The following is a 217536-nucleotide window of genomic DNA, read 5'->3' on the forward strand; positions in this document are numbered from 1 at the left end:
TATATGTACATACTCGCGCACACACACACATACACACATACACACTAACACTCACACAAAATCAGCTGCTTTCCAGTCTGTCTGAAAACATTGCACCAAAAAAAAAAAAAAAAAAAAGGACGGAGAGAAGGAGAACAAAAATAACTCTCTTCTCTCTGTACAGTAGTTCAGTCAGTGAGGCAAAGTGATGACTCAGGACTATCTGCTGCGTAAACAGCTCGCTTCCAAAGTTCACATTTGGGCTCCATTTCCTCATACAGACACCCATACGAGAGGGGCCGATAGCGAAACAGAGGCTTCCCTGTGAGGAGTCTGAAAAAAAAAAACAGGCCAGAGTTCAGGCAGTGAGTGAGCTCCTACAGGTCTCTCTCACACACAGTGGATCTGCAGGTAGGTTAGGATCCTCCAACCAGCAAGAGGCACTATCCTTTAGGAGTTTTCCTGTTTTGGGCATTCCACATTCCCCGTTTGGAGTGGTAGTAGTGAAAGAAGTTTCTCAAGCGTAGTCTCTCTACTTCCAAACCATTCTGCAGCACCCTACAGTCAGAGGGAGAAAGAAACACCAGTTTGAAGTTAAATTGCTTATGGTGCTATTTTCACAATGCTAGGCTACAATGGAAGCTTTCATCATACATGAGTATATAATGAGTTAACAACTGTAGCATCTGTTTTCAAGATAACTTTAACCAGGGGCTACCATCACTTATTTTTCCTCTTTTATTAAAGGGCAGCGAGTATGCCCATATTGCACCCAAGAGATTCTCATCTAAGATTTCTGCCTCTGCTGTTATCAAAGGAAACTACATTAAAAGTCAATGCTGTAAGTACTAAAAAAAAGTACAAAAAAAAGAAATTTCATCCATCTGCATTATTTTAGGGGTAGAGACAGAAATGTGGGAGGTGGATATCTTCAAATCTGGACAGATTAAATCAAAACTCGATGGTGGTAAAAGAGCATAGCTGAAAAGGATGGGAAGTCCACATACTGAATATTCATCTTAGACCATGCTGGTCAAAATATTGTCTCAGTAATCATTTGGGAGCTTGCACTGCCCCTGTTTTCCTTCCATTGCTGCTTTAGTCCTGAATGTGCACACTATCTCCCCCTCTTTGCTTTACATATGATATTGTCCATGTACAGTTGAGGAGTTGAGGTTACAAAAAAAATGTATTTACAAAAAAAATAATAATACAAAAGTATTGTGTCATTAATGTGATAAACTGCAATGAACAGGAAGGGGAAAAATATTAGGAACTTTTGGAAAACATAATGCAACTTGGTACAAACTAACACACCTTTATAAAGCTTATACTATTAACCTACAACTTTAAAGGGTACCGTAGAGTTTAATCAACATCTCTCTAACACTGTCTGTTTGTATGCTCTTAGTGGTATTAATTGCATGGTTACCTGTCCAGCAGCTCCCAGTCCTCTCCACCCCAGCGGTCTTTGAATTCCTCTGTGTTCATCCCTCCAATCTTATCAAAATCGGACTTATAGATTCCAAACAGACCGAAGCCATTTACCTCCCAGTAACCTGAAGAGAGAACAAAAAGAATGTTAAAAAGAGCCATCGGTCCCATTGCATGCTGTTGCATCAATAGTGATTAAAAACAAAGTCTGATGCATCTGATCCAAGTGTATTTATTATGTGTGCAAATCCATTATCAAGAATTCAATGTAGCTGCCCATATCTGGTGCAACATTCATTGGAGAAATGAGTTTGAGTGATGACTCAAATGATGTTAATCTGTGAATGTCACTGCGTGAGTACAGGCGTGTACCTGCATGTGTTTACTGCGTGTGTTTATTTGTGCCTTACCGTCAGGCTCCTGTGGTGAACTGCCGCAGCTGAGTCTCATGACAATAGGTGCAAAAGCAAGACGTCCCTCCACACAGTGCTTCCTGATGCTCTCCAAGATGTTGAGAGGGAAGTGGATATGCAGATCACACAGGAACACAATGCTGTGGCTATCCTGCAGGAGCAAACGCAAACAATAACTTGCACTGTCACTGCGTCTCAATCTGTTCGCTGAAGTAATTTCTTTTAATTCTACAAAATAAATTAGACATGCAAAAATTGCAACATTTAAAAATCTTAAAAAAAGTCAAGTCAAATTTGTTATTGTTGAAGAATTTCTGAAAAACCTATACGATCACAAAGTTAATTTAATGTTAATTTCTCATATCTCATATTTTACATGAAACGAATAATGTATCCTCTTATCTTTATGCATTTCAAACTAAACATGGTGAAGCAGCTTTTAGCTGTTATGCTGCACACAACTGGAACAAACTACCAGCAGAACTGAAATCAGCCCCAACTGTGAACATTTTAAATCCAGGTTAAAAACATTTCTCTTCTCCTGTGCTTATGATTGAGCTCTTTTAAAGCACTTTACATTTTAATCTTTCATTTGCACTCTATGTCCTTTTAATGATTTTAAAGCTAATTTATTATTTTATGCTGCAATCATTTTATTTATGTCTTGCTATTTTTCTGTACTTTGTTTTTATTATGGGGGGGGTGGGGGTGGGGGTTAATTGTATGTTTTAAGTTTCTCAAATTACATGTTTTTCTGTTTTATGTAAAGCACATTGAGTTGCCATTGTGTATGAAATGCGCTATACAAATAAAACTGCCTTGCCTTGCCTGCCTTCCTTCGTTATAGTACATAGTAGTGTGCTTGCTACTGGAAGTGCATTTCTGAATGCAGAAATAAAATCACTCTGTGATTTCAAGAAATTGTCTCTTATTTAAAGATTTTTTTGCTCGTCTTTAATCTTGCATCAAGGCATCAATTATCGCAGCTAGCTAAATATAAAAGGATAAAAATGTTGTTTTAGGGTGTGCAGGTAGTTGAGTGGTTAGAGCGTATGCCACATAAGCAGGGGACCTGGGTTCAAGTCCTGGCTGGCATGGTCTATTCTAAGATTTTATTTGCTAGTTATTATCTTATTTTTAATATATAAATTCTTATAATCTGCTCAACCAGGGACTACAATACTCATTTCAAGGAATTCTGTCTTAAATAAGTGTGATATCATTGCTTGAAGATTGCTTCAATTTTAGTCTACTTTTAAGGCACATTTTGGGTATTCAGTGTCTAGACTTTTTTTGCTAGTTTTAAGAATTCTAACCAAGTACATTTTTCTTACCCCATTGGCAGATTTTTTTGCCCAATACAAGACAATTTGGCTGGATTCAGGATTATTTGGCTTATTTTGAGAGGGGTCGTTTTTGAAGTGTATGCGAGTGCATGTTCACGAAAACCTAATATGGGATTTCAGGATTAAAGAAAGCAGAAGTCTGCTCTGCATCAAGGGCTTGTCTTCACTTTCAGAGCTCCCGGGTCATTCAGACATGAGTGACATGCCTGTCATGCCACTGTGACAGCACTGACACTCAACTGACGCATCAACGTCTGTCCAGATCTCCAGCCGCTCCACGCCCTGTGGGTGGGAGTGCATGTGTGTGTGATAGAGAGACAGCCAGTGAGAGAGTCGTAAGGGTACATGCACACAAATAACCTGTGAAAGGGAGAGGATGTGACAGCTATGGCGTACACATGACAGAGAAAATGCAGCTAACTGTCTAAGCGATTCCCTGTCATCCACAGCTGGGCTCTGTGGGAGATGGCGAAGGGAAGCAGGGGGGAGGCTCCGAGATAAGGGTGAGATCCACAGCCCACTGACAGACCTGCCTAGCAATGATGCATTCATTATGCATGACTGTGCTCTTTCTGTCTGTCCATCAGCCAGTAAAGGTCATATGGTCAGTGTGAGTGTCTGACCTTCAGTGAGTGTTTTTTTTTCTGCCAGCTCACATATTGCTGTCTTCCCTCTATGTGTTTGTTTCTCTAACCTCAATGGTGTCCACTCCGATCTGCAGTCCTGCTGAGCGCTCAAAGTTCCCTTCTCTCCTAAGATATTCATATCTGTCAAAATATATAAATATATACACAAAGTCAATTGTAAGTCATTAAACTGTTTTAAATGTATGTTAAGTAAGATTACATGGCTGATGGTGTTGCACACAGACCTAGGTACACTGCTCTCTCTAAGTGCCTGCTCCACATCCATGTCTTCGCTCTCAAAGTCAACGATGATGATGCTGAAATTGTCGTCCTTGGTCTGACGATGAAGATTCTCCATGTCGGAGATAAACTGCTGCACCCAGCGAGCCTGGTTTTTCACTGAAGGACAGAAGGAACAAAGAGAAATGTAAGCAGCAAGTTAGGTAAACAAAAAGAAATTATCCTTCTGAACTATAATTACTTTCATGAAGTCTATTCATTGTATGACTGTGCTGAATTTTCTGTGGATGATTAAAAAATAAATCATGAATAACATGAATAATTTAGTTAAAGAATTGGTTGTATACAGTTTATTATTTTATTCCCAGACCTGGTACCACAAAGTGCACCATGATATCTTTCCTCCACTGCAGCATGACCGGCTGGCAGAGCAGAGGTTTGGCGTAAACGGTGCTCAAGGGTGTTGCTCCAGGCTGGGCAGAGGACCTGGTGGAGGGAGGGGGTAGTGGGGTGGTGAGGCTAGACGTTGCAGCGGAGGTGGCTGAAGCCGGAGCCGAGGCCGGAGCAGAGTCAGTGTTCTCCAGGCTTTCGTCTCCTTGCCTGCCGCGGTGGAGCAGCAGGTAAATGTATTCAGAAAGACGCACCACGCTGCGGCCTCTCTCCATTAGCTCCAGCTCCACCAAGTAACGGTTCCCCCTCGCCGAGTCACGCCGCTTCTCAACATTGATGATTCGCAGCAAGGTGTAGATCCTGGGGGATGGACAGAGAGGCTGAGACTTAAGCAAAGGCACACAGGTTTTACATACTTGTTTTTTCTACATATTATAAAACAAAAAGAGCCCACGAATACAAAACAGTATTTCTTATATCATTTTCATAATTAATTATTGCTTGACTGTAGGCAGACCACTTCAAAACACTGCTATTCATTATCTGTGACACCGTGAAGTCAGCGTGGTGTGTTGTGGGAGAAAAATGAGAACAGAGAAAAGTTAATGGCCAGGCTATTGTACACAAATAACATCAAGGTTTGTGAGCACTGCTGCAGAAAATGGTAATCAGCACCTAGAGAACTGCTAGCATGAACTCAAAGCACCAGGGCATGACCAATATGTTCTCTGAGAAATTACTTCTCGCTTTGCATAACAGCAAAACTAACCAAATTTGAATTTACGACGTTGCAGGGCAACATGAGCACCTATTTTAGACTCTCTCTCTCTCTCTCTCCCTCTCTCTCTCTCTGTCATCTTTCTCTTACCCTCCGTTGCGTTCGTTGAGTTTCTCCATGTACTGCGCCAACACGTCCACCACCTCACTCTCTGCCAGCTGCAGGTTGCCAGACACATTGCAGCGCAGGTCATTCCAGTCAGAGCGCAGCAGTTCAAAGTCCATTGGATTGACCGAGAAGGTCCTCTGCCAGTTGATGCTCTCTTCCGCCCAGCCTGGTCGGGCCTCGACCTCCTCGTAGCTGTAGTCTGACAGCTCTCCCTCCTCTGGTTCTGGCTCAGGGTCAGGGTCGGGGTCAGGATTAGAGTGATTTGTATCCTGGTCCAGTTCTGCTGGGTTGGGGTCTGGATCTGGCTGCTGCTGGGACTCTGTAATCTCTGATGTCCTGAGGTAAGAGGTGACCCGTGACTGACCTTGTAGCGTATTTTCTGTGGAGTTCAGACGTGGAAGGGTAGGGGGAGGGGGATCTTTGTGATGGGACAGAGATGTTTGAGGATCTCCTTTGCTTGGCAGATCAGCAGTGACAGTAGTCTTTAAAGTCTGGTGCTGCCCTCTCATCTTGCTTTTGTCTGGTAGTTTTGCTACTGCTGCCCTGTTTGCAGACTTCTGCACACTTTCCTTGTGCATGTTGATGCTTCCGTTGTGAGAAAGTGTCTTTTCCTCCTTTGTAGGAGGATTTGGCCAGAGGTGAGGGGCACTAACTAGGCTCCTACCTCCTGTTATGCCTGCAGCATGTCCCTTGGCACCCAGGTTGACCAGCCTGGTGGTCTTCCCAGTTTGGTAGAGAAATACACCCGGGAACACCTCTCTTGGGTGGCGAGATGCCCTCTCCTCCCTCCTCTCTCGACGCTGCTCCCTCTCCCTCTCCCTCTCCCTGGCAGGCCGGGGCCTAGTGATATAGATCTTGTTCTCCTCCCTCTTCTCCTTCTTGTTTCCAGTGAGCTTGTTGTTGTTTTCGTGGAAGTTGTTGCTGTGGGCAGAGTTGCTGAGGATCTGTTTGGCACGGCTGGCAAGGGCAGAGAGGGAGGACTTTTGGGGGAAAAGAAGTGAAGACTTGCTCAGTTTAGGTGGAGTCTCAGCTCCCTTCTCTCCTCCTCCTCCTCTTCCTGTTCCTCCCCCTTTCCTGCCAGGGCCAAGCTCTGCAGAAGCTGTGCGGATCCAGGACAGGGAGCGAGCACGGACCACACTGTGTGTAGACTGTGGCTCTGGAGGCCTCTCTCTGGTGTCATATCTCATGTTCCCCCGTGTATGATCTTTTTCCCAGTCTCTATCCACATCCCTACCCATCTGCACGTCTCTGCGAGGAAAGTGTCTCCTTTCTCTGCGGTGTATAATATTGTTGATTGCTCCCTCGTCTTCTTCATCAGGGTCCTCCACTTCTTCCTCCCCTTCTCTGCCAGCTGGTGTAGTTCCAGGTCTTGAGTGCTGATGGGAGGGGTTGGAGGTGTGGCTGGTCTGGCTGGGATGAGAAGGCTTTTTGGGCGCCTGCGTGCCAACAATCTCTGCCTCGTCCTCAGCATCTACAACCTCCTCTTCCTCTAAAAAATCTGGACATACAGGAGGTACACAGTTGAAAGAGTGTGTTCACATGTGTTTGTTTATATATATAAATATATGTGTGTGTCACTGGATTTATGTAAATATGTGTTTGTTCATTATTAGTTACCATCTGGGTTGGGGAAGAAAAATGGTCTGTCATCTTCCTCCTCATCCATCTTCATATATTTGTAGAAACCAAACCTGGCAGACACAACAAAAGGTAACACATATAACACATATGCATTACTAGAAGGTTGAAGTTTCAATGTGCCTTACGGCATATCAAACTTAATCTCATGGTGAGAGGTCACATGAATCACTGCCATCAAATTCACAGACCCATGAACAGGTATTCTGTATAATCGGTGTACCACCTCATGAATACAAGACGGAGACAAATGTTCCCCTTAAACATAAGGTAAGACAAGATGAAAGCAACTTACTTCTCTAAGTAGATAGGTGACTCTCTGTAGAAGCACTTGTTCTCTCGCTCCATGTGGGTGAGTCGTGTGAAGTCGTTGGGGTAGACAAAAGATAGATACACCTGGAGAAAAATACAACGTCAACCTCCCACATATTTCTTCAAACAAACAAAAAAATGCATTGACCTTCTGAAGACTCATGAAGGTCACATCAGCATTTATTCTTTTTTTAAATGTTTTTATTTTTTATTCTGATGGGGTTTGAGTAACACCAGCCATTCTTTCAAATCAGCCACTGACATTATGCTGCATTTTTTTTCATTTTTGCAGGGCTCACATTTCAAGAACATCACTTGTATCAGCTGCTGCTATTGCTGCAGTAGCTTGTATTGTCCTACAGGGGGAAGCAGCGCTCAACACTACCTGCCACCTGCTTCCTTTGTGTTTTCACACAATGGGAAAGATACAGTTAATACAGGTAATGTCGAATCAACATGGACTTAGTTCTGCTTTTTTTTCTTCATCCAAGTGATCTGAATATTACACAGACTCTTTAGGGGCCTACTTTTTTTCAGCAGGTTAAAATACCATTGCTATAATTGGATGCACTTCTGATGACCCCACAGGGCTAATTTTAGCAATAACTACCAATTAAATCACACACTCTCTTACACAGTCTAACACACACAAAGACACTATCACACAAATTCAGTGGCAGGTGTTCTGTGACCCAGAGGGATGGTGATAGAGAGGTCGCTTACAAACTGCAGGCCCTGGTATCTGGCGATGGGAAAATCTTTGACTACGTAGGTTGGAGAGTAGAGGCAGGCCGGCAGAACATTTTCCAGGCGGGAGGGGTCAATCATTGGAGCTTGAGAAAGACAGAGTAAGAGAGAGTGAGAGAGGGTAGGCAAATATTTGAGATCTCGGACAAACATGTTGTATGGAGTACTGCCTTAATCAAAGCTACAGAATTGCAGGAAACTCAGAGATAATAAGAGAAATAGCAGCCAGTAACAGCAGGAAAACACACAAAAAAATGGAACATAGCCAGCCAGACGAAATGACATTCTGAATACAGCAAAACTGACAGCCAAAGAGGCTGTGAGCCAGACAGCCAGCCAGACAGTCAATCAGTCAGTTAGAGGAAATGACAGGCCAGAAAAGCAGGATGGGGACAGAAAAAGGGGACAGCCTAAAATGATTAGTGGCAGATTTACTGCTGTAGAAGGTGTCCCTGGGGTCTGGCTTCAGCATATCCGCTCCATGCCGCATGATGCTGCCTCCATTCAGGCCCTGGGGCTGAGACTCCTCTGGGAGACGGATGTGACTGGCCAAGGTCTGGGGGATGTGGTCCACACTGTTCATCTTGAGATTGGACTCGTCTGAAAAGCACAGATTGTGAGTGAGAGAGAGAGAGAGAGAGACAGAGAGACGCAGAGAGAGAGGGAGAGAGAGAGAGAGAGATGGTGTAGAGGACAGAGAGAGACAGACTCATTATTGCTTAATGATGGACAAATTTGTTGTAAGCTGTTGGAAGGAAAATATTGTACACATTATTTGTGCTGCAATCATCATAGATCTTCACTAACCATGAAAAGGTGAAGGATTAGGAGGAAAGAGAGACAGAGAACAAAGAAAGAAATGAAGAAAAGGAAGAGGAGGAAAGCACGATCAAAAGCCCAAGTGGGAGGATCAGAAAAAAGTTGGAAGAAAACAAAAACAGAGCAGGGCAGAGTCATAATTATACCAATCGATACAAGAGAAGGGGGAGAGAGCATGTGTGATTAATAGCATGTCAGGAGCAAGGCCTGATGGGAGAAATGCTTTATAATTAACAGGGTGGTCAGCATCATTTTTATCCTCTAGAGGGGTTGAAGAGCGCATAGGGAGTGTGTGTGTACACATGCTACACAAAGAAAGGCTTTTTTTAGACTTATTTCTCTAACAATACGACATCTGTTGATCACATATCTGGTTTTCCACTACATACAGGTCTTGCCAAGACCATTTAATTATCTGTCGTTTGAAACCCTCAAAACAGGAAGACAAACAAACAGAACAACTGAATTCTACTTCTGGTTCTTTTGATTAGTTTGTATTATGTTGCACATATCTGGGTTACAATAAAAAAATTCAGGATTATGTCAGTATGAAAGATATATTCGGTTGTTCCCCATCTACAGATATGGCTACCTTTTATTGTTTTGTGCTCATTTGAATTTCCTGGTTTTGTCTGTAGTAAAACTCATAAAAAAGTGTAGGTATGTGTGTGGTTCATTAAATTCATTATCAGCTACTATCTAGGGGGTTGCAATTTCATGTTTTTTTTCTCCACTAATGCAGGATTATCTAATAAAAAAGTAGAATTGCACACACAATAAAGAGATGTATTTGGCTTCAAACCAGATGAAATTATTTTGGTGCTGTAGTGAACTGCCCTGCACATTGAAACGTTATGTAACCCTCTAAAAAAATGATTCAACTTTAACGGCAACAAATGTTTTTCTCTGTCAAACAGAAACATACATCAAACACTTTCCAGAGTGAGAACATGGAGAAATCCAGTGAGACGGACAGATGATGGAGAGGGAGGAGTTAGGATGCATGGGTGGATGGAGGGAGGGACGGATACAAAGGAAGAGATGAGTCCAGCAGGTGACCTCATACTGTATCATGTAAGAGGCCTTCTTCCTCCCTGTCATTGCTAGTCATAAACAAGAAGGCAGAATTTGGCGTACATTCCTAGCAACTTGCAGCTTTGCCCAAAATGACAACTCGACACATCATTTTCCGTGCAGCTGGCATTTTCCCTTATTATGTTACCCTGTGACACACCGCTATTCTTAGAGTTATAGAGGTTAGATTCGGTAGCTCTCATCTCTGCTATGAATGACACGTATAGAGGAAAATATAGCATCTCTCAGATTTTGTATCTTCTCTTTTTCTTCTCAAAGTGACATGGAAACAAATGAAACAATGAAAATAAAATTAAGCTATCATCAAGACTGAGACAATATATGTGAATTTGGGTGAGGGACAAAAGAGAATCACATCTTGGTTCTTTGACATTCAACTACTGATAGATACCAGACTAGACTAATGAAGCAGTTTTTGTTGTAGTACCATTTTCTTTTCTTTCCGGTGAGCCTGAGCTAAACAGAAAGGCAATATTACATTCAAGAGTCCCACATATCTCTTGACCACAAAAATCAACGAGCTTTAAAGCCTGTTTAAAAATGAATAGTGAAATAATTTTTTATTTCTAGGACAAGTTGACAGAAAAGCTTTCCATGCAACAGAGTAGCTCTTACCTGTGTATAGTGAGATGTAGGCTGAGTCTATCACTTCATATTTCAGTCCGGGGAGGAATGGACGCCACTGTGTTTAAAAGCAGAGAGTGAAAAAAAAAAGGGCGATTGAGTGAAAGGAGTAAATGTCAACATGTAGACAGTATAAGAAGAGCAGAAATCCTCCATCATGGTTTACAGGCTAAACTGTGTTATTGATCTGAGCAACATCCCAGGATCAATCTGATGCTGGGCTTATGTATAAACACACTTAACCAGAAAAGAGAAGAGGAAACAAAGAGAAGCGTGAACATGAGTAGAGAACAAGGACTGTGATGCCATGAGGGGCGAGGAAATGGAGAAATGAGCAACAACAGCAAGAATCCAGAGAAAATAGACCGTGAACAGAGCAAGAGCAGAGCCACAGGAGCAAGACAGAAAGAAGCAGGTGTAAAAAAAGAGCATCTAGTAATGACCTGAAAAAGTGAGGCCTAGTGAGAGAAACTAAGGGAGGGAGAGAGTCAGAAACAGAGAGAGAGAGAGAGAGAGAGAGAGAGAGAGAGAGAGAGAGAGAGAGAGAGAGAGAGAGAGAGAGAGAGAGAGAGAGAGAGAGAGAGAGAGCGAGAGAGAGAGAGAGAGACATGCTAAAATTCTTTTAAATAGATTTCACAATTACCACGTCACTTCTGGTTACCAAAGATATAATCACAGGAGACAGGTCATTTTCTAACCCTCCGGTTGAGAATACAAATATAAACACCCTCCTCAGGCTCATGCAAATGCCCTCACATGTGTATGCGCAACACACACACATACACACACAAACACATTAACACATCTGCTGCTTTAGGCACACATTGTGTCATGAATGTAACACTTATAAACACAACAACTACTAACATTTAAAGTCCAAAATCCAGCATCTTTTCTATGCTACTCTTTGACACACATGCAGACACATTTGCGTAAAAGCACACGTATCCAAGTACTCATATACAAGAGACAAACAAGGACACAGTGCGACATCATGCTGAGCAGCAGCAGGGAGCGGCTCAGCAGGCCATCCAAGGCTTCACCATTGTGTCATTATTTCATCCTGACTGTCCTCAAGGTCAAGTGAGAAGGCTGTCACATCCTGACTCAAGGAAGGACAAAAAAAAAAAAAAAAAAAGACCACAAGTGAGATGTTACTTTATTTTTTATTACCCATTACAGAAGTGTTTAAACAAATGTAATGATGTCTTTCCACAAAATGAGTGGAAGAAACCAAATGTAACCAGACAAAATCCACAAGATAATGGACATTTAAAGACCTTTGATTCTACCCTCTAGACCTCCACAGGGCAACATAGTTAAGGAGGGAAGATGGTTTCTGCAATCTGCAGTCATATCGAATGTCATTTGGATTTCAAAATCAAACACACTGATGACTGGTTAGCTGCATTGCTAATGTCTGAGCTGCATTTAGCGACACAAAATCATTTCCTCATCATCAATCATTTCACTCATTTCAACATGTTCCCAAATCAAGACAAAAGCTGGACTTGCAACCCATCCATGACCATGTGAGAGCCTTGTAGGACTCACAAATGTATCTGCAATTTGGGAACAACCATCATTTTTGAAACCTGACATAGGCCAAATCACAAATTTGCTTCATAAGGCTTTACAGTCTGTGCAGCAGAAGACAACCTCTATCCTGAGTCAGGATAAGGAAAACCTACAGAAGTGGAGACTGACAGAGATGTGGTAAATTTATGCACAGAGTAGACAGAAATAACATTAGTAAAGTTACACAATGGAGAAACATGAGACTGATAATATTAAGTGAACAGATTGCAAAAATATAAGGAGTTGAACTTTCTTTGGAGGTTTTTTTTTTTTTTGCTTAGTCTCTAATTAGTTAATGAGAGTTGACACTTTGACATGGTGACTAGTGGTTTCTGCTGCATTTGTGTGTGTGTGTGTGTGTGTGTGTGTGTGTGTAGGGAGCAGGTCAAGGTTCTTCCTTTTCAAGGATCAATGGAGCATAATACTGCTGCTGTCACATCTGCCTTAAGAGACAAACACATAAGTAGTTGAGACACTGCATGTTAAATACATAGGTGCACCCATGTATTTTACAGCTTTGTGTGAATTTCTCCTGTTCATTGACTGGCCTCATAGATTCCCTGATTAATTCTACCAAGGGAGGTACTGACCTTGTGTGTATGTAGATGTGTGTTTGTGTGTGTACTTTATAGGTGCACGTACACACAGTATTTGTCACCGGTGTGTTTGTTTGTGTGAATGTGGGTGTGTACTTTCTGTGTGTGTTCGGGTGCATCTTGTGTGAAATAGTGTTGACAGGGAGCAGTGGGAGGATGCAGAGTCCCGCTTGCTGGCCCAACAAGTTCAACAGAGAGGAGAGAAAATCAATATCCAAGGGGAAATAACAAAAAGTACCAATCGCAGCACAAAATAGCAACGGGCAAGCAGCAGCGTGGTTTCATCATGTCTGGACCACCCAGTGACAAAAGAGGGTTTGATATTGTTTTCATTCAGATGGCCAAAAGTGGGTGTTGTTCCAACTCATACTGTGTAGTCTGATGCCAGTTGGAGTGACACACAGACAGTACTTTCATTCCCGCTCACATACACGTAATTTGCCTCTGGTTCCATGGGGCGCAGGTTATTTTCCACCCCCACCCCCCCCCCATAGCAAGCTGGCTGCAGGCTGCTGCTGTTGTATTTGTTTGTTTTGGGCAGCTTTTGGAGCACTACAGATACTGGACGGAGTTGTTTTGTTAGCGTGACAGGAAATGAAATTTCCCAGTTTACGTAAAAATCTATTTAGATTTAAGCTAAAATACTTTAAAAGAAAGTAAAGGCTTCCATTTCGGCCCTCAGAATCCTGTTCTGGATTTTCTGAGGGATAAATAAATCCTTTCATTTTTTTCTTTGAGGTTTTCTGATTCATTCCAAGTTGCTTTCACCAAACTTTCTTTACAGCAATTGCTTGTTTCAACTTCACAAAAGCCACCTGTTCATGCGTAGGTGCACATTTATTTTATCATTAGCGTTACCAACGCCCCCAAATTGCTACAGTATATAAAGGCCACCTGTTTTGTTTTATTTGTTTGAATTATTCATACAAAATTGCCAATGAGTAAAAAACAAACAATTTCACACTGCTGAGATTCAGGTCTTGCTGTCAGAAAACAGCAGAGGAACAGATAACTAGTTTACCAGTGTTTAGCAGGGACCAAAAACAATTAGAAATATTAAGGAGCTATAATCAATGTGTTGTCAAGGCAGCAATACTGTAAACCATGACAGAAAAAGAAGGAATAGGTGGAAATGTCTTTAAAAAGCAAAGCAGTCCATAGACGGTCAATAGGATGTGACAAATAGACAAAGAGAATATAAGCCCAAGTAAGTAACATTATTTATATAGCACCTTTCAAGAGCAGATATGTATAAAGTGTAAACATAAACACAGTAAGTCAGAATATATAGAAAAATATACAGTTACATGTAATGTAATCTGACAAATAAATGAAAATAGAATGAAGGTGAACACAGCAAGAATAAAGGTTTTCCTTCTTCACTTGAGCACATCAGTGGTTCACTGTACACTATCTATATGCTTTCTCTCACTTTCTTGATCTTACTTTCACAAAGCTGCAGGGCTTTAGGCCCAAACTGGTAGAGTGGTGAACAAGGAAAAGTCAGTGGTAGAGCAGACAGCAGGACAAAACAGATGTTAATAAGCCTAACAACACCTGCCTGAGGGAACAAGGCCAGAGGAGACTGATGCTACACTGCTGTTATTATGTATTTACTTTACCTTTACTCATAATAGGCAGGTTGGATAGGCATGCATGTTTGTTAAAATGACTAAATGTCAGAACAACCTGGACACAGAATGATGATGCATTTGCAAGGTTTAATGGAAAGACAGCTGGTGATATTTACTGTTTTTCTTATTGTCAACAAATCCAATTTGAGGACCAAAACTAATAATAAATAGATCCAATCCAGTACTGTATTGTCCTTGACCTGCACTGTTGTCCAAAAGATTCAAAATCTTCATTAATCCACGGCTGAAAATAGTCCTAAAAAACAAACCTCTTCTTACGCCCATTTGCTGAAACCTTAGGTGCCCATCTGTTTAATAAAATTCCTTTGCTCTTTGTTATGAATAAAACGATGTAATTACCTGCAAAATGTACGTTCAGTTTGAATTAATGAGCTTGGGCTAAGTGCTATAGATAGGTCAGGAAAGTTGTAAAATATTAGTACATGGCTGACCATAAGAAAAATGCAATCATCATGCAATCATGCAAACCTTATCATTTACATGTATATACATACATACATACATACATACATACATATGTATATATATATATATGTGTATGACATATGCTCTATAATGATTGGTACAGATTAGAAAACAGTGATTTAAATTGAGTTGTGAGACAAAGGACCTAGAACAGGGCTAGACCAGTGTCAATTATTACGTGTTAGGGTTAGACTGTTGCAAGTGAACTCCACTGTGTCCAGGAAATAAAAATGTCCCAATCTTTAAAAGTATTTAAAAACTATAGTTGGGAGCCTTGCAGAGTTTGACACATATGGCTCATTTGTGACAATATGTGTCATTGTAATCCTTCTTCAGAACACATTGTCACTAATCTGTGCATGTATCATCTAGAGCGTTCACATAAGAGCAACGAAGTACTGAGACATCTGATAGTCAAAGTATGAAATAATCATAGGACACAGATAAAGTGGAAGTTCTTAATGAGGTGATGGAAATGGGCACCGTCTTCATTTTTGCCAAGACTGTTAATAAGCTTTCTAAACTTTCCTTCAACATTTGCTCATTTTTTGATGTGATGAGAGATAAAACAGCAGCATAAGCACTCTCATTGACCTGTCTTTATGTGTCCATTGCCAGACAACTAATTGACCACAGAAACAGTGACAGTGAGAATTATGTTCTGGTGTCACAAAAAGGCAAAGTGACAGTTAACAAGCTCATGAAAGCACATATTAATAAGTACCGTGTCCTTTTATATTTTGGTTAGGGTTAGGGAAAGTAGCCCTTTTTTATTTTAATGTCATCTAAAAACTACTGTAAGTCTTCATACATAGCAAAATGCCAAGTGTTATCTGATGTTTACAGATGTGTTAAATATGTCATGTGTAATCTGATTTAGAGTTCTTATATCTGTTGGTTTTGTGACAAACCTTAAAATTGAATAACTGATCACATGGCAGTACATTTTGATTGGCATTGAAAATATCAGTTTTGATGAAAGCAAAAGTGCAAATTGCAATGCAAATTTCCCCATTGTGGGAATAATAAAGGTAGGGCTGGGCGATATATCGAGTATACTCGATGTATCGCGGCTTGTTCTCTGTGGGATGTAGAAAATGACTATATCGTGAATATTCGAGTATACATTCAATTTACACGCAGTTTGTTTTTAGTCGCGGCCCGTTGAACTACAGGTTTTTCTCACTCTCTCATCTCTCCGCACAGAGAGATAAAACAAGCGCACCTAGGTACGTAAAACACGTTCTGTTGTGCGTGCAACGTCATATGCCCGGCAGCATGTAGCAGCAGTAGCAGCGATCTCAGGTCGCGGGAGCAGCAGGTGATATTGACAAGTGGAGGAGGGAGATTTAATAAAACAATTCAGGATCCATCATCTGGCGGTGGTTTGGGTACAAGAGGGAGGACGTTGAACAACAAACCGTAATATGTAAAGTATGTCATAAAAGCGTCACCACAAAAGCTGGTAGTACAACAAAGTTATATCACCATGTGTGCTTGAAACTCTGCAAGAGCACATCTCCGGCCAGTGACATATTGAAGAAAGTGCCGAAGCAACCAGCACTGACGCAACTGAGTCTAGCGTCTTCTTTTTCCAGAACAGCAATACGATTAAATTATTCAAACAGCAGGAGATAACGTCCGCAGTAACCCACCACACAGAGAAAGACATGGCCCCAGTGAGTGTGGTTAAAAGCCCGGATTCAGAAAGATCATCGACACACTTGATATAATCTACGTAGCAGAGTCAGCTCTACCTTTATATCCTAGTGGCATTATGCACAAAATGTGCACTTTAATTTAGTGTTGTTTTGATGTGTCATATTAGTTACATCATGCATAAAAGACACTTTATTTGTTTTGAAATGACATGTTTGTGCCACTGCTTAATAACTCTTTAATAAATACAGTTTTGATGAATTTGTTTAGTTGTGATTTACGCTTTTGGCATGAATGTTTAAAATCGGCATATATTAATGCAGTATGAACAATGTTTTAACGTAGAAACGTAGAATCATCATACTGGCATGATTGTATGCATCAAAGTGTTAATTCAAGGCTAAGGCAAAATATCGAGATATATATCGTGTATCGTGAAACGGCTTAAAAATATCGGGATATTAATAAAAGGCCATATCGCCCAGCCCTAAATAAAGGAATATTTTATCTCTTAAATACAGCAGTCCTTGATGAACTTACCGGGTGATTCTGAACTGTATCTATATATTGACTGAATGTAGTCACCTTTAGCTGATTAAATCCCTTCAAACTACTGAGAGCAGCAGGACAGATTTACAATATGTTTTATGTACAGTATATTGTGTTATTGGATATACTGTAGGTGTTTCTTAAGGTAGTATTATAAATCTGATATCTGAAATACTGCTTAATCTGTGGCTTTTACTCCACAGAGACAGTTTCTCAGCTTCAACTCAGAGCTTTGTGAAAAATGTAAAAATGTGAAAATCTGGCAAAGACTGAGCTCACTGTACAAACTGACCTACTGGCACTCTGACACTTAGTTGCAATATGTTTGCCAAAGCTCTTCAAAACAATGTGGGAGGACATGAAAATGTTGTGGAGATGCTTCTGTTGGTTAACGTTAGCGTTTCAATGCTGTATTTAATATCTGCATTTAAATAAGATTAGGAATAACACACATGAAATGACGAGAAAAAGGTACTGATGGGATGCAAGAATTGTTATGACAGTTTTGATAGCGAGAGAAACAAAGTGTGAATTGGAACAATGGCAGTAATGGGAAGTCTGTAGTGTGGTGCTATGGTGCTGCCCACTGACAGGCGCCTAGCAGCAGAGCATCAAGGAGAGACTCCTGACAGACTCTCAACAGATACATCCTCAACAGAGCACTGAAGACACAGGTCCGCTGGTGTTTTGATGCTTTGCTGATACCATTGTCGAATCCTAAACTTCACACAATGAAAGTTGACAGCAATGAAGCAGAGAAGAGGCAAAAAAGCACCTAATCAAAAGATGTAACCGCAAACTACAGCAATGGAAACAAGGACGTAAAGCTCCTGACTGATTATGCTCTTATTTCAATTGACAACTAAATAGAACTAAACACTTGTGTGCTAGAGGATAAATGCCACTCTGCATTCCCTGTCACACTGACATGAAAACAGTGGCTTGTTTTTCATGTCATATCATGTCTTGCCTGGGGACCAAGGAACAATATTCAAAGAGATATGACGAGGTGGATACGGAGACGGGGTGTTTGATTTTCTGTGTTGAATTATACATTAAACAAATTCTCTCAGACCAGACATTTCAGAAAGACAAATGAGCTCAATATCCAGAGCAATTACTGACATGCTGCAGTCAGTGTGTTTACAACGATGCCCTGTGTGCTCAGACGGGAAACTAGTTAGTCACGCTAACATTCTCACCAGATACAAATCAAGTAACATTTACATGACCCAATGTCATAGCACACACCATAAACCTATGACAAGGACATGCAGATCAACCTGATGCATACTGGAAAAGAGATAACACAGGAATAACTAGCCTGATCTGAATACAAATAGAGAGAAAATAGATATAAATGGAATGTTTTTGGACTAAGTGAGCATGACAGCACAGACCTGACTGAACATGTAAAAATTGCTTTAATATGCTAGTACTGACACAGCCAATGGTAGATTATGAAACATCCAATGATAAAACACATTAGCAGAATGTAATCTGTCAAATTCATCCATGACCTGAATGTTAATGCAATGGTGCCTGCAACCTTCAAACAAGTAAAACTGAAGTTGCATGAAAACTTTTTTAATGCCAGTATGAATGAAATATGTATCTAAAAATGCAGTGAACATGAAACTGTACTCTGAAGCTACCAGATAGGGAACACATTTGGCTGATCTTAGGGTCATTTCTAACCAGAAATATGACGTACTGAGAAAGCATTACATGCTCAAGGCCATTAAAATTTAATTAACTACTTAAAGGACCAGCATGTAGGATTTATTGACATCTAGTGGTGACGTTATAGATTGCAACCAACTGAATACTTCTCCCTCACACACCCCTTTCCAAGCATATAGGAGAACCTACAGTGGCTGCAAAATACCCTCTTTTAGAGCCAGTGTTTGGTTTGTCCATTCTGAGCTACTGTAGAAACATGGCAGGTGCTCCCTATGTACTGTAGATATAAAGAGCTCACTGTAAGAAAATGAAAAGACAAGAATTCTTATTTTTAGGTGATTATACACTGATGAAAACATACTTATGAATATTGTATTACATTTCTGTACAATAGACCCCTCTAAATCTTACACACTGCTCCTCTAGGTCACCATTTTTCAAATAACATACTTCAGTGGTACAGAGAGACACATGGTGAGTCAGGATCCAGATAATGTAAGAATATGAATGGTGGCATAACAAGCATACAAAGAACGTGGGTGTTCAGGACACTAGCTTCCCTTTTAGTGTTAAATGGTATGTCACATGTGGGATGGTGGTCTTTGGGATGTTTTTGATCAAATCTGCATATGACAAGAGGAGGCATCAGCATGAAAGAGACAGAGAGGGATATGAACGGCCTAACGAATGACAATAACATGAATGAGAATAATAATTAGCTATATGATGAGATAATATGGGAATCACTGCCATTGACAAGTTATGTACATGTCTTGCTCTTGCAGTCATCACCCTCATAAAGATGGAGGGCATGGGTGATCACTGTAATCATTATAGTCATATTAATTGGCATTGATATTGCTCTCTCGAGGATTAAATGACAAAAAGCATTGGCATTAAAAGCATCTCATACAATTAAAGACCTATTGTGACAGAGGCAAAGGTCTACGCTGCTGTTTTTCCATACATTCATATAAATGAACTGTTGGAGGTGCCAAAAGACAAGTTGAAATCTCATCTCACAAACTATTACTGAATTGGTCGTGGTGATGTGGCAGACAATGCTGACAATGGAATAAAAAGTTTAAAAAGTAATTCAAACTGAAAATGAAAGTAATTTATAGGCAGGGAAAAGCAAATGTATGTGTGGTAATGATAAAGAGTGTAATTAAATAAAACAAAGAGGACAAAAAGATAAAGTTAAAAGTGGGGAAAAGGCATTTGAAGGAGAACGCAGCAAAAACCAAAAAGTGAACTGAGGCAAAGAATACGACTCCTTATGTTTTAGAAAGCTGATGAACTAAAGTTAACCCTAAAGGGCGTTGAAGTGGCAAAGAAACCAAGAGAAAGTTAATTTACTTCCAAAAGTAAAAAGACACACACAATATAGTTTAACAGCAGGCTCCAGGTCGCACCGACCACTGCTGATTTATACTGAGGAGGGAATATACGTGAGACAGATGTTGAGAGGCCTGTGTGTACGCTTGTGAGTCTGCGGGGGAGGGGAAGATGAGTGTGTGTGTATACATGGGTTTGTGTATTAATTGGTGGACAGTTTGAGAATTGGCCTGGCAGGAGTGATAAAAAAGGGCCATTAAAATCTCGCATTTAAATCCCAGACCCCTGCCTCTCCATAAACTTGCCATTACTAATTAAGGCGTGACTTTCTTCTCCTCTTTCCCTCACTCCTTCCTCCCCGTTCACACCGTTTAATGGCCAACACTTTCCTTCATTCTGTCACATGGTTAGCGAGAGACATTTTCCATTAGGCCAGTGGAAAGGTCCTGTGTTTCCCTGACAAAGATCCAGATGGCAATTAAGAGACTTAATGAAACTGCTGTTCACTAAATCTTCTGTCATCTTGTATATTCCATTCAAAAACAGTCATCACTCTAAAAGAGATTTTATTTGAAGTTAATTGAAGGGAAACACTTTGGTTGGACTGCAATGGAAAGGTTCAGTCAGAATGCAGGTTTGGTAACTACTCATCCTTGCAGCTCAACAATCTCCTCATTCATTGGCCTGCTGCTTATACATACAAACACTATTGTTTCCATCCCCTTGGGGAGGAAACAGTGTAATCCTAACCTGTCTCTTCCTGCCTCTAATGCTGCTTATGTTCCACCTTTCTGCAGCCACTCTCCCTAATTCTTTCACACGATGGAAAAGAAAGGGGAGAACAAGGTTTCTTATTTTCTTCCAAAAGGTAAGGCTGTGCCTGTGTACTATCTGATATTTACTCCTTCTCATTTCTTTATAACAAGTGCTGCTAAACAAATACATTCCCAGAGGAACAGCCCACCTTTGACCATGCAATCACAGCTTGGCAAAGAACACAAAAGAAAGAGCTGTGAATCCACGCTATCTGCTCTTTAACAAATGAGTGCCTGGGTTTCTGCGGATTTATGTGAGCCCTGGGCTTATGCTGTTGTGGGCCGGTCACGGTAAATCTGCTATTTTTGTCAAGGTGTGAAATGTATTCCGCTGTTAGATCACACACAGGGGCCGCACTAAGACAGCGTGCCGCACACACATACAATGCACGCATTCCCACACACAATCTTGATTTGCTGCTTGACTTTTATACGCTTCATTAAACTGTTTCTACTAGTACAAACCCACTTTGATGCCCTCATTGGTAGTTGACTAAGGGGGGTGGGGGGGGTGGGAGATGGATTTCAACTTGACCTTGACTATCTTGTAGAAATAATCACATGAGCAGTTTGCAAAGTCTGTAGGAAGTTGAAGATTTGAGGTAGAGAGAACGGGAATATTTCATGTGTATGCTCTAATAAATACTTCTATATTAACAACAACATATGTAATGTGAAAGGAGTTCTTTGTAATGACAAATTATAACCAGATCTTGTAGTTTCTCTCAGCTTTATGTAGGTTTTAGTGTTTTTCAGCTAATTGTTTTGGTACAGTAACTGTTCTCACCAGAGTTGTTTCTGGTCACAGCAAGCAGCTGGAAAGAGCCCATTATAGGCCAATATATGCTACCTGCCCAGCACCCAACATCAGACAGACAACGTTAGCGTGTGAATATAAAGCAGAGCATCTAGACTAAAACAGAGCAGTAAGGAGAGTGAACACAACTCAAAATGTCGCTCCATGTCTGCTGGTTGTGTAAACAGACTAAATTCGCCACATCAACTGTATAAGTATTACTGTATAAGGTGATATGTCAATGTTGTGTTTATCTATAAGGAATGTGTACTTGCACTTATTTGATTAGTCAACACTGCTCAATGACGTTACATTGCATGGAGCCAGCTTCAGCTTTCTTGCCAGACAACCCTGCAATTTCTGCCAAACTCAACATCGCTATAGTCCCATTGAAAGGGCATTTTTTGACGCAGTGCTGCTGTGGGTTTGAACTCTGCTGAACACCCTCTACACAGGAAACCATCACTAGGGGTAAGTATTCCAACAGCAAGGAGCATCCCTCACTGACACTTAGTGCATCCTCCTGGCTTTTATTCCATAATTCATCACCAACTTATTTTGTTTGTCCTATCCAGAGGCTCTCCCAATAAAAATGGGGAGGTATTTGTTTACCACTGGGATATGATTGTCACGGGCCATCATTTATTATTCACACTTGTACATCATCAGCAGAATATTCATAACACGCCCACACCAACGACCCACAACATCCCTCAGCAACAGCACAGTACTTGGGAGACAGGCCAACAGGACATTTCAATACTGCTTGTTTTGAAACTCAGGGAGAACACTGCCATGGGTAGTTACTATCAGATTGTGCCAATTTACCAATCTCAAACTAAGTATCAGTGAGGCATGGTACACACACAGTCCTCTGCCTACATCTCATCTCTCTCTGCATTCATGTGTGACCCTCTTGGCACCGCAGAGCTATCAGCGAGGTGCTCCTCACATCACCCTATCAACTCGTCTCTAAAAACCATCTCTGAGCTGAACAACACTGTACAGAATAAAGATTGGAGAGACTAGTGGAGAGAAACGAAAAAATGTATCCAGGGTGAAGGAGTGGTAAAGTGATGAATGGCTTGTGGATACTTGGTGAAAAAATAGAACAAAAATATGACAGGACATTAACATGTATAAAAACCCAGGAAGAAACTAAAGAGAAGTAAGACAGAAATAAAGGTAGAGGGAAGTAGCTCGAGGCGGTCAGACAGAGAAGGGAGTTTGCAGGAGGATAAAGACAGAATGAGAAACAAGTAAAAAATCATTAACCTTGAGGGTGTAAAAATGACACTCAAGTTCTGTGAGAGAAGGAAGCAACTGCAGCAATATCACTGCTGCTCTGCTGATGATGATGGTCACCATGATGATGATAACCTAGGGCTTGTAAAGAGTTCCATTCCATACACACACCAGTGATCTCTTTTTATCATCTGCCCTCCTACTCAAAGCACAGAGCTCAGAAGAGGCATGTGGGATCTCGTTTGAAACTTCATCTTGAAATTAAGCCCCACTCATCTCTGAGCCTTGCCTGAGGTGCAGAACACCACTGCTGAGAGAGAAATGGTGCAGAGGAGAGTTGAAGAGAACAGGAGAGAAAAACGAAAGTTAGAGAAGGAGGAGATGGAGTACAGAACAAAGATACAGAGAGAGGAAAACTCAAACAGGAGTGGCAGAAGAAAATGGAGGAGGGAGACGTGACACGCGAGATGACACGAAAGTAATGGAAAGAGGATAGGAAAACAATGTGCGAGAGACTTTCAAAGGAGTTGATGCCCTACACCCATGGAGCGTAGCACAAAGTCAGAGTGACAACAAGAAGGGCATTTATTGCATATGAGCCCATGGAAAAAGTAGGAAAATGCAAGTATTGTACAGTCGAGCGGGGATGAAGGAGGAAGCTTTCCACTTCAAATGCTTCTTTTCTTTTCTCACCTGTTCAGCCACCACTCTGACAATGTTTAGCAACAAGTGAACACTAATTGCAAATTTTCCAAATAAAGATAAATTTACATGAATGGAAGGGAAAAGAGATGTAGACAGAGAAGCAAGTGGGAGTGTCCTTGTTTAGACGGATCCACTCACCCCAACTTCCACGTGATCTGAGCCCTTATCGTCTTGCTTGTGGAGGATCTCGAAGTAGTATCGTCTGGATGAGATCAGGCTGAGGGGAGATGAGCAGAGAGATAGGTCTTATTAGACATTCAATGCTAATGAAAAAACCTTATGAAAGCATACTGTGGCTTTCATTGCCTGGAGACCTGGCAGCAGCATGTATGTGAGCAATGCTGGGTTACTAAAAAGTAAAGGTATAATTTTATGATGCAGCTGTGGAGTAAGGTAAACAGTTTGACTTTAAATGCAGAGAAGTCATAAAAAACTGATGTCAATTGGACCTGACCATTAACAGATTAATCAGCCTAGAATCTAACTATGTGCTACAGGCAAGATGGCAAAAGAGATAGCAGTGAGCTGGGATATTACCAGCCTCGGGCCCTGAATAAAACACTCCATCTGAGACTGTGAAGGAGAAAAATCAATGTGCCACATAAATCAACATTTTACACTTCTACAAGCTCCAGTATTTCTGCTGGAACTCCTGGTTAGACAGAGTAAAGGTCTGATTTAAACTTCTTTACTGTCCCTGCACTGATGAAACACAGACACACACACACACACACACACACACACACACACACACACACACACACACACACACACACACACACACACACACACACACACACACACACACACACACACACACAGCAACAATGCTTTATTCTAATCAAAAAAACATCTCGGTTAATAGGCCAGCATCTGCTGCTTGATAAGAGGCACCACAGCACTGCACCACACATCATTAGCTCTCAAAACACTCATGCAGTCACAGTTAAACACACTTATGTATGGGAAATGAATGAAAAGATGACTTTGTATGTAAACTATATATCTACAGTGTAGTGAAAGCATGTGTGCTTCATTTATAGAGCAGCTCTGCTTATAAAGGTAAAACGGCACTGTAACTGAGAAAAACGAATTCCTATAAAGAGGATCATGTTAATTCATGTTCGCTGCAGCCTGGCAATTTGTGAAACACTAGCTGCTCTGAACTTCGGAGTCGTTTGGCTCTTCCATATTCATGTGCTCCGATTCACTAAGATATGTGATGGATCGCTTTTATTTCCGCTCATTTTCTTTCTTTGTTTCGGTTTTCTTTGATGTTCCCCTTTCTCTCTCCTGTCTCTCCTCCCGAAACAAACACAAGCTCATCGTCTTTGATGAACTGTGTTATGATTTGAAAGCAGTCCCACAAAAAATGGGAGAATATATGAAAAAAAGACAAGTGCAAGTAAACAAAAAAAAGTTTATTGCATCATGTTGCATGTTATCCTTGTTCTAGAAAGTACTGTGCCTTCATGTTGTTCAGCTATGTGTATGTTGGTTTTAAATTTGGCATTTTGTAATTACAAATGTCCATCACACAGAGTGACATCTGCAAAATCTAAAACGAATCAATTTACAAGATCCAAAATCAAGAAAAGGGTTAGGGCAATCTCAAATCTCATGAAATTTTAGCTTTTTGTACAGAAGCGTAATGCATGCACTTGTTCTGTCGTTCTGAATTAACGAGATCATTATCTCAGAATTTTTTCCATTTTTAATGGAAAAAATAATCCAGCTCCATTTTTCTGAATTAACAAAACACCTCAAAATCCAGACTGCAGTACCACCGCCATCTGAATTTTGTTGTGCTCAAAGTAGTATAATTATGGTATGGATGGCCTCTGAGCGAGGTGAAGTTCCTGAAAGAAAAATACACATGTTCTATTTGGGTTCTTTTATGAACATAATGCACTGTACTATTTTTTACTCATGATTTCATCTGAATCCTAAAGATTTCTGTTCCCAATCAATGTCCTCGCTAACATAATAATGTATTAAAATTGGGTCACCCCAGTGTACCTCTCTGTGGAACCTCTCAGCTCTGTGGACAGTTTGATGTTTGTTTCATGCATATTTACACTTTGTGACATTTTTTTGCCTGTCCTGAGGTTCTTTTGCAAAGTCGACAAACTAATAACAATACCATCTATATTACTTACATGAGTATGTAATGTTTCAAACCAAAAACAAGATAAAGATGTATGAAACTAAATAGATGGGACATGTTTGCTTCCATGAAATCGAGCAAGTGGAAATGAGAGCTTCTCTTGGGATTTTGAGGTATCTCATTAATTCATTTTTTTTTCTATGAAAACTTTTTTTCCAGAATTGTGAGACAATTATCAAGTTAATTTAGAAATCAGGGCACTTTTTTCTCAAGTGAATGTATAACCCTTCCGTACTTTTGCTTGAAACCATTATTAAATTATTAAAATGAGTAAGTGAGTGTGTGTGTGTGTGTGTGTGTGTTTGTTCCTGATGTGGAAAGGATGGATGTTGAAAGGGAAGGACAAAGGCTGAGGGGGGCGGTCACGTGTTGCCCCATGCACAAACGCCGCCACATCATCTGGTTGCCCAGCGTTCTGTATCCAATAAATCATTGCAGGTGCAGGAGAGCAGTGACAGTGTGCTAAGGTCACTCTCTCATGAATAGGGAACATCCCTCAGTGCAGCTGCTGAAACGGCACTCAGCAAACTTAAGTGCCACTTTCAGCTCCTGGCACCCTGCTTGCTCTTTGCCAAATGATTCAAACATAACACCATCATCTCCGCTCCCAGACTATAATCAGGGGGATGGTTTTTTTTTTAAAACCAAAGGCCGAAAAAATGATTTTACAAAACATGCAGTCAAAAGACTACATTACATTAGATAAAATTAGATTAGGTTAGATTAAATGAAATATTAATCAATATAATGTAGGGAGTAATCAGAATCATCTCAACCAGAGGGCAAATGTTTGTCTATAGCAAAAGATACATTGCATGAAAATATTATGAAATGGAAACACACAAAAAGTTATCTTTTACTGAATTGAATCTCACTGACCCAATTCTACCAAATTCAATTTTAGGTTTACATGTTACATCTTTCATTTGACATCCTGAGCTGAAGCTGATATCTTTTTGGCGGACTTCGTTTATTGACTTCCTGTCCCTGAGCAGACGACTGTAGATGGTTTTAGGAAATATTAGAACATTTCCTGACCCCTCATTAGATTGTCTAATTCACCCCATAATCTGACTCCATCTGGGGGATAATCTAATGTCAGAGCTGAGCGGATGCAGTCTGCCGCCACAAAGTTTCTGTGTCAGTCTGATATGCCACCATAGGCCTGTAATTAATAACAACCCTACAGATCTACACACAAAACTCTCAAAGTGTATTATATTGTATATATATTGTCTTTCTGCCCCTTCTCACTCTCAGAAACGCAAGAACTCATGTAACACATAGTGAGCTTGAATTTAAGGAGTGACAGAGTGGCATCTCCGCCAATATAAACCTGTTTACCTTGATAAGATGGCAGATAAGGAAATGTACCCAAGTCGACAGACACAAAATCACACACACATATATATACACACACTGCAGATAGCAGGCGTATCAACAGCAGCAGAGAGAGATTGGAACAAACAAATGGATCATATCACACTGAGAAACAAAGATGGATAACAAGTCATATTCACATACTTTTCTATCTATCTGTCTTTTGTTTTGCTATTTCCTTTTTATTTTCTATCTGAAACAAAGTAATTCTGTGTGCCAATTCAACAGCAATTTCATTTTTGGTTCATTTCATTTCATTCTACTGCGGAGGTGAGAAATCTTTTAGGTCCTGTGGCATTCATTGTCTGCAGTCTGTAGATAGTTATTTCCCTTTTTAAACTCTGCATGGTTTCTTTGTGTGTTTATCCATTATTTTTTTGAGTTTAGTGTGAATAAGATGGATATTCTTTGTCAAAATAGATGACGGAACATAATGTAGATGGGGACAAATATGATACGGTCAGAGACAAGGAAGAGATACGTAAAGAAATGGAGCTGAGAGGGAAATTAAAATACTTTTTTGGGATCTGTACTCTAAAAAGTCTTATATTAAACTTAAAATCCAAAAAGATGGAATAATGAAAACAAAGAAAGAGCACAGAGTAGGAGAGGCAGAGGTGTTTTGCACTCGCATGAGTCTGTGTTTGTGTGTGTGTGCACGCCCACACACTGGTCACACCAGTCTTCCCGTGATGGATGATGAGGCCTGCTTTGGTTGAAAGAGATGAAGAGACAGAGAGACAGGCGGAAAGAAAGATGAAGGAGGAGCGATAAATAACAAATGCACAGCAGAAACAGAGAGGGAATTATAAATGCTTTCTGTGTCTTGAAATACATTACAGTGAATATCACTGAGACGTAATTTCATACAGAACGCCACGCCAGATGAGAAAAAAAACATAAAAAGAGCAAGTGAAGGGCAAATGAGAGATGGGAGAGGAAAGAATAGCTATTAGCGTGTGACTCAGAGGATGAGTAGAGGACACAAAACAAGAGTCTAATTGCCTGACTAATTGGAGTCTTTGTTTCCAGTTTTCCTTCATTGGGCTTAACGGATAGAGACAGACAAAGAGGCTTGACTGGGCTGGATAACACAAGATGGGACTGTGGGAGCTAAACAGTATTCAGAGAGTATCATCGCTGCCCAAGTTTTGCTGGATTTGTATGAAATATTTATTTGGCCTGAACATATAGAGAAGTGTTTTATTCCTGCTGAGAGACAAAGTCCTTTCAAAAGCATCTAAAAGAAATCTGTTGGAATACAGGTTTGTATAAAGAAATATACAAACGCTTGGGTGCATAACACCCTGAAAACAGTGTGATGCAAATTCACATACACACACCCTCAGTGTTACTAACCAAGTTTGAAGTGAGCAGATCTGAGTGTTGAGTGAAATGGAGACAATATATTTTCTGCCCTTGGTAAACACTGGCCCTCTTTCTCTCCCGTCATCATACTGGCTCCTATCTGCCTGGCGGCTACAGCAATATCCTGATTCTACTTTTTCAGTATCTCTTCTCTTTTTCCAACTTAATTTCTCATATCACCCCCGTCCCCGTCTCTCTCTCTCTCTCTCTCTTTGCTTGATTTCTCACTCTCTTAATACCCACAGGTGGCCTTTAAATAAAAGAGTATGCTCGGCGAGCGCTCTCCTCTCAACTACATTAATGATACCAGTGTTTAGAGCTGCCCCAAGGAGACGCACAAACTTCACTTTTTTCCCCTCCGCTCTCTCCCCTCTTCACTCCATTTCTCATGCATTCCTCTAATCCATCAGAGAGCTATCATGCTGCTCTTCCCTGCAGCCTCAATAAATCCCCTTTCTTCCATCCCCTCCCTTCATTCTGTCCTCCCCCCTCCGCTGCCCGCTTTCTGCCTCTTCTCCGGTATCTTGTCCAACGCTTCTCGCACATCTCTTCTCCCTGTATCTGCCGCGTCCAATTCCCCCACATATAATTATCTAATACAGCGTTATAGTATTACTATCTCCAATGCTTTTTCTTCTGCACGCCTCCACTTCACCCTTTTCTCACTTTGATTTTGTATTAACACTCCATCTCCTCTCTCTCTGGCCTGAATGTGTAGACGTGGAAAAAAGAAAAGAAAAAAAGTGTACCAGTTTCTCACAATGCCTTTCCCTCCAGGGGTTTTGTGTATGTGTGCTACACAGACCCAGAGGCATTTGCTCTTTTCATCACAGCAAACTACAATTATTGCATCATGTCAAGGTCGAATTATACAGCATGTACTAATGTGCAGAGGTGAGGGGGTGACAGAATGATAACTCTGGTGATAGTTCAGATTTCTCATTTTCATCAAATCCCATGAATAAAAATAGAAATTATATTAGACCATTATTTAAGAAATGTATTAATGAGCTACACAGAGTGACATATCCCTTTATTTCAATGAACCCACTGACTATCAATTTCAGTGAAAACCACATGCAAACACTTGCTACCATACATATTTAGATGTGTACCACAGACGTCGTAGCATTGGTAATGACCTTTATTGTAGGTATAAAAGGATAGCAGGAAGGAATGCAGCAAAGTACAGTTCGTCAGGCAGAAGATCAGGAACCAAGCGCACCCAGGATAACAGAGGCGATGACACAGCAGTCCTACAGTCTTTGATGTAGAGTAACCCTCAGGAGTAATGGCAGGGAAATTACATAATCGATGGGGGAGAATACAAAGTGCAAGTGTAGAGGCTGAACTCGTAACCGGGGTAAAGAAGCTGAGGCATTCCCAGGGCAGAGATGAGGCAAGGTGATCAGAGTTAAGCAGAGTCGTAACCGGGAAGTCAAACCGACGGTGAGTGCTGGAGAGTCTTGCATCAAGAGCAAAGAACAAATCTATCAACAAGTGAGCAGGCAGGAGAAGCATATATGCTGGCTTGATTGCAGATGAGTTGCAGCTGAGAATCCAGGTGAGAATGATGAGCTGATGAGGTGGGAGTGGCTGACTGGCAGAGTGGAACAGTGTTGGGATGAGTAGAGAAATACCAGAGCAGAAGATAAAAAGAAGAAAGCTGACTGTGACCAAAGTGTTACGAGATGCACTAAAATTAAGTGGTGCGTGCAACATCATCGGACTGATAAATTAATAAGATAATAGTGCACACGAGCTTTAAAGAAAAGATACACAGGGATACACAATTCTGAGTTGGGAAAGGAGTAGCCACTTATCCAGCATCTGGCAAGTACTTAAGTTAAAGCATATTGAACCCTTAGACACATTGTTGGTTTGGGTCTTTTCATAAGATTTGGTGAAAATGAGAAAAATGTAAAAAAAGCACTAGTGTTATAGGCTAAGTGTGTGAGTCAGAAATGTGTGCATGAAGTGTATGCGTGTGCGCCTGTTGACCTCTTCTCATGACGTAGCGATACATCTTGGACATTCACCAAATTACTTTCCAGACGGCAGACATATCTGTTCCCTCAGCTGCAGACCGGAGTTTCTCCCTTCCACTGAACTTACCCTCCGTCATCATTACTGTGTCTAATCAAGGAGCGGTGTTAGGGTTTGGGTGTACTCATGCATTACTGCCAATCAGATGTCTGATATCACAGTTTTTCTCAGCTCAAGCCATATGCATCCACACCCCCAAAGACATTCTGATTACACATAAGCCACTACACAAAGATGAATGCACAGACATACACACACTCTAACATAGATTTGTGTCGCAGCAGGCTCCCATCACTCATAGAAACAGATGGCAGAGTGAAGGCCTGAGGGAAGTAAGCGGGACAGAAAAGTCATTGCAGCACGCTGGGAAACGGCTTCATTCTAATTCAACTGCTACAGTGTATCAACCACATGTGCATACACTCACATACAATTGTATGCACACACATTATGAGACAGTGCAGGTGCGTGTCCTAAAGCAGGTGCTGTGTTTAGTCTGTCTCCACGCTCAATCAGTATTCCTATGATGTCATGAGCACAAGTACTATACTTTCCCCTCTCTAAATGCTTGAGTCTCCTCACCAGCTAATAGCTAGCAGTGCTTAAGTGATTCAATTATAGATACTGAGAGATCCCATAGTGAAATAACTGGTCATTCTCCACTAGGTTTCTCTCATCGTTACCGGGAAAGGCACGGTTAATTCTCTCCATCCAACTATTATCAGCCTTTGGAGGTTTTTCTGTGAAGTCATATGTGTAGAAAACAAATGAGAGCATTTGTAGTATGTATAAAGCACAAAAACATAAAAGTAAGAGAAAGATAAGAAGAAAGAGGGAAAAAAAAGTTGGCAAGAAGGAAAGACAGAGAGGGTTTTTAAAAATAAGACATCACAAACTGCCAAATGTGTGTGTGTGCATGTACACACAAAGAGAAAGAAGACAAGTCAACGCCCACGTGTCTGTGGAGGATTGGGCGTAAATGTCATTTCCCGCAGTTTGTGAACTGAAAGCTGCTCCTTCAAAATGCCAGCTGCGGCATTACAGATAACCTTGGAATCCTCTTCTGCCTTTCCTCCCCTCCATGCTACTGTCAAAGGTCAGCAGCAGCCATTTTAAATTTTGATCCTTACACCTGAAGGTGAAAATTCTGACACAGCAAACCCTAATGTTTGGAAAATCAGAAGCACGTGCACACAAGGGTTGAGAAATAGAGATATCGTTTTCTTTTTGCCTGATGGCACTATTTTCAACTCCGACCTCATCTCGCCACGCTGACAAGATTCAGCCAGTGCTCATTAGCTTCCAATATTTTCCAATATTCCCTCTAATCTTCAGCTTACTGTCAATCACGTCTCAGTCTGAGCTGCTCAAAAGGTTCTAAAACACTTCACGTCAGTCAAGCTCAGTATGCAACTGCAGCACGGCTCAGTTTATAGAATTTTAGCAAATGTCAATCACCCCGGTGTTGTCTATACGGCCCGAGGCACCAGTAGCTGTGTCAGAGAGCAGAGATTGTGTTGACAGGGTTATCTGGGTTCCTCATCTGACTACTTCACTGTCACGCATCAAACTGTTGTGACAGCACTGAGCAGGCACTGCCAAACTATCGCTTCACAGGTATAAGCAGAGGTGGAGACAAACAGTTGAACAGACAAAAAGGGAAACTTTGAAAGTGACATGGGTATTAATATAACAGATGCTCCCACCATGAAAAAAAAGGAGTTTTATGATAATTCTTATTTTGATACAGTCTAGTTTTGTTACTTTTAGGGCTTTATCTCTTCCAATCTGTGGTTGACTGTTATGCCAGCGAGGCTATAATAATGGGCAAAATAAAAGCAAGTCAATGGTGTTTTAAAATGTGTATTGATGGCTGCTATAACATTTATAGAAATCCTCACGCAGATCAGTTTTAATGAGATGAAGCTCCATAGGAAAGCATAAAAAATAAAAAAAGGGAGACAATAAGAACACAATTGAGATATAGCACGAATAACAAACACTCTCCATCTTCAAGTTTTATATGCCAAACTTTCCATTTATGCAAACAAAAGCAAAACTATTTCTCCCCAGAAGAGTGTGAGTCATTACCTCCAGGTGGTCACAGCCAGGTGGTGTGCATGACTACCAGATCTCCCTAACAGGTGTACTGATCCAGCTTCCCTGTCCATCCCATCTATTTAAATTGCCACCTAGGACAGACTATCACACACTGAGACAACAGGAAGGCCACGCCCCGCTGGTGGAGACGAAGGGGCATTTGGAGATGGGAATCATTTCTGTCAGTGTTAGAACAGCATGCGTCTTTGCCTGGCTGTCACTGCTGCGTGATGTTTGCACTGCAGCGTATGCATGCAAACCCCCATCCTATCCCAGCTGTTTATCTACAGTATTAAAGCTTTACATTCACTACCCAAAATGTAATTACCATGATGACTCTACACTGGGCATGGCAGGGAAAGAAGAAAAAGAGAGAGAGAGAGACAGACAGAGAGAATGAGAATGAAAATGTGGCATTGTTTTGATGAGGGTATGGCACCTGAAAGCCTAAGATGCAGCCATCCAAGGCACAGAGTAACCACAAAGGGACTGCCAAAGGGACTCTGTGTGTATGTGTATGTGTATGTGTGTATGGTTGTGTGGTTGTGTGTGCATGTGGGAGTGTGCGTGTATGTTTGTGGGTTTCAGTACCTTTTTGATTTTGCAATTTGTGGAGACCTCCAACAGGCGAGTGATGTGTTTCCAGTGAACCCCCTCAACAACAATATGTTTCATTCCCTGACAATATGATTCAGCCCTGCAGCAGCCATTAGTCACTGTTCACTCAGCTCTACTACAGCACGCCGTACAGCTCTGATGAACCCAGACGTATAAATAACTGCAGTTCAAAGCGTGAAAAACAAAAACAAAAACAAAAAAAAAACAACAACGCTGCTAAAGTGGGAGTGTCTGTTGTGTGGTTTCATTCTGCTCTCTGTTTAATTACATTTTTTGAAGGCTGCTCTCCTTTTGGTTTTGTTTTCTGTTCAGCTCCGTTCTTTTATGCTCCATTTTTACTTAGTTCTGTCCCACTTCATCCTGTTCTTAGGCCCAATATGATAATAACTAGGAACAATAGCACATTAAGTGTCAGAGCTTTTTTAAAGTGCAGAACTTAACTGTGGTGGAGTAGAGAGTATAAATAGGCTCAAATGATCCTGAACATATTCTCCAATAACAAATTGCATGTGGGGATCATGCCGCTAAAGGCTAGCTGCAGCGTCCTGTGTACTGACTTTTCATTTTCACAGTGGCTTCCCATCCACACAATTGACTGCAATATTCTAGAAATGCCTAATTCATTTCATTTTGTTAAATTATTTCTCTATTTTATCAGGTTTACAAATGTCTCATATTACCTGGTGATGAAATATGTCTAATAATGGATTATTATTGCTGTACACACACACACACGCACTCATGCTATTCTTCCCATTTTTTAGGAAAATGATATCTTGTTCTGTTCTGCACTGCTAATTTGCTCATTTCAGTTCTATCCCACCTAATTTGAAGAATAGCTTTTTATGAATTGGCGATTAATCCTGCCGCACACACAATTAGTCATGCTCAGGAGCACATCAGCTTTTGCCACAAACAGGTCAAGTGTAATGGTGTGTGAGGGGTGGGTGTCGTATAGTGCCGCATAGGGTATGCGGGATATTATGAATAAACTGCCTTTACTGTAGGATGTTTCAATGAAGTCATCAGAGGCAGAGAGGAATTTCAAATGCCACGGTATTTAACAAACACATGCACATTAACGCACAGACGCGTGGATTTCCTTGCGTGCAAAAACATGAATATGTTCACTTACGCACGCCCACACGCAGGAACATCAAACACGATTTTGTCTAATTATCTTAAGCTAGACTTTCACGCCGTATTTGACACACTTCCCCTAAAGCATGTGATGTGTGGAGCTATAGCATAAAAACAGATATGACTTATTGTCAGTAGCCCTTTCCACCCATGAAACCCCACAACATTTTCATCTCAGACAATTTGGTGAGATGACAGTGGAATCATAAATCACTTCAAAAGATCTGAGAGAAGGTCCTGAATGGTAGTATATAGAGCACAAAGCTAATGCATCTGCAACAGCTTCTCAAGTGGGGTCAATTATATTACTGACAGTATGTTACGCAAATTCTATACATGTTCTATACACAATTATATACACAACCATGTACATAAACACACACCAAAAGATACACAGTAACAGATCATACAACATGCAATCTCACACCCAAATGTCCCTACTCCAGCATCATTCTGCCTCCACGCTTGGTTACTCTGTGGTTGTTATTGTTGTTATTGTCGAAGAACACAAGACGCTTATCAGACAGCAAGAGAAAATAGAAAAACTTTCAACCCCGTCCTTACTTCCTGCTCTCTCATCTTCTTCTTCATCTTTTGTCGTCTGTCTGTACTCCCTCGTCGTCTGGTGTGCCTGCTGCGTTAACCAGGCCCAGTTAATCCTACGCAGTAGTATACACACACACACTTGCCAACAGGTCCTGGCCTGCATTCAGCACCTCATGGGATTAATAAATCTTCATTCATTAAATAATTGTGTGTGTGTGTAGTGTTCTATGCATTTTAGTAATCCTCAAAGGATGATGAGGTGATGTCATACCATGTCTGTACTTACTTCCCCTGCTCTGCATTAAGCTTTAATAATTTTATTGAAGCTACTGTATCTGGCAAACAATTTGTATCAACAGCAATGAATATCCATTACTTTTTTTTTGTAGTTTGTACTTTGATTCGCGTAACTGTCTTGCACGTCACATGACTGTACAACAGCAGTAGGAAAGATTTTGATATGGTAGGAGATACTTTACACAGATGCAGTTGATTTTATTTTTCATGCTGTAGAATTGTAGGCATTAATACAGGAGTATCCAGCTTTAGCATTAAGCTTAAAACTGAACAAAAGGGTTATGCCAAATGACGTCTGATCTGACTACTAGAATTAATATCAATGAAGGTGTCAACTAAAATACTCCATTATTTCACAAATTGAGCTCAAATCATAAGCTCAATCAGGTTCATTAAGTCTTAAGTGCCACTCAAGTCATCTGATCATCAGCTGATGTCATTGAGCTTCAACTGCACACCTACACATGCTGTCACCAAAAACAACAAACAGAGAAGTCAGTTTGGAAACATATCTATGTATGTAGTATGTCATCATAAGTGCACAGACAACACAAATACAGCAGTGCCCTGACTTTGTTCACTCTAGTCTCTCTCTTTTCCTTTGGCCTGGCTGGGAAGTATTTCATTAGTATTGATAATTGATGTGCAGCAGAATCATATACTGTATGATCACATTTCAACAAAATCCGTTATTGAGGTCTTAGTTTTACACACATGAGCAGTATGGTTTTATAAAATGCTTAACAGCGTAACACTGCATTGCATTTGTATGTCATATTTGATATATATATCTATTTTAGATAATAATCATTACTGACATCAAGATTTTGATTTAAACAACATTGGCTAACACCAGAAAGCTGCTTTAAGTAGTCATATTTGCCATTTTAGCAAACTGTGATGGGAGTGTTTCAGGCTAATGTTACTGAAACACAGTGTGACTTGTTTTTCTTTATCTTTATTCTGTGTGTTCCTCATCCAACTTGTACCATTTAGGAGCTCTACAATATTCTGAACATTCACTACAAACACCATCGGCGGTGCGTGTGTGTGAATAATTTACAGCACTCTACTCTGTATCATCCGATCGGGCAAATGCGGGATACCAAAGGAATAGGAGTACTGTTCTTAGGATCTCCTCTCTTGCTGCATAACTGCATCAACATAACAATGATTTTAGACGCAAAGTGGGTGCAGATGAGCCCTCATATTAAAGGCCGCTTTTACGCGAGCAGCTCTCAGCAATTAGGGAGAGAGACGTGAGAAGCGGATAGGTTAATACATTCTCATCTTACATTTAGAGAAAGAGGCTTTTCAACTGCTATGATCCTACACACTCTTAACACCTGATGAGAACACTCTATATATGTTAATTCATATATGAACACATACACACACAGATATACACAGTGAACAGTTGAGCCATCAATTTCCTCTTGTGTGTGTGTGGTGAAAGCCTTTTGAAGCAATTATGTTACAAACTAGGCTGGAAACAGACATGAATGGAGCATCACTGGTGCAAACTGCTGCTCGACAGCTAAAGAGACACTTCACCAGCAACATAGCAGTCCTAAGAGATGCAACAGCAGAGGTGTAAATTTGTCAAGCTTACTGCTAGATGTTAACAGGAACTTTCTTTCGGTGTCTGTACTGGCTTGAGAGTAAAATAACTGTGCTGTTAAGAAATGTGGGTGGTTGTCACAGGTACTTACTGCACAGACTTGGAGGACTGGGACCTGAACTTGCTGAACTCGCCTGGAGCTGTCCACTCTGTACCCAGCTGCAACACACGAGACAGAAGACACACATCAGAGAGAGTGTGACAGAAAGAGAGAAGGGTAGAGAGAGAGGGTGCACACAAGTGATAGCAGAGGATATACTGTAACAGCAGAAGACATTTTCAAGAAGTTTGCTAGTGAAGGGTATTCATCAGAAAAAATTCCCAAAGCCAAGGACACCGATTACATGATTCTTTGGCATTGGCTATACATTTTCTTAAAGGGTTGTGTCTAAGGAGGAACAACAGTTGGACCTCCTTTTTAAAGTTCTTTTTCAAAGCAGAAAATGTATGGTCGATTGAAAAGGACACCGCACAATCCTGATTGCTACCCTGGTCATGATAAAACAGTGAATGAATTGGGAAAACAAGATGAAATGCCCTGAAGCAACAAGGAAAGTCAGTCAGAAGGCGAGTTCTGACAAAATCAGCAAACAGACGAGAGCTAATGGCTATAAACAGACAGAAAATGAGAAAGAACAATTCCCTGCCAATACTGACTCTAAGAAGCCGGCTCATCGGGAACCCTGGGGCTCCTGCTTCAGCCCTGCGGTCGAATCAGTGCCCATTCATTTCCTCAGCAAGCCAACGCGACTAATTAGGGCCCCTGCTGCTGCTGATCCACAATAAAAGAATAAGGCTAAGATCACAGTGGGAATGCCTTTAAATGTCTGTGTTGGCCACACGTCTGGGTTTGAAACCAAAAACATTGTCTCACATGGTGGTGACAGATCACAAGAGCCTTTCAGCTTGTAAATAGCTGCTGATCCTCACTCTGGGTACTACCATGTTTTCATGGGGAGCAGCATGCACGTACAGTATACCTACAGGAAAATCACACACACACACACACACACACACACACACACACACGAATGAAATTATACAATTGCGCCCTCTGAATCGGTTTGCTGGCATGGGAAGAGAGCCACTACGGGAGGAAAACTTCTAAAACAGGCAGTAATGTCTGTCCAAAACCAACGAAGCCTCTGGCAGTACTAAAGCCTCAGAGAGTCTCTGTGAAGCAGTTGGCTGGAGAGCAGGAGGACACAATGTGTGCTACTGTGCCTTCACTCTGAGGCCTACTGCATGCTGGTGTTGTAGTACATTTCCACACCAACAGTCAGAGAATGAAGGATGAAGGGAGGGAGAATATTTGTACAAATACTTAAATGAAAAACTGACTCAGGACGAATGTTTCCATAATTCCATGATTTCAATTACTAAATTCACGAAGAAGATGCAAAGTTTTGTCTTAAACCAAAATGTTTAAAACTGGGGTGCAAGACTTTTGTCTCCCCCTTCTGGCAGTGAGAGTAATTACAAAAACACTGTTGACGCTTGCTTACGTCATTGACTCCAGCATCATTTGGAAAGTCTAGAAGAGTCACACAATTAAATCAGTCAAGTTAGCAGAGGGCTAACTGGAAGTTAGCTGCCGCTCTGGCAGCAGAAGTCTCGGGTGGATGAATGCATGGTGCGCAGCATGCATTCATCAAGTCAGCATGGGAATGTTGCCACTGACACCAGATTTAAATACTCCATATAATGTGAAATACAAAGACATTTACCTGGCAGTGACAGGCTTAATCAGCATTGTATGAACTCATTTGGCAAGGGCTTGAATGTAATGGACATTCATTTATATTTAAAAGTTCTGCACTGCAGGTTTAAATGTGTTGACATTCAAACAATGACAGCAAATTGCTTTATGGTGACAAATGTTGAGCGGAGAGAATATTCAATAATAAATCATGTGACAAGGCTTATATGCTCCTTGGGTAGGTGTCCAAAACTAAATATACGAGTCTTAATTTAGCGCTGATGGCAATTGAATTTTAATGATCCTTTGACAACAGTATGCATCAGATAGTTTATGGACTGTCTGACATCAAAAAATGTATCTCTTGTTCCCAAAGGCTTGCCAATCCACCTCCAGACACTATGAGTGATGCGGCAAAAGAATAATGCAGCTCAGATTTGATGCTGAAGTCTGGTTGATGAACATTCACATTCATAGTATCAGATGCCTATTCACTGAAAAATGTGGCTTTAGAAGAACAGCTCAGTAAAACAATTATATCTGCTTATTAATACTCCAACACTGTAACCTGTTAATGCTTCCGTTACTATCTGCATCAGTCACGATACTTCTACTGTTTTTCTTTTGTATTGTCTCCACTTCTCTCTTGTTATGCTTGTTTGCAAGATGGTGTTTTATTGTGCGTGTGGAAGCTGACAGTTTGTTTTCTAAATAAATAAATGAAACTGTAATGCACTCAACTCTACTCTAAGACGACTTTAACTTTTCATTATGTTTTGTTGAACCCATCCTTACTAGTGGCGGTGATGACTGCAGAACGTAGTGCAGTAGAATCTTTTCTAAGCTTGCCTTACTCAAAAGAATCATTAAAATCAAATCTGTGTCACTGCAATGTGCAGTTGGGTTTCTTAAGAGAAGCAACCAACCCTCAGTGAAAGTTGAAGAACTTTGACATATCACAACTGAATGAAGAAGGCACCTCAGCAGAACTTTAAAATCTTTCAAAGCAGAGAAAAAGAAATGTTGTGACTTAAAACTTTTAACTGAATACAAATGGGAAACGTGTTTATACTCTGAGTATTGTTCTCTCCTGAAAGAAATGCTGTTCACCGGATGAAAAAGAAAGCAAGAGACAGCACTGCAATTCATGTAGTGCTGACTCTAAATACTTTTAATCTTTTTATTTTAACATTTATATTTAAAAACAAATTAAAAGTTAGCAGTACCTAAGGGTATGGACAATAAGGCCGAGAAATACATTTTAAATATATTGCTCCCAAAAGCATTAAAATGTATAACCATTAGATGGCTGAAACCAGATCCCCCCACATATAATATATGGATCCAAAAAGTATGGGACCTTTATCAGATGGAGCAAATGATATACTCATCAGAGCGGACTCTTAAGCCTTTTGGTTTGCTTTGTTTTTTTTAAATATTTATTTTTATCTTCTTTGTGTTGCTGTCTGGCTTAAAACTTGAATATAATATGTATAAAGACTATGTACAGGAAAAAGAATGTAATCATATAAAAATGGTACCATTATTGATACAACTAAATGATAAAACTTTGGGTACAGGCAGAGAACATAACCATTTCATCTGTTTCCACAGCAAATAAAAATTCATAATGGCAGTGTAGAGTAATACTAATACATTTAACTTAACATGTACCTAAACCGACATTATATTCATTCAGTTCTGACCTCTAAATTCAGACTTCCTTATGTTGGACAATACGAGTGCACAGCTTTTTCCATGAAAATGTACTGCAGTTTTGAATTCATAGTTCATGAGGATTTGTTGTATGTCTATCCATTTCCTTCACTTGAAAGTGTGGGCTTTCAACATTTGTAAGAAAAAATTTAATTGGGGGTTTAAAATATGTAGTTTCACACAAAAGAGGAAAACATTAGTGTCAAAGGAGGAAATCTCTTTCTAAAATTAAGTTTTTTCCCCCTTTTCTTCCTTGTCAGATGGTTAATCATCAGCATATTAACAAAGGCTGTGAACAAAGACATAGTTACAAAGACAAGACACATGCAGTATTTTAGCTCTCCTGTGAAAGTGGCAGATGTTTTCCAAGGTACAAATGCACCTGTGTTTATGACATTAAACACACACACACACACACACACACACACACACACACACACACACACACACACACACAAAGGCATACACACATGCACGTACATAGGCATGATATCCCACTGAAGGATGAGTCATTGCTTACTGAGAGCAGCATCTCCTCACCAGAGTAGGCAGGAGGTAAATCAGAAGGCAAGCAGCCAGGGAGTCATAAGGGGCAACATACTCATGCACACACACATATCACATACATCACACATCATATCTTTAAAAACACCCTCTGTCTGACATATTGTCATATTTTGCTTCTACTTTAGACATCCTCTCAGATAAATAAGGCAGGGAACTTGGGGACCCAATTTATTTGACTTAAAGCAGATAAACAAGCCAGACATACACCAACCTTGCACTAATATAACCTCTCTCTCTTTTTCACTTTCTTGCATAGCAACAAATACGCACACTGTCTCTGTGTGAACTTTACCCATTTACGTGGGCACCTCGAGAAAACTAATTTCAGATGGCCACTGGCCCTGAAACACTGAAAAGTGAAACACAAAACAGGGTTGAGAAATATAACTGTGTAATGGAGCTATGGAGACATTCCTCCTCTCTCTACCAACACCTTCTATACACTCTTATTTCTCTCCATATGAAAAGAGAGAAGTAATAGAAAAACAGCTGACCTGTGATATAACTTCAGAGTGCAGTTTTGGTTCTTTTATTCTCTCTTGCCTTCAAGTGCCTTTTTTTCTCCAACTGAACTTGAAGCAAAGTTTTAAACAATAGGTGGCTGTGGCTCAGGAGGTAGAGCGGGTCATCCACTAATCAAAGGGTCGCTAATTCAATCCCTGGCTCCTCTAGTCCACATGTCCAAGTGTCATTGAGCAAGATTCTGAATGCCGAATTGCTGGGTTGAGCACTTTGGCACCCTGCATGGAAGCCTCATCCATCAGTGCATCGGGTGTGATGTGAGTGTGAATGTGTGAATAATGGCATGTATTGGAAAGCTCTTTAAGTGGTCAATAAGATGAAAAAAGGTGCTATATAAATGCTGTCCATTTACCATTTAGAATATACTGAGCACACTTGGTTCAACTATAAGAGAGTTAATAATACTATTCAGATGATTTATGGGAGTTTGCATGAGAACACACAGACATGTCAATCATTACTGTTAGTAGTTATATCTGTGCTTTTCCTTTTTCATGAAAGATATTTTGACTCATCAAAAATGTATTAATGCTGGCTCAATGTCACACTGTCATGGCTTAATGGGACAACTAAATAGAACTGAATCATTATTATTATTGTTAGTTACACCTCTGCTTTTCCTACTATGACATAAAAAAGTGACACTGCCTATTCATTTACCTGGAATGATGGAAAATTAGTGGGTCACTGCACTGAAATCTGGACGCAAATACTGCAGCCTTATTATCTTTCCAATCATCTTTGAAAGTTATAACTTTCAAACGTGGTCAACATGGTTTAAGAACATAGTGGACTTCCATCAAAGTCAAATTATGAATGTAAACACAAGTAGTATACATACAAAAAAATGACAAAGCACAACTTTGAAACTATACTGAAAACAATATTTACAGACTGAGAGCCAGACAAGCCGACACAACACGAAATACAAATGATATGCAAGATTTGGGTACGGTAAAAATATTACATATTAATGAGTTTTTCATCCCTTTTGACATGTTGTATTCAAGACCTGTAAATGCAAAGTATATCTGCTCAGCACTCCACCTCGCTCAGCCACAACATTAGCCTGCTTTATTTATGACCTACATGTATGCGCAATGGCAACCCAGGCACAAATTTCAAGCACTGAAGTCTTTCATGATTTTAGTGACTATATAATTAAAGATGAAAATGTATGCATGACTAATAGGCCATAACAGCAAAATACAGATGGCTGTTTTTATTTGTTTGAAAAGGCAAACTATTTTTTAGGCCAGATGCTGACAGCAAAATATTCATCAGAAGGAGCTCTGGAAAAATAGACAGACTGTAACACTTTGACCTCAGCATAGACAACAGAATGATGTCATCGGTCTAATTACAATCAACTTGATGTGAAGCAGATGTACTCAGATTCATAGTCCGCAACAGTGTTTGATTTGATTATGAACTCTGGGTGCACTTGTCTCAGTAAGAGGGAATATTCGATGCCTTCAAATGTAATTGTGTTTAACATATTCATAAGAGGAGTCAGTTTGAATGAAGTGTGGGTAGTGTTTTTTTTTTTTTTTTAAATGGTGCTCACTGGTAGTCACGCATTCCCAGTCATTTCAGGTCTGGTCTGAAATCAACCTTCAGGCATTTTAAACTGGCTTAAATAAGGTAATCCATCACAATTACACCCATGACTGCTTTTATTGTTGTCATAGTTACAGTGTCCCCTAGGGGTTATACAGGGGTCTATTCTATAAAATAGGTTTAACAAACTCTTAGCCTAACCTTAGCCTGGATTCCTAGTTGATGAACCACAGTAACTGACCCAGAGTTTGAATTAGCTCTTTTTCTGGAGCTGGAGAGACAGAGGTAAACAAACTCACTAAACATTCTGCACACAGTAATGTAAGCTGAATACAAGCAGCATGTATTCAATATCTCAAGCAGGTTTAAAACATGTTATCTTGGGGAAGCCATTTTCTTCTGTTTGTTTATTCTAATGTCTTTCCAAAATGGATTACTGGATGCATGGAGGCTGGAAATTCAAGAATTAAAATAATTATATTACATCATTCTCTGTCATGTGTTTCCCAAATGCTGTATATTGAATTTGGACAGATGTGGCTACCAAAAAATCATCTCAAAATACAGTATTTGAAAAACACAGATGCACTTCTTTTCAGAATAGGAACATTTTTGGCTTATCATAGAAATAAAAGCAAAAGTGTTACCATAACAATTAATGATGACACTTGATCCATTCAAGTGTCCCAATAGGCCATGGTAGTGTGACAATGAGACAATTCCATGAATCTGTAACCAAAGCAGCTAAATGGAATTCAGCCATCATTTGTTTTATTTTTATATATTTTACATTTTTCTGCTGATATATTTCATAATGTCTTAAATGAAAAAAGAAAACAAAAAACCATCTGTCCACTATGATAATGTGATGTATGATGATTCCTGTAATCAACTTGGGGAAATGAGGAATTTGTTTTCAGATAGTGTACAATTTTGGGGAGGGAAAAAAAAACCCTCTCCTCCTTATCAACTGCTGTACACAGTAAAGTGCCTTAATGTTCAGTGTGCTTAGGCTAAGCTGAGATAGTGCCTGTTCCTTGAGGAAAGAGTCTTGTCCTTCTGAGAATGAGCAGCTATCGTTGCTGTTGAGTCTCATATTGATTACACCTCCCTGACCCAGTTTCCTGTGTGTCTGTATGCATGTTTGTTATTCTGTGGCTGCTTGTGAACCAGATAAAATAAGTATCACTGTGCATATGACATGCCTATATGTGTCTGCACTTACACACAGACCTTTGCACTATGCTGATGAATTATCACACACACACACACACACACACACACACACACACACACACCCACGCTACACATAAGGCTCTCTCGCTGTCAGAAAAAGCCTGATCTGGTACTGTGGGAAGCTCTGCGGGAGTTGTCTGGACATTCTGTTTGAACGAAAAATCTCATTACAGATTAGCTGTGGGTAAAAAATATGATTAATACCAAGGCGGGACAATAGATGATCCTCACTCACATTAAGTACATTCGTATGCGCACACACAATGTCTCAGCAGGACCAAAGAGAGAGTTCTTATTAAACCCCCCTCTCCCCTCACTACGCTGACCAGAGTAAGATGGTAGGTATAAGAGACAGTGGAATCATCCATGACTCAAGGTTAATGTCTGTGCACAAGCAGTGTGTGTGTGTGTGTGAGTGGGGAAGGAGACACAGAGAGAGAGTCTGTAGATGACGTCATTATTTTGTTGAGGTATATTGTGGAGAAGCAGTAATCTAATAGCAGCACATTCTGTATATAGCAAATTCACAGAAGATAGCATCATTGTGACCACTGACGTACTGTACAGCAGCAGCACTATAAAATACTACGAGTATTTTTAGAGTGGTGACTCGGGTCATGAATGGAGCAGGAATTATAACCAGGTGCTTGTAGGAACAAAGCTAAGAAAACTTAGGCATGTGATTTAAGATTTTCATTTCACATTTTCTCTGTAATAACTTGCTGCTGGCGAGGTCTCTACACAAACATTATTCTAGTACCCAAATTTGACTGATTATGCTATTTAGATACCCTCTGCGTTACTTCATGGGATAACTACAGCATCTACCAGAGCACAAAACACCTCATGAAAATGTAAGGATATATGACTAGAGTTCAGAACCTCTTGCTGTAAAAAAACAAACACCACAAACACAAACACCCATTTCACTCAGGACATTGTTTTAAATCTTCTGAGGTTTAGGCTATACTTTATCCAATTAGATTTGAAGACAAAATTAACCCTTCCTTGCAGTAAGACAAATCATTTCCTTGGTAGACTTCTGTCTTTTTCCTCTAGTCTCATACAGACAGATGGGTCACATAATGAAGGACGGAGTGGAGGGTTACAATTTTTATCTGTGAAACACAATGTGTCTCTGAAGACAGGGGAGGCAGCGAGGCCTGTCTGTCAGCCAGTGGCAGAATGAATGATCCCTGGCCATGGCACAGCTCCCCTGCCATTACCTAGATGATATTTCTCCACTGCTAAATGTCACATCAATATTCACTGCCAGCTAATTAATCTCAGCTCCCATGGAACCTGGTGACATCTCACATCCTGTTGGAATACAGATGGCTCCATAGCTGGACCTTTGCTCTTAACACATATTTGCCCAGAGTGCTCATATGGTGCAGTTCAAACACTGTGCAACCTCAAGCATCCTTTCGTTCTTACATTACTCATAAGGTTTCAGGAGGAAAACTTTATTAGTGAAGGCAGCGGTGGCACAGTTTTTCTAAAAAAGGCCACCCGATGAGAAGGTGGGACTGTTTTATATTCTATACTTCTGATTGGTTCGTGTACAACTAAGGTGACGCTAGATAGCACAGATCTAATTTTGTGTTAATTAAGAGATTATGAGCAAACAGTAGGCACACCTTGTACAGGCAGAAGAAACTAACATTAGCTCTGTTTTGGGACTTATGTTGCCTCATTTTGTTGACGTGCTGTCCATAGTGTGTGTACAACAATGTAAGTGATGAAGGGGTTTCTGTTCTTCCCGTTTATATAGTGGAGTTGTTAAATGCCAATTTAGATAGAAAAGATACTGTAAGCTTTTAACTGCTTTGAATCATAGCACTTTGGTTAGTTACAGATTCAAAGGCATTTTGCGATTCAATGCTATGTAGAAGTGGACTATGTTTTAATTGAATTTTTGATTGCACTCAACTACCATGACATAAGGCTAATTGTCATCACTTTGACTGGTAAGTTAATTTTATGATAATAGTTTCCTCAATAACACACAGGCATACTTAGGCATATCATTACATCACTGTTGCTTCATAATCTGTAATATTCCATTTATATTTGTTTCAGGAGTACACATATCCACCTATCCTTATATAACTTCAAATGTAGCAACAAAAAAGGAGCAGTTCAACTGGAAATGAGCCTATGTGTGGTTTAACCCTTGAACTAAGAAACAGTGACTATGCCACTTGTGATCAGACTCCCTATAGCGATTCAACCCCCTGCATCAGCATAGGTAGTATTTTTAATCTTTTTTACAGTTTGATTTTTGTTCGATTGCAGGCAGAGGGTACTTCAAGGAAAGATGGAAAAGGTAACAATTTTTCACCGGATGTTATACAGGAGGATTTAAGTCTGCTGAATTGTGAGCTGTGTGTTGGAGGTGAATGATAGCCTGAGTGTTAGGATGGTGATGTGAGGTGAGTAGCAACTAAAGACAAACAAGCAGGTCAAATCACTTGGTATCCCTCCTGTTTATGTAAGGTGAAGCCCTGGCCCATAAAAAGATTATGTTGTTACGACCTGATCTTCCAGCTAACAGCAACTGCCTCAGAATGGATGTCAGATCACAACAACGTTAGTCTAATAGCTAAATAGCTTTTAGTTCCATAAATAACTAACTTCTATACAAATACTTTACCACATCTGATCTGTCATTATGTGCACTGATTGAGGATGGGAATCCATTAGAAGAACATTTACAACTAAGAGTCATCCACTGCCTGAATATCATATCAGATATCACTCCCTATATAGTCAAACGATGAGGGTTTGGCTTCCCTGCACATATTATACTGTGTATAAGTGCAGTCCCAGATGTATACATTATACAAAGTGTTTTTGCAGTTTAAGTCACGACATTCAGAAGTTTCAAAGTGTTAGGGTCCCAGGGGATTCAGTTTCCTTTCTGCAGTAGAACCTTGTTGCTAAGCAATATTAGTTAAAACCAGAGATTGTATTCAGAAACATGTACATTATGAATTTGCTGAACATCAGAAACCCAAATAAATACTGATTTTTAGTGATTGCTGCTGCCCACCCCCTCCAACTCCCCTTTCTGGAATGCAGCACAGCTCATTGCTTACCTGTCCTACATAGACCAGCAGCCTGGCGTTTAGAGGGCTCTCATCAGGACTCAGCCAGAACTCTGAGTTATCATCAGACGATACTGAGAACTGGAAATCTCCTGGGGGTGAAAAAACACGATCAAAGTGTGTTAGTGGAAGTATAGTCAGATGAGGCATGACCTCATAAAATAAATTCTTAGGTGTGAATGCATCTAGAATTTAATGGCCAGTATGCCTCTAGCAGTGGTCAGAGATGACACATCAAAAGTCTTACTGCAACCGCATTTCTAATCCATATGTCACAACTATGTGAATGGAAATCAGGATTTTGCGCACAGACCTAAACCAGAGGCAGCATGGCAAGGAATTAATGTTACTTAGAAAGGTATAAAAGTAGATAGTCAGGATACTTGAGGATGGTTAACAACTGAGATAAGTTATATGTTTGTTATGAGGAAATTGAAATCATTTTTATTTGGTTTTAATTGGTTAACACTCAATCTACAATGGCATCCAAAAGGTTGTGTCTGGCAGTGTGAGGTGAAGGGCTCTTGTTAGAGTGCTTATCAGATTCCTAAAAATAGAGGTAACCTATGAGCCATTAGCTTGGGGAAGCCTTACCACAAGCAAAAGCTACATAAAAATGCACCAAAACGAATGTTAATCTAATTAATAACTTCATATTCTGCAATATGTCTAAGGGCACTTGGGTGTTAAGGCTTTTCAGTTCCCATAGCAACTAGGCTGGAGGGTAGGGCTATGAGGATACAGCTATGAGACTTAGCTGTGAGATCTCTGGCATTCAGCCCTAATAAAAATGTGAATATCCACTATATTAGCGGCTCTCGAGTGCATGGATTAAGAGGGCTGTGGAAATTGTCTATTCTTATAAAGGACACATGCTCCAAGGCCCGCAGCCTCAGAAGAGGGACTTGCTAATAAGATGAGCTTGTTACCATCTCTGTAAGGGTGAAGGAAGCCAAATATTCTCAGGCCATAGTTCTTCCACTTTGGAGCCACTGCCAGCTTCTTCACTGTGGTTCTTGTCTGCAGTAGAAAGAAGAAGTAAAATCACATCATATATGTAGCAGTTGACCATTGACAAAACCCCTCCCCAAAACTTGAATTGTCCAAATATAGCTTAGAAGCAGTAACTTCAGGATATGGATATATATTTATATCTTGTATAGATCAGATCAGATCAGATCATTGTATAGATCAGATCAGATCAGATCATTGTATAGATCAGATCAGAGAACCAGGGTTATATCTATAAATATATATATTTATAGATATAACCCTGGTTCTCTGATTAGCAGCAGTGAATGTCTCACTATTGAAGCGACTCCTGTGTGAGTTTGTCAGAAGCTCAAGTAACATTACGCCATCCCTAACTGGTTGGCACTAGTGACACCTATGTCAGGCTTGCCTCTTATCACTTCTCACAGAAGCCTGTTGACAACTGCAGTATTGGGTGCTAAGGTAAACTCTACCTTACTCTTCTACATCTAGTCTAGGCCTGACATCGACATCACAAGTGTCAGTTAGTAAGGTCTGGAGTAATGTTATTTGGGTTTCTGACAATTGATTTTCAAAGTGGTTCTCTCTCCTATCCTTCCTCTCTCTCCTCTCTACCCCAACCGGTCGAGGCAGATGGCCGCCCACTTTGAGTCTGGTTCTGCCTGAGGTTTCTTCCTGTTAAAAGGGAGTTTTTTTCTTGCTACTGTCACCAAGTGCTTGCTCATGTGGGAATGTTGGGTCTCATTAAAATTAAAACCTGAAGAGTTCAGTTTAGAACCTGCCCTATGTGTGCCTTGAGATGACTTTGTTGTGATTTGGCGCTATACAAATAAAGATTGATTGATTGATTGATTGAACAAGGTCACAGAGGAGGCATTCCCATAGTGAGACACGAATGCGATGAAAGTGAACTAGGAACTTAAGATCTTCCAAGAGGATTCTTCAAATGTTGAAGGTGTGTACATGGGAATCTAGTAAGAGCAATATATGGTTTTGGTATGGTGGTTTTTAAGTCTTCCAAAAAAACCAAAAACAAACAAACAAACAAGAACCACAACAGAAAATGTGTAAGGAAGGGAGTAAACAGTGTGTTTATATCCTCTTCTATAAGCTGCTGCAAATATTAATACATCTACTATGTAGTTACCCACTCTGTAATGAAAGCTAAACTTGGATGCTACTACACTGTATATATGCTACAAAGTGTAAGCTGTCCTGCACAAGTTTACACTCCAGCAACCACAGCCAAATTTGTTATCTGAGATAGCTTTACATACACCAAACACATTAGTTAGTCCATATCCTAAAAGCCTTACTCTCATAACCTTACAAGTGATAATGCAATAAAGCATAATTCTGACCCCTATCATGCTTGTCTATGTAAGTAAGCTAAGCAGCCAAAGATTGTGTTAGAATTAAATACAAGTCTCTGTTGTTGTAGTCTCTCTCTCTCTTTGTTAAAAATGCTTTTGTGTACCTGTCATTCAGAAACACATTCTTTCAAAACAGACCAAAGGTCAGTCAGTGTGTTCTTTAATACTTACATGAGGGTAGAGAGGGAAGTGCAGGTTCTTTCTGAGTTGGGCTATAGAGGAACCACACCAGTCCTCAAACACATGTAGGTTGGCCTGGCTCTTATACTGCAAACACACAAACACACAAACACACACACACACACACACACACACACACACACACACACACACACACACACACACACACAGAGGAAACAGGTTAGTGCACACAGCAACAACAGCATCACATTTGCTATTAAATAGGCTGGATGTGCTTCATATTTGAGCTACTGGAGCTCCTGCCCAGACTGCAAGATTTTTATTGCACTGGTTTCAGTAGATACACTTTTGTGCTGGAATGTATGTAATTTATCATGTCTCTACATCATGCAGGAGAAATTAGCTCTCGGTGAACATGTGAACACAGCGTGACGTTTCAAATGTTCCCTCTGTCCTGAATAAGGGGAGGTGACACAGAGCTCGTCAGGAGTATCGGGGGGGGAGGGAGGGTGGGTGAACTGCGAATGTCTGGAGCAGTTTGTCAGAGCTCATCCCCTGCCCATAGTCTGACATTTGTCTAAATTACACAGGGAAATCACAGGACACAGCAAGGACAGATGGTGAAACCAGTCTGCCTGGGGGTATAGTTTCCTCACACACAGGTTTGCACATATATCAGAAGAGATGACTCTCCATTGGCTCGTGTGCTACACTTGCTGCTTTGAAAGTGGAATGTAAAAAAACAACAACTCAATAAAGCAAAGCATGGAATACTGATCCAAACAAAAATAAATATTTCACACACACACACACACACACACACACACACACACACACACACACACACACACACACACACACACACACACACACACACACACACACACGTATTACATTCTAATTTGGAGCTCAGAAAGTAAGACTCACACCAGGGGGGAGGTGTAATTTCCTCAACATGTCGCGGATACACAACAAGATTGTTATTGTTACATCCCAATCACAAAGTGAGGCCTGAGGGCAAACAGTGGAGGGTGGAGATGCAAGTGCACATGCAGATGCATTGTTTATCATTTGCTCACACACTCACACAAGTGCACACATGTGCAGCTTAGTGTCAAGCCTAAGGAGGTTGTCTCAGTGAGATAATAACCTAAAATCTAAAACTTTCCATAATGGATGATCAACCAACTGTACGAAAAACATTTAAACACACTTGCACATACTGTACACACATCGTATGACACCGTTTAATGCGAGGCAGCAGTCACAGCAGACTGTCACTGTAATGTTGCCACAGATATTTACAACTTCATACAGAATTTGAGTAGAAAGCTGGCTCTCACCAAATGACAATGAAAACGCACAGCAAGGTTCTCTGGTTGGATCAAAGTAAAAGCTGTTTTATTTGATGTAGATAACCATTATCTGTGTTGAATAACTGCTAGCTACTGCTGCTAGCTTCTAGCCAAAAGCGCGGGCTATCAAATCAATCAATCAGGATAGTGAAAGTTACCTCATGACGAAAAACACACATAACCACAAGTCCTGTTGTTGTTTCATCTGAGGGATTAGAGAGGTGACACAAGAGAGGCTTTCAGGGTGAAGTAAACAGCCCTCTGCCTGTTACTCAGGATCCATGTCTACATTTAAAGTAGGAAGATGTTGACGGAGGGTGTCATGCACCTTCACTATTACACAGGCATTCTAACAGATGGCCTGACCCGAAGTGGCCCTTTTCGTTTCTCTACCGGCTCTTGTACGGTCAACTAAGTGCCCCGCATGCTGACAGCAGCACAGCAATTACAGCTCATGCATTAACCATGAGATATTTTTGTTGTGCAAACAGCAGGAATACTGACTTTGGTTCTTTATGTGCATGTGTGTGATTTTCTTTTTTTTGTTACATGTTCTTTTTGCTGAATAACTGTTGAAAATGAAAAACTTAAGATTTGCAGAGTGGATAGAGTCAAATCAGACAAAAATGAGGAGTTAGAAAGATGATTGTCTGATGTTTGAAAGGGAGTGACAGAGAGTGGGGAGGTTTAGTGAGGTTAGATGGATTTAGCAGACAGTACTAGTCCATGTGTAAATATGCCTTATGTAAAGCTTTTAATAGATTTCCTGTGGGTTTTAAAAGCAAACCTTTTTTGCCTGACCCTCTCCTCCTCCTCAAATAGCAATAAACGGAACCGCTTTAAAAGTCTCTAATTATTCACACACACATATCCTATGTAGCCCTGCAGAGACCACAGGCTGTAAAGTAGCAGTCAGCTTTCTCCTCGGGGGGGGGGGGGGGGGGGGGTGTTTTGTGGGTGACAGCACTGTGAGAGGTCTGTCTGTGTTCTGGCCTGGATGTTGGAAGTGGAATTCCTTAACCTTTTCTGACTCACACCGTCATCCCTTTACTTCTGACTCTGCTGACCTGCCTTTGCCCTGTTCCTGTATGTATTGTATCATTTGGCTTTTGCCTATTGAGTACTGCTTCCTTCCTCTCAAAACCTTCGCTAATGTTGTCTCTACCACTAGTCTTCCCTCTGACCTCTCTATTTCTACCTCAAAATGTCTCCATTTTTGCCTGTGTGCTTCAGAATACTGTGTATCTTTAGCCACCCTGAGCTCAGCTGTCAGTTTCCCTTACTGTCTCTCCATATCTCTTTTTTGTCTACATTCTCATCCCTCATTTTGGAGTGTGCAATAAAGAGATGTGCGTATTAACAGTCACTGTAGAGATGGCGACTTGTTGCTTGTGGATTTCCAAGTTTACTTGGTTGTGTGAGTCTCAGTGGTCGCAGCTTTTTTTACAGCTTGTCAGCTCAAATTCACATTCAGTAATTGGCTAAAGAAAAGACAGAATGACTGCTGTTGCCTTTCTTACGTTTCCTCATTTTCTCTCATTTGTTGTCTTCTGTTCCTTAATCCAAAACTGCAGACAGGCTCTGTGTTGTTCTGCCACCATGGACTAGTGGTCTAATCCACAGAGAAAAGGGTTCAGAAAGCGTTGTTTCCTGCACTTCGACCAACTATAACAAATTCACCACCCGCAGTTAAGACTTGGGCCACAGCTGTATGAAAAGAGCCCAAATCAAACTAGCACTGTTTATCATGTTCATTTCTACTGTGTCGGTTCTGAAAGTATGTTTCATCAGAGACTGGTTGTTCCACTTGTGCTTGGGTAAAATCTGTGTCGAGCTGAGCCAGCAGTCATAGGCACAAAGTGGCTATTTGTCGGGCTAACTGCTATGACCTCCAGGCAAAGACAGGGAAGAGTAGAACTACCACTGGCACATTTCTCTTTTTTTCACTCCACTGTACTGCACACTTTTGCACTATGTGACAGAAATAGCAGCAATACATAGCCATTACTGGGGATGCACAATATTGACAGTTTTGCTGATAGCTGATCAGACACCAATCATTTCTACAGTCATTTCAGATGATCAATACAAACATCTCTATTTTTCATTTTATCACAGTACAGCCATCAATCCAGTTGATTTTTCCCACTGAAGTGTAATGGTGTGGCTCGTGCGGTCATCTAAAAACACTGCTAATATCATATTTTAAGAGATTATTGTCAAAGACTAACATGCTGACAATATATTTTGGACCCATAACTGTTCCAACACCATAAATTAACAACATGTACCTTATTTACCAAGATATAAAGATATACTTTGAAAAGTAATGTGGCACTGCTTGGCCTTGTCAGTTTGTGCCCTCAAAAATGTCAGTGTTCATCTTTTTGTCTGTCTGTTGTTACCTTTGTTCTTTGTTAAGTCTTCATCCATCTTTCCTTTCCTCTTCATATACTCCAGAGGGTGTCCCAGCAACTGCCCTATATATAGTCCTGAGCTATCACAGTTCAATAGCAACAGAGCACCTACAGCCTACAGGGAGGGGAGGGGAGGGAGATTAAGGGAAGCAGTACCTGCCATCTGTCAAATATAGGCAAGAAGCTAAGAAGCTAAACAATAAAATGACGGATTGGTTAATATGTTTTTAAAAAAAGATTGTACACTGCTGGATAGCTCAGCCTACAGTAAGAGGGTGCCCTGCACAGTACTGTCATAGGCTTGCCTATCTTCCTCAGAACACACATTTTCTCCACAGTGAGCTTGTCTTTGCATATCTCCGTCTCCACTACTCTCCAATATCTCCTCTTTCTCTCCCATCTGGTCGCTACAATCAAACAGAACACAAATCAGATTTTTTTTCTTTTTTTTCTTTCTCTCTCTCTCTCTCTTCTACATGAGGCTGTCTCCCGTTCTCGAAATCTGGTGCAGCCTTCTGCGTTCCCGCTGGCAGCCAGGCACTGACAAATGGCTGCTCGGCGCACCCACTGACGAGCAATTGCACCAACTGACACTATGAATCCCCTTTGGATAAGAAAAGTGAAACATGATGTTCCAGGCAAAGGCAAACTGGGGTATATACACTGTCGCACTCAGCTCACTCCCCCCGGGGGTAATATAGGAGAGACGACATTAACGCTTGCCATTGATACATCATACTGTGATTTTATTGAGCTCCTATTTTGAAATGTAAATGTCGAATGAATTATCAAATAACACATATGTGTGTTATTCCTTCTGTGGCTATGACAGGAATGCTACAGCTAGAAAACATGCCACTATTTTATGAAATCTTCCTGAATTCATATAAGACATCAAGATAGTTTCTCTGTACCTGTCTCATTTTTCTCTACCCATTAGTCATTTAGGAGGGGAAAGAATGTGGGATAAGTAGAGATGTAGGTACAGGAAGGGGTTTTTCAAAGGTACAGGGGTTTGAAAGAAGAGATTATGTGGAGCGAGATAATGAGAACTCATGTCACACAGAGGAGAGCAACAAAAAATGGAAGGTTCATATGATCTAGATTCCAGCCTCATCAACAACCATAATGAGGGTTTGTATAATCTGCCATCTGTCATACAATTACATGTCTCCCGTCATGCCAGGGATATAACATGAGGTGGATGGATACGGCTGCAGTGGATAACTGAGGAACGTGATACAGGGCATGAAGGACAAGCAGAATTTTTTCATCTCCTGCAACAAGCTGTCAAACATTCAACCAACTGCACAGAGAGGCCTATAACAGAAATAACATTTCTGTCTCCCGTTTGTCTATTTGACTGTTATGGCATTTGGATAGACAGATGGACGAGAGACAGACAGAAGAGAGACAAATATCACACTTTTTCTGCTGCATCCTCCCCCAGTCTAGTCACACGTTTTGTGAGATGAGGCGGTGGGGGTTGCAGAGAAAGATATCGTTACTCTTCTCGTCACTCCATGTGTTTTTGGAGCCAGCTGTGACGACCACTCCCACCTGAGTCATCTGTATGAATCCACAATATCTACCTCACTTCCCTCTTGAGTGCTAAATAACAGGCTGTCCGAACCTGCAATACCAAAAGTACACACATGAAGATGCACGCATCCTTTATCACCACATCACCAGAAAATCAGACATCTGAGTCAGCCAGTCAACCAGAAGCCATCTATCCTCTGTATGCAAAATGACACTGTATTTGAAACAAGATTTAACACCTACTGAATACCTGATCAGCATCACTGCATATGCATAATACATTTTGGATTCATGTTAAATCTGTGTCTTTCATGTGGGACAGTAACATCACCAAAAAATCATAAAAGGCCCTTCTGATATTAAAGTCTACAAAAAATTAAGTGTCACTAATCCCTCTTACCATCACTTCTTTCTTTCTGCTCCTGACTAAATAAAATTGTTCATTATGTTAAAATTCTCTTTGGATTTATGTCGGCTTTGCTGCAAATGACTGTTTATCCCTTCGTGCTTGGCTACTTCTCAAATCTTAAAAAGTGGGCCAGCTTTCTCTCTCTCTGATCTCAATCCTGTGTCCGTGTCCTTGATGTGCCGGTGTCCTTGACAGATAGAGTACGTCCACTCTACAGCTGTATGCCTCCACTAATCCACAGTCACCTTTGGATGAGTTCTCCGGCTGGGGATGCTCATTAAGTGACACATACTGGCAGGAAACACCCTGCTGAAACCAACACAGGTCAGAATCACATGGCCTTATTCAAATAAATGTGAAATTATTCCGGTTTTTCCTCTGTGTTTCTATTTGTATGACTGTAAGTGCATGTATTAGAAGACGATAAGTACATTTTTCCTCTGCACCAGGAGTATTTGTGGCTCATTTGAAGGCTTCTGGATGCCTGTGTGACCTCTGCCAGTCTGTGACAGCTGGCATATGGCACCACTCTACCTCTACCAGCCGGAGTCTATGCCTCTGACAGTGCCAGCTTGGTGGCCCCTCAGACCTCTGCCATCTTGGCTGTGCACCAGGAAAACAAGTTAGTGCTGGTAATTAGGACAGATAGCAAGTAAGGAAAGCAGAGGAAGAGCTGCTGCGCTCCGTGGTTTGTAACAGAATTGGCTTACGCTTGACACAGCAGAGCAGAGTCTGTGATGAGAAAAGAAGCAAATTTTTATAGTCCGTGTAAAGCAATAATAAATGTGTTCTGAGTTTTCACACCACAGAAAATGTGTAATTAACCACTCAGCCAAATTTGAATGAATCAAAAATCACCAATTATATAAAATTATGTTTCAAAATTGTGAAAGTAAGCAGAATTCTCTCCTCTGAAACAATGGGGGTCGTGTCCATTGAAGGCACTGAAAGCATGGCCCAGGTGAATAGCTTCTGAGTTAACAATGCTAACAAACACACATTTTAAAATAGGTCTAGTTTGTAGGTATAAGACCAGTAAAATGGATTATTTTAAAATTTAAATAACATTAGGAGCCACTGTTTCATTTGGCACCTATTTTATAGGTAGATGTGGCATTGTTTAAGTAAAAATGTAACTTTAATGAGTAGTAACTAAGAAGCAATCCATGTCATGGATCCATATGTTGTGAATTTTTTTCCCGATGGAGTTTGGTGCACTAAACGTTAATCACTTCTCTGCTTAAAAGCCCTTGGCAGCTTTTACATCACACTTTTTGGTTAAGTGCTGCCCGGTTCCTCCCAGCCACACAACCAGGGCTGAAGCTGCAGCCGTAGGCAGCAAATGGTGTCAGCCGTGCCAGCCTGCCAGTGACACATCAATTGACTTAACCTGTCCCCCCTGCCGAACAGTCGGTGCCAAACTTAAGCCACTGGTGGTACCACCCGACAAAGTGCACTTCAGTTGGATTTAAGATAACTCCTTGACCATAAATGGCCTCATTCACCAGTAACAACAGATTATCCAAAGTGTCTCAGATGAAAATTTGTAAAACTTTGCAGTGTAAAAATAGTAACTATGAGTACATGCTCTAGTCTAGTGGGGTGCAGGAGGTGTGAATAACTTTTCTCTGTTATCAAGCCACCATTTCAGCCACCCAGGAAACACAAAATATTTAATGCTCTTATTCCACAATTAAGTACTACATAGTTGTCTTTTCACATTTTCAGGAAATATTTTCTAATATGTATAATGTGTTTAAAAAGAAATCTCTGATTTTCCTTAACACTGACTTTAAGAGATATATGAAATATTTGAACATAAAACTAAATGGCATGTAGCTTTATGAGTGGGCTGGAAATGAGTCAAATAAACGGCATGTTGACTTCTACAAGTGAGCTTTGATGCTAGTCATGCTTAATGTAAGATGTAGTTGGCGTGATGTTGCAAAATTCATTTCCCTTTAGAGGCCACTTCGCTATTCCAATCTAAACCATAAATAAAAAATTATGTTTGGTCAATTAAATCATGTACATGTCTCTGAGTGCAAAAAAGCATCTGTGGTCTTAACTGTTTTCACAAACATAATGATAAAACACACAGCACAGAAAAGAAGATGTTCATAATAAAGCGTCTCACTGTGATCAAGCCATGAAATCCATCTACATTTGGGCAATTAGTCTACATGGTCCAGATTCACAGAGCTAGTTTGGCTGCAGTCCGAGCTTGGCCGTTTCACATCAATGTGACTTCTCATTTTTAAGCGGCACCATTTTAAATTATGCTAAAAGCATCATCCATAGTTAGATGCAAGCACTTCAGCATTCAGGCAACAGATGTTTCTAGGTCAAGGCAAGTCAAGTCAATTTTATTTATGTTGCGCCAAATCATAATAGAAGTTAACTCAGAGCACTTTTCACATAGAGCAGGTCTAGACTGTACTCTTTACATCATTCCTCCATGAGCAAGCACTTGGTGACAGTGGCAAGAAAAAACTCAAAAACCCTTTTAACAGGAAGAAACCTCCAGCAGAACCGGGCTCTGCGTGGGCAGCCATCTGCCTTGACCGGATGGGTTGAGAGAGAAAGAGAAGGGAAGGGGGGAGAGGGGAGAGAGAGTGAGAGTGAGAGTGAGAGCGAGAGCGAGAGCGAGAGAGAGAGAGAGAGAGAGAGAGAGAGACCAGGAGGGAGGAGAGTATAGCTCAATGCAAGTTCTTCATAGAGATGTACAGTAGTAATAATAGTAATTATAAAAAGACAAAACTACGAGAGAGAGCAGATTACGAGTTAACATGCATTAATGGTACATGAATACATACAGATGGAGATGAGATGAGAGAGGAGCTCAGTGCATCACAGGAAGCCCCCAAGCAGTCTAGGCCTATGGCACCATAACTGGTCAAAGGCTTCCCTAACTATAAGCTTTATCAAAAAGGAAAGTTTTAAGCCTACTCCTAAACATAGAGAGGTTGTCTGCCCCCGGGCTGAGACTGAAAAATAGTTTCACAGGAGAGGAGCCTGATAACTGAAGGCTCTGCCTCCCGTTCTCCTTTTGGAGACTCTAGATATTACAAGTAAGCTTGCATTCTTGGAGCACTGTGTTCTAGTGGGATATATAGGGTACTATGAGCCATTGCAGCGAAGCTAATATGGGAGAAATAGGATCTCTTTTTTTAGTTTTTGTCAGTACACGTGCAGCTGCATTCTGGATGAGCAGGAGAGCCTTTAAAGACTTGCTAGGGAAGCCTAATAATAAGGAATTTCAATAATCCAGCCTAGAAATGAAAAATGCGTGGACTAGTTTTTCTGCATATTTTTGAAACAGGATGTGCCCGATTTTTGCAATGTTACATAGCCTACTGTATGTGAAAAAAGGTCCTTGTAATTTGTTTTATGTGGGAGTTAAAAGACATGTGGTGGTGCTACTTTGAATGCAATCCAGAGTAGCAATATCATCAGATAATGTGTTTCTAAGGTGTTTATGGCCAAGCACAATAACTTCACTTTTCGTAGCTTCGTAGCAGAAAACAGGAATAGAAGGTCAGATGACATTAAAAACAAATATCTACAAATTATCTACACGTGACAAGTTACAAAGCCAAAATTAAAATATTTGTCATGCCTGACAATTTATTGGCCATTTGCTTGTTTTGGAATATTGAGTTGCAGCCAGTTAAAAGCCAATTATAAAGTTATATAGTTTTACATCATAACAGAACCTTGAATTAAATGACTTTGTTTTCGAGGATGATTTTGTTTCATGTTTCATGTATTGTGCAAAGGCTGTCTAACTCAAGACCAGCTCACCCAGGAGAGTCTGCTGAAATAAAACAACAGCGACTGTAACCTTATCAGACCCGCACAGTGTTCAGCAACCCTGTAATGCTGCCTAGCGTAGAAGATTACACACATAATGCTTTGCAGAAGTAGCAAGAAGGCTGAGTACAAGGCTGTGTATGATAGAGAATCCTGCAAAAAAAAAAAAAAAAAAAAAGTAAAGTATCGCTGCAGTCAAACTGATCTACTTGTAAATAAATTATGCAACAGTTATTTCTTATTATCCTTCTCCTGCTGTGTGTATGAACTGTTAGATTCTCTACAGCCTGCCTAAAACTATGCGGTACGGTGTTCGGCAGAGATAGTTCAACTTTACCCCAGGTAGAAAAGACTAATAAATCATATTTTGCAGATTAGGCTTATAGACACACGCCTGCGCACATGCACACATACAGACAATCCTTTAATTAAACTCTGCTGAACAGGTTACAAATCTAGAGCCGCTTCCCTTATCACAAATCCGCTGCTTAATTGCCCTGTCTGCTTCTCCCTTTGTTACAGCGCTCGTGTAAACTACATCAGTAAGTGAGCTGAAAAATTAGAATGAATCACATCAACTTGTAATCTTCAGGTCATAGGTACCTTTAAATATAACCCACTAATGGTCTTGGATGAAATATTATCATCCTCACACAATAATTGATCATCATTCCTGTAAGGCACATTTTGTTCTTCAGATAATAGTATCAGGGAACGACTGTACGTCTATTTGACCTCAAATATCAGCTGTTCTAACTGAAGGAAAGATATCTGCTCTAAAATTAGATTTCACAAAAAAAAAACATTGGCACTCAATTATTGAGTCAGTGATGAGGGGAGGCTAATAAAACCATTTCCATGACGCTTAATCACTGATGGAAGTTTAATGCATGTGTGAGTAATCTTGCAAAGTTTAGCTGAAGATCTTCAACACAACATATTGTATTGTCTACAAAACAGGAAAAATAGGTGTTCAGAGCGAGATGATTAGGGAATTTACAACAAAAATAAAGAAAATGATTTGTACTACCTCTGGTTTCCATGGTAGTTTCTTGTGGCGCTGGGCGAGGACTTTCCGGATGCGGGTATGGTCTCTGCCATCGGCCCCTGTGATTGGCTCGTCATCCTTGAAAGAAAGACACACATATTTCCTCATTGAACTACTCATTGAATCAACACAAACTCATTAAAAGGAGAAGAAAAATGAAAGGTGCTTTTAAATCTCAGTAGCTTAATTTATCCATCAATCAATTATTGCATCAATTTATGCATGGAGGCATGAATCCATCCATCTATCACTGCGGTGAAATGACTCCTCTCCATAAGCTACATAATTGATGTATGAGATAAAGTCTCATTATTTGCTAAAACAACAGCCTTTGCCAATTCATGGAAGCATTACACAGTACACGGTTTATTATGCACACACACACACACACACACACACGCACACACACGCACACAAACTCACAAACACACACTCTCTCTCCCCCTCTCTCTCTGTAACACACAATATGAAGGAGCGGGTCACAGAAACATAGGGGTTTTTTTCCTCGTAAGGCTACAATGGAACCTGTGGAATCTCCTCTTCACCATTCATTCCTAATCCAGCAATTGACTCACCAAAGCCCTAATCTCCAACATACTCTAACCATCCACCCTGCTGGCCAAGATCTCCTCCCCCGGGAGTCTGAACTCTCTCTCTGATCTGGGATTTAGCCTGGTGCTCTGGCCAGAGCACTGCAGGGCTCTTTCTCTGTGGCCTGCTAAGAGGCATGTTAATGTTAATGCTGCGGTGTGACGGGCGGGACAAAGCAGAGAGGAGCACAAGTTCTTGGCCAGCTACAAGGAGATAAAAGGCTGCTGGATTCCCAGAGGAGGAACTGAGTTGTAGAGCTATTAAATGAGTGGCAAAGCATCCTCCATTTAGCAGCGATGTCAAAGAGAGCCGTACCTCCATCAGGACAAGCTAGAGAGGCTTCCAGCACCCCTTACATGATTGTCTTTTGTCAGGAAGGCACTGGTGTTTGCAAAATAATCAGGGGAGGACAAAGACATTTTGAGAGTAGAAGAAGCAAAAAGACAGAACTGTCAGGATGTCAGGCCTTTAATTACTTTTTTAACTTCCAAGGGAGAGATTTGGAGGAGAGCAGGGAAGGTAAAGAGGAAGAAATGTTACAACAGCCTCCCCTCCTGTCTGCTGCCACCAGAAGAGCGTAAAGTGCCTGATGTTTGTGCGTACCTGATGACTCACGAACACGCTCGTGTACTAGCTTTGTCTGACAAACACAGACACACACAAACACTCTGAATCACACGTAGATCCAGTCAGTGAAGGACAAAACATTCATATTGCATCAGCTACTGTCTCTAACAGAAGAAAAGACAGCAGTACGAAACAAAAGTACGAGACAGTACTGGGCGGTCAGTAAAATACAAAACTCAGACGGATCAGTTGTTTAAAAATGACTGGGAAGCTTGATTTATTCACCTGCAGCTAAATTGTATTTTTAACTCATATTGTAAATAAAGCCATGATGAAAAAGCATCTAAATTATTCTATTTCAATTTCATAATTATACAACACTTTAAAAAAAAATCTGATTCAGAAAGGCTATTAAATTAAATCACATCACTTAACAGTTTAGTTGTGTTTAGTTCAGCAGCCCTTCCAGTTATTTTTGCACTTCAATCATTACAGCTCTGTTGCCTCATTAATGCTTTGCACTTTAGAGTGCTTCCTAATGTTTGAGGTGTTGTTTTTCGCATTTTTTAGACATTAGATAATTCCTGTGACATTGTGTGCTTCCTGTGAACAAACTGGGACCAAAGGGTTTTTTTTTTTTTTTGTTCCTGCCAGTGACAGGCAGTCACCATGCCAGCTAATCAGCTTTAATTATTAGAACAGGTGTGACGACTGTATGACAGATGATAAAAGATTATCTGTGTAGAGTAAAAGACTTTGTGATCTTTGCTTGCTGATTGTAATTTAAAGAGCCAGTGTTTTAGAAATAATATGTTGGCAACCTTGAAAGACCAAACTCTAAATCACTTCTTGAGTTTGTGCGGTAATTCACACAGACACCACTATGGAAAGCGCTGCCTCAGCTCGATCCGACTCCAAGTCTGCTTATCGATGCAATAATAAAAGGTACAGTTAAACTCATTGACCTAAGGTCGCGCTACATCCTTCATCAGCTGCATCTTTTTCCTCTACAGCATGTATCGACCCAACACTTCGCTGAGATGTTGCCATTAGTGAATACTACAAGTACTTGTAACATATTAGCATGAGGCATTACGTCAGTATTCAGGAAAACAATCTCCAGTTTATAAGCAAATATACATTTCTCTGGCACTGGGCCCAGAAGTGTGTTATCATGTTTCACTGATAATTAAAGCTGATGCTAAAGAGTCTGTCAGATGGCCTTATGTATTAAACATTGCATCAAGGCAAAACAGGGAATATCAGTCATACTGGTGAGACTGCCTATTTATCATATGTTTACGCTGCTATTTACCTTGTTGACTTTCACTCAAATAGAATGATAAATGAGCTTTAACAATGTGTGCATTTGTTTGGTATGGGAGCAATGCTTTAGAGACAGAAAGAGCACAAGAGACAGTGGCAATTAATTCTTTCTAAGCTAAATTGTTTCATGTATGAGCATGCATGGCAGAGCAATACATCTTAAAAGGATTGATTGATAGATTAACAGTCTGATCAGAGAGTTTCTGGCTCTTATCTATCCATGCATCCATATACTCCACCAGCCAGACACCTCACTGTAGTGGGCACTAGCTTCCCAGTTGTTTCCTTCTAGACTCCCCATGTTCACGCAGTACAATTCAAATGGATGACCTTGCTGATCCTAGCTCGGGGAAACAGCTGTAGTCGGTGTCTTAGAATACCAATGAGCTTAATTAATCTCCCTTATTAAACACAAACAAGCATCAGTCTGCAGGGAGGGGGGAGACAGCGTGTGTGAGAGAAAGAGGAGGGGGAGAAGTCCACAAATCATATTTTCATTTCCAGCAACCTACAATATGAAAGCTAATAACCAGAGCGGAATAATTACATTATTCTCAATTTTTCATTCATGCCACCACTGAGATATAGAGTATGTTAATTAGTACTGCCTTAATAATAATGTAGACATTTGCCATTTTTTAATTCTATAGTCTTGCTGAATCAACAGTGGCTTCCGTTCACTGGATGTTCCTTGTTCTTATGAATACACGTAGCTGCAGGAAAAGATACCTGGATGACATTTACTGTAGCAATGACTCATCACAATGATTCATCACCATAAAGAAAAGCTGGGATGTTTCTCTGCTCCCGTCTGTCACAGTGATGCACTATTTCTAAATTACAGTATGATTGTGTTTTTTTGCAAACAGATATTCAGAAACAACCTATTGTGCCAATATTGCATTGCATCACCATTGACCAGACAGTTCCAATTCACTGCGTGTGAAAAGATGAGTCGGCTTGTGATTCATCAGTTTACAGAGATCTAAAGAGAGCAGTAAAGAAAAGAGGAAGGTGAAACGAGGAAAAAAAGAGGATGAAGACATACAAAGTGGCACACTCGAGACATGAGAGTCAAACAAAGATATGAGAAAAGGTGACCAATGGAGCAATAAAAAAAAAGAAAAAAAAAGGTGTGACTGAGAGAAGACCTTTGACAAGCAGCAGTGCTAGTCTAGTCTGCACAAATCCCTCTGGCACAGTGAATGTCTGAGGGCGACTGTGGGCTGCCAGAATCCCTTTCTCACCGATCCATACTGAACAGACCAAACAGACCAGACTGCTTGGTTTCCAAGCAGTACCACAAAGCTCTGTGAAGTATTACACACTTACCAGCACTGCGGCCGTGTATGTGATGTGACTGCAACTGAAAAGATGGATTTGTAGTTCACAGTTCTCAGGGCACACTGGATAACACAGATGTACTGTTTCTCCATGTCAGGAGAAGAGAGAACAAGAGAAAAAACATATTTTGTAACATCTTAATATGTCTTATTCTTCTCTTTAACTTTGGTTTATTTAAGTCAATATTTTATCCAGTGTTAGATTTGTTCACATAAAACTTAAGTCAAAGTCATGATCTCATCACCACATTCCACAAAGACTCACCGACACCCCCACCACCTGCTACACATTACTGTATATATTAGGCTGCAGCACATAGTACCACAATATAGTATGTGTTCCTCAGTAATTCAAAAAAAGTGTATGAGTGCTGACAAATTAAAGCACTTAAACAAATTTGATTCCTATAATTGTGTTGCACAGCACAAAAAAGAAAAGGGGGAGTTTATTTAAAAGCCATCTAGACATTAAAGTATTATAAAGAAACAGATGAAGAATAATGTGCGAAGAATATTGTAGCATTTCACATTTTGGTATCCACTGTCTTTTCAGGAAGAAAGAAAGCAGCACTGTGAACAATGAGGAAACCTGCAATTTCCTAAATTAATGCAGGACGAGTTACCAAGCAGAAAAAGGAACAGAATGAATAGAGATGATATGGCTCACATTTGCTTCTTTAGTTCATATCTTAGAGGATCAATTATGCCAGCTCAGCACACACAGGCAGAACACTGAATTACCTTCATGAGTCTTGTGAGGATTGAAAAGCATGTTTATGGAAGGCCTTGGAAACTATCATGAGAGAAGGAGCACTGGAAGACTTAATTTGAACATTAGAAATATCTTCACTATACTTGGTGTCAAGTCTGAAAAAAAATATAGTGTACATGGCATATATGTTCAGATGAATGTGTTTTTCCTCATACTGTGCTGTCAATTTAATCACTCTCAAATCACACATTTGTTTGAAATATACAGATTTTTTTGTCAATCGCTGCCTCTGATGAGTAGTTGCCATTATTCACAGCAGAACATCTGTATGGTGCTTATGCTGTAGTGGCTAAAATTGTTTCAAATACAGCAAATTCTCACTGCCAAAAACATGGCTGCCTCCAAACATAATATAATAATGTGTACTCATTCAACAGGTAAACTGAGTAATTAGTGCCTTCAAATTTGCTCATTTTCAATAATCTGACATCATTAGGTCATTTTTTTCAAAGGCCTCCATTGTTTTGGAAAAGCAGCTGATGAGAGCTGGCTACTTTGATATGCGTCTAACATTGGCACATCAACAGACACTGCTGGAAACTGAAATGTAATTTTTTTGCCTGCAGACGACCATATGTTGATGTGGCTGCTTCGGGTGTTGGCTAATGAATAGGACTGTCCTGTGAACCACCTTGGTCATTCTGTATCAACACTTGTGAGCGCTGTGAGGTTGAATAAATCTGCACCCTGATCTCACAATTTCAGTTAGAGTGTAACTTTGGGAGACCCAATACCTTTACATACAAATCCATGGATAGATAGATTTGGATGGACAGTAAGGACACGTTCTTCCTAATATCAAGGTATTTTTATCTTAAATAATTGAATCACTTAAACTCTCTGCAGAGTTGCCAGGTGTGTGTGTTTTTATTACAGTGTGCTATTATGATAAAGAGTAAAAGAGCAGAATATGAGGGATACTCGATATGATGATCTTTCAACCTTCAAGCGGTAGTCTTCACATTGTTGGTTGTCAACAGTCCAGCAGCAGCAGCAGCAATCAGTGAGGTGGAGATTTGAAGCAGGTTAGTATTTAAAGTTACAAAGTCCAAATGTCACAGAATTGAAAATGACTTTACTGGACAAGACTAAGTTTATTTGTGATAGTTATTCAGATGTGCTGTTTAATTAAACAACTTTATTACTATTTAAAATTCTTCCCAAAAGCAAATTAGGACATTTGGCTCTTTTTAAAAAACTAAAATGTCAGTAAAAGTTGAGCTTAATTATTAAGAATGTTCTGTCATCAGTCCAAACATTAATCTTTGAAATAAGTGGGATAAATATTTACTATTTAATGCAATCTCAATCCCTTTTTCATGAGTGGACCAAGAACAGAATTATTATTGCACATGTATCATTAAGACATGATGAATATTTATAAGCTAAATTAACCATATCTTGTCTGACTGAACTGCTTGTGACTGTCAGGTAGGGCATCAGACTTTGGGTTCTATCATTTGGGATAGGAGGAAGCGTCGCTCCTTTCATCCAGCAGCTCGGCGCCATGCTCTCTCTCTGCAGTCTGTTATTGTGCGCATGCTTACTTGTAAATATCTGATTAGAAAATAATTAGATTAGTTACGTATACATGGCAGAGCAATTTGTGTTCTCCAGGGAGTAAAATAATTTGCATGTTACAGTTCAGAAATCAGCTTTCTGGAGAAAACTGACTGTAAACTCGTTACTTAAATGCATGTGAACATACTGCATTTAATATTGATCAATCTCCACATGACGTGCCTCTTAACAATCTCTACAATGATATGATCTCAGTTGTTCTCACTGTGGCTCTGTCAAGAAACTCTTGAGTTATGTCCAAATCCACAAACTAAAAGGAGGACAGAATCTCACATTGTCAACAAGTTCAATACATTTATTTTATTATAATATGTTAATTTTGAATAATAATTTTTGTCTCAGATTTATAGTTATTCTATCAAAAGTAAAATGTAAAAATTTGAAAAAAAATCATGACATAAGTCAGATTTTGGGCAACTCAGCAAATGCATATTCCGAAAAATAAACATTTTTGCAGAGTCAAGCTCTTTATGTCTGTATGTGTGTGTGCACATGAAAGAGAAAAGAGTGATAGAGAGCATCAGCATACATACACAATTATCTTGGCCGTCCAACAAACAAATGTCCCTAACAAAGCTAAAACCAAACCTACACCCTTGTCCAAATCCCTATTCCTTTTAACAAAGTGGCTGGCACTGCTGAATAGAAATCAGCCAGAGCGCACTCAGTTAAACTATTGCAGAACAAATCCCAGCCAAGAGAAAGAAGGAGTGCAACTATTTTTGTCTGGCTGTTTGCATTATTCATGTAAGAAATTACATGCCGGTCAATGGAACAACAGTGGAGAGGCTGAGTGAGGAAGAGAGGGAGAAAAATGGCACATAAATAAGGGACGGCTGCAGTCGATAATAGGAGTGATAGAGTCAGTGGCTCCAATTCATTGGTTGGAAGATTAATGGTGCAGAGATGAGTACGGCAGGGAGACAATAAGACACAAAGGAGAAGAAGGAGGGAAGGGGGAAGATGGACGGATGGGGAGTAGAAAAACTGCAGACAGTTGAGAGAGAAAAGAGACGATGGGCAATTGTTATCCTGCATGTGTACTTAAAAGCCATTGATGCTAATATGATGATCACGTCTGAGCATTCATGTGTGTGTTCCCCTGATCACAGACTAACATGGATTGTATGTGCGTACTTATTAATCCATATGTGTCCATTTCAACACATGCAAGTAGCAGATACTGAGGTGCATGTTTGTCAGATTGTGTGTAACTTATTGATTTAGGCCTAGGACAAGGTGGTAGGACTACTGTCATGCTTGAGTCCACATCAATACAGCAGGCATGTAAGGACAATGGCTGTGAGGAGTGGTGCAATCTCTCCCGGGATCAACAGCAGTCTGAAAAGCTTTGTCTGTGTTGTCATTTTTGGCCCTCTAATTCAAAATCACAATTTATTGTTTCTGGCTCTCTGACTACAATTTGAAATGTTTATCTATCATTCACATATATTTTACACAAACAACAACCTGCTACATTTGATAACTCTATGTATAAATCAGATGTGTATATACATTCATCTAAATATAGATTATTCTAATAGATTTCTTGAGATAAACTTTTTTGTGGAAGATTTGTGATATTTCTTCTTGATTAAAGAACATGCAATGTATGACTTTAACTACAGCTACAGTATATTATTACAAATACAGAACTGTGTTTTAGTGGCTCATTGTTGCACACAATGCATCAAAACTACTGGCTGACTGATTGAGGACAGGATTTTGCATTAGGCTGAGCAGTTGGAGAGAGCACAAGCAAAGCCTAAGCCTTCTTTTTGATGGCTTGTAATCTTTACACTGTAATTAACACTGTCTTAGAGGTGTTCAGTAAAGCCTGAGGAAAAATATTCCATGGAAAGACAGCTAAAGGTTCCTTTAATCATTATGAATTCAATGTAAGTAGAGCTTGAGCAAGATATGGGTCAGATTAGTGGGAAAGGAGAAATGGTTGGAGGGAGACAGAGAGCAGATGCTGAGTGGAATCCAGCCTTATGACATGTTCACCCTTTATTGAAAGAGTGCTGCATTCAGTCTGAACAACAAAATGCGTTACTCTGTACCTTTTTTCTGACAGGGGGATAACATACAGAGGTATGTGGTCTGTGTTACCCCTGGGTTTTCTGTCCAGGCTGATTGCTACTGATAGGGTATGACACGGGGCAGCTGGCAAACAGAGCAGGCAAACAGTCAACTGCCAATCATCTCCGACCTGCTTGGTGCTCAGTCTGACCTAATCAACACTGAGTCTGCTGCAGAGAAACTGAGGCAGTCTCAGATAATGATGGACACTGACACACAAACTGACATACTGACGGCCGGGCCATGTACTAAGGAGACAAGCACTATACTGTATGTTCACAGTAAGAGTATGTTAAAGGGCGGTCCACACTGAGAACGATAACTATAACGATAAGTATAAATGTAAAGTTTTACATGTTGTTCTAATTCGAGTGGATGGCAGAGCCCACACCACAACTATAATGAGAACAATAGAGGAGAACGATATACTTTCAGAGCGATTTGATGAACAATAAAAACACTGACTGTCAATCAAAATGATTATTTATTTATTTGACTGCGGCTTTGCTCCTCTCTCGCCACGGACTGACGCGCTGTAAATTGGAGCAGGATGACAGAGGTGATTTCTTTAGACAGGTCTTTATTATTTCAAAGATGCTGGAACATTGTTCTCTATTATAATGTAAAAACAACAAAGTTAGCAGATCTTTGTAAGCGGATCTGTGCTCACACTGTGTGTCACTGCTGCAGCGGTGCACTATTACACACCACGCTTCAACATCTGCTGTGGGTCAGGACGTTACCGTTCTCAGTGTGGACTAACCCTAACACTCACATCATTGTCGCTATAGTTCTAGTTATCGTTCTCAGTGTGGACGGCCCTTAAAAGTGCACTATTAGAAATGTTTGGCAGTGTATGTACAGTATCTACAGAGACTCTGTGTTCAGGATGTTTCCGGGTATCAACCTTTGGGCGGTGGGTGTGTGAGCCCCAGTCAATAACAGTGAGCAGATGTGAGGTTGGGACTCATATTGCAGCGACAAGATTGCATTGCTGTGTTTATATTTGATTCAGTGTTTCCCTTGTTTCTCCATCTCCCTCCTATGCTGTGTGTAAAGCGCTGCTCCTCTGCTGTCCATGTGTCTATTTGACTGACACACACACATGCAGAGCAGAAAGTGGGTGTGTTTATTTGTGCTTTAGAACATAACTGCTGTGGAACAATGAGGAAATAATGTTTTATTTCTCTGATTCACGGCTTCATTCTCACCAGCAGCAATCCCTCGCTTCATTCACTTTCTAGCTCACTCGACCACCCCTGCACTTTCTCTCTCTCTCTTATTCGGTGAGCTGGAGAGAAGGGGTCAACTTTGAATGCCAGGTGTTTACAAACACCAACTGACAATTCCTGCACTGATGGATACATGATTTACTATTCCCTTTTTACATATAATCTTATCAGTAGTGGCCACTATGTGAATCAACCAGCCCCTGACTGCTTAGCTTTTTCAGAAAATAGCCTATGACGTCAATTGCATTTGTGTAAGGCAAACGTTGACAAAAAGGCTGCTCAGGAGGCTTTCCATGTAACAGATGGATGATGAGAAATGGCAAAGTACTACTTTTAGATTTGTTTTGTTAGTGAGTTAAAATAAGGAGCTGCACATTACCTGCAGTTAGTAGTAGTAGTAAGTACAAGCAACATCAAGATAATGAACTGAGAATGAGAAGTTTCTTCTTTTTGCAAAGCTGCAGTTGTGAATCTACAAGCTGGTTTTATGAGGTGCTTAGTATCTAAAATATCTGAACTCCTGCTGAGGGTGCTTTTCTGTCTTCTACGTTTTTTACATGTTCAGCTACGTCTCTATGTGATGAGAATGTGTGCTCTCTACTGTGTTTAACATAGATGCTATCCAAAACCCAACAACAGTATGAAATCGTGTAGGACATCAAAGCTCCCGAAACCCAACCAACAGCTTCGCTGACCTAAAACCAGCGATGTAGCATGAGGTAACTCTCCACATACAGAGAGAGAGAGAGAGAGAGAGAGAGAGAGAGAGAGAGAGAGAGAGAGAGAGAGAGAGAGAGAGAGAGAGAGAGAGAGAGAGAGAGAGAGAGAGAGAGAGAGAGAGAGAGAGAGAGAGAGAGAGAGAGAGAGAGAGAGAGAGAGCTTTCTGCCATGTATCTAATTAATGAAAGGAAAAACATTAAAATGTAAAAGTGAATTATGAATGAAATAAGGGCCATAGTGGAGTTTAATAACCTTGAAATACTGGGAAATGTTCTGGAGTCTTTAATCTGGAAGTGACCCTTTATAACCTTTACAACAATCAAAAATTAATATGAATTCACATGTGCACCAATTCCCTCCATCCTGTTGCACACACTACCTTAGTGTGGTTCAGTGTGTAACATTGAGTGGCATCTAGCGGAACGGACTTGACAGAAATGGGATATATTCATAAGTATGTTTTGATTAGTGTTTAATCACCTTAAATTAAGAATAGCTGTGTTTTTGTAACCTTAAAATGAGCACTTTATATCTACATAAGGAGTGGGTCCTCTTACATGGAGGCTGCCATGTTTCTACAGTAGCCCGGAACCAACAAACCAAACACTGGCTCTGGAAAGTGCCTTTCATGAGAGCGCATTGTGTGCGTGTTCTGGGAATGGACATACTGGACAATCACAGCCAAGTTATATACTGTACATATCTATGGTCACAACAGATAAGTCCAGGGCTTTCTTTCCCAGTTCACCCCTGCTCCCAACATTATGTATGTTAGTGTCTTTATCTACAGTATACGCCTTTGATTGTATGTGTACATGCATAGTACAGTACATGCACTCAGATTCACACTTCACACTTCATTATAATAACAACAGCTTCAGGGGAAATTGTGGTCAATAAGGCCGTGTCCTCATTATCTGTAATCTTAAGAAAAGACAGCACAAAAAGAGGATCCCAACTGCTATTATGGAGATTGCACAGTGATTAGCTATGCTTACAATCAATACTTACATCTTCTTATCTTATACCTTCTGAATAAAAGCACTGATAGCAGCACTCACATACATTAAGGTCTAAAGGTCTATTTCCTGCTCTGACTGTGTTAGGAATGAATTACACACACAGTCATTCATTAGTCAGTCATTATCACAGAATATGCCCTAACAGAGTTGCTATATAGTCTATTACTAAGATAATATGAATGTTTATAGAATGTTTATTTTTATTACAAATGTAATAAAAAGTAATTATCTTATAAAAAAATGTTGCATATACTATATTCACTTGTGCAACTGTAGCAGTGTAAATGAACTAACCTCTCCTGCTGTTCTAACAGTGGTTATTTTTGTGTGTCACAGCAGGAGAAGCACAGTTGGAACAAATAACACTAACGATGACTCAGTTTCGTTTTTGTGCCCCAGTAAACCAGAGTAAATGCTCGACATAATGGGGCCGAAGGGACGAGCTATCACGAGCCTGGTTAGGTTAGGGTACTACCAGTTAGGGCTAGACTTAGGGTTAAGATGTTAGGGTTAAGGTGTTGTCCCTCCAGCCCATCGAATTTAGCACCAACCATAAACTAGACCAGTGAGCCAGCATGCACAGTTCCCAGCATCACATTAAGTGGAACCATCAGTTAGACCTGTGTTTGACACATCACAATGTCTGCTGTCAGAGAGCTCTATAGGCTAGCTAAATGTTAGCTGTGCCAGTGCTGTGGTTTTGCTCTGTCTGGGGAACAAGGGGGAAACGTAACCAGTGCTGTACAGCAATTTTCACTGCAGTCAATTGACAATTACAGCTCATGTCTATTTATCTCCCCTGCGGAGAGCAACAACACAACAATACATTTTCTAGAACAAGAAAAGAAAACATCCATTGAGTAAAGGTTGTTCCTTTTTTCACAAGCTCTGTCTTTCCTGTATAGTGTCATTATGTCAAACATTTATATTGTGAGCCCCGTCACACAAACCAAAAATGACAAATCAGTTTGGCGCAAGATAAAGTATTACACTAAATCAAGGGTAGTTACAGTGACAATGAACTGCAACTTCCCCTGTTCAACACCATCTACATCTATCTCTACCCCTTCATCCCCCCTTCATCTATCTCTACCTCTTCATCCCCCTTGTGAATGCTAACAGTAAGAATGATTTGTGACATATGAAATGAATACTTTATACTAACTTTAAATCTGTAAATACGTCCACGTGTTTAAGTGCATGTCACTACACAAGCAGTTACATCAACAACACACAGCAAGCAAGACATATTGACCACGCAATGTGTGTTGTATCATGTTTCACATGCAGTGTCTGTGATATGTAGGTTCCCTTTCTGCTTGCACCGATTTCTACAGCTGACATTTGTGCTGACCAGCAATCTCGAGCTCTCTGTCCTGCACCAGTACGTTCTTCCCTCCATCCATTTTCCTCAGGCAATTTGCCAGGTCTTCCTTTCTACTGAGAAAAACATTTAATTCAGTGTGATCTAACTTTTTCTGCAGGTCCAACGAGAGCAAAATGAAAGCTTAATACAAAACGTAGATATATGAAGACCACTTGTTATGTAAGCTCTTTAATTGCTTTTAGGAATGTTTGCCAGACACTCCATTTCCAGTCTCCTTAAACAACTGTTACGAACCCAAACTAATCAGGATTAATAGCTGGAGAGTTAGAGGCTAAGTAACTATCCATCAGAACAAATCCAACTCTTAGCCGCACCATCCTGGAGATATATACTGTATATATATATATATATATATATATAAAAGAAAACAAAAAGACTGCAAGTACAGCTTTATAAGTCACGCTTGAAGAGAGGAGTTCCAGTTTAGAAAGTCAGGAAAAACACAAAAGCTATCATGAAAATAAAAATAAAGGTTAAAACACAGCTTCCATTTGCTTGGCTTTGCTATGTTTTCATATTTTCAATTTGGGAGGCTGGCTAGTGGGAGACAGGAGGACTCCATTTTTACCTCATTTAAATGAACACCGGGATGTGTCAGTGTAGCCTGTGGCACCAGGGGATGACTTTTAGTTAATTTTTCTTTGTCTTCATTTTCTACCTTTTTATCCTTCTCCCACCTTTTTTTCCATTCCTTTTAAATTTTGCTGTCACCCTGGGCCCAGAGAACATTTCAGGCTCAGTCTTTCATCTCAAAGAAAGCTACGCCTCTGTAGCTCAGCATCCATGCATGGCTTTCACACAGTACTGTATGTACTGTATGTGTGTCTCTGATAACCAGCACCTTTAACCTTTATGGCATTAGAGTTTTAAAATACCTGAAAATAACCACTTCCTCCCTCTGTTCTCTGATCTACTCTTCCTCTGTCAGTGCAACTCAAAAAGACAGACTTCGGCGGCTTTGAAGGGAAGGCCTCCATCTATATATAAATATAGATTGAGTGTCAGTAAAGTGTGTCAAATTCAATGCCTCTCCAGCTCTGTCCTCCACATCACACTTCATATGCTGCACACCTGTTTGGAGACATCACATCTACCTGCAAAAAAAAAAAGCCTTACAATCTCTTTACTTGCCTCTATATTGCTCCATGTCGCACAGATATCCACAAACATCCCCCAACCAGTTTGTCACCAAGACAACAAGACAGACAAAGAGTAATTAAAGAGTAGTTAATTAGTAATTAAGGGAATTTAAAGTATAGTCAGCTGACTAAAGCCCTGGAGACACTTCACAGACAGTGCCGCCTCCATCTGGCTCAACAGCTCTTCAACTGCTGAACTGAGGTCACATTTATGCAGTTTTATTCCAAAAATTATACAGTTCCTCTAAGAGAAAAAAACAGCAGTCTGATTCCTTGACATTCTTGTCTACTTTAAGTTCCAAGTATTGAACCACTTGGGACTAAAAGAACAAGGATGATGCATCAAAATATTTTCTGGTACAATGAAAACATTCTGCAGCTTTTCTAATATGGCATTTCTAATAATGTGAGTCTGGCTGGTCCAGACAGTGGATGGCTCCTGAGTCTTTTCTATTTGATGTCAGCTTCACCTGTCAGTACCATACAGGGTTTACATACTTAAAAACACGCTGCATAGAGAATGACAGCATCTTAAGCGTTTTTTCATATAAATGGCACCTTTTATCACCTATGAACTATTTTGAAAGCTGCATTGCTTTTATTACTTCGCTTTCACAATTCATCATTCTGCCTCCAACCTCTCTGACATCAGCTCTATTTTAGCACCCACGCAGCAAACCCACTACCAACTTGGTGGCATGGGTATTCAATGGTGTCTGTGCATTTTAGTGGAGATGGATGGTGGCGAGAAAAGAGCAATGAATCTTCATCATAGACCGCCAATGTTTCTCTCTCGCCCGTACACACCCACAGTCCCAAGCTGCTCCTTTGTCTTCAGGCTCTGTTTGTGCATCTCAGACTTGATGTACGCTCAGTCCCTTTACCCACCCTCACTTGTTTTCCGTCCATTCATTCATCCATCCGCCTGTCCATCCGTCCAATCTCTGGACACCTGAAAGGAGGCGGACAAGTAATTTATAGCTCATTCCAGGACACCGTGCCCTCCTCCTTTCGCCAGTACGCCCACATTGTTCTGTAGCCTCCATCGATATGAACCAGGTGCGTGGGTTGTAATTTCATCCACCTGCAGGCGTCTTGTCAGATCACAGATGACACCTACTGTACCAACATCAACCACCACCTGTAATACTGTAGAGTCTTTAAGAATCCCACACTGTGACACCACTCACTCCTACAGCAATGCACAACAACAAGCACCGCTTGTGATGTGCTTGTGATGTAATTTTGCAATATCTCTTACAAACAGATGCTTTGTTATTTAAATGACCATTATCTGAATACTTGAAAGGTGTTATTATACTGTGAGGTACATTTCTGTGGTAGTTAATGCCCTGTGTTGTATCAATCCTCAGCATAGTGACATACATTTCTAGAAAACTTGGTTGGTACAGCAATTAAATGATTTCATCTTGAACTGTTATTATATTACTGCAGAGTTTTCTGAGCTGGAGGAAGACGATGATTGGCTGTGACACAGTGTCAGCTCAGGGTGAACTCTTTCAATCTCACTCTGTATGTCTGTCTCATCATCATCCCTTCTTCAGTTACTGTGTCCATCAGGTCTGTGTCCAATTATCTGTGCGACAGTCTCTGATATTTTCTCTCTCTTTGCCGGCATCTGGCTATAAACTGCATAACGGGCCATTTAACATGAATTTATGCAGTGACTATTTCATGACTGTAGGGGTAAAATGAATTCAACTAATACTAATAATATTCTCACAACTGTTTGTGCAGTATTACAACAGTTATTTTCAATATGTTTCAATATGTTTTCAGTCTACAGACTTAGTCTTCCTTGATGTGCTTGTTCTATGTTATAACAACTGACTCCACAGTGGAGCTTGTGAAGTGAGGACGAATTTTCAAAAGTTAAAATGTTTTATAGCACAGTACACGACAAACTGAACCGCATCTTACCCTACATTGGCGAGTGTTATACAGCAGGGGTTGTCAAAGTCTGAGACTGTGGGCATCTCCTCACACAAAGGTTGGAAAAAGGCGCCACCTTACCCTGCCTTGGTGTACCTGCTTAGCTTTGCTCAATTCCTAGATGCCATTGGGATCATGATTATGTTATTTGATCCCATAGATCCTCAACAATTTAGTCAAGATAACATAATATTGCTGTTTGACATAACTTCAGACTACACCAAATAAAAAACAGTATATTTCCCCCCAAACCACTGCTTCTTTCACAAGCATTTAAGCTGCACGATCTCCTTTTGACAACTAACAGAATAACTTATGATGAAACTAATATTTTTTCACTTCCATTCAGCAAACCTCCCCTGAAACTCTTTGGATCCTCCCTGGTGAGGCCTGCCTCCCACTTTGAAGACCTCTGTTTTATACAAGTTATCATACTTTTTGGCTTACAAATTGCTAGTCTTCATTAGCAGTTCCAAGCAATATCCAACTTCCATTTTATCCATTTAACCACTTTTTCTGCAAATAAAACGCTGCTTGTAAATTAAGCACTTATGTGCATTAATTACACTAACTTAAAATCTACTTATCATGAATCCTCTTGACCCTGAGAGAGGCTTGCTGCATAGCAACAGCTCTACACTCTAAGCACTAGCTGCTCTGAGTTTTTTCACACTTTTGTGAGCATATGTGTGAGGTGATATAAATGATTATACTGCACACTATAACATGGACTCTTCCTATATTTTAATCCACTGGCACCTGTGTGTTGATACACATTCAGTTGTGAATTGAAAGAGGAACTCCAAGGAGTCAGAAATGCAGGCACAATCGAATGTAAAAAGACCAAAACTGCACTCTTCTAGGCAAGCACAAAACTTTTGATAAGTCCAAGCAAGCACAGATGACAGTTAAAAAAAGTGGAAAACAGATGTGAGATGATGGAAACGTGTCAAACCCGCAGGTGGCTGCTGTATTTTGGATGGTTATTCAGTATACTTCAGGGAGAAGTTGTAACAGTTGCCAATTTTTGAGCCATCTGGTGAAGGTTTGGAGACTCACCTCTTTGTGGATTAAGCTGGCTCGTGATGTTTTGTGCTTCCTGTCATCTGTCCCTCTCACATTGAGACAAACTGATTAATCAGTTTTAATTTATTAAGCAGCTGCTTGCTGGTTGATTGTTTTGATTTTTGTAGGGTGTGATTTCTGAGTGGGCAGAGGATTACAGATTCTGTCTGTTGTGTGTGAGATGTTGGCTAATTAATGCTTGATGTGAGCTGTGCTGTTAGTATTAATATTGACAGTCAATTCACTAGTTATTGTGTACTGAAGCAGGACTGATATAAACTACAAAAATAGAAAAGGAGATTGCTTTTATATAGCATCATTTCTTGCTTATTATCAAACATGCAGTGGGTTTCTTCAGTTATAGATATTAGTACTCAGAATGGAGATAGCACCTGACTCACTCACAAATTTGACAACTCTAAGTTGAAATTATGCCTCACTGTCTAACTATTTCATACACACTGCACTACTCTTCTGTTTTTTCAATTTTGAGCACACCAGAGACAGACTAGAGACACTCACTCACTCCCACCATTGATTCACTGGTTGCAATTAACACAGTGTTGCTCCTGTCCGGTCAGGCGCAAATTGAAAAAGCCAATAAAAATTGGTTTTCTCCTGCCAGCTGCCATCTCACAAGAGTCTGAAATGGCCACTCTGGCTCCATCCATGCCTCCCAGCCAGTGGCATTGACTCATGTGTCAATATACCTGCAAACTTAATACTGGCACAAGTGAGAAAAATCAAGGCTCTGGGTTGTTTAATGACAGAATAAATCTAGGAGGACGCTTAAAGGAATTGATATCCTGACAATAACAACAGAGAAAAACAAAGCACTTCAGCAGCTCTGTCCGTCTACTACTGTAGCTAGATTTATAGACTGCTTGGTCGGCCAGTTTAGGCCATTACCCTGGTATAAGATACATGAAGAATAATCACCTTCTTTGCTTTATCTCAGCCGTTCCATAGTCATGGTCAATATTTAATCTTAAATCCATTAACTTTTTTCCTCGAAGCAGTGTTATGGCATGTAGTTGTCAGAGCGGCACATAAAGCATGAGATCATTCAGTATCTGATGTGTGTGGCTTGATTGGAAAGGCTGGTAAATGAGGCCTGTCATCACCTACTCAAATACAGTAGACTTTTAAAGGTCAAACTCTATTTGTGGTTTCTATGGTAATCACAGTAGTGTGATCTGTAACTGTCAAGTGCAGCAGGTTATATTGAGTAAAATATTATGGCATTATAATAATATCATTATACTAGTATTATATAGTGGAACAGTGTAAAATGGAATTTAATGCAAATGTAGAGGGTACCACGTTTCTCTGACCCAGAATATTAGGTGGTGGGGGTCAGTTGAAGGGAAGGATGATGGTGGGTGAGGAAGAGTAGTGGAGGTTATGGAAGTAGACATTATTCATATCTGCATGGAGTCAGTACTATCCATTACAGTAACAATGAAGCATCCATTATGGATTTTATGGTTACTGTGTATTTGCTACACTGGATATTCTTAACCAAGGGCATGCAGTCTGATCTTTCCTTGGAGAAAGTTTATCAGTATTTTTAGTGATGTTTTTCTGTCGGTCAGTTAGGCCAGCACTTTGCTCCAGACTGAAACATCTCAACAACTATTTTATGGATTGGCATTAACTTTTGTACAGACATTCATAGTCCCCAGCAAAATATCTCAATATCTACTACATGAATAGGTAAACATTTGGTATTCCTTTAAAGAGTAACTTTGGCTTCCAGTGTTTTAACCTTTCATTTTGTGATGTGCAGTGACGTACAGGTGTACTCTGGCCCTGACATCACTGGCATATAATTAAAAGTGTAAAAGTATAACTCCTAACGTGAAGCTGTGTAATTGATGAATGACTGAGAATACAACACAGCTGTTACCATATGAAATACTATATAGCCTATTTTCAGATGTCCATATTATTTAAGTATTTATTTATCTACAAGTACTTTCCACGACAACAGAGAAAACTGCACCTGAAGGCTAAATACGGGGTTATGCACTTTTAAATGGGGAGGAGATAAAGACCGGTAGTAGAAGAGGAGACAGAGAAATGATAATAAGCCATATAAAGGAGCTGAAGAAGACACGATAACAAGGTGGCCAACAATGGGCCGGGGAACACTCCGAGATTTTGAAGAGATCAATCTACAGGCTCCAAGTGTCTGCCCTCTGCCCGGACAGTGTGGGGACAGCAGAGATCAATGAGGGGTAAGGCCCACTGGCTAGTTCACCACAGGAGACGATACATTATAGACTGGAAACACACACTCAAGCTGGATGAGGAGGGAAGGCAGTGAGAAAAGACGGGAGAGGAAAGGCTTGAAAGACGAAGGACGAAGGAAGGAGAGACTTGATCCTGCAAGTCAAATGTCTGACAATCTGAATAGATTAGTGCAGTGGGAGTGAATGTGCAGGAAAAAACACTATTGTACCAGCGAGCTTCTACACCAGCATGAGTGCTTTTATCAGCCTTACAAGTTCTGTCAACAGTGAGTTACATCCAAGTATCTCTACATATTGGTTATTGTTTTGAGGCTATTCTGAGATTAAAGAGTGTGGACTTAAAGAAACAAAATGAGACACTTGAAAGCAGGCACCTATAGAAAGCTCCTTTGAGAAAAGCTGAAAACTAAAGCAAAACATCCAATCCCCTCCAACTCTTCAGAGATATGGCACTCGCTCCAACTCAGGCAGACAGGGAATTCTGATGAAAGCAGGAAATGTTCCCACTGGAATTGAAATGAATATGCTCCTTCTCATCTTTAAACCCACATAAACACTGCATGCCCACACCAAGAATGTCAACTTTCCAATTCAATTACACATATCACACATCCATCCATCCATCCATCCATCCATCCATCCATCCATCCGCCCTCGATTCTTCTCGCCCAATTCCTTCCTTATCTGCCTCTCATCAAGTAAATGCGTGAGCGGTAAGGGATTTGGCAAGAATGATGAGAAGGGATACAGAGGATGCTTTTCCTCCATTGTTCAGCATTTTTCTGTATGGGTCTTATCCGTGCCTTGTTTCTATTGTTAACCTGCGTCTTTGAGAGTCTTTAAGGAGGAAAAGAAAAGAGGAGGTGTGCATGGTTTTTGTTCCCCTTTATCAAGCGGCAACAGGAGTCGCACCTGCTTATATCTGGCAGACACACAAGTAATGTCAGAAGTGCAAAGATGACTTCCACTGCAAGACAATTTTCTATGATCCAGCTCTTTAAAAGCACTTAAAACATTAAGCACTTAAACAAGTTCGTCTTGAGAGGGTAGATGCATTTTCCTATCTAAGGTGTTTAACCATAAGCCTCATGGTCTGAAGGATCCTTCTCTTTACTAGCTATACAAGACTGCTGACTGTGGCTGTGCAGACTTATGAAGCACATTACACAGTATTTATTGTATATATTTTAGAATCAGCCATGTAAAATTAGCATCTGCTGATACATGCACACTAAATATATGCTCCAAGTATGAACAGTTAGTACAATTTTCTTTCTGCAGATGGATTGTGCAGTGATCACAATGGAATAGCAGGTAAAAATAAACATTTACTCTCAGCTCCCACAACCTATCATCAATTGCCAATTATAGTATTTAATATTGAACTGTGAAAGAAGAAACATCCGAATCTAAAAGTTAGCCACGCCAACGTTATGATTCTAGTTTTAATCATAAGTTTGATAAATGAATTCCTTCCCGCAGGCCGTCATCTATCCATTGAAAGTACAACAAATTTAACTGGGGGACGCAAAACCATTCAGAGTTTTGATGAGTGGGTTCATTTTTCATTAGTCAAGTCAGCATTGTTTTAAGCAATATGATTAACTACACATGTCCAGTTTAACTCAGATAGACAAACGACTCAAATGTTGAAGAAAGAGATGATATAGAAAATACATACCATATCAGTTGTGTGGGTTTAACATGATACAGGACACAACAAAGCTAACAGTAAATATTGTTGAACAGTGAAATAGACGCAGAGCAGCTGAACCTTGGGACAGGGCAGGAATGTGGGAAGTCACAGCAGAGTCGGGTTAGCAGTAAGTCGTGAATGTAACAGTGAATGTGCAATGTGAGCTACAGTTGGTCAGTAAATAAATACCACAGTTCTTCTAGAGCCAAGCTGAGTTCCTGAGTTTTGTTTACCAGCAGGTGAGTGTAGTGATGGGTATACTCAGCCCTGGAGCCCTTGTACGCCTGGCTGCAGTCTGGAAGCTGGCCATTTCAGATGCAGCAGCCCAGTTACAAAAATAATAAAAGACTGACCTTATATACCCTAAAAAAAACATCCTTTTGATAGAACAGATATCATATAAGTGTTATTTAAATGTTGTTGTTTTTTTTCTCCAAGGCTTTTTTTTTCATAATTTTGATAGTTGCTGATGTGAAATTGAGCATATTTTACTTACATTTTCCTATTTTGGAAAATATGAGTAAAAGAAGCCACTACTACTCAGTTCATCATTCAGGACAAAGAGTTAATAACTGCTCCACTGTGAGGACAGATAACCTATGTACAGGTGTACTTGCTATTTAAATAATGTTTCAATAATCTTTACTAACAATTAATTGTTATATTGATTTCAGGTGGTATTGCTGAGCATCAGCAGTCCACACCCACAGGCATTTATCATATCAGTGTAACAGCAAGTATTGCAAAGAGGAGGGGTGGAGGTGAGAGAGACAAACAGAGATATAGTCCAGTGTCATGCCTCATGACCTGGTGACCTTCACTCAGCATAGCCCCAGCATGAAAAGTGACCTCTAGAAGCACACAGCCAGCTGGTAACAGCTTAGCACCGGCCGCTGCTGGAACAGAGCCAGCAGGTAGGAACTAGAGTGAGTGTAGAAATAGCAGGAATCTTCAATAGGGGGTCTAAAAGGATTGGGGGTGAATTCACTGTTATTCTTTTTCCCCACTACTTGGGATATAGAGGATAAAAATAAAGCCATATATTCTAAAGGCCTATGAAAGAAAATAGAAATGTGTATACATTGGTATGTGCAGTGCTTAGCTGTCCACTGTTCTGTGTACAGAATACTGCATGTGCACACAGAGCTGTTGGTCTTGAGAAACAGGCTTCCACTCCGTTGGCATCTGGTCATGGGTTGCAGAGTATGAAGACGGTGCTGGAGCCCTGCCTGGGAGTTTATTGCAGACCCACAGCTTGGATCTCCAGCTTTTGTGAACCAACACCAGGCTGACAAATGCCTTAGAGGTGATGGAGAGAATGAGTGGAAGCACAGAAGCACCCAGAGGAAAAACAATTCTGGACTGAACCTTCAAATAGCCTCATATAACGGAGCTGTCAACACCCCGAAGTTTGAAAAATGACAGGTAACTATTTACTGTTCTGTTTGTATTTTTACAGCCAGTTATCAAAGACTTGTGGTTTAGTCAAGCTGTTTGAAGAGAAATTATGTACATTCAAGGGAATACATTAATTGCCAAAGGGGGGATATGCATTGCTGCATAAGAACCAGCACTTTAAAAGCTTTGATGGTTAAGGTGTAAACACCAGATAAATCCTATATACAGCTCCAGTCCTTTGATTGGGTTCAATCCAAGACTACAACAACTCAATGACTGAATCTTCGCGTCTATTACAACTCGAGTCTTATGTCTGAGATTATCTAAACTACTTTGGAGGTAAAATTGAGAGCACACCTAAAAAGTCGGCAATAATCTCTCATTGTGAATGACAACTGTGTGTATGCACAACTACAGTGAGAACAGTGGGTTAAAGTTGAAATAGAAATTCAGTCTGGATGTTTACATCTGACAGTTGGGTTTGAAGTTTGTTGTCTTGATTATCCATCTTTTATAGCGGATTGCTTCTGGAGTGGGGTGATTATTGTGTGACAAAATCATTGAATAAATCCTTGTGACTTGTGGAAGAACTGCGACCTTATTGTCTATTCTGTTTGGGTTATAGTTGATTACTGTCTGTCGTATCTGTGTAGCAAACCTCTCTGTTTCTGTCTCTTCCTCTGCTCCGACTGCTCAAGTTGTCATAACAGCCTCAGGATGAAATGACCCACCATTATCTAAAAGCTCCATGTTCATTTTTTACAGCTTACTGCCTTGCTTACTTAGCAACAGAGAGGAGTCCATCATAATAGCTCTATTATCCCTCCGTCTCCCATTTAGACTGTCAACCTGTAGCAGCTCCTTGGTTCACTTGGGGGACTTTCAGGACTGGGTTGGTAGTGGAGTCCTTGATTAAGGACAACAATTTAATTAATCTCTTTTGGTAACAGAGGTGACAATGGCACTTGAGAGCAGTGGCAGAAAACAAATGCAGTGTGAGCTCAGACATTCTGGGCTAGGGCGCTCGGGCTGATGTACCAAATGCCTCATGGGAGATCCACTTCCACTTGGCTGGCTGCAGATCCAATCAGCCAGCAGGAGAGAACTCCGCCAACAAATGTCAGAGATGAGGCCACTGAGTCACGTCCTGGATTCATCACTCCGAATCGCTTATCAACTATCCTTTTTAAATCCGTGACAACATTCGAAATGCTAAACAAATGTAATGGCTGCCTGGAAAAATGAGTCATGTGCCACTGATCTCCACGGTCAAATTTAAATGTCAAATTGAGCAGTTACACTGTGACGCTAATCCCTGTGTTTGGGTCCATTTACAGATTACATGCAGCCTAATACCTAGCTGGTAGATGGAGCGTTGTAATAGCTGAGTGTTGAATCTCGCTGATACACCTTGTGTTTATTTACTAGTCAGTCCATGCTCTGTGCTCCTCATCATTCTCAGGGAAGTCTCCCAGTGCCAGCACCAGCTCATCCCACTTCCCATAAACTATCAGCAAGGCCAGAGCGATGTAAGGCGGCCATATTTACAGCCCTGAAAGCAATTGGAGGTTAACAATGAGGCCTGGCTGCTGTGCTTTATGAGCTGCTGTAAAATTGCCACTATGATTAAAATCTCCGTCAGGTGAAAGACAATGGTGCAGCCCATTCCCTCCACCCCCCCCCCTATGAAATATATGCTCACACTTTTTCTCCCTGCCTCTCCTCTCATCTCCTTTCATCTCCATGACCTCGTTTGCAGGCCTTTACCTTGGCTAACTGGCCTTTTACAGATTCCTGTCTTGTTAACATCTGGGAAAGGGCAATGAGAGTTTCTGGCCTGCGATTGAGTGTGTGTGAGGGTGTATAAAATGGAGATGCTTTACATACCAATGCATGATAATGTAGATTTATTATTTATATCAACTTTAAAAATAGCAGACAAAAATGTTTTATGTTGAAACTGTGAACTGGGCTGTGACTTTTATTTGTGATGTGTTATTGCCAAATCTTACAATTAAAGTATAAAATGTGAGTGTTAGGATAGGGTGATGACAATGTATGTTTAAGTGAAAACAGCTCTGTCTCTTTTTGAAAAGAAACAGAGACAGTGACACAGACCCACTGAGGCAACGTCTAACTTTAACCTAGCCTCAACTCAATGCAAACCTTTAACTTGGTAGAACATGAGTCTTGCTGGAGGTTGTCAAAGTAACATAAGAGCTGCTGGTGCTGTGAGTTTTTCCACTCGTTCACATCTGACTGGGACTGACTGTGCTGCCAATTAGTAAAAACTCAAAAGGTCTTCTTTTTTTCACAGATGTTGCAACGTTCCTCTCTGATAATTTACCACAAAGTAAATGTACAATGCAATAGATCAATTGTTGCTCCCTCATCTGAATTAGACAGATCCCAGCGTGTCTCGTCTCATGATCAATTTTTGTCTGTTGTGTAATGTAGCTCCCCAGCTCTTTTTCTTTTGAAGGTTAATATTATCAAACACTAAAGAAGCCGCTCCCTATTTCTAATTAACTCCTCCACAGTGAAGCCATCAGCAGCGTTAAACGCTTAGAGCCATGCGTGTTGCTTCTGTATGTAGTCATGAGATACACTGTACATCAACTGTATAATTACTTCTTTTATCCATCTTTCAATCAATTTTAATAGTGCCAAGTTTCATCCAATCTACTCTTTCTCTTCGTCTTTTATTGTCCTCCAGCTTTCCATTTCCTACGAAGCCCCCAACCCTCCTCTTTTACCTTCATCACTCTTCCTTCTCATCTGGTGTGAGAGATGAAGGCAGGGACCCAGCAAAGCAATCTGCTCCAAAAGCACGGCACAGAGCACAGAATCCACATCTCATCCATATTAACAACATGCTCACAAACACACACGCCTACCCATCTCCATGGTAAAATATATATGCACCAAATGACAAAAACACACCTCGCTTTACATAACCTTAGTGTTAGGCTGTCAGAAAAAAAGCAACCACCTGGAGGCTCCCCTGGAGGTGGTATGCAAAAAAACACACTCAAACACACACACACACACACACACACACACACACACACACTTGTGACAGAGTAAATCTATTGCAGGTTTCATCTTGAAAAGCAGGTGGCCAGAGAGATATTCCATGTCTTTCAAACACACCCTTAACTGGTTCCTGTAATTGCCAACCTTGACACACTGTCAACTATTTAAGCTGCAATTTTGGTGACTTGCCGGCAAAGAAAGAAAGGTGCAGAGGTAAACATTCCCTGCTCACTACCAGCCTTTCACCGAGGCGAAAAAGAACGTAATTACTTCCTCTGCAGAAGATCTTGCTCCACATCTGATTCTGCTCTTGTTTCCGTCCATCTTTTATCTGCCCTCTCCTTTACCCTCTCCTGTCTTTTCCTACTCCCCTCTATCATGCTCAGATTAACATTGTTTCCCCCATGCTCCCGCTGCTTCCTCCATCCATCTGACAACAAACAAGAGAGAGGGCTAGAACAAATTTACAAGGCTTTTATCGGAAACCAGCACCCCCCACTTCACCTTTACTTACGCCGAGGCTGCCACTTAGCTCTGTCTATCACTTGCACTCAGTGTTCCAGCAGGAGAAGAGCCAGGAGGCAGAAAGTGACAGTAACAGAGAGATGTACAGTGGAAAGAGTGTAATTAAGAGACCTAATATGTGTTGCAAGTCTCATAAAATTCCTCATTAAATTAGCTTAAGCAGTAGGCGATGCAGCAATATCTCTCTCCCTCTCTGTGACAGCTCCTGTGTGTTCTTGCTATAAGCCCCCGACTGAGTGTTGGAACAATACAAGATGCAATAAGGTCATCCCACTTTCTTTTAGACTGTCTAATAATCTTGAGTGCACACAGCCTTGGGGGCTTTTCTGTTTGTTTTCATCCATGCCATTTTGGTTTCATTGTCTGAAATGTCTAAAATGGCAGCTTTAGTGAGCTATTAGTGCAGAACAAAAACATTAGAGGAGCTTAACAGAGGAGACAAACAAGAGAGAAGGGCCTCTGTCCCCCTGACCCATATTACAGCACATTAAACACACTAAATCATCCCTCACTCTTTCGGTCTTTCTGTTAGAGACACACACACACACACACACAGATATCTGGTGTTGGACTATCAGGCCCAGAAACATGGCCTACAGCTTTGACCTTTGGCACTGACATTTTCTAAATGAAGGAGCTCTCTCACTGGAGCAGCCTCGTATCGACTGCAGGTGTCAATTATATTGCTTTGGATTTCCTCGAAATGTTGAATGAGCAGTGAAGAAGTCGAGAAAAATGTGAAATGTAATATGCAACATTCATACAAATGGCAGCACGCACACACACACACACACACACACACACACACACACACACACAGAGGTCAAGCACTGGTGGAACAAAGAGCTTGTAAATGGGCATGTAAATTATAGATGAAGAGAAATGCGTTCATCGAGCTGAACAGAGAAGTCTTAAGGGTGAGCAGGGTTGACATGCACGTACACATGTACGTTTGAAAGAGGAGAACATAGTGCTTGTTACAAATAAAGCAGCATTATGGATTACCATAAATGGAGCACAGTCGTATACTCTGAAGATCGTAAATCCAAATAAGCACCTCCTGCAGCGGGCCGATTCTATCTCCTGTTTTGTCATTTCTGTGATTTACAGCATGTTTACCATCCAAGTATGAACACAGTTCATCTAATTGATCATTATTTGAAGCAAACCAAATCTATCGCCTGTCGTTTAGGGAACAAATGACAAAGAGACACTATTAAAATTCATAAAGAGCGAGCAATAAACTGTCTGACACATTTTAGTGACTTCAGCAGAATGCTTACAGTGCAGCCCAGTATTTGAGCTTCAGTGCACGAGACTGACTCATCCCGTGAAGTGCTTTTCATTTGACTGTTACAGAGGAGAAGCCCTAACACCATCAGGCAGGTTTAGTTCAGAGGAGGGCCGTTCAGAAAAACCCCTGCCGGCTTCTCTTCATGACTCTTATCTCATGAAGCACATTTCCTAAAGCCTTCACTTAAATCGATTTTGAAGACGACTGCATTTTATAGAATAAGATGTATCGTACTCTTCTATTGGCTGGTCAGTGATATCGTAACAATTTGAGTTTTAACTTTAACTGTGTTTGGGTCTTAAACCCCTGCAGCCAGTGTGTGTGTGGCTAAGTACATACAGTAGGTTATGTGGGGTGTAGTAGAATGTGTAGATGTTACGGTGCACATTATGTGCCATATAGTTACTGCTGCACATGCAAGTCAGAAATCAATGGGACCAGTGTGATATGGTACAAGGAATTATTCTGACCAATAAAAAGTGAATATACTTGGGTATTTAAAATCAGGTCCTAATTTGATGTGATTTCCTGATGGCAAAAAAATTAAAATAATAAAAACACAAATGATCTCATGAAAATTGAACTTGTGCTGGTTCTTAATGGTCTAATCCATTTGAATTAATTTCACAAAGCAGCTTGTCAGGGACTTCCTTTATTGCCCAGTGTAATGAGTCTCTCTAGCAGGCAGAGAGGTAAAAGCTTTTTATTATCAAAATACCAATAACTAAATCTGATACATCCCATTAATCTTAATCTATGTACATCCCCTTCTCTTTATAATGTTGTTCATTCAACACCACCAAACATTTCATTACTGCAGATTGTCTGCCTACACAGCATGATTCTTGAGCATCTCGGGTATTTTTGCAGCTCATGTCCATTGAGAAAAGGGAAGTTCTGTTATGCTTAAGGCCTCAGAGACTTAGGCGCCCATTTATAGATTGTATACACATGGTGAAATACTTTATTTTATGTTATGTTAATTAATATTATCAAGTGGGTTTTCTTTTCCATCTTATGAACATTCACATGTTTTTATATTTTTGTTTTGTCTTTTTCGATACGCAGCACTTGGTTTGTTTAATGTATTTTGTTGTAAAGCACTTTGGGCTGCATTTTTTGTATGAAAGGTGCAATAGAAATGATGTTGTTATTATTTTTCTTATTATAAGGGATGCAAAAAAAGCTGTCACAAGTAGGGGTGTCTGGGGTCACGCTCTCCCAGGAAAATGTTTTGAAAGATATTCATTTTACATGCTCATTTCTAATTCCAATAGTCATGATGGGGTAAAACAACCCTTCAATATACACCTAAAAGGAATCAATAGATGTGGGAGCTGTCAACAAAAAAACCCAAAAAGACAACAAGAAGACAAAACAAGAGGTTTTTAGTAGCTTCTTTATCAACCCTACTCCACTGTCAGGCATGTTATTGGTCAAATAAAAAGCTTACACCTATAATTATAAAAAACATATGACAAGTACCATAAATGCAAACATTAATTCAAACATTTGTCTTTGTTTACTATATAACAAAACTACAATAAAAAATAATGCTATCACTGGAATATCCGGCCTAGAACTTACTATGAACTGAATATGCATATATATATATATATATATATATATATATATATATATATATATATATATATATATATATATATGCATCTATATGCCGTACTTTGATGATAAAATATGTGATATAGTTCAAATGAACCAAATCTAAATTTAACCTGATGTTAACCTTCAGTGCTTAACTGCTTCAGTGTCCAGACTGTAGTGAGGAATTGGGCCAACCAATTCACTTTAATCAGCAGGTTATAACAAGATCTAACCCTAACCCTTTTATTCACTGATAAACTGCCTAAACTGCACAAACACTACACTGCTATGTTCACAGCTAGACTAACTTTGTACTCGCTTATCCAGTCGCTAGCCTGACCATCACACCTGCTCTCTCTGTCTCTCTCTCTTTCTCTCATGACTGCACACTCTCCTAGCACAGAACCTACACTACTTGTGTAACACTGATCAATCTGACCAACCCTCGCCTTAAAAAAAATATCTCTTTGGATCCACATGAATCCCCTACGTGACCTAATTTGATCTCAAAACAGCAAATTTCGCTGAAAGGTGAGGAGTTTGCATCTCTACAGATACCTGAGCCTCAGGCAAGATACCTTTTCAAGGTAGACAGCCTGTCAACATGAGTGGCAAGTACTTGTCTACTGGTTGAGAAAGAAGGGACTAATAATAAATTGGCTGCCTCAAGGCCAAACAATGAAAGGAAAATCCTGGGAGTATTAAAAGATTGCTCTCACTTTAATAAAGCAGACTATTAGAAAGATAAAATGCATGTAAGAAAAGAGAGATAAAATATTACAGCACAGGAGTATAGTGTTTGTGAGTGCCAGAGCTAAGTTTCTGTTGGACTATAATTCCTTAAGTCTGTCCTCATTCAGAGACACTAAGTCTTATTTTCAATGCTTTTCATTCTCATTTTGGAATTAAGAAGTAGTTAACATTTCCAGCATATCAACCTTAATTCCTTCCAAGGATAAACTAGAAAGACATTTTCACTTTGTAATCTACTATAGCAGTTCAGTTGTTCAGCTGTAGTTCAACATTTTCTCACTGAGCCTGGTGCTGATTTGGAGAACTCTTATCGACTGATTGAAAATGCTTTCCCACGACTGTATAACTATCTTTGTTGTCAAGGTAATGACAGCCATTTATCATCATTCACACTTTCACACGCTCCTTTTTGTGAAGGTATTTAGATGATGATCCTCCCTTGAACTGCTTGTTGGAAGCAAGAGGAGCTGGCCATTTGAACAGATCATTGGAGATAATGTGATCTGCAGGATCTGTGGAATTTATCTGTGGGTTCAAAATCATTATATTTAAGCCTAAAATCTACCCACTGTCAGGGGGTATAAGAGTTTAAAAGTGTCAGATTGTCTCAGTGGTTTACTGCCACATGTAGCATGTGCTAATGATCTCTGGTGGACATGTTCTGCTTTTAGATATTATTCTGTCTAATTTCAAGTCTTAATATGAAACTATCACAGAAATAACAGCTTGAGGAGGATGTTAGATTGTATGAATTATAGTATTCACATTATATTTTGAGCTATGGCCTCCCAGAGCTGAAAACATTTCAAATACGCTGCAGTGGGTGGGGTCACAGGGCTAATTTGGTTTTAAGAAAAAGTAACTGATCATACTGATTCAGTTTTGTTAATGTTTCCCCTCCTACATTAGCCAATTTCATCTTTACTTGCATCATTCCAAATGTATTTTCTATTATTGACAATTACTGTACTGGCCGGAACCCATTTCCAGTTTCATCTCTTAGCTTCTGGTTGCTACTGCTGGCTACAGTGATTACAAGTCAAAGGTTTCTGTCCTGATCGGTTCATAGTGCTGTTATTTCTCACAATTTGGAGGAGGTCATGACAACACCACCTTCAGTGTGAGACAGCTTACCACCCGCTCATGTAGCTTACTTTGTGTTTGTAGGGCTTTTTTAATGCCTTTATTTGACCATCAGTGCAGACAGGCAACATGGGTAGAGAGAGAGAGAGAGATATGACAAGCAACAAAGCCCACCAGTGGAATCAAACCACAAACGTTGCAGTAAAGTGGCATACGGCTTAACCAGTGGGCTATCACTGAATTGCTGTACTTTGATGTTTCTATAATAAAAAAATGGCAAGAGCTCTGATGTTTAACTTAGTGTGATGATGTAGATTATTAAGTGATTAAAATCATCTACATTCTTCACAAATGATCACTGCAGCAGATGATACGTGTTTTGTGCTTTGTTGGTCTGGAAGCTGATGTATCATGAATTACAAATTAAAACTTTCCACTCAAATATGTAATGTTTACACGATCAATAATACAGTTTTAAATAATCAGCTTGATGCACTGTAATAAACCCAGGTCATGGGAAAGTAGACTGTGCATAATGGTACAACTAACATCTTGTAATGTGTCTCTTGCCTATTAGCACATTTTCAACACAGACAACTTCTTGTATGATATCATGTTGTTATTTAAACATAATACCAGCACACTCTGCTAGTCACTATTATGTAACGGTAACATGACCAGCTGATGTGTCAATGTTTGCTTGAACTCTGTCAATACTACAAGCTGTGCGATACATACTGTGATATTGGTCACATATTTGCTATAATGTAGGCATGAGGGGATCACAAGCATCAAAAGTAAATCTAAACAATGCAACTCATTTCCACTTCTAGTTTAAACAGGAAGTTAAAAGACCAATCAATGGATTTTGAGCACTTCCTTGTAAATGGTCAGTAAAGGTCAGTAAAGGGAGAGGGAATGTCTTTTGGGCAGAATGGAGCCATAATTATTGGGTGCACAGAGACCAAAGCTCAACGTTTTTTGATGATAATTATGATCCACACTGTGATTGTTGAAGCCCTGATGAGCTCCTTCACACACACATGAGCAATAAACCTTATTACCGCTTAATCAGAGGGGCGTAGGTGCAGCAAGTACATGTGCCTAGGTAGTGCTATCCCATTAATACTCTGTCAAAAGTGGTGAGACAGAAATGAAAGAGGACAACTAGGATAAGTGCAAGGAAGAAAAGACTTACTGCTGCATCTTCCTCCCTGCTGTCGCTGGTGTCCTCATTCTTGTGGTGGCCGGTTGAGGAGCGAGTGTCCCTCTTGCGGCTGGCGTCCGTCCCCTCTGTCTGCCTCTCTCCATCTGAGCCAAGGTAAAAACATGGACACTGCTTAGAAAGCCAGCGAGCGCCATTATCATCAGTCCTGTCACTCACCTCATCTCCATTTCCATCACAGTAATTAATAGCGTCATTGTCATTCAGATCTCTATCATTATCATCATCACCAATGGCGTCATTGTAATTATGAATATCTTCAATCTCATCATCATTACGGTCAACAATAATTTTGAGCGATTACTCATTTGTCTTCCTACTAAGCCTATGTACTGTAATCAATACCAGATAAAAGTTTCCAGAGAAAAGGAGATTAAATGGGAAAAAAATGTAATTGGAAAAGCCAAAAGAGACAAGAGAGAGGAATAAAAACTGGTCCGGAAGGGAAACGTAAAGGTGGGAGGGAGGGTAAAAAAATACAAGGAGATAGAGAAATGGAGAGACATAAAGAATTGCTTTTCTTGCTGCGAAGTGGAGCTGTTAGGATGCTGTCATGCCACAGATGGATTATGGGAGTTTTGCTACACAATGATGACAGTTGCCTTGGCCGAGAGAGAACAACCAGAATTTAAATCCACTCATTACGAGTCTCTGTGTGTGTGTGTGTGTGTGAGTGCATGCGAGAGTGTGTCTTTGCGTGTCCGTCACAGAGCATATGGTCAAAATTGCCATCTCTCTGTGCTGCCAGCTAAAAGCCACGCACGTACACACACACACACACACACACACACACACACACACACACACACACACACACACACACACACACACACACACACACACACACACACACACACACACACACACACACACACACACACACACACACACACACACACACACACGTTGTCATGGATGATTAAGCCAGAGCACAATTCAATACAGAGCAGTAACAGGATATTCAACACTTTATGAGTGCCTGGTTATTTGGAGTTACAAGGGCCGAAAAGATACTCATATGGTTTCCTATGAGGGTTTCTACGTCTATGGAGGAGTTCGTATAAAAAAGGGAAACCATACTCTATTCACTCCAATCTCTTTATTTGTATTGCACTGCATTCGATCCCATTTGGCTGACATGGTTCACAAATGCGCAACATTGCTGCAGCTCGGATGGGCTGCCATAAAAGGTGGCGCCTGTGTCATTGACTTCCTCATAAAAAGCACAGTGTTCCAAATGCATTACAGTGAAAGTGGTTCATTACTGTCTGCCGAGCAGGGGCGGCTGTAGTCTACGCACTTGCATACAGCCACACACACACTCACACACCCACGCGCACACACAAGGGGGATGGATTTTGATTAAAAGACAGAGTGGGGAGAACGGGTGGCTATAAAGCATAATGAGAGCTAATGGTTTTCCAATATGTCCCCTTAACAATGAGTCAGAGTGGGCTCAATTGGTAGGGGGGGACTTTGGGGGAAAGTGGTATGTGCGTGTGTGTGTGCGTGTATGTGTGTAATCTGTGAGGAGGTTAATGCAGTCAAGGGGAAGATGGAAGACAGATAGGTGTACTTCTGCATGCTCACTCATCATTTATGTACAGAGAGGAGACATTAGGAAACCAACCAAAAACAATCAAAACATGCAATAAAACACACAACATGAAAAGAAAAACAATTTTACCAAAAGTGATTTTTTTTTTCTCCTCTTCTACGACAGCAACCCAGGAACATCTTGAGCAAACATTATTGTTTATGATTTGTTTTCCTCATTTGTTTGGATATCATCTTGCCTATCTGTCTCTCTCCATTCCCTTTGCAATTTCACCAATTTCACACAACTGTAATATTTTAAAAACTCTGCTTTGATCTGAGAAATCCAGTCTCCTTTTGCTGAATAAAAGAAACAGAGGAGAAAATTGCCATGTGCCGATTGAAAGCATTTCCTTTCAAACTGTTCCCAATCTTTGTCTCTGATTGTGTGAGGAGGGTATACTATACTGTGTTGTATGATTCTCCTTCTATTGTCCACTTAGGACAAAAAGCACTGGAAAGGTCAGCCTGATAAAAAAAACAAAAACAGGGGAATCACAGTCCAGGAAGCTTTCAGTGAATGTTATTTTCATGTCAAATTTAAGCCACTTGAGGTGAAGGTACGGAGCTGGAGAAGCCGTCAACTTGACATGGACAGTCTAAGTACGGCCTCCGGGGTCTATCAAAACTCCACCAGATCAAAGAGCAAACACCAAAGAGTGGTCGTACTGCCATTGTTGAGCTAAATAAAGTGGGGCAAACCAGCGTCCACATTTTGATCTTTCCATGTAACTAAAAGCTCATCTGCCAAAAGTTGTAAAGGATTTCAGATTAGATTTCAATAGTTCAGTAATGTCTGAATGTTCAGGATGCTCTAGTATATAAATTACATTGTAAAAAATGTGAGCATTTGAAAGATTGAACATTACACGTCAAAATAACCCATCACAGGAAACAAAAAGCCATACGATATTGTTATTAGATCAACAAATTACCCCGAATCACCCCAATGGCAAATGAATGGCACATTCATTTCTTTATGCTTTTCAATTCATCTCCTGCTTCATTCTGCTGTTTATTTTTGTTCTTCCTCTGAGTAAACACTGCATGAGTCACTGCATGAATCAGTTGGCAGCACATCTCCATTTAACCGTTTATCTCAGACTATTATGAGCAGGCAATGCACCAGGGAGCGAGGTGAGTCTCCCCTTTGCCTCGCCTCATTTATGTAAGTGATCACCTTAAATATCAATGAGCATGCAGAGCATAAATAACTCTTATCAATGCTACAGGGAAATTAAATGAGTGACAGCTTTGAACCCCAAAATGGAGACGACAAACGTAGTAAACACTAAACCTGCTGAAAATAAACCACTGTTTGAGATAAAATGCTTAAATCTGCTTAAATCTGAGAATAATGAAGGGATTTTTATTGTATATCATACTTAAATGTCTTCCACAAACAAACTGGGCACTTTCACATACACAGTACAAGCTGATGAGAATGAATTGCATTTTTTATGCAAAATATACAGTATATTGAAGCTGTGTAGATGGCCAAACTGACAGCCAAAGCCAGCTGAGCTTCCCTTAATACCCTCCATAAATAGAGAAAAGATTAACCACATTAGAGTATGACGGAAAGGAAATCATCTATAGAAACATCAGTGTGATGTTAGAAAGCAGTCCTCCCACATTTGGAGGCAACCAAGGAACTCACTTCAAATAATTTCACTTCTTTTTCAGGTCTTTCAGTAATTGCCTTTAGAAGAGGGAGAATATATTTTGTCTTACCTGAGAAAAAAAAATGTAAGCATTGAAAATACAATATGCATCTCTGCAAATAATGCAGCGCTGTAGGAAAATGTAATGCTGCTATTTATATCATTATGATACATTTAAAATCGCCAAGAGTCCCTTTATATGGATAAGTGTTTGAAATTTTTGAAAAAGAACATTCGCTGTTAATATATTCTTCTAATAAATTCTTCAACGATCCCAAAAGGAGACTATAATGAGATCTGCAAAGCACTTGAAGTTTGTGTGTGTGTGTGTGTGTGTGTGTGTGTGTGTGTGTGTGTTCGTTGAAGCACTTCAGGACAAATGTTCAAACATGTTTTTGCCAACATAGCCTTAGCACTTTTGAAGAGAAGATTTTGTATGTGTGTCCTGGCTAAAAGAATGTATGCATGTGTGGACGTGTGCCTATTTTTGTGCCCATCATAATTATGTTTCTGTGGGTTCCTCTGTAGTGAATCAGTCCTAAAAACCAGGAGGTTAGGTCGTTCATCCTGCACTGGGTATGTTATTCCCCTAAGTAACTTGGATGCATTGCCTTTATTCACTCATAGACTATGCAAAGTTTAAAAAAAAGGACTATGAGCCCAGGATGAACCGAAGACACAGACCTCCTTTCCACCTAGCACTGGCACTCACATGTAGACCATGATACAGCATGCCGAAATGGGGAAGCAAGCTAAGTCTGATGCCTGTGGTGAGCTGCAGTGAGCCAGGAGCCAGTCTCAACCCCTGGACTGTGACAGGACTTCCTCAGGCTTCGATGACGCCTCCAATGAAGCAATACAGAGCTGACTGGCAGGTTAATGGAAGCCAATTGACTACGAGCCCCGTCACCAGCGGGAGACCAAGTGGAATACTAATCATTTAGCAGCTTCCTCTCCTTATGTTCTGCCTAATCTGTTCACTTCCTCCGATCCTAAAACAGCAGCATTATTTTACAGTGCCGATAAGATGGTGGAGAGCAACTTCTGCAACCTCCAGAGGAAAGAGATAGTGACTGTTTTTTAAGTGTTTTGGAGATTACGTTTGTGACAGAGTGTATTAAAAACCACAATAAACAGGAGTCTTATCCAAGGTTGATGTGGGTGTAATCTGTAGATGGAGAGGGGGATTGTGGGAAACTTTCACCAGCTTTCTTTACTTTTGAGAAATGAGTAGTAACTTCACCGTACCGTTGTGCCCTTTTAAAACTAATGATATTCTAAACTCTATAGCTTTCAACCAAACTGCTACCGTCATAGCTCCCATCTCCACTGTGTATACATTCTGTGTGTGTGTTTGTGTGTGTATTTGTGTTTCTGCATGCATACAATAACTGCCTATTTCTGTTTCCCATTTTATCTATGTACAAGACTGACAACAGCTGTTGGGCTTGGCTACGCGGCAGTGCACCACTGTATGTTAAGTGATAGACAGGATGATGATACAGCAGAATGCTAATCACAGAGTAAAAGAAGTAAGTGCAGGGGGAGCAACGAGAACGAGAACAAAGGGCACTTAGAAGAGAAAAGGGGAGAAAATTGAACCCTAAAGAGGACTAAACTTAACTGGGGTGTTTAAGTAGGAGGAGTTGAGCTTGAGTACATATGACAAAGTCTCATCATAACTAATGAAATAATAATGTGTTTGGGAACCCTCAGGATCTGTTCCATGTAATAGCCCCTCTGGTAACCTGGGGGAAATAATAGCACACAGTCAAACGCAGCAGCTCCAAGTGGTTACAGAACAATACCAATGGTCATTATCACTATTTATTTACCAGTGTTATCTCAGGAATGCTGCCTACATGTTCTCCTTTGAGAAGGCGCAGGCAAACACGATTATACTCAACGTAATGAAGGATTACCAACAGCAACACAAACAGGGAAATTGCATTGATTGTATGCTTCACGGTTACAGATACACATCCAAATATACAAGGTTAAAAATCTATCTATTCTTGTGGTTGACATTCATACTTCCAGGGCGGCCACCATATATTCTTTTTTTTTTATTTATATTGAATGGCTTTATCCTTAAACTGGCACCACTGCTGCGTCACTGTCCCAGTTTCTTTCTGTGTAGAGTTTGCGTGGGTTTCCACTGGGTGTTCTAGTTTCCTCCCACCATCAAGGACATTTATGTTAGGGTTAATATTCCTGCCAGTACCCACCAAGGCAAAAGAACTGGAGTTGGCACTGCTCACTGGGCTGCCCACTGCTCCTAGTGTGTGTGTGTATGTACATGCATGTGTGTGTGTATGTGTGTGTGTGTGTGTGTGTGTGTGTGTGTGTGTGTGTGTGTATGTGCGCGCGTTGGATAGGTCAAATGCAGAGGACCAATTTCCCCACAGGGATCAATAAAGTACTACTTCCTCTTCTTAAATCTTTAAAATGTCCATTATAATTTCCTTGAGTCAAAAGTGATGCTTGTTTTATCAAATCAGCAGCAAAGATATTCAATTTCAGCAAATAATCATTATATTTTAAATGTGGGTAAATGGTTAATGATGATTAATCAGTTATAAATATCATGGCTGATTATTTTTCTGTTGATTGACTAATCGATTCATCAGTTAATCCTTTATGTAATACATTCTTAATTTGTGCTATTGTCATATTAGTAAGTGACCTAATACTAGAGAAAAAACAAACAACTAGATGAGATAGACGTAGACAAAGTCATAGTATATAGACATATTTTAGAGATGCTGCCTCAGGTATTTGGTCCATGCTGACTACCATCTTGCAACTCTAGCAGATATTCCAGCAACAGTTTTATACTACAAACCCATTTGGTCCCCTCCCAGAGACGCTTTATTGGATTAAGACTCGGATACTGTGCAGGCCAGCAGAACAAAAACCAAGAATCCCACAGAGGAAGGAAGAAGAGACAAAAGAGTTACAGGAAGAGTGGATGAGTCCACAGCAACAGCATGCTCTGTGTGAATTATTGACAGGGCCTCTGCCCGCTCTTTTCCTCTGCTCAGCGAGTACACTGTGACTCCATCTCGGTAACATAGGCCGCACTCCCCTAGAGCTTGCACCAGCATGGCGTGGAACACTAAACACACCCCTCACCTCCTCTCCCTCTGTTGAGGAACAAGATTAAAGATGCATGGGGCGACGAAAAAAAACAAGAGGCTGCTGCTTTTAAGAACACACGAGTGGGAGAAAGACAGGAAGATTAAGTGAGAGGGGGAAAGGGTGAAAGGGTGGAGAATGCAAGAGGATACAGGGGAAGAGATGAAACTGGAAGTTAAGGGCAAGAGTAGCACACTGGCGGAGACAGTAAGAACGAACTTTAATAGGATGCAAGGATGACAGGGAGCGAGGGAGATGGTAGAAGAAGGTGTAACCACAGTGAGACAGCCTACCATATCCCACTCGTTCACATGTTCACTCATTCAATCACTCATTATTCAGTCAGCCATTCACTGATTGACTTAGTCAATCACTCATTCACTCTCGATCCATAATCCCTCTCTCCCTGCGATGCATTTACAATACACTCAACTACTTTTTACAAGCGCAGAGCCTATAAAGTTTTACAAGGCTTGTGGCTTTTTGCACTGCAATCAGGCATGACATTACAAGACATGGTTGACACAAGGCAATGGAGGATGTCAAAATGATGGGCCCGTACAGTTTTTTAATGACTCTTTTAGGCACAATAGAAAAGCATTGAAGCACGCAGGGTGGCATGGCAGGGGGGGCAGCGTATGTATAGCAGGCTTCACTACGGGCTGTGCTGGCCAAATGGAGCTGGCTAATTATAGCAAATAAACTGTACTGATCTGAGCCATTAGCCAGTCAGTAATGAAGAAGAGTGGAGGGCTGCTGTGACACTGATGAATAGGCCTGGCTTTGAGTGCTGCACTGGTTTGGCCTTTAGTTCAGCTCTAACTACACAGCCTTCTGAGGAAAAGCATGGGTGCATTAAGACAAGAGGCATAACAAGGCTTTGGAGATGAGATAAATAGATACAAAGGGACTGTGGCAGATATGAGCAATGGAAGACAGAGACGGAGCTGGAGAGAAGTTGATGGGAGAAGCAACGGAAAGTGGAGTGAATGTGTGCTTGTAGGCCTGTGGGTGTGTAGGGCAGTGAGAGAGAGAGAGAGAGAGAGAGAGGGAGAGATTGCAGAGATGCTTAATGTGCTGTAATATGGGTCAGGGGCAAAGAGGTCCCACTCTCCCTCTCTCTCTCTCTCTCTCTCTCTCTCTTCTACCCTCTCCTCTAAGCTCCTGCCATGTTTTGCACTCCACTAATAGCTCACTAAAGCCGCCACTTAGGAAAATTCAAATAACAAAAAAAACAAAATGCTTCAGATGAAGACACATAAAATCAGAGCCCCAAGGCCCAGCGCACGCAAAGATTAATAGACAGCCTGAAAGAAATGGAATGACCTTATTGCAGTGCCGGGCTACATTCACAATCGCTCGCAACCAAATATGCACATGCATGCACACACACACACACACACACACACACACACACTGATGCGTAGAGGGTATTGTTTTGAGGCAAATCTAATAAATAGAATCAATTAAACATTTGCAATTCAGAGTAGATGGGCGGTCTGCTGGATTCACAATGAAAGCCAGTGTGTGAAAAGATGTTCATAACATCTACGGAGGTACGTGTACAATTATTTGAGTCAATCTTTGGCTTTCTATTTATGCATATTTATCCTTGCTTACAATATAATGATGTCAAGAGTGTAGAAAGTGCAATTAAGAAGACCCAATCAAAGCAGCTGTGAAAGCCAGGAAGTGCCTATTACTTATCGAGAGTATTTGGGCTACAGTGAGGTTTAAATCTGACTTGCTCTCAACTTGAAACATAAATATTATCTGCTCTTGAGGTTTTCACACTCATCTGAGAATTAGCAGATAAACCGAGCCTAAGAAGTGAAGCCTTAAAGCTGACAGTAAATCACCAGACAGAAAGGTTTTTTCTCCATCTTTGATAAATCTTGCTTTCTGTTCTTGGCTGAGTGTGGGATAGATGTAGGGGTTAGTTAGCTGGCACCTCAGGTCATGTTGGACACATGGTTAAAGAAAAAAAGATATATATATTTCTGTCAATATTCTATCTAGTTGGTATTTGGCCACAGGCTGTGGAGCAAAACAGTCTGACAGTCTGATCCCTCTGCGACTTGCCAGCCCACCCTGCTCAACTCTAAATGGCTGTCTGCCTCTGCCCATCTCCTCCTGCTGCTTAGTGCTCAAAAGCCTCTGTGAACTCCACTGGTTGTCGAGAGACCTATAAAGGTATGCTTTGGCCCTACCCTCGGTTGCCATGGAGACAACAGGAGTCCAAAATGGAAACATTTCCATCATGTTCAGTGACACAACATATTAAACAAAGACAGGACAGACAGAAGATAGAGGGCTAGAGAATGAGAAAGAAGAGAAGAGAGGAAGTTATGGCTACCTGGAGTGATTCATCGATTGCATTTTTCTTGGCTGATTCTGATGGATGATTTTTTTTGTAAGCCCAACCTGCCAATAGCGATCCTAGCTAATACCCATTTTCTTTAGTTTCATGTAAATAACTTGTTAAATTACATTACACTTAATTAAAAATGTACCAGCAACAACTTAACGGTTTGCATATAAAACACCTAATAGATCATCCCCAAATGAAAATAAAAGAAAGAGCACCAGGTTACATTACCCGGCATTGTTTCTACTTTTCAAATGAAAATAATACAGAACTTATGATTTATACTTTTTGTGCTACTGTGTAAAAGAACAGAGTGAATAAGAAAACTGACCTGATAAATAAAATAAAAAAACACAACAAATGTCTGTTCTACATCTTTGTTGAATGCTTAATATTATATTAAAATGATCTCAGATGAAAACAGCGATTTCACGGATCAGTGCACCTCAAATTACAGCAGCCACTTACAAAGGGGCAGCGACAGTGGCTAAAGCGGATGGACTTTATCCAGGAAACACACACATACACACACAAATTCAAACAACATCAATGCTCTCTATTTTAGGGTGCCTTCATGTGTCTGCATATAATGTGTGCATCAGTGCATATTGTCACATTAAGGCTCAAAATGTCCCAGAGTTCTCAGTCTCCAGGGTGTTAATTGTAGCCCTAAGAGCAATTGTAAAGACACATGCTGTATGAACATACTCGTGCACATACCCCGGAGCAATCCCCGTTGCCAGTGACGCCCAGAGGCAGCTGCTCCAATCACAGTAGAGGAGATAAGGAGGCTACTCTGAGTTGCAGCAGAACCATAACTGTCACGGCTGATGTGTCACTGGGGAAGGAATTAGAGTGAGCACGCAGAGGTTGCATGCTTTCTGAGCCCCTTTACTCATTAGCATACATTTGTAAACAAAGAAACAGAGGCGACAAGGTCCTCGGTGTTAGGCTAACACGCTGTCACGTCGTTACCAAGAGTCAGAGCCGAACAGAGGATCTAAATGAGGTGAGAGCGCTAGAGGAGACCTTTCTGCAATAATTCATTCATCTTCTCTGCTCCCGACAGCTGAGCTGCCGCGCTGGGAGACAATGAGAGAGGAGCCGACGGTGTCTGCACCAGGCCTGCATCCAAAAAAACTTACACTAGATAAAGTTGAGAGTCCAAACCCAGGTTTATGTCTCATGGCACCGGGCTACGTGAGCCAGAAACAGAAAGGAAAAAAAGGACACTTTTCTTGTGGGAGCAACAAGAAAGGAGGAGACAGAGGTGTCAGAATAAGAAAAGAAAAGGAGAAAAATGGAGAATTTTGCTATGCCTCACTAGAAGATGAAGACAAATACCATTTCTCGAAACGCTTGAGACAAGACTGACCCCCAAATAACCTTACTTTGTTTACCGCCTCTCTCCCTTTTTTCCCCCTCACTCACAATGCATGTCTCCCTTCCTTTTTTTCTCTCTTTGTTGTCTAGCTTGCACTTCCTCTTCTATATACTGTATCTTTTATCCCCCTTCCACCCCTCCATCTTTTTTCCTTCTACTTCTCTCATCTGCCTTGCTCTCCCTTTCTCTTCTCATTCACCCTCTGTGGCCGTCTTACGTGTCAGCTGCATTTACCTGAGTACCTGAATATTGTTCCTGTGTAGGACTCTGGTGTGGTCATTATCCTCCATTGAGTATCTGATTATCATCGTCCCTAGGAGCCATTGCTTTCCTGATCATATCGTGTGTGCTGAGAGAAAGAGAGATAAGAAGAAGAAGGGTGAAGTCAGGAGGCAAGACATAGAGGAGAGAACAGGAGCCAAAAATGAAGAAAAAGAGATAGTGGTGGTGAAGGGTGAGAATAAAAGATGAAAGAAGACAGGAGTAGGAAAGGAGGACAGAGGAAGGGGGGAGACGGGGAGGGGGGGATCAGAAAATCAGAAGAAAAGGAAAAGGTGATGTGTTACATACAAGGGTGGGGGAGGAAAAGGAGGAGGGAGGAGGACAGAAACAATAATAGCCTTGTCTTATCACTGTACAGTGATAAATTCCCTTCTCGCCAGGGAGCCTGTGCCCCGGCTGGGGTCAGGCCTGATGACAAACCACCTCCACACTGCACTGCGGCCCTGGCTATTTATGACCAGGGCTCTTCTAAGAACGCAGCCAGGGAGCCAGCTGGGCCCCAATTCGTCTTGGGCCGGTATCATCACTCCTGGGACCCAGCGACAACCTCAAATGGGCCACTCTGTCACGTCCCATCATCCCCTTCCTCTACTCTCATATCTGACAGCCTCTTCAGCACATCATCCTCTGGTTACTGGTGATAACTCTGTGTCATGATCGATCCCTGTGCATCAACTAGCCCACGTAACCCTGACAGCAGCCGACACGACAGAGAAGAAAAACAAATTAGTTTTAACTACTTGTCTTTCATGTGTTGTGTTTCTGTATTTTTTTCACGGTGAAGGAACTTCTTTTTTCTATACATCAACTGTGAGATTATTTGGTTATGTTGCCAGACAACTATAAATCAAATCTGATCAAGCCACAAAGTCCTAATCAAACAAATGAGTTTTGAAGAATTATACACTTGAAAAATAACGAAAAAGAATGTTATTGTCCAAATTTCAACTTATTTATGTTATAGAGATACTCCAGGTGTGATATACTCCAGTTGAGTCTTTTCTCCACACATCCCAAAGTCTGTGCTATATCCTGTGCATCCATCAGTTCATGATGTACAACAACAAAAAAACAACCAAAAATCTGTGTATTTATAAACATCAAAGACATCAAGCTAGATGAGCCTGTTGAGTGAAATAAACTAGACGGAAATAAATAAAACTAGCGTTACATGTTGGGCTCTGAGTAATTGGGGAGTCAATCTGACAGCTCCACTTTCATTTATATGGGATTGTCATGGGAGATGGCACAGCCAGGGTGAGTAGAGGGTGCAACAAAATCATTTTAATGTGCTTAATTGAACAGATGCCTGAATTACTCAGTGTTTGAGCATAGACAAGGGCTCAGTCTATGCATTTTTCAACTCATTTGCTGAGCTAGATCACAGTGTGTCCAGGCATGATATGGGAATAACTCAGGCTTCTGTGTCTCACTGCTTGGCAACTTGCACACACATCAAAGAATTGGCAAAAAACTGGCTAGATGCTAAGTGACAGATGTAAGACCCAAAACTGATTCAGTTTGTGTTGCTATGTTGTACATTTTAATTGGTCGTAGTGTAGAGATATAGTTTCATTAAGGGTTTCAATGCATAAAGTCATGTAACAGGACAGGTGTGAGATTACTACTATAAATACAAAGTGAAGGTCAATTGAGAAACTCAGCTTACAGTGAAAAGTTTCTGAATATCATAAATGGTCAAAAAAAGTGCTCAAAAAGGACTTTCACACTTGAGAGAAAAATAAAATTGTGAATGCTTCACTTTTACTCCTCCTACTAGACACAGCTTTTTATCCTATTTAAAATCTAAAAATAACCAATATTTAATAATATAACAACAATTATATCACCAATATTTGGTTAAGAGCGGCATTTCCAGGTTTTGGATGTTTGATCTAAAGAGACAGAAATGACTGTAGAGTATTTTATCATGATGAACAACTACGTAACCTGAAGCTACATTTTAAAAGCCATATTAAATGGGATGTTATACCACTTTTTTATTCTATTTACTTGTTTGCATTCCTCAGAGATTTCTGGAAACAACAATTAAAATACTGATGTTCAAAGTATATTTCTGTATACACAGTTGTGTGTAACCTTTTGCAGTCCAACTTCAGCCCTTAAACCAAGTAAACAAGTAAACACACACACCGCTCCTGCACATACAGTATGTACACCTTTGTAAACACAAATTAAACAACACTGTTCAAACAAAGACAAGCTTCCTCATCCTGTGTAATACATGGGAAAGAAGAGATATGAACCAGCACTCCTGATGCTCCTGATTCCTGTGTACCAGAGGCTGTGCACCCTTGCAGTCGTCTCCCTGGGCAACCAGTCATTTACCCTGTAGGAGGATTTAACATTGGAAACCATCGCCTTGGGCAACCACATTGACCGGGGCATGAGGCATAGTAACATATTTCAATCCGTTACCCTTAGCAACACTCCTCACCACACTATTCTCTTGTCAGTGTACACACCTACTGTAGAGCCAAAACAAGACCTCCCCTGAGTCATGAGCCTGCATTAACCTGACAGAATCTCTCCATCCTCTTTTTTTTCACTCGCTGTGGCGTTCTCAATCTCTGCTTCTATATATTGTGCTTTAGTGACTATTTTACAACTTCTGTTTCCTCTCTATTTTTATAGATACCGTGTTAATGTTACTGGAAAACATGGCACAGTTAGTATACTGTGAACATTAAATCATATGTAATGAGAATGTATGGTATCTGTCATCAAAACATCATAATATTACTTAAATGCTGTCTATTCCTAATATTAAAGGTTGCAAATCTAACAAATTCTGTCAGATTAGGCAGTTTAAGCATAGTGAAATCAACAATACATTTTAAATTTATTTTAACAAATAGATTCATAAAAAAAATGTTACTTGACAAAATCTTGAAGATTCACATAATATTATTCTTCAAAGGACAAGTAGGAATTCAAAGACAACTTTGCCACATCTGAATTCGCAGCTTGCGCTGATCAGTGGCTTGAAGTCGCAGGGTAACACCGTCTTGATAGTAATACTACATATCATTCACTGATCTGACACACTTTAATGGGCATTACACTGTCTTTAGGGCTCACTACTATCCAATTAGGCTATCAGCCTATTTGAAGCAGGCTCCTAAAGAGTGATTAGCGTAAGCCAAAGGAGAAGGAACATGAAGGAAGTCTGTTCAGTCGTTGCAGCAAGATAGAAGAAGCACGTCACTGCTAAAGACAATAGCCCATTCAGCCTTGTGTGGGTTGCAGGACGGCACAGCAAAAATGCGTTCTCTCAAACGAGTTATGTAAAAGACGCAAGACACTCAATTGTCAAGCCAGACAACACAGCAGTGTGGGAAGCAAGAGGGCGCACATGGATGAAGCTTGTGTTGTTCTGTTGTTGTTGCTAAACACATTTACTATGCATGAGGAACAGTGGAACAAAGAGGGCACAGGACACAGTGCAGGAGACAGTGCGTAGGTAGATAAGAATGACAGGGACAGAAAGACAGCCAGATGTTACACACACATGCACAGTATGCACTTGCACTCAGAAAACAAACAGCACAAGGGCAGAGACCTCTTTATACCATATAATTTATGCAAAATTAAACTTGACAAATGTAGAATGTAGAGGAAGGGAGCAGTGAGTGATTAAGGCGGCGGGCAGGATAATGCTGAGAGAGAAAGACAAACCGAGAGACAGACAGTGGGAGGCATGAACGGAGATAAATAGTAAGAGACAGAAGAAGGAGGAAGCGGCTGAAGGGGCGAGACAGGAAGAGAGACGAGAGGACGGTGGCAAAAGTAATGAGATGAGAAAGAGGGTGACCTTAATCAACCACTCGCTTGAATGTACACGTGCGTGCACACGCATACACACATATAGGTAAATATACACACACACAAAAAAAACCCTACAAACCTGGTGGGTGTGTGTTTGCACAGCAGTACTGTCTGTTTCATTACAGGCCCATTTCCCCCACCTAATACCCATACAGGAGCTGGCGATAAGGAATGTACACATTCTCCTCTGTACACAACATCTCATTTGAGCAGAGGAAATTGGAAAGAAGAGGAGAAAGGAGAAGTGCGCGGAGAGGTGAGAAGGACCGCAGATGAGGAGTATAGGGACTGGACTGAGAGAGAAGGACGGTGGCAAGGAATGAATGTTTGCCAGAGAAGAGATAAGCCCAGTCCACCTCACACAGAGGCAAAGGTGTGAGCCTGAGATTGGGGGATGAGCAGAGAAAGGAGGGATCAGGGAGAGAAAAGGGAGAGAGAGAGACTGGACGGAGAGGTAGCCGTGGGTAAAAGAACATGCTGAGGGATGCAAAAGAGCAGCAGGGTATTTTCCAGCATGTTTCTTTAACATTTCTTAGCAGCAGGATGAGAAATGTGGCATGGGGAGGACTTCAGAGTCAAAGGCAAGAGTTTTTGATAGAGAATGCAATCACATAAGGGTATAAAAAGAGTCTGAAAAGACATGGATGCAACACCAATTCCAGCAAAAGTCCTTAAGGCTGAACTGAGGGTCAAAAGAAACAAAAACAAGTAACAATGCTACAGTGCATACGCTGCTCATTGCTCGAGGCAACAAGCCCTAAATTCGGCATGTATTGAGGGTTACAAGAAAACATAGTAGAGGGAGGGTGACAATATTCATCATGACAAAATCAAAAGCAAATTACTCTGGGCGGTGTCAGGGGACGTGACTAACACCAGAAACCAGCCAGGAGAGAGAGAGAGAGAGAGAGAGAGAGAGAGAGAGAGAGAGAGAGAGAGAGAGAGAGAGAGAGAGAGAGAGAGAGAGAGAGAGAGAGAGAGAGAGAGAGAGAGAGAGACTTAACCCTCACTACAGCATCTCTAGCCATAAGGAACTCGGTCCAATTTGTATTCATCCGTGCAAACAGGGGCAAACAACCAAGAAGGATAGCAAACACACATGCATACCCTGCAGGGTCCTCGCTCAGGGCATGCAAACACAAATTTATGATACAGTGGGACGGAATAAAACAAGCAAACAAACACAGGCGCACACAACCGACAAGGGAGTCAGATTAAAAATATACATCTCGCTTGCTAATGTGTTTTTATTCTTTAAGTGCATACTACTTGTAATTTGCAAGGGAAGTCTGTAAACTGTGAGTATAAATGTAATCTACTGTGGTGTTCAATGCAAGTAGCGGTAAAAAAAAAAAAAAATGAAATGTGAAATTCATTTTTTTTATTTCAGAATTGTATGTTATGGATGAATGAATTCCTGCTGTAAATCTAAAACGTATGCCCACAAACAAATCCCATTTCCATCCTGAGCAGCCTGCGCCCATCTGTTCCCCCTCAGTGAAGCATCCATCACGGGGCCTAATGGTGGACCGATACTGTCAAATGCGAACTACTCTGGATGAATGGAGCACCTACTCGCCACCCCTGACCGTGCTGGCGCTTGACACCAGAAACCAAGTCAAGTTTTCAGAGGATGGAAGGGGCTTGTGATCATGCATGGACACATTCATTAAACGTACACACACACACACACACACACACACACACACACACACACACACACACACACACACACACACACACACACACACACACACACACACACACACACACACACACACACACACACACACACACACACACACACACGCAGATACAGTCCACCTGTGTAAGGCAAGGCAAGTTCATTTATATAACACATTTTCCAACAACAACGATTCAAAGATAACTTTGTTTTTATAAAAGAAGAATGTATCGAGTTCTAATCTACAGCATGTCAGAGATGAATAAAGGGCAGAAGGTAATTGCTAAATCTAAAATCAAGAGCAAAGGGAAAGTGATTTCCTCTGGTAATTTTCTGTTCATGCATGACTGGCCCTCGGGTGAGACTCCCACCCTCCTGCACTCCCTTACTGTAAAAATGAACGGGCGGGGGAGGGGGGAGATAACATCTCACTTAGATGCCCTTAGACAATCAAAGAGAGGAGATGCACTGTTATTATCAGAGCTCAATGGCATGATTACTGGCTGAGTCGGCCAATTACATTGAAGCCATGATTGCCGTGATTCGCTGATCCCCTCTGTGTTTTTTCAGCCAGATGAAAAGACAAACAACTGGCCGGATGCTCTCGGCCAATTGAAATGATTGATAAGAGTGGCGCAGGAAAAAGAGTAGGCAATGAAATCCTTGATCAAATCTTTGTCGATTTTGTTAAATATGCGCAGGGAGAAGGAGAAAGACGAGCCCGTCTGCTGTGTAATTTCAGGGACTTGAGGGAGATGTCAGCCCAGCTTGCTATTCATGCATTTAGGCACAATTAGGAAGCAAGAGAAAGGAAGCTTTTTGTCCTCATACATTAGGCAGATCTTAAGTAATCACTATCTTAAGAGGATAAAAACGAATGTAAGTTAGACCAAATAGTCCAGATTCGTAGTCTATAAGGATATTTTAAAAATCCCTATATGTCACATAATTGAATTAACTCACAACACACACACACACACACACACACAGACACACACACACACACACACACACACACACACACACACATACACAGATGCTTATTTTAAATGAAGCAAAGATGCAGACAGCATGTAGGACACGGCTGGCTGGCAGGCACGCAGACAATCTCAGGGCTCCATGTTTCTATTCACAAACACACACAAAAGGGGCTTTGGAGAGAGCCCTCGGAGGTTAGGTCTAATCCTGCTCCAGCTCTCACGACGCCACTCAAACCTTTTGTTCAGTCATGAAAAGCACAGGCAATCTAAATAAACTGATATGGAAGTGCTACTAGGGTCAGCAGCATGTGTGTTTGTGTCTGTGTGGGCACGAGTGCAGTACGAGGACACCTCTGCATACGAGGGGTCGCGCTCAAATCATTTTTCATTATCTTCTCGGCTGTTTGCATGTTTGCACACAATGACAAAAGAAGGAATTATGTCCTCTTTTCTAATTAGAAAGAAAACGTGCATTACATCACCCCTGTGATAATGCACAATGACGGCTCTATAGCACTGCTACTTGTTAAAAACTCTACAAGGAAACTTGAACAAAGCTTGTGAACTTTTTCTAGAGCAGTACTATTTATTTCCTGCAGCTTCATTCAAAGATATCTTTTTGTTATAACTAATCATCACACTCATTTATGACAATCACAGTATGACTCATTTAGCTTTATTGAAGGATTTTCAAAATTCTCGATTCAAAAATTCAGCAAACAAGCCTGTAATGAAATGAAACAAATTATATAGTGTATGTAATGAATAGAAATATGAATCTGCTAAGAGATTTAAAATGCATTCAATATCATAATGTGCACCTATTTATTCTCAGTGTACCATCAACACAGTGTGTATTGTTATGCATTTTTCAAAGGATATGAATATTTCTATGAACAAAAACACCTGTATTGTGTGATTGGTAAACTTGGTTATGAAGCAAAGCAGTGATTACAGATACCAACTTTAATCTGAAGACAATGCGTTGTTGTTAATTGGCAATAATTGGAGGAATAATCAATCTTAAACGCTTTCTGTTGTCTGGGCCCTCACAGTGTGTGCTGTGAGCTTTTATCTGTGTGGCCAAAATCCTTTCAACACAAATAGTGTCTTTAAAGGTATCCATGTTAGAGTGGACATAGCCTCAGAGAGGCTTGGTTTGTTGAAAGTGAATGAGAACGGATGGCTTTGGGGTGTCTCTCTCCTCTCAGTAAAGTTCAAAGAGATGCTATCAGCCCTCATGACAATAAGTTTGTGAGTATATGTGATAAACGTTGAAAGAAAAGAGAAAAAGAGGGATGGAGTCAAGTCTCTGAGGCTGTAAGTCTAGACTAAATACCCAGCACATCGTAATCATATTATCAGTGTATCATTGTGTGGTTGTTTTGGTCCCTGCAGTTTAGATTGTCTGTGGCCACCTCTCTGCAGCTCCACCTTGGAGTGCCCAGTTCCCACATTAGAGCCAGACCACTGCTTCACTGCCTTCCTTTCAAGATTACAGACAGCCACCAAGTCCAGAGCCTCTCTGATTCCCTTCTTGGGTCAGGGTTAAGTAATTGGCTTGGCATAGACTGCTCACCTATACAGAGCTCTGGTGGGACACTAAATGGGCAACAGTTCAGTGTACTATAATGTCAGAGTGAATCTTAGCATCTCAGCATATTCTGAGTAAATACACTCATGGGGTAATTGGTGGTTATGCTTAAAAAAAATATATCTAGGAGATCTACTTTTTAAAGATCACACATTTCTCTGCACCAGGCGAATTGTCCGAGTGTGTCTCTGGTGGGCAGGATTTCATTAAACGCCTGGCTCCCATCTGAATTGCTGTTCGAATGAGTTCAAAGCCATCGATTTGCACACCACCTCCGCAGAAAACGGAGACAGAAAAAAAGTGCCACATGCAGAAACAAGTCCCCATTGATTCCCTGATGGCATGAAAGAAACCTTGGCACGTATAGTGTGACACAAGGACAGTTAGCTCCTTCCTCTCAGGATGGGGGTTACTAATCAACATGACAAGCCAGTGAGCAGCAGCAGAAACACACAACGCAGTCTTCTCATCTTGTGTGTTCAAGAGGCTGAACGCTCGGCTGCTAGAATCTCACACACTTTACCTCGTCCTGCATCTACGCTGCATTAACAGGTCAGATGATGATTTAATTCTTCAGCCCATCAGTGCACCATCACAGCAATGCATGTATAAAAAGCTAGACTTTTGTATGTTAAGGGAGAGGAAAATCAATGAAACAATTAAATGTAACCGTGCGATTTACAAACCAGGCATGCAGAAGGGACTGAAATGATTTTCTATGTGTAACCCGAGTATGGTGACCTTCAACTGGTGGACCAGAATCCCTTGCAAGTCCAGGGTTTCACTCTTCATGTCTTGCTAACACAAAGAAAAATTACCAACAAGATCCAACAAGATTTAATGTCATAATAAAACAGAAACATTGTGTGTTTCTGCTGTCATAGACTCTGTGCCTGATGGAATCATTAACCTACATCAGGGTCCACATTAACCATCAGCAGGTCAATTTGTCACCCTGGATCCACCCCCGCTGTGAGCCAGTCAATGAGCCAGTGTGCTAATAAACACATACTGGGACAGTCCTCACGGCAGGAATATTGACTGGTCAGTGTTTGCCTACAATGCAGTGTCATTAACAAACAAGATTTTTCAAGAGAAAAAAGAAGCAACTGAATCACTTCTGAATATATTCAGCAAGGTTTTACAACTCCTCTTTCAATAATCTTTTCATCATTTCTGTATTTATTAAAGCAGAATTACTTTTATCAAATCACATTTGGGCTACCAATGTCACAGACTGAATGAGAAAGAAAGCACGGGTGATGAAACAGCTACTAGAGCGCTGTCATTGTCTCATCGTTCTACCCGCGGTCCTTGGTTACATCATCTGAGTTTCCTTCCTCCGGCCATGCTGTGTCTGCGTGCCACCCACTGCGAAGGGGGTGAGGTGACGGCAAGGGGCCACGGAGGGCACACCCAGCGGGGAAATCAGAACTCTCTCTCTCTTTGTGTGATTCAATATCACGCTTGTGTACCCATGAATGGAAGCCAAGACATTCGAGTTCAGAGCCAAGGAACGAGCCATAGTTTATATGCACGAAGAGAAGAAAACAAGGGAGGGGGAATTGAAAAAGTGAATTCATTTTTAAAAAATGACTTTTTTGATTGTCTAAGGGCAAATGTAGAATTCCAGCAAGGATGAGGCTGACGTTTAGACATACTTAAATGGCAGTAAGAGTGTGACATGTGAATAAAGAATGAAGTGGAATATGTGTGCCACTGACATTTGCTGAAAATCCTTGATGAAAGACCTTGAACCAGTCACTTCAGAACCTTAAGAAGTGCAGATAAGAGAACTGTGATTGCCAGAATGTCACCTGAAGGAAAACATGTTTTTTTTTTCAAATCTGCACTTTATTCGACATTCAGAGCAGTCTTCTCCACCAAACCTCTAATTCTTCTGCTTGCACTCACTGACAGTCCACACGTCAGTGCACATATCCCTCTGCGCTTCTGCTGCTCCCGGCTTGGCAAGCGGGTAGGAAAGGGGAATTGTGAATTATGAAATTGGATTATGAGTTCAGGAATTTACTGAGCCCCATATTGTCTGTCAGATGCTCCAGAGAATATTGGGAGAGAAGAATATATTACTTTGGAAAAATGAAATAGGACAGCTAGTGAAATGACATGCTGGTAAAATATAATAAGTGGGCGCTTTATGGGGTGGTAAAGGAAGAGATCTTTTACAACTAAAGAATAGGTGCTTAGCAACAGTTGCCTAGCAGAGCTTACAAAAAAACCCATTAAGAGACATAGTTGAATGAGGAGCAGGTATATTTATATTGATAGAAGGGAGTGGATTTGTCTGCCTCATGCTGCGCTGCCACCTCTTCGCCTCCGTTTTCTATTAAACAGGCGAGCAGTCTCAGAAACTCATTGAATACTGGATGAGGGTAACAAACCACACTTTCAAAAAAGAAATTTGCTTGCAAGTATTTGTCAAGAATGAGAGTACGCCATGACTGGGTGCAATGTTTTGCCTGTGAACACTGGTTAATTGGTAGTATAAAGCAGTAGCGGGCCGTAATGAGAAAAAAATGTGCTTCCTTGTGCCGTTTCCATTGTTGTCGTCACTAATGTTGTTTGTGCCTTTGATGTGTCCCTGAGTAACCAGACAAAAGGAGCTGTGTAGACAGGCGTGCAAAAACATTACGTTCGTTAAAAACAATTTTTTTATAAAGCCTGAGTAACATCAGCGCACATACCCACGCACACACAAAGCAGTCCAATTACACATTGTTTTGAGTGGGCTACAAACGCGCACTGACGTCTTAACTCCCAGATGGCCGTAAGAGGAACGTTAGTTACCGCATGATTGCATGTGTGCGCGTCCAGAAAGCATCTGCACAGCACTGCGGGCCACATGTGTCTGTCTGCCCCTGAAGCCCTCTGACGCCCCAATCAGCCCAACTCTCAATTAGTGACTCTGAGAAAAGACATTTTAAAAGAAAAGCACCAGAGGACAAAGGAGAGACAACATGTTCAGAAAACTAGCTGATGGCAAGTCTTCACATGTTCAAGAGAATTTGTATGTGTTGACCAACATACAATATGTTGCAAGTCATTTTCTCGCCATCTTTCTCCAGTAAAACATGAATGAAAATATTCGTTATCAAATAGGTTTTACTGTACAGGGTTTGCTAAACTTTTTTGATTCTGAATACACCTGTCAACTGTTTCTTCAAATCCATCATGACTGTAGTCCATATTAATGCAATGTTACCATAGCTTTCTATTTTGCTGAGCCTCTCTTATCAGGAGGAAAAAACTTACTACTATGGCTGGTTTCATCAGGATATTGAAGCTTAATAAAACAGTCCCTGTGGTTCAGGAGAAAGCAGGAAAGGTAAGTGAAATTCTTCTGAGGGCTGGAACAGCTGTTGGACAATTTTACATCCAGATTATTACCTTGTGTTCTCAAGAGGTGAAATATTACATTGAGGCTGAGTACTGACTGTCAATCTAAGCCTTTGCTGTCAACTGCGGGGCAGCAGTGTAGGTCAGGCAGGGACTACGTCGTCTTCCCCCGCAGCTGTTCAAGATTCAGAGAGAGTGGCAGGTTAAATAGGCTTTAGCTCTGATTGTTAATCGGTCACAGGCAGGTCCAAGTCCAAGCCTTAATCGGCTATAAAGCACATCGAGTGGAAAAGAGACTCCCTGTGACACTGAACTCCCACTTTGGCTAAGTAGTTGTGTCCTGCTCTACTCCCTCTGCCTTCTCTCTCTTCTGGTAGCGACGGTCTGTTTGCTGCCCGTCAACTCTTCAGGTTGTTTAAAGGAATGTTGGGAAATGAAGGCAGTCACTACTTGAGGTATCACTATAAGAGACAGGTTGAGTGACTCCTATAATGCAATAGACTTCGCACAAAGAGCACATTTCCTTTAGCAAGTGAACTTCACAAGTTTACAAATTGGACTAAATGAGCGTTTCACCTCAGTGATCAACTCGCTATTGTATTTTGGCCTTACAGCTCCCTGGCTGTGAGACAAATTTCTTCAAAAAGGAAAGCAGCAGGGGGTATAGTTCAGTGTGTAGGACTGGGTTTGATAAGGAAAAACGTAGGCGTAGGTTTGCTGTTTCACCTTATAGTGTTATTTACAAAAAAAAAAACAAAGCAGGTACAAAGAGAAACTGCTGATAGAGGTGAATGATCTATCTATGCATCATACACAATTTAGCTTGTAATTTTCATACATATTGCTGGTGCTTAATCAGTATTTACAGTGATTGGGTTTTGAAGTTTGGGCTACCCCCTTTTTTAACATTTTGGACTATGGGTGGGATATTTACATCTCAGTGGAGAGAGGTTGTGTTCTGCAGTAACCTGAATAAAGCGCAGAATTTGCAGAGGCCTCGGCCCTGTCTGAGCTGAACAGGATGAGGTTATGAGGCCACATTCACAGAGATGCTCAGTCGAGTACAACAATCACACAGCATTAGCGGGATGGTGGACAGGGAGCTAAGCGATGAGAGATTCCGTTTTTAGCTTGACTTTTCAACTAATGTCCGCTTCATTCGCACGTCTTCTGAGAGGAGGGGGCAGAGCTGTCTTTTTGTGTTTACGCAGAGTGTGTATGAGTGTTTCTGTCCATAGTGATGCGGTGTCAAACTCAGCTGACTCACATGTAACTGAGTGAGTCAACCTGCTGACAGGAAAATGTAGCGGTGGAAAGCTGATATAGGCTTCAGGTAGTTTCCCTGCCATTTATATAATAGCTCTCACACGTATACTCAAAGCACCTACTCACATGCACACAGAGCTCAACTGTATGGTACTTGATCTGATTTCAGTGCACCTCTTTTATTGCGTGTTCAGCAAGAATATCTGCACTGATTTTCACCCACACTTAAAAATGAATCTAGTGGCAAATGAAGTATGAGATGATTTTCTCTTTCCTGTTTGTCATGTCTTTTTCACAGCTTTTGCACATATTTTCCACGCAGCTGGAGCTCACAGAGGGCAAATCTGAATGCTTCCAGAGTCAGGTTCCCTACAGCTAAAATGGGAGAATTTCAGTCCACAAGCGTGTGTGTGCGTATGCGTGTGTACATGTAAACCCACAGGTGCGGATTCCCACAACCCTGGAAGGAATAGAATCAAGGCAGCGAAATAGGAATCCCTTGTAGCATATGAATGAGCACAGGGTGCTTGAATGAGGAGGGTGGATGGGATGGAGAGGGCACGTGTGTGTGTGTGTGTGTGTGTGTGTGTGTGTGTGTGTGTGTGTGTGTGAGAGTGTGTGTGTGTCACCAGCAGGGATAATAACAAACCCAGGGGGACAGCAGCCTGCAGCAGGACACAGGTGCAACATTGTACAGACACATACATGGCATGCAGGTGAGTACAGTCACTGTAGCATAGACAGTGACAGGTGGGGTGGGGAGGAAGGGGGAGAGTGACAGAGACGAGACAGGAAACCACCTGCAGAAAGGCCACACCACACTCAACAATCCACACTGTACATTTAAGAATGAGAATAAAGAGGTATACCCTCACTGCTGTGGATGGTGTTTCTGTTTAATAAAAGTGGCATGTTCCACATACAGACTGAGTAGTCTTGCAGGCCCCAAACACGTTCTAAGCAAATATGCAAACACAACATTTAAGGATCAATGACGTGACACTACTTTTTTTGTTTCCTTGTGGTTTAGTCAAACAAGGGTTAAAATGTGAAATTAACGCACAAATACCTTGCACACATTCTTTTCTTGTGGACCCTCTATAAATTTTCTGCTTTTAATCCATTTTGAGAGAATATATGGCAAAAATGTCTAAGGGGTGTAACCATAAACACTTGAACCAAATAATTACACTTGCTTAAAAACCCTAAAATGTTCAATAAAACACGACATCAACTAGTTTGGCAATATCTTACTTATTATTACTGTTTCATATTAAATAGAGGTTAATGGAATACAATTGTTCCAAATATTAAATCATGTCAAGTTACATGTCACACATGAAGTGTCTTGTAATGTAACCACCATTTAAAATGCTATTTTGTTAAAATTGTGAAGAAGGCCATATAACGAAAGATATATAAAGTTAATGACTGCTGACTGACAAGGTTAGAAGCTCATATTACTCATAAATTGATGTTTTCTGGACTTGGTCAGTTTAAATGTCAAATGGTATAACCCTAAAAAAAACATTGGAAATTTGTAAGAATTCATTAAAATTGATATTCATTTTCAAATATTGAGCTTACATAAATTTGATTTTAACTGCACTCATTTGAGTCCTTTCTGTTAGAGGACAATTTTGTCCAGTATCAGTAGTTTATTATGCTCATTTTGTTAGATATCAGTAGTTTATGATGCTAATTAAAGATGTATCATAAAAAGCCTAGTTTCAAACATCTACAGTAGCTTTAAAATACCTAAAAATCCAATAATTCATTTAAAAGAGGCATGTTACTCAAACATAACATATATAAAAGAGAGTAGGTTACATTTCTGCTATCTCATTACTAATACAAACAAAACTAAAACAATCAAACTAAATAAATAAATAAGTCCATTTTCTCCAGTAGATATCTTCTAACAAGGAAAAAGTTGTTTGTCACAGAGCATGTTTGAATACTAATGCTGCTGCATGAAACAGCTGGGTGGGAAGAAGTCTTCACCAGGCCTCAAACACCTGACCCATAATAATATAATTACATCATCTCTGAGCCAGAACCTCTGAACTCACGACATTCAAAGCTCATGATGGAGGGCTGGAACCAGTTCCTTCTCTCTTTTTCTCTCTGCTCACACACATCTCTTAAAGATATGTTATCCAAAATTCTTATTGTCAGATTACATTTTTATCAACTGTCTTCACAATATAAGACAAGTTACATTTTATTCATGATTGTTGTAAAATGTTTTTTTCATCACAGAACTGACCGTTGAAGAAATGAGATAATAAAATAAAAGACATTAACATTTTTACATTTTTTGTATTTCCCCTTAATACACTGTAGGTGGATAAAATGTTTAATATTTATCATTCTTTTGTGGTTACAGCATTTGACATTTTAGGAGCATTCAGTCTTTTTAAAATTGCAAATGTCATTTCAAATGACATAAAACCAACATAAATACAAAATGTATATCTTAACAATCCAGACATTTTTAAATTGCTCATCTTGTCAACTTTTATTTGTCACTGACCCTTAATCAGATAACTAAATATGATCAAATATGATTTTTACTCCTTACTGTTAACATGAACTGTCACAAGCAAAACTGGTTCTCCATTAGTTCTAACTTATTTTTGATCAGTCATGATATATGCAATCAATGTAACGGACATGCAGTATAGTCATAATCTCATTAAGACATTTATATCTGTCATTACAGACAGTGTAACTGAATCCACTGTTTTATTAACTAAATGATTGCATCTGTTGGTCTCCACTGTACTAGCTACTGTTCAGAAAGAGAAAGTAAAACGATAGAACTAGCCTCAGGTATTGAAATTGACAAGAAGGGCTCATAACCTTTCTAATCCAGACAGTACATTAATCAGGGCTGAACATAAAAATGATCTAACTAGCTTGTTTCCTCTAAATGGCAGGCCACATCTCTGATTTTGTATTGTATTACTAACAATTGACAATGATGAAATAACTTAAAACGATCAAAAGTACAAAAGGCACATTTGATCCCACTTTTCTTCTGTTCATTGCAATCATAATGCCTCAAACTCCCTTAATGTACCTCTATATCATTTCACCCTTCATACTCTGTCATGTAAGTACAGTTAAGTGCAGCTGATACTGTGACATTCATCCAGGTAAACACAGCTCTGATAAAAATGTCTATTTAAGGTTGCAGTAACTTAACCCAGCTGAATGAGGTCTTCACCTGCACACTGAATGAGCATGTCTCAATCTGATTGGGGTAATAAGCAGAATCCACTTCAGCCAGTAAGGACTCCATTTGCACAGGCAGAACTCAGGCTCAACAGCAGCAAGGACTTTTTGTTGATTGGATGATTTTTTATTCAGAGCACCAGCAAGCGTTAAGGGCATTCAAAGAAAAACAAATTACTCCTCAACTCGCGTCCACATCTTATATGTGTGTGAGTGTGTGCATTTCATCTTACAAATGTGTGGGCTGAAAGCAGATTTGTAAGAAGAGGCAAAATAATCAGCATTCCAACAATTCCAAGCAAAAATGAGAGTGATATAGGGAGGTGAAGACCGATCTGCTCTGTGTTATCACGCTGCACTGACCCTCTCTGCAAAAGGGCCAAACCACACTATCACCTCCTCCATCACCAACTTCAGCTTTTAAATCGCTAGGTAGGAAACACTGTTGTAAACAAAAGTCATCTTTTTCCCTCCTTCATTTACCCTCCTTCATTTACCCTCTGGCACACTGAAACTAACTTCCCAAGGCCCATGAATCAGCAAAGCTGCAACATCTTAGGATAAGGATAATAGGAACCACACTAGGTGGGGAAATCAGTTTTTACAAGCAACTTTCACTTTCTGCAGAGGTGCTGATGCTGTTTGTACCTACAACGTAGAGTCACCATTACTTTTAACAAAGAAACTGTTCTGATGAAGCCATTTGAGCAATCATGACAAACTGCTGTAACAATGAACATTAACTTGGTAAGCAGAATTAACAGTTGATGCAATGGCTAATTAATTTGAAATCATGAAAAATAAGTGAGTTACGTGGGCACACTTTGTCATGCTGGTGATTAAACTTGATTATATCTAAATGAAATAGTTGAGAGGCTTTGAGGAAGCAGTAGTGGAGACATGTTATCACAAATGTTATTTCACAAAAGAGGAGCACTGCAGTTTTCAGTGCAAAACCCATAAAAGACTGAAAAGGACTACCATGACATCACCAGTAACCTACTGTAGATGAATGGACTTATTTTTAACATTTGCATTTAGAAAATGCAGTTCATTACAATGCAAAGCAATTGACATTACGTGAGGACTCCAGGACTCAACACACAGCACTTTTAATGATGGCTATTGTGAAGATAAAAAGCTTGTGCACGATGTGTAAATATAATGCTTTTGTATTCTAAATATTTATTCATTTTTTTCCTGCTTTGCGTCAAAGATCACATTCATCTTGTTAAAGCAGCAAGATGCCATTCATCCTAACCTTTATATTTATCTGCAATATCATTATTTTAATGTCTTCATGCCGTATACTTTAGTTTTTATTGTACTTTAAATTCCCTTTAATGCCTTTTTATGCAGTAGTATTTCTTGTTGACTTTACTGTCCTTTCATTGTGCATGTGATACATCCATCACTTTTTTAAGAGAGTCAGGGAACAGGCTTTTTATTATACAGAGGTAACTACATCATTTTTCATGCACGGCACATTAAAAACTAGCATCATGACAACTCATCCAACAAATCAAAACGTGCATTCATAAATCTGGTATAAATTAAGAATCCAAATCTCCATTCTTTCAATATAAATAACCTAATGTATTAAACCCAGTGACATGTTGCCAGTCCTCCTCCTCCTTTTCTGAGGAAGGTGAACCTCCATGTCAAATATGGCACATGAAAAAAGCATGTATTTGACCCACATCTCTTTTGTAGTGGAAGAAAATCAAGAGAATGAGACACGTGTCATATTGTGGAGGAAAGAGAACCAAGAAGAGCAACTAAGCAGGAGGGAAATGGAAGGTAAGAGCGTGGAGGAGGAGATAGAAGAAAGTGTGGTGACATTAGACGTACAAAGCCCTCTCTGTCAGACGAGCTTTTAAGAATGTCGTCTATGTGCCATCATGCAAACGAAGTCATGTAGCAATGTGCACGCTGATATGAAACTAAAAGTCCAGACAAGCTACCATTCCTACGTTTCTTTGCTCTTCTATTTGGACACAAAAACTATTTGCAGATAATAAGCTTTTAGATTCACTTTGTTGTTACTGATCATGTATAGAACATTTGTCTTTATGCTCGTTCATATCTCCACATTACTCTTTTTTCACTGTCTGCCTCTCACTGTATCTTTTTATTTAAACAGCTGTCACGGTTTGTTGCATTTTATGATGTTTTAGCTTACCATCAGAAATTAACAAATCAGTTGGCTGGCCAGCCCATCAGACCTTATTAAAGTTGATACATTTAATTATTTTGGACTGAATTTTCTTTTAAGCCTCATATACTATTATAAAATAAAATAAATGCAAGTCTCAGAATACATCAATATATCATTTTACTTTCCAAGCAAGAAAACTGTCCAACAGCTATTATTTCCTATTATTGATTATGGTGATATCATATACCAGAACACCTCTGAAACACATCTACATCCTTTAAATGTAGTCTATTTGTAGATTTGTCCTGAGATGTACTCACGCATCATTGTTTCATGTATGACTCACTGAACAGGCTACCACTTCACTTCTGGTTGCATTTTGTTTTCAAATGGATCTACTTTGACTATCCTTTATACTTAATACAGCTTTTAGTTCCATTCAGATCATCATATCCACTCAGGCACACTTAACAACCTTTGTTTTATTGTGCCTAGAATCTTGAAAGAAGTGTTTTTCAGTTTAAAGCAGTATCAGATTGGAATAATAATAATAACAGATCACTGACTTCTTTCAATGATTTCAAGACTTTCTTTGCTTGTTTACCTTGAATCTACTTCTTGTTGTTTTTTAATGTGTGTACCCTCATTTTAATTTATGAGTTGGACAGGGTTGGTTGTCACACGAATTGGTTGTCACATTCATTAGATCTTGGTCCCTAGAGGGTGCTGAAATTTATGTGAGATGTTATTTCCAAGGTAATTTCTAGAGTAAACTACTTGACATTGTGGTGAGAGGATGTTTAGTGTTTTTCATGTGAAAACGTAAATATCCAACTCTTCATTGTTTCTCTTCTAGGCTTTTACACAATGAGTTTATAATAAAACAATCATTACCATTAAAAAGTATGAAGAGGGAGTGATAGTTGGGTAAGCTTTTTTCTTAACTATGCCAAAACATGTGGTTGGTAGCAAAAAATCCCAGTTGGGGATGTTTGTTACATTCTCTTCAGGGTTGGTTGTCACATGCTGGCATATACATAAATAGTGTGACATATCAAGTCCTTTCAGGAATTTTGTCAGGAAGACAAACAAGGGCCAGACTTCTCCAGATGTAATGCTCACAGCAGTCACAGAGGTGAAAATGCACAATATTGTCATATAAGTAAAAAAAATGCATTTATAGGAATGATTTTTCTTGTTTTTGTTCTATTGGTGCATTAGATGTATTAGTTTGTAGTATGTCAATGAAAATAAAAATATTAAATATTTTTTTCAGATTGTCTACATTTGGGCGCACAGGTCGTCGAGTGGTTAAGAGCGCATGCCACATACGCAGTGGACCCCAGTTCGAATCTCGGCCAGAGGACCTTTGTTGCATATCACACCTCCCCCTCTCTCCCCTGATTTCCTGTCTCTCTGCTGCTAATAAAGTGTCCTTGCCAGAAAAAAATCTACATTTTTTATTTTTTCCCATTAAAATAACACAGGGACAACCGTCCCCATGATGGAGACGATTGTCACAAGACCTATTTGACAGCCCATATCTTTTGAACAGAATCAGAAGGAGAGTAAGACTACTCTATTCCTACCTAACACTTCAGGCTTCAATTACAATTTAAAAGGAAATCTATTCAGTATACGGTTTATGAGGAATTCAAAGGAAAGTAAAAAGGGTGACTACCAACCCTGTTCTCCCTTACTTGATGACATGATGTTATATTTTATTTCTCATTCATTCTATTTGCAGATGACAGGGGTAACAGATGTAGCGGGCGGGGTTTGGGATAGTGTGAGAGCCTTTATGTGTTTGTCCGTGTTGATGTTACTATGTTGACGGTTTTGTGTCGTTGTGCTGTTTAATTTATTATCATTATTATTACTTATGTATTTTAATCTTGTTTAAATGTAACTTTTATGTTTTGTGCCTAAGGACCCCTTGAAAACGAGATGGTGCATTCTCAAGGGGTTTATCATCTAATTACATTTTGACATAGATAAAACTAAGAACTCATCCACAACAAACAGGGGGGTTCCTTTATGGAGACTGTTAGAACAGGAACAGTGGAACACAAACTGGATTGATGAACAAGGAAATATTTGGTACTATTTATGAAGGTAGTATGGTATATTGTTGTTAGGGCAAACAACAACAAAGCTAATAAGGGGAAAGAGATAGACCCCAAGCTAGAGCTGGGAGAGTCGATACACTACCTTGTTGGGTCTCTGGAGCTCACTGTTTTGCCCAGAAGGGAATTATAGCAGTGCCCTCGGCAGAAGCCATCATCACATTAGATAAGGAATACCACCTGATATACTGTACATGAGACAAAGCCCATAGAGGCTAAGAGATAGAGTGCTGAGATTTAAGTGAATTTCTCACAGGTGATTTGATGGAAAAGATACAAGCTGGCCCAAACTCAGCTGTGTAATTGGTATAGATTGGACCTGAAGGTGAGAGAAATGACCCCTCAAAGAAGTTATTTAAGATTTCTGCCACGGTTGGGAAATCTTGGTTGGGCAATTTCAGATACATTTATTGATGTTGCAGGAATGCCCAGCAGCACTAACACATTCTAAAATGTACAAGGATACGAAACCTTTAACTGTCTCAAGTTTAAAACATCTATAGTCACATGGGAGAAACTTTTAGGATTTGGAAGCAATATATGTAATATTCTCTTACAGGGACAAATGTCAATACTTCAAGCATCTTTCGCCCTTTGTAAAAAGCCTTTACCCTTTCACAACAAACTCTGCCTGATATAGGTACTTAAATGCGTGTGAGGTTTTTTCCTGCATTCTTGGCAACCGATGATTTCCACTCATTTAAGTATGAATATCGATTTGCTACAACCTGGAACCTTGAGATGACTAATCCTTAATCATGTTTGCTTTTATTGCTGTAAAAGCTATGTTCAGTTTGCACTGTGATGCAGCTGCAGGTAATGCAGTGCAACCAAATACAGAAATACAAACAGACGTGCTGTCACTGTGACTGTGGCACAGTGACAGCATGTTGCGGGTCACTGAAAGTTGATTTTCATACCATAGAGAAAAAAATCAAACTAGGAATGTAGGACAAGCATTCAACGATGGTATGACTTAGAAAATGATTGAGCTACAATAAACCAAAACATTGCAATAAGCCATAAACCAGTAATTACTCATTTTCAACTGTTTACATATAAGGAAGCTGTGACAGAAAGTTTAGACACAGCTTCCTATACAACCTCCCTTTTGCCTGCAGCTACTCCCCGCAGCAATTATCAAAAATAAAAAATACAATCTCATCAAAACACTGGATTTCCTATCCGCTGTGTTTGTGTGATTGAGAAGGTACGGAGAATACTAAAATAGCCTATTTAATTACAGCGAATTATAGCGCAGTTAAATTAATGAAGAGATGTTCAAATTCAGAGCACACACGGACGAGGGGTCTCTCAAAGCGAGTATGCACAGTTATACAAACATAAACACACATACAGCTCCAAAGTAAACTGGGAACTTCCCTCTTCTCTTGAATATCTTTCCTCATGACTGGCCACAACAGAAAAAAGGGAACAGTGTTTGACAGCCCAGAGAGAGCCGATGCCGCGCTCCTTCACAAAGCAGCTCACATGGTAATCAAGCCGACGAGCAGGCCTTTGAGACTCTAAACAAAAGAATGACAAAGTGCAGACCTTGTCCTCTCTCTTTCTCTTGCTCTCTCCTCCCGCCTCCTGAAAACCTCCTACACTTCATGCAGACAAACACGATAAAGATGGAGACAGTCAGATGTAAAAGAAAACTTGAACATAAGTGCTGCAATGATATAACATAAAAGAAGTCGAGAGGGGAATACGCACCATCCAGCTAAACTAAGCAAAATGCAAAAATGCCACTTGAGTTTCACAATTGGGTTGCTGTCAGCAGGGGAGCCCAGTCAGACCGGCTGTGGAACAGTGGGGAACCTTGCCACTGCTGCTATCACATTCTTACTGTTTTTATTCTTTTAGATGTACAGTCAGATGTAAAGTGGAATATTTAGCTTGATCTAAATGGCACCTAGACATGTTAGTGGAAGGCATTGAACGTCAGAGGGATGAAAGCCTCAAACTCTCCCTCTCGCCACTCAACTTTATCCGGCAAGCTTTTATAAATGGAGATGAATTCCTATCCAACCTCCAGATCTGGTACCACAAATGTGTAAATATTCATAAGTGTGCGATGAATAGTAAGAATGCGCATAATAGTGATTTCAAAAGAAAACAGGGGTAAGAACTACATGGAGAGACGCACACAGGGATGGGTATGTTGCGGTCAATTTAGTCGCTTACATCAAGTATATCCATTTCTATGACTTGCAGCTGATTACAATGCAACCAACATCTCTCTATCCAAAAATTCAGCCTCTTGGTCTGTCTCTTAGGTTTATCTGTCCCTCTCCTCTGATGCTTTCTCTGTCTTTGTAGCAGGCCAGCACAGCCTGGGGGAGAGGTGACCTTTTCCATTAACCACCACTACAGAAAGCTCATTCTGAGCAGCAGGGAGCTCACAGACACACACTCTTTGATGATTGATTGAAATCCTGCAAGGTCTGGATCACTTACAGTAAGGCAACACCAGAGCTGATACAGCCCGGCGCTGCACAAAAAACCCTATGAAAGGAAATCCTTCTGCAGAGGTGGGGTGTAAAGAGCGGAACCAAGCCTGAGCACGGGGAAACTGACAAATCCCATCATGACAAGGATCATGATTGTCTACAGTCGATACTCCCACCTGACATCAGTCTCTCTGGCACTGCTTCTGTTCTCTCTCCCTCGCTGACTGTTCCTCATTTCTTTAAGTGGGAAGAAGATGACGTTTTTGCTTCAACTTATAATGAAGTAAATGCTGATTGCACAGTGTGATGGCTATAGAATTTGTAAGGTGGCCAAACTCTTTCTATTGTCTTATTGTTATAAATGTGGAATATTGCATAGGCAATGACTACTTAGATCTACGTACAATACATTTTAGTTGCATGGAATATACCACCTGAATAAACTTTTGATTCCAGGAGGGCTTTTTCACCATTTTCTACCATCTAAAAATCAGTTAGCTAAGCTGCCAGCCTTACAGTCATAAAATACTGGACCTGTCTACTTTTCATATGAAAATCAAGGGACAAAAAAATGTTATCACCGTTTTCACATTTTCTTTCATTTTGTAAAAACATGCTTCCAACCCAGTTCACTTTTCTCAACACAAACTAAAACATGTCATAGCTCCATTAGAGACAAAATGAATGAACAAACTGAGGCTTTTTCTCCTAATGTTTTCTTCTAACAATATTTCCCCACCACCACCCAGATGCCAACCCCAGCTGTAGTTACTTGTTTGTGCGAAGCAATCATGTTATTCAATCTGTTATTACTATGCAATGCACATCATTACAATAACTTTTGCCTGTTCCCAAATTCGAATATAAAATTGTAACAATTTCAATTTACCTCTTCACTGAACATGCTTATTTCCAAAGTGGTGGTGATCATCTCTTCACAAAGCTGTGCTCGCTCTGAGGAAAACAGAAAGCGATATGGTTGTCTGTATGACAGCATTGCAAACAATAATACCACTTGGAGATGCTTGGTGCGGTGAAGGGAGGTTTGAAAAGTTGTCTATTTCCACTTTGAAATTCACCACCAACACACTGAGCGTTAGGATTCACTCTCTACACCTCTGTGTCTCCCAGCAGTGTCCTGGTAAATTGTCCAAATTGTGTGAGTTTTCCTGAGTGTCTACTGAGGAAATTGATCTTAATGAAATCTTGATAGCATTGTTTAACAGGGTGATTGCTGCATTATTAGACACCCCTGTTGCATAGTATTAGTTGGCTACACCTGAATGGCGTTGCATAGTGAACCTCATTTAAAGTGTACATATCCAACCAAGAAGCAAAGCTCCATGTAGGCTACAGCCAGATTACACTGGGTGTGAAGGCCTGGGTTTATTGTAGGTCATAGCCACATCCTCTCCTGATCCTGCATCGTGCATGTCCCACCTGTTGCGTGAGAAGGGTGTCCTTCTTCAGCCCTATCCCTCCTCCCCAAATGCTCGTACCCCATTCACAGTGAGCGTGCCAGCGGGCAGACAGTGCCATCATTCAGCTGCTTCCTCTTCTGCTCAGCTAAACACTGTGGCTAAAGTGCAGACAGCAGCGAGATCGGGGAAGTGCACACTCACACACACACGCACAACACATTTGGAAAATAACACTATACTTGTACAAACACATACACATTTACTTCTCTTTTACACTAAATCTCTCCGTTTCACTTACTCTCGTACACACAGTCAAATCTCCTGCGGCAAAGCCATGGCAGTGGGCCAGCACTCTCATCTGCATGGGGCAGAGCTGGTACCTTGATGGTGGCTTGTTAGGCAGGCCAACACAAATTTCATTAACCCTGAGGTTAACACACTCTGGACTGTTTTCCAATGCTTTTGCACCTTCCAACCCTAGGTCGTGAAAATGCACTGTGGTGATGTGTCCTGAGTGGGAAATATTTCAAGGCTGTTACACAATTCTGTTCAATAGCACTGTGCATCTGCTAGACAACTGGCAAGAAAACAGAAAATGCTTACAGCCAATATGACAAAAACTGACTTTTACCATTATTCTACGATAACATATTTTTACAAATGCATTTGAATTGAGGATGACCAAGTGCACAATTATGGCAATATGTACAACGGAGTGTCAGTAAATGTCTATTCAAACAAGTAGAGCATTAAGTATTATTTCCTACTTTTATGCTGGAGACTTGGTCTATTAACTTCTTAAACTTTATGCCATTGTTGTCACTTCTGACCTGCTAACTGACCCCTGACTCTGTCACATCCTCATACTACCCCTACACTGACGCTACCGTTCATGTGCATATTTGCATCTTGCAGAAGCACAGCGTTAGTTTCAGAGGACGTGCACAACCAGCTCTCTAAACAGACGCAGGATACACGAGGCAGCCATCATGCACACACAAACATGTAGTTACAAGCATTTATCTCTCCGGCCTTAATCCTTCTGTTGTCTCCACCTCCACCAGGCAGGTCTTACAGCATCAAGGCACAGTGAGAATGCAGTGTGAGTTGTTACAGGGACATCCTTCATCCTCACTGTGGAATTACCCAGAGAGAGATTTACTGGGTTGGTCAGATAAGCTGTGGGGTAGATTCATTGTTGATCCTGTGACAGCCCCCATCCCAGCTCTCCAGACACAACGTAACAATGGACTGACTGCCACATGTGTATGCTTTTATGACACTGCCCTTTAAATGAAATAAGACCTCAAAGATATAGATGCTTCAAATGAAATGACTGTTTCATATGTAATTCTGTTTCTCTTTATTGGATATCGTGATACAAAATCATTCCTCAATGTTAGGAGAGCCAGATGCACAGATTATATTTTATGATCACAGCACTGAAAACATTCAGGTTTCTGCAGCAATAACTTCCATCTGGACATGGAATTATATTCTTGTAAAGAATCAGAAATATTACAGTTAAGCCAGCCAAATACAGAGGCTCTAAAAGAATATAAATTACCACATTAGTACAGCTACAATTTTATAATTCACTCCTTTCAGAATTTCTTCTAATGAAAAGCTTTTTTTTTCCATTTTCATCTGATTAACAAAGCTCTTCCACAGTGATATAAAGGCCCAGCATTTCTAAATGGAAGCAATCTTTATAAGCTGCACTGCCCAGCTGGGTTCACACGTGTCACCAGTTTAATGCCCAAAGCACTTTGCTGATGCAGACTTGCAGACTGCACCCACGCTGGACTCGGTGTTCCTCTAAAAATTGCTTAAATCGACTCCAGCAGAAACGTACCTAAGATATACATCACGACTACTGCGGAAATGTATTTTTACTAAGCATGTACTTTGTTTATGTCTTTTTGTTGTGTTGTTCTTTCTTCCATTTACAAATGTTCCGCTTCATCAAAGGTGCAAGTGGGCACCATGTAGATGCATTATTCACAAATGTGAAAAGGTAACTAACAGTATTCATTGTTACATGAATAAATAATAACATGAAAAGGTGTTGTGTATGTGTTTAAGTGCTTACACACACTACAGTGGTGTCAGTTACCATTCTGCCGGCAGAGTGGTTCTGGCCGAGGTAAAGCTGACCGACCGTGAGAACCACAAGAGCTAAAATTAGGGAAGGTGACATCGGAGGGCATGGTTACCATGACAGCAAGCCAGCCGGAGGGTGCTGCTGCTGCTGCTGAGAAACAGCAACCAGCAAAATCCAACTTGATACTGAACTGAAACTATATCCAAGTGTTTTGACATCAATACAATACAATACAATGACACTGCATCCACAAGTTTTGTTTTATTTTTCATCTCTTGGTGGACATTTGGCACATTCACGCTTCCATCAAAATCTGTAAATGCTTTAGTTGTGATAAAATGTGCACTGAAACATCCCACCAGCCCAACATCACACATTCATCTCCCATATGTTGTCTCCATGGGCAACCAAGCAGCCAATCTGTCAAGGCCCCCTGAGACTTCCCCTCTTCCACTTCCTCCTCATCCCTTCAGAGCAGTGATGATATAAAGTGTATGTGTGTGTATTATGTGGTATTTACAATTTATAGGAAACATATTTGTATGTTTGTGTGGGGGTGGGTGCGTGTATGCATATGTGTGTGCCTCCACATGTGTAATTATAGTTAATCAATAGGGGCCTGTATGCCGCAGCCAGCCTCCTCCTCTTCAGTGGACCTGTTGATGCTAGAAAACAGGGGGGCTGTTGTACAACTGGGTGGCCGCATAAATGTGGCACTCATCTAATATGCACCACAGTGCTGCCTGCCAACATGCTTCCTCATTGAAATTCTGATTAAATAAGGCCAGTCTGGCCTGTGCACAATCTGAAAACTATTTAATTATACCTTTTTGGCTTTCCCCATCATCATAGTTACAACAGCTACCTTGGGCCCCCCCCCCCGTTAAATAGAAATAAATATCCTAAGAAAGACCCACACATTCACAAGTTTCTCTTGTTGCTCCTTGTGTTATAATTACAGTTCTTTGAGGAGTGACATGCAGGCGATGTGAATGATACACACATTCATCCACAAAGACACAGCAGTATCACAGCCAGTATGTATACGCTGAAAACTGTGATATGAGGATTAAGTTCTTGAACTATGGTTTCCTTTTCTCACCTCAACTCTTCAGAGTTTTGGAAAAAATCTCTGCTCTGCACCCAAATAGTCAAGTTTTAAATCCAACACTTCTAGAGATACTATTCACGTGTGCCATCACTAGTGTGAGATTGGATCTTTCTCTCATTTCCCTCTCTACTTTCTATAAAATCACAAGAAGGTGAGAGGACTGCCCCTCACCATTCTATCACCAGTCTATCACACAGCTCCATCCTGTACTGAATAATTTAGCAGCAGAAAATGATGGCCCATTTCAATACAGCTGTGGCTGGCATAGCGTGACTATGCTGAATCAAAATGACCTGCTGACACTTCTATGGGATTGATTTCTTTACCCAGCAACCACAGTGCAATATTACTGAGCACATCTGTGAGTCTAAACATTTGAACAAAGTATGTAATTAAAGTTAATCGTACTGTTTTCATTATTTCATGGGTGGGTGGGGGGGGAAACACAGGCTGGTTTAGTAATGTTCAGTAATAGTTCATTTGCATGCAGCAAAACCCCTTAGGATGTATGACATCTCACTGACCAGGTAATAACACACAAATTCCTATTTGTTCACCAACACACCCAGGTTCATTATAAGCCAATCCACTGAGCTCAAACACTACTGTTGACTGACCTGATTCCCATGTATCTGTATCTTGTGCTCTACATACAAGCACACACATAAAAACTAGTTATAACGTCAGAGGGCAGTAACAGATGGTGAACATAATGCACCAAAAAAGGTAGCAATGAGCCAATAAGAGGAGAATATGACCATCAACTGATGTAAACATAGAAGGCTAAAAGCATTCAGAAGACTGACTCGCTCAGTGTGTTTTGGAATAACAAAACTGTTTGTTTGCCATGAAAACTCTATAGGGTACCATTATGAAGGCCTCCTCTGTACATGTATGCCTCTGCTGTCTCATTATGTTGACCCAGTCAACCAATACATGAGCACACAGAGGTGAGTAGACTGAAGTCTGAAACACACAGAGAATCAACTGCTGTAAACTGTTTCCGACACGCTTCTCAATCATTATTCACAACTAGGTAGATCCAGCCTCAGCGGGACACTTTATGCCAAGATGTTTATATTTTTCATAGGTCTGTTGGTCATATACCAATAAGACATTATCTAGTTGATGAAGAACTAGCTAAGCACTAGCAATAACTATCTGATAACATGTTCTTGTTCAAGGAGAGGATTTGGAGGATAAAAATCTAATTTCCTCCAATATAAGGACAGAACAAACTCTACAAATTGCCTTTTTATATTCAAATAAGAGAAGTCTCAGGCCAGTAATTTTAATTACATTATTTCTACCTGCCCCACCTCAGTACTAAGAATCAATGAAGATTCCTGTATGGAGAGAAAACTGCCAGCCTGATATGAATATTTACACAAATCATAGTGCCCCATTTTCAGTAATGGCTACATCTCACTTAGAAACCCTTGGCGAGAGAGGGGACATGTTATTCATAAGAGGTTAAGTGAGCTGACCTGCTCAGATGCCTGCTAAATGGAAGATAGTCAATTAGACACACAGCACAGCGTAGCAGCTTCTTTCCTCACCAGACGAGTCAAAGAGGCAGACTACTAGTGGAATCCTTCAAAATGAGAAACACAGTAATATTGAAACTATGCTGGCATGTGCTGACAGCAAAATCACAAATGCTGAGTAAATCTGCTGGTGAGCATGACCATTTATTACATCAAATACAGTGTCTGTATTTCATGAGCACAGCAAGTGGACACCTGTGTGTAGTGCAACACAATAGCCCTGTAATAAATTCAGCTTATATGGGGCTTACAATGTACATTTTTGCGGTACTTTTCTTGAAACACTGTAAAAGAGGCCTGACATATATTGTATATCCAGGGTAAAATAATGTATGCATCATAAATATGGAATTCATTGCAGGGATATTGTGTTGGTTTGAATGATATCGGTGGCCTTTTTTTTTTTTTACTTTCTGTACGTGTCTATATGAGTCTGTAAGTTCATACAAAATCCTCATGTTATCATTAACATACTGACTTTGCTCTTTCCTTTCTTGAATGTGCAATTTTAGGCAAGAGTCTTATTTATTCTCAACTGTGTACAGTGTATACCTAAAATCCTGATGCAAACTCACAACTTGCTGTTGCAGCTGCAGACACTAAATGCGACAAGCCAGAGTGACAGTTCAGCCCCCAGTATGATTCAGGACTGTCAACATTAGAAAACTAAATCCAGTCTGTTGCTGGGAAAACCCCACGGCTGAGATCAGAGACAATGAAATGATCCTTGTCAATGCATTGTGTGTGTGTCTGTGTGTGTGTGTCTGTGTGTGTGTGTGTGTGTGTGTGTGTGTGTGTGTGTGTGTGTGTGTGCGCGTGTGTGTGTGTGTGTGTGCATGTGGTGTACACTCGTCAAGGACATCATAATCATTGCATATCACTTTACACAGACAGCTGCAGGAGATACAGTACACCATCATTCCATGTTAAATCTGTGGTAGGTGATGATAAATCACTTTATCCAAACACCTCATATCAAGATTTTTTTTAATGAAGCGTAATTTCTGTGGAACATTCAGCCTTCATGAATGCAATCAAGCCTTAGTAATAAGAAGCATAACAGAAGCAGGTGGAGATCTGCCCAGCCTCCAATATTTTTTTGCGAGTCTGACTGGCATGCCTGTGACCTCTGAAGTCACCGTCATGAAAAGCCCTTTGATTATTTATGTTGAAGGCGGTGGCCTGGCTTTCGGCCTGGCCTGAGACCGCGGTGCTCTTTACTTAGCCTGGAGAAGGAAACTATTGTTAATTTATGAGACAGCTTCCTCTCTGTGTAACTTCTTATGGCATATCTGGTCCTACCCATCACACTACCCAAGGGAGAACAATCAGTATGGCAAAGTCAGCAGGGGACGGGTTTTGTCATCAATCCATTCAACTAACAATTACTCTAATATTTATAAGGGACTATGTGTCTGCAGTACCTCAACAAGTTATGGTATCTAACACCTATGACTTCTTTTCCTTATAAAACTTATAATCTGTTATGCCTGTACTGTGAGTATAGCCTTATCATGCTTTATGACATTAATATCTACTATGAAGTCACTTAAATACTACAATAACATTTCTGTAGGAGCTCACTGTTCTTCAGAGTGACTATGGTGATCTCCAGTTTATGGTATCAGTACAGTATTCATAAAGAAGCGTTAAATGTCCTTTTAAATGTCTATAAAGGCTGGTAGTTCATATCCACAAGACGTCTTTTAGAAAACTCCTATGTGTAATACATAAGATGAATAGACAATGAATAGACTTCTTCTCAGGAAAGCCTACCTTTTCCGTAGTTGAAGTGGAGTTTGATGGTCTTGCCCTGGTTTATGTGTAAGTAGGTGAACCACACGGCGGAGGTGAGCAGTACCAGCAGCAGCAGGAGCTTGAACTGCTTCCGGATCTTCTTCACGGGGAAGCGCAGCATCCTGGCTCAAACATCCTCCGCTGGCCGCACGGTAGAAAGTCAGAACGGGTCCGGGAAGAGGTCGTACAGGCGCTGCTGTTTGGTTTCTGTGGCTGTCCTCTACTGGCTATTACTGACGGGCTCGCTCTCCCGGTCACAGCAACGGCATTCCAGGCAGCCTGCGTGTAAACGGGGAGTGTTAACTACAGCTGTAAAGCGCGTCTCATTGCTCTGGATCGACGGGGTGACAGCGGTGCCAAATTGCTCGTATCCTCAGATGTGGGTCCAAACACCTCTGTGGCGGTCATTGCTTATGAGCGCAGTCCGGACCCCCACCCCCCCCACCCCCCTTTTTTTTGAAAAAGGCTTCCCTGCTACTGGAGTTTCCAGTCGGCTGGGGCAGCAGGGAAAAGGCTGCAGATCAAAAGCTGCTAAGTTCAGTTCAGAGTGTGACTGGGAGAACAAAATAGCAGTCCGGCGATAATCTACACAAATCCCCTGTAGCTCAAGCCTTTGCTGACACCGCGACGCTGATTATTATATCGGCTACTCAAGGATCATCCCCGGCCATGAGCTTAACGCAAAAGTATCAAAGAGCAAGAGGAGAAATTTAGTTTCCATGTGGAGAGGTGACCGGGCAGAGCATCTCCTCAGACCTGCGCTCTATGCAGGGAAGAAAAAAAACGAATTTCCTGCAGAACAGATGGATGATTTTAATCTTTCCAAATGAGTACAAATGAAATTAAAGGGCCTACAATGGGAAATGGTATCGGCAAATGCCTGTGAAATCTATCACGGAGAGGTAACCTGATCGGGGAAAGGTTAAGATGGCAATCAACCAAATGTCACATCCCTCCGCGCTCCATCTATTATTAAACACACCTGAAACTAGAGACTCTGGCTTCTAGTCGAAGGCAGCGGATTCAGATGCAGCGCGTTTTTATTGAAGTCCGGGGAGAGGAGGGGCGATCAGCTGTCATCCTCATACTCGGGTTGGTTTGAAGCCCCGCCACGACGAGTAAATATTAACCCGATGTAAATTAAAGACTGTGGATGCTCCATGACAAGAGACGTTTCATTGATATACTCAGATCTTGCTGCCCCGGTTTGAGGTCCAGGGAAGAGATGTCCATGTGCTCCGACTGGTCCGTTATCTCACGGCAGGTGCATTTCTACCCAATTCTCCCAAAGTAGCTGCGTTGTCCGAGTCCACCGAGCGTGTGACAAAGATCAAAAGAAGAGAACCACATCCGGATTAAACTAATGAACAGTGATATAAGGTGCAAGCAGCGATTCAGTGCCTCGTGTTGTTATTCTGTCATGAGCTTTTTTCCCATTAAAACGCCGCAATAGCACCGTCCAACCCGTCTGTCACCGCACGCAGGGAGGAAAACCAGCTGAGCTCCGGGGAAGGTGTCGCGGAAAAACCAGCAACAAGCTGTGATATAACCAACAGAGAACATGGTTTTGTTTTGCTACAATGAAACACGTAAGGGTATCTCGCTTCACTGCACAGCCCAGTACGCCCATCAATTGAGCATCTTAACGGTGCAGAGCAACCTAACCCTTTGGAGGGTGGGGAGCGACAAGTCCACCATCCTATCACAACCCTGCAGAAGCTTGTGAGTAGGCGGGATAACGTTTGCCCTCACCGTTGGCTTGGTAGTAGCATGATCCATCATCCAATAGCCGAATGCAAAGCCTGAAACTTGTTAAGCTCTCTAATTTAGTCATTTTCCCCTGAAATCATAGCCCTTGAATAATAAACAATAATCAGTCTTTTTATGGGCAATGAAGAGACAAGTCTAACACTTGAAACACAACAGTACACAGAAATAGTTATTCGTGCTTATGTAAGGCTCGTCCATCTAGGTTGTTATCCATTAAAATATGATAGGTATTTTTCTTAATTCATTTCTGGAGAAAAAAAACCCTGCACATTCATCTTAGTAGCTCTCTGAAAAAAACACCCCAAAATCAAGTTGGAGGGAAACCGGGACCAAAGTTTCTCATAAATGCCATTTTAAAAGATAACGTTACAGACGAAAACTAATAGCATATTCATTGTGGTCGACAGCTGACGTGTGTGCTATTTTGTTATTTTGTATAAATGTGGGACCAGTTCGTTTCAATTTGACTTTAAATAGAGATTACGCATTGTTACTTTAAAAATATTAACAGGTAGGAGTTTTTTGTTTTTTTAATTCTTATTTTTGTTTTTTCTATAAATGACAATGTCCTCATTAATATGCAATTGCAAACGAATTATGTCATTTATCTTAATCCAGATAAACAATATTATTAATTTCATTTTTACAACGCAGGGCCTAACAATCCATGATGCAAATTTGGATGTGGTTTCAGCCCATTAACACATTGCGTTTCCTTTCATTCCTGCTTGCAATCATATCGAGAGCACCTGTTACCTAGACTGAATCCTGATAATGACTCCTGACTGTTAAACCTATCTTGCGTCGATAGCCTACTAAAAACGCTGACATAGCAAACTTCAGGATGTGTTGAGGTACAAAATAAGCTGTCAAATGAGCATGACTCTGACACGTGACCAACAAACACAATTTGTCATTCTTGAGTGAATTTACTTATCTTGACTTAAACAGCTTTTCAGGTAAAACGCCAATAGTAAGGCAAATGCTGCGTGCTGTACGTGCTTACGTCATTAGGCATATCAGATATGATGGGCTCCGTGTTACTTTAGTGCTGGTAAGACGAATAACAAAACATTGGTTTTTATGTAGGCAAAAGTTCTAGTGAAAGGGAATAAATGCCTACATAAAAATGTAATGTTTTCATCTCATACTCACTATGTGTCAGGGACCATGGAAAGTCCCTCTATTGTTTGAATAATTCATGTCCAGTCTGCTATTTAAAGATCACTACATTGTTTTTTTATGTCATTATTTTAATTTTGAGGTTGAAATAATAATTATTCCATTAGACCAGTGGTTCTCAAACTGGGGTCCAAGAATGCCAGGGGTCTTTTAGAGAGTTAGAGAATCATTTATTTTCACTATAATTCCATCAATAAGTAACACTATGACATAATAAAAGTATATTTTGGTCATGAGTTCATACACTTTCTGTAATGAAACATCTAAAACCAAAAATCTTATCAGATGGGGATTCTGTGACAAAATCTTATCAAATGGAGTCATTAGGGGTCGTTGATGTGAACAAGTTTGAGAACCACTGCATTAGACTGTTCGCAATAAAGTAATTACACATGATGTAGCCTGCCTGTGCTTTTAGTGGTGACACCCTGAAGACAGAGGCTCTCAGGATACGCACTTGGCTGCCACCTACTGGCCAAAGAGAAAAGGGCAATAATTATATTACAGGAAGCAACAGAATCTACTATCCTTGTTGAAGCCAGATAGGTTATCCTAAAATTATCTACATGTAGAGGATTAACTCTAAATTTGGGTTATTCCCGGATTGCATTCATAATTTACCTCCAGATTGGATTTATGAGCATTTTTTCATAGCAAAATTTGTACTGCTCATAGCAGGTAAAGCACAGGTGGAACTAATGACTGCTCTGTTTAGTATACGGTTTCCACTAAGCAAGGAAGTACAATCCCTGAAACCTATAAAATGGTTTTATTAAAACTTTTCCTTTTTTTTAAAACTCTGAATTCAGATTTTTTTTTTAAGTAGAGGCTCTGAAAACACAAACATGGTGTTTTCATTTATTCAGGCTGGTTAAATCTCTGCTCAGGTTGATAGGCTGAGCTAGAGGATTACAGGATGTCACCAAACTCAACATAATAAGACAACAGCTGTGTGACAAATCCATACTATCTTATCAGCTTTTGATAACGTGTTCATGCAAGAACAGTGACAAAATAAACTCAAAATATTTATTTATACAGACTAAACATCTTTGATTTTTGAATGTAATGTTGATGTATTATTTTCCCCTCACAATGCAATGCATATATGAAATGGAGAGGCTGCTAACAGCTGGAGAAATGAAAAGTAATTGCAGATGGTCCTATAATATGAAAAACAATGCTTTCTTAATCATTGTGAAGTTTAATTGGCAGAGGCATACTGAAGTTGCCGTTCAATTGACATCAGAGAGCAAAAGTATTCTAATTTTCTGTTAATAAAAAATAGTTTAAGTTACTTTCTCGTTTACTAAATGCCAAAACTGTATATGATCAGTATACAAATATTAAATTATCTGGCATAAATTGTCCCATTGTGACAGGCGGCATCAAATTGACCACTAGCAGAGGTGTCAATGAGTCTGCACACAGCTACACAGTCTTCAGAAAAGGTCTAATTAGGCATATTAAGTAGAATTACCTGTGGGGCTAAGCCAAAAGAGGGAAAGGATAACAGGAGGTTTGAGTCAACTTAAAGCCATCTTTCGCATAAACCTCGAAAGTCTCTGCTCTAGTTCATCCTCCACTTTAGATTCAGAAAAACAAATCAAACATGTGGTTTATCCTCGATTTAATACATGTCCAATCACCCAACTGCAGCTATGGTAAGCTAGTGATGCCATTATAAATCTTGATAAAGGATCAAAGGACACGAAACCTGGACTCTAAGAATACAACCTCAATTTAGTTTGTCCCAGCTGTGCCTTCTGAATCAGTCTCAACACAAACCATAATCCTCTCTCTGTGGATTAATAACGTAATCTTCAGAGCAAGCAGTGAGCGTAAATGAAATTCTTAGGTATTCATCTGGGTCGTATTGAAATGAATACTCGTTGAATGACCTCAGCCAAACATCATTTATGCCCATGCAAAAACTTCACAGCATTCACCTTGCATGTGTTGTTGCAGGATAAACTGATGGTATTTCATCACACACTCTGGGTTTGAAAGTCAACCAACGTGTGTAATCAAATAGTTTCATGTAGTTTTTTCCCCTTTCTCTCTGCAGGACATTATCGTGGGCCTTTTGAGGTCTTGATTCTATTCCTCTTTGTGTTCGATCATCTGACTTGTTTTTGTCTTGAGTCAGACAATAACAAGTCTCTTTCCTACACCATCAGTGTACCTGATATTCTGTCTGTCTGTACCCCTGTTATTTGTTTCATCCAAGGACAGGCGGAGATCCAACACACAGCAAGGGATTTGTGCACTTACAGTAACTCACGTTAAAAGGTAGACAAAAAGCTTCTCAAACTGCATTTGGTCACATTTATTCACAAATAGCCCTAAAAAAAGGTGTAAATTGGCTAAGAGAATGGTTTTATATAATCTGAAACTTGTTCACATTCAGGTACACGCCTGTATTTCATTTTAAAATTAACTCATGCCATTTTCTTTCTCTACCTCCCCTCTTTTATGCCTGCAGAAACATTTGGCACCGAGGTCCCCCCTCCAGGGATCTACATGCTTGTATAAATCCAGGAGGAGGCAGTGTGCAGTGGTATGATATGGACAGAGAGGGTGTTCAAGGTGGAGAGTGAAGTAAAGAAGCTGCTGTCTCTTGGGGTGTTACAGAGACCAAGCCCACAGGGAGGAGTAAATGCCCAGCTGGCTGTGACGGATGTCAAAGTGTGGCAGTGAAGTTATGATCCCACTGAGCATGGTCAAGGGATGAGGCATCACTGGGGAATCCGTATGCAAAAAACATAATCTCAGAGTGTGATGGTGTTTGCATGTTGAACAAAGATGTGTTGCAAACGAGTAAGACAGGATACATTTTATCAAAGCTGCAACAGCTTTAAATCATCTGATTCAAGACCTACAAGTTCTAAATTTTCTCTCCTTTTACTAAATCATCTGCTCATCTTTGTCTATCCATGCCCGCCTTCTGTCTATCCACCAGCCTTCATCTCCCTCAATCTCTCACAAACATCCTTTCTTGCCCTCCTCCAATCTTCCTTTTTTTTCCTGAGCAGCACAGCAGCTCACAGGCTTTGATGATAGGTCTGAGCTAAAATGTCACAGGGATTAAGGGGTTTTGCCTCCTGCATCCCGCCGGATCAGTTCTAGCTGCCCTCTGCGCCGGAGCTTCCTCCTCCCCTAAACAGGTGCGGAGTGGTATGTCTTTCTGCTCCACTGTGCCCTATTGGATTTCCTTCTGGAGAAATAACATTCATCCATGTTTAGAGATGAGTAAAGAGGGAAACAGGACATGGGGAGAGGTGAAGTGAAGAGATGTGGAGGAATGAGAAGAAAATAGGCGTGGAGATGAAGGAAGATAAATTGAGGGGAGCACAGATCAGGGGAGAAGAGACGATTCTGTACTTGAGGCAAGTTAAAATGGGAGAACCTAATTCCTCCACTTGGACATAATTTAAATGTTCCTCTAAATTAGCTTGTTACAGTAGTCCACATTGTGTAACCCCCTGCCATCAAATGCACACTTTACAGTATTAATATAAAGGCATGGTAAATATGTTTTAAAAGCTTATGAAGTTGACTTTAATGATTTTTACATTCCAACCTCGCCCAGTATCTCACGCACACGCACCAAGGACAGTCACATGTTCATCTGCAGCTGTTTCCTCCAAATACAGCTAGACAGATTTGAAAATGAGGTGTCTCCAGAGATGTGCAGTTCAGACGGAGCGTATAACATCACAAAGCTACAGCTACTGCCATATTAAACAGCATTCTGCAGTGGTTTGTCTGCATGTATCTTCACAAAGTTAGAGTCAAAATGTCCAAACGCACTCACTGCTCAACCTTGAATTTTGTTCTGAGGTCTCCAGCTATTTAATTTGCCATAGGATAAGATTTGTTTGGATTTGTTTGTGCAGTCCACAGTAAGCTGCATTCCCATCTAATTGGGTGAAGTGTCCAAACACAGTAAGATTAAAAATAGCTCTGTTTTTTTGTTATACGTGTTTGTTCCAAGGATACTGTCACAAGAAAGTGTAGAATATCAAAAGACATACAACTGTGATTTTTGTTGACAATCATCTGGCCTCTGTCTCTCAAAGCAAAGTTTGTATTTATCACGAAGCCACTGAAGAAGCCCCAAAAACTGCAACCAAAGTGACTGTTGTAGCATTAGTTTGTCTTTCATCAAGACTGAAAATCAATGCTTGGTCTCTTTCTCAGATTTAACAGCGAGAGAAAAACAGTAGTCGCCCAAATAAAATAAATCAAACCAACTCATCCATTACACTATGTTTTGCTCTGTGAGTAAGAATGTGCTTAGAGAGAAATCTAGGTCATTTCTCCATCATTAGTATGCCAGCCAGGTGTAGTGCAAAGAGGATTAGGAGGAAGTAATGCCAATGGAGCTCTCTAGGTCTACCCCCCCCCCCCCCCCCCAAAAGCAAACAATCACACTTAAGTGTTCCCTGCTGCCACCTTTAAGAGAATATCCATGCCTGGCAATAAAACATTCAAGCATTACCCAGCTTCAATGATGAGCTTGTTTCAAGCCCATTAAACATTAAACAACAATTTGCTAAATTCCAATTTTGACATTGTGGGAAATCATAAAAAACAGTGACAGTTCAATTAGTCAACAGTTACTGTACATCGGTGTGGGAATTATCTTCTCTAGTTGAAGTAATAGACGATTTAATTAATCTTGTTCCAAATATGAGCAGCAGACACTGCCTCAGTCGAAATTCTGAAACAACTCCCAAAAAAGTAAGCAAAAGCATCTGTGATTGATGGACCGATGCTATTTATTTGTTTATTAATTAGCTGGCTAGAATCTGGTATTGGGCTATTAATATGACTTGGATATGAATGTTTATGTAAATGTAAACTAATGTGATATAAATAAAAAAGATTTTAATGTCTGGTTCATGTCATAAGTGTCAATAGTGGATTTGCAGTTAAAATCTATACGCTATGTCAGTTTACTTGGGAAGACATAAAAGCGATAAATAATGAATAGGTCACTCATTAGTTAAGAAGGAGTTCCTTTTCTTGAGGGTCATTTAACACCTTAAGTCTGCCATACTTGATAAAAATGTGGATAATATATGTGGACAACATGTAAGAAACACCTGTCATTACAATACAATGTAATGGTATCACAAACTACAGCCTCCAAAATGACCAAAATGATTAAAACATTTTGTCTAAAACAGTTTCAATTGAATGTATACACTATACACTCTATTACATTCAGAGTTAATCAAAACCAGTTAATGACAAAAGAGACAAAAAGTCATTAATATATCATTCTTGAGTCTATGTTACACAAGAAACACTTGGTAGTAATTCATTAATTAGCTATTATTTCCCAGCTGTTTTACTTGTACTTTATTTTGTCCATCTTATTTTAAACTATGAAACATGTTTCATAAGGTTACTCAAAAAAAAAAATCACAAGTCTTACTTGAACAACGGACAGTGTACTCACAAAGGTGTCCATGTATCCACTAACCAAAGCTTCACTGAGGTGGGTGTGGATTCTGAAAAAAACATCAAAGTAAGTGAAAGCTGTCTGGATAATACAAGGAAAGGAGAAATATATTTTTATAAATGTTAAAACAGACTCAAAAATGTTGACAAAACTGCTCCCACCCTCTTTCTGCCCTCAATACAACCAGTGTCTTGAATATTTGGTGACACAGGCTATTGTTTGAGCTGTTACAGGTGGTCAGCAGGGTCACACTATGTTAGTCCTACATGCTTATAGCTAGAAACCCGATTATAACATGTTGAGCATTTTTCTACAAAAGGGTAATATTACTTTTATAGCATATAGTGATTTTATCTTTTATCAACTTTTTGAATGTATATACTGTAAATTAATAATAAATAAAATATTAATCTACATTTATGATGGAAGTCAATGGTGAAAAAAACAAATGCATCTCACTCCCACAGTTTTAACTGTCCAAGCACATACCATACCTCACAAGTCTCCTCTCTCTCAATATGTAACTATACTTCTGGTAGGAGTTATAGTTTTTTAAAATCAAAACCTTAATCAATAAGGAGAGCACTGTTGGGCTCTCATTCACTGCAATGCCCTCTGCAGATGGCCCTGTTTCTTAAACTTATAGATTCTCTCTTCCTTCAAACACTGTCTTGCCTTTTCAAATGCATTAAAATAATCATCAGAGATTTGAACATCTCCTGAAACTAAAGTATTTTTGCACAAGAGCAACCAGGTATTTCACACAGTCATGCTTTTCTAACATCAGACTGAAAAATGATAAGCTCATTGTAGGAAAATTAATTACCAATTACTCTGATAATCGATTGATTGTTTTCCATTACTTTTAGGCAATCATGTCAAACATTCTCTAGTTACAGTTTCTCAATTGTAAGATGTGCTGCTTATCCTTGTCTTTTATCATAGCAAATTAAATACATAGGGGTTTACACTGTTGGTCTGACAAAGAAGCAATCTGAGGACATTACTTTCTTACTTTAGAAATTGCGATCAAACGATTAATTAAGAGAAAGTAATTTGCAGATTAATCGATAGGAAAAATTGTTCGTTGTACCTATGGTTGTACCCTAATTTCACATAAGCATGCCATTAAAATGGAAATGAAAACTAAAATGTAATTAACTGATCTATTTGGCAACAATTATTAAAGAATCCCGAACACTTCCAAAAATTGTAGTTCACATCAACCCTAATCCACTGAATAGTAACATTAGCCGCGTTTCCACTGCAGGAGTTTCTGGTAAAAGGAGGGGGTAGGAACTTCTACAGGAACCGTCCTCTCACTCGGCCCTCTAAGTGGCCGTGTCTCCACTGCAGAGTAGGACCCCTCGGCAACGTCATGAGTTTCTATCGCCACGTAATCGTTGTGCGACAGTTTCGACCGTGCCGTCACCCTGGCAGGTCACAAAAAGCATAACAACAACGAACAACGAACAACAACACAACAACACAACAACAACAAAGAAGGATGGAAGGAGCTGAGGCGGTAGTCGCATTTCTTCTTGCTGTTTTCTTGTTGTTTACAGCGGTGTCTGCTAGGCTAATGCTCCCCTTCTACTGGATTTTAAAAATGCTGGTTGTTTTGGTGCTTTCTGATGGCGTCAGAGCTTGCTCTAGGTTTAGCCAATCAGCGCCGGGTTAACCTCAAGCCCCACCCAGGAGCTTTTCAGGGCCGAACGGAGTACCTAGCCTGGAGTAGGTACTCCATTGGCCCCCGTAAAAGTTCCTGTAAATGGCCCTGTGGGGGAGGTTCCTGCAGTGGAGACACGCACCAACAGCCCCGTAAAATTACCCCGAAGTTCCTGCAGTGGAAACGCGCCTAACTACTTGCCCTGACTTGCCCTTAATACCAGCACGGTATGTTTATGGAAAAAGTAACCATATGATTCCATTAGCAGCAAAAAAGTACCTCAACAACAAATACAAAAAAAAAAATAACAGAAAAGTTTACGGAGTCAAAAGTGCATAAAAACCTGAATCATAATGTGATTGTTTAAAATAACCCTTACTTATACTCTAAATGGGGCCACAATGTACTAAATGAACATCATGCTGTATTACAGAAGTTGAAAACAGAAACTAGCGATTGAAACCACAAATTCGTTTGGAAAGTGTTTACTGGAATAATAAATCAAGTGAGAAGCACAGTGATTTTCTCATGGACTTGCATGCAAATGACCCTTTGCTATGCCCCGCCCCCCTCTGTTACTGTTGAAGCTCAACCCCTCCAGAAAATAGTGCAGTTGGCTAAACACAATAGCACAGTTTAACCACTAGATGGAGACAAAATCTGTATGTTCGCATTATATACAGTCTATGGTTGGCATTGAGGACAACGCAGGCCATCTGCAATTCATTCCCCATGCCATGTAAATAAATGGAAACTGGCTTGAGTCGACTCAAAATGATCCAGAGACGTTGGAGTAGCTGTTACTAGGAATATTAAGCGACCAGACACAACTTTTAACCATAAAAACAGCGGAGGTATGATATAATTTGTAGTTGTAAATTTACAATGGAAAGTTTGTTTGGATTTTTCTTTTAGGGTTTATTCCGCGAGTCACGGTGTCATATGACTATATTTGTGCTTGTTTAACTGCCCTGAAACGTTTTTAATTTATGGGGGCGCTGTTGCCCCCGCTGGCGGGGACTCTCAGGCTAAGGTTAATAGTTGCCGGGTTAATTTCTCCGTTGTTACTCGTATTTTGTATTTTAAATATGTAACGCCGTTACTCCCCAACCTTGGGCTTGTCGAGTACCTTTTGATAAAAACTGTTTACATTCCTCTCACCTTCTCTTCTTCTCCGCTCCACCGGGATAACTCTGCTTCATTTTTCTCAACTCAAAACCTCTCAAAACCCATAGCATAGATAGACTGTTAAAACCGCGCCAAAAAGTTTGTCTTGGTATCGTCTTCCTGAATCAAGCCTGCACATGCGCAGTAACACGGAATAGCCCATTGCATTGGAAGGAAGGGGGGAGCAGTCAAAACGATCATGATAGATTAAGCATTTGTATGTCTTTTTAAGCGCGCGAATTAAGACCAAAACAATAATAATTGTTTTAAATCGAAGAAACCTTTATTTATCAGTTTTTATGAGACGTTAAATTAGGAGACCCTGGAAATCTCGGGGCCCCAGGCAATTGCCTGTGTTTGCCTAATGGTAAGTCCACCTCTGAATGGGCCTGAAAGTCCGTTTTGTTTGTTTGTTTGTTTGTTTTTTGGACATACTGTTTAAAATACACTTAAAAATAAAGAACAACTCTCACCTTTCTATTAATTGTGCATCATAGACGTGCAGGATATTCTTTTCAATTCAGAGGGCAGAAGACAGCAATATAGAACAAATTGCTGGTTTATCAACTTTAAGGCTGCAAACACCAAAACAAGAGAATATTTGCTATTTGCAGAGGGGGGGGAAGTCAAATTCTAGCTGCACTTCATCAAAGTTGATAAGTTGTCAAATGGCATCTAATTTTAGAGGAACCTCTCCCCAGGGACACCACACTGCAAGAAAAAACCCCAGTGCAAGAACAAAAACAGTTGACAGGCATTGGGTTGGTTGAGGTAGCTGAGCTGACACTAACAACAGCCAATTTGTTAGCATGTCAAGAATCTCTCCTAAAGTGAAGCTGAGGTAGCAACACAAATTAAGCCATTTGCACATATGTGACCCTGCAAAAGAAAATGTGAATTGGGCCCAATATTATGCATCATTTTAACATCAGCTATGTCCTTTTTTGGGGTGGATTTAAGAGCTTCATTGCATGGTAGTTGTTCTTATCAACTAAGAAGAAGTCAGAAATCACACAAAATTGTGTTATCATCAACAACAACAGTTTTGCTGCAGAACATTACAATAATATTAAGTTTCAGGACCATATTTTCAGAAATAATGAATTCAGAAACTCCCTCCACTTTACTGCTGTCAGGAAATGCTGATTATATAGTAAAATATAATTTAGTTATGCTTTAATTATTTAGTTATAATTTAAATACTTCACATTTCTGTCAACTCCGTTCATTTATAGGGTCTGTAAATTAATTGCACTTCCCTACATGGTCAACTTTACTTTTTTCAATAGCCTTAAAAATAGTCAAATGTAGTTGCTGGAATCAGTCCATAAAATATCCGCAATTTATTAGCCTCTTACAAACTGTACAATGTAATTTTATTCCAGTTGCTGAAACTTCTTCCCAGAAAAAATATAGAGGATGCGACCTCAGTGCAGAGCCGGGTAAATATCTTCATCCTGCTCTCTATCATGCTCTAAGCACAGTCTTATCTGGGAAAAAGAGGCAGATATAACACCTCATGCTGTACTGTGCACAGACATCAGTACAATATGAAATACAATATTTTGTAACTAATATTTTATGCCCTTGAAAACAGATGGCTTCTTTCTAGCCATGTCTACTCCCTTGAGTAAATGTGTTTAAAAAATGGGTTTGTCATGCATTATGGGTTGTTCTGTTGATGCTCTAGCTGCACCTTGATGACCATTGTTATTAAGGTGAGGCAGGATAAACAGTGTTTAGTGCTGGACATACTCACAGCATATGCAATAAACCTTAAAGCACTGAAGAGGTGAGTACAGGGTCACAAACCAACAGAGAATGGTCATTTGTAATTTATGTATTGTTTAATATATGTTAAAACGGTTGCTTATTGCATTTTTTTAATGATACTCTGAGGCCTCTGGCAGTGACACACAGGAATATGTCTTAGAGAAAGAGCCTGCTAGAAACTCTCCATCACCACATGCTCTTTTGAGCACATTAATGTTCAGAAATACTAGTCTGACACAGCCCTCAGTGGACGCTCAGACTAACTGACCAGTGGGAAATATTAACATGATGTATTGGTCCAGCCCAGAACAGCATAGACCCACAACCCCAGGCTAGATCAGAGCCTTATTTGTCCAGAGACAGGACACATCAGGCGTTTAAGCTGAGTGCCCCAGCCTTGGCTCATCCACCAAAAAGGAACCAAGAAAGCAGTGGAGACTGAGCTGGCAGGAGCCCACAGAGGAGGGAGCAGTGTGTGGATTAAGAACATCATAAGAGGAGACATTTGGGCTGGAAGCAGTTAAACCAGAAACCCAGGGACCTGACTAAATCTGAAAAGAAAGTAAAGGCTTTCCTGTAACAAGTAAGTGTGGTTGGCTCCGTGTCTTCTGAAATAATGGAGCCATGAGAGGAGAGGAAAAATTCTTTTACAATTTGCCATGCTGGATGCTGTGAAAAAAGAGAGAGATCAAGGACACTGAACAAAGAGGCAGAGAGGTAGGAAGGAAGAAGGGATGTTCTTGTGTTCCACTTGCAGAGAGACAGCAACCTGTTCACCACTTTGTAGCTGTGAGTCACTTGCTACTGCTTTAGATTGTACAGTTATACCATCAGAGAGTTTGCTGTGGCTGCTTAAAACAGCTTCTTTTGGTTGGTATCAAAGCTTACTCGGCTAATTAGTTCCAACATGTAGTAAATTTGCTGAAGGAAGCAAAACTTACATAGATACTTCTTAACATTTAGAGACTAATATAAAATAGTTCCTTTGGCTTGACATTTAAATGCTAAATCCAGGCTGTCAGTGAAAAAACAATTCTGTATTTTAAAACTGGCTCACAAATATCTACATAATCATGCACACTGGGCTTTTATGTGAGTTTTATTTAAGGATTGAAGCTTCATAAGCAGGTAGAGTGAGTGACACATTTTTAATTAGCAGGAGAGATTGGGGCTTGACTCCTGCTGCTACTTGTCATTAAACAGTTGTAATGTGGTTAATCTTCTTACTTTAGGCACGGGTAAAGTGTATACTCTATGTGCACGCAAAGATGCACAGCTTACACACATGCAGAGAGACAGAATGTGGACTGGGCACAGGGAAGGAATCCCAATTCAAAGTAAGAGGAGGGAAGAGCACAGTTCATCAGTGGTACAAACCCAATGCCTTATCTCAAGCAGCAGGTGTGTGGATTACCTTTTTAATTGGATCTTTGTTTGAGCCTATTGAGTTTGAGGCAAATGACTATTGTAGTTACCACTGAAAGGATGATGATAGAGCAAGGAAAGTGCAGGGGACAAGCTGAATAAGGCAGGTGAGTTTTAATCATTTCTTTCTGTGCATACGTCTAGAAACATAAACTTAATTACCACCAAGACACAGCAAAGAAGTGTGTTGTACACACATGTAAACTCCCAAGCCTACACTCACATATACATACAAAAGTACAAACACAAGCTGATGTCTGCTCTACTCGTTCTCTTTTGCTATCTGAACACACCCTTTCACATCTTTATTTGTTTCCATCAACAGCCAGGCATCACCTTAACATCATCACCATGGCATCAGGGCTCCTCCACACCACAGGGGACAAGATGGAACAGCAGATGAGGCAGGCGTCAGAGATGCAAATGTACTCCTCCTCCTCCACCTCGTCCTCCACCCTTACCTCATCCATGAGCTCCACCAAGCTACGAAAAGTCTCTCAGGGTTTGTCCAGGACCATGGATGGTAGGAAACATGATGATCTTCCCCTCATGTGCTATGCTCTGTAATAGCGCATATTTCATTATGAGACATGGCATTGAGGATCTTTGATTACAGTTGGGAATCCAATGAGCAGTAGTAATAAAATGAACAAAAGTATGATAATAAGCCTTTAAAAAGTGCTTCGAACAGACTTTTCTCACTAGCAATTTTGTCTCAAGGTCTTAAAGCTCTGTATTTTGAACTGTGATGACTACACTACCAGAGTACTACACTGCAACAAGCACTTATTAAATTCACGTTACAGCACATTTGCATGTAAGGCTGCTCTATCATGGTTTGCCTATTAGTGCTTGATTATGATTTTTGACTCCCTCAGAACACTCAGGGGTCCAGCGTAAGACCTCAGCTGTGGTGGAGTCCTTCAGCCAGGTACAGAAATCCACCCACATCCCTGAGGGAGAGTCTGTCCCAGATTTTGAGGAGAAACTGCGGCCCATCACTGCCCAAGAGGGTAATGTGAACTGCTCCCTAACTGTAAAGGCTCATGCACACCTTCAGTTTCTTGTAGACAGGTGCGTAGGATGAAATGTCCATGGGCAAGAGCAGAGAGAACTCCCACACGCTGTCCATTTACTTGCAATACACTTTATTAGAAAATTACAACATTTTGGTCCTTAGACCTTACCTGATGCCGGGCTGGGGATCTCTGATAAAGTTTATTGCAAGTAAAAGGACAGTCTGCAGGAATTCTCCTCTCTCATCCCACAGTACCTTGAGAATTCAAGAAATGTCCTTTGCGTCCCCTAATATCTCTCTTCACATTGCATTATTGCATTAAGCAACTGTGAGCTCTGGAGATTACAAGACAACTATGTGCAAGCTAATTTTAGATCCATGCCCATGATTTGCCCAGCAACTCCAGATGACACAAGTTCAACTCTACTGGGAAAAAAGTTAAAAGTAAAAGTTTGCCACAATGTGCAAACTCAAGATAATCACTTGTCTCTCTGGGTGAAGGTACTGTAAATCTACTCTGATCGAAGTCCTGACAAAGACTTCACAAACTGCAAATATACTGTGATAGAGTTTGCAAGATGTCCGTGACCTCCACAGAAGAAAGCCTTTGCTGCTTCTGCTGAATACTAGTGCCTGTTCTGCATAAACTGTAGGTGTTTGAGTGTTATTCACCCTCGCTCTGCCTGTGAATTATAGATTAAGAGGGTTGTAGAAGGTAACCTGTCACAATATGCAGAACACTGCAGAGTAGCCACAGCATTAGCATTCAGGGACTGACCTTAAACGTACTGGTCTCAAAGGGAAAACAGGAAAAGGTGAGAGAGAGATACAACATGAAATATTCAATATTATTGCGCCAGTATGATTTAAAAATTGGTAATGCAACAGTGGTTTCTCTACAGCTAATCCTTCTCGAGCAGATAATGAACATGTCCCTGTCTCATCTGTCATTCATAGGTGACAATGCAGTGTTCAAGGCGAAGGTGACAGGGAATCCCCAGCCCACTGTCAGCTGGGAACGAGCCAGTGGGTGTCTGCTGTCTGATGCGTCAACTTTCTGTGATAAGATCAACAATCAGTATATACTTAAGGTTTGACAATATAACCACATAGCTTTACAATGTGTCTCACTTATTAAAGGATATCACTGTTTTTCACCTCTGAAACAGAAACCAAGGCTGTGATTAAAGAAAACAATAGCATTGTGTTGAAATTAAGTCTGTGCTGATTCATAACTTTACGGAGTATCTCTAATTTTCTGTGTTATCAAAAGATCATTTTATTTGCCTTCATAGTGTTATAATTGATATGACTGCACAATGACTCATATCAAATAAGAAAAAGAAATTGAGTCAATGCTATGGTTGTTTTATTTTAGTCACATCAAACTATAAATACATTGTGGCATTGTATATATTTGTGCTTTGTGGATTTGATGACTGCTTCATTGATGGCTGTGATGGAGCAATACCCTATTTTTAAGACAAATCCATCACACACACTGATGTCATGTATATTCCAAAACGTGTCTCTGAGTTGATCACCAGCATCTTTAAGCATTTCTGTAATGAATCCATATGTGTCTAAATCTAAACACATTAACCACAGACAGTACAGAGTGAAAATACAGTACTTAAAAAGGTGAATGTGACCATAACAGACTGCTACAGAGTGCAGCAGTTCTGTACAGCCTATCATTAAGCTGAGGGGCACTGCCAACTTGGTGCTGTCAACCCAGACAGCACACCATGCATCATGAGGAAAAGTAGATAGAAAAAAAACTCTCTGATCCTTTTATCTATAACCACTCTGGAGTGGATTTAGCGCTTTCTCTGTACCAGCCTGGGAGCTTAAGTGAAGCTTAAATAGCTATTATAAAGCAATTAACTTGTGGGTGCTGACATATGCATCTCCCCTTGCCATCTGTTTCTCTGGTGAGGGATGACTGTTAAGTTGCAGTGCTAAATGTTGACAGGGTATTCCTAGCATTGCACTGCCTCCTTCTGCTCCAAACAAGCACTGCAGTGGGATCTAAAGTGACCAGACGATGATGTATGTACAATATGACATTTTCAAATGCCTGTGCAGCTTAAGTTGTATTACTTTGTAGTAGATTAGGTACATCTGCACAGGGTTACAGTTACAGGTTACAGATATGGATTGCAGTAAGCATCAAGCAAGCTGCTTTCATTCATTTCATCTAAACCGTGATGTATTTCCTCCACTTCAGATTAAAAACCTCACACTGGGGGATACTGATGTCTACAAATGCATCACTTCTAACCAGCATGGAGAAGCTATCTACTCTGTATCACTCATTGTTACAGAAAGTGAGTCTTATCATTTCACATGATACATTGTTTGAACCTTTTTTTAGTCCTGATAGCTGTTTAGGAGCTTTTTACTTAGTTTACATGCTGTTTTCACTCTGCACCTCTGGTAAAGATGTTCTCTTTTTTGTGTCTAGATCCAGCGCTGGACTTCAAAAAGATGCTGAAGAAACGGTAGGAATACAAGCATAGTGTCTTATGTTGGTCCTGACACTCCCAAAACCTGTCAAGGTGTGATGGAGCTTTCTCTGATCCGCCCCCAGATTTTTTTTTGCATGCATCCAGAAATATCTACAGGACAAGATCTAAAGAGCTCCACTATGTGCCAGTATTGCCGCAGGGGCAAAGGAAGATGCTTCTGAGCTGGCATCACATATGCAAAAACTGTCAGACATACACGCACGCATACCTACACAAACCAGACCTACACCTTTGCACGTGCACATAAACACACATGCACACCTTTTCTGCTTTCTGAGATCGTTGTCCTTGTGCAGTAGTGTTGAGAAGAGAGAGGAGAGGAAGCCACCTACAGAGGAGGAGATGTTAAAGATCCTGGCTGGAGCTGACAAGAAGGACTACGAGAGGATCTGTGCTGAGCACGGCTTCACTGACTTTAGAGGCATTCTCAAGAAGCTAAAAGAGATGAAGAAGAAAGTGGAGGTGGAGGTGGGCCTGTCATACAGAGAGCTTGTTCACATAGCGCAGGATCAGATAAAGATGAAAAGGTTTGGGGTATGATATGGAAAAAAAAATCTTAAAATAGAGCTGAACGTTTATTGTCACAGCACAGCCATAGGAAAAAAGGTATGTCATATAGTAACACTCAAGTCAACTAATGTGAACATGCAAAAATGCTTTTCAATGTAATTTTGTCACAGAAGTGGTTTGTTTACAATATGTAAAATGTTTGATCATTTGATTTTTTTATTTCCAGATGGTGCATGTGCTGAAGCCCCTGGAGGACATCACTGTCAAAGCTGACACCAACGTCGTGTTTGACACCATCCTGGAACTGCGGGATCCAAACATCAGGATGAACTGGTTTCTGGTAAAAATCAATGTCTGCCTTTTGTGTTAGTGTGTCAGAGTGTGTGTGTGTATATGTATGTATATATATATATATATATATACATATATACATACATACATACATACATACATACATACATACATATACACATACACATACACATACAGTGCATCCAGAAAGTATTCATACCCCTTCACATTTCCCCACATTTTGTTATGTTACAGCCTTATTCCAAAATTGATTTAATTCCTTTTTTTCTCTCTCTCTCTCATCGATCTACACACAATACCCCATAATGACAAAGCAAAAGAGGTTTTTTAGAAATTGCGTGCACATCTGTATTTGGGGTATTTCTCCCATTCTTCTCTGCAGATCCTCTCAAGCTCTGTCAGCTTAGATGGGGAGCGTTGCTGCACAGCTATTTTCAGGTCTTTCCAGAGATGTGCAATCGGGTTCAAGTCTGGGCTCTGGCTGGGCCACTTAAGGACATTCACAGGCTTGTCCCGAAGCCACTCCTTAGCTGTCTTGGCTGTGTGCTTAGGGTCATTGTCCTGTTGGAAGGTAAACCTTCACCCCAGTCTGAGGACCTGAGCACTCTGAAGCAGGTTTTCATCAAGGATCTCTCTGTACTTTGCTCTGTTCATCCTTCCCTCAATTCTAACTAGTCTCCCATTTCCTGCCACTGAAAAACACCCCCACAGCATGATGCTGCCACCCCCATACTTCACCATAGGGATGGTGTTAGCCAGGTGATGAGAGGTGCCTGGTTTCCTACAGATGTGACGCTTGGCATTCAGGCCAAAGAGTTCAATCCTTGTTTCATCAGACCAGAGAATCTTGTTTCTAAAGTTTAGGTGCCTTCTAGCAAACTCTAAGTGGGCTGTCATGTGCCTTTTACTGAGTAGAGGCTTCCATCACTCTACTATAAAGGCCTGATTGGTGGAGTGCTGCAGAGATGGTTGTCCTTCTGGATGGTTCTCTCATCTCCACAGAGGAACGCTGGAGCTCTGTCAGTGTGACCATTGGGTTCATAGTCACCTCCCTGACCAAGGCCCTTCTCCCCTGATTGCTCAGTTTGGCTGGGCAGCCAGCTCTAGGAAGAGTCCTGGTGGTTCCAAACTTCTTCCATTTACGAATGATGGAGACCACTGTGCTCTTCTGGACCTTCAATGCTGTAAAATGTTGTACCCTTCCCCAGATCTGTGCCTCGATACAATCCTGTCTCAGAGGTCTACAGACAATTCCTTTGACTTCATGGCTTGGTTTCTGCTCTGACATGTACTGTCAACAGTGGGACCTTATATTGACAGATGTGTGTTTTTCCAATCAATTAAATTTACTACAGGTGGACTCCAATCAAGTTGTAGAAACATCTCAAGGATGATCAGTGGAAACGGGATGCACCTGAGCTCAATTTTAAGTGTCATAGCAAAGGGTGTGAATAATTATGTACATGCGATATTTCAGTTTTGTATTTTTAATACATTTACAAAAATTTCTAAAAAGCATTTTTTACTTTTTCATTATGAATTTAATCAATTTTGGAATAAGGCTGTAGCATAACAAAATGTGGGCAAAGTGAAGGGGGGTGAACACTTTCCGGATGCATATATATATGTGTGTGTGTGTGTGTGTGTGTGTGTGTGTGTGTGTGTGTGTGTGTGTGTGTGTGTGTGTGTGTGTGTGTGTGTGTGTGTGTGTGTGTTTCCATTATATAAACCATTTGTGAGTTTCTCCACTCACCCAGGCATTTTATTTACAATTCAGGGTGCGGAGCTGCTGCGGATCCAATACTCTCATGGGAAATACGAAGTGAAACAGATGGGAACCAAGCACATGTTGTGCATTTCTAGCGTGAGCCTCAGTGACATGGGCACCTACGCTCTCCAGGTTGGAGACAAGAGACTGTCAGCCAGGCTTAATGTCATAGGCAAGTGCAGAATGAAACTTGAGTCCTTCCCGCCGCTCATAACTCAGAGAGACAGCCTCATCATTGACTGCATTATCCACTCTGTGTGAATCCCTCTGTTTTTACATGCTCTCTTTTTCTTGTCATTTGCATTTCCTTGAACAGCTGTGCCATGTAGTGTTCTGTCAAGGGCTCTGATTTGGACTTGTTTGAGACGGACACATTTAATGTGCACATATTCACCTGACTTTACTTTGCGAGGCAGCTGGATTGATCACAACATCATGAGATCCTGCAAGAATCCATCTTGTCAGGGTTCATGTTATAGACTTGTGTCCGTACCACCAGTGGTTTGGACCAATCAACATTGTGAATCCAGCTGCCTTACAAGGTAAGACAGTGATAGATTGTGATGAACAGATGGTTCATCCAATCATGTGCCAAGTATATTTTTAAAGTGCCTGACTGTTCCCAAACAGTTTCCGTGGACAACTTCTCAGATGGCCATGTAACAAACCATCTGGCACGTCAGGTTACACCTGCCTATGTGCACGACATTTTTCTTATTCCTTTTACTACAGGGCATAGATTGACAAAATACAAAATACTCTAAACACCCACACATAAAAGTGCCAATTGCTAGACATCTTTTATAGGTGTGCTTTTTTAGTAAAAGGTTTTTACATTATATAGTGCACCCACTTTATATATTTTAATGTGTAGTGATTTCCATGTCCCTTCTTTCTTTCAGATGAACCTCTGAAATTCCTGTCTGACTTTAAGCCCCAAAAAGTGACAGAGCGCCAGACTGCTGTGTTTGAGATCCGTCTTTCCAAGAAGATAGACGCACCACTCATATGGAAGGCTAGTGTCTGATTAAAGGAAGATATACTGAATGACTTAATTACACTTTTGCAGAATTATGCAATAATTCAGCATTCCTTCCTGGTGGATATTTAACACACTTGGTCTCTTGGAAAACCTGTAGTTTTTGGCATCAACATTTTTGCTGACTGTATTCTTGGCAGAAATTAAGCAGAAAAAAATGCATGATTGAAAAGGAATATGAAAAGATGTACTTGTTTGTATTTTGACAGGTAAAAGGAAAGGAAGTGAAAAGGGATGAAAAGTTCGAAGTGTCCCTGTCTGAAGATGGTCTGACCTATACCTTGAAGATTAAAGATGTGAAAGTCAGCGACACTGGAGACTACACCATCAGCATTGGAGACCTCACCGCCACTGTGCCACTTTTCATTGAACGTACGTACAAGTATTTCATGGCTTTCACAGACATAAGAAACGTTTTATGTTTTGTTTTTCCCAAAAGGGCCGGGCCTTCCTGTTTTAGTGGAGCTAGCAGAAACACTTCCAAGGAAACAAACTTCCCCTTTAGACTTAGTGGAGATGAGCAGTTACTGGCTTTTTTCCCCTCCCCTGAGATTAGAGATTTTTTCATAGCTATGCGTAACAACATTATCTTCCCTCTATCTCCCAAATGAAGACGTATGGGAAACATAATAAATCCTCCCTTCTAGCGCTGAGTTAAAAGTAAGCCAACCAAATCCCTCCTCACAACAAGCTCATTTATTACGCCTCTGTCGAACAAGATGCTTATTTGCCGAAGGTGCAAGCTGGGGCATGTAAATATATTCACTAGGATATATGGCTGTCCTCTGGGGTTGCAGAAACAGAATCATAGTAATTGAGGTTGTGTTAATTACAGTTTTTCATCTTTCTTGTTCTTTAAGCATAATTCTATACGATCTGCTGTATGTGTAGAGACTGACTATGAAGAAAACTAATACCTGGGTACACAATAAAGTACTGTTGATATTTCTATTTTTATCTAAAATTATGGTTTTCCATTTAAGATGTGATTAATACAGAAATCACCACAAAATCAACCTTGAAGTCATTCTCTTTCTCTTAATCTTGGTCTTTTTTGTCTATTATATTGTCAAGGGATTCCTATCAATTTTACCAGCCAGTTGAAAAACGCCTGTGTGAAGGAGAGAGGCATTGCCCGCCTGGAGTGTGAGATGAGCTCCAAGGACGTGCACATTCGCTGGCTGAAGGATGGGTGTGATGTCACAGCAAGCCGTCGCTATATCTTCATGCGTGAGGGAAAAAGGGCAGAGATCATCATCGAGGACTGTGAGCTGACAGATGAGGGGAAGTACTCCGTCGTCTGTACTCAGGACAATGACTCACACGAATATGTCACCTCTGCCTATCTGACTGTGGATGGTAATGAAATCTGTCTGTCTGGACCTTTTCTATGTCACATGGCTTGTTTAAGGTCTAAAATTGGACCCTGAATTAAATTATTTCTCATAAGAAATTACTGGCTACTAAAAAAGTCCCTAAATAAGCTTTTTATTTTCATTTTTTTATGTCAGAGCGATTTGCCTCAGTGAAGAGTGGTATGTCAGATGTTCAGTGTCCAACAAGCTCCCCTGCAGAGCTGTCCGTTGTTCTCGATGATGAGAAGGTGGATGGAGTGTGGCTGAAGGATGGACAGGAGGTAAGAGATGATAGGGTGAAAAGGTTACAGTCCCCTCCTTAAGCAAACATGGCATTAGCTGTGTTTTTCAAGTGATAATCTACCATCTATAAAACCCTGATTTTCTGCTTCAATTACATTTATTTTGTTGTTAACACAGTGTTGTGTATTCCTTCTGGGTTTCATATTAAAGATTTCAGAGAAGAGTGGGGTTCAAGTGTTCAAACAAGGAGCCGTCCACAAGCTGATCTTCACAGGTGTGACTAATGCCCATGAGGGCAAATACACCTTCAGAGCCAAGGGGGCAGAGAGTGAAGCTCTGCTCACCATTGCAGGTGTGTGCGTGTGTTGGGGGGGGGGGGGGGGGGGGGGGGCACTGTCAAAATCAAATGACATCTACCAAATCTATACTGGAAGTGAATTAAACCAAAACAATAATGAACATTTTTTAAACTACATCCAAATATCCATTTCAAAAATGTCATTTGCCAGACCCTCCAGAAATTGATTCCTCTGTGCTGGACTTATTGGGTGCCCAACCTGTGACTGTGAAGGCAGGGCAGACAGCCACCATTAAGATCCCCTTCAAAGGCAAACCACCTCCCAAGGTCACCTGGTACAAGGATGGTGTGGAGGTCACAGAAGATGAGAGGACCAAAGTGGAGCGGACAGCTGATGGCACCTCACTGGTGCTCAGCAGGTGGATGATATATTCAGATATTTTATGATCTTATAAAAGATGTTGAATGTATTAATATTTCCACTACATCTGCCTGTTTAACCAGATGTATACGAGAAGACAGCAGTGCAATTATGCTTCGCCTAAAGAGTGACTGTGGCACTGCTGTTGCCAACCTTCACCTCAATGTGATTGGTGAGTAAAAGTTTTTATTTAATGATTTTCTTTAATGCAGATTTGAAATACTTAACTTCTCTTTGATCACATTGCCTAGACCATCCTAAGCCTCCTCAAGGGAAAGTTGAGTTCCTTGAGCTTTCAGGAAAGTGTATCAAGATGAAGTGGAAGGCTCCCCGGGACAATGGGGGTAAACAGGTGACCAGCTTTGTGATTGAACGCCGTGTAGCAGGGAAGAAGTCCTGGACCAGAGTTGGAGAAGTGGACAGCAATACCACAATCTTCAGCAATGACAATGTGGAGGAGGGGCAGGCGTATCAGTATCGCATCAGGGCTGTCAACACGGAGGGAATGAGTGACCCCCTCGAGACAGAGGAGGTGCGCGCTGGAGAAATGATAGGTGAAAGGTCATTTGATATATCACAGGGTTTTTGTCATCAGCATCATCATCATGGTGCCTGTGCAAAAGAAAGATAAGGCATAGCATCACAATTCTTCTCACTATCCACTTCCCTGTCTTTATCATCACAGCCATTGAAATGCTCATTGCATTTGCATTTGAGAACACGTCTTCTGTTTAAATCCACCCTCACAGAGCCTCCAGGCATGGCTTCCCAGCCACAGGTGTCGAACATAACCAAGGACACCATGACAGTGAGCTGGACTCCTCCAGCCCAAGATGGCGGAGCCTCAGTTCTGGGCTACAACCTTGAGAGGAGGAAGAAGGGCAGCAACATGTGGTTGCAGGTCAACAAGGAACTGCTCACAGGTCAGAGTAAAGGACAGTAAAATAAGATTGTTGTCATGCCCTACTTACTGTAAATGTAAAATAATTATTCTGTATACACACAATACAGACATGCAAATGTAAAGATATTTTAACATGTGTCGACCAACTCATGACTCATCAAAACTGGCAATAGGGCAACCTGATTCATTCTCATTTCTGTATTGACAGTACATTCTCTTCTGTTGCATTTGTATATATCTAGATTCTAAATGTGTGGTGGATGGGCTGGTGGATGGTGTGGAGTACGAGTTCAGAGTGACCAGTGTAAACAGGGCTGGAGCAGGCAGTCCCAGCACCATGTCTAATGCTGCCCAGGCTAAAGACCCAATACGTGAGTCCTTTGCTGCCGACTTCATTTCCTTACTCTTCTTCTGTCTCTTTATCCATATTATCGAGACTATTTAACATAATGTAATTCTGGCTTACATCTCATAGGAGCTCCTGGCATGGTGAGGAATCTGTGTGTTTCTGACTCTACAAACTCCTCCATTTCTCTGAGATGGACACCTCCAGAGCAGGGACATGAGCCTTCAGGCTACATCCTAGAGATCCGCCCTGAAGATGCTAAAGAGTGGATGAAAGCGTCTAAGATCCCCATCACTGGTACTGGCTATACTGTGGGAGGACTTCAAGAGCGTATGAAATACCACTTCCGTATCCGGGCTGTCAATGAAGGAGGTCTGGGGGAGCCCATTGAGCTGTCGGAGGGTGTACTGGCTCTGCCACCTCCTGGTAATATAACTACATTCTGTTGAAGTCTCCTTTTTTTCTCTGCATTTGTATCTATCTAGATTCTAAATTTGTGGTGGATGGGCTGGTGGATGGTGTGGAGTACGAGTTCAGAGTGACCAGTGTAAACAGGGCTGGAGCAGGCAGTCCCAGCACCATTTTTTTTTTCTCTACTTAATTTTTCTATTTATTGATTTTTTTTTTTCTCTACAAAGCGGCACCCAGGTTTAACCTCCATGGGAAGCTGAAGAACCAGATGGTGGTCCGTGCTGGAACATCTCTCTGCCTTCACCTCAGCTTCAATGTATGCCTTCGTCAGTTAGATGAACTAGTTTGATTATATTTGGTCATGTCTCTCAAAGCTACAAGATTAATTAATACAAATCCTATCAAAAGATCCTTACTATCACTCATTTCTGTCTTTGTGTTCTCAGGCTTCACCTCCACCAGTGGTCACCTGGTTCAAAGATGGCATCCGCACCACAGGAAGAGAGGTCATCACCAGCAGCAAAAATCACTCCCAGTTCCTCATTTCCTCCTCTCAACGGTCTGACTCTGGTGTCTACCGTGCCCACCTGAAGAACGACTATGGAGAGGCTCACTATGATGTTAATGTCAGGGTTGCAGGTAAGTGAGGAAGACTTTTAATTGAAAGCTTTCTTTACTGTTGATTTACTGTATTTGGCCAAACTAACAAATCACTTGGGGAGGATACATATCAGTTTGTATGTCTTTGTGGAAACTTTCTTCTCTTGCAGGGAGAAATGTGAGGTCATTGCAGTTCAAATAAAATATCTCTTCTTTTCATCATCCTCCTTTAACTGCTCCCCTTCCATCAGACTTCCCTCGACCTCCGAAGAACCTCCGCCTGGTGGAGGAGGTCCCGGGCACTGTGACCCTGCAATGGGATCACACCCCAGACCTGGCTGCTGACGATGATGAGGGAGCACATTATGTCATCCTTAAACGAGATACCAGCACCGCTTCCTGGTTTACGGTTGCTGAGCGCGTCTTCAGCAGCAAGTACACTGTCACCGGACTGCTGCCTGGGAGGAAGTACTACTTCAGGGTCATTGCACAGAGCTCTATTGGAGATAGCGATCCTTTGGACTCTGAGGAGCCTCTCATCATTGCAAAGGAGAAAGGTGAGAGGGTGGACATTTGATTTCAGCATTACACCATAGCAATAAGCACTTCTGCTAATTCTCCTGTATTTTGTCTTCATATGTATATTTATATATCTGTTTTTAAGAGTGCATCAGCAGACTTCAGTTGAAAGAATATGCTTCAAGATCACGTCAGGTGAAACCTTCTTTCCTGCTGCCACTGAAGGATCATGCTGTACACAGAGGCCATGACTGCACCATGAGCTGTGCCTATCAGGGCATGCCAACTCCAAAGGTATGAAAGATGTGTTTCTGATAGGAGTGTGGTGCATCTGCCCGAAACATCTGTGCATTAACAAGACATCTGTCTCATTTATAGGCCTGCTGGTATAAAGGGGAAACAAAGATCTCTGACTCCCCTCGGTTTTGGCATAGCACAGCCAATGGAGTGTGCACCCTTGTCATCCCTACTTGTGGAGCTAAAGATGGAGGTAAATACACGCTGGTCCTGGAGAATCCACTGGGGATGGCCAAGTGCTCCTGCAGCCTGGTGATCTTTGGTGAGTTTTAGAAAGGGGTGGGAGAGTGGAATGGTGGAATAATACAGACAAAAATGTGTGTTAAGCTTTGGTGAAGTAATTCTTTATCTCTCTGTATGTCACCTTGTCTTCCAGATAAAGATGACAAGAGCCTGCTGGAGAGTCTGACCAACCAGGCAAACAAAGATAAACTTATCTCATAAGACATGCCATGGCAGACCAATTTGATTGGCCATATAGTACCTGTTGCATTTACTGTCGCCATTTACAATAACTTTGGCTAGGGTTTAAGTTTCAGGACAGTAGAAATATATACATCTGATTTTTGATTGCTTGTGATTGCTTTTTATTTGTTTAAAGTGCTGTTTTTCAACTCATAACTTGCTTGTTCTTGAGTTCCCTGGTTTGGGTAATACACAAAATGAACACTAGAGGTGAGCGTTGCTCCCATTTTTTTAATAGGCATTCTTCAGGAGCAGAGTGAGGTATGAGATTTTTACCAGTCAGCTCAGTGGCAGGTGAGTGTACTGTACTCATGGTACTCGTAGTAAGACATTTCTCCCTATAAAAGGATTTAAGGAAAAACATCATCATACATCATTACATCATTATTAAATCATCATTTAATATAACAGTCCAGAGTGCACTGTATCCCATACCAAAGTTCAAGAGGATGAGGACAGTTTGAAGAAAGAGCACTCTGCAATATATGCTACTAGTCGAAATCGCAACTCTCTTTGGGGTGTCCTGGTGGCTTAATTTGTTCATCTGTGTCTAATGTAACTTTTGAATCTTGGCATCAGCTTTAATCAAATACTGTTCTCTTTTTGTTACCACCACAGTTCACCCTAATGCAGTCCACTTAACAATTGAAATAAATTTAGAAGCCATAATTTGTCACAATACATAAGAGTTTAGCCACAAAGTATTAGGACACTGACATATTATTTTGTTATGGCACTGTAATCCAGCACATTATTGGATTTGAAATGAAAGTGAGGTTAAGACTCTGAAACTGAGTTTTAAGCGCTTTATCATGCACATCATCATCCCATCTTTTTCCCAAATAGTCTCTTGTTGCATAGAAGTGTACCTTTCACAGACATCAATCAATCTTTATTTGTATAGCGCCAAATCACAACAAAGTTATCTTAAGGCACTTCACACATAGAGCAGGTTCTAAACCGAACTCTTCTGGTTTTAATTTTAAAGAGACCCAACATTCCCACATGAGCAAGCACTTGGCAACAGTGGCAAGAAACAAACTCTCTTTTAACAGGAAGGAACCTCAGGCAGAACCAGACTCAGAGTGGGCGGCCATCTGCCTCAACCGGTTGGGGTAGAGAGGAGAGAGTGAGAGAGGAAGGATAGGAGAGAGAAGCACAATGAAAATCAACAATGAGGCTCGAAGGTCTGGGACTGGAATCTGTCATCCGGACGTCTACAGGCCCAGATTACCTGTGAGACGAGAAAGCACAGACAACTCCGGGGAAGAAGTTTAGGTTATTGAATGCATTAATAGTACATGAATGTTAATGAATATAGATAGATGGATGGATAGAGAGAGAGAGAGAGGAGGAGGATAGAGGAACTCAGTGCATCATGGGAGTCCCCCGGCAGTCTCCTATAGCAGCATAAGCTAAGAGCTCTAAGAGCCCTAACTATAAACTTTATCAAAAAGGAAAGTTTTAAGCCTACTCTTAAATGTAGAGAGGGTGTCTGCCCCCCGGACCGAATCAGGAAGATGGTTCTATAGGAGAGGAGCCTGATAGCTGAAGGCTCTGCCTCCCATTCTACTTTTAGAGATACTAGGAACCACAAGCAAACACTTGCTGTCTTCTCTGGTGGTGCTCTGACATGTCTGTATAGCAGGCATGTACACTTCTTGCTTGTCTCAGGGCTTTTTTCCCTTCAGTCTCAGGAAACGAAAACACATGCTCAGTTGGATTGAAGTCAGGTGATTGACTTGGCAAATTGAGATCCTTCCAGTATTTGGCATAACAATGGTTTGGTTGCCTTGTGTCTATTTGAAATGTATTTATTTGGATAAACCCCTTGAGATGCATTATCTCATTTTTGAGGGGGTCCATGTTTAGGTTTAAAGTCCTTTAACACTATACACTGTTAATCCAGTATAAATGTAATAGTAACTGTAACTCTGAATAACTTACCATAAAACTGTTTTAACATTTTTTGATCACAGTATATGACAGCTGCCTACAGGTTAAAGCCTCTTCTGACAGCCTCTGTGCAGGCATTTCCTTTGAGTGTTCTGCTGATACTTAAGAGTGGTCTGGTAAAGAGCTGTCAAACGGACAGAGAGAGGTTACAACCCCTCTCCATCCTGACGTCACTATGCTGGCTCACACAAAGTCCATTTCTATAGAGCCACCAGGGGACTGTCAGTGTTAAGTTGCCAGGTTCAAATCAATTAAGCACCAAACGGACGTCACTGGTACCTTCAGCCTCTTCGCTGCTCAGCTATTGCACAATAAGGTGGAAGTACTTTGGAGTGAAAGCCTGAATGTCAACAGAAGCTAAAGGCTGCTTCACCCAAACGGAACCACATACTCCAGCTTTTTCAGATCAGTTTCCCTGCTGTTTTATTGCATGGCATTTCCAACACAGAATGTAAATGGAGAAGTATTTTACAGAAGTGACTTTATTACAGTGTCTTCCTTTGTTCCAACTACCTTCAGATTTGTGTGGAGATATTGTTTTGTATTTCAGTGGAAGTGTGTGTGTCACCAAGCCTTGTCTTTATAAAGGCCATTACAGAGATGCCTTTAGTAGAAGACTGGAGTTCTTTGATGGTAAGACCTTGGCTGCGAATGAATGAGATGCATTTGGAGAGAACTGGCACAGTTCCTTCAGGAATAAACCATGGGAAGTGATGTGTGTGTATGTGCGTGTCACAAATGAGAGGGGAAAAGCAGACAGAACAAGAGAAAGCATGACGAAGACAGAAAAAAGGAAGCGAGTAAGACTCAATGGTAGCAGTCTGGGTTAGTTTCCACAGGTTGAAAGCCCATTTTCCATCTCACCCAGACAATAGCGTGCAGCGGTTACTAGAACAGAGGCCTCTGTTGTCCTCCAGTTCTTTCTGCCTTAATGGCACTTTAGCTGCTGAGGGCCAACAGCTTCTGTGGAAATGCACAACAACAGTTATAAATATCAGCTGACATTTTGAAAGCAGTAATTTTGATTCTGGAAACAGATAAACAAAAAAAGACTGATAGACAGTATGTTGAAGTTGCATTGTAATTGCATTTATTTCTCCAATAGATATTCACATTCATAGCAGTTTCACTACAGCAAAGAAACTATTTCAACTCTACGCTCATGAAGGGAAAAAAAATTGAAAAAGTGAAATCAAGGACAACAAAGGAAAATATATCATAGAATAAAACTAAGGGAGAAAAAAAGAGCATTTGTTCATAAAAGTCAAGTGATGCATTGCGACGGGCCTTCAATGAAATGGATCGAGTGTTCTGTGAAGACAAACCTTCCCACATTGACAGGAGAAAAAAGCTCTATGGGCTGCTTTTTCTGAAGATAAAAGAATAATCCTTTTAAAGAAGAAAAATGTTCATAAAAGTTGGTAACACTTCAAGAGCAATTTGTGCCTTTTTAAAGAAGAAAGCTGATTCTCTCAAGCGCTGATGCAGCACTTTCTTGTGCTTAAACCATCTATGTCAAAACAAAAACTGTCTTTAAACAGGAACTTCAGTTTTTTTCTGAAAGGAATAGATGGAAAGAGTATAGGAGCATATACTTTAAAGGATACAGTACACAACAATCCTTTGTTTTAAACACTATAGCTACTAGTGTTTAAGAGAGATTGACTGGCCTAACTCTGGGTACAGAAAAGTGCAGCTCACATAAAATTACAGAGAAAAGTTAGTATTGATTTACACACTTCCCATAAACACCTGGCCGTGTAGTGTGCACTTTTCCACTTTGTAGATTTATTTGCATTTAAACCTACTTGTCGTGCAACAGAAAAGATACACACACTTCACAGCTCTACGTTTCGAATGTCAACCGCTGCGTGGTGAGGGGCGCATAACCAGCAAAGGTTGCAAATCCATGATTACAAGAAACAACTAAGAAACACAAGGTAGACAGAAAACTTAAAAATAACTTATGCAGAGGACCAAATTAAACTATGGGTCTCTCTACTACAACAGCTACAGGTTCCAGCTCATTACTCATTACAGTGCAGGCCAGACCGTACTGGCCTCCCACAGCTCTCTCAGGTCCCTTTTGTTTGCACACACAAAGCTTAGAACAACAGGGCTGTTGACAGGCTGAGGTAAAGTGATGTGCCTGCTGGCCTGCCATCTGTGAGGGACAGGACAGTGGCTAGCAGGCCAGATGGAAAGGGAGTCTTCCCCTGTGTGTCATATTTCACCTCCTCACCTAATTCCAGCTACAGTATTGCTCCACAATAACCTCCTTCCTAAGTGGAAAGCCAAAAGCACTCCTGCACCAATGAGGGGGACCTCTATCTCCTGCAAAACAAAAGGGTGTTGGATACATGAGAGGGCTCTAATGTTAGCTGTGGATGATCCACTCAACAAAAAGAGCTCAGTTTTCTATTTGCTTTCAGCTTTGGTTATCTGTGCCTACGTCAGATAAAAGGAGAAATGATGAGAGAGTAAATATTAGAGCAAAATCCTCTAGATAGGCATAATAATAGGCAGCTTTCTCACTGCACTTTCCAAAGTCATGGAGAATTTCCAGAGTGTGGGTTGGCCAACAAAAATAATCTCAGAAATACTTCAGAGTCCCTTGGCATGGAGCCATTAGGACATAAGAACAAAAGTCAGTAGGCTTTATGTTGCAGAGGACAACGAAAGTAGTGCTTACATAAATTGCCCACATAATAAGGATGAGTAAGACTGCTCAACTCAATCTCATCATTCCCTCATGGTTTGACTTGAGGCTGAATACTGGAGTCAATCACGTTGACCAGAATCTCTCCTCTACTAAAACCGGATTTAAGACAGAATAAGCACACAAATGCAAGTCTGCCAACAAGTCCCTGTGGGTGTCTTTCAGCGCTTATATTAATCGTTGACAGAACATGTTCTGCTGGTGAGGTGGATGAGATGAGAAGAGGGGAGGTGGAGTGGTTCTGGGGGTCCAGGGCCTTGAAGGGATTCCCCAGCAAAAAGGGGAATCATTATTTTTCACTACAATTCCATCCATAAGTAACACAATGACAAGAGTGTATGACTATTTTGGTCATGTTTCATACACTTTCTGTAATAAAACATCTAAAAGCTCGTATCAAACTCTTATCAGATGGGCGAACATGGAACAAAATCTAATCAGATGGGCGTCCTAGACGTGAACTAGAATTACTGTGCTAAAAGGTACTTTCCAAGTAGGGATTTGCTGCAGACGAATGGTGGAAGGACAAATTAAAAAGAGGGAACGAAAGAAAAGTGGTCACATAGATGAAGTGAAAAAAGACTTCTGTCTGACAAAGCAGAAATATTGTGCTGACAAGCATGCTGACGGGTCTAAAGGAGATTGAAGAACTTTCTGGCAAAGCAGTAGTCAGGAATAGCTGCTCAGGCTGAAAAATGTCTTCCCCGGTAAACTAAGACTGTGCCCTGTTGTTGATGTATCTTATTAAAAAAACAAACAAAAAAAAACCCTTGATAAGTGTCACGATCATGGTCTGCCTGCAGATCTGTCATGGTCACTGAAGTGATGCATAAACACATTTTGGTGTGTGTGGTTTTTTGTGCATATGTGGGTGTATTACTGACAGCTATATGGGGTCATTGAACCCATAATACAGCACTGTTTATTTTCCATGCTCGTTTGTATACAGCACAATATATCATGTTTTGGTGCACTAAACATCTGTCAAAATAACCAAACTTGTCCCTTTGCTAATTTTATATAAATTATTATTACCTTATGATTGTAAGTGTATATGTGTCATAAAATTGCAGTGTACAAACGGTTAGTGGTATTAATCATAAAGGCAGCAACTTATACTTAATACTTAAGGTACGGTCAAAAGAAGGGAATAGAAATACTCCCTATTATGGTTACAATATACTTTACATCCCCCAGTTTGAATTAATCCAATTGAATACTAATTTCATCCGTAGTGAAAAACACTGGAACGTTGATTAGGGGTATGCCAGGTTTAAGGTCATTGGGAGAATACATGAAATATGTCCAGTAGTGTGTCTACTACATACGCATTTTCTGGCCTTGAGTTACTTCTGACTTGGTACACAAAGACATTCACTCGGACACATACAGCAAACACGTAGACAATACATACACTCTCACGCATGCACACACACTCAAAAACATGCATATATGCAGACATCTGAAGGGAGATATACTTTTTACGTTTTCAAAAAGACACTTCATTCGAACATTGAAAATATAAAGGTTTGCCAGATGGTGAAACAAATTAAATTTGAGAGTGGGGAATGTGTGATAGATGAAAGACAAAATATCAGGCAACCTGTCAGGGATTAGCTGCGGTGGATTTTGCTGGATTAAAGTTGATGAAGTGTCCTATGAAAAGGAATGAATGCTATAATGGGATAACTACTCTCTCACATGACAAGCCAGTTCCCTTGTCTCTGATTTTTTTCTTTTGCACAACCCGGTCAAGCTGCCCTGAGGCAATGTTTCTGTGCATGTCTTTGTGCATGTTATGAGTGGACACATGAACACACACACACGCACGATAAAACAAAGATTCCAGCCATTAACATTAGCCTTTTCTTTTCAGTAACCATAACATGGTCCAAGGCCAACGACAGCATGGGCTGGCTGATCTAGTCCAGCATTAAGAACCCCATGAACTTTTTCTAATAACTCAGCCAGCAGGAGCTGTAGGGGTCAGGTGTGTGCGCGTGTTGACATTTGCACCAATGAAGGAAAAACGGCTGGCAGTTAAAACACTATAAAATGCCTGAAGGACTTAACACCAAAAAGGAGTAGCAGGTGCACTGTACAGCATGTTATTATGTGTACAGAGGTCTGCTATGACTGCAAGATCTTCTGTGTTCTCTCTGTGACAGCAGGTCAACAAATCTCAGCAGGAAGAATAATCTATCTTCCACAGACAACCTTCACCTCCTGTAACGTAGTAAAGCTTCACAGTGGTTGCTGTAGTCATGCCACTTTCCCTCCTTGACTTTCTATTTCATTGCCTTATTTTTTGTCTCTGTCTTCCTGTCATTCTTTCGCTGTGCATCTAGTTAGGACATCCTAATAGAAAAAAAAAAGAATTAATCTGCAGAGACTAGGTGTGGATTTGTAGAGGATGCTAAATAGCAAAGTGAACAAAAGCGTAGTGGTTGCTGTGAATGAAATGAGAAGGACAGCAGATAATAAAACAGGTGTGAATATGCTCCTGGCTTTAAAAATAGCACCCTTAATTCACAGGAACACAGGGCAACAGAGTGAAAAGCCAAAGGTGGGCAAGTTGGTAAAAAAGAGAGAAACTCTCTCTTATTAACAAGGCAGTAAAACAGTTGTGAAAGCTTACAAATGTTAAATTGCATTATTGGACCACGTGAAGTCGACGTGTGTGTGTTGGGAGTCAGTGTGGTGACTGTGTGTGATGGGACTGTGTGGAAAGAGAGGTAAGAGTGTTAATCAAACACACAATGCGCACACAATCACTCTTCCACACACACTCTTCGAAGGTCCCCAGTGACATGCTCCCCTTAAGTTAAATCATAACAGTTAAAAGTAAAGTAATACTCTAGATAGCAGGTTAATATTACAACACTTGTCTCCATGGTAACTAGGTTAAGAGACAGCCGTTCTAGGATTAAAAGAGGCAGGTAGGACCGTTGTCGGAAGAGGCTGAGGAATACTATCATGCCTTCATGGTAAGAAGACAGGTGTTAGACTACCATACTAGTGGGGTAGTAGGGTGACAACCATGGGAAGGCTGTGGTGGAGCAGTCGCCATGGTAACAACGGTGTGGGGGCGCCACACTGAGATGAGGGCTGAGGGTTGGGGATCTGGCAGTGAGATATGTCCATAATCACTCAGGGCCGAAGGGGGAGCGGCTGCCACCTTCCCAGACTCGTGGCAGGTTGCTTTGGAGACAGCGGTTCCTCATGTTCTCTTCCTGGCCACCTCCACATCCTGGCACTCAACGGCCGAAAGTGCTATCAGCATCTGTGCAGCGTAGTAGGTGGCCATGATGATGGCGCGTGAATGGGGCACAGGGAAGCAGAACTTGTTGACGGCGATGGTGAGGTCGGAGACCATGAAGAGCATGGCGCCCAAGCAGGCTGACAGCTTGGTCCAGGTCCACAGGTCGTTGGTCAGCTGCAGGCCTGCAATGGCCCTCCAGCCCATGAAGCCGATCAGAGCTATGTAGACAGCCACCAAGTAGGTGAAGGGGCCGGACAGATAGGGATACAGCAGCATGTAGCTCAGACTAGACACAGCAGTGATCACCAGGCCAGCACGCATGTTAATGGGCTTCATCCCAAAGGCAGACGAGTAGAGGATGTGGGTGATGGCAAACATCAGAAGGCCTGTGAAATAGTGTATAAATAGTTCACAAAGTTTAGATATGATCCAACAAAAGAGTATCTATTTATCCAATGTATCATAAAATCTCATTTAAAAAATGATCAGTTAAAGCATGATACGAGATGAAGAGATAAGCAGCTCCTACGTCATTATGGGATAATTCATGTTCATCACAACCCACTGAAGGCCTTATATTTTTTGTTTTGGCTATTGTTTCAGTTGGGTATAATACCTTTGTACTCACCAAAGTTATTTCTAAGACCTGGGATATTGCAACAACAGCAACAAGTCACAACACGAGTAGTCAGAAGATCAAATAACTTGGAAACAAGCCAACAGTTAAGTCAGATTTGCTGCCTTGCAAATTAACTTTTGGTAAAATTGAAAGTGAGTGTTCCAAAAAGGCAGTAATGATCCCTTGTTTCACAGCTAACCTGGGAGTCTGTTTAAAAAGTGTCATTAGACCACCTGACTACACCTGCTTTAACTAACGATGGCCAAAATTACAACAACAAAAAAATTATATACTGAATTGTCCTTTAAGATGTAAAATCCATACAAAAGAGGATAGTGCTGCAGATGTGACAATCAGAGTGTAAACTTTCTCCTCACCGTGGACGAAGTAGCCTTGTTCCTGCCAGATAAGAAAGGCATCGCCCAGAGCAGAGAAGATGAGGCCGGCCAAGATTTTGCGTGCGCTGGAGTGAGCACCTAAGAAGCTGAAGCCGTGGGCCAGTAAGAACACCCAGAGGCAGAAGATGGGCAGACATTTGATGAGTGCACTAAACCAGGATGGACTCGAAGTGGGCAGCCACAGGACAAAGTACACACAGGTCGCCTTGAAGAATGGCACCAGCTTGGGGCCTTCGCTCTTGACCTGAAAAGCAGATTAAATATTTACATTAATAATAGAGTCATAGCTAGCTGGTTGCCCTTACATAAGGTGATTTTATTCACTGAGTCAGACACAATGGTCACTCTGCCTTAAACTACATTTATTAGAAAAGCCATTATCTCATAGCAGAGTCCATGAAATATAACACAGGGAGCAATAATCTAAAAACAGTCAGCACTTTAAAGTAAATCACTTCTTATTTGGAAGAGCATTTTGGGTGAGGACTGGAATAACCTTTGGCTTCCTCTGTGTTGTCACTAGTTTACATCACAATGTCAGACATGCACGTGTTTTGTGGCTGAGGCGAAACTCAGCAGAGACAGCGAGCAGAAGGGGAAATTCACAAAGCTCCCACACTCCTCTGACTCCTTGTAACCTTTTCTTTTCTTCTTTTTTTGGCTCACTTCCCATCACACTTTTATCCTCTACTCGCCTACTATCTTTTCCGCATCTCATGTTCTTGAGAACTGTGTAGCATATTCAAGTCTCCCATTTCTTCCTCCCAACTGTGTCACTGGTCGTATCTCTTTCTATTTAAACAGATGAGGCCCAACAGGGTCACGTAAAAACAAGAGCTAGAAAGAGATTTCATAACACCTCTGGAATGACCGTCCACCTGTGCTTCTGAGAGTCAAAAGTCTTGAAAAATCAGGGAAGGAGAGCAAAGTTGAGTTTGGGGGGGAATGAAGTAAGTGAGGGTTCACTCGAGCTTAGATCACTGGAGGATAGATAAGGAGGATCAGAGGGAGATGTGGATGGGAGGAAGACAAAGGGGGTGCAGTGCAGCAGGGAAAGGGTTGAGAGAGGGGAGTGGGGGCTGGGACTGTTTACCGGAGGCTGTTTTGCATCTCTCTCCATAAACATTCTGTGGAAACATAAAGTGATGCAAACCAAAGCGATGCTGCGACTGCACTGGTCACGAAAGAATAAGTAAGTAGGGCAGGGGAAGGGAAGCGGGAGGATGTGTAGCTTTATAAGAGGGGGAGTATCAAATGACAGCTGGTTTTAGGAGTGGGCAAGTGAGTAGGGGGGAGAGAAGAGAGGTGAGAAAAGAATGAGGGGTCACTCTAGTTCATACACTTTATGCTTCTTAGAGGAGGGGAGGAAGGGGAGGCCCCTTTATTGCACAACTGCTCAATAGAACAACCGACCAAATTACATTATAGGAGCAAGCACGATGTTTCAGTGACCCCACACCTACCCTGGTGTGCTTAATTTGACTATCACACAAACATGCAAAAACAACCCTACCAGCTGTTATCTACTGTGATAAATGCCTCCAATTAGTGACTATAAGCATTACTTGAAGCTAATTCATATTTAATTGTCTCAAGCAGACTACAAGTATGTACATTGTTATTTGCCATATTCTCAAAATGCTTCTGCTAAGGCTCCTCCTGACCAAATCTAAAAAGTCAGTCCAGTTTTAGCTGAACTACACTGGTTCTGTATCATTTAGCTAGTGTGATTATATATACACAATTCTAAACAACTGGCTGCCCTGTTGTTTTAAGAGGCTCCACATTCACATAGTTCCTCTATTGCTGTTTTGGACGACGTTCAAAACCAGAATCCTAAGAAAATTGGACATTTCATTTTCAGCTCTGCTGCCAAACTGTGGAATATCATGTACAACTATATCAGATAGCTTTCAACTAGCCCTTAACTTGCTGTGTTTTCCTGTTTCTGTACCGTCAGTTAGTATTTGATATTATTATTATTATTATTACTGCTGTTATTCTGTACCTATTTATTGTTCAGTGTACTAAGTTTGTTTACTTTGAACTACTGTAAATTCTTTATGTAAAGGGTGACGTCTAACACAGCTTTATTGTTATGGGCTTCACTGTTTGATAACTGTTACAATGGCTTTCTTTTCCTGTGTTTGTGTATGTATGTTTATTTCATTTTCTCATTGATCTTATACAAGTGTGAGCTACATAACAGGTTTGGCACTATCACCATCAGTATCAAAATAAGCTGGTATATTATAGCTATGCAGAGGAATTTTTCCAGTGAGGCAAAACTATACCAAGGTGTATTCTCTCCATTATGCACTTTGCCTGGCCATCATAATGCAACTGGAACTGGAGACATACATTAAGATTAAAGACAGTCTAGTGTGTGTGCATGTGTATGTGTGTGACAGTATGGGCAGTCTACTGCTCCATGAAGACGAAATGTGTGCCAAGCAGATATAGACTAACCTGGCTGTATTCCCAGACTAGCCAATATCAAAAGTCTGTTTATCCTGCCATGGGTGGCTACTTAATGCAAGCAGAGGACACAGGAAAACAACATATTTCTAAGTGACTGTTTCAAGCACTGTCATTACACTTGCTTTGACTGATATCTGCGAGCAAAGGCAGAATGAAATATACGATAAATAATCAATTCATCAGTATCAGTGTCTGCTGATGGGTCTGCAGTGTTGGAATACAGATTACAGGGAGGAAGGTGGGAGGAAGTCAGAGATTCCCATAACCTTTGGTCCTATTCATGCTGTGTTTGAGCCATGCTTTATTGTTTCCCCTTCCATTGTTTTTCGTGTAAACTTAGGATACCTACACAATGAGAACACAGCTGTGTTAGGAGAAAGACAAGACTTAAAACAGCTCTGAGGACCTATATAGAAAAGCTATAGAAAGCTTTCAAACCTTCAAACAAATGTTTATCTGACTGCTTTCCTTATATGTCTAACAGTATTCAAATTATAAATGGGCCATGTGTGTCAATCTGGTTTAATTATCACTGTACTTTATGATGATATTGTTCTTCTCTAATACATGGCTCCACATTTGATTAAGCTGAAAGCTGTTCCATCACGAAGGCCTAATTGCCTGCTGGAATTCTTAAACTGGTCTACAGTGGGTGTAATGTTTTCATATCTCCTGTTTAATGTCTTGTTTCTTGTGCTTCTTGTCGAGGTTTTGCGGCGCTGTATTGTCCCATCTGTAACCAACTCCACTCACATTGATTGAGGCGTCAGTTTGTCTGCAGGGACACTGAAAGGGATATTAGTGACTATGTTGCCTGTGTGACAGTCAGCTGTCACCAGCATAAAAGAACAGAACACACTGCCTCGTTTGGGAGGCAAACGAAATGAATCATTATGTTATAACGCGATGGTCTGCATGATCGCATTATAAATAAAGGCTGTTTGCTGTGCCGTGACACAGCTGACTGACTGTAAACACCTGCTTCACATGCCCCCTGTTAAAGAATAATATAGTTAATGATTGACTGCGTGGTCACTAACCAACAGTAAAGTCTGTTTTTTTGTTGTGGGAATGAATAGCAGGATGGAGTGGCTCCCTTTTCCAAAATAACCTTGTGTGCACTATCCTTCTGCAGCACCCACAGACCAACAAAAGCTCCACATTGAAGCAGTAAATAACATCTAATCAGGATGGTGTCTATTCAACCACTCTGGGCCATATGCTAGTCAAGTGTCAGGAACATGATACACAGAAACATATTAAAGACCTGTAAATGCATGCGTTTGGCTGAGGTGAACTGTAACATAAGTATGGTCCTAGCAGGCTCTGCTGGCATGTGAGTCATGACTCACAATGTTATTTCTATGCAGCATCACACAACACTGTTTCCTTCCATCTTACAGCTGCCTTGACTACATGGATAGGTACACTACGCGCAAAGGTTCTTCCATACAAATAAATACCCTTTGTGACATGGCCTATGCTTTACTATTTATAAACGCTTATCTTTTCTGAAGTAAATGATTTGGTAATACTCAGTGGAGCAATTGTCAGATGTCTCCACGGTCATATCAATAAAACCAGAGAGGAACGTGATGCTGCTGCTGTGTCTCTGGGCTGCAGCAGACACCTGCCAAAAGATTCAGTCCACATTAGTTAAGGCCAGTATGTGCTGGTGTGAGACTGCATGTGCTCTGAGTACTTGATTCTACATCATCTGTAGAGGACAAAAGGGTAATAAATTCCTTGAAATGCTGAACCAGTCTGCTCACCAGATGGCATGGAGCATGGTGGTGTTTATCAAAATCTCATTTAGAGCAACATATAAAAAGTAGGTATTAATATAGTTGCATTTTTAAAAGAAGTATATAAATGAAAAAGAACACGTGGGTTGATTTTTTCTTTCTACAGTGGATTTGATGTTTTAATGACATTAAAATCCTTGAAGCTGCTTGCCTGCTTTATTCTTTAAAACTGTATTGTGGAGAAGAATATTTTCCCTTCTATCTATACATATATGTCTTCATCTCTGACAGCACATGCCTCTACATTTCACTTTCACTGTTACCTGGCGCCACGGCTTAGAATAAGTTAGTATCTTAATGAAAACTCAATAACCTACATAGCATCATCATCATTATCATCACTACAGCAACCAGTCTGTATGGCAAGCATTCCTCCACACGACACAGCCTCCTCATCATGATTTACTGAAGCTAAGTTACAGCACAAGTTGCTTCATGGTCCCTGCAAAAGGGGTAACATTTCATAGCATCTTGGAAAAAATAAGAGCAGTAGTTCCCAACCTTTTTGACCTGTGAGCCCTTGTCTTGATTCATTGGTTAATCTTCATCTTGTCCATATATGGAAACTATTTTTTGAACTTCCCCGTGGTTCAAAGTTATATCTTCAAATGTCTAGTTTTGTGACTAACTGTCCAAAACCCAAAGATATTCAGTTCATTTTCATGTTCCTCAAAGAAAGCAAGAAATCGTCACATTTGAAAGACTGAAACCAGTTTTTTTTCATTTGTACTTATAAAATGACTAAAAGGATTATTTTATACTATTAAGATAGTTGCTGATTAGTCTTCTGTCAACTAACCTTGCAGCTCTAGAAAGCTGACTTATTTTGTTTTATTTGCATAGCTTGTAGAGGCTTGAGGAAGTAAAAATACAGAAACCCACAAGTAACAAAGCAGAAACTACAAGAAAGCTTTACAAAATTAAAAAAAAAACTTCTGTATCCTATCCTGTCCTATCATCTCATGGCCCCTTTAATGAATCCAGCGACCCCTTGCAGGGGTCCCGAACCCCAGGATGGAAACCACTGAGGATGCTGGGGCAAGTTAAATGATTATGTTGCTGTCAAATTGGCCGATTTCCTTCAGTGGCACTTAAGTCTATGATAGAGTTAACAGACAGGCTAAACGAAAGAGACTATGTAAAGCTAAAGCTACAGTACAGGACACTAAAAGAAAGCCTGCGCATGCGTTACTAGAGGGGTACTAGGAAGAAAAAACACACACAAAAAGGTCGTCACATGACAGCTTTTTTTTTTAGTCGGGGGTCTGCTTTTGGAAATGTGTAGAAACATCCTTCTGTATTGTTGAATATGGAGAAAGGAAAAAGCGTGAACAGTCGCTGCTATAATGTGCAATGACGAGAAAACACACTGAGCAGAAAAGTTGTCAGACATACAGATGCTCAGTTTTAAAGAACAGCCTGTTAACAGCGTGGGTGTCCTTTAAAACATGTTCAATTTAGCTAACACACAGTCCTGTTCACTGGTAATTACATTATCACCTCAACAGCATGGCTATGCTATGCTATGAATAATTACGCAACTAAAAAAAGAAGTTAAACGCTTAATTAGTAACTCGAGGCTGTCGACAATGACCATTAAATGACGGAGGCATTCGTAATAGTGATGGACCGTGTTGTTTTCGGGAAGCGTTTAGCTAAACTAGCAGCCGCTGTTATTCCTGTTTCATGAAGGAAAATGTCACCGCTGACCTGGAGCGGATACTCACCACGGTAACCGGAGAAACCATCTCTCCCTCGGTGGTGTCGGTGTCCCTGAATAGATATATTCTATCTAAATGTAGTTTGGGGGCTCCAGTTTATATACCTCTGTGTGAGGGATGCCGATTTGTTTTTGTCTCTCTCTCCGGTGGGCGGGTCGCGACGTCCAGTGGGAGGTGACGGACCAACCGTAACTTTCAGGGCTGTCACCGTTGACCAATAGGAGCGCAGAGTGGTGGTCCGGGGGCGGGACTTAAACACGGGACGCCCCCAGTCAGCTGTTTACATATCAGAGCAGATGGCCTTTATTTACATTTGGGAGAATTGAGCTTGTTGGTAACATTTGTTTCGAGCATGTATTTCATTATGTTACAACAATCCTGTGTTACAGATATCCTCCTCATGTGTTAGAAATCAGACTAAAAACGCTGGGAAGCATTCAGAGAAATATGCATCATCTAATGGTTTTGATAATGAGTGTTTTAGCTATGGATGGGCTATCCACTCAGTTTGTCTGAATCACCAAACGTTTTCAAATGATGACACATTATGTTTATTTTATTTAATGTTTATTTGTGTAGGGACAAGTGCTACATACTACAGCATGTCTTGCCTAATCTAGCTTGCAGTTCCCATGACTAGATGGGCTTTTAAAATACATGACGCTCAACAGTTAAGTCTCAATAAGACATATACATACTTTTAACCTTAAAAAACAAAACTTAATACATAGCCTATGCTCACATTACTACAAAGTACATACAAAGCAGCACAAACACAAGCAACTCACAAATATACCAAAATTCAGAATGTATAGTTTTTCTTTTTTTCTGTGCATCTTTGTCTTTTAGCTCTTTTGTTATGTCACTGCTATACTTTCATTGACTAAACCAGTGGTTCAAACTCTGAACATGAATCAAATATGTAGGACACTAAACATGATACAGATATTCAGAGGGAGGGAGGGTGAGAGAGAGAGAAAGGGAGCGAGAGAGAGAGAGAGAGAGAGAGAGAGAGAGAGAGAGAGAGAGAGAGCATCAGGCTAATTTTCAACTGCTGTCCTTTTGGCAAGGTGTAGTAACCATTAAAAACAGTTTATTTATTTTTTTTGGTCCGTGGCTTGAACTACCGGAAACAATCAGTGTACTTAACGTAGCCTATTTGTTCTTTACTGAAGTATTACATTTTTATTAAACCTCTACGTTTCAGATGGAAATGTTTTCTTTTAATTCCTCTTAATTTGTTTTTACGCGACAGTATACGAAAGTGAATTAATTAAATGTGATACATTATTTACACTACACCACACATTATTACACTAAAATACCATTCTGAAAGTGGACATTCTACACTTAACTTTAATGAGGAGGGAATTGCAAATATTTTTCAGGGAGCACTGGGGACACTTAACATTTCTCAAGTAGTCGAGATTGAATAAGTGCAGTATCCACAGTGGTAGCGACATCATGTGGTGAAAACATGTCAAAATCAATTGTGGATGGAACTTCCGTAAAGAAACCAGGGACATGCCAGCCACACACACACATACAACAGAATTAACGGATTAGGTCCAAGTGAAAGTAATGTGAATAAATGTGAAAGTCACAATATACATATAATCACTACTCTGGCTTATGATTTGGCATTTTTAAAGAATATGTGGTATAGCCTAGTCTACTTTCTAGTTACACATGATTTACTAACAATAAACAACTAATAATGACAATTTTAATTGTTTTAGTGTGAAACAAATTTCACAGCTATGTTTCGTTCGCCATGGATCAAACGTCATACAATGATGGTTTCAAGTATTAAACAATTTTATGAAACAAATGAACTGGACTGATTCACTGACGTTCATTTTTACAAAGTGCACTGCAAACAGACTGTTGATCACCCTTTCAGACAGAACTTATAATAATAGGCTACATATGACTACGTCCTCATCAAACAAGGGTCCGTGTATCTTTTGGTCATTAGATTTTCTTTTCAGGAACGTGTAGCCTATTGAAAAATGATGATTTTCGTCTTAAAACACAAAAGATTAAATTAAAAGACGAGCTGTTTTTTTTCTTTTTCCTGGTCAAAAAGGGAAGAGCAGAAAAATTTAAAAATTGGTTTGATTTTCTTTTCATATTTAGAATAATAGAAACAAAAAATGGCAAGTTTTCTCATACTCTGAGACCGAATGTCGTCATCAAGGCTAAAGCGAAATAAAGATTAAAAATAAAAAAATAAAAATGTCCGTGTCGGGAAAAAGTAGTTAACTAACCGACAGACCTTCATTTCTATATATCAAAGAGAACGGCTGCAGGTGGCGACAAATCCCCCGCTGACTCACTACAGCTGAAAAAACAGCTGAGATAAAGGAAATAACAACTGCTTACCTGTCGAAATAAAACATATTCAGACGGGAGAGTCAAATTACGCACAGTGCCGAAATATTGAATTTAAATAACAAAGTAAACCTACTGCTCAGATCCTGAAACCTCTAAATTAGTACCTCAGACGAATTAACATTATTTTTACACCCCCCCCCCCCCCCCCAACCACCGGAGTAACACGTCATCAGGAGGGATTCCCACCCGATGACCGAACTGCTGCCTGTACTTTTTGAACTGCCTATATTTTGCCCGAATTGTCCTTGTGATTTCAGTCAGTGCTCAAGGGCCAAAGCAACATGTGGACTCAGCAAAACTCTACACAATCCCTGATCTTTTGCTGAGGGATGTGGAAAAGTTTTGCTTTTCGGGTAAGTGGTTATTATAATAAAGTAAAAAGTGTGTCTCCACAATCACATGGTTCACTTTGGACTTATCAGGTGGAAAAATAAGAAAGTATTTCCTATCCTTCATTTATCAGCTAAATATTGATCAACTGCAGAACTGGAACCATTTCACACCCACATCTTGATGTACACTGAGGTCTGAATTTTTAACCATCATGTCCACAGACAGGCCAGCAATGAAAAACAGGGATGGTGTGGTACAAAAACGTTTGCTGTGTTTTAGCTTTAGGTAAGTCTGAAACAAAGAGTCTAGGAAATGTGTTTTTTATGCTGTTGCAGTTCCAAAGGATGACAGTTACTTGGCAGACACGAGCCAGACAGCTGGCTGATGATGAGGGGATGCCCAGGAACAGGGCGATGCAGCTCTCAGACCCATGTTAGTTCAAGTTTGTTTCAGGAGTTCCAGTCCTGACCATAGAGCAGCTCCTGGAGCATCATTTATAGCGTATGCTGAAGTTAGCAGGAGACTTCGAGCAGGTAAACTGACATCTTTTACTCCAGCAACAAACCTCAACAAACCAGCAAGGCACCTACACCAAACTATAGGAGCTGCATTTTAATAAACACATTCAATTTGACCAGATTCATGTAAATACAAGTAGATACATCTATCATGCATGCATGTGTAATCAGGCTGCTAATTCCTAAACTGGTGTTGTTGTTTTTGACACCAAAGGTACCACGATAATCTCAAGCAGTCAACCAGAAAAGCAGCCATCCAATCAACCAGGCAAATGAAAGGATAACCTTGATTGGAGATGGACACTACCTTAACAGTATATATGTTATTTTAAAGTTTGACATTTTATTTGTCATGCTTGTGGTTGGTAACTCTTTCAAGTAGAGAGCTGACATAAAGTAATAAAACAAAGTTTTGTAGCATCTTGTCTGTCACGCTTTTGGATTTATCTGTATTCAGCTTTGGTAATGTTATTACAGATAGTTACGAGTTTTAAGCAGTTCAATGTGATACAAACCAACTTTAAAACTTACTTTCAGACCCTAATACTTACTTCAACACTAGTCCTATCACTTAACTAAAACCTTTTATACTTTAATACTCAGCAAATACTTACTGTGTAATTATCTTGATGTCTTGAATACTTCAGATCCACCCAAATATTTACCTCAGAACAGATTCTAATGCTCCTCCCTATTCATCGACAAAGAAGAAGAAGAAGAAGAAGAAGAAGAAGAAGAAGAAGAAGAAGAAGAATGTTATCACCAGACACCCTCATCTGAGAATGGCAGTCTTTTGTTGTTGCGTTCTCTGACTGTGAGGCCAACTACAACCTGGGCCGTGCAGCCCGTGCCACGGTGCCAGAACACAAGTTTTTAAGTAATCTGATTACTTGTGATTGGATTACTCTCCCAAAAGTAATCTGATTATCTTTGTAATACCACTATTTAACTTCCAACAAGTAATTACCTTACTTGTTCCATTACGCTGATACAGTTTAAAACTATTCAACTTTAATCTCACTGTATCTTTTATGAAACCATGTGACAGTTAGCTGCAGTTGCACTTTTAGAGGGTACTATAATGTATTTGGGAGGATACAAAATAAGTATTAGGCTACATCACTTTGTCTTATATAACTGCAAATATCTGTGCCAAGGTAAATATGATGATCGAGCTCTGACATTTCTGGTAACAAGGTCACTCTGGTCTCACAAAAACCACCAAACTGCCCAGATATTAGAGGAGGATCACTTCCCAAACGTTTTTACTTAAACATATTTTCAGTCACTAAATAAACAAGATTATTAATTAAACTTAAAGATTTAAAATCTACCCATGACTGAGCAAAGCTGTTATTTTGGCTGGCCTGGCTCAGTTGATTTTGATAACTATCCAGCTGTTTTTGCACCCTGTTATCGTCATCACCTCATTGATATAATGGGGTGGACACAATATTAGAAATCCCTGTCCGTATGTTGCACTACACTTCAACAGTAGTAGAATCTGGCACCTTTAAAATAATCATAGATTTGAAACAACAATTTTAAAAAAAGTGAAAGACACAGACAGGATTAAAAAATAAGAATTATTGCGCTCTTGCCTTGATGACAACATCCAGTCGAAGAATATGAGAAAACGTCCTTATTTGTTTCTGTTTGCCAGTGATTTTATTTTTTTATTATTCTAAATTTGAAAATAAAATCAAAACACTTTTAACATTTCTGCTCATCCCTTTTTGAAAAAGAAAAACAGCTCGCATTTCAATGTAATCTTTTGTATTTTAAAACGAAAATCAAATAGTCACTCGTTTTGTGTTTTTCAGTAGGCTACTCGTTCCTGAAAAGAAAATCAAATGACCAAAAGACGGCTGATTAACCTATAATGTCTCTGTTAACCGTACTTGGTGACTGGCACAGACGGAAGTACGTAGCAGTGAATCCTCTCACTTCCTGAGAGCTCTCTGGACACATTGATTTTTCTGTTTCTCGCTGAAGTCTTTACCAACACCCGGCGTTTGTAATGGATGAGTCTTCGCAGTTTTTATTTCAACAGGCTTTATTTTAAAGGATATGGCCCTGGTTTGTTGTGCTATGTTAGTATAAAAGGGCAAATTGGTCTTTCAGGCTTTCTTTTGTTGGCTACGTTTGTTGACTCAACGCAAGGTTAGCTAACTTCGCTAACGTGTGCTAACGTAAGCTGAAGAAGTTAAAGTCGCGTTAACTGTTTAATGTACAGTCTGACTTCCCACTGTCTGTATTTGGTAAAGTGGCTTCTTTATAGCTGCCGAAGTGGCATTTAGATAACGCTTAGCGTTAGCTATAACGTGGTTTGTAAGCTAAACGCTCCTGGGGGGGTTTGCTTGAATCAGCCAGCTTACGTTACCAGCTGCTAAAATGATGGACTTTGATAATATATTGTCCATCGCCTCTCAAAACCAGGGCCTCAGCAATGTCCAGGTAAGTTAAAAGCGATTACTTTAACTCAAATACTCAGGTCAAACAGTAAAAATGAGGATTCTTGGACAACCTTGTGAGCACACAAATGCCAGCTCATCTGTCAGGATCTGATAATGCAGCTATCCGCTAACTGCCACCATTATGACCCTGTATGCAAGGCTTTGAAAACCTTTCCTTTAAAAAAAAAAAAAAGTGCACCAGTCCAACCTAAAGTTGATTATAGTATTTAAAAGAAAAAAACTGAATAGATTTTACCCCCCTAAGACCTATGAGTAAGGTACTGTGAATAGCAAAGTGAGTTGAGTAAGTGCTCCATATTAAGTTAAATCTATTTTTTGTCTCATTTTCTCTTTTACAGACAAAGAGATACAGTTTACAAGCTGGACCACCCAAAAAGGACCCACGGTCGAAAGGTGTAAGTTCTGCTGCGGTACAGGCACTTCTGAAGAAGCAGCATATTGAGACCAAACAGAAAGGTAACAGTATTTGTTTATATGCAATTTACTGGAATTTTTAAAAAATCATATATATTTTACACAACGTCCAAATAATTTCAATCATTTTTTATTTAATTTTTTTTCAGAAATTCAATTGAAGAAAAAGAAAGAGGTACTTCTCGCCAAGCGGGTAGAGTTGAAGTCAGATCGTAAAGCACGAGCCATGGCTTCAAGAACAAAGGACAATTTCAGAGGTTACAATGGCGTCCCCGTGGTGGAGACTCCTAAGAAGAGGAGATCAAAACATGAAATGGATGAAAAATCAGGGGATGGGGAAACATTTAGGAATTACTCAATTGACCCAGAAGATGATGAAGATAATTATGAGTACGAACAGACAGATTCAGAGCCAGAGCCAGAGCCGGAGCCACTGAGACCAGGGAAAAACTCAGGTTTTAGTGGAAGTAGCAGTGGCAGCAGCAAGCCCTCCTCTAAAAAAAACAATGGGCCCACCAAGCCTCCTCCAGCCATGAACTTTGCAGATTTGTTAAAATTGGCAGAGCAGAAACAGTTTCAGCCAGTTGAGCTAAAAACCAAGGTAGTGAAAAAGGAAGAAAGACTCCGCACAGCTGATGAGATAAGGGAAATGGAGATGGAGCGAAAGGTTAAGAGACGAGACAAAGACTCAAAGTCAGACAGAGAAAGAGACCACAAGCCTCAATCTAGCTCTAGTTCAATCAGAAAAAGCACTTCAGACAAGGAACAGAAGAATTTAAAACCACAAAGGAACTCCTTGGAAAAACAAGGTCAGCCCAGTGGGACAGGGAAGAAGTCACATCCAACACTAACAAGTGATAAAGGCCACTCTTCTTCGAAGCCCCCTGCTGGTGACAGAGAAAGAGATAGACCCATCCCCAAGATGTCTTACAGTGATAGAGACAGACCCAAGACAAGTTTGTCTAGTTCATCTGGTGCCATGAATAGCAAAGTTTCTTCGAAAACCACATCTTCTCAGGTTTCAGCCAAACAGGGGGGTGGGAAGCCCTCATCTAGCCACAAATCCAGCACCTCAAGTGACCTTAGCTTCAAAAAAGAAAGCTCATCTTCACTTCACAGAAGACCTTCAGGTATTCCTGGGACCAGGCCTCCTGGTACATCTGTAACAGGTCCAAAATCTCAACATGGGAGCTCCCAACAGACCAGGCCCATCCAGGCTAGCTCAATGAAACAAGGACCTATAGTTGCAGGCCACAAGTCTGGAAAGGGACAACCACTAAAGTCTGGAAATAATTCTGCAGTAAAATCAAGTGGTAATTCAGTGATGAGACCGTCATCGAGCGGCCCTCCTAAGTCAGGGAACCAACCTCAGGCAAGGTCCGGAGGATCCCTCCAGGCAAAAGGTAGTGGTGTCCCACAGGCCAGGCCTGGTGGGAGTAACCTACAGGGTCATCCTGCGGGTAGAGGAGTCCGACCTCCAGGCATGGGACCTGGTCGACCTGGTAATGGAGGACCAATACCTGGACGGCCGACAGGCAGCTTTGGATCAGGACCAGGAAGACCCAAGTGCACTGTGGTGTCAGAGACCATCTCATCCAAGAATTTCGGTGGACCGAGACCAGGAGTCCCTCCTCGGCCAGGCATGCCACACAGACCTGGCATGGCACCCAGAGGAGGAATGCCAACCAGACCTATGAACAGACCACCAGGTAAGAAAGGGAAATAGAATAATTGTGTGATAATCGTATAATAACTTGATTTTTTGTTCAAATGTTAAAGGTGGATTCTGTGATTCTGGATAAAGATATATTGATATTTGAACTGAACAGCCAAATAAATACACTCCTCCCATCAGTGCTCCTTCAGAAGCTTCCTCCAAATTGATGCATGCATATTGCCATGGCAATGACCAAAAGAGAAATATGGCGGAATCAAGAGCGATGCATTAGAGTCACGTCTGTTCCTCTCACACTTTATCATGTGCAGAAAAAAATTATCTCATGAGCACAACAGTCAGTCCACACTGTCTGTAGCCTTAACACTTCTCACTCCATATGCTTTCAGTGTCTCTATCTATAGAGACAGCCGTCTGTCAGCTGTAGCTCATGGGCTGCTGAGAGGACAGCGTCTGGACAAACTGCCTTCACCAGCCTGACTGATGGCAGAAATCTACTCTACCAAAATAGTTTGCATGTCGACACAGGCAGAGACACGGTTAATATGGTTTACATGTGATTTAAACAGCTGCCTGCTCAGCGCGTGTCTCGGACTCGGTGTGGATCAATACATTTAATATAATGCACGCGTATCTGTTCTGTGAGTTGAGTGATGAACGTCGAAATCGTTTCAGAAAACTTCTATGCACATTGGCCGCGGTGCTCTCCCACTCTCACACCCTGCTGCTCATAGGCTTTAGTTAGATGGCACCTTTCAATACTGTATTACAAAATATTGCTATTAAAATATTAATAACTGATATTGAACGACAATGCAGTGCAGCACTTAGGATATGAGCGCTATGTCACATCTTGAGAAGACACCTACTTCATATTGATTTGGTTCGTGTTTCTAGGCAGAACAACTTAAAGACAAGTTAGTCAAGTGTCTCAGCATGTTGAGCACATTCTTGGTGCAGCTGGTTAAGTAGGGGCTGTCTATGTCCTCTACACATGTTCACATTAACAAGAACAAAGTGAAGAAGATAAGGAAATCATCAGGATCAGTTCCACTGCTCATATATAGTAAAATATGCACATACATTCATATAGTTTAGCAGCACATTAAAACAAACAGTTTTAATGGTTTAATGGTTTAGCATATGATGTTATAATATAGTAAAATATAATTCACAAACAGCTGTTGACACTTTGTAAACAGCCTGTAACATCACAATCGGTGGTACAGGGCGAGGGGTTTGTTTTCCAAACTGAATGAAGTGTGTCAGCAACACTCTGCAGCCTTTGTTATTATTCCTGGCTTAGAGAGCAGCAACCTCTCTAACAGATAAACAAAAAGTAATTTCAATGTTATTAACCTTCTAGTCGGAAATTGACTTTATAAACACCAAAACAACTGATACAGTAATTATTGAACCAGCATTCTTTTACTTCCCAAACCAGACTAAAGGTCTTCTTCATAAAGTAGGCCACAACAAATGGAAATAAATAGATTTCTGTATCTGTCTTCCAGGTATGATGTTACCACCTATCACTTCTGCATACAAGAGGAAATATGAGGATGAGGAAGAGGAGTATGACTCAGAAATGGACGATTTTATCGATGATGAAGGTGACGAGCAGGATGAAATTTCCAAACACATTAAGGAAATCTTTGGTTATGATCGAAAAAGGTAAGGGCTATTTCCACATATTCTGGTTACATGTAATTTCACTGTATTGTAAACTGACCTCTTTATTATAAAATGTCATTTGCTCTCAGGTACAAAGATGAGAGCGACTATGCACTTAAATTCATGGAAAGCAGCTGGAAAGATTGTCAGAAAGAAGAGGCGAGGAGGTAAGTTTGAAATAAACTTGAGTCATTTACTGTTCATTTGTACCTCCCGTCCCTCAAACTGATCATATTTAGCATCTTAACATGTTATCTTCTCTCCTTTTGTTATATTAGTCTGAAAATGGCCGTGCAGGAAGATCTGGAAGAGGAGAGAAAAGAGGAAGAGGAGCTGAAAAGACAAAATGCCAAGAGGAAAAGAAAGAACTGAAACACTTGAACTGCGGAGATGAACTGTGTTGCCTGAAAGATGGGGCAGTGGGTCTGCCATCTTAACTGTGACTGTGTCCACCTTTGGCCTATGTTGCTTTCTTTCCGCTTCTTTCCCTTTGTCCGGACAAAAATTAAGTGGATTGACACATGACATCGAAGAAGAAGAATTTTAGTGAAAGTCAACCAGAGAAAACTCAAAGATAAAATATGCACAAATCATTCAGGCATCAGACTGCTAGAATATAATGAAATGTTGTCTCATTCTCCCTGTTATTTTATTTATTTCCCCCACTGAGTGCAGGGTTTACACTGTCAGCAGTCCCAGTTTCTGTGAGGAACTGAGCTGTCAAGCAATGCATTAACATAAAAAAGTGTGATTTTCTTTTTTACCAATAATGGCATACAATGTAAAGCATTCATGATGAGCTATTTTTGAGCAGAAGTTGCAAACTTTTTCACACAAACTTTGATTGTAAAGTCAGTTGAATATGCAGAAAACATTACCACTTGATGTGTTGTGTGTTTCTCTTAAAAAATGATTTGAAAGAAATGATTGCATAAAGGCTTTTATTTAAATGTCCATGTCATGGATGCTATGTCAGAGTTTGACAATCTCAGTAATATATACAGAACTTTATTCTAGAAAGCAATGAAAGCAATAAAATATTGTTTTCATGCCATCTGTTGTTGTGTGGGATACTGTTTAATTCTGTTTTTAAAAGTTGCACATTTTGGCAGGACCTTATTGAATATTGATATAGTTTGGTAAGCATTGATTAAGGGTTTTTAAAATCCTGTTCCACTCAATTTTTTCCTCTCCTCGATCCTTCAGTTGGATGTTGGAATTTCACTGTGCAGAGTTTGACAGTAAAAGGCTGTTTTCACACATCATCTGCTAAAAGTAAAAAGTTTCTCTGGGCCAACTGAAAATCAGATTTTTTAGAGGTGGATGTCAATCCTGGTCCAGTATGTGTTTCTACAAGTGTGACATAGAAACATGAAGCTTCTAGTGCACATACGCTTAAAGTGAAGTTAACAGTGAAGTAGGAGACATCTTAAAACTTAACAAATGAACAAAATTTACATGTGTATATAGATTGTAACATTTTTGGTGAGGTTTAACGAGTAGATTATATTGTTAAAGGATATTGTGGATTGCAGGTAAAACATACACACACTGTTGCTCCACGCAGAGCGTTTGCGTGTGTTTTGTCCCTTTGGCTCAGCCGTACCTCAGTGGGCGGGACCTCTCTTGACACGCTTAGCTACTCCACAAAGTTTGCGGAAGCTTGTTGAAGTTGAAGTGTCGTCAGCTGGAGCCAAGTCACAACAGCTATTTTTATTTGTTGTACTTACAATAGATGGATCTTCGTGAGGAAAAAGTGCAGCGGATCCTGTCCAAGGTTAGTTATTAACTACACAAAAAGCTGTCTAAACTTTAAAACCGGTTCGAGTTTAAGTGTTTTAAGTATTAAGGCTGGTTAGCATAGCAGGTTAACCCAAGTCAGCCTTCAACAACCGGCTAAACCTGCTCTGTTACTTCACATGTCCCGAAGAAAACGGGGGAAACACGGATATGTTATCCAATATAAGATGGAAACAAACTGTTGGTTGGCATCTTTCTTCTAGTTCAATCAAGTCAAACTAAATCTAACAGTGAAGGTATAAATCACTGTCTTTGGTGGGTTGTTACCCCTGTTTCATTCAATTATTGGTAAAGTGATGTACCAAATTGTCAAACAGATGTCACGTGAAAGCTCATGCTTATCTGCTCGGTCATCCTGTCCCGTCATGACTGCTGTCAAAGTGTGTGAAGGTCGTACAAAGCAGCTCATATGTACAGTATGTGTGATGTGAAGCAGCCTGAATGATCTGCTGAACCCTTCAGTCGGCTGGCATCACTGAGCCATGAGGTTAAAAGCTGCTGACACAGCCATTCAGTAATGAGTCAGAAGGATAATGTGACAACGGTTGAAATGTGTGGGCTGAAGCTGTTCACAAAAATGTAAAATGTCCAGTGCTGACCATGAATCAGAGTTAGTAATGCACACATGTACTACAGACATTTATATACATGTCTTCATCTCAGCAATCACAGATGAGTATTTTCCTTCCCCTCTTGATAATAGTACAAATTCCACGATGTCGCAGTTGAGGAGCTGCAGAAAATCCATCGCATCCACCCCGGTATGATACCATCCTCAGGCACATACAGTGAGTTATGAATTTTTTTGGAGGATATAGTTTATCCATCTACTTTCAGAGCTTTACATTTCTCTCGCACACATTCCAACTGTATCTCTGAGAGGTGATTTGCTTCTGTTATGAATTTCAGCGTTCAGTGATGGCACCCAGAAAGATCTCCTGAAATTAATTGGTAACATCCCTGTCAAGTATGAAGGTAAGGTTTACCTCTTGAGCCTGCTTAAAAAGCAGCTTGGCATACTTGAATTAGTATGATGTCATTATTATGTACTGACGGCAACATCTCTGTCCCTAAAAGGACGTTCCTACAACATCCCCATCCAGCTGTGGCTTTTGGACTCATTCCCTTTCACCCCACCCATATGCCTCCTGAGACCGACCCCTGAAATGGTCATCAGAGAAGGCAAGCATGTAGACTCCAAAGGACGGATCCACCTGCCAGGGCTGCACAGCTGGGATTTTGTACGTTTTTTCGCTTTTTGCTACAAGTTGATATAAAAAGTTGGACATTTTGCATTGTTCTAATCAGTTTGGCTTCTTTTATTTTGGAACAGCCCAAATCATCTGTGGTGGGTCTTCTGAATGAGATGATCCGTAAGTTTGAAGAGGATCCTCCACTGTCATCAAAAAAAGACAACAAAGACCCCCATGAGCTTCTGGCATTTGTCTCCAATATCCAGATCAATGATGGTACTTCACTTGATATTTCAGCTATGCTGTTGATGATCAATAATTGGACTGCTATTGTTGGCTTAACTGGTGTTTGTTTCAGGTGGAAAAAGACATCATGATCAACAGATCAATAAAGTCTCAGTTATTGGTGGAGGAGATTTAGGGATGGCATCAGTGATGAGCATTTTGGCAAAGGTAATCACCTCCTTTTTACATTATATGTCAGATTTCAGTTGATACAACTTGAATTAAAATGTAAATTTTTCAATCTCATGTTTTTTTCGTTTTTTTCTTTCTAGTGTACAGTGGCTAAACTTGTTTTTATTGACATTGCTGAGAGTTCGACCAAAGGAGGCAGCACAGACTTAGAGATTTTCAATCTGCCGACAGTCGAGGTATCCAGAGGTGCGTCACTTTCTACACTGTCACACAATAATGTCAAAGTCCGAGTCACCGCAGATGTTTGATTGTTTCAACAGTCTGCATTATGCTGAGGTAGAATGTAATTTAAAACCTGGACTTAAGGCACTGTATCTCTACCAGCAGCTGCTCTGTGGCTGTGCTTGCACTTTGACCTTTCTATACAGAAAGATAAAAGAAAACAATCAGCTGTCTGTCTAGTTTGTGATTAGAAACAACAAAACTTTATTTTTCTATATGGTTTACTGTCTCTCTTCTGTTAGATATGTCTGCCTCTGCAGGCTCCAGGGTTATCGTGGTAACTGCAAACGCGTGGAGCAGTGAGCAGTCATACGTTAGCTTGGTTCAGACTAATGTCGACCTGTACCGAGGAATCATTCCAAATCTGGCACGTCTCAGCCCCCATGCTGTGATGCTCATCGCCTCACAGCCAGGTCAGTGATGGCAACACAGACACGTCCTCTGAGGTACCGGACAGCTCTGCTCGTTAACCTTTCCCATTGTCAACTTTATTCTCTCTCTGCTCGAATTCCAGTGGACATCATGACCCACGTCGCCTGGAGGCAGAGCGGCCTGCCACCGACACGGGTGATCGGGCCGGGGTGTAACCTGGACTCAGAGCGACTCAGTCACATACTGGATATTAACCTGAACACTCACAAACAAGCCTGGGTCATAGGAGAACTCTCCGACAACAAAGGTGAGCCTAAAAGGATGATTCAATTAAATATTTAGATGGAAGGCCTTAATTTTCATGATGAATATTTTATGGAAAGTGTGTAGCCATTGTTTTCTCCTATGCTATTTATAGAAAGTGTGTGGCCATTGTTTTCTCATATGCTATTTTCATTTGCTGTTTGTTTTGAATAGGATTGACAAAACCAGTAATGCTGCATTACCGGCTAATCTCGTACGCTCTTTCCATGTTCAAGGCGTCTACCATGCCATATGTAAATAACGCATGATTGAGCCTGTGTGTGTTTTTGTCTTGCAGTCGCTGTGATGAGTAACACTGGGCTGAGCTCCAGTACGCAGACAGAGATCGCTCCAGGATCCAGCTCTACCAAACCATTGTTAGACAGGTACAAGCATGATTTTTGAAGTTGGAGTGAGTCTGTTGTGTAATTGTGTGATCAACTGGATGTGACATTTTGACAACTTATAGGAATTCAGAAAGTTTAAAATAATGAAAGTAAAAAAATCTTTTCTGATATGTAGTACTTTTTTTTTTTTTTTTTTGTTCACAGAGCATTTGACATGATGAAGAATCGAGGTCAGCGTTCATGGTCTGTGGGTTTGTCCATTGCTGACATCACAAACAGTATCCTGACAGATAAGATGAAGACCCACTCTGTCTCCACACTGGCTCAGGTGTGTCTCATTCTCATATATGTTAGGTGTTATGTTTCACTATATTCATTTCCTTGTTTGTATGAAGTCAGGAACTTCAGTGCTATTAACTCTGAGGTGCAGATGTGGTTGTTTCTCATCCACAGAGGACTTAAGCTTGCTTATTTGATATATTAACTGTGACTTATGCTTTTTGAATAGATCACAATCTGTACTATTTCTCAGGAGTAGATTATCACACACTTTTTTTTACGGTGGTCTTTGTTTGTTTTAGGGCTGGGGTGGCATAGGTGCGGAGGTGTTCCTCAGTCTGCCGTGCATCCTGGGATCTAATGGGTCCACACGCCTGGCTGGAGTGTCACTGGGACAGGAGGAAGACTCTAAACTCAGGGACACTGTTACCTCCCTGTCTAACCTCATTAGTCAGCTTAGGATATGAAGGATATAATCATAACCCCAGTTACTCCCTCTGAGTAGTTGTTGCTGTAGGTGGTAACACACTGTCAGCAGATGAACTACCCCACTAAATCCGCTACTTATACTACTGGAGGTTTGAAGTTACTATCTAAGATACATTTCTGTTGTCCTTTTAATGCTGTGTATTCACTGTGGGTAAAAACAAAAATAACAATGTACTGATTACTCATTTTGTAACATACAAAATGGGCAGTTTAGAACGTGAACATGAATGTACTGTTATATTTCTCGAAAGCCGTAAAACTATGCAAAAGCATCTAAATAACAGTGATGCTTATAGTTTTTAATAATTATATATTTTTGTCACTAACAACAACTCAAAGTGCATTTGACCTCGTGCAATTTTGCCAAAGATGAATTTACAGGTATGTGTATATGATGAAGTATAGAGCATGTAGATTGTATGCTGCAGGTGTTGATGGTGAGTCAGTGGATTCTTCATTGATGAGATACAGCTCGTGCTATTTTTGCTGACTTAACTGTATATTTTTTAGATTAAATGTCAGTATCAAAAAGCTTTTAAAATGCCTTAATATTTAAAATGTATTGCTTTTTACATTATGTAAAAAACCTTTGCACTGCTGTAACTGCTGTAAGTTATGTATAGTAACATGATTTTTTTGGGTGTGCAATAAATATCTGAAACCAGATGAGGCTTGTCTCTGTGGGAAGACAAGAGAGCCAGACAGCTGAGGTTGATCTTTTTATAATAAATCTCAAATAAGTGGTAGCATATACATGTACACAAGCTTTGGTCTGAGCCCCAGTCTCACTGATGTCAACCATGGTCATAACTGGTGATCAGGTCACATGACTAAAGATAGTCTAGCAAGCCAAACAAGTCAAAATCCATGTTGTTGGGTAAGAATCTACACAAATGTAGGCGGCAGTCAGACCAAAGTTCATGAACAAACCATAAAACATCTGTTAACATCACTCCCAAAAATGAAAACTGTTTTTAGCTGTAACTTCCTTGTAACAGAACTGAATACTTACAGAGAACTGCAAAACCTCTTGGTAATAATAAAGGTCAGTGCAAAAAACAAAACAGATGTTCAGACACAGTATATAATGTAATATATAACTGAGTGAAACAACAACAGATATAAACATATTTGACTATAGGTCCTTAATATAGTATGGCTCAACTTCCGTTTCTCAATCATTTTTGCTCTGAGCATTTAAAATAAACACTAAAGTCACTTCTAAAATATGGCTATGCATGTGAATGAAATCTACTTTGACTTACTCACTTGTCTCCCCAGTCAGCAAAAAATAAAGCCAGTAATTATGGATCTGTTCTTATATTCTGAAGTCTAGCTTACTGGTCATCTATGTCATGGTCAGAACTCGTTTTCCTAAAGCATCTTTTCACTGGTCATGTTTGTGAAATGCAGAGGGTTCATTTTAGAGCTTACATCCAATAACTGTCTGACCACTAGATGGGGCCACTCTTCACAAATGCTGTAATAACTGTTTTAACTGATATTAAACTCTGTGCTGATATGTTGCATCCATTAAATCCTCATGTAACTCATACATTTCCAACATATTTAGAAATACGCGTATACATACACATGAAACAGCACATTATTGTTGTGAAGTCACAAAAGTGATAGACAAACATGTCACATTGTAATGATTTCTCTGAAATTGACAGCATCCTAATCCCAAAACAAACCTAAAAAGCAGCAAAAAATACCCACAGAGTACCCACTGCTGTCTACCTGGGAAATAAATGACTGGTCTGAGTTCCATGTGAAGTAAACTAGTTTCAGTATATTAACACCAGTGACGTATTGCACCATGACCTCCCCTGTTGCTGCTTGTAACAACTTAAGCAATTCTTTCAAAAGTTTGCATACAAGGTGCTTTTGTGCACCCTGGTTTTGTGGTCCTCCATTATCAAGTATTGAAATAAAGATACAGTAAAGAAATTATATCATTACAGTTTGACATACTGTTAAGATGTGTGAGCCTGCTCACCATTCACCATAAATGCAGTAGAAATGTACAGGCTTTGGTTGCTTTAGCAAAGATGACAGATACTCGGCAGCCTCAAAAGCCCTTGTGTTAGAGTTGCTACTCTCAGTGCACTGCGATCTGATTAAGACACTTTGCTTAAACAAAATTAAACTAACTGGAGATGAAGCGATGGTGAAAGGTGCAGCTGGTATTTGATCACCTTACTTCTGTAATTTTGTTACCATACTTCAAATTGAAAACATAACCCGATCTCACAAACTAACATAATACACTCGCTTTTTGTGCTTGGAACAGTAACGCAAACAGCAGTTTTAAATACAAGTCTGACACATAGAAAAGATAACCGCCCTTACAAAAAAGGTACAAGTATCACAGAAATCTGTACATATTGATAAAAAAAAGTCTTTTCACACACAATAAAAACACACAGAATAGCTACTGGCCCTTGTGAAAGACTTTCAACTCTTAAATGGCTTTGAAACCGAATCGAGCGTAACAGAAAGCCTGAATCATGTTGGAAAAATCAGTAACACTTGAATGATACTTGGAATCTTTAAAAGGTCACTGATTTAGGCAGCTGCTGTCCACCTGGAGGCATCCTGCAAAAGTCTGGGCTGGATTGGACCATAGGTACACCTCCTGCAGACTGTCCTGAGGGCCTGGAGTGGCCAGGGGGAGACCCGGTGTACAACAGGGGTGCTGGGAAGGCAGAATGGTCCCTGGGGCCCCTGGTGAAAGGCTTAGAGTAACTGGGTGAAGTGGCTCTGTGTGTGTCTGAACAGCTGGCAGTACTACACTGGAAGGGACTGAGTCTGTCAGCAAAACTAGCTGGAGGAGAGGGGATGATAGAGTCCTCCACCCAGGTGTCCTCTCCTACATATTCCGGTTCCTGAGGCAAACTCGGAAGAGTGCACAGCGAGGGAGGAATGGAAGATGGGGAAGGGCGGATGAACACAGGAGGTGGAGGCAGAGGGTAGAGAGTGGGGTCATAGTCTCTGTCAATGGCAGGTGGTGGATTGCAGTGCATGCTGGGATCCTCCTCGGGTGTAGAGCCCAGCAACCTCTCCAGGTAGCGGTCTTCCTCATCAACTTCAGACAGGTTGTCATACTGGGAGGTGTTGGAAGGCCGCCTGTCTCCTGGATGCACTGGGACATAAAGAGAGACTGGGAACTTGTTTGGCTTTGGGGGAGGGCCCCTGGGAGAGGAGGAGGAGGATGTGGTAACACAGGGAGGGGGAGGTTTTGAGGGAAAAGAAGGTTTTGAGGGAAGAGAAGGCTTTGAGGGAAGGGAAGGCTTTGGGGGAAGAGGTTTGTTCTGGGTGAGGTTGAGTGATGTGGGGGGTTTTGGGCGTGTTTGTGGAGATAGCCTGATTTGAGTGACCAGCGGGGAGGCAGAACGTGGGGAAGGAGAGCGGCGCTGGATCTGCAGGCCAGTCCCAGCTCCTGGACATTGGTCATCCTGGTCAGTGCAAAATAAAGGTGGAGGTGGCAGATCTGGAAGGTCCATGATCTCCTCCTCAATCTGCGTTGTAAGAACATCCAAAGCAGGGGGCACATAGGGTGGAGGCCAATCCATAGGCTCTCCCTGAATCTCTGGGTTTCCAGGCTGGCTCTCCCCATCTTCAGCCTGGCTAACTTCTGGGACCGACTCCTTCACTTCTATCTCAGTACAGGGCTGCTCTGCTTTCGGAGGTAATGGAGGTGCCCTACAAGGCCTGGGAGACGGCGTTTCTTGTGTGTGCACTACAACTGGATCCGGTGAAGGCAAAGAAGGTGTGTTTGCCCCAAAAAGGCTTCTCGAGTCCTGGGGCTCAGCAGGAGACGGGGTCTGGTGTAGAGTGATGCTATCTTTTGGCAGCACCTCTGTATTGGGCTGGTTGTGAGGCTGCAGATTTATTTTGACTTCCAGAGGGGAGTCAGGCTGCAGAGGCATTAGAAGCACTGGTCTCTCTTGACCTAGAGGTTTCTTTGGCAGCTCTTCTGACTTAGCTAAAAAAGGAAATGGGAGATAGAAAATGCATCAACAAAAGGACAAAATAAATCATTTTGGATGCATCGAACAAAGAGGTGAATGTAGCTTTACACTGAAAAATAAAGGAAATAAAAGAACACAAGTGCACCTGGGGGAGGTTGGTCCAATTTTTTGCTGCGTAGCTCAGACATGGCAGCCTGTAACTGTTCAACCACCACATCATCAGGCAGGAAGAAAGAAACAGCCAGCTGCTCCTGAATAAACTCCCTCAGGTCCTCCAACTGAAGCTTCTGCAGGCGCTCTGATTGGACACACACACAAAAACAGAGACATAAGAGGGAGAAAAGTTAACTCACAGAACGGTGACACTAACCTACAAAGTAATAACGAAAGGTAACTTCTATGATATAGTGATCCATTAAATAGAAATGATATTGTGAAAGACAGTGCTTCACCATATGTAATACAACTTTAGAATAAATAAGTGATCTTGCAATACATGTACTGAGACAATGCTTGTGCAAGCATCCAATGAAAAGTCATCTTTGATTCTTCTCCACAGCAACCGGCCACTTGCATTATGTAAGCCATCCAGTTAGGAGGCAGCCAACCAAGAGGCAGCCTGCGATGTAATCCACAAAGTAGCACTCGCTCGTATAGCAACAGCAACCATGGGCATGAAGCTGGTTTCCTGACTCATTTAGTGCAGCGTAGCACGGAAGATAATTCAATCAGCTTCATACTCACTCTTGTGTAACTTGAGGGTTGTATAAGCCATGGCAGCTAGCATCTTCTCTCCCTCCAGTATGTAGATGTCCCATAAACGCAGGGTGAGGGTAAAAGGGGTCTGTTATGTAAGACGCACAACAGCAGAAAGTCAGTCTGATTAAAAAAATAATAAAACAACCGCAGATATGCTTCTGTGTTCAAAAGGAAAGCAAAGGAAAATGCTGTGATATACTGATAAATGACTGCAGAATCCATCTGGGGGCTGCATATGAACAGTGAAGATCCAGAGATGGAACACTTGTGTAGTTGATGTTCTTTAAACAGCTGAGGACAACCAAATACTCACTCTGTCAATGAAGCACTGGAGAAACCATTTGGTGGTGTAAATCCCTGTTGTCATCTGTTCCTTGTCCTGTGGGTCAGGAATTAATGAGGAGCATTTTTATGGGAAGTCACTCCTCATAATGTGTAATCAGTTATAAATCTCATTTTCCAAATAGCTTGGACTCTTAACACTCATTTCTTTGCAGTAACATTTTGAACTTGGGCCTATTGCAACAGAAATTAATCAGATAAAGAGAAATGACCCGATTAAATCAACTGCAGCCCAGGACCTTCTAAACAATCAATTTGCTCCGGACTTCTCATAGTGGACAGAAAGCATCAGTCATACAGATGTTCTGTAACTCACCAGGTGTTTCTTCAGCTTAGGCAACATTTTGGAGAGGATCAGCTCGTGGTGGGCCTGGAAACGATGCAGCTTGGGAAATCCTGGGATGAAGAAGCCTAGGGCCATGAAAAAATAAATGAGCAAACCATAAATGGTGTGTGGTGATGGTGGAGACATAATATTTACAAGTGAAACAGTTTTTCCTCTTAAAAGACTCGATCAAAGGCACTTTGAGAAAAACTGAAATGATATTGAATTACAGGCAGATGGTAGTAAAAGTCACATGTAAAAAAAAAAAAAAAAGACGACCAATTGGGAGGCGTACCTGTAGTGTGAGGCTCAAACCTTTGATGTTTCCCTCATTAATAAAAGGCCACTTACAATAAGTTGTGATTACATGTTTAGAGATTTGTGTACACGTTTAGATTTTTGTATGTATTTACAAAATCTGTGCACGTACTAACAAATCTGTTTAAGCGTTCACAAACCTTAATACACTTGCAAGTCTAAACACTAATTTAGAAATTCCTGTAAACATCCACAGACCTGAGTACACATGTACAGATCGAGATCCGCTTTCACAACTTTCCCCACGCATTTGCAAATTATATTGCTGCTGTATTAGCCGCATATGTTTCTATCCTTCTTAATAAGAGACAGTTGGTTTATGTCTAAACATTAATAAACTTGGTCTTCATATATTCCAGGGTCTCACCATGCATGGCATGCTTGCTGTTGGTAAGGAGCTGAGACAGAGCCCAGAAGGCATCTTCCTCATTCAGGTACATGAGCAAGATGGCAGCGATCTGACTCATCCCCTGGCAGTAGCTCACCTCCTGGGGGAACAAGGAGAAGAGAGTTCGATTAAACAGAATAGGCAAATGAGAAGAATTATTCATCATTTAATAGAGCGCACACACAGCCAGATATGAGAGGACGAGAGCACCTGAAAGTCTGCTGTGGTCTGAAGGTAGACAGTCTACCTTCGAATGTGGAGACACAGGCCTTCTGTACATGCTGCTATGTTATTATAAACACTTGAATCAAGGAAGTACAAATATTTACTGTAGTTAGACATATATTCCCAGCAATGTCATGTCTTCAACTTGAATAACCGCCAATTTGTCTCCACTATGATTTCATCGATTTATACTGAAACAAATCGCCCTTGGCAGGCAAAGGATATACAAACTCAGACAGTCATTTGGTATTTGTCCATATTAAGGCCGATTTATTGTGAAGCTAAAAGTGGACACTCCAAAGTATCCTTTCAAGGAAAAAACTGTAAATTTAATTAGGGTTAGGCTGAGGTTAAACTACACATTCTCCACATTCTTCTCTACCATCACATAGGCGAAAGGACAAACACACTCAGGCCCCCCTCCCTATCTCTTTCCCCTCCCTCCCTCGCGCTCTCCCACTGACCCAGTTTCTTATGAGCACTGTGTGAGAATAGGGGAAAAAGGAAAAAGGGAACAGCACATGCCCATTTCCTTTGGCTCAAACACATCTACCACACAGGAACCGACTACACAATCAGAAAAACAGACCTGGACTGTGTTTGTGTGTGTGTGCTGAGATGTACTGTGTGCATGTATTCATTCAAGACTGTCTTTAGATTTGAATACTTCCATGCACACCAGATGGCAGCAGTCTGTGCTTATATAAGAATTAATATACATGCATGTGTTAAAATATAGGTTATGAACACATGTGAACATTTACTGTATTTTTGTAAATGTGAATGATAATTCCTGCTTAGTTGTAAAAGATTTCACCTGATAGACAAACCTTGGCTTATGACTGTTGTTATAATAAAAATGATCAAACTGGCTTGTGGTGTGATGAGAAATTAGTATTTGAGGTACACAACACATTGTATGTTTGCCAATTTTTCTGATGGTGTATTTTAAATCGAGAAAACAGGAGTATATGTACTGTGTTAATCTTTACATTACAGTAAGTGGTAATTTGTCTTAGTAGTTGGACTGCCTGTAAGTGTCAAGGGGGAATTTAGTCTAGCAATGTGAACACTGAGTATAGATGTGGGTTCACTGGTGGTCTGACTGACGCCACGTTGCTGTACATCCAGGCAGAGCCACATTCATAAATAAAAGATCTCCCCCAAGGCTCTAAACAAGCACAAGCATAGATGGGTTTAGAGTGCTTGACTTGTTCTTTGCTGCGTAGAAAACTAACACACTTGACAGACTCGCAACTGTTGCGCTGCTGATGTGCTGCATGTACACAAGACTTCCATATTATGTAACATACACACGGGTATGCACATGTATACACACACACACACACACACACCATAAACAAACTTACCGTGTTGTAAACAGAGTAGGCTGCTAGTACGTGGAACAGTGCCTGTTGCCTAGAGACGGAACAGAGAAATGGTTAGTTAAAATGAGGATATGATAGTGTTGCAACAATTGAGCAAGCTCAGAGAGCATGTTGGGATATAATGGAGTTTATTAAAAGAAAATTCCCAAAAGGACACATGGAATGATTTTTCAAGCTTAAACCACATCATCCCCAAATTAATCAGCACAGATGGATTTGAAACAGCTGCAAATATTTCAGGGGAGGCTGACAAACCCTGGCTGCATCCTATCATCCTGGTGGTGTTTGTATTTCTGTGAGTGTGTGTAAATACCTCCCCCTCTATCCAAAAGTCCAACACATGACCTTTCCAGTTTTGCCTTTTGCAAAAATGAAGTGTAAAAGGACTTGAGTGACTCAGAATTTAATAAAGAACACACATTTTTCTGATTTCTTGTGTTTATACAGATCAATACAGCCAAATCTACAGTGGAGCTTTTGTTGAATATGATTTCATATATGTGAGCAGAATCTGCAATATATTGATATCAAAATTCTCCCTGAGATTTTCATCACATCATTTCTTCTAGAGCGTGAAGCTTCTATGACCGTGGGGTGGTGTGCTGCAAGGCTGATTACATCTGGAGTCTCAGACAGTTTCAGACAGTGAACACAAGGCAACCATTGTGTGTGTGTGTGTGTGTGTGTGTGTGTGTGTGTGTGAGAATGTATATGTGAGTGGAGTAGGGGCATTAACAAATATAATGTAGACAGGAGAGGATGTCTACCCTGCAGGCCTCCATCGTAAATACATGCCTTATAGACACTGCCAGAGACAAGAAAGGAGCTTTAAATAGCTGTCAGTGTCCCTGTATGAGTGAGACAGCTGTTGACTTGCAGGGAAGGAGTGGGCAGCCAAGCAGGATGAAGCTGTGTTTTGGTCTGTTTGGAGTCAGTAGCTTTGAATTGAAGGGGAAGTACGTTACAAAGAGCAAGCAGAGAGCGCTCTGTCACACACTCAGAGACTTAAACTGACTATGAAAGACCAGCAGCTTTCACAGTCACAACTGACTGACCAAGTGAATCCTATAAAACATAGTGTTTGTGCTTTGAAGATCATTTAATGTGCGTGTTGTGTGTTGTTGCACAACAATACTCTGGGCATTGATATTCTGTACATGTGCACTTGATGTCGGTGCACATTTCTGTATGAATGCCATTTCCTGTGGGGCTTCGTGCACTGACAGGAAGGCTAATAAAACACTGAGAGGAGGAAACCACCGCTTTGGTTTTGTTTTGTGTGTGTTTGTGCGTGTGTGCGTGTGTGTGTGAGTGTGGTTGGGGGGGGGGGGGGGCTCAAGGTTAAAGCCAGAGGTCACCCTGCAGGAGACTTAGCAAAGGCAAACTTGAACAGAAGTGACAAAAGAAACAAAAACAAGAACTTTGGACAAAAAGGGTTGAAAGCTAACTGAACTGTGTCACCTATTTTACAAGACAGAGGTCAGGAGGGTATTCATATGATCCGCACGAACATCATTTGTTTAGACAAATGCTCAAATGATACTGTGTTACTGTCATTTCTTTGGGTGGAAATGATGTAATGTTTCAAGTAAAAGGAATGAAGAACTCATCATAGTGCACTGGTAATATTTATAGATCCACTTAGTCATATATCACCACTCCATTTATCATCGGTCAGGATACAAGTCATAATGTCAATGTTTGACACCCTACTGAATGTTACACTATATTCATCAGTGAGTCTTCTGCTGATAGAAGTCAAGGACTCACTTGACTCCAAAGCGGTCCATGAACATGATGTGGTTTCTAAAGGTCCTGTTGACATCTAAGTCTATCTGTTTTATCTCTGTGGAGTAGTTGCGTGCCTGCAGCTTCATTTTCTGAGGGAGACAAAAAAAAAAAAAAGAAAGCAAAATGAGGTTAGAATGTGTCCTTTCCACAGTGTTGATGTGAACCGTTTGACAGTGTTAAGGTTCGTACCTCATACTTTCCCTCGTTTTCTGTTCTGAGTTTATCTACGTCCAAAAGCAAGGCCCAGGCCTGGCCTCTCAGCTGGAGAGGGATGCCTTTATACACACGCTTCACCAACTGCAACACATATGACAGATACATATGAATCAGACAGTATTCAAAACATCCAGAGGGAAGAGACAGCAAGTCACATCTAAATGCATCTAAAGGGCGTAGCATTCTAAACCCTCTTGATTGACAAGGACTGATCACATGCACTCTTCTTGCTTTAACAGTCTAGACCACAGAGAAGGGAGGGACAAAGGAAGAAGCTTAAAAAAGGAATGGAAAACAGTTTATTAAGAGAAACGGAAATAATACATTACATAGATGAGTAGGAGCAAAAAAAAGGGACGCAAGGGCTAAACTGAGACAGTATGTTAGTGTGTGTGATCATGTGAGAGCCTGAGGGTTTGATGATTTACACACCTTTTCACTGTTCCTATACTTGTCCCAGTTCTTCACCATCTTTAGCCATTTCTCCACTCGCTCGATCTCCTGCTGCTTTTGCTGTGGAGAGAAAAGACAGATGTGGTCCAATGCATATATGACAGAGCTAAAACATCACATGGAAGGTCAAAATCTGGGCTCACTGTGCAGCAAATCAAATATGTACCTTCTCTTCAAGCGCACTGGGTGTTGGCAGCTCTTTCTCACTGGAGGGAAAATGTCAAAAAATACACAACAAGTATTACAAATAGGAACATAGAGTGGATAAAAGTCATATAAGACATCATTATAACATGGGGGAAAGAGGCAGAAATAAACTGGATACAAATCAGGGTTTTCTCCAACAATTCAGTCTACTATAAGGAAGTTGTCAAACCTTAAAGACTTTCAACTTACTGCAGGAAGCCGAAGCGGTCAGTGACTTTATAGATGCTGTAGTCAGCATCCTCCCATGGGTCAATGCTGACACCTTCTTGTCTGCCCTGAAACAACCACATATCATATTCACCTTAGACAATAATGTAATAAACAAACTTTGCAAACTAAAGTGACATAGACTAAACAAGTTTTGAGATGATGTACAAATGTATAAACTAATGATAGCATAATAGGTGTTGGTTGTATACATTTACATGAATTACAGGCAGAGGTGGGACAACAGTGAAAGAGCAAATTTCAAATAAACATGTTTGGTTAAATAGCCATTAAAACTATGTTACTACTACTCTTTCACATATTGTCTTGTTTTGCTATTCCAGTAGGTGCAATTGAAAGATTTTTAACCCTAATTCATGAAAAACACACACACACACACACACACACACATACACACACACACACACACTGTCATCATCATTAGAGATAGTGAGGCCAGATGTCCCATGCACACACTTACCTTTTCATATTTGGAGATGACCTCAGTGCGTTCCTCTGCTATCAATGTGTCTATGTCCTTCTTCATGTCAAAATCTGGCAGGAAGCAGACAGAACACAAAATTAATTAACAAGATATTGTAGATTGGTGATGCACTGCAGGTTGTTGGTGTATAAGTCAAATATCTTAACTACAGAGCATTTCAGGATTTCAGTGTGTTGCAAAAGCAAACCTCAGGAGGGTTGAAGATTGTGCTTATGTCTACACTAAGTACAAGAGGTAACTGGAAGCCACCGAAAAGACATCATTCTATGTGGTGAGACCACAGCCAATTGAACTGAAACACCACACTGTGGCTCCTTTTCTTAGGGTCAACTTCAAATCCATTTAATGTGTACTTACTTATCATCAAAAGCCAAGAGAAATAGAAACACATTTAATCAAAGATACAAACTCTGACACATCACCTGTATAAACCAGATCTATGCTGATGCTGTATGTGTACAGTAGAATGGAATCTTGCTGGACCACATTACTTTATTTACTAGAATACCAAAGTATTGTGTAACAGCCCTTTAAATATCTAGAATATCTCCTGCCTGGTAGCAGGTTTGTTACTTTGGGATCAATACTTTCCATCTAGAACCCCTTGTGTAAAAAGTGAGGAAAGGAAGAAAATGTACAGAATGTTATTGCATGTGTCATTTATGGTTATTTGAGGGTTAATCACAGTCACAGTAGGCCTGCAGATCATAACAAGCATATAAAGTGTGTCAGAGTGACAGTCATGGGACTTTGTGTGTGTGTACATTTTTATCTCTGCCTCAATGCACAGTTGCATTGGAGGATAGCAACTGGCTGTTTTGAGCCCATGAGGAAAGAAACAGAGAAGGGGACAACTGAGGCCAGGGCCCTTGATGAAATCATGGCTTAGACGCTACTGGAGCCTCTTCCTCTCCCTTATTCTCACAGTATGACCCCCACCTGACCCCAGTCTGCCCCTTTTAAGCCTGCCTCTAGCCTTCCTTGGCCTGATGTGCTTTGGCAACATGGCTCGGCTGTTTAGCAGCTGTCAGGGCTGAATAATAGCCTGAGAGAGAGAGAACAGCCTCAACATTGGTTTGCCAAATCAGCATCTCAGAATGATGTTTGGATATGAAGAATATGCGAGCTATGCCCAGCAGGCACAGCGGATGAAAGGAGATAAAAGAAACACATTCAAAAGCCAGGGCTGTCGCACCCTTTGAATATACTGCAGGCTTTAAAGCATTAGGGTTAAGAACCACCCTCTTAGTATCTGGTGCTTATTTTAGGCAACAGGTTAAACAAGAAAGCCTTTGTCATGCTCCAAAATGCTGTCATGGGACTGATGCTGAAGCTGGGAAAACCAAAATCAAAGTATTTGAACATAATTGTGTTGCTCGAAAACTTTGATTTACTTTAAACCCACTCAGTGACACTTTATTATGGGCTAGCCCAATCCTCAGGCTAGCCCATTGCCACAAATACAGTCCACTGAGGAATACTTTCACTGATGCTTGACAGCATGTGTAGCCAGCTGAGGCCTCAGGAAGAACAGTATGTCTGGCATGCAGCAACAGGTGTGATGCCACCTGCCATGTCACACAAAGACCCTTTAACTTTTGCCTTCAGACCCTCATGCCTCATGCTGACTAGGAGACATTTTGTCTGAAGCAATGTGACATTTTTAAATTCGTGTTCATCTTCTTTAACATATGAACTGGATGTAGTACTTTCACTTAACAAAGCATTAAAAAACTGTAGATCTGGTCTGTACACCCATTTTAAACTGTTATACAGAGAGCCCAGCCCATGATTCATTTTGTTTCTGCTTCTACAATCAGGACTAATCACTGCATGTCAGTAATGTGTTATTTCCTTTTTATCAGGTACCATGTTGAAACCCCCTCAGGCGCAGCATCCTGTCTTGTCCACTAAAACAACAGCTGAGCCTCTTCTCTAACAGGTGGTCAGTGAAACCAGAGCACTGAACAAATGGACTGTCCTTTTAAGAAATTTCCCTTTCTCATCCATTCCTGTTCAGGCTATTTTCAGGATTTTTGTGGCATCAGCGTGTTTTTCCCCAACAGTTGAGTGAACTGTCTGGAAGGTGGTGCTCTTAGCCCTTCTCTCACTTTGTCACAGGATCAGGGGTGACTTGCCTGCCTGGAGCTTTATATGCAGACTTACTGTCAAATTCAAAAGGTGAAAAGGCTCGAAGAGGAAATTAAAGGTGAAATATGTAACTTGTCTAGCTAAAGCCTATTTTTTGTCTGCTTTTCATTTCAATCAGCTACTCCAAAATCTAGAAAATATGACTAGCAAAGAGTTGTGTTTTAATATAATTTTACACTCTTAGTGCTCCTGTACAACCTGACAAGTTAAGCATTTACAGAGTATCAAGGGCAAATATTAATAAGCATCTTTAATGTGAAAGTTCTTGTTATTTGAAAGAAATTGAAATATATATTCATTAATAGAAAATGTGTTTACCAGGCCAACCTTTTGATCACATCCGTGTTAATGCTATTAGTCATCATCCTCATTTCTTTTTATGGCAGTTTTCACAGATGAAATCATTTTCAGCATGACGAGAGATGACTAGCAAGAGTTAAACATGAGTGTAAAAACCCATGAATAACTCCAACGTCTAATCCGGAGCAAACCTGCAGATGTTTTTCATCCATGCTCCACGTGGGGGATTCCGAGCTGCTTTTAAAATCACTATCCACTCATTCAACTTGAGTACAAGGTCTGTTGTACTTCATCTTTAGGTTCCAGCTGCTTACTTCCTGTGTTGAGTCTCCAGACTGCTGATAGTATTGTTTAGGGGTCAGGAAGAAAAGGAAACCAGTGACTGCCACTCCTTCAACAACAGGTTCAATCAAGAACCGTAAAAAGAGTGCGACAACAAAATGAGTCTTCCTCCAACTGAGGAAAACTTTTTACTGACAAAAGCCTCAAAATTATCCACTGTTGACATTTGTAGTCAGCAAAAAAATATATATATGAGTAATCACACAGGGTGGTCAGTTCACATTAGCCCTGCTGGTATTTTGCTTGTGACTCACCACACAGCTGAGGCACACCTCAATGGATGTTCTGTCAAAAAGCATTACATCTCGAGGTCGGTTCAAAAAGAAAAATGTACTTTGAACATCTCTTTTCAAGTGGTGACTAGAAAGGTGGCCGGCAGCGGTGGGGATCGGGGTGTCAAACAGATGGATGGTGAAGGAAAAAAGTGAGTAAGCATGAGAAAAGGTCACTGAGTGGAAAAGAGATGGAGCAAAAATTGTACAGCTTCACACCTTGGAGATGTACAGTCAGTAGTAGTGTGTAGAAAAAAAAGACAATTAAGAAGTAAATTATTTATAGCTGTTAAGACACTTTCATCTCTGTACATTAGAGCATGAGCTAGGAGTTAAGAGTAGAAACGCAACAAGGTACAGTATTTACATCTTGAATAATAATCCTGTCACACTTGTGTTCAAACTGTAGGTGGAATGAAGCAGAGGAGGTGAGACAGTAACGAGTGGGCCTGTGGGTAGACAGTGGGCAAAGAGAGATAGAATAAACTGCAGTTAGAAACCACTTTCCTGTATGGCAACATTTTTTGATAACCTGGTTGCTCACAGGATATAAGACTTTGAGCCCGGGGCCATGGTGACATCATTTCCTGTTATGACATAGAGCTCTAAATCTAGCTTGCGTATATAAACTGTGACTGCACTTCTGCAACCACAAACAGTTTGCAGGGCGCTCTGAACTACATCAAGCTAATTATATAGCTGTAAGGCGAGATGCAGCAGTCAAACCCTCTTTTATTGATTCATCACCGAAATTTCCGGTCTCTAAATATATTTCATGTGCGTGTTCGGTCCAGGTATGATCCACATCTCCTGAAATGTCACTGATAAAGCTACAGCTGTTAGACCATCAACAAGCAAGGACTGTTAGGACAAGACCCAAACAGATCACTGAGCTCCTTTTAATGAGATATTCAAATTTAACTCTGTCATTCTTCTGCGCTATGATGAGGCACAAGTCCTTTTTTTTTTTTTTTTTTTTTTTTACATATTTCTACTTTTCCCTGATCCATGATCATCTCTCTGTTGGTCTGTAATCAATCTTAATCTAAGCAGCAGTCAGATTTAAGGCAGAGGATTATACTAGAGCAGATTCTAAATGTCTGAGATTAGGAAGAGTCTGGCAGTAGTAAACTGGAAACTCAGGGTATGTGTACAGTGTGTGTGTGTGTGTGTGTGTGTGTATGTATTTAAAATAGAAATGTATAACATACTTCTTTCATTACTGTATATTTGAAAAGGCTGTATATCCCCTACATAAGTTACCACCTACTATTAATATTTATTTAAGCACTCTGCACTCTCCACACATGTGTACAATGTGCATCCTGTTTACATGTCACAGAAACTGTTTCACCTGTACACAGACATTCCTCATGTACCTCTCTAGAGATTGTTATCTTGGGTTGTGTTTTGAATACACCGAGAACCGCTAAACCAGAGTCCAATTCCTTGTATGAGTAAACATACTTGGCAAACAGAGATGATACAGATATATGTGTTTGTCAGTGTGCAGACATCTGAAGTTGAAAACACAGAACGAAACTACATCAGGGTGTGAGCGTTTAAAGAGGGCAGAGATAAACCAAGCTGTAGTCAGTCAACCTGTGTCATCTCATCAACCTGGAAGAAGAAGAAGGAGCCCTCCAGGGACAGATTCATCCAATACTGAGACCAAACACTGAATTTGTCATAGTGCATTCAAACCCTCTCCTGAAACTGCTGATGGCACGACGAAAGAAGCAACGACAGATGTTACGTTTTTTTTTCCCCCTTAACCACTGGATTATTAGTCTGTGTAGTCGGCCAAAAGACCGCAAACTTTGCAGGAGGACAAGCCAGAGCCATGCACTCATTCAACCTGGTTATCCTCACAAAGCACAATCCCATACCATGCCCTGCATATCTACGCCGTTTATTATCAGCCTGTATTATAAACCTTCATCTGTCCTTCACAAGCTTGCATTACCTCAACCCAGCGTCTGATATTACCCACCACAAAGCGCTTTAGGACTTTAGTACTTTAATGATTTATAAATTAAGGATCACTGAAACGTTCATTCTAAAAGATCTATATTTGAGATTTCACACCATTAAAAAAGCACAGTGGTAGATCAAAGGGTTTTTCCTAATCTAACAGACAGCCAACAGTAAAGCTTAGCACATGCCTTTCATTTACGTGACAAAGTCCTCCTTCATCTGCAGTAGGCTATACCTAAATCACATGACATCCAAGTTTCTCAATGACTGACTGCACAGGCCTGGCATCTATACAAACATCACATACTTCAGGATTAGATATGGTATTAATTTCCACAATTACTGCAATCATTACTACTACAATTTATAATATTAAATTCCAAAGCATGCAGAGCTTTGGAGTTGTAATGCAGTCTATGTTATTATCCCTGTCACTACATGACCTTAATACTGTGAATTTAGAAAGCAAGCATACCATTTCCAGTTCAGGGAAAGAAGGAAGCTAACAAGCGACCACATGGCTCTAATTTCCACATGAAGAGGTCTGAAGTCCCAGATGGTTCCAGAGTTCCAGATTTTAATGGGTGTCAGACACACAGTGTGTGCATGTAAGCATGCATGAGTCCAAAAGAAGCAGAAATGAAAGAAAGCAGAGGAAGAGATGGTGATCACTCTGTGATAGTGATTCTTCATTTCTCTTTCAGTTAGCAGGTATTAAAATGAATCAGAAATGTTGCACTTGAGTAATTGGTTTCTTTTCATGTATTAGGTTTCTTTGTGTGCCACTGTATGAATAATGGGCACAAAGTTTCTATGTTAATGATACAACAGCTACTGTTTCAGGTTCATGTATCTTTTGATCCCAGAAAAGAAAACCTTCTTCAGGAACTCTTTGGCAGAGAACTTGGGCATATTGCTGTTTTCTTAATATAACATTGATTTGTCAGTTTAAAATATGAATGTTACAGAGAGGGAGACGCCTGCAGCCTATGGATATCACTAACTCACCCTACAGGAAATCTAAGAAGGCTGGTACAAGATGCTTGACAGCCGTTCCATTCATTAAAAGGAAGGTGTAGAGTCCAGCTGGAGATACAGTAAAGCTCCTCAGACTGGATAATTGAATGCTTGAGGCTCGAATGTAACTCGGAGTGATTCATTGTGAGTGCATGATACAGTTATGAGTAAGTGGTAAAGAAACAAGTTATGCTATTTGATTTTATCTTGTCTGCTATCTTCAAGCTTGTTGCACATGATGACGGATCTTTACATTCAAAGGATACGCCCAGATGTTTCAACAGCATCCGCACTCTCCAGAGACATAACAATGATGCAAATGTCAAAGCAGTATGTTACCAAACATGTGTTCTGCAGGTGTGATGGTGCGTGGACAATGGCCAATTGTTTACCCCTAGGGTTCCTCTCAGGACTTGTACTTAGTGGCTATTGACTCACCACGAAGCAAACAGTGTACTGACTTAATTTATTGGGTTGAAGTAGCCATGGAGACTATGTAAAATAGGTTAAAAGGGTTTACAAAGAGGGAAGCAGAATGATACCAAATTAGGCCAATGAGAAAAACTGTAACTGCTGAGAAGCATTGATAACTGACCACATCCTCAAACAATTGAGTCCTTGTCTTTCTTGTTGTCTGAGTCTCTCTTTCCCCTTCTCCCTTGGTTTCTTTTGTACAGCTGTAGAGTTTGTGTTTATGCATAGAAAATAGCAGCGACACAGAGACTGTGTGACCCAGGAGCAAAAAAATCCAGAGCAAAGGGACTGGGGAAAAAGCACAAAGCTCAGAATAGCTTTATGTCCCCAAGGGGCTTTTTTCTGTCCTGCTCCACTCTGTATTACCACTGTCAGTCTGCCTTATCGTTTTTCAAAAGCTGAACAAAGATTCACCAACAACACTTACCATCTGATATTACCTAACTCTTTCCCCATCTTGACAAAGGAAATAACAAGCTGGGGAATACGGAAGGGGGCTCTATTTCACCTCACCTTGCATCTGACCTCAGCCTGAGAACTGGTCCTTGCTATCTTAAGATTACCTGGGGGAGGGTGGTGGGCTGTCTAAATATAACAATGACCATACAAAGTTTGTAGATGCTGGAGTGGCAGACCAGCCAGAGAGAGACCTTGTTTCCCAGAGTGGCAGCATGTTTTAGAGGGGTGGTATGAGGAGGAGAGGAATGTCAAGGGAACAGTGTTCATAAACAGAAAACCACAGGACCCGACTGAGAAAGCCACATTCTCATAAATGGATCCTCTTCCTGGCACGGATGGAGTCATAATACAAGCAGTGAACCTAGAGGAAAGCACTCATCCACACATTAAATAACTAGAGTATTTCATCATAAAGCACTGCCAATCTGTCAAGTTTTGTTAACTGTGAATATGAGGTTGAAAAATCAATGTGTGCTTCATAAATAACAATAAAGGAAATGCCCATTGTTTAGAGAAGTTATGCAACCTCGTGCAAACTGTCATGTTATATTTAAACTTCTATCAACCAAAAAAAAAAACAAACTCCACAAATCTCTCTGAATAACAAACCTCTCATGCACCCCTAAATCCATTATCCCGGTCAGCTCATAACAAAATTAGATCTGAGACACTTTTCACTGTTAGTATATGACTACACTGCACCACACAGCATTGGGGTTTTTTTTTTCAATGTCAAACAGATTGAATAATTCAAGAAGGTGAACACATATAGAACAGTGTTCCCCAATGAGAAAGGGCCGACTAGAACCAAAGTCAGCTTCTCTCGAGAGACTCTCCGCTGGTGGTGCTATTATTACAGTTTTCAAATTATGTTCCCAAGCGGAGAAGAAAAGCAACTCGGCACATGGAAAAGGAAGAGTTCACCCTGGAGGGGAAGTGCTGCACCATGATTCCACACCAGAAAGAGGTTAAGTATGTGGAGCAAAAACAAATTTCAAGTGGCATTTGTAAAAGACACAAACTAGAAAAGAGACAATCATAGAAGGGAAATTCCAAGATAGCCCAATTTAGCCTTTATACAAATGCCAAAAGACAAACAAAATATTTGGGCCATTATCCCATGGATCCATCACTCAGCAGAGTAGCACTTTTCAGCCTGAGTAACAATATATTACAATAGTAGTGTGACCTCCACTTCACTAATAGCTTTGGTTACTTCATGGACAAACTACCTCATGCAAATGCAGCACTCATTGCTGTCTGGTTACTCTGCTTCCCAAATGTAATCAACCAGCATGCAACAGTAAAGCATGTTTATCATTTTGTGTGGCAAGTTGGGCTGCAACTAATGCTTATCTTCATTAGAAATGTATATGCCTTTCTTTCTTTTTACATTGATGATGAGTTATTCAATAAGAAGAAAAGTCCACATCCAAGGGTGACATTTGAAATAGCTTGTGTTGTCTGATCAACAGTCCAAACCCCAAAATATTCAATTTACAATAATATAGCCAAAAATAAACCTCACATTTGGAGCCAGGAACAGTGTAACACTTTTCTTGTTAAATGACTAAAACAATGAATTGATTATTAAAATTGTTGGCAATTAACATACTGTTGATTGACTAATCGATCATTTATCTTAACCACTAGAGTGGAAATTACCAGTATAATCCGCCTAAAGGGAAAAACAGCATATCAAATAATTACACCTGGGCAATAAATTCATCATAATATGAAATGACATGGGAAGATTTTGGCTTTTGTAATATTGTGATATAGCTCAAATGTTCAGCCTTACTTACATTAAGTACTGTAGTTAGTTTTCTAAACATATTATATTGCTCTTTTGTAGTAAAATGAAAAATGCTTCTACCTATTTGACCATCATAACAACATTCTTTGTCTTGTGTACAAATATCCTATGACTATTATCATCATCACAGCAGCAGTGTGACCATCCAAGTATTAGGTCAGAGATATCATGAACAGAGGGGCTGCTCTGTTTGCATGCTGTCCTCATGTTTGCTCGGCTTTCAGACATGCAGGTTTGGTGAACTGGAAACTCAAAATAGCACATACGTGTGAATGTGAGTGTGACATGTTTGTCTCTGTAACGTGGTCCTGTGACACACTGACAGCATGCCCACCTTGGACTCTTACTTTCCACGTAGCGGGTGGTGAGACAGGCTCAAGACCCCTGTGACTCTCGACAAAACTTCAGCAACACCTGAAAATGTTTAAAGAAATGAAACTCAGAGCTGCTAAAGCCTTTCTGTCTTTTTCAATGGTTGGCAAAATGCTTCACTATCTGGTGCGTTTTGTGACACCCAGCATTGAGCCTTTGACGTTCATCATAAAGCCGGCATTCAAGCAGACAAAAAGGCTATTGATGCCCCGCCACTGAAATAATATTACCCCAACACAATACAATGAAGGCTGCTGACTGAAAAGAGCTATGAGAGAATGATAGATGAATATTGAATGTGGTCTCGAAGTAAAACATCAAGATTCAGTTACAATATAATGTATGTTTTTTCTTCAGATACAAGTTAAGGAGTACAGTATGCTACCAAAAAGCATATTTTAACTGATTATTTGCTCCCCCAGAGCCTTCATCCAGGAAAGAAATATACATCAATGCCATCTGATACCCCAAACTGAAAATAACTAGAGCATAATAGAAAAGTAGAAAAATGACAGAGAGGCAATCACTATTTTTGAGTGTACCAAAAAAGCCTAATGCTGCTTACTGAAGCCCATTCACGGGCATAAACACAAAATGAGGGATCACATGCTCTGCCTTACACGTGGCTAACATCCTTGGCATCAGGGAGGCCAGCCAGATCACTGTTCAAGAGCACATTCAAGTGCTTGAAAGCTTCCTACAAATAAAAAGTTCTGTTCGCGCTCATTTTTTAAAGTAACACTGCGCTGATGGATTCAGCCTTGGATCAGCAAGTTACAGCGTTTCACGGATTTGGTGATTAAGACAAATGTTTCAAATAGAAACACATCATGTCAGTATTACCACCTTTTTGGATGTCATGCCACAGTTTTAAACGGGGGTGACAGTGAATTTGATGATTTAATCTGTGGCAGATGGATTATCTACCATCAGTGGATGGTTGGCTCACGACTTGAAGTCAATAGCTATCTGAGGAGGAACACAGAGCAAAGAGAGTGACACATAAAATTCTGAGGGATAGTCCTACATGCTGCTCATCACACAAAAGAAAAGCAACAGTGCAGTCACCTTTCTAATGTGGGTCTTCCTCCTCAAACCACAAAGCACAAAAAAGCTAAATTAAATGACATGTGACACATACACACACATGTATACATATATATATACACACACATGCTCACACTGAAGGCTTAAAATAAACATCTATCTTCTTTTTTCTTTGTCTACTCGTGCAATAGGCCCGTGGACAGACTGTAACTGTGCACGTACAACCTAATAAAAAAGAAATCATTGTGATAAGAAGCATCTGGATAACAGTGTGTAGACTGTAGATTTTGCATTTATAGCCATACGTGCACAAAGACACCCACCAAGCCATTGACATTAACATATTTACAGTATCTGTCTCCTTCAACCTCCTCACAAAGACATGTTGTACAGTTTCAACTGTCCAAAAAAAAAAAGAATGACAGTGCATATTTAGAAGAAGGGAAATGGCTAGAGACAGCAACATACACATCTGCTATATTACATTGAAAACCAGAAAAGCAAAACACAATGAGAGGGTGTGTGTTTGTGTGTGTGTGTGTGTGTGGGGGGGGGGGGGGGGGGGGGGGGGGGTGACAGTAAAGCAATGAGCACCAGACATCTGGCAGAGGATGAGAGCTAGATGCTGCTGGAGATCAGACTGTCTGCAACCTCCCCCACTCCATATATGAACCAGTGAGATTCCCAGTTAACCTCCTAAAGGGGACCACGCATGGCATGACATGGCAGGACATGACACATCGACCAGTCACTGGCCTACTTCTGAATACTGGAACATCTGTGGTCTGTACAGTGGTCTACATGGGGTAAGATAAGAGCCTCCACTGGCAAGAACCAAGGCTCCATTTAGAATTAAATACAGTTACTTGAATCACAACTATGAGTGTTTGACACTTGTCTCTCACTTGCTGGGTAAATACATTTAAATGGAAATAAGGATATCAAGGCTAAAAACAAAGAGATAATTGGCTTCATAAGCAGGTTTGTTGGAAAATAGTGCTGCGAAAGGCTTATCCCATCACACACACATTTCTCCCCATCCTTGTAACATTTACATGTCATTTAAGTGCTTGAATGCCCATGAAGAGTGATGATGCAAAAGCAAAAATTCCCCAAAGAGAGAAGCGCTCATTCACTGTCCTCACCACAGAGGGTTTGTTGGGTTACCCATCTACTCTTATAGTAAGTAGTGTAGGTTCCCAGAAGAGGAACCAATACAAATCTTGATAATAATCGGTACATGAGAGAAAAGCTGTACAGGCGCGATTAAAACTACTGCTTCCTTTACTGGTTTGTAGCAAATTAGCCGAGTTGTAAAAACACAAAAGGACCAGATAACGACACCTAGCCGACAAGTATTTTCGTGGCCACACACACACAAACGCATTTCCACATATAATAATAGTAAAGAGTGAAGACTTGTGTGGACGCTAATGTTCAGTAGAAGCAAATCCGTCGTGCTTACCTTTTGGAGTGATTTCCCTTCTTCTGCTGCGCTGTACCGACAAACTAAACCCACTATGCTCATTCTCTCCCTCTCCGTCCAGGGGAGCCAAACGCTGCCGCTGTGTTGAAGGCTTGTCCCCGACTGTCGCCTAGCTTTGCCGGCTGGACTCAATGCTGGTCAGACGGACCAATAACCCTCCAGCCCACCTTCTCATGCCGCGAGCTTGCTGCAGCTGTCTGGCACGCGGCACAACAGTGACAGTACGACGCACGCGCAAGAGGGGAGGGAGGCGTACCTCTAGGAGACCGAAAGTTAACCCATCAGTTCAGAGCATCTTTGTTTGGAGCCGACTGTGAGGACGGTAAGCGGTTTAACACCCTGAATTCACACAATGAGAGAGTTTCGCTTCTTCTTTATCTTACAGAGATGCTGTAAGATGCGCCATGTGTTCAGCTGACAGCAGAAATCTTTCTCAAGTAATTACTTTGCACTAGTTCAATGATGGTTAACTGCGACGTTAGCTTGTTTTAGCTTGAAACATGCATGCTATTTCGATACGTTATTTAGTGAGCTCGTGTGTTTTTTACGTTACAAAAAGTAGGTATAAGCATATTCATTGCCTGAATAAACTATTTGACAACAAATGATCATCCAGCGCCCTCTGTTGGTTAAACAATGATGCTGGGATGGATTTTGGCGCCGGTAGATCTCGACAGTCTATGATCTACAGTAGCTTTATCTGTTCGGTTTGTGGTTTGTATGGAAGCCCATTTGATGCCCAATGTGATGAAAAAAAAGTAAGTCATTATAATGAGAAACTTTCTCAAAATAATGACTTATCTTATGACTTAACAGTATCTCATTATTTTGAGATACTAAGTCATTATTTTGAGATAAGTGATTTTGAGAAATATTTTCTTTTTTTTTTTTACTTATAGGATCTTTTTTTCATCACATTGGAGGAAATGGGCTTTGATAGTAAAGGCTTCAAATAAAGCAAGATTTATTGATGACATTTATCACAGGCTGTTTTAAATGTGGACATCAACCAAAGATGTTTTTTTTTCCATCACAGAGGTGAACATATCCTGTGTTTCACAAGGAGAAATCTAACAGAAAAGAAAGCGTAACAGACATAATTTTGTTATTCATCCTATTAATCATCTTGTGACCGTATACATTTATCTTGGGACCACTTTGGACCTCTGATCTAGACTGACAAAAGAAGTTCATTAATGACACAGTGGTAACAACAGCAGCTAATGTGTTTGGCTGGTAAGAAACTGAAGCTTTCTATTTTACTATAACTAGCATTAGGAGTAGGTAGACATATGAAGAAAGAACTGTAACAGTATCTTTGTCCTTTTTTGAAATAATACTACTGTTAAATGTTTTAACAGTTGGTTTCCTGATTTGGTGTAGGCCTACTGTTAAACTACTGTTCTGGCAATCTGATATTAAAAAGCACAAAGTTGTTCGTTGTCTGTTCTGGCACCTGCAGACGGACTCCTTGCTGTCTTGTATGTAAAGCTGGGATGATCATGGCAAGTGTCGCAGGTGCAGAGATGAAAAACATCAGATTGTTGGACTCGGTTAAAAAAAGGATCAAAAGCTTTGCAGCAGAACCAGAGATATTGCTTTTCCACACAGTTTTCTTCCTTGTCAAAACCAGTTGTCTACATTATCCACAGTACAACTCTATTCTCTGGACTGTAGATATGTGGTTTGTTATGCTGCTAAAGTAGACTGAAGCCACAAGCCTCAAGCAGTGATGAGTATTAAACTACAGAGGTTGGGTAATAATCTCAATTAATTTTAACTCCACACCCGCAGATTGTCTGACTACATATGTTATCAGAGTTTGCACAGCTCCCTCTGGAGTCACAAAAGGCTTCATACATTTTTTTTCATGTATTCAGTGTTGGGTAGGGGGATGTTCTGAGCGGGACAAGAACAGACTCAACAGACTGATAAAAAGAGCCAGCTCAGTCTGTGGCTGCCCCCTGGACCCCATAGAGGTGGTGGGAGAGACGAGGGTTTTGGCACCTCTCACCCTCAGCATCTGACTGTGAGGGCCTTAAGCAGCTCCTTCAGTGACAGACTAATACACCCCAAGTGTAAGAAAGAGCGCTTCCGCAGGTCCTTCATTCCAACTGCAGTCAGACTGCACAATGCTGCGCTATAGTTGCACTTTAGGGTCATTTTTTTATTTTATAATTTTATTGTTGTATATATATGTATCTGTTATAATTGCATTTTAGGTTCCTTTTATTTAGTTTTTAATTTTATTGTTGTATACATTTGTTTTTTCTATATCACTATTTTTTGAGCTCCTGTAGCACTGAATTTTCCCCACTGTGGGATCAATACATTTATCTTATCTTATCTTATCTTATCTTATCTTAGCTTAGCTTAGCTTAGTTTATCTTAGCTTAGCTTAGCTTAGCTTAGCTTAGCTTATCTTATTAGTACCCAAGATCTGTAAACAGACTTTGATGAGTAAAGTTGGTGGAGTAACGTTTTAAAATGAGCAAAGTTGAAAAGCCAGCTTTACTTTTCCTCTGGATATTTAGATGTATTTACTTTTCTTACAACTTGGTACACTTTAACAGTGCAGTGTTAAGCCATGTAAATATGGCCTGTTGACAACAGCCCACAGTGGTGTTTGTAGTCTTCAATGTAAAACAGTTGAATCTTTCAACCCATACAGGTCTCTGTAACTGTGAATGATACTACTACTTTTCTCTATGAATAACAAATAATTCAAATCAGGGAAGTGTCTGACACAAATGTCATGTAATTAGTTGTGTTTTTGCAAATACGGAAATCTGTCATCTGACAGTTGTCTGTGCTCAGACCAAAAGTCTTTCCCAACGATGCAGGAACACAGGAAAGGTGTCTGTAATTGAAAAAAAGATGGAAAAAAGTATTTAAATAAATAACATCAGTAGTGGCTGAATTTCATTTAGGTGCTCCAGTGCATGTTGACTCACTGGCACTGATAGATTTTTTTCATTCACAACACAATTATTTCCGGAAATTTTTCTTTGTACAACCAAGCAGGACACTAATACGGAGAGGCTGCCTGAAAATGATGCGTTTTGACAACATCGAATGAATTAGTTCTTGTCTAGCTTACCTGGAATGCCACTGAAATGGAACAGAGCCATTATTAATGTAATTACGTCCACCTCTGCTGTGAAAGGCTGTGTCTGCAGTGTAAAAGGCCTGTTGAATGTTCCAATTCTGGGGGGGAAAAAGAGGATTAATTAATCAAAAATGACAGCACCTGTGTGGATTTCCATTGTGCAGTTAGGGCTTAAATTATTATGGCATAACAGCTCTTACAATTACAGTCATGTTATGCAATTGCAAAAATGTGCCCATCTGCATTGTTACATTCTTTTAGATAATTAATTGATTTATAAAGTCAGTGGAGATTAGGGCTTTAACAAACAATTATTTTCATTGTGGATTAACCTGTTTATTATTTTCTTAACCAATTGATTGGTTGTTTGGTCCTAAAAGTTTGGTCTTAAAGCCCAATGCTCCGTTTTCAAATATCTTATTTTATCCACAACAGTTCACAACCAAAATATGCTCCATTTACTATCAGGACTTAAAAAAAAAACAGAAAATGCTCACATTCAAGAAGCTGTAATCAGAGAATTTGGATATAATTTTCTTTAAAAATAACTCAAAATGATTAATTGATTATCAAAATAGCTGGCAACTAATTGATTAATCAGCTAATTATTGCAGCTCTAATGGAGACCATTTTTTATCGGGCTGCATTTAGAATACTATAGTGTTGCCCGACACAGAAAAAGAGTAAAGAGGATGGACAAAATATAAAAGATTGACACATATGTACAGTTTATTGTGTAATTCAATGAAATACATCCCAACTACCCTGCAAAAATACTTCCATGGTGTAATATATGTTGTTTTTCCTGTTGATACTGTGTTATAGAAGCGTTACTGAGCATTGTAGTATGTTAAATGTTCTGTCCTCTCTGTTTGTCTGTACACAGGGGAGACAAACAACAAAATTCTACATTTAAGCCTCACAAAGTACTATTTGTTGTAAGGTTGTTATATTGTGTGGGTGTTATCATAAAATGAAATCTATTTAAATGACATAT

The 217536-nt window shown here is 40.5% G+C and overlaps 6 protein-coding genes across 6 annotated transcripts; 3 read left to right on the forward strand and 3 right to left on the reverse strand.

The window, feature by feature from the left end:
* Positions 1 to 268: 268 nt before the first annotated feature.
* b4galnt4a (beta-1,4-N-acetyl-galactosaminyl transferase 4a) lies at positions 269 to 133310 on the reverse strand. The gene is made up of 20 exons (XM_053319176.1): positions 133169 to 133310; positions 92041 to 92153; positions 60400 to 60495; positions 49864 to 49959; positions 48256 to 48346; positions 47318 to 47418; positions 37008 to 37075; positions 23772 to 23850; positions 10541 to 10607; positions 8447 to 8611; positions 7988 to 8097; positions 7248 to 7348; positions 6932 to 7005; positions 5297 to 6812; positions 4409 to 4788; positions 4044 to 4197; positions 3867 to 3939; positions 1824 to 1977; positions 1412 to 1538; positions 269 to 537 (listed from the first exon to the last, which is right to left on the reverse strand). The coding sequence occupies exons 1-20, from the start codon at positions 133308 to 133310 to the stop codon at positions 423 to 425; spliced, it is 3822 nt and encodes a 1273-aa protein (XP_053175151.1). The 3' UTR covers positions 269 to 422.
* A 14689-nt stretch (positions 133311 to 147999) lies between these two features.
* LOC128359451 (immunoglobulin superfamily member 22-like) lies at positions 148000 to 160664 on the forward strand. The gene is made up of 25 exons (XM_053319945.1): positions 148000 to 148171; positions 148527 to 148661; positions 149624 to 149757; positions 150897 to 150996; positions 151134 to 151170; positions 151494 to 151665; positions 151934 to 152047; positions 153797 to 153959; positions 154690 to 154802; positions 155036 to 155198; positions 155901 to 156185; positions 156338 to 156462; positions 156635 to 156776; positions 156934 to 157141; positions 157227 to 157315; positions 157395 to 157697; positions 157893 to 158066; positions 158290 to 158418; positions 158523 to 158819; positions 159032 to 159120; positions 159251 to 159443; positions 159656 to 159961; positions 160069 to 160217; positions 160302 to 160482; positions 160597 to 160664. Exons 1-25 carry the CDS (start codon positions 148000 to 148002, stop codon positions 160662 to 160664), a joined length of 4041 nt encoding a protein of 1346 aa, XP_053175920.1.
* A 7023-nt stretch (positions 160665 to 167687) lies between these two features.
* On the reverse strand, positions 167688 to 175733 carry tmem86a (transmembrane protein 86A). Its single transcript, XM_053319499.1, has 3 exons — positions 175653 to 175733; positions 169619 to 169883; positions 167688 to 169008 (listed from the first exon to the last, which is right to left on the reverse strand). Exons 1-3 carry the CDS (start codon positions 175671 to 175673, stop codon positions 168581 to 168583), a joined length of 714 nt encoding a protein of 237 aa, XP_053175474.1. The 5' UTR covers positions 175674 to 175733; the 3' UTR covers positions 167688 to 168580.
* Positions 175734 to 180869: 5136 nt separating this feature from the next.
* spty2d1 (SPT2 chromatin protein domain containing 1) lies at positions 180870 to 186150 on the forward strand. The gene is made up of 6 exons (XM_053319786.1): positions 180870 to 181351; positions 181710 to 181827; positions 181935 to 183494; positions 184975 to 185134; positions 185224 to 185301; positions 185413 to 186150. The coding sequence occupies exons 1-6, from the start codon at positions 181289 to 181291 to the stop codon at positions 185504 to 185506; spliced, it is 2073 nt and encodes a 690-aa protein (XP_053175761.1). The 5' UTR covers positions 180870 to 181288; the 3' UTR covers positions 185507 to 186150.
* A 644-nt stretch (positions 186151 to 186794) lies between these two features.
* uevld (UEV and lactate/malate dehyrogenase domains) lies at positions 186795 to 190594 on the forward strand. The gene is made up of 12 exons (XM_053319787.1): positions 186795 to 186911; positions 187638 to 187722; positions 187844 to 187909; positions 188012 to 188175; positions 188268 to 188403; positions 188486 to 188580; positions 188685 to 188790; positions 189069 to 189239; positions 189341 to 189505; positions 189800 to 189887; positions 190053 to 190176; positions 190430 to 190594. Exons 1-12 carry the CDS (start codon positions 186870 to 186872, stop codon positions 190592 to 190594), a joined length of 1407 nt encoding a protein of 468 aa, XP_053175762.1. The 5' UTR covers positions 186795 to 186869.
* Positions 190595 to 193138: 2544 nt separating this feature from the next.
* si:dkeyp-19e1.3 (USP6 N-terminal-like protein) lies at positions 193139 to 213613 on the reverse strand. Its single transcript, XM_053319783.1, has 14 exons — positions 213410 to 213613; positions 201694 to 201767; positions 201195 to 201280; positions 200965 to 201004; positions 200778 to 200858; positions 200319 to 200426; positions 200109 to 200218; positions 198321 to 198369; positions 196705 to 196825; positions 196011 to 196105; positions 195666 to 195731; positions 195338 to 195437; positions 194739 to 194891; positions 193139 to 194607 (listed from the first exon to the last, which is right to left on the reverse strand). Exons 2-14 carry the CDS (start codon positions 201757 to 201759, stop codon positions 193172 to 193174), a joined length of 2511 nt encoding a protein of 836 aa, XP_053175758.1. The 5' UTR covers positions 201760 to 201767; positions 213410 to 213613; the 3' UTR covers positions 193139 to 193171.
* Between the last annotated feature and the right edge of the window lie 3923 nt (positions 213614 to 217536).

This window comes from Scomber japonicus, chromosome 5 (genome assembly GCF_027409825.1).
Source record: "Scomber japonicus isolate fScoJap1 chromosome 5, fScoJap1.pri, whole genome shotgun sequence".
In the NCBI taxonomy this organism is placed as follows: Eukaryota; Metazoa; Chordata; class Actinopteri; order Scombriformes; family Scombridae; genus Scomber; species Scomber japonicus.

Bases quoted from the DNA above. Each gene is read 5' to 3' on its own strand.
- b4galnt4a (XM_053319176.1), bottom strand. From the start codon at position 133,310: ATGCTGCGCTTCCCCGTGAAGAAGATCCGGAAGCAGTTCAAGCTCCTG. The intron at 1,539-1,823 runs GTAAGGCACAAA...TTCTCTCTTCAG, and splicing joins TTCACCACAGGAGCCTGACG to GTTACTGGGAGGTAAATGGC. The intron at 538-1,411 runs GTAACCATGCAA...CTCTGACTGTAG, and splicing joins GACTGGGAGCTGCTGGACAG to GGTGCTGCAGAATGGTTTGG.
- LOC128359451 (XM_053319945.1), top strand. From the start codon at position 148,000: ATGGCATCAGGGCTCCTCCACACCACAGGGGACAAGATGGAACAGCAG. The intron at 150,997-151,133 runs GTGAGTCTTATC...TTTTGTGTCTAG, and splicing joins ATCACTCATTGTTACAGAAA to ATCCAGCGCTGGACTTCAAA. The intron at 160,218-160,301 runs GTATGAAAGATG...TCTCATTTATAG, and splicing joins AGGGCATGCCAACTCCAAAG to GCCTGCTGGTATAAAGGGGA.
- tmem86a (XM_053319499.1), bottom strand. From the start codon at position 175,673: ATGGTTTCTCCGGTTACCGTG. The intron at 169,884-175,652 runs GTGAGTATCCGC...TCTGCTTTTCAG, and splicing joins TGGTTTCTCCGGTTACCGTG to GTCAAGAGCGAAGGCCCCAA. The intron at 169,009-169,618 runs GTGAGGAGAAAG...ACTATTTCACAG, and splicing joins ACAAGGCTACTTCGTCCACG to GCCTTCTGATGTTTGCCATC.
- spty2d1 (XM_053319786.1), top strand. From the start codon at position 181,289: ATGATGGACTTTGATAATATATTGTCCATCGCCTCTCAAAACCAGGGC. The intron at 181,352-181,709 runs GTAAGTTAAAAG...TCTCTTTTACAG, and splicing joins AGGGCCTCAGCAATGTCCAG to ACAAAGAGATACAGTTTACA. The intron at 185,135-185,223 runs GTAAGGGCTATT...ATTTGCTCTCAG, and splicing joins TTTGGTTATGATCGAAAAAG to GTACAAAGATGAGAGCGACT.
- uevld (XM_053319787.1), top strand. From the start codon at position 186,870: ATGGATCTTCGTGAGGAAAAAGTGCAGCGGATCCTGTCCAAG. The intron at 188,791-189,068 runs GTGCGTCACTTT...CTCTTCTGTTAG, and splicing joins GACAGTCGAGGTATCCAGAG to ATATGTCTGCCTCTGCAGGC. The intron at 190,177-190,429 runs GTGTGTCTCATT...TGTTTGTTTTAG, and splicing joins CTGTCTCCACACTGGCTCAG to GGCTGGGGTGGCATAGGTGC.
- si:dkeyp-19e1.3 (XM_053319783.1), bottom strand. From the start codon at position 201,759: ATGAAGAAGGACATAGACACATTGATAGCAGAGGAACGCACTGAGGTC. The intron at 201,005-201,194 runs GTAAGTTGAAAG...TTTTCCCTCCAG, and splicing joins GACCGCTTCGGCTTCCTGCA to TGAGAAAGAGCTGCCAACAC. The intron at 195,732-196,010 runs GTGAGTTACAGA...CCTGACCCACAG, and splicing joins CTAAGCTGAAGAAACACCTG to GACAAGGAACAGATGACAAC.